Source organism: Sylvia atricapilla, chromosome 16 (assembly GCF_009819655.1).
Source record: "Sylvia atricapilla isolate bSylAtr1 chromosome 16, bSylAtr1.pri, whole genome shotgun sequence".
Classification (NCBI taxonomy): Eukaryota; Metazoa; Chordata; class Aves; order Passeriformes; family Sylviidae; genus Sylvia; species Sylvia atricapilla.
Genome location: NC_089155.1, coordinates 859387 through 1072529, shown reverse-complemented (window position 1 = coordinate 1072529; position 213143 = coordinate 859387). Strand labels below are relative to the sequence as shown.

Genomic DNA, 213143 nt, shown 5'->3' with positions numbered 1-213143 from the left:
AGATTGAGGAGCAGTTGCCAACTCCACCTTCTCAGTGCAAATTGTGGCAAACCTGGTCTGGTTCTCTCCTCTGACAGAACAGGAAACACAGTGCGTATGCTTGATGTTCAAAAGACTTTGACACAAGTCCATAAAAACATCTCAGCAGCAAGCTGCAGATCATATCCAGCCTAACTCTGGTGTGAAATGAGTGCTGGTCCCACCTCAGGCTCCAGGCTGTAGCTGTTAGCAGGTAAGATCATGAGATACACAGCTGCAGGCACAGTAGAAAATAGGAAGTGTAGAGATTATGTTGGAAGGCAGATTCCTAACCCCAAACTCTCCCTACACAACACCTCACTGAGAAATTAGATAAACAGGCTTGGGGAGCAGGACATCATGGAGCACAGCCCCATACTGGCAGCATAGTGGCATAGCCAGCATATCATATAAACAAAGAAATTACTCACTTGCAAAAAGCAATTCTGGGGGGAGGGACTGACACTATTAATTAATTATTGCAGAGCAGGGGGCTAACAGCAAAAAAAAAAAAAAAAAGGGCAAACACAATGCTGGGATGCGTAACTGTGAGAGGGCTGTGAAGTTGCTGGAGGCAGCTCTTCCCTTCTTCACAGCAGCTGAGAGTAGTGGCTGGAGAAGGCAGCTATGTGTGGACATTGCCCTTTGGGCCAGTTGGAGAGGATCCAGATAAGGATGTCAGAGACCTGAAATGCAAGAAAACACAGCAAATGTGGGACTGTTTAATTGGTAGTTGGGAGTGGAGGGTGATGCAGCAGCAGTCTGCTGGAATGTAAATGATTCCTACAACAAGGAATCTGCCCATGCCATAAAACACTAGTAGAATCAGGCTTAGATTATGACAGGGAAAGTCAAGATAGGCAGTGGGAATAATCTTCCCAGTCATAAGAAAGAGGAGCTGGAGTCTCCATTGCTGAGGTTTCTAAGAGAGCTGGGTCCACAAGAGCATGGTATAACCTGGTATTAACATTAGCTGGTCCCAAAGGCTCCTTTGTTTCCAGGATTTAACCATTTCTGGGCACAAGCATATGGAAAAACCTTATAGCAGGGGCCTGGTTGTCTTTATGGCCTGCAAAGAAGCAGCTGTACAAGAGACCTAAAGGGTTAAATGGGTCTGTATGGGCCACGGGAGCACCACTATCACCATCCCACATAGCCACATAGGTTGGCGCTGGGGATATCAAACCAGCTTCCCTGAGGAACTGACAGATGGAGAAGTCATAGGAAGGAAATGCTGGGGTAAAACAAAGCAGATGAAGCTCATGTGGGCAGCAGACTCCTTGCCATACTGGGTGCTCAAAGGGAGCCTGGGAAAAGACCAGCCTGGTGAGGAAACCTGTCTGGAAACAAAATCATTTGGGGACAGTGAGAGGAAAACCTGCCAGGTGAGAAACAGTGCTTATAGAGACAAGGGCTGTGTAATTTGTATTTGTGAAATAATTTCTGTTGTCTCAGTCCAGGGGCAGTAATGGCTGATGGCTCTGCCTTGGTTGCATGTACTGGATGAGCAGAGCTCAGGGATGGATGGATGCTCAGGGACCTGGCTAATGAAAAGCAGCATGTTAAGCACCCTTCAGTCTCACTAACTGGAGGAGTGCTCAGTAAGCACCTCTGAGCTGGCAGGTCCAAAGTAATAAGAGCCACAAAACTTGAACAAAAAGTTAAGTCCAGGGCATGCCACTGGAGAACTGCTGGTGGCTGATCTTTCTCCACCCAGGTAAAGGTGCCCCAGGGATTAGGTCTGACCAGATGAAGGTGATAGCTTTTGCCATCACAGCTGACCTTGTCAGCACCCCGTGGGGTCCACAAGGCTGGTACAGCACAGGGCAGGAGGATGTAGACCACTACAGCTGCCTGCTCAGCCCTCTTCATCAGTCCAGGACTGCAGTTGCAGAAGAGCAGCAATAAAAGAAGATTAGGTATAAATTCTTCATAGATTTAAAATTTAATGTATAATTTTCACTCCATAGTTGCCTGCAGGATAAAGTGGGCTGTGATACTGTGCTCTGGGGACAGCCCTGTGGCACAGCTTCCCATGCGGCACGTGGGGTCCTGCGGGGAAGGAGGCTCCCAAGTCCTCTCTGTATGAGCCATCACAATCTTACACCCGTGCTGTGAGCAGGATGCAGTGCTGGACAGACCCCAGGTTTACAGCACCGACAAAGCACAGAGCTCATGTAGGGACATGGTGAGTGACAGCCCTGTGCACACTACCCTACCTTCCTTGACATCAATTATCTGCAGCAGCAAAGCCCAAATAATAATAATTAATAATCCCAAATAATCCCACATGAAAATTTACAACAACAATCAGATAACTTAGCTGATAGAAGCTCTTGAGGACAAGGGAATTTCCTTAAATAACCACATCCACAGAAACCTCTGTCCTTGAACAAGGAGTTTCCAGCTGCAGCCTACCTTGTCAGCTCCCTAGACCAAGGCCAAGGGAACACCGGGGTCTCCTGCATAGGCTGGAGACTGACTCTTTCTGCTACAGGTGGGCAGAGGGAACACAGGCAGGATAACCCTACAGACAACAAGAAAAACCAGGGCCAAGAGGCACCCGGCCTGGAGCACTTCTAATCCTATCTAGAGTTTGGTCACCCCTTCAGCTGCCCATCAAGGAGCCTCCCAGTTCCTTGCTGTTGGCTCCACTGAAGGGCACTTGACATACTGAAGTTTTCACAAGGATCAGGCCACAATGACCCCTGGAGCTGGGGAGTCCTGTGATGCCCCAGATGTGTCCAAGCATCTCACCTGAGTTCAGAGTGCTCTTCAGATCTCACACTGGAACCCACTCTGCCCTAATTTATTCCGCCACACCAGTCCGGAAGATGTTGAAGTCTGCCTTGATGACATGGTTAATTACTCAAGGCTGCTCACAGGCTTTAGGGTGGCTTTAAAATCTGATCCCTCCCTTCTAGCTGCCTGCAGGCTCTGTTTTTCACAGGGGCATAGGTGTGCTCCAACAGCAAGGAAGAGAAGAAGTGCTGCAGCATCAGAGGAACTTCCTATCCTTCCTGCTGTGTTGGATCTGCCTGGAACCATGGCTGTAGCTGGTGGAAAATGGCTGCAAGGGCAGCTCCATCCTTTAGTTTGCATCACCACAGGCATTTGGCTGTTGAACTCTGCTTCCTACCCACTTTGCAATGCGGCAGAAGTGGGACCTGGTGGCTGGACCTACATGTCCCCCTTGACCAGGCAGCTTGGGGGTCACTCCCCACCATCAAGTGCTCCCAAGCAAATCTTCCCAAAAGCCCTTTGCAAATATAACTGATGCTTTCACTGCTGGGGTGACTACAGCCCCCGTCTCAATTTCATGGCTCCTGACTCCTCCACTGCTGAAGGGGACCCACGAATAGAGCCAAGGGACTTGTGCACAGGGAAAGCCACCAGCACAAGAAGCAGGGCTGCATTTGCTCTTGGGATGTGACAGCATGAGCGACAGGAGCTGGTAAATCTGTACAGCGTGTTTGCAGACCCATGGCCAAGCCTTACTGGGTGCTGGGCTACAAGTAGCTCTCCCTGCATCTGGCAGTGAGCCATGGGCCCATGGATGCTCAGCTCTAGAAAATATCTCCTTCAAGGGTGTGAGATGGTTCATGCAGGCAGGGATGGCTTTAGCCAAAGCATTTTCCAAAGGAATTGACCTTAACTTCAAGCAGAGCTTATCTTTCCCAAATCAAATTACTTTTTTGATATTCCTGAACCACCTTAAGGGGGTTTGTTCAAGCAGAGAGCCAGATACATTGCTCTAAAGGACATGATTGCATGTGACCTCTGGTAATTACTCCTCATCCCTCCTTTAAACCCCAGGCCAGAGACCATGCGCATCTCTGGACCCTGAAATGGTTCTGCACTATGTCTGGTTCCCAGACACAAGACTCCTGTACTGCGGTATGTGCACAAACCCTCTGGCCCACATGGAGGTAGCAGATGAACAGAGGCTGAGCAGCCCAACAGCCCTGTCGCACACAAACTCCAGTCTGACGTGACAGATTGGCACTTTCTGATTGTGCCTGTGCTGCGTATGAGGAGAATATGCTTGAGGATGCTTGAGCTGAACCTGACTGCCAGGTGCAGCATGCCTGGGCTGGCTGTGACCCTGCACTATGACCAGGACATGGTCTGTTTATGCTGATGACTCCTGCACAACAACTCACATGGTTTTGCCCAGGTTTTTATCAGCATAAGCAGTATCTATTGAAATCTGCATCTACAGAAGAAACATGCAGTAAAACCAGCACTCTCTGCTGGTGTATATCTTAACGTATCTCATTTATTGTCCATTCAGAATCTATCTTTGTGTGTCCACTGTGAAGTCTGCATGACAGCTTCTGGACAGTTTATGGACAACTGTACCCTTCTGCCTCACTTTACAAATGGATCATCAAAGCGGGATGGGACAAGCTCCTCATCCTTACTTCCTTCTAACCTTCATTTGGAAAGCCAGGATGGACATCAGACAGAGCACCTCGGTGGCAATGAGAGCCAAGCTTCCCCTCCAGCCTGGACCTGGTCTTGTGTGGCCATTCATTGGCATGGGAAGATTCCCAGTAGAAAGGACCTGAGAGATCCCTATGCTAGGACAAATTGCACAGCCTGGCAAGACTATTCTTCGTGCAAAAGCTCCAGAGCTCCAACAAAGCTACCAGCTTGTAAGGAGACTACAGGTAACCACTGGAGACACACCAGCCTCCCCAGAACAGGGCAAGCAAAGGATGCTCTGAAATGTGCAAACATACAGAAGGGCACAACAAGTGAGAGGTTGCTATGCCAGCAGCTTAGACTAATTTACTGAGTTGGAAAAAACCCCACACCCTTCTACCACAAGATGCCTATGGCTAACTAACAGCAATTAGCTGCCTCTTTAATGATCTCTTCAGGCAGCTTCCAAAAGCTGTCCTGATCCCAGGTGAGAGCTGCCACCACAGAAAAACTTTTATCTCTCTGGGTTTGTGTCACAGGGTGGGAGATAAGTCAGAGGGGATGCCACTCATTCTGCCTGCCCCTGCAGAAACCCAGCCTGCCCTGCAGGCATCTCTGGAGCATCCCTCTCTGTAAGGGAACAAGACAAACCTGGAAACACCTGGCATTTCTTCACTCGCGAGGGACTCTGTCCTTTCTGCTACCAAAGCTGCCTCTGCAGCTGCCAGGGCCTGTCCCTGTGGTGGCAGCATACCCAGCACTGTGCTTGTGGATGCCTGAGGGTTGCCCAGGCCTGTGTGTGCCAGCTGGGCATATGCACTCGCCTGGCCAAAATGCTGCAGCCCGGGCAATCCATACTGCTGCTGCATCTTAAGCAGGGATTGGAAGTCTCGTGGGCTCCTGGCCAGGACATGCAGTGCCTTTAGCACTGTCTGCAGGCATGGCACAGAGCTGCGGTGCCTCTCAACCCAGCGCTCCTGGGAGAAGGCTGCTGCAAACTCTGGGGTTGAAAAATTCAGTGATATTTGTGAGTGGCATGTGACATTGGAGGTCCCTTGCCCCTGGTGGCAGCTCAGCTCTTGCTCTTCCTCACAGAGCTGCACACAGGGGCTGCCAGAGCAGAGTCACAGAACCAGTGACACAAGGAACGTGATACAGGTCACAACCACCCACCTGGGAATCGCTGATGCTGTGAGTAACCACCTTTGTTTGTGTTTTGCTTTTCCTGATTCCAGGTAACATTGCTTTCAAGGGAAGTACATAACAGTAATGAGTTTCTCTTTCAGGATGGGGGCACCTGTAAATCAGGGCCACAGTGAATGCTTGTGCATGTGGTGGGCAGTAGTGTCTACGCAGCACATTGCGGGTAAGGATGCAGGTAAGGATGCGTGTTGGTACAGGGCTGGCTGAGCTCCCTGGAAGGAGGCAGGTTCCATCTGGGCAGTGAGATATGGAGGTACCCTGAGCCCAGAGGAGTTTACCCAGGGATGATTGCCAAAATCCCTATTCATAAATGCTAAAATGTTGGATTATTACTGTTGTTGTTGTTATTATTACTATTATTAGTACTATGACTACTAGTATTATTATTTCTTCAAATCAGAAGAGAGTTATCCCGAAGGCTGTCTACAATGTTGGGTAGTGGTAGCAATGCAGTTTTGGCAGTAATACTACAGGTGATGCCTGACCCCAGCTCTGCTCAGATGCATTTATGGGGGTTACAACCTGAGCCCAAGGGAATTTGGAAACAGCCAAATTCAGGATTTAATCCTGTTTTCCAGATATGCTGAGGGAGGGTCTAGTACTGACATCAGAGGATATTGAGGTCACTGAAAAAAAGCTCATGGTGGCCTTGTGAGGGGACCAGGTGGGAAAGGCCACCGTTTGGGCATGGTCCCCAGTCGTGTGTGGGGGTTGCAATCACAGTGAATTACTGACTCTAGCACAGTTCCCTAAATCACCTTGTCCAAAACACAGCAATCCCACTCTGTAAATTATAAAGACATGGCCTGAATTAAGACTGAACTGTCAGATGAGTTTCTGTTATAAAATCCTACTCTTTTTTGTTTTGTTTTTTCTGGTACTGGAACCCATAAAATTGAGAAGCCAAGAGAGACTCAGTGATGGACAACCAACAACCAAGTTGGGGACAGGGGGCCCTTGAATACAGGTGGAGGAGCTGGGCTGCTTTTTCCTAGTGAAGAGGCAGAAGGACCTGACCCAAAAGCAGTCTACAAGTACTGACAAAGCAACTTCAGGGATGATGGACTCAAAACCATCTTGGCAGTGCCTGGTGATACATTAAACAGCAGTCACCATGAAGTATTGAGAGTTTAAGGTGGAGTACTGGGATGGTGCAGCCTTGACAGAGGTCACCAGACAAGTGGGGAAATGTCTGGCCATGGAAGCTGCTACAGCTCAGCAGCTCAGGTAGGTAGAGCCATGGCTGATCTCATCTTGTGTTCATCATCAATGTGGTGCTGGAAAACGACCTCTGGGAACCCCTGATAAAAGTGATCCCTTTCCATCAAAACTTTTGCAAAACTGTAACAAAGGTGTTACAATGTCTTTCCAAATGATACTTGCCATTACTGGCAAGGGAATTTGTTTGTACCTTGCTTTCCCTGTACAGCAATGAGCCACTCCTTTTTGAGACCAATTGAGCAAAAACTAGATCTGCAAGCAAATAAAGTGTTTTGGTTTCCTGGTCATAAAGTACCAATTAATTCCATGTTAACGGGCATTCTTCACTCTGAGGCTGAAGTGCTGCTCTGGAGATAGAGCAAAGATACAGCACAGGATGATGTTGATTTGCCAAAGGTTACCTGGTGCAGGATGAACACATCAGGTATAGGCAAGGCTGGTGGGTAGAGAAGAAGCAGGTAGGACTAGGGCGCGGGGAAGGCACTGGAGAGGGATATTTCACATATGCTGGCCCTCTATAAGCAGAAACAATCTCAGCCTGGGGTGAGCAGAGACAAAATACGCATGTGAGATCTCAGCAGTGTCCACCAGTGCCATCCATAGGCACGGAGCCAGACTGAAGGAGATGTGGGTTGGAGCAAGGAAGAAACGACAAAGGGGAATGCTGTGGAGAAGGAAGACCTGCTTCACTGGGAAGAGCAGAGTGTTGTGTGGAGGACTTGGAAGACCCTAGGCATGGGGTGGGTGTAGCTTTGTGATAGAGCCATGTCCCTTGGCTGTGTTTAATCTACGCAGTGACAGGTGCATGCATAGGACACCAGCACTGCCCAGTGATGCTGCCAGCAGATCTCCATGACCAGTGGAAGAGCTGCATAGCTCTAAGTAGAGCATCTGGGGAAAGCCAGGAGGCATAAAGAGAACATGCCAGCCAGACAGCACAGGACATCAGTGCCAGGTGGTGCTGAACAGGCCAGGACTTCAATACAGGGCTGTGCCAGCTTCCCAAGGGGCCTGGCAAGCAGTATGGCTGCATGAGGACACTACCCTGTACTCAGTTCATCAGTCTGAGTCCCAACAGAGCTAATTATCTTCAGTGGTGTTTCTTTTGGCACCACATCATCTCTGCACCAGCAGGGAGGATGGAACTAGCCCTGCTCCTCCTCCCCAGCATGGTCACCTTCCCAGGCAGAACAGCAGCCATGGCACTGCAGGCCACCAAAGTGAGGGCCCTGCTGGTCCAGCTGCAGGGTGCTGAGGTGGAGCAGTGACTGTGGCTACTGTTCAAAGCCCTCGAGGGGCTGTGTGACGAGGAATAGGCATCTCAAGGAGGTCTGGTTGTGAGGAATTCCAATGGAAAACCCACCTTGGCACCTCAGCAGGCTTGGTTCACCATTAACTGGCGCTAGACCCGAACCTTGCCAGGCCCAAACCTTGCCGGTTGTTCCATGCCAACTTTCTCCCTGAGCCTGCTCCCAGCCCATCTCTTGGAGCACACCTCCGGGGAACGGCATTCCCTCCTTCCAGGCCTGCGGCCGCTCCCGAGCTATTCTTCGACGCGGAGCCGCCCGCGGGCTCCTTCGCACCTCGAGGACTTCGGCGGGCCTGGGCGGCAGCGCCTGCGAGAACCGGGCAGACGCAGCCCCACAGCAGGGCCGGGCAGAGTGCGGTACGGACGGCGCGGCCAGGTCCGGCCAGGTCGCGGTGTGGCACGGGCGGGTCCCGGGGCGGGGCTCGGGCCCAATTCACATCCGGGCAACGCTCGGCGGGCGCGTACGTGGAGCACGCGGGCGGGGCGGCGACGCGCGGGGGCGGCGGCGCGGCCAATCAGCGCCGCGCTCTCATCGGTGCAAACAGGAGCACAATGGAGCGAGCGGCGGGCGCGCTGCAGCCAAGCTTGGCGCGAGCGGCGCGCGGCTGACAGGCCGGCCCGCCAATGGGCGACGGCGCGCGGCTCTGGGTAGCCAATGGGCGCGCTGCGGGGGTGGGCCCGGGCGAGGTTAGGGTGTCCTTGCAGGGTGCTGGGCTAAACTTCACCAAATAAAAGCTGTTTGTGTTGGGGCGGCTGCGGAGCCATTTTGGGTAAGTTCTGCTCCGAACTTTGGGTTCGTCCGCCCGGCGGGGCCAGGGCGGCGGCAGGGCTGTGTCAGGGCGGTGCTATGAATGAACGCGGCGGCGGCGGCGCGGGCCGCGGGGCGGGCGGGGGCCAGGGAGGCCGCCGGCCCTGTCATGGCTCCGGCCGCGGGGAGGGGCGGCGGTGCCCTCGGGTCCCTCCGCGCCGCCCTCCCCCGCCCCTCGGACCGCGGCGGCGCGGGGGTGGCCGTGGCCCGTCTCGCTGGCCCTGGCGTTAGCCCCCGACCGGGCCTCACCGGCTCCGGGCCGGCAGCGCCGGGCCGGGCGCCCCCGGCAGGGGCGGCGGGTCCTGGGGCGTGCGGGGCCGGAGGCGGGGCGGGCTCCCCACGGCGCTGCGCGGAGGCTCCTCCCGGTCTGGGAGGGGGAAGCGGCCCCCCCCCAGGTGCAGGGTGCCGGAGTCCGCCCGCGGGGCGCAGTTCCCCCCTGGCATCTCGGCTCGGTGCTCGAGAATATCAATAATTAAGTCTTTAAACTTGGCAGTCGAGGGGAAGTGGGTCCCTTTGCGCGCTGGAGGCCCCGGGTCGCGGGCCGCCCGCTGCCTGGCCCCGCCGAGCCAGGACGCGGGGAGAATGCGGTGGAAGGGCCGCTCCCACCGCGCCGGGCCGCGGGCTCGTCCCTGTCACCGCGGTTCCGTCCCGCTGAGCGCGGAGGAGACGCGGATCAGTTGTGACATCGCAGCCATGTCACAAGAGAGGCATCGCAGTCACGGCGGAGCCACGTCTCGCCGCAGTCATCGCGCCGGCTGCGTGTTGGTGGCTGCGCTGTGGGGTTCCCCTGTGCTCGCCAGTGGTGTTCACTGGCGATGGAGGTGGATTTTAGCCTTGATCAGAGTGAGGTTTGTAGGATGGAGGCTGTGAGAGACACGCACGCAAATAATACGGGAGGAGGAAGCGAAATCGTCAGCTCTGGTTGGTGCTGCGGGGGTGCATCCGCCTGAGAGCGGGTGTCCCTCTGGTTATCAATTTGCCTGCTGACAACTACACTGAACTCGCAGTGAAGTCGGGCACCGCGGGCTTGGGCAGGCTGCCTCAGCACATGCAGAGCTGGTTCTGCCTGGCCTTTGATATGGTAGAGTATTTTGGTAATTTTGCTGTAAAAGGTGCCTGCCTTGTTTCGGATGGCGGGAGTCGGGATGCTTCTAGCCAAAAGCCCAGTCTTTTTTCTTGTTTACGTCCTGCTCAGGAAATGCAGCAAATGTTGGGGTTGGAGAATGAGGGGGGACAGATGGAGATGATTGGCTGGGCTTGTGCAGTGTCCGATGGCACTGGACAGAAGCCTCCAGCCCTCAACTGGCACAGACGTCGCTGGCATGGGGCTCCTGGGGGGCAGACAGATGTTGTTGTCTTGTTAGATGTTTGTCCCAGACCCCTTTATTTGCAGGGTGTCTTTTTCGGTGCTGTGGAGTTAGTTGGATTAGAGTGTTGGCAGAGGAGAGGAAACGCTGAGCTTTCAGAGAGTGTTTTCTCTGCTGTGAAGAGTTGTTGGTTTTTTTGGGCCCTATTCAGCTGATGGTATGGGAGGGGATGCTGTCTTGCATCCTTGTCCCTTGTTTACCTCCTTCCTGCAGGAACTCTGCTGTTCTCCCTTGCAGAGAAACTGTAGTTTTGGTCAAACTGTTGAAGTATGAAGCAATAGCAGCATATTTTGATCTAGGAGTAAATTCTTCCTGGAGTAAATAAGTTGTACCTCTCCCAAGGCTTTTGGCCTTGAGCTGGATTGATTTTGGTTTAGGGATGCCCCTGGATTCCTTTCCTGAAAATTGCTTCCTCTTTCACTCCAAAGTAGAAATTTCTCTTTGGGAATGCTAATTCAGCCCATGTCTCTGATTTGGTACAGCTGCCTGTTCTTGAAGGTCCTTCAGGGGTGCTGGACATACTGCTGCACTGCCTTCACGGAAGAGATGGGCAGCATGACAGCAGTGGGGTGAAGCTCATTGAATGTTGCCCCTCAAGTGCTTCAAGCTGAAAAATACAGTAACTAGAAGAGCTGTATCCTGTCAAAATGTATGTGTGTGCCTTGTGCAGCAGAACTGAAAGTGCATGTTTTTATTCTTCAGACGAAAGCTGAAATCAAGGAGAGGACTTTGAGAATGAGTGATCTTGGTTTGTTTGCACTTCGATGAAGTTTGAAGCCCACCCTGCAGCTATGGCTGTTTATTCCTGCCTGTTCCTTTATTCTCATTCTTCCCAGTAGAAACACAGGCTGCCCTGTCCCTGAGGAGGCAGTTGCAGCCCCTTGCTGCAGGCCAGTGAAGGTGTACTGTATGTGAATCTGACACCAAGGCAGCTCTTGCAGTGTTTGTGCAGCTGTGAGTAATGCACATCTCCTATGGAAGGTGCTGTCAGGGGCCTTGTTACTGTGTTCTAAGTGCTGCTGTCTAGTTTAGTAGTATATGCCTTTTTAATGGCTTGAGTTTACCTCTTCCTCCATTATTCTGCATGGTGGCCTTAGGGGACCATGCTGCTTGTCTTTGAGCAGCCGGCCATAGGTGTTCCAATGTTAGACTCAGGGGTCAGTGCTGTGGGTCTTTTTTTGGGGTCTGTTGATTCCTAGTGGCTTGGTGGATGAGACTCTCGGAGACGTGTCTAGTTTCCTGAGCTCTTTTTACTGCATTTCTTCAGGTGGAAGTAAATCTCTGCCCCCCTCTCCACCCTAAAAGTGTAATCACAATAATTTTAAAGATCTAGTCCTCTTTGAGTGATCTTTAATATTTTATCAAGAGTTTCTCCAAACACATGAACTTCTACAGGTGGATAATATAAAGAGTTTCACTGTAGTGGTTTGTATTATTTCAAGCACGTGATTTTGTATTTGTGAGCTGGGTAACTTTGTGAGACGTGTTTTTTGAGACGCTGCCAAAGTGGACCTTTGTGTTTTGCTCTGGTGTCCTGGCCTGTCTGGGCTTTGTGCAGGTAAGAGCCGGTATCATCCTCATCAGTGCACAGGAGGAACTTACCCTCACTAAGGGGGAAGAGCTGATCAGCCTTGTGCTGAGAGCGAGCCCTTGGTGCGGGAGTGCAGGCTCCAGTGTTGGATCTGGAAAGCAGGCACGCGTGGGGAGGCTGCTCTGGGCTTGTCCTAAAGAGACATTGTCAAGCTCAGTGTTTGGGTGTCTCGCTGGGCCTTGGGGCACTTGAGAGGGCTTGTTTCTTTGCTCTAGCAAGTAGCAGTGAATGCATTTCTCCTTTCTCATTCCCAGTTTCCTGCTTGAGATGATGGAGTCAGCCTCTGGTGTTGGTGGTCTGTGAAAGTAGAGGCAGAGTGGTTGTTGGAGGCCCATAAGCACTGTCAAGGGGAGAGAAGATGGTCAGGATGAAGGGTCTGTATGCAGTGGGCCAGCAATGTTTGCTGTGGCAGAATGTTAATGACATGCAGGGTTTGTGTGGTGGGTTCTCAGCACCCTAAAACCCCATGAAAACAGAATTACCCTTGGCTGTGGTAGAAATGTCAGTGTCTGTGTTGCCAAGCATGGTGATGGTGGGATCAAAATCGTCTAAGGAAGTGCTGAGTCCTGTGCAGCACCATACTGTGACTGCCATGCTGGGCAGTGCCTTTCCCAGCCTCCAGCCCCTGGTGGGATAACAGAGCTGGGGAAAGCTGACCAATCTGGCAGCAAAAAGAGAAAAATGTAGTTCTCTCAGTGTCAGCTTGTGACACGAGGAGACTCTGATTTTGTTCCTAATATCTCAGGCTGGTGCAATATGTTTTCTGTGTGATAGGACAATGCCTTCAACTTTCCCTTATATGGGAAAATCTGGGATGCAGCTTAGCAATCCGCCAATATGTGGCTAATAATTTTTAGCATTGTTACGTTGGCTGTGTCCAGTCAGCCTAAGAATTAGAGTATACCTGAGACACTGTGGCTGGGCTTTAATATTTAAGGGAAGTCCCTGGCAGATATCTGGGGAAAGGTTATGATTGTGCTCTAGGGAATGCCTGAGCACAGTTGGCTCTTTGAAAAGTCAGCTAAAAGCTGGGAGAGTTTGTGCCTGAGTGTAGAGCTCCTGCACTGTGCTGCCCTTGGGCCCAAAGCTTAGAGAGATGCTGGGTTGTGTTAGCACCAGGTGGGGGTCATAGGAGCTTTTGACCCGTCCTTTGTGTGAGGACCTTCTCTCTGTGTGGGAAATACTGCCTTGAGGTGAAGGGGTGCATGCTGTTTCCATACTGCAGCCTGTTGTCTTCAAGGCATTCTCAGCTTGTACTGAGTATAAATCCTGCTCTAACAGGAGCAAAACACTCTCTCTCAGTCCAGAAAAGAAGCATGGGAACCAAGTCCCAGTCCCTCTTAGCTTTTTGTGTGGGTGCTGGAATTGTGCTTGCGGAGATTGTGTTGGGAATGGTTCAAGGAGTGCAGGTGTTACTGTGAGGGTGAGATACTGGCTTGGCCATGGGGTGCCCATCATATTTTCCACCCCTGGTTCCCCCTTGAGGGATGCTGCTTCATGGTATTATAAACGTCTGCGCTCTGAGGTACAGCATGCCTTCTGCAGGCATGCCTTTTCCCAAACTTTATGCTGGTTGTTTTAGGGGGGGGGTTGTGGTGTTCAGGAATTTTTTGTGTTTTTGCTGGTAAGATTAAGCTTAGATCTCTTCTGGTGAAGCTTCCTGACATTTTTCTGGTTCTCTCTGCCATTTGACTGAGTTGTGATGGGAAGTCTGGGTTGAAATGCAGGTAATTCATTGTTTCCTTTTGGGGTGACTGTGCTGAAAGCAGGGAAAAGTTATGCTTGTCAGGGTCAATTTTCAGAGTATTTTCTAAATGTTTCTCTAAAAGTGTGCAATCTGTGGAGCCCTGCTTTGTATTAGAGTAGGATAGGAGAATGTATCAGGGGTCAGGCTGGGTTTACTCTAGGCCCCAGAACTGGCTGCATGTCCTGTTAATGTACCCATTGTTGCAAGGGAGGGACAGGTGTTGCAAGGGATGGGCGAGGTTGTTTCATTCACTGTCTGATGTGGTCCTAAATTACTTATTTGAATTACAGCCTGGGAGCTATTTTCCTGGCGCAGGAAAATAGGTAGGAAGGGCATGGGCATGTGTGGGGTCCCCAGCCAAAAGCCTATGGAAAGACCTGGTGGGGAGGTGGACCGCACCCGTGTGGAGAAAGAACTTATTGCCTTTAGTGTTAAAACCCCCTGAGATGTAGGACCCCCCACCTCTTCCCCCCAGGAGATGTCTCATTTGCATTTCTTTGAAGGTAGAAGCAGGACTACAGCTAATTGAGGGACTTTAGCTACCAGCCACCCCCCACCCCGTTAGCCACCACTGCTGGGAGTTGTGCTCCCTCCCTCTTGCACTGGGAATAGGTATTTGTTTTGTGGACATAGTTTCATTTTCCACTTCAGCTTAAACTGCATGGCTAACAATTAGCTACATGCAGGTACGAGGATGCTGCAAAGTTACAGGGGACTTCCACTTCTTTGACATATAGGTAGGTGAAATATTGGTTCTTTAAGAAACATTAATGCCTTGTTATGTATGTGTGTCGAGCCAGAATTAGTAAGTCCTAGCTACAAGAATAAACATTAGTGCTTTGCTATAGATGTGCTGTGAAAGCTGCTATTTTTGTGTGAGCCACTGCCTTTAGTTCTCTAGGTCTTAGGCACGGAGCACACTTTTAACCCTCACTCTTTCATCTGCTTTGGTTGAACTTAGAATATACTTTAGATAAAGCAAAGTTTAGATGTTCGATGTCTGTTAATTGAGGATCAGAAAAGAGCCATTTTTGATGACTTCTTTAAATGCCTGGTGCATCCTTGCTGTACCCTGTGCTTGCTTAGCCTCAGAAGGAGTGCAGTGAGGTGTGTGAACGCACAGCCCATTGCTGCTATTTGTATGCTTCTCTGCTTGTTACTTTAGGGCAAGCAAAGCCCTGTTTCTCAGCGATCTTTCTCAGTCCCTGCAGGGTGCCCCTCACCAGAGTATCTGAGCCTTTCCCGGCATGCACTTTGGTGCATACATAAAAGCAGATTTCTCTCCTCAGCCGCAGACAGCAGAGACTGTGCTCTGTTTGCTGCGCAGTGATGTTGTGGGAGGCTGGCTCAAGCAAGGCTTATGCTTTCTGTGAAGGTGCTGAGGTTTGCGGTTGCAGATCTGTGGGCCAGTCACAGTGACTTCTCCACCTCCTTGCTCTGGAGGGTGAGAGTTTGTGTCAGAGAATAAAGTTGCTGGCTTGGAGTTAGGCCAGTGTCACATTGTGCTTTGAGTGTGAGGACCAAGGTCCTGAATCCTGAAGGCAAAGGAGTGTGTCACTGTGGGCACAGGCTCCTTGAGGAGCAGCTGCAGTTTCAATTCAGAGCCCTCTTCAAGGGCTCTGAATTGAGGTATGACTCTGCAGGTAGTAGGTTTTATGTGTTTGAATATGTACAGCTGTGCCCACATCTGACAGGGCATGCTGTGTGGAAATGTGGTTATCTGCAGATACTGCACTTTCGTTTCTAGATAGGCTCTCCATTGGCTGCTCTGCTGAGTGGAGCATGGTATTAGGGCTGAGAACAGTGTTCTTAAACCCTTTCCTGGGGTTAAGAACTTCCTGCTCTTTCTGTCACCCTTGGCTGCAAGAGAGAGACAGACACAGAGCAGAAGTGGATTTCTGGACCTTGTTGCATGATTATTCCTTCAGCAATGGCTGCTGAAGGAAAGGTTCAGAATATGAGTAGCTTATCCAAGTACAGAGGGAGAGGAGATATTTCCACATCCATCATGTTGGTTTGGACTTCGGACTTGTATGTGCAATAAGAGTAGGCTAGGACATGGGTATGTGGGAACTGTGCTCTCCTGCTCTGTCCAGGGTTGGATTACCTGGCTTCCATGTTGCTACGTGTCAGAGGAGACTGATGTCTACAGACCTGACAGGCAAACAGGAGTTTCTTAGTATCTTGATGCAGCTGATGCCACATGCTTGCCTGCTGGCTGGCTGACCCCAGGATGATGCTGCTGGTTCGCCAGGAGTGTCCGGGGCATCTTCTGTATCTGTGCCATGAATGAATGAATGCAGCTTGAGTCCAGGAGAGATCCACAGTAACTCTGCCTGTGTGCTTTTGGAAGAAGCTTGGTGTGCTCTGGGGTTCCAGTTCTCTTTGGAAAAAGGGATTCTGCAAAGGTGAGACTCTTCAGCCAGCATGAGTCACAGTGGCTTGGCATCCTCTGCCAGGAAACCCTCCTGCCCATGCGTTCCCTACTTGTGCAGCTGTGACTCTCCAGCCTGGCAAGGTTGATGATCTCTTCACGGTTCCCTGAGCTGGTCTCTGACTAAAGGGCTTTATGAGCAGAGGCAAGAAGGGGTTACCTTTCCATATTTGCTTTCAGTAGCATTTTACTGGCAGTGTGTCTGGGCAGGCCTTTGTATGCTCACCATTTAAAAGAGCTAGCCAAGCATTGCCTATAGGTGAGGAGCTGGCATCACTAAACCCCAAGCATTTGCACAAGAGAAATTGAAGAATTTCTCTTTGGCACTGCTCTCAGCCTCCCATACTTTAGTCTTTCTTGGCATGCTGTAAAAAGCAAATGCAAGGAAACAGATGATTGAGAAGAATGTCTCATTATAGATGGCATCTGAACTCTGGAGACTGTTCTCTCAAAATACCTTCTTAGGCCTGGACAACAGCAGATTTTATCTGTTGCTATTTTGGAGCGAGGTTTGCTAGATTTTGTTAGGGTGTACAGGCAGTACAGATGCTATGAGGTGTGGGACCTCCCTACAGCATACAAAAACTCTCAGACCATGGTTATTTGGGCTGTTATCTTCCTGGGTGCTGCGGAGCAGCTTGGCTCCCCTGGTACCCGGCCCTGCTGCAGGCAGGGGTCTGCCAGCCAACCTTTCTGCCCTGCCCTGGAGTGGGTGGCCTGGATTTGCAGTGCTAACAGGACAGGTACAGCCTGTGTGGGTGCAGGAGCTCTTCCCTAACAGGGCAGCATCAATCAGGGGGCCTCTGTAAGCTGGTGTTGGAGCTGTCCTGTGTTTGGAGAGTGAGCAGTGTAGCAAAATGTCCTTCTGCTCCTGGAGATCTGTTCTATGCTCCCCAGCCTTCATTGTGTGTGAGAGCACAGAGCTTCCTTTATCACCTGTATTTTGAGATCCCTAGGACCAGGATGCAGTGCTGCCTGGCCCAAAGAAGAGCTGCTCACTTATCACACACTAAGATGAACCTTGGAATCAGCTTTCAATGCTCATGCTCACAAGCTGTGGTCTGAGATGGGGCCATGGAAGGCAAAGCAGTGCTGGCCCTGAGCTTCCCTTTAGGCACTATACATCCCTTGCCACTCTGCCACTTGTGCACAGGTGAGGCATTTGGCAAAGCAGTAGTGTCCATCCTGGTGTGAGGGCCTGGAAATACTTAAAATGCTAACTCTGTTCCTGTGGCCCAGCTGCTGGTGACTTGGCCACATTTTGTTCAGCTCCTTGGATGTGTTTTCTCGGACACATTCCGTGGGCTACTCGTTAGATGAAGCAGGAGGGCACTAACTTTTTCTTTCACCCTTTTTCTTTACTGTGGTTATAGCAGAAAAACAGTGGGGGATATCTTAATCAGCAGATAACAGGAGCAAATGGGGATGTGGGGACATCAGGTGAGTGAATAGCAGGAAATCCACTGTGGAGGTCTGTGGCAGGAAGCTTCAACTGGAGCAGACTGCCAGAAATTCCTGAAGAAATTATTTTCAGCATGACTGGATTCTGTAGGGGGAGGGGTCTCCATCACTATGTGGGGCTGTGGCCAGTGTTGCTGTGCCTTCTCAGCATGAAATATGCTCAGGTTGTCAGATACATCCTTCACATGTGTCTACAGCCAAGTCTTGAGATGTGTTGTGTTTTTTCACCTTCTCAGTAGCTGTGATGTCAATGTTGATTTTTTGTCTTTATTCTAGCATTAGAAAATAGAGGTACAAAGGGTTATGATTGCCTCTGAGGAACTGTTTGCAGTGTGGCAAAGCTGTTTTCTGACAGCTTGAGTTTGCTGTGCAGGATGTTAACAACAGCAAAAGAAGATCTGTACTTCAAGAATGCCATCTCATTTTTTGACCATCTGCCTTGGGATAGTGTGAGTTTGGTGTAGTTTGGTGTAAAGCTCTCAAACCTTATAAAACATTCTTTGAATTGGCTAGCTGTCAAGACCTGCTGGTTGGGCTGGCTTTTGTACACCTTTCGTATTAATAAAGGTTAGATTATGTGCCTGGTAGCTTCTTTGTAGGGACAGTGACCTTGGAGATGGACAGCTAAGTGAGGCTTTGAGCACTTGTGTGTGAGACACAAAAGGCAGCAGGAAAATGTATGGAGTGCACTGGGCGCTGATTTTTGCTGAAACCACTATATCCCTCCTGGTAGCTGGAGAGCAGCTGGATGTTTTGCCCTGATGCAAGAAGCCTCTGAAGCAGCTGACAGTAACCCCTGTGCTCCCTTGAGCCCAGTAATTAATCAGAGGCTTTTTTCTTACACTGCTGGGAAGTCTGGCTCCTCATGGCTGGTGGTCCAGGAAGCCAGCAGGAGCTAAGCCTACAATTGTCTCTCTACCCAGGGGTAACAGCCAGGTGCTTCAGGGAAGGGAGCCTGCTTCCAGCACTAAGAGTGTGTCCTCAGAGGTTCTTTGCCCATTTCTAAAATGTAGCTAGGGTTGTGTTGTCACTCTGACCAGAGGCTTTCCACAGCCTTCTTGGCAGCTGAAGCATACCTGCCTTGGCATGCGAGGCTCCGTGCCATGTGGAGGAGCAGATTGGGTGGACTCTCCCAGGCTAAAAGGAGTTGCCCACCAGGCATATTTTTGGTTGCCAGCAAGCTGGTCATGCTGGTGTGTTGAGCTGCTGTGAGCAGTGAGCTTCTGACTCCCACAGGCCAGGAGTGGGGTTGTGAGCTGGCTGCTTCCGACCTCTAGCAGGGTGCTGGAGGGGCGGGAGAGCTTTGCAGGGTGCTGTGGAAGTGACACTTGGCCATAGGCTTTATTGGCTTCTGGAGCTCAGGACTCTAATGTAGCATGTGTATACAGATATTACATTTTTCTTATTTTAAAGTAGGAAATTAGGTCCTGGGAGTGTGATGGAAGAAGTGGGAAATCTTTATGGCCACTGTCATTACCTGTTTTGTGGCCATTCCATTCATGTCCTTTCTTGTTGTTGCTGGTCAGCATGCTAGGGCTGGTGAATAAAGTAGAAGGAAAATTTGGCACTGGTGATGGAGGAATGGCTTCTTGAGATTTGGCAGACAGGGCAGTTAATTTGGGCTGTGTGGCAGCCGGGATTGGATGCCACGCTGGAGCATGTTTGTGTTTAATGGGTAGCAGAGGTCTGGAAAGTACTACATCAGTGACATGCAATAGGCTTTCTAGTGTGTTAGGAGCTTGAGCTGAGGATACTCTTGACAAGGCACGTGAATTGGGGATGCTGCTATGCAGGGAGCCACTGCAGACCACTGTGGTGTGCAGGAGTGTGTTCTTGCACGCGAGTGCACATGAAATCGTGCCTCTTGGCACTGAGGGTGGTCACTCCTGTGGGAACCCAGCCTACTGAGTGCCAGCTATGAGCCTGGGCAACCTTGGCCTGTCTCCTTTCTCCCTTGACTGCATAGGTACTACGTTGTAGAGATTTGTTTTCCTCTGGTTTTTTTGCCTTGCTGATGTTGAGGATTAAAATCCACTGCCTGAGGCTTATGAGCAACTGTTTGGGGTCAGACTCTTGGCCAGCAGATCAGAAGGCAACAGACACAGCAGGTGTGAGAAACCTATCTTGCTCCTGGTAGCTCCTGCATACCAGGGTAGCAGGATGATGACATGGGAAAGGACTCACAGCTGATGCTGGGTGCATCCCCATGATGGAGAAGGGGGTACAGCTGACACTGGGGGCATCCCTGCTGTGCAGACGGCCACCTTGCAACTCCTGTGCCACTTGGGAGTAGTGTGTCCCCTCATTTTGGGCTGTTCATGGAGGTGCTGAGGGAAATACATTTTATGGTGAGCTCAGATGGGGTTTCCTCTCTTTAGCAGCAAGCTGGAGTGCATATCTTTGTGTGCATGTTGAATGGCCAGGCATGGCTTTGTGTCCATTATGTGCCTTCACTGAAGAAACTGAAGGGGTTTTAACCATTCTGCTGCTTTCTCTTCCCTTGTGTCGTTGGTCCCTGCTCACTGCTGTGCATGCCGGACTCTGAGTGAGCCCTCAGTTCTCAGCCCTCTGGCACTGTGCAGCTGCTGAAGGTCGTTGTGGTTATGGTCTTGGGTTAGGAGCTGCATTTGAAAACCCTGCAAAAAGGAGCTATTGCTGGTTCTGCCATGTGAGCTTGTCATGAGAGTCATGAAATGCAGCTGACTGAAGCTGTGTTACCGGGGGCTGTATCCAGCCTGCATGTGCATTCTTGCTTTTTGGGTGCCAACAGAGCATCATCTGTCGACAGGCAATGGCACAAGCCCAGGTGTCTCCCCGGGGTCTCTGATGTGGCTGTTGCTGTAGGACTGAGAGCTTGGGAGCAGAGTGTTGATGCTGAACAGGCTTTTTGGAGGGGAATGCTGTGCAGCATCACCATATTCCTTTTTCCAAGGGAGTAAGTGGCAAGGAGGTTGTGGTGATTTATGGCCTGCCTGTCAAAGTCTTGTTGCTTGTTCACCTGTGGGGTGGCAAAGCTGGATGTCCTGGGAAGGTACTGCAGGTTTGCCGTGTGCTTTTGGTGTCCTTATCAGCAGACCTCTGGGCTCCCCTGGCCCCTCAGAACACAGTTCATTCCCTCCCTGCTTTCTTTTTTAAAGAATTTAGCTATTTTGAGAAATTAAAATATTTTGAGAACAGAAAATTGCTTGCAACATGGCTGTGTCCCTTGGGGCTGGCTGTTGGTGTGATGCTCTGATGTCCTGGACATGTGTACCTACCTGATGCATGTTTGCTCCTTTACTTTGGGTTATTTGTACCTCTGTGCACTTTCCATTTTCCCCTTGCTTCCTCCATCCTGCTGTGTGTCCTGCACAGGAGTGAGGGGCCTGTTCCCTCTTCCCCCATGGTGCCATGGAATGTTACGGCAGCTCTGAAATGAAGACGACTTGGCTGCTTGGCGGAGCCTCTCCTGAGGGAGTCTTGTTTTCTGTAACTCTGTGAGCAGAGCTGGGAAGCTGCTTCTCCACAGCCTCTGTCTGGGAAGGAGAATATATGCCATGCTGCCTCGCAGTGAGCTTGCAGACTCCACAGCCCCCTGCATTGCTGCTGCTGCTTCTCTCTTGCTAAACTACTGGTTATTTTTAACTTGGAAAAATTACAACCCGAGATTGGCATTCTCTACCCCCAGCGGAGGGCTGGAGGCAGGATGTGGGGGAGGCACTGCAGAGGCTGGGAATGCGGCTCACCACTCCAGCAGACCACATCCAGCACGGATGGAGCTTCATCCTGGATTCCCATGGCGAAGGCACAGAGCAGCTGCAGACACATAAACAAATCCTGCTGCAGCAGGCTGTGGGGAGAGAGCTGTGCTCTGCCTGCCAGGCTGCTTGCAGACAGGTCGCTGTTGATAGGGTCTGGCTACTTACTTCAGAGAGTATCCTGCAGAGATGCTCTCAGGTGATGGAGTGTGCTGTGGAGGAGCACCAGCCCGGTTGCTGTTTTGCCCGCTGAAGGAGGCTTTGCTGGACCATGCAGCCCTCCCTAATTCAACTTGCAAAGAGCTGCTGGGGAGGAGCCAGGGAGAGAAGTGTCAATTTTGCGCCGTTGTTCTCTTTCACCCCTCCTTTAGCTCTGCCTCTTGGGTTTTGCAGGCAGTTGTGTTGTCAGTGCGTGTCTCCCTTGCCTGGAACTCCCCGAGTGATGGGAGCACCTCTCTAAATCCGCTGCCAGGGAGATGTTTCTGCGGAGCCTCTTTTCCATGCAGCCCTCAGGAATGTAGTTCCCCGAGTCCCTCTAGATTGCAGCACACACTCAAGTTTCAAGCTCCGGCAGCTCTGCTGGCTGAGATGTGCCTGTGCAGCCCTGCTTAGGAACAAGAACTAATAAGGTAGCAAGGATCAAACAGCACCAGAGGACTGCAGATGTGTCTCTGCTGTTTGGTGTCAGAAAACACTGTTGGTCAGGCTAAGCAGAAGAACAGTGCAGGTTCCAGGTTCTGCTCTTGGTGTGTCCCAGCCAGACCTGTGAGAGTCCTTTACTGCTTTTCACCTGCAATGTGGACGCATCAGGTGGGGAGGGTGGCTGATGCTTGGACCCTGCTTGTTTGTCCTTGGGCTTGCTGTCTGCCTTACCAACTGCAAAGCTATTGAGGGGGTTCCTCTGATGTGGAGATGCTGCCAGGGCCTGGGGTGTTCTGTTCCAGCTTGCCTGGGAAAGTCTGTCAGATCCTCACAGTTCTGATTTGTTATGTGCTACTCCATAGCTCTTTTCATGATTAGCCAGGAGTAGCAGGGGAACGCAGCAAACCTCTTGGCAAGCAATGGCCAGTCCTTATGTCTCTCAGCTGACTTCAGGCAGATGCAAGGGCCTTTCCTGGCTCCTTTGGAAATGATTCTCATTTGCTTGTCGAGGCTGGTCCCTTACACCCAGCACTCTGATCCCATTTTGTATGATATGCTTTGGTCAGTGAGCTGGCGTGAGCCTCTCCAGGCTTTGGGATGGAGTACACTCAGGAGATGCTGAGGCTGTTCCTCTGCCTCTGACCTTAAGTCAGGAGTCTGTCCTGCCAGAACAGCATTACGATGTCTCAGCTCTACAAAAGGCCCCATGTGATGCCTGACCCTGACAGAGAAATGAGTCAGCTCACGTCAATCCCTGTATGGTAGGGAATGGCTGCTGGCTACTTCCTTTCCTCAAGGCTGTAGGATTTGTTACCAGGCATGAGACACTGCTCTGTGTTTGAGCCAAGGGCTGCTCCTTCAGTGACAGCAGGTGGTGGAGAGCAGAGCAGCTCCTGGGCAGCCAGGGCTGGAGTAGCACCTCTTCCCTGAGAGAGCTACTCTGCAGCTTATGTGAGGCAGTGGGGTGTCCCCACCACTCCAGAGTGGTGTGAACACACAAGGACAACTGCTGACACTGGGATTAGTGTGGAGCAAAAGACAGACCAGGACTCTACTTGGAACACAGGCTACTGAAAGCTCTCAGTTGCCCTGTTGCATGGTGCCCTTTGTTGGTGCCTTGTGTCTGGCAGAACTGAGCAGGACCCTTGTGTTGTGTCTGTGGGAGCTGCCTGCAGTTCTTATTTCCAAGACTTCTCATCAGTCTGTACGGTGGCCTCTGCCAGTATTTGTCAGGGCAGGTTAGTACATCCTCATGTACCAGAGCAGCAAGGCAGTGCTGAGCCACCCAATTTCTCCTAGGCTAGCTGCCATCCATGAGCAGCTTGCTGCTGGCCTGCAGGCCTGGGCAGCAGGTTTGGATGTGGCACCCCTGACAAATCTTTTCTCCTTCAAGCTGTGCCCACGCACTGGGGAGATGCAGCACTTCTTGAGGTGCATCAGCAGAGCATACCTGCTTGTCTGAAAATCAGTAGTTTCATAACATGGCTGCGGAATTCTTTATCTTCCAGCTGGTCCTTCAGGGCTGTATACTAAGTGCTGTGCCTGTTTGACATCTGTATTTTCAAGGGAGCCTTGTCATCAGAACTACAGGAGGGATGAGAGAGAAGGGCTCCATGATGTTGAGGAGGTGAGCGAGGCTTGCATCCCTCAACTTGAAGGAAGTGTCAACAGAAGTATGCTGATAGATGGAGATGCATCACTTCCTGATGCATCTATCTCAAAGGAGCTGCTTGCAGTGATACCTTGTCCTGGGCACCTCCCCTCGCTGAGCCTGCTTTGTCTGTGCCAGGTGCTGCTCTTGCACTTGGGAAGGGGAAACCCTCTGGCTGCAGGGAGCTGGAAGACAAGGTCATTCTGGAGAGTGTACATCTCCAGTGGGCTAGTGCTAGGTAGTTTGAGTGATCAGTGAGGATGTGTGAAGCTAGATGTACAGTATTAGAGCACTTCTCTGGTTTGTAATAAGCAGAGGGATCTCCAGCTTGAACTGTGGGGTTCTTGTTCCTCTTGAATGTCACTGATGAGCCACCAAGGGGTGCTTCCATTCTGCCACGTAGGAAAAGTAGCTGGAAAAGCTGCTGATGGCTAAATCAAAGAATCATAGAATAAGTTGAAAGGAATCTTAGGTTATCTAGTTGATACCCCTCTGCCATGGGCAGGGACACCTTCCAATAAATGCACTTTTAGCTCAGGATGGATAGCTGAGGCATGGATTCCAATCTGTGTTTGTGGAGTGTTGTGTATCTGTAGTGTCATTATGTGGTCCTGGCTGGCAGTGTGCCCTTACTTTCCAGGAAAAGTGTCTGCTGGAGGACCTTGTCACCTCAGCAGTGTCATCCCACTGGACCCAGCTTGCTGTGCTTCAGAGGATCAGGGGCTCTCACATTGAATGTCTACCACAGGTATGGGCTGAAAATAGGAATTGAAGTATATTGAGTGGAGTCTCCTCTGGAGATACTCAAAACCTCCCTGGACACAATTCTGTGAGACCTGCTCAAGGTAAAACCTGCTTTATCAGGGGACTTGGACAAGATGATCTCAAGAGATCCCTTTTGAATTCCAACCATTCTGGGATTCTGTGTAGTGGTGCATCCCTGCTTACAAGTTTGCAGTGTCCAAGGCTTTTTTTCTGGTTCTGCTCTTTGCTGCATCAGCTTTGGGGGGACTTGAGTGCAAAATTCTATTTAGCAAGGGCAAATAAAGTGCAGGTTTTCCAAATGAGTTATCACCATGGGTTGTTAGTGTTTTTGGCACATAGGTGGACATGCCCATACAGGCCTGTGGATGCCTCTTATCCTTCCAGAGGTGGTTTGTGAGCTTTGCTTCTTTTTGAATCCGAAGTCCTGTTGTGCTTAGAGAAAGCCACGTGCCCCTTTTTATTTGCCTTTCTGAAGGGGATCATTAAGGACCTGGGGTGTTGATTTTTGTTTTAACTGCACTTGTTTCCTAGCTGCAGCCTATTTCCACAGATAAAATGGGTGTTTTTTCCCCTTTGAAGAAGCCTGTCACCTGCCTCTTCCAGGCAACTGAACATGGCACTGTGCTGCAGGAATGTGCTCTAATAAAGTAAAAAATTTTGCTGCTGTGCTGAATAAAGTGTGTTCTCAGGTAAATGCTATTAGTTTCTGCAGATGCTGAGGCCTCTCTTTGTCTGGGTGTGGCCCTTTTGCCTGTTGGTGACAAACCTATGGACATGACCTGGGGCGACAGACAGGGCTGTGCTCATGTTGCCCCAGGGCAGCTCTGGGGCTGAGCTGGCCCGGGGGAGCTTCTGAGCTGTAGCCAAGGCATGTGGATATGTACAGCTGTGCTGTGGGTTGGGGGACCTGGGGGCACCTGAACTGTCAGAGAAGGGAGGACAGAGCTTGAAGATAATACAGACCCTGGAAGTAAAGGCAATACAAAATTAGAACTGCGTTCAGAGCTGCTGACTCCCACCTTCTTCACTGTGCTGCAGATGAGATTTCCCTTCAGGAAATGAAAGTTGCTCTTTGGATAAAAGCTATGAATAAAACTTCCTTTCTGAAGTGCCTTGATGTGTCCGTGACTGAGGGGTATTGGAACATTCTGAGATGAGGAATGCTTGAAGGGATATTGGTGGAAGCATCCAATGGGAGAATGCCAAAGATTGCACTTGGAGATTGAATTTTGTGTGTCTGAACTCATCTGTGGGCCCAGTCCTTGGCAGTGGTTCTGTGGGGATCTTGGGAGCACGTCCAGGTTTTGAAGAGTGGGAGGGGCTGAGACAAGTCTGGATGTGACCCAAGGGGAAAGATGGGCTAACCCCTGACTTTGCCGTGTGGCTTACTGGTTTTGAAGGCTGTTTGATGGTTTCCTGTGAATCGAAGTAGTTTGGAAAAGGCCCTCAAGATCATTGAGCCCAACTGTAAACATTTACACTGTCAAGGCCACCACTTAGCCATGTCCCCAGGTGCTAAAGCTACATATCTTTTAAGTCCCTCCAGGGATAATGACTCCAGCACTGCCCCGGGCAGCCTGTGCTAGTGCTTGACAACCCTTCTGGTGAAGAATTTTTCCTTAATCTCTAACCTAAACTTTCTCTGATGCAACTTGGGGCCATTTACTCATATCCTGCTATTTGGTGGAAGAGTCCACCTGGCTTCATACTCGTATCAGGGAGCATTACTCCAAGCTGATCTCCCCCACCTTCCTCAGCTTTTCCTCATCAGACTTGTGCTCCAGATCCTTCTCCTGCTCTGCTGCTCTTCTCTGGATGTGCTCCCTGAAGGCCTTTCTTGTCTCAAAGGGCCCAACCACTGACTCTGAGCTCCATCTCTCTGCATCATTTCCCCCACAGTGGTCATCCTATTGGGACCATGATGCCTGGTCCTGTCTGACTGACACTCACCTGGGTGTATATGTTATTTTACAAGGAGGAACACCTTTTTGTCAGGTATTTTGGTGATCAATGGAATTACATGGGGGATATAGTAATTTTTGGGGATGCACTGTAAAAACCACCTGGAGTTTGAGATGTGAGAGACCACCAGACCAAAGTCTCCTAAAAGGCAAGTAGAACGTAAACTGAGAGCAGCTTGAATGGTGCAGATGCATCCCCTTTCCTGTTGGAATAGGTAACCTGTGGGGACTGTCCTCTTTGCCTGTTAACACATGCTTGTTTTAGCTTGCTGGCTGTGGAGACTATTGGATTTGTGAGCCTGTCTAGTTACATCTCTTCCTCAAGATATGTTTTAATGTAATTCAATTTTAGGTGGTGCTGGTGCACTTTATGATGAAGCTCCTCTGTGCAGCTAGAATAATCCTTGTCTAGCTCTCACTGTTTTGCAGTGCAAATCTGTGCAGTGCCTCAGGCTGGCTCTTTTTAAGGTTTCAACAAGAATGTGGTGTTGTTTTTGAGAAAGAGGTTACAGATTTTTTATCTTTTACCTGTCCTTGTAAAAATTCAGCCAGCCTCAGTACACCATCAGCTTCTGAAAACAAACATTTGATTTTTAAAACTTCTGTTTGTAGCTGTGCTCTATTGCCTTTGTACCTGAATGAAGGAGGGCGGGAGCCTGACACCATGTTGGAGGTTAGGATTTTCTTTCTTTTTTTTCTCTTAGAGAATTTTCTCCTTTTTCTCCTTTGTTGCCTAAGAGATCATGAGGAGACTTAGGAGAGACAAAAGAAGTGGCCAAGATGGTGGAGAGAGGTGCAGCTGACTTTAGGCATTTGTCTTGCAAAGGGGAGAGATACCACAAGATTTTGGGTGAGGGGCTGGGCTCAGCTCCTCGCTCACTCGCCCTCGGCGTCAGAGGTGAGGATGGGCGGGCTGCTGCTGTGGGGAGAATTTGCTGCCACCGCAGAGTTCTGTCCTGCACTGCTCGCTGCTTGCTGTGGGTGAGCTTCTGCTCGCAGGAGCAGCTGTTGAACTGGGACCTTCCAACACCCGACCTCACTGGGAAGGGGACCCCGGCCCCCTCCCCCTTCCTGGAGGCAGCTGTTGGTGGAAGCCGCCTGCCTCTGCCCAGGCCCGCTGCTCCCTGCCCTTGCTGTGGGCTTTTTGGGACACTACCCAACATCCCGTGCCTGCTGGGAGCCCCTGCTGCTTCTGCCACCGCTTAGGGCTTAGTGCTACACTTTGATTTGATGCCTCCAGGGGCCTCTTGCCGTTCCAGCTGCTGCTCCTGAGGTTCCCGCTGCAGCTCCTTTCATTATCCAGAGGCGCACCGGGAGCGGCTGCTGCCCGTGAGTTCCCAAAGGAAGGCCCTTGTCCATCCCCTCCGCCAGCCCCCCGCCATTGCCACGTGTGGAGAGGGGCGGCCGAGCCCGCGCCACAGCGCCCCCTGCAGCCGCGGGGGAATCATGGCACCCGCCCTGCCCGGCCGGGAGCCAGCAGCGCCCCTGCCGGCTGTGCCCGGAACTGCACCAAAGGGGAAGGTGCCTGTGGCCGGGAGAAGGCTGGGACTGGGGCTCTGGGCTCTTGGGTGTTGCTGCCGGGGTTGTTGTTTGTTTGCCTTGTTATACACACACAGACACACACGTAAAGAACTGCTATTCCTTCTCCCATATCTTTGCCTGAAAGCCCCGTAATTACAAAGTTATAATAATTCAGATGGAAGGGGGTCATATTCTCCATTCCAAGGCAGGTTTCCATCTTCCTTGGCAGATACTTTCAAACCAAGATACACCACCACAGGCTTTGTGTTGCCTTAAATGGAGAAATGTCTTTTTCTGAAACCTTGTCCTCATTCTCCTTGTTCTCCTCCTGAGCCTAAGACATGGACCCTCAGGCATTACACAGACATTGCATGGATAAAAATTTCTCCCGTTCCAGGCGTTTGGCAACTGCCTTCTGGCCCTACTCCAACAGTCCTGTCTCTCATCATCCGGTTCCATCTCTAGCCTTCGTTTTCTTGGGAATGGGTGGACATGGCCCTGAAGCCAGGTGGGCAGACCTGAGACTTTTTCCTTCTTCTGGCCCCCTCCCAGCTCTGCCTGCAGCTCCAGGCTTTCTTTCAACCCTAGCTCTTCCTTTCTGGGGAAGTTCTAGAGAAGGCTGCTGAGCCATTTTCCAGACCAAAGGTTTCTCTAAGCCCCTGTCTTTTCAGGTCCTCACTTCACTTTGGCAGCCCATTGACATCCCTGTTTCAGCTGTATGTCAAAGCTTCTTCTCTCCATCAGTGTTACTCCGAACCTAATTTTATAGCTGAACCTTTTGACAAGAACTGCTGTACAAAAGGTGATTCCTAGACAAGGGCTCCGGACAAACTGAAATAATCTTTGGCATTCCATTTCCAGCCCTGTTTCAAATGCAACTTTAAGCTTTCACTTTCTGTCAGCCTTAGCTTTCTTGCTTTCCATCTTAGCCTTAGACGTGGAAAGCCAGATTGAGTTCTTCCAGCCCATGTGTCTTGGCAGCCCTTTTCCTGCCACAGTCCAAGTGCAGCTTTAGGCTTTGTCCCTCTCACAGCCCTAACCCTAATCCTGGCACTAGCACTCATTTCTACAGAGCGGTGAAAAAGGCTACACAACCATTGCCTGGATGAAAACTGACCCAGCCCAGCTGTCCTGCCAGCTCCTGCTTGCTCTTGAAGCCCTGGCTCAGCTGTAAGGTTTGGCTTTCACTCAAGCCTCTTTTTTTTTTTTGTGAAGAACTGCAGGGAAGACCCCTAACCCATAGCTCACACCAAAGCTTTCATTCATCCTGGGACTCTGGGCTGCTCTCACCTGTCTTTGGCAGCTGCTTTCCAGCTTTGCTCCAGCAGTAACACCAGGCATTTTGCTTCTGAACTTGACCCTGTGTGTGCCTGTGGACTGTGAGGAAGGGATGTAAGGAAACGCCTGCAGCCATTTATTTCCTGGCAAAAGGTATCTCACATGGGTCTCTTGGCAACCTCTCTTCCCACGTATGGTGTAACCTTTCCTTTTAGTCCAGACCCTGATCTGAGCTGTTTTTCAGCTGAACTGTAGGGAACCTTCCAAACCATTTCCCAGGCCAGCCTCTTTACCTTTTGCCATCCCTTTCCAGCCCCAGGAGTGCTAGACTCTGGGTGTCAATGCTGGTTTTCCAGCAGAGCCTTAGCTAAGCTCCCCAGCCTTTTTCCTGATAGAGGCTTTTTCCCAGGTGAGGCCTCATGCAGTTACTTCTTTACTCAGGTGAGCTCTGCTGCCTCAGCACCCCTGGGTTTTCTTTTTCTCAGCCATAGTGCTGATTTTCCTGAGAAACTGTAGAGAAATTCTCTACTAATTGCCAGAACCAGTGTTTTCTCCCAGCTCAACATTCTTGGTAGCTGCCATGTACTTTTGCAGCCCTACTCCAGCTGCAGCTCTGGACTTTGTCTCAGCATTATCCCAAGTCTAGTCTTATTGCCGAGGTCATTCTTCAGGAAGGTGTCTGCAAACACAGGTCTTTAGCAGCTCCTTCTTTCTTCTAATGGGCCCTTTCTGGCCCCTCTCAAGCTGTGAATTTTGGCTTTCCATCAGCCCTAACCTTAATTTCACATCCGAAGCCCAGCCAAGGCTGGGCAGAGGAGACTTCTCACAGGCCAGAGGAGCCCTGTTCTGTGCCCTGGTAGTGCTGTTACAGCCTCACTCCCACAGCTGTTCTATGCACATCGAGGACCTGCTCCCCAGGGTTGCCAGTGATGCAGAACAGGGTTGAGCTGGGGTTCCTTAAAGTTTTATGTGCATATTTCTGGATTTTTAATTTTTTTTTTTTTTAAGTCAGAAAACTACTGTTTCAAAGTTAGTCAGACAGGGATTGGGCAACATTTACTTAATTTTCTCCTTCCTTCTTGTTTGCTCCACAGGGATGCCAGGCAGCCTGTTGGTATGATTCGGGACGGCTGAGTAACGATACATGGAACTTTGATTTTTTTTCGGAGGGCATTATAGCAAAGTTTATTGAAAGACATATTCTTTTTATACAGTATTTTGGTACGATGAATATGATAGGTCATTTAGAGCAACACCACTTGACTGTCTTCTTACAAGTAAACAGCAAGTTAGAAAAACACCAGGTGTCAGGAGAACGGTATCTACAAGGGTTGTTTTAGGTTTGTCTTTATGATTTCCCAGGCCAGACTGAGAGAGTTCTGTACTTGGCTTTCCTACAGGCTTCAAGCCACTGCCTGGAGCCTGAGAACCCATGTTCTGACCACTGTGAGTTCCCACAGGCAGACGTGCCTTTCATCAGCAGGGCTGTTGAAGGATGCTAGCACAGATTGTCTGCTCTTCCCAGTTTTGCATCCAAGCTTCAGATTTGGATTATGATGCTGCCTCTAGTATGCAGCGTTAGTGGGCAGGTTTTTTCTTGTGGAACAGTCACCTACAGAAGTTTAGTTAATAGCAATTGTTAGACCTTCACTGTGGTATTTTCGTTTTGAGTGTTTCCAGGTGGTCCTTTAAATATCCTCCTGAGATGTGAGATGGTGTGGTTGAAACACAGCAAAGTCCATGGACACCCCAGACATCCGGCTTCTGGAGAGAGGGAGAGGTGCTGCTTTGAGAGGTGGGCAGCAGATGCTTCTGCTGCTGCCCTGGTGTGTAGGCAGTACTGTCTGGAACTGACATCTCATGCTGCCGTAAAGGAACTTCTTTATAGAGACAAATATTTTTTCAGCCTGTAAAACAGTTTTAGGGATATCATGTGGCTTCTAAATGTACCCTACAAAGATTTGATGGAAAAGGAGCCAAAAGCAGATTGCTGAGTGCCTGTGATGAGGAGTATGAGCTCCAATCCAGGCTGCCCCTCAGAGCTTTGGCCAGTAGTGCTGCGTTCCCCTTGCGCTGGGACTGCACCTGCTCCCTGCTGCTCTGTAAGGAGGGGTGGGAAATGTCAGGATTGAGAGTTGGGTGGAAAATTTGCATATTTCATATTTTCCTATAAAAACTACAGTCTGGAAAATTATTTTGATAAAGCAAGTCTGAGGTTTAAGTCCTCTTGCAAACCTTTTACTTTCCTTGGGATAAACAACAATAAGAGGGTATAACAAATTCAAGCCGTCCTCCCCCCGGACTGGATGGCCAGCACCCTGCATCCCCTGGCCCAACAGTGCTCCCAGAAAACTGAAAATAGTTGGTATTTCATATCCCCAGGGCAATTACCTGATTGTCTGCAGCTGATCTGAACTATTCTCAGAGTTTACAGCTGGCCTGGGTAGGGTCCTGGGTTGGGGGACCCAGGCTGGTCTCTGAGAAGGAGCTCCATTAGCAGCCTGCAGTGCAGGGCTGGCTGTGGTGGGTCTTCTCCTGCAGTCCACATCCCCACCTGTGCAGGCTCACTTGTGGTGTCATTCCCAAAATTATCTGGATCTGGGCAAGCTTCACACAGAGCTCGTTGTCATTATCACACAAGGTGATAAATATTTGTCTTGGTTTGGAAAGACAGGTGTCTGCCAGGGAAAGCTGGAGCTTCCCTTGGAAAGGAGAATGTAAACCCCCTCCCTCTAAATTATTATAATTTTGCAATTAAGGGGGCTTTCAGGCAAAGATATGGGAATAGGAATAACAGTTCTTTGCTAGGAATATTAAAAAATACAAATGTAGTAGTACAAACAACAACAACAACAAAAAACAAAAACCCAGGCAAACAAAAAAAATCCTAGAAACGCTGACAGAGTTAGAATACAGCTTGACACCGTGTTGGTCAGGGTGTTGGGAGCAGTCCAAAATAAGTCCTCCTGGAGTGACAGATGTGGTTCTGTTGGAGTAGAGATGATCGTTTAGAAGAATCCAGTCTTCCTCTGGGACTCTAGTGGAAAACAGGCTGTCCTGTTGTTCTGAGTCTCAGTGTTTATCAGGTAGGAATGCTTGGCTCCTCTTACGGGGTGGAGCATCTCACAATGGGATGATGTAATTTTATCAGTCATGTAGTGAGCCTTAATGGCCCATTAACAGCAGATATCCCCCGGAGGGAGGATGGGTGTTGGAAGACAAAAAGAATATTGCCCCCACCTGCTTTTAACAACTGGCCCATTAACAGAAGGCATCCGCCCCCTCTCCCCCCGGAGGTATAAGGAGAGAAACACCTCCCCAGCCGGTTTTAACAGATGGAAAATAGAATATGTCTTGCATTGAATTCAAGACAGTATTAGAAATTATTTATTCTTCTGCAGTAATTTAAACACTGACAGTTTTGGATGCAGGGTTGTTGGGCTGACACATTAGTGTTTGTCTGGGAGCTTTGTGCAGCTGGAGCTGATCCTTCAGGATTTCCTTCTGATTGCTCTCAGCCTGCGGGCGAGGAGGGGTGTGTTGCAGCATCTTCCCAGCCAGATTGAAGTAGCAAAACAATGCATGCTACTTGCTGTGGTTACAGACTGCTAGCTATGATGTATGTAAATTTAATTAATATTAGAGAGTATTGTTTGAGATTCTGTTGTCTTTTGAGTTTCAAAACCTCGCCAAGAATATGCATATCACATTAAATCAAGGGATTTTTTGATTTGTGGATTTGAGACTGCTGTGAGATGTGTCTGAGGTTCTCTGAGATTTGTTTGTGGGCCAAGCAGGACCCTGAAGAGCTGTTTTTTCCATGCTGTGACAAGCTGCAGGCATGCTAGCATTGTAACTATTTTTGCAAACCACGTACTAGGAATTCCTTGGTGTCCTGTGGCAGTTTGTTTTAGATTTCCTGCTTCCAGCACTGTGACTTCCCAATATTTCTTACAGGCTCATAGTCACAGTGGCATTGGGGGTTTCTCTGTGGACCTCACATGCAATGGCAGTGATCACGTAGGACATGCTGGAGTGGGTGCATATGGGGACACTGGGAACTGCTCAGAGGGTGCTGCCACAGATGCATCTCACCCAGCCTGCTGTGGCCCAAGAACTTCTCAGATCAGATGGTAACAGTGATATTTCAGACGTGTTCTACTCTTGGGGCAAATATGGATCTGAGAATAAAGTGTGCTGGGTCAACCTGACACTGTGGTAGCTCTGCTGCCTAGTCAGCCTCACAGAGGGGCTGTGAATGTTCTCCTGGGCTGGTCCTTGCTCTGGGCAGCCAGTGTAGCCAGAGATGTGCTTCCAGAGGCTTTTTAAAAAGCCAGGGATACTTTCTCATTGGGAGAGCACAGTTGAAGAAAAGAGTCTGGAAGCTGTTCTTGGTAGTGCTGGGTACCTCCTCTTAGGAATGTGCTCTGAAGTGAGGTGCAGTGTGTCCCGGCATCCCTCACGCTGGACAAACTGATCTCACAAGGAGCTCTTCCTTAGGGTACCAATTACTCTGAGCCTTCCCCAGCCTCCTGAATTTGCCCCATTTGTTCAGTCATGCCAGCCCTTGCAAGCACTGGATGTGCTGTGGAGTTGCTGATCACTCCAAGCAGAGTTTTGTTTTGAATTTTCCTGAGGATTGAATACAGAAAGGGTGAGTGCTGTTTTTCTTCCGCCTTCAGCCCTTTCTGACCTCAGGCTGGGCTTCCCGAAAGCACAGTCCCCGGTATGCAGAGCAGCAGGAGAGCTGGGGTCCATCACATGCAGCATTCCTCCTGCTTTTGCACCATGGGGCTGCCTGTCTGCTCTTTTTAGCCCTCTATACAGGACAGAAATAAAAATACAAAATAATATTAAGATAGAAGCAAGGTAGGTGAAGAAATCCAGGCTTCGTGTTCCAGCACTGTCCCTCATGGGAGCTCAGGATGGAGCTGGGAGAGAAGGCTCATGAAGCACTGAGGAGCAGGGTTGTCGCCCTGATTCTTTAGTTTTTTGATATTGTTTACATATTTCAAATGGAGTCTCTCACGCATTTAGCATAAACAAAGTAGTTTGTTTTCACATACCAGTCTGTGATAGACTGCTGAATTTAACACTGGAGTCAGAGAGGTGTTCCTCTCATCTCCCAATCCTTAATCAAATCCCAAATCCCATTTAAACCCCAAATCATAATAAACTTTCTCTTTCTCTGCTCACCTCTCAACCTGAGTGAGTGTGGTTCTTTTGTGTCCCTAACAGTGACACAGGGCCATGCTGTGTGACATATGGACAACCCCAGTAGGGGCTTTGGTGTTGAATGGTGCCAATGGCTGTTGGAAGATGTCTGGTAAAAGAATCATGAACTGAGGCTGGGGTGTCACCTGGGCAGTGAATTTCAAGAGAACATAGTGGTTTAGAACAATAGAGGACAGTGTGAGGAGAACTGAAGCCCATGTGAGCTGGCCTCTTTGAGGAGGTTTGATGCTGTCAAGGTATTGTCTGAACACCTCTTGTTTCATTTCCATGCTTCATAGCTTTGTGTTGCCTATGTTGCTGTAAAATCCTTGACTGGCATGTGTGAGGCTGTGTTTGCAGAAGTGTACACTGTTATGGGTTGCTGAAGGAACTTGTGGGACACCCAGGACAGTGACAGCAAGGTGCTGCAGGTATCAGGGCAGAGCAGGACCCTGTAGGAGCAATGAGTCCTACCAGTCATGAGTCCTGCTTGCCAGGATCCTGCACTTGGAGTGTATATTAGTACCTGTTTGTTGTGCTCTGGACTGAATCCAGCTACTCCTTGGGTGCCGTACATTTGATACCTGCTCCCACCATGCATGCAGAAGGGTGCTCAGAGCATCTCTTGGCTTGGCTTCATCTGAGTGCTCTCATTCTGCTGGGTGGCTGTTGGACAAGTTTCCTGTCTAAAAGTGGTGTAGCAGCTGCACATACAAATGATGTCCTTGGTGCTGTGCTTATGGTGCCCAGCACATGCATCAGTCGGGTTGCACTTGAGAGTAAGTGCGCATTTTGTTTGCTCAGAGCTAGATTCTCATCAGGTGGTGTTGAGCAAGCAGGAGATTGGATACTTTGATGTGGAGACATGTTGTTTGGTAGAAAGTCTGGAAAGGCACTCTGACTTTCATGCCAGCATCCACTTCTCCTTCTGGCATGCAACAGGATATAGGCAATGGCAGTCTGTCTTTCTGTCAGGTATGATCTTGAAAAGCATCCTCAGCAGTGGCTCATCTGTGATGGCTTTGTCCTGGTCAGTCCTTGGGGCTGCTCACAGCTGTCTGTGACAGTTCCAAAAGGCAGTGCTACCTCCCATGTGCTGTGGTTTCCAAGTGGCGTGTTCCTTTGTCTCTGCTTATGTGGATGAGTTTCTGTCATGCAAAGGTGCTGGGCGCAGCACACCCTGGCCAAGACTGCATTCCCAAGGCTCCACCTCAGATGCCCTGCAAGCACTGTGGCTAAGCCAGGCTGAGAGGAGTAGTTTGCACATGCATTTGGGTATATATCCCTGTTACCCTGTTATCACTCTAGAGCATATGTTGACCTCCTCTTCCAGACTTGGCAAGCGTGATTCTGCAGTGCCTGTTAAAAGTTCTTCTCAAGCCTTGGAGATCTTGTCCATTTATTGGCTGACTAGTCAGAGCCACTGTGGCTTCTTTGTGCCTATGCTGTCAGCTCATTTTCAGTGTCCCTTTTCCTCTGAAGATAGTATTGAGAAGATCTTCTCCCATTTCTGAGGGAAAACAGAGGTGAACCACTCTGCAGGACATGTGCTGGATGTACAAATGAGATATAGGAGATTGCCCCTCACAGGGAGCTGTGGTTGCTTTCACAGAATGCTCGTGGTGCTGGTGTTGGGGCTGCATGGCTGGAGTGTGCTGCATGTCCATAGGATTTTGAGAGCACATGTTATTGTGCCTCAGCCTTTGAACTGGGAAAATCTGTCCTCCAGCTGCAGAGGAGACTTTGGCTGCTCATATGGGAAGGCTGGTAGGAGAGAGAGAACACATGGTCAGTGCTTAGTCTTGGATTGGTGTTGGTTCAGTTGTGGAATTTCTGATAATATTCTTGGCTTCTGCGTGGATACTGCAGCTGCTAGAGGAGCCCAAGGAAGAGGAAAAGGAAATAATGGCATGGTGGCCTCAGTCTGGTGTAGGAATGGCTTGTGCTTTCAGAAGAATAAAGATAAATCCAAGGGAGGAGAATAGTGAGCTGATGTGCCTCAAATTGTGTTACTGAAAACGTCATTGCTAGCAGCAGATGCTGTGTAGAGGCTGTGCCACAGCGACTTGGGCTGCTTATGGAGAGGGACAAAGCACATCTTTCAGCACTCCTCTGCTCTTCTCTTGAAATGCAACAAGACAGTTCCTAGTGCATGGTAAGCCTGCCAGCGTGTGCCACTCTGGTGTGCTCACCGCGTGTGTGTGGTGCCTGGCGTTAGGGGCTTGCTGAGGAGGTTGTGCCATGACCTCATGGAGGGCTTGTCCTTGGCTGCTGAAAGTGCTTGATGTCTGCCTGGTGCAGGGGTATTTCAGCATGAGGGTGGGGCATGTATCAGTTAAAAGCTGTAAAAAGGCAAAATAACTTAGCATGGAGAATGAAAACTCTCCACTTGTGACTATGGTTATAAACCTGCAGCACTTGCATGATGTGCTAGTGACAGCATGTTGATCTCCATACGAAAACCATAAGTTTATTTAGAAAACTGGGCTGTCTCATTTGAGATTAGAGTTTCTCTTTAATCTGCAAATTCTTAATTAGTATGGAAATAGCTTGTTAAGTGAGGTTCTCTGTTCATATATATCTCCATACCAGTGTGGTGGTGCTCCTTAGCAGGTGGTATGCTTCCCTTTAGGATGATGGACAAGTTCCTGGTTCTGAGGCCAGGCAGGATGCTCTGGTTGCAGCAGGCAAAAGCAGACCACAGCCCCGAGCAGATGTGATTGTCCTGTCCATCTTGTCCCCTAGGAAATGATGGGAAGGGATGCTTGCTCCACAGGGTTATCACAGAATCACAAAATACTCTGAGATGGAAGGAACCCACACAGACCATTGAGTCCAGCCCTTAAATTAATTGTCCGTATGGGGATCAGACCCACAGCCTTGGCATTATTAACACCATGCTTCAACCAACTAAGCATTATGAATAGTACAGTGTGTTAAATGCTGGAGGGTCGCATCTGTCCACAGTAACTCTGGACCCTGCCAGCACATTTTAAAGGAGCCTTCCACACACTGAAATGGCATGTCAGCCTGGGAGCTGGAGCAGGGCCTTGTGAGGACCTGGGGTGCTGCTGTCCTCTCAGGGTGCCCTTTCTGTGGCCAGCTCTGTGCAGACAGGAGACCAGGGGCTCTCTCCTGACACCTGTAGAGGCTTTGTAGGGCCTTTTCTTGACTTTTCACATGGTTGGAGTGGGTATCCTGGTCATTGAATCATCAAAGTTGGAAGAGACCTTAAAGATCATCAAGTCCAATGGCTGACCCAGCGCTACCACTGTAACCCCTAAATGACATCACCCAGTGCCTGATCCAGCCCCTTCTTAAATATTGGGGATAGTGACTCCACCTCCCTGGCAACTTATTCTGGTTCCTGACCACCCTAACAATGAAAATTTTCTTCTAATATCTAATCTGAATCTCCCCTGTCTCAACTTAAGGCCATTTACTCTTGTTCTCACACTGCTGGCACAGCAAAAGAGACCAGCCTTCACCTCACTGCAACCTCCTGTCAAGGAGTTGGAGGGAATGAAGAATTCCCCCTATGAGCCTTCTCAAGACTAAACAAACCCAGCTTCCTCAGATGTTTCTCATAAAACATTTTTATAGACCATTCCCAAGCCGTGTTGCCCTTCGCTGGACATGCTCCAGAACCAAAACGTCCTTTTGTCCCCTTTTGAAGTGAGGGGCCCAAAACTGAACATAGTACTCAAAGTGCTTCACCAGTGCCAAGTACAGGGGATCAGTCACTTCCCTAGTCCTGCTGGCCACACTATTTTTGCTGCTGGCCTCCTTGGCTGCATGGGCACACTGCTAGCATCCCCAAGTCCCTTTCTGCAAATGTTATCAAGCCACTTCTCCACCAGCCTGGAGCTGCAGGGGGTTGCTGTGACCCAAGTATAGGACCTGACACTTCACCTTATTGAACCTGACATGGTTGTCCTCAGCCCATTGATTGAGTCTGTCCAGGTGTCTCTGATGAGCCTTCCTATCCTTGAGCAGATTAAGCGGATCTTGAGGTTAAACTGTCTCCTCTGGATCTAACTGATATTCCAGCCTTATTTTATCTAGACAGATGGCTCCAGTTCTATGGAAATACATGGGTGCATGGTGGCTGTGATACAGTTTTGTGCCTGTCACTAGCTGGAGCAAGAGGGCCGAGCATACAGAAGATGTTTCTGCTGGTTTGGGACTGCTGCTGAATATGGGACTACACTGTTCTAGGGCCGGTCTGGCTCTTGCTCTGCATGCTGTGCCAAGCAGGTGGGCTCTGAGAGCAATGGGGCATGAATGCCTGTAATGTCTGTGTAGAGTTTGGTATGCTCAAGCTGGGCACAGACAGAAGAAGAAAGACCTATAGATGTTTCCTCTTGACTCTTTGAGAGAGAGAGGCATCTGCCCATTCTGTTCCTGGCTGTCCAGTGCTGACTGTGGCCTAAGCTGAGTGCTTTCAGGGCACAGTCTGTCCTGGGCTATGGCCTGTCGTGAGGACTCCTTGGCATTTCCCTTCCAAGGGCAGGTGGCTGTTTGTGGCTCTGGGTGGTGCTTGCTTCTGAGAGGAGGAGGCACATGGCCTGGTGGCTGCATCCTGCTGGTACCACAGTGGGTGCTGTGCAGGGAGCTGCTCTGGGTTTGGCTGTGTCCTCCACAGCTGTCTATGGGTGTGAGTCTGAGTAGAAACAAAGGTCTGTGCCAAGAAGTGGCTGCTTTGCTTTGGTCAGGGAGAAACACCTCCTCCTGTCCTCTGTTGTCTCATGTCCTGTCTTTAACCCGTGCCCTTGTCTTCCCTGGTCCGGATGCCCATTCAGAGCATGCCAGTGAGCTGGCCAAGAGTTCCTCCTGCGTTGCTGTGTGCCAGTGCTGCCAGCCCTGCTTCACTTGCCTAGTGCCTGGGCTTCTGTGCTGCCTCTTGTAAACCCCAAAGTCAAGGGTGGTCTGCAGCCTGCCACAGTCAGGGAACTGCAAGACCTTCCTTGATGCCGACTTCAACGTGGGAATAGTTATTCATGAGTCATGTTGTACACCCTGGAGAAAACAAATATTAGGAATGGGCAGGTAATCCTGCCCCACAACGTGGTCCAAAGGTACCCTTGTGCCATGGTTTTGACATGATTTGGCTCAATGCCAGGCACCCACGAAAGCCACTCGATCACTCTCTCCCTGCCATCGCTGGGCAGAGGAGAGAAAAAATTAACAAAGAGTTCATGAGTTGAGATAAGGATTGGGAGAAATACTTCAAGGGTAAAACAGGCTCAACTTAAAGTTGCAAAGTGAATTTATTACTAACAGAGTCAGAGGAGAATAATGAGAAATCAAATAAGCCCTTAAAACACATTTTCTTCCTTCAACCCCCTCCCTTCTTTCCACTGACAGTGCAGGGAAAAGGGCATGAGGGTTTGGTCAGTTCATCACTTGAGGTTTCCTTCCACTGTTCGGGGAGAGGAGTCCTTGTTCTGTGAGACTGTGGGGTTCCTCCCATAGGAGACAGTTCTCCATGAACTTCTCCAGCGTGACTCCAATCTCACAAGCCACAGTCTGCCCAAATCTGCTGCAGCATGAGTCCCTCCCACGGGCACACAGGCCTCCCAAAACTGCTGCACTGTGGGTCACTTGTCCACGGGGTGCAGTCCTCCAAGGACAGGCTGCTCCAGCCTGGAAGCAGGGGCCGTCTCTCCACTGGGTCTCCCACTGGATCACAGCCTCCTCCAGGCATCTACCCACTCCGGTGTGAGCACCTCCCCCACGGGCTGCAGGTTGATCTCTGCATCCCCTGTGGACTGCCGTAGGCTGTGGGTGGATTTCTGCATCCCCTGTGGATCCTCATGGGCTGCAGGGGCACAGCTGCTTCACCATGGTCCTTGCCATGGCCTGCAGAGGAATCTCGGCTCTGGTGTCTAGAGCCCCTCCTCCCTCTCCTTCACTGACCTTGGTGTCACTGTGTTGTTTCCCTCACATGTTCTCACCTCCTCCTCTTTTTCTGACTAGAAGCAAAAACCTGTGACTTCGTTTTGATTTGTTCTTAAATCTGTTATCACAGAGGCATTACCAACCTCTCTGATTAGGCCAGCTTTGGCCAGCAGCATGTCCGTCTTCAGAGCCATCAGGGATTGGCTCTTCCGGATATGGTGGAAGCTTCTAGCAGCTTCTGTGGCCCCCCAGATACCAAAAACCAGGCTGTGCAAAACCAATACACTTGGGAAGAACAATGTCAGGCTACAGGCAGAGGGCTGCTTTGGCAGTGGGAGTTTGGCTCTCCTTTCTGCTGGCGAGCCCAGGAAAATCCCTGTCAGCCACTCTTGGGAGCGCTGGAGGTGTGGCATGGCCCAGCTCCCTGCTCCCTATCCTGGTGAAGAAGCTGTGCTTGGTCTCCTACTGCTGCGGCTGAGGCTTATGAAGCAAGGCTAAAGCTCTTTCCTCTGGGCAGCTGGCTCCTGGCACTGGCTGCCCTTCCCTGCCTGCAGCCTTTGTCCTGCCAGCCCAGTGCTGCCTGCTTGGGATCCTGCCCTGCTTGAGTGCTGGGTGCCTGGGAAGGAAGGAGGTGGGGTGGGGTGGTGCCAGAAGAGGAGCCCATGGGAGCAGGGGCCAGGGCTGTGTGACAGCACCAGGACTAGTGGCAGCAGGGTCCTGCAGCCCTTTGCTGGGCTCTGGAGGCAGCAGAGCAGAGCCACTCACTGCAGCACAAAATGTTTGGGAATCCTCCAGCCCTCGTTCAGCTGCTGCAGGTGCCTGAGCTAACACTGTACAAAAGGCAATGAGCATGCTGGGGCCTAGGCCACTCAATGTGTGTGATGCACAATATAGGGTTTTCATTTGATTCTTATTTAAAAAAAAAAAAAGCACCCTGAAAACCTTGAGTTGAGTGATAGGCCTCTTGTGGGCCATGAACGAGAGACTTCCAGCCTGGGCTAGCCCCATGATGAGGGCTTCTAGCAAGGTATTTATCTTGACTTTACCTTGCCAGAAGTTTTGCTGCTGTGCAGACAATGTCTGAACCTTTCTCCTTCCCTGGCATCTCTTGGGTCTCAGTGAAAACTCCTGTGTGCTCCATGTGGGACCTTAGCTCTGCTGGATAGGAGCAGAGGACTGCAGATGCCCCGCAGTCTCTCTGGGCTGGCAGTGGCCCTTCCCAGGCTTTGGAGGTGGACAGAGCTGGACTGGGGAGATGCAGTGGTTCCCAGAGGAGTGGTACAGATGGATGCTACCAGTGTCCTGCTTTCCTGCTGTGGGAGAGTCCTGTGCTGCTGGATTCTGTCCTGGTGCTGAACCCAGAGCTATATAAGCTGGAGACATGCACAGGCACCTTAGAGTTGTAATGCTAGGTGCCAGGGCTCAGCTTAGAGCCTGGAAGTTGTTTGGGTGGTGTAAGTTCTGCTCTGCTCTGGGAGCAGCAGATTGGCTGGCCTGCAAAGACCCTTGGAGTGTGCCATGTACTTAAAGTTCAGTGGCACCAAGTGATTCTTTGGGGCAAGGCAGTAGCAGGGATGCCTCCTTGAGCACAGAAGGCATCCCATGGTTTGCCAGGGTTCTGAGGGATTTCACAGGCTTTTGATGATGGGAAGAAAACAGAGAGCAAGAAGAGAGTGCTAGTTCCCACAAGCGCTGGAGTACCCCAGATCCATCTTCTGGGTTACTCCAGCAGAAAATTGAACATTGAAACAGGCTCCCCAGAGAAGTGGTGACAGCAGCAAGCCTGTCTGATTTCAAGAAGTAATTGAATAATCCTATCAGGCACATGGTGGGATTCTTGGGGCAATGTGTGCAGGGCCAGGAGTTGGACTTGATGATCCTGATGGGTCTGATCCAACTCAGCATATTCTATAATATGGTGTTTCTAAAACCTGTGAGGAGAGATCTGGGAAGCAGAGCTGGAGTAGGAGCAGCTCACCTGGGGGGGTGCTGGCAGGCCCTGCTGGGGGCCAGGCTGAGGCAGGTGGGAGAAGACCAGTGTGCTCCTGTGCTGCTGGCAAGGAGGGGTAAACTGAGCACCTTGGAGGCTCCTGCAGCACTGTGAAAGATACCACCGTGAAAAATAAACCAAACCCATGTCTCCTGCACATCTGGCTCCAAGCACACCCTTGGGATGGGACTGCTCACTGTTGAAGCCCAGCAGGATTGTTCTGAGCTGCTACACCCACCTGGTCTGAAATCTCTGTGTGATCCTTCCTGGAGAGCACCTATGCGGCAGCTGCACGTGTCTTCTAGCTTGACTTAGCCCTGTGTTTTCTGGGCTGTCCTGGGACACATTTGTAGCAGTACAGGAGGGGCTGTACAGGACAGGCCTAGTGTCTTGGTTTTGAGACAAATTTCAGGAGAAAATGCCCTGGAATGGGCATTTCCTCTAAAGAGAAAGGGCTTCAGTAACTCATTTTTCTTCTGCCAGTGAGAGAAATGGATACCAGGGAGTGAAACTGAAAAAAACACTGTTTATTCACAAAAAAAATAAGGGTGCCTGCAAGGCATAGAAAAAGAAAAAAAAAAGTTTAATAAATGGTAGATATTGAAATTTTGGAACCCTACTCCGTCCCCCAAAACCCAGTCCCAGCCTCCTCCCGGCCACAGGCACCTTCCCCTTTGGTGCAGTTCCGGGCACAGCCGGCAGGGGCGCTGCTGGCTCCCGGCCGGGCAGGGCGGGTGCCATGATTCCCCCGCGGCTGCAGGGGGCGCTGTGGCGTGGGCTTGGCCGCCCCTCTCCACACGTGGCAATGGCGGGGGGCTGGCGGAGGGGATGGACAAGGGCCTTCCTTTGGGAACTCACGGGCAGCAGCCGCTCCCTGTGCGCCTCTGGATAATGAAAGGAGCTGCAGCGGGAACCTCAGGAGCAGCAGGCTGGAATAGCAGGGCAGGCTCACCCAGAGGTAGCAGAAGCTCTGCAGCTGTGGCTGGACCATGGGACCTCCCATCAGGCTGAGGGTAAAAAGGGTAGCAAAAAAACCTGGTGCAGTAGCAGGGGCTTGGTGGGGGGTGCTGGGGAGCAGTAGCCCAGCTCCTGAACAGAGCGAGAGAGAGACTCTGTGGGATCTCTCACCAGTGCTGGCTGGTCCCTAAATCTGTACTGTGCAGGGTGGCAGTCCTCAGTGGAAAAATGAGGGTGTCCCTGTGTCCCGGTGCTGCATTTATTGGTTCCTGGCTTCCCACAGCAGAGCAGCAGAATAAACAAGCTAGCAAGTCTTGTCACAGTGCTGAAGAAAAAAAACCCAAAACCAAAAGAAATAGGATTTTTGGTCAGAGACACCAGCTGCATGATCAGTCCAACAGCTCATGCGGAAAAAGGAAGAACTGCCCCTCTCCTCAGCCCCAACTCCCTCTGCAAACCCCGGCCTAGCTCCCATTCATGGTGATAGTCCCAGAGCCCAGAAGGATGGGGGTGGGGCAGGGACAGCAGCCACCCCCGGGGACAAAACAAAACAGATCAAAAGCCCCCCAAAATTATGTAGGATAGTTAACCATCCTCTTAGTCTAAGTGTCTCAAGACACTTAGTCATGAGGAAGAAGTCCTGTTCACAGATGCCATGAAACTCCTCCCTGTTCATGTTGTGCCTTTCCTTGCTCCCACCTAACTTGACTTAGGTATGGGCTAGGATGGCCTGGCCTATGCCGCATAGCCAGGATCAGAGTTAGCAGCCTTTGTCTCTTTTCAGTATGGTGGCATAAGCCATGGACCAGCATCAGCATGTGGAATTGGTCACCTCCTGCTGGCCTGAGCACTGCCCACCTGTACGACCTGCTGGGTTTTGGTGTTCCTGCCAGGAAGAAGACTATGGGAGTATCGGCAGGTCACTGGGGCTGGCCTGTGGGCTGGCAGCAGTGCAAGCTGTACCCTTGTGCCAGCAAGTCTGGCTCATGCCTCATAGAGTGGGGTTTGCATGGTACCAAAGGGAAAGGAGAGGCAGGTGTTTGTGGGATTTCTGTCTTAAAACACTTGTCAAATACTTTTGAGCTCCTTGGCACCTGTTTGTACTGTAGAGCAGACAACTGCTGAGGGTTGGCTGCCCAAAAAGCATCTACTGCTGACAACTCTGTTGAGTGTGCTGTGGCTGGAGCTGCAGTGGGAAGAGCACAGACTGTGACCTTACCCTGTCCTCTTGATTGTCTTAGCATGTTCATCCTTGGGAGCTGCAGCAATGCCCCATCCACCCAGGATCAGTGCTGTTTCCGATGCTGACCCTGCATGTGGTGGGGCTGCTCCTGGCCTTCCTGCCACTGCAGCACTGGTGGGAGGGAGGCAGTGAGGCCAGCTTTCTCTTGCATCTGGCAGTGTCCAACCTATGCCCAGTCCCCAGACAAATCAGGCCTAGGCATGTGCATGTCAGCTCACCATCTGGCCTGGTCCTAACAGTGCATGAAGCCTGGGGGAGGGTGCTGGGTGCTGTTCCTCTGTGTTTGAGTTTAGCTGCTCTGGCAGTGCCTGGGAGCTGTGGCCATTGCAGACATGAGCTAAAAAGTTCTGCTGGCCAAGCTGGACCACAGCCACAGTTGCAGAGAGCCTGAGGGAACACTGTTTGCCCCAGAAAGCTGTTATGGTGCTGCATTGCCACAGACCCCTCACTGGTCCACTGGAGGGGGACGATGTGGGGACCTGGTTCCCCCTGGCACTAAGGTGCTGCTAAGAGCTGGACTTGCAACTGCGGCCCCTCTGATCGGGCCTGGTGTGGGGGAGTTGTTGGAAATAACCCCTCCCTCAGCTCATCCTGCCTGTGAGCTGCAAGGTGGGTGCCACTCATGATGAGCCCTCTCTGCTGCAGAGGCACAGGCCTGGGGACACAGCCAGCCCAGCACTGCACCTGGGGCTCTTGTGGGGAGACATGGCTCATCTCATCCTTGCTTGCCCCGTCTTTGTCCCCAAAGCAGCTCTTCCATGATCATGGGCTTGCAGCCTGTGTCAAGTTCCTGCAGCCTCTCCAGTCTGTTTCTGCTGTCATTGCTGCTTGGCAGAGGCTGGTTTGTTTACTTCCCTCTGCTGCTGCAGGGCTGGCAGCATCCAACAAAACTCTCAGCAGGGCCTGGGCTATACCTGGGGCTCTGAGGAGTTGGAGTGTGTTCTGTGCAAGCCCCACACATGCCTCTTCTTGCCGAGACCATGGCTGCCATGTTGGTCTTGGCCAGTGGGTTTCAGATGGCCCTGAGCTGTGGCGATATCTGTGGTTAGGCTCTTGCCGTAGCTCAGCAGAGCAGATGTCCCTAAGCTTGTCCCTGAGAGTTTCATTCTGGCAGCTTTGTTGCTCTGAGCAGCCCTGGGGTTGGCTCAGCCTCCTGGAGGGGTGAGTAGAAAGATATGGAGTGCCTCAGATTCAGCAGTCTTGTCATTGTGAATTTTTTCTGTGTTGTGTCTTGCAGAAATAACATTCATCCCAGATTTGATGATAATGAAAATACAGAAAAAAGAAAAGCAGGTTTGTGACCCTCTCTCCTTCTCCCAGTTCCTCTGTCAAGGCCTGAGGACCATGTCCCATGTGGAAATTGTTGCAACTGATGTGTGGTGGGAAGGAGGCTGGGGTAGTGTTGTCTTGAATTTCCAGACAGGGGTGCAGCTCAGCTCCTTGAAATTTTACTTGAGCTGCACTCCAGAGTGGGTGAGCCTGAAGGGGCCATTGGACAAGGTGGGGTTTATCTTCAGTAGTGGAAATGCTCTTGACTTGTGCTGGCCCCAGTGGAGGAACACCACTTCTTTTTGTTTTAACATCCATAGTATTGGTTCTTGTTGCAATCTCATTACAAAACCACGTTTGCTGTGATTGCTGCTACTAACATGATACACGAGGACTAATATCACCTGGGAGCTTCTGGAAGATCATGTCTGGGAGCTGTGAGAGCTTGGACCGGGGGAATTTTCTTCCCTTACTCAGAAAAAAATTCCATCTGACAAAGGTGTCATTTCTGGATTGCTGCATTGGATCATAACAACCTGCTGCTCCCAGAGGAGATTTATGAGTCAGTGGTCTCTGTATTGACTGTGTGCAGAGAAAGAACCTGACCATTGGCACTCTGCTGAGGGGAGAGGACCTGTTACATGCATGGGGTGTCACTGTGCCTGCGGGGCTGAAATATGGCTGGAGGTTTAAAACAAACTGATCTGCCTGAAGCTAATTTGTGTCCATGCTACTTTTAATGGGAAACCATTCAAGTGAGCACTGAGCTAAGGGATAGATATGTTTGAGAGCACAAGCCTGTGCCAGTTCTAACCAGCTCTGAAGCACTGTGTGCTGCTCAGGGCACTTCAGATCACACTGCCATGGCAGGTTGATGGGAGGAGGAAGGGAGGGAAGTATTTCAAAGAGGTCAGTGTGCTGGTTTGGGCTTGCAGCAAGGCAAATACGGCAGATATTGGAAGGTGTGTGTTCAGAGCACCAGTACTGTAGGAAGTAATGAGTTTAGCAGCATGTCCTATAGATGCTGTGAAGAAGCAGAGCCAGCCTCAAGGTATCATGGAAGTTCTTGTGTACCAGCATGGCTGGATTGCTCCCGATGGGGCAGGGCAAAGGCCTGGAGGAGAGCAGGGTGCTTTGGGGTGTGGGTCTGTGATCTCTCTCTGCTGACAGCAAAGCCCAGGTAAGAAATTCATGCCACTCATTGGGCTAATACAGCAGGTTTGGGTGCTCTGGAAATGGGATTACTGAAATGACATGGGGTTTAAGCACAGCAAAACCATCCTTCCCAACCATTTAGAGATTTTTAGAGGGTTCAGCTGACAAATTGTTTTCTACAGCTGTTGATGCAGATAAAATCTAGGAGGGAGATAACGGCATGTGGTGTGAGCAAGGAGGAGTAGAGTTCCAGCTGCTCATCTCCTGAGCTCTCTAAGCCAGCAGCAGTGTAGGGCAAACCTTGCAGCGTGTCACAGGGTGGGGTGCAGCATTCCCAAATGCAGTGTTTATAAGAAAGCCTGGCCAAGCAGGGCCCCTGAGGGCATTCTGGGTGCCTAGTGGAGGTCGTGAAGGAGTAGGTGGCTCCCTGTAATACTCAGATGAGCAGCACTGGGGGCAAAACTAGCAAGGAGTGGCATGCTACATCACTCTGGACACCTGAGCCCAGGAGCACCCACGCCTTGTAAACAGAGTTCTCATCGCACCAAGGGCGGCTGTTGCCTTCCATTGAACAGTCTCTCTGGAGATGATGAGATGCTTATGTGGTTCCAAGGCTCTCAAAAATCAATCATGTGTTTCCCTGCCAGCCTCTCACCTGCAGAAGCTCCATGTTGGTCATTATGTGGGTGTAGGATCAGGCCCAAGGATGAAAAGGCTGGCAAAATGCTGGTACCCTTCATGTTGGTGAGGGATGGCATGGGAGCTGCCAGCTGCCTTGGGGAAAAATTATTGGATGTGCTCTCTCCTTTCTCTAGCCCTTGGCTGACCTAGGCCAGTGCTTTGTCCTGCCTACGTCCACTGCTAGTGGATTAGGAAACCTAGGTTGGAGAGATGCGCTCCTGAAGTGGGCTGTCTGAGGAGGAGTTCCTCCCTGTGTTCCCTTGGTGCTCCCTGCAGCAGTGCCTCTCTTCGTGTGCAAATTATGATGTGTTTGGGTACAGGACACTTCCAACTGGTTCACTCGTCTGCAGAGCTGTTGTTAGCAAAGGCAGGGGCTGTGTTTCCACAACTCTTCTTTAGTAATGCACAAAAATGTGATACGTTTGTCACCAAGCTGTGACTAACTCATGAAACCTGTCACTTGTCTCATGACTTACAAGTTTTCATGCCAGGGTGCCTTGTCTGCTGGTGAAGATGGGACAGGAGTGGCTGGTTACCCCCAAGAGCAATGACAAGTGATGGATTCCCTTTGAAGGCTCAGCACCATTATTCCCTGGGCTGCCTTTCCTGTCTGTATCCTGCTTGTCTCTGGGCACTGAAGGGTCTTCTACTCCTTATTTCCTTATTATATAACCAGAGAAATCATGAACTTAAATAAATGCAGTTATCCCACAGTGCCTCTAAATCTTTATTCTACAGCCATGGAAATGCTCCCATCCTGCATGGACTGTGAGAGCAGAGCAGAATTACTTTGGAGACAGAGAGATGGAAAGCCCTGTGACCCTTTAGCCTTCTTCTGGAGAAGTCTTCTGACTTTTCCAGCCTGGGCTTGGAAGTGGCAGGAATGGCTGGATCCCTTGCACTGTGCGGACAGTGGTGGGAAGCAGTGGGGAATGGCCCAGGGCTGCAAGGCACCATGTGGCTGCTGGGCAGCCCTTGCTAGAGGGAGGCCCCTGGGAGCATCTGGGGGAGCTCTGCTTGCCTTTGCTTGAAGCACTCAATGCATAAAATAAAACATTTTCCTGAATTTTGTGGGTATGTTTATATGAAAGTGAGCTTTGCTGTCTCACATACTGCAAATGCAGTTGGGTTTTTTTTTACCAGAGTTCCCCAAGGCTAGAGCAGTTGTACCCAGCACAAGGGGGTGGGGCTGTCCAAGCCCGAGGGCACTTGTAGCTCTGTCCCAGGCTGTGTCTGTGGACTTCTTTTTTGTCATGGTGAGACTGTCAGGTCTGATGACCCTCAGTGCTGAGTGCGTGGAGGAGTTTTGGGCACTTGCTTAGTAAGGGTGAAGGGTGGGGAGAGCAGTGAGCTGCCAGGGTGCCCTTCTGCACTCACAGCCAGGAGTGCTGGGTCTTCCCCAAGCTCCAAGGGCTTCACAGGTTTTCCTCCCTGTTAGGGAGAACTTAGCGGGAAGGACAGCCTGGACACCCCAGGGCAGCAGCACTGCCCTCTGCCCTACCCATTCCCTCTGCTAGAGTGGTGGGAACACACATGCCCACTGCCAGGGCTGGCCCAGTCACCAGACAGAGCTTCCTAGCTGTAGTTATTGAGAGCTGCATTGTGGTGGAGCATCTTGGGAACAGAGCCAGGCCCCACCTCCATCAAGCACATCCCATGGTGACTGCAGAGAGACCTGCTTGGAGACATGATGGAAGGTGGCACTTGTATATTTTTAGCTTCTTGCTGCATTGCATTAAGAGCTGGAAACAAGGGGTGCAGACACTGAGCACCCAGAGCACAACAGTCCATACTGTGCACACTGCTGGTGGGAATGGGGCTGCTGGAGTGTTGGGTTCATCAGCCTTCCAAAACCCTTTGTGTGAAAGAAACTGTCAGTTCTGGTCCTGTTGTGCTCTGCAACCAGCTCTGTGGATGGACTGGGCTGGTGACAGCCAGCATGACCATCTCAGGGAGGCAGAGCTGTGTCATGGTGCCCATCCTGGGCTGCTGTTGGAGTGGCAGGCTGGCTACTGGCTTCAGCTAGTGCTGAGGGGGGGGAATGGGCAGTGGGGCTCCTGGGCAGCTCCCAGGCATCAGTGTCTGCCTAAAGAGCGAGGAAACCTTTGATGACCCTCTCAGTCAGGGTCCCTGTGGACACATACAGAACAGATCTCTGTGGGGTTTGATGCATGCCCTAGACCCAAATGCAGGCCTCTCCTGGTGTGCTGCAGGAAAGCTTGGCCAAGCCTGCAGCAGACGGGGCTTGCTTGACAGGGCTTGCACTTGGGTGCAAGGTGGCACTTGGCAGTGCTGCTGGCTGCTGTGAGGCTGCCTGGCGAGGCTGTGCTGTATGGATGTCGTCTGAGCCTGGTTGCCAGGGTGGTGGGTGGATCTGCTCTTGGTGTTTGTGACCCTTGGAAGAGCTCCTCTGTGGCCTCCTTACTGGACAGAGCTGCCATTCAGATCCTGAGGCTGTGGCAGAGGTTTGCCCTGCTGGGAACACTGCTCTTGGAGAGGAAAGCCTGCAGAATGGATTATGGGGTGGGCATGAAGCTTTTGGTCTTTTCTCCTTCCCACACCTGAACTCATGGGATAGTGCAGGATTTGGGTATGGATCAGGCTCCAACATCCAGCAGTGTGAATGCAACATCTTCTTCATCTCCATCACATTTCCTGGCAGTCCTGGCATGTGATGTCTACCATGTGGGTCCAGAGGAGGTTCTCTGCTCCTGCCTCTCACAGTTATTATTATTGATTATTATTATTATTATTGTTATTATTGTTATTATTATTATTACTGCTGCTGCTGCTGCTGAAAGTGCATAAGTTGTGTGAATCAGTCCTACCTTTATGGGACCGCAGATGTTGCTTCTTCCCCTCCCCACCTTCTCTTTGCAGTTTCCTCTTCTCTGCTGTTCCCTTTGCAGTACCTGGCACAGGCACAGGCAGGTGAGGCTGTGGGTTTTGTCCCTGCCTCACTATGGGCAGTCCCACTGGCCTTGTCCTGAGTAGGTGTGGGGAAAACACTGCTGAATTTCACTGCTCCTCAGCTCCCATGCATGTGGCAAGGGGAGTTTGTAAACTGCCCCTTCACATCCCTGCAAACCCAGCTTTGTTGGAGGGCTTGCAGAGGGTTGGGCGTTCTGTGTGAGCCTTGTGGGCTGGAGCAGCCAATGCGTCCCACAGGCTCAGTGGTTTGGGAGAGGGGAGGGAGCCCTTCAAGTAACAGGGGTGTGAGCTGCTTTGCCACCCACCTCCTGGTGGTGTTTTCCCCTAAATCCTGAATAAAAACTAGCATTCAAATTGAGACTATAAATGAAACAAAACAATTTTAAGTTAAGGAAGCACACCACACCATTAAGGCCCACCCTGACCTTGGCTTTGCCCTAGGATTTGCCCTAGGGGTCGTGCAATTATAAGTGCCCTCTGTTAGCCTCCACAGCTCTCTGAGGACGTTTTAAACTTTTTTTTTTTCTCCTGACCTTCTATTTTACAGTAGTTACACGCATGGAACAAGACTTCATGCTCCAGCTGATGCTGAAGGACTGTATGAAATGTAATTTATGGAAGATTCCTCTGTGAATAAATCTCCTCATTTTATAGTGTATCCTGGAAATGTGAAATCATTACAATCATCACCAAAAAAAAGCCAGTTCAGAGACAGTACAAAGGTGTAGTTCTATGTATAAAAAATGTTCTGGGGAAGCAGAGGCTGCTTGGATTGGGTTACCAGTGGTTCAGTGATGGGCATCATTTACCAAAATCTGGAAGTCATCATCTTTACTTCTTCCCCCCTCCAAAATACCCAGAAGCAAACAAATCTGCTTACTTAGGTGGACATGTAAAAAGATGTGTAGAATGGGCAGTTGAATGGAAAATTACATTTCTATTTAGTTTTAAAAAGTGATAGTAAGAAAAAGGACATATACTCTGTGAATTTAGAAGTAACTCTGTAGCAAGGTAGGGCATCACATTAGGAATCACTAAAGACATGGAGTCAAATAACAAATCTTTTTCCAACTCTCTCAGGATTTAAAAAGCCTTTAAGAGGAGTCAGTCACAGAGTAAATATGGTGAAGTCAAAAGAGGACTTGTGGAAACCGAGCATTGGCAGAACCGCTCAGTCAAATGGGCACTCTACCCAGAGCCATCTCTTGGTGCCAGAGGCATCAGAAGATTGCCTTGAAGGATATGGTAAAGACATTTTTGAGCAAAGTAACATAAGCCACCCGTTTTGAGTGTCTTCACGCTGGAATTCTAAAGAAACACTGTGAGATTTGGGAATTGCTAATAGTGTTGGGGCCATCACCCATTAGCACCATGGGAGGGGAGAGGGAAGTAAATTTGAAACTAAAGGTCAATAGATTCAGTTACGTATTGAGTAAATAGTTAGGAATTATAATAAACACTTTGTTTCTGAAAATACTACACTGGTGAATAGTCCACGTGACTTTTGCAAAGCAGAGTTAGTTCTTGCAATCTCTTGGGGATTTTAAAGATAACTGAGTCACAGGGCTGAAGTTGGGCTGGGCTGGTACAAGGCTCATGGGCTTCCAACCAGCAGCTGAGGAAGTTTCTCACCAAATGCTTGTAAACACATGAAGCATTGTCCTGATGAAAGGTCTTTCTGTGAATTAGTGAATGGTTAAAGGCAAGGAAGCCAAATACAGGGAAGATGTTGCTGCTTTCACAGCACAAATTGGGGAAGAAAGCTGCTGACTGATTCCTGCAGTCATCTGAGATGCTAAAATGGAGATGGAGGCAAAAAAGTTGAGGAAAGTCTCAAGATGCACCCAGTGAAGTATGGGAGAACCAGCCACACATGTGTCGTTACTGAGGGCTGTCCCTGCTTCTGGAGGAGACTGTAAAGCGCTGCAGAGTTTGGCATCTACCTACAGGGTGCATTCCATGGTTTGTAAAGAGAAAAGGAACAGAGCAGAAACCCTGCTACTACTCTTTGGTACCTCTGATACTACGTGCTTACTCTTGCCACCCCATTTTCAGTGAGTGGGGTTGGAAGAAATGCTGAGCAGGATAAGGCAGGTGGCCTGAGAGCTGGCCCACCTGCAAGGAGAGGGTGACTTGTCACCTATGCCTTAGCTGGGCCAAAAGGGCTCTGCAGGGGGAGGATGGCGGAAATTAATTGTACAGAGCGTGTGATGAAGAGAGCCCTCACACCCTGAGAAGTAGAAGCCACTTAGGAGGGCAGCAGGATTTAACCAAAATTAGTGGTTTTCCCCAATACCTTACAAGTTTGTAGTACTGAATGCCCCCAGGTGCTTTGGCACCCAGGGTTACAGGTGGGTTCATCATGGTGTAGGTGCAGTCTGTCACTGCACCAGCTTGGGCTGATGGGGTAGAGATACTGCCTGCCCTGCCCCACTCCTGCCCCCTCAGGGTCAGCATTGCCTAGAGCTGCTCCTGGCTGGTCCAGAGCAGCCCAGAGCCAGCTGCCTTGCACTGCTGCAGCGTGTCCCAGGGTATGATTTGCCAGGTGTAGGGTCCTGCAGCTACATGTGTTCCTCCCCTGTGCAGGGGGGTCTGAGTGTGGTGGTATATCAGTGCTGGCCGTGGCTGCAGACACAGTGGCCAGGAGTCCTGTCACAGCAGTGAGCAGCCTGTTCGCTCATGGGTATCTCAGGCCACTCAGGCTGAGGTTGCTGCTGCAGCAGAGTTCCTTGCAGTGAATGCTGTGTCCCCATAAGTGTGACACCAGACCTTCAGGCTCTCACTGTTTGGAAGCAGAGGCAGTTTCCCTTGCGGCACGGGGCAGCAGCCAATGTTCCGGCAGCAGCTGCCCAGGGACAGTGAGCTGCTGCCTGCCACGAGGAGCCAGCCGGGCTGCCGCAGGCCAAACAGCGACCGTGCTTTGGAGCCATGCTGCAGCACAAGCTGGCATTGCTTTCTTAGGCTTTTCCTGTTGATCAGAAGCCAGGATAAACTGAACCTCATCAAGGGGTAGTAGAAAAAACCCATTCCCTGGCTCATGGCAGTGCATCAGGCTCTCACTGCAGATTGTACTTGGCAGCACAGACCTACATGCGTGGCCAGAGCTTTCTGTGGGCTTTAGGAGCATAACATGAAACATTTTCCCCTCAAGACAGACCAAGCAGCTTTGGGAGTATGGTTTCTGGGCTGGCAGCACTTGGTGGGAAGCAGCCTGGTCTCCCTGCCTTCTCTGTCCGTGTGCTGGCCTGTTCATGGCAGGGCCTGCATCAGAGGCATCTGGTTGTTCCAGATGGAGGCAATCACTGCTGACTGGGACCCGTACTGCTCTTGGGACATGGCAGGCTGTGACACGGGATGCTCACAGTGATCCCAGGCCAAGGTGCTGACACTGGGTGTTAGGGAAACAGACTTCCAGCTCTTCATGGAGATAGTCAGTGGGATTCCCTGGGAGACTGCCCTCTGGGACAAGGGAGTGGAACAGAGCTGGCAGATCTTTAAGGAAATGTGAGTCAGGTATAAATCCCTGTATCAATCCAGACTGGGGCAGGAACAGATCAATAGCAGCTCTGATGGGAAGGATTTGAGGGTGCTGGTGGATGAGAGGCTGCACATGTCCCGCCGTGTGTGCTGGCATCCAGAAACCAACCACGTCCTGGGCGGCATCAAAAGAAGAGTGGGCAGCAGGTCAAAGGAGAGGGTTCTGCTCTGCTCCCCTCAGGTGAGGCCCCACCTGCAGTGCTCCATCCAGCTCTGGAGTCCTCAGCACCAGACAGACACAGACCTGGTGGAGCCAGTCCAGAGGAGGCCACCAACTTGATCAGAGGGATGGAGCATCTCTCTTTGGAGGAAAGGCTGAGAGAATTTGGTTTGTTCAGCCTGGAAAAGAGGAGGCTTAGGAGTGACATAATTGCAGCCTTCCAGTTCCTAAAGGGGGCTTTACCTAAAAGAGTGATAGCGAAATTGTCTAGATAGAAACTTTATAACACAGTTTTGAGTATTAGAAGCAGGCATTCTTTATTGCTGTGTGCTGGTAACTCAGGGGGATCCTTCCTCTCTTCCAGTGGGTAAGTGTTGGATGAACAGGGATTTTAACAGACACACTGATTACATACTCATTAGCTATCCCCACTTCCTCGGCTTTATTTTACATAGTTGCATGTCTTATCAGAAGTCTTTACGTGGTTCTTTGGGGTCCATCTTCAACTTCTGATGTCCATTTTAGGCAGCTGTTCCTTGACCCCCACTTTTGAGTAAACACAGTATTGGTTTTTTGTGTAGCTTCTGCTTTGTCAGCCTTGCAGAGCTGAGCTGGCATCCTTCTAGTGTTTTGCATGAAATCTGTTTGCCTGAGTTACATCCTTTATCTGTTTATATAAGGCTGTGCTGTTGTGTTCTACTGTCCTTGACAAGAGTAAATGTTGTTTTGTTTTACTATCCTTATCAAGTGAGTAAAATGCTGTTCTGTTCTACTGCTCTTATCAGGGGTACTACCTAAAGGGGACTTACAAGAAAGATGGAGAGGGACTTTTTACAAAAGCATGTGGTGACAGGACAAGGAGAAGTCGATTCAAACTGACAGAGAGTAGATGTAGATTAAATATTAGGAGGAAGTACAGGCATATAGATATATACCTAACATTAGATATTAGGAGGAAATTCTTTGCTCTGAGGGTGATGAGGCACTGGAAGGGGTTGCCCAGAAAAGCTGTGACTACCCCATCCCTGAGGGTTTCCAAGTCAAGGTTAGATGGGATTCTGAGCAACTTGGCCTGGTGAAAGTTGTCACTGTACACAGCAGGGTGCTGGAAGTAGATAATCTGTAAGGTCCCTTCCAACCCAGGCCATTGTATGATTCTAAATTGTTACAGCTGATCCCCATCTTGCGAGAGCTGAGGAATGCACAGGCTGGGACTGATCCTGTTGCACAGCCAGTGGCCTCAGAAGCAGCATCAACACTGCTGATTTCTCCTGGTCCTGAATAGGTTCCCTTTAATTCCTGAGATGCCATGTGATGGCTGGTCCGTGTGGCAGGATGGCTGCTGCCCTATCCCAGGCTGCTGGTGCAGGGGCCAGGGCTGGAGGCGGCTGCACATGGGCAGGGATGCTGCTGCAGCCTGCTTGACCGATGCCAGCCGAGCCTGCGGCCCCACTCATGGGTGGCTGCAGGGGCATCAGGAGCCTTTCCACTTGTAGTCTGTTTCATTAAATGCTTCCATCTAATCCAAATCAGAAGTCTGAGTGTTAAAGAGCACCCTGTGGCTAGACAACCCTGGATGGGCTCCAGCCCTCAGCCTGTAAGATATAAAGATTTGCATTCCCTCCCACAGCTCTGAGATGTCTTGAGGAAGTAGATGATGCTGAGGTTCTGCAGAGCCAGGGCATTGCTGCCAGAGGCACTGGCACCTCCATCTCAGCCCCAGAGAAGGGCTTATGAAAGAAGCAGCACTCCTGGCCTGGGGCAGCCATGGGTGTGAGGGAGTGGGGCAAACACTGCCCCTGTCCCCACAGGCACAGGAGATGCTGCCCAGCACTTCTTGGGCTGCACACCAGCTGCCCCACAGCTTCCCTGCGAGCAGCTGACACCTCTAGGCTGTTAGGAGCGGCCCATGTCTTGTATTATGGTACAGCCCCCAGCTGGAGGACCGGCTTTTCAGCCCGTTGTGCCGCAGGATAAGGCAGGTGGCCTGAGAGCCGGCCCACCTGCAAGGAGAGGGTGACTTGTCACCTATGCCTTAGCTGGGCCAAAAGGGCTCTGCAGGGGGAGGATGGCGAAAATGAATTGTACAGGCAAGTCTAATGCTGCCCTGTCAGCTCCCTAGCAATGAGCAAGTCCAGCAGTGGCTGCTGCTTCCCTCTGGTCATGGCTGAGCTATGCATTAGGAGGAGCTGGGATGCTGGGGATGAGAACTGATAGAGCAGCTGAAATGGAACCTGACATGTTCCTCTCCCCATCCTTGCAGCACACAACTGCACTTCTGCCTGCTCTTTTGTACATCCCTCACTCACTCTTGCTCTGGTAGCTGCTGCAAGAAATGTTGCTGGTTCCCGTGTAGAACTGTCACCCACAGCTCCCTCTCTTGGGCTGTGCCCTGCCAGCCTGGGCTCCTCTGCTGGAGTGAAGGTTGCTGCACATTGAGCCTGGGCCCTCACCACAGACACTCTTGCTGCTTGAGGAGAGCAGGGCCCTTGAGTGCTGCTGTTTGGTCATGCCTGCTGAGATCAAGCACACCTAGGAGGCAGCTCAATTCCTTTCAGTGTTCACTGCTGGAAAGTTCACGGGAAACAAGGAAAGTGCTGAAGCAGGAAGAGCAGCTCTTCTGTTCTGGCCTGGAGGGAGCCCTGGCACCCCAGCAGCTCCTATGAGCAGTGAACCCTTTTCTTCTGCCTCAAGCTCTGCCCCAGATGGACCTGGGAGCTCACTTTTTGTTTCTGTAGGCTGCAAGGCATCTTTAATTCCATCTCCTTGCCCTACTGGGACAATCTCTGGTTTTGGGCAACAGGCAGAAAGTGGTCTGGATGCACAGGTTGCTCTTGTCTTAGCCAAGTGGAGTCTGAGTGTTTGATCAAAGGCAAAACAATGTTTGGGGCACACACTGGGGCCAGCCACCTCTGCTTGGGACCTGCATGGACTAGGGGAGAGTGAAAAGGCCTCTGTCTGTCAGCCTCTGTTGGACAGAGAAGGGAGGTTCCTCATGTTGAGCTGCATCTGCTCATAGTGGCTGTTAGCCATATGTTAGCCAAATGTTGAGGGGTGCTGCACTGGTGATTGGAGCCTTGTGGGGCTATTATTCCCCCGGAGCACCTGCTATTTACAGCTGTGGCATTTGCTTCACCTGTCACCTTGTGTTCTCTCCACAGCCGCCAAGCTTAAGAGCACTGAGCCTCTCCCCCAATGTCGTTCTGCCTGGGAGTGCAAAGACACAGGACACCTTTGCCAGCAGTGAAGAGCAGACAAGGTGTCTCATCAGGTGACAGTGACAGCCACAAACACAGGTGGCCAGTGCCAGTGCCCAAAGGAGGAGCCCAACGGGGCTCCCCAGAAGCGGGCCAGCGCCCAGAACGGGATGCAGGACAGTGGGGGCACAGGGGTGAAGAAGAAACGGAAGAAAAAGGATCTCGGAGAGCAGGAAGGGGGAGATAAAGCAGCTGTGGAGGTGAAACCAAAGAGGAGGAGAGAGCCTAAAGAACCAAAAGAGTCTAAAAAGGTGAAGGAGTCTAAGAAGCCGAAGGAGCCCAAGCAGAGGGAGGTGGCTAAGAAGCCCCGGAAACCTCGGGAACCCAAAGCCCAAAGGAACCCTAAGACAAGAAGAGTGGTCTCTGAGCCAGCCCCCAGATCAAGGCCCAAGAAGATCAGGTGGGTGATGTGTGGCCTTGACCTTGTGCCTGCTGTGGACAGGACTGTGGCTTGCAGTAGCTGCATCTGGGAGAGAGCAGCACTGGGTGTGCAGGACACTTGTTATGAAGGCTGGATGTGCTGGTTGGGATGCCTGAATGAGCTCTCTGGCCATGTAGAGATGGGACAGGCAGGTGCTGTTTAGAGGATGAAGCCCTGCGAGATTCCAGATCCGTAAGAGGACTGGAGAGTCTTGGCCTCTCCTTGGTCTGGCCTTTGTGCTGAGTGTCTTGGTGCAAAAGGGGCTTTGGAGGGGTGTCCCACCAGGACAATGCGATGCTGTGTGGCAGAGGGCCTGACATACATGATTTGGGGCCTGGGCAAGAGGGGATGTGAGTGAGAAAAACCTGGCCCTGGACTGTGTGCAAATGAGGGTCTGTGCACACCCAGGGCAGCAGCCTGCCTCCCTTTGGCTCGGGTTTGGGAGGATGATGAAGCACATCCCATCCCCTCTCCCTCTCCTGGAAGACTTGTCTCTCCTGGCAGCTGTGGAGCTGTGCTGGCACTCAAAGCCAGCAGTGGGGGGGAGGCCTGAGGGTTGCCTTGTACTGCGCAAGCCAACATCACCGCCTCTGGTAATTCCTCAGCCTTTTAATTAACAGGCTGGTTGGCCAGAAGCTCTGATTTCGTTTTAGTGGAGAATGTGTGCAGGGAGCAGAGCAGGTCTCAAAAGCACCAATGTCATTTGTTCTTCCACAGCCCTACTCCTTCAGAGCTCACTGAGAGCTAGATCCTGGAGAGGCCATGGCTGTGGAGCTGCCACTGGGGTGGCCATTGGTATGGGCACATTGTGGACAACGAGCAGTGTGGGTTGTGGACAAGGAGAGGTGTGGGTTGTTCAGCAGGATGAGAGCTGGGTGCTATGTCCCCAGTGGATCCCTGAGCCATGCAGTGCTGTCACTTGTGTTCTTCCTTGAGCATGGGGCTCTGCAGATGTTTGTCATGATTGGTGAGTCAGAGCAGATGGGAACAGGTGGATCAAGCAGACAGTGCTGGGATGGTGAGGGAAGGGCTCCTCCAGGCCCCAAGGAGGGCTGCAGCAGGGGGATAGAAGTGGAGAGGGAAGGAGAGGGCTGCACATAAGGAAAAGAAGGAAGAAGCCCATGTGAATGCAGCATTTGGCCCCAAGAAGGATCCTGGGATAAGGGATGCAGCTGTCAGATTTTCCTAATGACACTTCCGCTCCACCAATAAGGACCTGCCATACAGGCAGTTCACAGAGATCTGCTCCTGCAGCGGGACCTGTTGGGACCAGACCAAAGCAGGTGAACCCAGGGGAAGAGCAGGCCATGGAGGCTTGTGGTTCTGTAGGCATTCATGGCTCTTGTTGGTCCTGCAGCTGCCAGCAGTACCTTTGCAGGGTGCTGACTATTGCATACAAGGCAGCCCATGCCTGTGCAACCTGTTGTGAGTAGCCCACAGACAGGTCAACCTGCCAAAGATGGGGCTCATGGCAGGGTAACCCCAAGCTGCAGATTGGAAACCCTGGCTCTCCTACCTGGGCAGAGCAGGTTCTGGGCATACCATGAGGGGCTGAAAGGCAATCAACTTGCTGTGCTGGATACCAGCAGAGCCCTGGTAAAGAGGCCACTTCATGCAAACTAAACAATGTAATATAACCCTGTAACACATCATGCAACCAGAAGAAACTGTGTGGGGGAATCTGGGAGCTCCACAAAGCTCTGTGCATGCCTGATGCTCTATCCTAGTATAGCCTGAGCCTGTGGTGCTTCCTCCCACTCATCTGCACCTTTCAAGAGGACCTAGTTCCAGCTCTGCTGCTTGGAAAGTCCAGCCCATGGGTCCTCCTTACAACTTCTCTGCCTCTGTTGCCCCTCTTGGAGCCTTTTCTCAGACTTGCTTTGTGCTCTCTCAGTCACCAGCAAATCCCCCTGTGTGAGGGATGCCCATGAGTGTGAGGGTGGAAGCTCTGCAGGGAGCATGGCTGTGTGTTCCCCTGTGCCCCATGGCCACACGGAGCTGGGGAGGTGCCTGAGGAGCCCTGGCAGCACAGAGAGGGGAGAGGCGAGCAGCAGGCTTTAGTTAGTTTGTACTCTGTACGGATGGAATGACTGCTGGGAGTCCTCTAAGTGGCAGATAATGGTGGCATAATTTCTTCTAAATTATTTCTAATCATAGTCAATGACTGACTCGTGAATGAAGCAGTTGTTAATTGTGACTTACAAATCAGTATCTTGGGAGTTATGGCTCCCAGAGCATTTTCAGGGCCTTCAATTTAGGCATGTATGCATGGCCAGGGCATTTTTGGCCTGAACAACAGATTTTTACTTTTATTTTTTGCTAGTCACAGGCAAGCAGAGGTTTTTCTCATTAAACGTAGCTGGAACCTTAGCATTGCTTTGAAACTAATGGTTCCTCTGCCACTGTGCAGTTCTGGGATGTGGAAGGAACAAATGGTGGGGCTGAAAGTGAGGAAGGAGGCATTGCTCAGCCTTGGGACAAGCACCAGCTCTTTGGAGCCATTCCCTTACCAGTGTTTCTTGCAGAGGGTAAGGCTGGACTGGCATGCTGGGAGCAGTTGTTTTTTACCCATGGTGCTTCTTGGTCCCTTTTTCTTCTGCAGGCAGGGGTGCAGGTGGCCCTTACATTGAGAACATGCCGTGGGACTGGGCTTGTCTTGCCATGTTTTTCAGGGAGGTGGTGGAATTCTTGGGAGCAGAGCCCAAATCTCCTCCGTGACCTAAGCATGGAGGACAGTTGACGGATGGGACAGCTTCCCAGTGGGCCCTTGGAGCTGGCAGTGACTGCTGTGACGGGCCATTGCACCTGTGGGAGTTGGATCTACATCCCTCTGTGTCTGTGGCAATCACAGGGCTTAGCTTCCTCCAGCTGGAGGCTCATGCCAGTCTGCTCAGCTGCCCTGGGAGGGGGCTCAGTGCTGTGACTCAGGAACACAAACCATGAACTGTGCTTGGTGTAAAGGTTTACTGGAGCCTGGCAGGGCTTTGTGGCACATGCAGGAGGTGGCCAGCAGTGGGGCCAGTGCTCCTCAGACTGGGCCTCAAGGTTTGTTTCCGGGATGCCAGGACATGGATTGCCTCTGGAGCTGCTAAACTTTATTTCTGACTTTGGTCATCACGGGATGTGTTTGGGAGTGCTGTGATCAAAGCAGGCACCTTGCTGCCCTGGCATACGGGGTTTGGCAATGGAGAGAGCCTCTTTGTGCCTGTACTAGACCCCATGAGGCCCAGCTCCTACAGCCCCTGTGGGGTTGTTTCCCTGGCTGGTGAGAGCATCCAACCTCCACACCACGCAGGGCAGCTGGACCCTTTCATCCCAGTGTTCTGGAACTGGATGGAGAAACACTTGGTGTGCTTAGTGTGCATCAGCGACTGGGGATCCTCAGTGCTGGAGGAGGTCCCAGGAGCCTTGAGCTGCCTCTGGGTGGAGGCAGTGCTCTGTGTGGGTGCCTGCTGTCTCTCTCCTGAGATCCCCAGGACATGATCTAACTGTTGGTCTTCCTTGGCAGCAAAGACACCCCTGTGGAGAAGAAGAAAAAAGGGAAGAGGAAAAATGAGATACCAGTAAACAGTTTGGATTTGGATCAGGATCTCCTGAGCCCATCTGTACAGAGCCCAGAGGAATCTGCGGAGTCAGCTGACAGCCAGGTATGTCCAAAGCTCTCATCTGGCTACCAGTGGGTGAAATCCTGGCTGCCTCTCAGTGAGGCCACAACAAGGGCCTCTGGGCACAGGAATCAGAGAGCATGTTCAGCAGTGTAGTGTAGTCAGCTTCTATCAGCCTGAAGTCAGCTGTTGGCCCAGGGTTGGGTGCACACTGCTGACTTGGGTCCTGCATGTTTCAGCCTTGAGTGTCCCTCTCCACCACAGCTGGGCAGCTCCCTTTCCTGGCACAGCACAGGGGGACACATTGGCCCTGTAGCCCGGGGGCTGTATGCCTGCTTCTCTACAGGCTCCTCTGCCTCATGTCTTGAGGACTGATGTGGCTTTGTGGTCATCCTGGAGATCTCAGCAACTCAAGGAGTGCCTGTTCTTCCTAACCACTCCCATCCTGCTGGGGCAGGGGAGGGCCTGGAAGGAATTCTAGCAGCTCTGGGGTTTTCTCTCTGCCATTTGAGTAAGGAGGGGGTACTTGGTCTGCCCGTGCCTCCAGGCACTGCCTTTTTTTTCACCCTGTAAACAGAAAAGACGCTCAGGACGGCAGGTAAAGAGGAGGAAGTACAACGAGGACCTGGATTTCAAGGTTGTGGATGATGATGGAGAGACAATTGCTGTGCTGGGAGCTGGACGAACCTCTGCGCTCTCCGCCTCTACTCTGGCATGGCAGGCAGAGGTAGTGCTGGGCCTGGGGGGTGTGGGGGATCTGCCTCATGCAGGGTATCCCAAAATGTCAGTGCTGAGGCTTGAGGAAGTGGTGGGTCCCACCTAAAGGATGGGTTGAGAGAGTGCCTGTCTGGGAGGCTTCAGGCTGGCTTTTCAGGAACTGTGAGATGGATGAGAGGTGTGCTGGCCAACTGTCCCCCCCCCTGCTTGGAGACTAAGGCCTCTGGAATGTGCCACACAGCTGGATATGTCCTCCCCACTGCCCATGCCCATCTTTGTCTTTGGTTTCTGTAGCTCCTGTCCATGATGACTCTATTATTTTGTCCCTGCCAGCTGAGGGCTTTGTAGGAGCCAGGTCATAATTTTCTGCTCACATTGCTGCTCTCCATCAGTGCCTTAGAGCATAGCGATGCCAGCCTGACCCTTGCCAGCTGAGCTGATCTGCTGGGAAACATGGCAGTGATCTGGGCAGCATAGCAGGGACTACCTGGAGCTACTGCGGTTTGGGTCTTGTTGTCTTTCTGCCTCTGCCCACTGGTTCAGAGCTGGCTCCTCGTGGGTGCTGGCTGCTCCTTCCTGCCTATCTGTGACTGTGTGTTGGATCCTGCAACTCATTCCATCTCTCTGGTCACTAACAAAGCTGCCACTATAAATTAATTAAGGTCACTAGTTGTTTTCATGGTGTTTCTGTTACCCTCTCTAGTCCCCTCTTCTCAAGGTTTTGGTGGGTTATTAGCTCTGTTGATAAGCCCTGACCTGATGATCCATGCCTGGTCTGGGGCTGCCACACACCCACAGGACATACTGCTCATGCTGCTTCAGCTCTGTTTGAGGCTGTGTCCTAGCTAGGCTCCTGACAGTCATCTCTCTAAGTAGATTTTCGAAGCAGCAGGTATGAGCTGCTTTTGACATGTGTCCATGCTCCCACCCTGTTTCCTCTCAGTCCTAAACTTCCACCTTAGTTTGTCCTGCTCCAGATGGGTCTTTAAGGCTGATGTCCAAAGCAGCCAGGCTAGGTGGTGGTTCTGAGGCCTGGCCAGCTTGCCCAGCTGGGCCTGCCAGTGGCTGCTCCCAAGATTGGAACTGACAGGCAGGGCAGGATGTGAGTGCTGTGACCTCAGGACTGCTCTCTCCATGGCCTGGACTTGCAGCTTTCCTCCTGCATCCTGGACGTGGTCCTAAACAGCTCTCTGGGCAGTGCAGGGCTCCTCCAGCAGCCTTCAGGCAGCCAGCAATGAGCCACAGACCAGTGGAGGCCTGTGTAAGGGCTGTGGATCAGCATGGGAGCTCCCAGCACTGGGGCACTGGACTGGTGTGATGGCCATGTTCACACAAACCCTCCGTGGGAGAGTCAAGCAGAGTCCAGCAGTGCCCAGATGGATGCCTGGGCATGGGGGAAGCAGGCACTGCCCAGTCACTGTGGCAGGAGCGCTTCTGCATGCTGCCTTCAACTCTCTTAACCCAGTGTAGGGCAGAGTTCCCCAGATAGGGCAGAAATCCTGCTCTGGGCCTCAGACAGCAGCCAAGGGGCCCAGGCAGACCTGCTCTTCCCTGCTCATTGTGTTGTAGTGCTGGGTCCAACATCCTCCCCTGCAGTCAAGGACAGTGCCAAGGCAGCAATCACCTCTGGGCTGGGAATGGAAGGGTTGCTGTGGCCCTGGGCATGGTCTTGGCTTTCTCAGACACTTTCACATGGGTGTTGTGGGATGGCTTGTCTGTCTGTCCTTCGCCAGGCTGCATCATACCTTTCTTTGAGACTTTCTTTGTCACTTTCTGCAAAGTGACACCTCAGGGCTCCTTTGCCTTGGTCCATACTCTGCATCTGCTGGAAGGGAATGAACAGAGTCATTCTGCTTTCTGCTCTGCACTTTGCTCCTCTTTCTGGTGTACTATCTTTGAGCCAAAGTAGAGCTGATATTTCTAATGCTCGAGCAGGCGCCATGTTTTTGGTGGCTGTCATCTCCCCTCAATCTCCCTGTGAGTGTCTCCTCTGTTGCACAGACAGGCACAAGCCTGACTCTCTTGTCCCTTGGCATTTGGTGGGGCTGGTCCTGGCACAGCCACAGCCAGGAGAGCTTCCATATCCCCAGAACTGGCAGCAGGACAGCATTAGGGACACCTGCAGCAAAGCCTGTGCTCAGCAAGAGCGGCTGGGCTGGGAGCCCCTGGGTACCAGCAGAGGGGTCTATGGGTGAGTCTCTGGGGACAGAGTAGAAGCCTGCAGAGGGAAGGAGGCAGCACTTCGAGCCTGCCAGGAAGAGCTGCAGGGAGATTGATGGGGTGGGGTGCTGTTGCCCATGTCCTATGGCCATGGGCAGATGATAACGAGTGGGTGACATGTGACAGAGCCTGACAGATAATGCTGCCTGCTCTCCTGAGGTCCTTGGGGCCATACAGCACTATGGGGCTGTATAATTGCCAAGGCATGACCAGAATGTGTGGCATGAAGAGTGCCTTGGAACAGGAATGTGCACATTTTGGCGTATTTCCTTTGTTGAGTCCATGGGCAAAGGTGCCCCAAGCTCCCTTGTCTTTTCTGGGAGACTATCCACCTCTCTGGCTGCCCTGGTGTAGCTGGAAGGACCCACCCAGCAAACCCAACAGTTCTGTGGCCTGGCTGACTTGAAGAGGACGGAAGAGGGTGAGTGTAGGTGGCAGCACCTACACCTTCACACCCAGCAAGGGCTCCCCAAGCACAGCTCTCTCCCAGCTCCCAGTGCCAACTCTGCCTGTCTGGGGAACTGAGAGAGGAGCAAGCAGCCATTCTGTGCTGGGAGAGTGCCAGGGGCATGTGATGAACCAGAAAACCAGAGTTCTCTTCTCCTGTCCCCAGGAGCCTCCCGAGGATGATGCCAATATCATTGAGAAGATCCTTGCCTCCAGGATGGTGCAGAAGGAGGTGAGTGGCAAAGATGTCATTGGGGCTGGAAGTCCCTGAGCAGAGGAGGGATGGGACCTGGCTGCCTTGTGCAGCAGGGGCATGAGATGTAGCAGCAGTTGGTGCTCTTGCTCCTGTGGTGGGGTGCTGGGATATGTCCAGACTGGCACCTTTCTGAGCTGTAGATCAGTGTGATGACTCCTGTCCTGGGCACAGGAAAGCCTCTGGAGAGGAGTCAGGCCTGGGCTAGTGCCCAGGTGGTGTTGGAGTCCCCCATGCTCAAGGGTGGTCTCACATCATGTTCCCCAGGGCTACTGTGTCTCTGGAGCAGCAGCACAAGTGCCTGACTTTCCTCACCGTCCCTGGGGCTCAGTCCCAGGAGCCTGTGGCCAGGCAGGGGATGGCAGAGCATGCGCCCCTAGCTTCTGCACAGCCTCTGACTGTCACTTACTCTCCTTCCCTTGGTTTCAGGCTCATCCTGGAGGCCTGACATTTGAGACAGAGGAGTTCTACGTCAAGTACAGGAACTTGTATGTGCAGTGTTGTGGTGCTTTTTTCTGTGGGCGCTTTGCATGCAGGAGCAAGGGCTGTGTGCTCCCACCTCCACCCCATCCCTAGCTGCAGCCTCAGCATCCTTGTTTTCCTGCCCCTGTCCTCCTGAGCCAGCCATGGTGGTGGGAAGCAGGGAAGCTGCTGCAGCTTCAGTGCTTGGTCTTGGCGTGTTCCTGGGGTATGGCTTTCCCCGTTTGGGATGGCATAGGCATGGGCTGGGCATTCTCTGGATTGCTGGGAGATCCACGCTGTTGTGTCTGGTGGATGGGTTTGGGACCAAAGGCCTCTTGGTCATGTATTGTTGATTTTCCCCCGCTGCAGCTCTTACCTCCACTGTAAATGGGCAACACTGGAGGAGCTGGAGAAAGATCCCAGGATCTCGCAGAAGATAAAGCGCTTCCGGAACAAGCAGGCTCAGATGAAACATATTTTTACAGAGGTGAGAGTGGAGCACAGTGAGCAGTGGTGCCTGACCCTGGTGTCGTGGCTGAGCAGGCCAGGAGCTGCCCCTGACACCTTGCAGCTGAGACCAGTCCATCTCCAGGGCCAAAGGCACCAGGGCTGGAGCTGAGGGTTCATGACTGTGCCCTGGACACCTGTAGTGTTACTGGTGGAATTATGAGCAGGGTGACAAGTGTTACTTGCCAGGCACTGCCAGCCCTGGAAGAGTTGCTTGGTGGGAGGGAGGGCAGCATATAGGGCTGGAGGTGCTTCTGTGGTGGAGCAGAGATGCTGTGGGAGAGAGGGAACTATAAATATCTGGGCTTAGGGAAGCTCCTGCCTGCTCTGTTCTATAAGCAGATTAATCTTGCCTAGTATAAAAGGTGTTTTGTAATTTAACTTGCTGCTCCAGAGATAGTTGTTGGATCTCCTCAAACTGCCCCTTACAAGGTAAATCGGGCCAGTAGGCCATGAAAATTTCTCCATTGTAGCTGGAAAGCTGGGGGTGTGTGTCAAATTTCTAACTCATGAGTCTGTTTGAGGTCTTTCTCAGGACGCAAAAAAAAAGCATGTGTTGGAACACTCTGTACCACTGACAGTTCAGCAAGGAGCACATGCTCTTTTCCTGTAACTAACTGGGGTTTGGAGAGTTATGTGCGTAGAAGCCTGATTTTTCTCCTTCCCAAGCCCTAGGCCATGTCTCTCCAAGGACTATGCTAGGTGGGGCAAGAGGGAGGCAGAGACAGAGATCAAGGTGTCACTCCTTGCAGCCCTGGGGTTCACTGGGTGCTACGAACTGTGACTGTCACAGCTCTGGATGCTGCACATCAGCTGGAGGAGACACCATAGGACTTGTGCCTTCAGGCCAGATAGACTGGAGGGGACATTCCTGCCTCCCAGCAAGGGCAGCACAGAGCATGTGACTGCTCCAAAGAAAGAGCTTTGCCTTCTGCCAGGCTCCTGCATCCTCCGGGCCGAGACAGATGTCTGTACCTGTGTCCAGGGCACTTGGTGTGTTGCACACAGCCAGCAGCATCCTGAGGACAGATGCCCCGCAGCTGTTTACTTGTACCCATCTGTTTAACCCTGGGATCACCTTGAACTTACCTCCTGCTTTACTGTTTGCCATCACAGCCTGATGAGGATTTGTTCAACCCGGACTATGTGGAGGTAGATCGAATTCTGGAGGTGGCTCACACAAAGGACCCTGACACTGGGGAGGTGAGAAGCTGCATCTCTTACTTTCCCCGTGGAGAGAAGGAGAGAGGCTTGGCAGGAGGCCTGGCCTCATGGTGTACGTTGTGGGTCATCTCTGAGCACCCTGTGCCTTCCTAGCCTTCCCTTGCACGGCTTTCCCTGTCCCCAAGGACCCTTGGCACAGGGTGGGTGGAGGGCTGCTGACTCTCCCTGTCTCTGAGGCTGTCTCTCTCTATGCTGCAGGAGGTGACTCACTACTTGGTGAAGTGGTGCTCACTGCCCTATGAGGAGAGCACCTGGGAACTGGAGGAGGATGTTGACCCAGGGAAGATTAAAGAATTTGAAGCCCTCCAAATCCCTCCAGAAATCAAGCACATGGTAACGTACCCTGAGGTAACGTACCCGGCTGGCAGCTCTCTGCCCTGGGCGCAGGGACTGGCTGTGTCTGGCCACAGTCCAGCAGTGTTGACCTTGTCCCTGGTGCTGCAGTGCAAGCCCTGTATCCTCCCCTCTGGAAGTCTGAGGGTGGGTTCCAGAGGCCAGGCCCTTGCTGTGACTCAGCTATCAGTGACTGCTTTGAAGTGTTGTCCCTGATGTGCAGCCCCAGCAGCAGGATCTGGCCTCACTGGGCATTAGCATCTCCCACAGACCTTGCTCCTGCTGTCTCCTCCTAGGAGCGCCCAGCGTCAGAGTCCTGGCAGAAACTGGAGAAGTCCCGGGAGTACAAGAACAGCAACCAGCTGCGGGAGTATCAGCTGGAGGGAATGAACTGGCTGCTCTTTAACTGGTATAACAGGTGAGGAGGGGCTGGAGCCTAGTGCTGCCATGAGCAGTCCTGCTGGCAGCAGGCCCTGTGTGTGCTTTCATGGGAACAGCGAAGCTGGGGAGCAGGGCCAACAAAGAGAGGCTTGACAGAGCAGCCACTGAGTCCTTCAAGTGCTGGAGATGGCAGACAGCTGCCAGAAACAGTGGATTTGCTTTAGCTTTACAACTGAGTCTTCAGGAATGTTTCTCCCTCTTAAATGCTGATGAGTGTTGGAGATAATAGGGCTTAGCTATTGTTCTAACATACACCTAGGTTTTTGGTATTGACCAGGCTATTGGTGACCCGTTGTGTGGCAGGCAGGATGGAATATACATGTTCTCAGCTGCAGCAGGCCATCACATGCATCTTTCCCTGGCTTGTGCGTACCTGAAAATAGCATCTTTCATGCTGATTTTGAATCCAGGATTTTATAAAAAGTTGGCTGGCTTATCCAGACAGATTTGGGCCACTATATCAGAGTCCCTCCGTGCTCTATGCTGCAGGGTCAGAGAAATGTGGGCAGAGGTGGTGTGCCTGACATCCCATCAAAGAGTCGGTGACCGAGTGTTTTCTGCCCCCAAGCGCCACACTGACCTGACCCTATCCATCTCTGCAGGAAGAACTGCATCCTGGCTGACGAGATGGGGTTGGGGAAGACAATCCAGTCAATCACTTTCCTCTCAGAGATATTCCTGATGGGCATCCATGGCCCCTTCCTCATCATCGCACCTCTCTCCACCATCACGAACTGGGAGAGGGAGTTCCGCACCTGGACGGAGATGAACGCCATTGTGTACCATGGCAGCCAGATCAGCCGGCAGATGATCCAACAGTACGAGATGGTGTACAGGGACACACAGGTGACTGATGCACACAGCCCTCCCAGGATGCGTCCCCCAGCCCTGGCTTCCTCTGCTTGGGAAGCACTGAGCTGCCTGTGGAGCTTGTTCGTTTGGAGAGGGAAATGTGATCTTTACAGCTCCATTTGCTGGCATGGATTCAAGTTGCGCTGGGTATGAGTGAACAGGCACGACTCGTGCAGAACAGGGAGGGAGCAGCCTAGCCCTGGTTCTTGTCCAGGCCTATGTGCCTGCCCTGGGGCCGTGTCTGTTTGGAGATACACAGCCTGTGGCCACCAAGGAGGCTTGCAGAAACCTGCCCAATGCTTGAGAGAGATCTGAGGAAATTCCAGCTCAGAGTCAGATGCTTACACTGATGCTGTCAGACAGGAAGTCTGACAGTGTGCTGCCACCCTGCAGGACTCAAAGTCTGGTTTCTGTTTCCCTAGGGTAACCCTCTCCCTGGGATCTTCAAGTTCCAGGTGGTTATCACCACCTTTGAGATGATCCTTGCTGACTGCCCAGAGCTGAAGAAGATCCAGTGGCGCTGTGTGGTTATTGATGAGGCACATCGCCTGAAGAACAGGAACTGCAAACTCCTGGAGGGGCTGAAGCTCATGGCCCTGGTGAGCATGTCCTGCTCGGGTTCACTGGGAGCAGGGTGGGCTGGAGATGGCCATGTTGAGCACTCAGATGGCACTGTCAGCAGCTCAGGCCATGTGCCAGGCAGGAGAAAAACCATCCAGGAGCCCCATTGATGGATGGGGCACTGGTGCCCTGCAGCCTTCACAAACTTACTTTTGCCAAAGTGGAATATTAACTCCCCCTGTGCCTTCCCATCTAGGGGTGCTCCCTGCCAGAGCCCTCCCCAGCCTTGCAGCACAGTGTAAGCTGTGCAGCACATGGGGAGAGTTGCTGGCGAGTCCTGAACAGCACCCTGGCCATGGTGTGCCTTGTGCCCTACACTGGGTAAGGCTGTAGTGTTCGAGCTGGTTTCTTACTGCTGTGCAAACACGGAACCAGTCCATGCCAAGGGTGGGTTAACAAAGGGCTCAGTGAGCTCTGAGAAATTATTTCAATGTCCAGCTCTTTTCCAGCCCTGGGAAAAGCATCACTGCTGTTATTTGGACCAAGAACCAACAGGCCCTTTGGATCTTCCAGCTGTACCTAGCTTCCATCACACTCATCTGTAGCTGGGCCAGGTCTCTGAAAATAATTAGTCTTATGACTCCCATAAGTTCCAAAAGACCCTGCTGTTTCCCCTGACTTTGTGTCTTATGCAGCGCTCTGCTGGGTTGTGAGCTTGGGTCAAAGCAGGGCTGCTACTGGTCCCCCTTCTAAACCATCATCTTCCTTTGTACAAGTCCTGTGGGAGTCTCGCACCTTACAATTGCCCTTCTTTCCTAGCTGGCCACCCCTGAGAACATTTCCTGCACTAGACTGGGCAGAAGGATTAGCCTGACTAGTGAGCCCAAGGCTCTGGCAGTGCTGGGATGGAGGAGCTGGTGCACTAGGACCAGCACCTGGTGGTGCCTGAAGCCCAAGCCCATGCTGTCAGGCATGGGAGGGAGAGCATTCTCTTTGAAGGATCATCTGGTCCTCACACCCCCACGTCTTGGGGATTGTTTGGACCCCATCTCCTTTTACTGCACATCTGCCTACATGGTGAACCTATAAGGAGAGCTCTCCTTTGTTCCCAGTGCACAGCAGTACTGGCCCTTGCTGATTTTGGAGCACCCTGCTAAGACTGGCCCTAGCAGCAAGCCACTGCTGCCCCTTGGTGTTCTGTGGCTCTGGGTCATGTTTCCTCTTGCTCTGTCTGAGCTCCAAAGACAGACATCCTGCTCCCAGCTGCACAGAAATTTGGGCTCTGTCAGCATCCCTGTCCAGTGCCAGCACAGTCCTACCTGAGGGTCTGTGCCTGGGAGCAGTGTGAGATCTTGGATTTGGCCATTTTTGCACAGAACTGGCCTGGAACATGTGCACAGGAGCATCCTGAGAGCCACAAGACAGTGTCATGTGGCAGTGGCTTGGTCAGGGCTGTCACCATGGCCAGGGAAGCCTCTCAGGGTGTGTTTGTGTGCTCCCAGAGTGCTTCTTAGGCTGGAAGACAAGAAACATTGTGCTCTTGGGACACCTTCAACCCCAGCTAATGGGGTTGAGCCCTCAACCTCTTCTTTCCTGTGTGTTCCCAGGAGCACAAGGTGCTGCTGACAGGGACCCCCCTGCAGAACTCGGTAGAGGAGCTCTTCAGCCTCCTAAATTTTCTGGAGCCACAGCAGTTCCCCTCAGAGACAGCCTTCCTGGAAGAGTTTGGAGACCTGAAGACAGAGGAGCAGGTACCTGGAAGAATGATACCGGTGACTTAGCACAGGCCACTGGGACAACTGGTGACTAAACCAGGCATGCTTTCAGACATGTGCTTTATGGAAGTGGATAGGACTCCTCATACCAGGAGAAGTTAAGTTGTTACAGAGCCCCTGACACTGCTCTGGGGAGGGGAGACCCATCCCTGCAGTGGTCTGCTCCCAGCTGACTCTCTGCTGCCCTTGCATGCCTGGGTAGAACAGCTCACCTGTCTCTCCCACCTGGTCTGTCCCTGAGAGCAACAAGAGTGCAGGGGGAAGGAGGGGTCAGTAAATCCATGTGTCAGTCAGCCTTGTCAGGTTCCCCTGGAGGGCCTTCCTCCAAAACTCTCCTTGAGTGTGGGTCATGGGAAGCTGCTTAGTTGCCTGGGCTGTCCCACTGCCTTTTGAATGTGGAAATTGCGCAGCAGTTGTCATTCTCTGGGAGCAGGCACAGATGCATGAAGCAACTGCCATCTCGGCTACCTTCCAAACTCTCAGCTCTCCTCCTGCATCAGACATCTAAGGCTGCTGGCAGCAGAGGCATGTGGAGTTCATAGCCTGGGACTGGTCATGCCTGCCCCAAGGACTCCAGCCCCTGAAGTTGTCCTGGCTCTCTGAGTCCAAACAATCCCCTGAGCAGCTGCTCCAGAATCACGTGTAGTGGGTTTGCAGTGTGGGGAGGCTCCAGTCTTGCAGACACCTCTGCTGAGCCCCTGTGCTTGCCATGCAGAGAGGGCAGTGAGTGTCTGCGCTTGCTCTGCAGGTGAAGAAGCTGCAGTCCATCCTGAAGCCCATGATGCTGCGACGGCTGAAGGATGATGTAGAGAAGAATCTGGCACCCAAGCAGGAGACCATCATTGAGGTGGAGCTGACCAATATCCAGAAGAAATACTACCGGGCCATCCTGGAGAAGAATTTCTCCTTTCTCTCCAAGGGTGCCAACCAGCACAATATGCCCAACCTCATCAATACCATGATGGAGCTGCGCAAGTGCTGCAATCACCCATACCTCATCAATGGTGAGGGCTGTGCACGGGCGTTGTGTGGGGCGACACACAGGTATCACTGCACCATTTACTGTTCTTTCCCAACACAGCTTGCCCAGCTGGCGAGCCAACTCAGGTCTTGAGCCATCTGCTGGTGGTGTGGTAGTGCTCTGCCCTGTTGCCTTCCCAGGAAGCTCAGCTCCCTCAAAGGGCTGCTTGCTGATGGGCACCTCAGGATCTCCTGAGGCTCACTGTATTTGGGGATGTTCTGACACAGGACCAACATCCCAACCTGACTTTTTCTGCCAAGAGCTGATGTGAACCCTGAAGAAGTTCAGTCCCTGGAGTGGAGGGTCTGTAGGAGGTCTCTAGCCAGCCTCCCTAGCTCTGACTGCATGGGTTCTGTTGCTCATGTGGTCCCTTGCTGCTGCCCTGAGCAGCTGCCCTTCCAGCTTTGCCAAGAGCTCACATCCCTTTTCACCTGGCAGGGGCAGAGGAGAAGATCCTGGAAGACTTCCGTAAAACACACTCTCCAGAGGCACCAGACTTCCAGCTACAGGCAATGATCCAGGCAGCTGGGAAGCTGGTTCTCATTGATAAGCTGCTTCCTAAGCTGATCGCTGGTGGGCACAAGGTGCTCATCTTCTCACAGATGGTGCGCTGCCTTGACATCCTGGAAGACTATCTCATCCAGAGACGGTTAGTACAGGCTCCAGCATTCACCATGGCTCCTCCACAGTACTTCCATGCACTGCACATGGAACACACAGGCTGGGGATTTGGCCATTCATGCCCACATACCAATGGATCCAAGTTACCGTCTGTTAATGGTGGGTGTGGAGACCCCAGAGCTAAGCAGCTCAGACCTTTCATTTTGCACAGTCTAGGGCTAGTCCTCAGAGTGACCAGATGGAAGTAGGTCCTTTCCGTGGTCCTGGTTCCCGTGAGCTTCATATCCATGCACCATGCATGCGGTTGTGATGATTTTGTCACCATAAGAGGCATAACTCTTGGGAGCAACCTCAATGCACGCAGGCTAATGGGGCCTGGGCCTCCACCTGGGCATAGGCCCTGCCAGTAACTCCTGGCTGGTGTGCCCACATAGCCTGGGAGAAGAAGCAGAAAGGGATTTGAAAGCCACAGCCTCTTCAGGCCCCACTGTGATTTTGTTCTACCCTCTCCCTCCTCTTGAGCAGGTACACCTACGAGCGCATTGATGGGCGGGTGCGTGGCAACCTGCGCCAGGCTGCCATCGACCGCTTCTGCAAGCCCGACTCGGATCGCTTTGTCTTCCTCCTGTGCACACGGGCAGGTGGGCTGGGCATCAACCTGACTGCTGCCGACACCTGCATCATCTTTGATTCTGACTGGAACCCACAGAATGACCTGCAGGTAATGGGCTGGGCAGGCCCAGGCTGTCAGGAGGTCCTGAGGCACAGTTCCTATCACTTGTGATAGGAGGCAGGGAGAACAGGGCAGCAGCACCAGCTGTACTGGGCATAAGGTGCCATGCCAGGACAGCTAGCAGGAATGTGGGCAGAGGGAAATGGGGGAGATCATACTGTGGTTTTGAAAGCACAGACAGAAGAGCAGGCAACTATGCCTGGTTTTGGAGTGGGTACAATGTTGTGTGCCAAATCTGCAGAGAGCCAGGGCTCCAGCCTGAGGCCTCTGTTCTTGCTGAGGGTTCTGGGATCTCCCATTCCTGCTCCACAGCTGTGCAGGCTGTGCCAGAGCCCTGCCAAGTCAGCCACAGGCAGGGAATGAGGGTGCTGTGGTGGATGGGAGGTGGCTGCGGGTCAGGTGGGTAAGTGTAGATGGTGATGTAGGGTGCCACAAGCCACAACGGTCCTCATCCAGGTGGGCTCCCTGCACTGACACCATGCCCCCTGTACTGATAGGCTCAAGCTCGCTGCCACCGGATCGGGCAAAGCAAGGCCGTGAAGGTCTATCGCCTCATCACCAGGAACTCCTATGAGCGGGAGATGTTCGACAAGGCCAGCCTGAAGCTGGGCCTGGATAAAGCTGTGCTGCAGGACATCAATCGCAAGGGCAGCACCAATGGGGTAGGTTGGTTGCTGGAGCAGGGCCAGCTGGGAGCTTCTGCAGGAGATCTCTCCTCCTCTTGCAAGTCACTGCCAGGTCAGAGCAGGGACTGGGCAGGCTTTGGGGAAAGAGAGCCCAGTCCCACATACTCGCACTGCTGCTCTTTAGCCTGCCAGGCTGTTCTGCACTGCCATGAGGATAGGGGATATGTGATGCTGTGTCCGGGATGGCATGGACCAAAATTCCTGACAATCTCTCAGGAAGAGTTTTGAAGTGACCTCTTTGCTTTAACAGCATCAAGTCTGGATTGGCTTGGGGCCCTTTCTCTGGGAGTAGAGGGAGGAGCCTTCTCCTGTTGTGCAGTGGTCATGGTTGCTGGCTGGGTTGGTGATGCCCCTGTGCTTTGGGCAGGTTCAACAGCTCTCCAAGGTGGAGGTGGAGGACCTGCTGCGGAAGGGTGCCTACGGCGCACTCATGGATGAGGAGGATGAGGGGTCGAAGTTCTGTGAGGAAGACATTGATCAGATCCTCCAGCGCAGGACACAGACCATCACAATCCAGTCTGAAGGGAAGGGCTCCACATTTGCAAAGGTATGCTGTGCTCCACTGGGAGGGAAGGGAGATTTCCTTTGGGGGTGGAGGAAGGGGAACATACATGGCAGTAGTGGTCAGCTCACCTGCTACCTGTGTGGAGACATATCCACATGGATGCCAAGCTCAGCTGTCCCACTGTGCCCAGGAGTCAGACCTTGCTGGGGCACTGCAGCTGGTGTGGTCTCCTGTCTCTCTGGTGGTCAGCAGAGCATTGAGGAGGGGCCACCAGCCTGGCAGGCTGCCTAGGAGGGTTCAGCCATGAGGTCTGGCTCTACACAGGGACCCCAGGATGGTGGCAGGACACAACTGCTGGGTTGCACGGTGTCCAAAGCCAGGTGCTGCTGTGCCATGGAAGCTGAGTGCTGTGGGGCCTGACAAAACCCCCAGAGCCTGAGGAGCCAGCTCTGTGCTATGCTCTGGCTGGTGCCTGCTGGGGCCACTAAGGTGGACATGTCTATCCCTCCTCCTCTTGCACAACCCAGGCTCCATTTACAGTGGGTCAGGCATGGCTGCAGAACAGAGGAGTTCAGCTCCCTTAGGCAAACAAAGAACTCTCTGGCAAATATCAGCTTAGGCTGTATCATCCCACAGCAGCAAGACTGTGCACTCAGACAGGCGTGTGGGGGTCTCTGTATAGGAGAAAGCACACCTGGATGGTGGGTTGCACCCTGTTCACTCCTCTTCTTTCTCTCCTAGGCCAGCTTTGTAGCATCAGGAAACAGAACTGACATTTCCTTAGATGACCCCAACTTCTGGCAGAAGTGGGCCAAGATAGCAGAACTCGATACAGATGCCAAGAATGAAAAGGTAGGATGCAGTTTGTGGCCCATGTGTCCTACAACTGATCTGACACCATGTGGCCTGGTGTCCAAGTGTGAGCTGAATGCTTCCTCTGGGCTCCTGAAGAGGTTTGTGTTGGGCATCAAGAATTACTGCAAGGGAAGACTGACGCAGGAATTCTAACTAAAGCCCTGATTTCTTCACATGGTGATCTGTGTCTCCCTGATCTTTCAGGGTACTCAGTCTGTACTCCATCTAGTCCCAACAATCCCGCCCTCTGCTTGAGAGCATTGTTCAAATGCTCCTTGGCAAAAAGCTCTGGCAGCCTTGGGGCTGTCCCCATTCCCTGGGAAGCCTGGTCAATACCTGACTAACCTCTGGGGGAAGAAACTTTCCCTGATGCAGCTCCAGTCATTCCTGTGGGTTCTGTCCCTGGTCACAGAGAGCAGAGATTGGAGCTGCCCCTCTGCTGCCTCTCATGAGGGCAGACTGGTGCCTCTGCCTGTCAAGAGGCAGGAGGGGACAGATGGGGTCTCAATGCTCTGCTGGCCCTGCTGAGGGGATGGGCTTGGCTGCAGCTTAAATGTCTCTTTCCAGCTTCTCCATCAGGCACCAGGTGCTGCCACTGGCTCCAGTGTGCTGGCGCTGCCATAATTTCAGCTAAGGCAGCAGTGCTGTAAGAGATGGTTTTAGACAGCAGCAGGAGGGAGGCCTTGCAGCTCTGCAGAGGTCACTGCTCAAGCTGGAGCAATAGGAGAGTGTGTGTGTGTGTGTGTGTGTGTGTGTGTGTGTATGTTGTATGTGCCTGAAATCCAGGCAGATTTACATGGCATTAATTCGTCCAACAGGGTGGAGTAAGCAGAGAGGGCAGGTATGTGCTATTTAATTTCATATTGCTCCCTCCTGCATCTTCTTGGAAGCTGCTTTTCCTGTTCCAGCCCACTTGTCCCTCTGACACAGAAATTACACTGCCTTCAGCACAACACTTGTCACAGGCAGTGCAGAGAGGGCCAGGAGTGAGAGCTGAGTCAGCTGCTAGCAATCAGCAGTTTGGACACAGAGAGACTGATTTTCAGTCATCAGTCAGGCTGAATTTTGTGCTGGCCAGGAGTTGTCACTTGTGCAGGCAGAACTGTACACAGGTAACTTGAAGCAGGTATCCAAGTGGGAAGGTGATGGTAAGGCAGAGGACTGGCAAGCTAGGAGCCAGAGGCTGAGCAGAGCGCAGGTGACAGGGGCCAGAAGAGCACATACAAGTGTTTCTGACTGTACCTGAGAACGCTCTCTGCTCTGTCCATCACAGGAGAGCCTGGTCATCGACAGACCGCGGGTGCGGAAGCAAACCAAACACTACAACTCCTTCGAAGAGGATGAGCTGATGGAGTTCTCTGAGCTGGACAGTGACTCGGATGAGCGACCCACACGCTCACGGCGCTTTAACGAGAAGACACGGCGGTACCTGCGGGCTGAGTGCTTCCGTGTGGAGAAGAACCTGCTCATATTTGGGTGAGTCTCACCCTTGTGAAAGTGCAGCCACAGCCTCTAACTACCCCAGTGCTCATGTGGGCCATTGGCTGCACCAGCTGCTTCCTATCTGTCCTGCTTGCTGTGTTACCTCCTTGACCAGTGACCTCCCTGGTGGGACCCGGGCTCTAAGCAAATGTTTGGGATAGAAGAAGAGTTAGGAGGAGAAAGCATGAGCTGGCTGTTGGCACTTCCAGAGTCTGCTCCTGCCTCTGCCCTGTTCAGTCTTGCAAACCTCTCTCCCTCTCTGCTCCTGTAATATGTGGGCAAAGCATCCCTATCAAGGGGATCTGGTAGAGCTGTGCCCCCACAGGAGTTCCTGGAGAGAGGTGCCAGCAAGGTCTCAAGTTGCACAGGAGTGTTTACTCTGTGTTCCTGCTGTTTCAGCTGGGGACGCTGGAAAGATATCCTGACCCATGGGCGGTTCAAGTGGCACCTGAATGAGAAGGACATGGAGATGATTTGTCGGGCCTTGCTGGTGTATTGTGTCAAACATTACAAGGGGGATGAGAAGATTAAGAGTTTTATCTGGGATCTCATCACACCGACGAAGGATGGCCAGAATCAGGCTCTGCAGAATCACTCAGGTATTGCGTGTTCTCTCTGCCATTGCATCTGTACCTGTTGCCCTGGGCCAGCCTGTGGGACTGAGGCTGCAGAATTCAAAGCACACCTGATGGAAACAGTCTGCAAGTGTTTGTGCTTCAGCACTACAATTCTCTCTGCACAGAGAAGGGGGCTTCCATGGAGCTGACCTCCTCCGCACTCACCCTCAGAGCCAGCAGCAGAGGCTGGCCGAGTGAGAGAAGCTGTTTTCTGGCTTTCAGTGCAGAGCAAGCCTTGTGGTGGAGCAGAGGTGCTGGTAATTCTCTGGCCTGTGAATACCATCGCGGTTCCCCTGTGCAGGGAGATGCTGGGCAGTGAGCTCATGGGCCCCATGACCGTATGAACATGTTGGGCATGATAGGGATGAGGGTGCTGATTCCACTCAGGGCATGAGCATGCTTCAGGCTGCCCCTCAGCACCTCACAGGGCATGGCATGGACATAGTGCAGGACTCTGCCTGTGCCTCTGGGCTGTATGGACAGCTGCACCAGGGAAAGCTGGGGATGCAGCTGCACATCCATCTCACACCAAGGTTGTGGGTTTGATTCCCATATGGGCTGTTCACTTAAGAATTGGACTCAGTGATCCTTGTGGGTCCCTTCCAACTCAGAATATTCTGTGATTTTGTGATTTTGTTTCCCTTTGTCATAGTGCTTGTCCTAGACCTACTGGTCTGCAGTGCCTGCCCTGATAGGTTTGTCCTGAGACTAAAACAATGCATAGTGCTCCCTAGGTGATGCTGCCTTCTCTCACTCTGTGTTGTCCTGGGCCTTGCTGTTCTCTCTCTACTCAGAGGCAGTGTGTCTGAGGTTCATGTGTCGTGTCCCATGTCAGATTTGTAATTGCATCTGTTGGCTAGAGGTGTCTGTATTCTGTTGTATAGAAGTTTCCAGTGTTTCCTCAGCTTCAGACAGGTCACCCAGAGGCTTTCCAGCCCTGCTCTCTGCTCTGGCTCTAGCTCTGGCTCAGTGATGGACACTGCAGATTGGTCTATCCACCTGCAGCACAGTGGCTGCTTTCTGTGGGCTCCCCTGAGGCTGGGGCAGCCACAGAGCCCATCTTGTGAATGAGGCAGCCATGCAGCCTTTGTCTTCATCTGTGAGCACAGGGTGGCTGTTGGCTCCCTGGATCTGGGCTTGTGGCCTGGGACACATGGTCACTGCCTGCTGTTCCAGAGGGCTCCGGCTGACCTTACAACACAGTGCCTGGGTCCTGTGGCTCTCAAGACAGGTGCGTAGGGCTGGGGGAGGCCACAGTGTCCCTCAGGGAGTCAGAGCCCAGCAGCCATGTGCTGCTTGTTCTGTACTTGTGACTTGTGGTACAAGGTGAGTAGTGAGGAGCCTGGAACTGTCCAGACTGCTTTTAACATCAGGGAGCTGGGCTGAAACCTGGGACTTCTGTTCTCAGATGGTGGAGCACAGGGAAGGTTGTTCTGGAGTGGTGATGCTGCTGAGTGCCAAGTGCATCATAGTTGGTGCTTAAAACCAAACATCATAATTTTCTTCTGCTTGGAAGTGTCCAACAGATTTTGCAGCATGAGGTCCAAGGATGTGGCTTTTGGTGGCTGCCATAAGTTATTCCAGTCACCTCCTGCAGTGGGAGTCACTTTGACAGTGCTGCTTCCTGCTGTTGCCACACAGCCCAGCCCTGAGAGCAGGGAATGGGCTTGAGAGTTTTGCTGTGGGGAGCAGAACAAGAGTCAGAAGCAGATCTGCTGATATGAGTAGGCTTGATTTAGATAATGCCAAGTAATGGACAAGCCATGGTTTCAGCAAAGGGTCAGGATTGCTTTAGTGCAAGAGCATTGAATATTGACCAGCAAAGCGACCAGGGGCTTCTCCATCAACTCTTTAAAATGGCTTTTCCCACCTGGGAAACCTCTATGTTGTCTGGGCCAGAGGAGCAATGACATCTCAGCCTGATGTCAGGAGTTGGAGAAGAGCAGAAGCAGAGCACTGCAGTGCAGAGCAATGCTCCTTCCTCAATCAAAAAGTCCTTCAGCAGCAACTGCTGTGGTTCCCCAGGCAGCCTCAGGTACCACTCATGTCTGCAGAGAGCTGACTGGGCAAGTTGTGCTCCATTCCTGATGTGCAGAAAGAACAGCAACCTTCAGCCCTTGCTATGGCATCATGGAGCTCTTCTCAATCCCACATCCGTGTGATCAAAAGGGGTGAGCACAGCACCCAGACAGTCCAACTCAGAGCTCTGCTCTGATCTAGCATTATCCTGCCTTTCATCCTGGAATAGGCCAGGCTGCTGAGGAAGCAGCATTTGCCCAGAGTTTGTCAGGCCAGTTAAGTGCTGGGGACCTGGTGCTTACTGCAGGCCTCCAGCAGCCAGCTGGGCCACAGCCCTTGTTCTGTCATGCAGCTGCAGACTTTATGCAGGAGTTGATGACATGATGACATTTTCTCTTCTTCACTGGTGTCACAAGACCAGACAGATGCGATGGGACTGCTCAGGCATCCTTTCCCCTTCTCGCCTTCATGTTTGCAGTTCCTACCTCAAGAGCAGCTGTCCAGGGAGGCAGCTTATCCCTCTCTGGAGATTCCAAACAACAGTGGCCCTACTAGGAGTTATTTCCACTTTCTGCTGTGAACTCACACCTTATTTTAAGGTTAAAATGCATTTAATTTTCATCTCTAGCCGCTGGATCTCATTTTATCTTTGTCAGGCAGATGGGATTGCATTCCCTTTCCCGTTGGTACCTTAGCCCCTTTGCAGCGATCCAGTTCCCCCCAGCCCTGCTCCAGATACATGGTATAAGAAACAGCTCTTACAGATCAGATCAGCAGGTCTGCTGCTCTTTGATCATTTGTGAACTTCTTGTTTAAACTCTTGTCCTGAATAACTGTCCCCATACAGTGACCTTCAGAGGTGGCTGGAGTGTAAGTAAGTCTCCGAGGGCTGTGACCAGGACCAAGGTGCCTTCCATGCTTTGTGCCTTCTGATTTTTACACATCGAGGGGCTGTGTAATCATTTGGGCTCAGCATTGCACTGAGAACACACAGTTCAGTTTCTGTGGTGATCCCCAAGTTTGTCACAGAGATGGACTCGCCCATGCTCTGTGTTTGCCCCATGCACTTCCTCTCCTTGGCTCTCCAGGCTGCAGCCAGGAGCTCTCCATAGGTTCCCCCAGCTCTGATGCCCCACCCTGCCTCCAATACTGGAGGTGCCTGGTGGCAGTGCCAGGCTGTGCCAGTGGTGCTTATGTTGCTCATTGGCTGACACTCGCTGTTACAGGCTTGTCAGCACCAGTGCCCAGAGGCAGGAAGGGGAAGAAGACAAAGAACCAGATGCTGCTTCCTGAGATAAAGAATGCAGACTGGCTCGCCACCTGCAACCCCGAGGTGGTGCTCCATGATGACAGCTACAAGAAGCACCTCAAACAACACTGCAACAAGTGAGTCATAGAATCATGGAGTGGTTTGGGTTGGAAGGAGCCTTAAAGAACATCTTATTACATTACCCTGGCTGAGGGCAGAGATTTCTTCCATTATCCCAAGCTCCAAACTCTGTCCAACCTGTCCTTGAACACTTCCAGGGATGGGGCAGCCACAGCTTCTCTGGCAACCTGTGCTGAGGCCTCACCACCCTCACAGTGAAGTATTCCTTCCTAACATCTAATCCAAATCTTTTCTCTTTTAGTTTAAAACCATTCCCCCTTTCGGGAGCCTACATTGGCTCATGGAGACTGTGGGCTGAGGGCCTTAAGTGTTTGGAGGGTGGGAGGGAGCTGTGAAGGTCTCACAGCCCACAGAGTATCACCATTCTCCCACTGCTGGAGCACCCTCATTCCCCTCCAGCTCATGGAAGCCATGTCCTGAGCAGCGACCCTCTGGCCAGGTCACAGGGCTGGGCAGTGTGGCACGACACTGCATAGTCACTGCCCATCCTGCATTATGGAAGTAGGTCCTTCAGCGTGGGAAAACATGGTGTCCAGCAGGTTTTGCTGGCCTTGCTGACCTCTCTGCCGCCCGGGACAGGGTTCTGCTGCGGGTGCGAATGCTCTACTACCTGAAGGCTGAAGTGCTGGGGGAGGCTGCGGATAAAGCCTTTGAGGGGACCCCTGCCAGGTAGGGAGCTTACAGTGAACCCCTGCAAGGCTTCTCGGGCTTGAGTGCTGCCACAGGTGTCCAACCTGGCCACATCTGGGCTCTCTGCAGCTCCACATGAATCAGACCCCAGGTCTTCCTCAGGCAAAAGTTCACCCTCAGGCAGGCACCCTGCCTGTGCAGAGACTGCAGCCACGGCAACCCTGCTGAGGCAGTTCTGAGACTGTAGCACCAGCCTGGGGGCGGTGGGGACTTACAGGGACACGCTGCAGGGAAATGGGTCTGTGTGCTGCTAGACAAATGGGCCCTTATCCAAGTGGGAGTCCACAGAGACTGCTGCCAGTCTCAGGGCCAGGCCTCAGAGCAGAGCATGCCCCATCACTGTGGCCTGCAGTCCCTCCTAGCGCTGGGAACAGTGAGACTCGTAGGCTCTGTAATGAGCAGTGAGCTGCAGCCTGGCAGCTCTTGACCTTTGTGCAAAGACTCAGCTCTCAGTGCTTGTCAGAGAAGCGTGATATGCTGAGCTTAAAAGCGTAATTTTCCCAAGTAGAGGCTGCTGCCTTCCCTAGCACAGCTCCATCAGCACCAATGTATGTGGGGAGACACGGTTCTTTTGGGCTTGGTAGGTGTGAAGTGTTTTATCTCTAGAGATGCTGTTCAGGTCAGATGGGATCTTCAGTCCTCTGATGTTGCTTGGGTGGGAGGGGAGAGAGGCTGGGGGTACCCTCTGCCCTAGAGAAAGAGGAGCAGGAGGGCAGCGGGTTGTGGCGGAGCCAAGGCTCCAGCTCTTTGACTCCAGGGAGGCGTGTACCTATATCATGGTGGTGTCCCAGGCCAGTGTTCATTAGCTGTCCCCAAGCCAGCAAGGTGGCTCCTGCCTCTCCCTGTCCCTTCTGAGCAGTGCCCAGTGCCCCTTATTGTCTGGTGAGACCGGGAGCGGGGTGTTGATACCATGTCTGCCACAGGGAGCTGGATGTGCTGCTACCAGACATTGACTATGTGGAGATCCCAGTGGACTGGTGGAATGCCGAAGCCGATAAATCCCTGCTCATCGGCGTCTTCAAGCACGGTGTGTACCCAGCTGTCTGGTGGGTGCTGGTGTGTAAGGGAATGAGTATCTCTGGTACTGGAGGAGATAGTGTGTCAGTACAAGGGCCAGAGCTGTGGTCATGCTCCACACAGGGCCAGGAGAGCTCTTCCCACGTGCCAGCAGCATGTTTGGGTGGGGAACAGGCACCCCATGGTGCCCAGGGTGGCCCTGCCAGATCTCACGGTAGACTCTGGTTTGCCAGGAGCAGTGTGCAGTTGCTGTGTGAGGGTGGGGAGAAAGGCACAGATCTTTTCTTTGCCTCGGTCGTGGAGTCCTGGTGTGGCTTCCAGGAGATACGGGGTTGTTTGCCCCAGCTGCACCCTTCATGGTGGCTGTGCTGCTGCTGGGTAGGATAGAAAGGCTGACCTTTCAGGGCTGCAGAGTCATTAGCAGCTTTTGAGAAAGTGTTGTGAACTTCTGGGCTCATGGCAGCCCAGAGGGAGTGAGAGCCAGGTGGGGAGCTGTGTCACAGAAGCAGGAGGTTTTTCTGAACCAGGCTCAGGCCTTGCTCTGTGCTGTCTGTCTGTCTGTCTTGATGGCGTGGCAGGTTATGAACGGTACAATGCCATGCGGGCGGACCCCGCGCTGTGTTTCCTGGAGAAGGTGGGCATGCCAGACGAGAAGCTGCTCTCTGCGGAGCAGGGCGTCAGCGATGGGGCACAGGATGCTGCCGAAAGGTGGGCAGGGGATGGAGCCAAGTTCTCACAGCAGCGTGGCTCACTCCTGGGGCAGTGCGGTGGAGGGAGGGAGCAGGCTGTGTTTCTGTGCATGTAGGGGGGGGCAGAAGGGAGCTGGTCCCCAGTATGAGGTGGAGGGACGACATGAGCTCAAATTCTTTGCTTCTTGGTGCTGGAGAACTGGCACAGCCACAGGGCCTGTGCTGCCACTACCAGGAACTGTTCGCTCTCTCACCTAGGGGCAGCGTGGAAAAAGAAGAGGGCAGTGGAGAAAAGCTGGAGGGGCTGTCAAAACAGGAGGTGAGTGGGATTCACAGCGTTAGATACACATCTGATGCTGCCCAGCCTGCCATGTGGTGCAGGCTTGGCTCCATCAGCTCTGCTGCAGGGCAGTAGGGAGCTAGTATGGCTGGTCTGCCTTGTCTGTGCCCCATCTTGTGTGCATTGCCTCTGCTCCCTGCAGCACAGCTTCTGCTGGCTTCTCTGTGTTACCTGTGGACCTGGGCAGCATCTTCCTCGTGGGGAGCTGAGGGGTATTGAGGACTGGGATGCCCAGGAATGCTGGTTCTCAGTCTTGTTTGGCTTCAGGAGCTATTTGGGACCCTGGCAGAGGAGTCAGGGATGTTCCAAAAGAAATGGTTTGGGGAGGAGGAAAATTAGAGAATGGGACGGCACAGGAGAGTGCAGGAGTTGTTTGAACAGTGGAGGCAGTCACACTGCTACTGTCCTGAGCAGTGGCACTACAGCCTGTCACTGTGGTGATCCTTCCCTCCAGGCCAAAATGGCCTCTCTGAGCTGTTAGCTCTGATCCTGTCTGCTGAGCACAGCCACAGCATGCAGAGCCCAAGGGCACTGGACGCACAGCTCTGCCCATCCCACCACCCTGCACCCTGCCAAGGATGGGGGGGGCTGTGGATACGGGGGGTTCTGTGTGGGGTTGAGCCCTGTCTGATCGTTTCCTTTTGCAGGACATCGTGGCTGTTGGGGTGGGTGAAGCCAGTGAGAAGCGGGATGAACCAGCGGCAGGTGAGGCCGTGTCTCCTGCAGTGTGATCCATGGCTTCCCAGGCTTTGGTGTGGCACAGCCAAGCCTGAGTGCCACCCCAGGCACTGCTTGGTGGGAGGGACACATTGCTGGGCTGGAGGGACATGCTGCTCTGTGTTAGTAGGTGAGGCAGCTCAACCTGGGCAGGGGGTCTCATGCGCAGACTCACAGATGACCCATGGATGGGCCCTGTGGCAGGACAAACAGGGTTCTGAGTGATTCCAGCCAAAGCCCCAGGGTGACTGGAAGCTATTAGCCTCCTCTTATCCATGTCAGTTGCCTGCATGAGATGAGCGTGTGAGGTCTCTGCAGTGGGCAGTGTTGGCATATGCCATGGGCTGGCTGGCCCCACTGCTAAGGAGGGAGCTGCAGTCTTCTCCCATGCATGGCTTGGCCTGGAGCCATCATTCTTACCGTGATCTCAGCCTCTGGACTCTCTCTGAAGGAAGCTAAGATATGGTGAGGCTGTGAGCCAGCAGGCCCAGGGGTGGTCACGTGGCCCCCTACTCATGACCGTGATCGCTGATGCTCCCCATGGGAGGCAGAAGGTGGGAGGAAGCTCTTGAAGCTTGCCAGAGGATGTAGGAACCTGTGGCTTTTCGTGTGTGCTAAATACTAATGTCCTTGCTGATGTTTGAAGCCCAGGATGGCTCTGACTCAGACAGATCCTGCTGGCCTGTCTCCTCTGCACTCACGGCCAGACTGCGGCGACTTGTCACCGTCTACCAGCGCTGCAACCGCAAGGAGCTGCCTCCCCGCACCGAGATGCTGGTGCCTGGTAACCATGGCTACTGGCTGCAGGATGAGATGTTCCGGAGAGCCTCTGAGATGGACTCAGTGAACAAAGAAATGCAGAAAAGGTAAAGCAGCAGAACCTTTACAAAGCTGATTTAGCCCACTTGAATTCCTCGGCCCCTAGAATTGACCCAGGTAAATTGTCACCAGAGCTGTCTGTGCTGTCAGCTGCCCAGGGCGTGGAGTCACATGGGTCCTTGCTGGGCAGGGAGTGTGCTCTGAGCCATGGAAGCCTTGCTGCTCCAGCACCCAGCCCAGCCAGGGAGCAGCCTCTACTGCAAACTGAAGTTCATGGGTAGCCAGTGGTGACACTGAAAGGAAGTGAGAGGGCAGCTCTTCAGGGTAAAATCCAGTGTCTGCCAGACCAGGGGACAGCCTCAGCAGAGGAGAGTTGTGTCCTTGGGACACACTGTGGATAAGCGTGGTGACAGATGAGTACTGTCACAGCCTGTGAGCAGTCCCCTTCCAACCCTTGTGGCTCTCACATCACTGGCTTTGCCTCCTGATCATGGCCTCTGGAGCCAAGTGGTGACATATCCTGGTTGCACTGTGCTCCCATTTAATTTGTGTGGGAAGGGTTTGCGACTGTCCCAGCACCTTGGAGTTTCCCAAGGAGCTGAAGTACTCAGGAGTTGCCCACGCCATCCTGAATGGCTGCAGTCATTGGGAGGGTGTGCACAGGGTGATGCTGCTGCCATTGGCTGGCAGTCTCCTGTGCCATTCTGAGACTGGGACTCTCTGTGGTCACCAGCCCTCAGTTGTTTTGCCTCCTGTGAACCTGTCCCTGCAGCAGGACACCACATGTTATGTGTGCTGCCTTGTGCTCTGTTCTTGGCCTCCTCGTGTAGAAGCTGCTCCAGCCCACCTTGCCTTTCCTCTTCTTCTGGACTTCTTCTGGTCATACCATCTGCTCTTTGAGGTGGGGGCATCAATGGCTGTGCTGTGGACATCACAGCAGCATGGTATCTCCTGCTCCTTAATTCTCTGGGCTTTTTGTAGGGGAAATTGCCTTACAGGAATTTTCCACTAGCCTTTAATTTGAGGCCTGTTGACAAATTCACCATTGAGCTCCTTGATTTGGATCATTATTATATTTATTAACTTCCTTCTTGTTCTCATTTTTGAAATGAAACATGACTGCAACCCCTGGGAACAGGGTTGGCAATGCTGGCCCAGGTGTATTTTGGGCATTTGGAGAGGGCTGTGGGTGTTATCACTCTGTCTGCTTTCCTCTGACATGACTCAGCTGCTTGCTGGTGCTGGCTCACAGCTGCAATTCAGAAGCTGAGATTTGACCAGAAGCTTTCTTCAGGCCTCAGTGCTCCCCTTTTTCCTGCCCTTGCCCTGCTATGTGCACCTAGGTATGTTCTCTGTGGCTGTATCTCTGGGCTCTGCTTGGGGCTGTATTGCCCAGGACACTTCACCATCTCTGCCCTTTGAGTGGTCCCCACAAGATGAAAGCTCAGAGGGTCCAAGCCAGCATGAAAGTTGCGTTCTAAGAGCACTGTAACTAAACTCCTCTGTCACCAATGCTGCTCTCCTCCGGTGGGGAGGGGTTGACACTCAGGAGTCCACAGGAGTCAGTAAGGTGGGTGGTGTTTGTTACTGGGACCCTTACAGCAGCAAGCCCCAGTCCCAGTTCCCTCTGGAAGAGGCGGGATGAGACATATCTTTCCTTTGTAATTTCTGGTACAGAGAACTGACTTTTCCTTGGAAGTGAAACAGCTTGATGTGGCAGGAAGGGAGTAGATGGGATAGGTTTGTGTCGCCACAGAAGCTGCTGGAGTCTGTGCTCTGGGCTGCACTCAGGGGTTTATTGAAACAGCCAAGAGGAGTTTTTCAGCAGTGAGTTGAGAGCCAGAGGGCCCATGGCCTCTGCTTCTCCTCCCCGTGCACCAGAAGGCAGAGTGTCATGGGCTGTGGTGGTCTCCCCAGTGTGCCCCTCCTGATACCTTCCTCAAAACTGTTGTTCAGTAACTAGACAGTGCTCTCTGTAGCCTGGTGCTTTGCCTGTTCTGGGCCCAGAACGTGTCTCAGTAGTGTTCCCATCTCCTCCCTGCTCCTCAGGTGGACCAGGAGAGAGCAGGCAGATTTCTACCGCACTGTCTCCTCTTTTGGGGTTATCTATGACCAAGAGAAAAAAATCTTTGACTGGGCCCAGTTCCGAGCCATCTCTCGACTGGAGAAGAAGACGGATGAGAGCCTGGAGAAGTACTTCTACAGCTTCGTGGCCATGTGCAAGAATGTCTGTGGTCTCCCTTTGTGGAAAGAGGATGGTGAGTGAAAATTGCATGGCCTATGGAGGGGTAATAGTAGGTCCATGTAGAAGGGATTCCACTGCTTTTATGGAGCAGGAAAGCAAGGGAGGAGCTTCAGAGACCGTGGGACACAATGAGATGCCAGGCAGGGCGTGGGCTTGCAGCAGTCTGCCTTGTCCCCACCACGTAGTGCCTCCCTAGCACAGTGGAAGGGTAGAGCAGCCCTGTGGACTCCTGCCCCTGCTCTTAGAAATCACTTGGAGTCCTCACAGGAAACCACAACCAGTTTTATCCAAGACAGCAACCTCTATATGTGAGAGACAAATACAGAAGCAGCACACACAAAGCACAGCTCCATGCTGGAGCTGGGGGTTGTTTGGGTGAGCTGTATTGCTGCACTCCAAGCATCCCTCTGCTGCCATTGGACAGAGTCCACTCCATCTATGCCGGTGCTGGCTGTGGAGCTCTGTTGCATGGTAAACGGAGCATCCATTTTCTTTGCGTGCTCTGCAGAGGCCCTGCATTGGCACCAGATGAAGCATGACAGATGAAAAGCTCCTTGGAGGCTGTTTAAGCACAAAGCTATTTGTTTCCAACGACAGCAGAAAACATTTTGCCTCAGATCTGTCATGGAGTCTGGTCTTAGGCACAGTTCCTTGTGTGGGTGTGTGTGTGTTGTGCCTTAGGTAGGTGTTCCTCATCAAAAGAGCTGCTGCACAAGCTGCCCTTTCTTGGCAATGGGCTGAAGGGCTACCAGAGGCTCAGAGTGCTGGGAGCTGTTCCACCTGCCGTCCAGGCAGCTCCAGCACTGCTGGTGAGGATGGAGCAGAGCTCAGACAAGACTCTGAAATCCTTGCAGCTGATGCCACTCTCGATCCAGCTGCTCAAGTTGGGGGGTTTTGCTTCCTGACTGGAAGGTACTGAGACTGGAAAAAGAGGCCTCAACAGTGGCTACAAGCACTGGCCCCATCTCACCTGCAGTATGAGCAAGGGTTAAAACTCAGCTTGCTCATCACTGCTTCTGAGGAACTCCTGCCAACCCAAATAATGTGTGCTTGGATTTACTGTCCCTGCTGTAGGTCCTCCAGACCCTGACATCTACGTAGAGCCCATCACAGAAGAGCGTGCTGCCAGGACCCTGTACCGCATTGAGCTGCTGCGGAAGGTGCGTGAGCAGGTGCTCAAGTGCCCCCAGCTCCATGAGCGCCTGAAGCTGTGCCGGCCCAGCCTCTACCTGCCCGTGTGGTGGGAGTGTGGCAAACACGACCGGGACCTGCTGATCGGCACCGCCAAGCACGGCCTGAACCGCACTGACTACTACATCATGAATGACCCCCAGCTGTCTTTTTTAGACACATACAGAAACTATGCCCGGCATAAAAGAACAGGGGTCCCAGGCCCAGAAACCCTGTGCTGCCTTTACCAGTCTAACTCCAAACTCTACAGTTCCCCCATGTACAGCCAGATGGACCAGACCTGTGAATCCCTGGAGAATGAAGCCGAGAGTCACATCAAACTAGAAACCATGGACAGCACCATGTCCCAGGCTGGGGGCAGCCCACTTGGTGCAAACTGTGAAACATTCATGTCCGAAGTCCAGGACATCATTTCCAGTAACTATGATGAGAGCTCACTGCCAGACTCACTGGTGTGCATGATGTATGATGAGAAGGCCTGTCCCAGCGAGCAGAGCTCCCTTGCCAGGGACAGCCCAAGCCGCACAGATGTCGGGAGCAGCATTGCCAAACTCTCCGAGAGCAAGCTGGAGGGGGATGAGGATCCGTCCAGCTGTGATGCAGATGCCATGAGAGAGGCTCCCTTCCTAGAGGGTTTGCAGGTGGGCTCTGACCGAATGGATGATGAAGAAACTGAGCCTTCACCTTCTACCCCCATGAGCAATCCTTCACAGAGTGCCCCAGCCAAGCTCGGCAAAGGCTTGGAACAGAAAGGAGCACTTGCCAGCCCAGTGGCAGGGCTGCCCGAGCACGGCACCATGGAAAGAGTCCTAAGTGTGGGGCTCTACAGTCCCAGTCTCCATAACTGTGAACTAAAGATTCCTCCTGAGCGGAGGTTCATCAGTCTGCTGCAGGAGAAAGGATTGGAGGCAAAGTCGGGACCAAGTCAGAGCCACAGCGAGGAAGATGAGGAGGAAGAGGAGGACGATGATAACTCAGAGGCAGCAGCAGATGCTGTGGAAGGCTTGAATGGTCCCAGGACCAGGGCTGATTGTGACCCCGAGACTCATGAACTGAGGGGTGAGGAGCAGAGCTCTGGTCTCCCCACACCTAATGACACTTGCCCAGAAGACATAAATGGCAAGAGGGAGTCCCTGAGGCTGGGGGAGCCCGGGGCAGAGGGCAGGGAGAAGTGTGGCTTGAATGAGAATACCCAGCAGCACTCACCAGGCCAGGCTCAAAGCCAGCCCTTCTGCTTGCCCACACCTCTGCCTCAGGGGGGGCCTCAGGGAGCAGAGCTGCCCTGTGTCAGGGGGAAGCCCTTGGGCCGAGACACTGAGGGGCAGGCAGGCTGCACAGAGGCTGCACACCCTGAGCCTCTGGGCATGAAGCAAGAAGAGTGTGAGAACAGAGAAGACGGGGAGAAATCCACCAGCAACCAGAGCCAAGGTATGGTCTTGAGAGCTCTCTCAGGTTGATAAGTCGTATCTGGCTATGGTGGGAGGGACCTGCTGTCCTCTCTGCAGAGCCAAACCTTGGGGCTGGCCAGCCTGTGGAGTGGCCTCCCATCTATAGGAACTGAGGATCCTTCAGCTGCTGCAATTGGGGGTAAAACATGTTGGGGGCTGCATTTGCCAGCAGGGCTCTTCATGCTGAGCCCCAGCAGCCCTTCTGCTAAGAGCATGCCATGGAATACAGGATGCCTTGCCTTTTCTGGCACAGAGCACTGCCTGTTGACCAGCTCCCTTTGGAAAAGCATATGCCTTCCTTCTTGCCCACCTGGGAATGGTCAAGGATGAGGGGCTACTGCAATTCAAGCCCCCCAGACTCAGCTCAGGGGTGTGATGCTCCTTCCTGAGGAGCTTGGGCTGCCTGCCCTGATCCGAGTCTGCTGCTTCTCTTGGGGACTGTTTGGGACTTTGTGGAGCCAGCTGGGCACTGAGGTGGGAATGTGTGAGGAGATGCTCCCCACCTCTAGACGGGGAGAAAGGCAAAGTGGTGGTGGGCTCTATTTTCCCTTGGTTTTTTTAGATGGTCCAGGGAAGTACTTGGAGGAAGAGAGCAAGAATTCTGCTTCTGTCCTGCCCGGGGAGATTGATGATCTTCAGGATGTCCGGGCACCAACCATAGCCCAGCTGCTGCAGGAGAAGACGCTTTACTCCTTCTCGGAGTGGCCTAAGGTGAGGTTAAAAGGAGCACAGTTTGTATCAAAGTGTTCCTGGGTAGCCCTGGCTCACACAGCTCCAGATCTGCCTCCTGCTCCTCTGCACACCCCATTGGTTCTGACCGAGGTGCTCTTCTCAAGCACCTGTGCTGTGGAGATGCTTGCCCCCCAAAGCAGCAGTTCCCTGCTGAGCTGAGATCACCTGGGCTGGGCTTGACTTTAATCCTGAGCTGTCATACACAGGTCACTCATTCCAGTTTTAGCTTGCCACCATTCAATTCTGTTTGCAGGACCGTGTGATCATCAATCGCATTGACAACATCTGCCACGCCATCCTGAAGGGCAAGTGGCCTTCCTCCAGCCAGCAGTTTGAGGCACAGAGCTTGCTGACAGCCCCAGCATTGGCCAGCAACACCGGCAACAGGAGCAGTTTTACTGAGTCAGAAGCCCCAGATCCCAGCTTCAGTAATGGGGTCTTAATGTCACGGGTACAAAAGGTGAGGGGGGCCCTCCGGCAGGGACAGGCTCAGGACTCTGGGGTGAGACATTGCTCAGAAGTACTCAGGAGTTTCCCAGGTGGGGCCCCTTGGTGCCAGCTGGGGTGCATAATACATGGTTTACGCCACTTGGTCCCCTGGTCATAGCTCCTGGTGTGTGCCCCTGCTGCCCTCCTTGGAAGGCAGCTGTTGTTGGCAGCTCCTCAGTGGAGCTTCTGCGGCTCTAGAGGTGCTTCCAGAGTCAGCACTGGAGCGCCTGACGTGGTCCAAGGGGACATCCCACTGGTATCCCAAAGGAAAGAGCGCAAGGAGCACTGCCCTGTCAAGTCCTCAGCTCCTAAATCCCAGTGGCCCAATCCCCAACAGTCACATTGGACAGACAGAAGCTGGTGGCCTGGGTCCCCAGCAGCTGGCAGAGCAGCTGTGGTTATAACAGCTTGGGATATCCGAATGTGTGCGCGTGTGCTCCTGCACCATCCCCACACAGGGAAAGAGATGGATATGCCCAGGGAAAGGACATCTCTCAGGCCTTCTTGGAGAGGCAGGGATGATTAGCTCAGTGCTGGTGTGAGGAGCTGTGGTCCCTGGGCAGGGCAATAACAGCTGTAACCTCTGTGGCTTTGGTACACACAGGAAGGTTTCCTGAGCCCTGCCTTTGCAAAAGACGAGCGGAAGCACAGGAGACCCTATGAATTTGAAATGGAGAGAGATGCCAAACAGAGGAGCCTGGAGCAGCTGGCAGCAGCCCATGTCCATCCACCCATTGTGCTGAACGGCTGGCGTGAGGCAGCAGTGGACTTGTCCAGAGCTTCTGATGGGTCCCCGGGGAACTCCTCTCCTTTCCCACTGAACACAAACATGCCCAAACTGGGGACTGTGAATACGCTCCAGAGCTCCCTGGGCATGGACTTGTCTGGCATCTTACAGGCAGGGTTAATCCATCCTGTCACTGGACAGATTGTAAACGGCAGCCTCAGAAGAGATGATGCTGCCATGAGGAGGAGACGGGGCAGGAGGAAAAATGTCGAAGGGATGGACCTCATCTTCTTGAAGGAGAGGCCTCTTCCAAACAGGCTGCAGGTGGGTTAATGCTCCCCCCTTTCACATGGACCCAGTGGAGTCAGCACAGTTTGTTTCATGGCCCAGCTCTCCCTTCCAAGCTCTGCTGCCCATGACACTGCCCAGCGTCCTCCAGAACAGCTTGGTTTGTGCAGGACCAGGCAGAAGCAAATTATTACAGGGAGGAAGGGAAGTTATCCCCATGGTGTACAGCACTCTGGAGTGTTTGAATCCTTTTAAGCATTATCAAAAGCTGCTGTCACACCTCAAGAATTGTCTAAAGCACAGGAGGAAAACGAGATCCTACTGTACCCTTTCTCCTTCTGTCCTGGGATTCACTCAATAAAGCAAGACCAGTGTCCGTAGACCACTTTAGGGAGTGATCTGAGGGGAAGTTGGTCTTCCTGATGTTCAGAGTGTTTTCTTGGGAGTTCAGGAGCATCTCCCAGCTCTCTCTGCCCTCCCTACCACCAGTGCTGGGGATGGAGTGGAAATGTAATGTGGCGGGTGGTGTTCTAAGGAAGAAGCACTGGGAGTGGATTAGTCTGTGTGATGGGAGCAGATCACCTGCTTTGGGAGCTGTGCTTCTTGGGGTGCACATGCATTGCTGCATGCTGCTGATGCGCTCTCCCTGCTCCTCCTTCCATGGCAGGATGTTCAGGAAGACCAGGCACAGCCCCCTCAGAACAGTCCCCTCCTTGATGGGCCGGTTGCTGCTACCTCAGCTCCACAGCCAGTCCCAGCTGCAGACAGCCAAGAGAAGGCTGTCCCAAATAAGAGTCTCCTTGACTGGCTCCGGCAGCAGTCTGACTACACACTCGATGTTCCAAGCTTTGGCACAGTAAGGGTGGCCTTCAGTGGCACGTGTGTGTGTCTGTGTGCCTGCCTCGTGTGTTGCCCTTTTTATTGTTTTTTTTCTTGTAACATGGCTTGTGGTGTTCTTTGGGTCTGGTCAGGGATTCATGACATGTTTAAGAGGTGAGCACTGTTCCCCTGTACAGCAACAAAAAGCACTTGCTGCTGGAGAACTCTTCTCCTTTCCCTCAGAACACAAACATTCCCAAACGGGTTAGTACCCTCAGGGCTCCCTGGGCATGCACCTCTCTGGCATCCCCCAGGAGCTGAGCCCTGTTGCCCACAGTTGGTTCTCCAGCTGCAGTGCATCCATCTGCCCAATGCACAGTGTCTTCCAGAAGTGCCAGGGGTGGATGGGGGCAGAGATGAGAAAATGGATTTGAGGTACACAAGGTCTGTCTATGTTGTTCTTTTTCACCTGGGGTCATTTTAGGCAGTGCTGTTGTACTAAAGGTTCCCAGGCAAAAGGAAACCTGCTCTCTTTAGGGGGCAGACCAGAGAGGCTGTGTTGGAGGCTGACAGGCTGTGGCCATGTGGCCATGGATGCTCTCAGAAAACAGTGGCTCAGAGTGAGGTGCACAGTCTAATTCTTCGTGCAGTCTCATAAACCTCCACCTCTTGGTTTCACAGGTTGGTTTGCTACAGGTTTCGGCTTATTCAGCCTGTTAGACCATGTGGTAGGCAGAGCACAAGCCATGAAACAGAGCAGGAAGAAATGTGGTGGTAAAACAGAAAGGACTGTATCTTGGTCCTGGAGGATCATGTCCCTGAGGTGGGGATTTCCTGGAGCTTGGAGTACAGGCAAGACATTAGCATTTTGAAGCTTGCTAGAGATGAGAGGTGAGGAGCCAAACATTTTCTCAGCAGGATGGGCTTTGCTTTTCAAAGTCCAGAGACACATGCAGCTGTGTGCCCAGGGCTAGACTTGCAGGAGCAGGTGTAGAGGTGCCTTCCTGCTCCTTCCCAACACCCTTGCCTTCCAGGGAGGTACTAGAGCTTGCCAAGTCTGACCATGCCTTCTGGTGAAGCAAGCCCCCAGTGCCTCAGGCCAGCCCTGCAGTATTTCTTCTCTCTGGGTAGGACGAACTGAGAGAGGCTTTGAGTACTGCAGTAGCTCAGTTCAAAGGATGAACTGCACTCAGGGTCTTTTTCTGATTCTCAGGAATGCGTGCTCTCTGAGTTGTTCATTATAATGCTCCATCCCTGCAGGCACATCAACAGTGGGGCTTGGTGCATGCAGTGGGTATGCAATGACTTGGCTGTACCTCGGTAGGTTGTGGTTCTAGAGGGCTCTCATCCCAAAGAAACATGATGCAGCATCTCTGTGGTGAAAACAGCTAAAAGAGGAAGGAAGCACAGCTGAGCTGGTGAGAAGGAGTTGGCTGTATGAGAGTGACACAAGTGGCATGCACAGACCTGTTCTCTCTTTACTGGCTGTATGCAGTGTCCTGTTTACAGATGCATGTATAAGAACCTGCAGTGTCAGGAGTGGAGGGTATTAGAAAAGGCTAGAGCACTCTAAGTGGGATACACTGGAGACCCCTTTCTATCTACAAAAATCTGTTTTGCTCATTTGAGAGCTGGTCCTGTGGCTGGGACCAGTTTGTGCTGCTCCTGCCCCCGACCTGGAGGGATTCCCTGTGCCTTGGGAGCCCATCCATGCTGCTCTCCTGCAGGGCTTGTAGCCAGCCAGGCTCATTAAGCCACCTAGTCTCATTAATGTTGTCTTGTTTGCACTCCAGAATTTTTCAGACAAGCCCAAGCAGAGGAGGCAGCGCTGCAAGGACCCCAACAAACTGGACATTAGCTCTCTGACGGGAGAGGAGCGGGTGCCGGTGGTACATAAGGGTACTGGACGGCGGGTAAGCAAAGGCCTGTTCTGTGCTCTGCCATCAGTGTCCCAAAATGCTTAGCAGACCTTGAGCTCACCTGTGGGGAGATTTAATCCAGAGAAGCCTATGGATGAGACAAAAGTCTGGGAAAGGTCTCTAATCTACATTATCCTGTGACATGTGTGCCTGGGGACATGCAGACCAGTGAAATAAGTGACTGTGTGAAGTAAGGGATGTGGGAGTGTCGATCCTTGCCGGGGGCACAGACCCCTCAGTGGCAATGGGATACAGCTTTGACCTTAAAGCCACACTCAGCACAGCCCTGTCATGTGCTTCCGATCCTGGATTTGATTGTTCCCCTTGAGTTCATTGTAATATGCCACAAATTTTAACATTGCCATACAAATACCTTTGGTTTGTTCCTCCTTATAAGGCACAGGCCAGAACACACCAATACCCCTCCCACTGCTGGGCTTGTAGAAAGTTGAGGGTTGGAAGGGCTTTTTCTTACTTTTTGAGCAAGGATCTTGGATTTACTTGTCTGCAGTTAATCTCCAGGGCACTGATGTTCACCTCTCTGAACAGGAAGGGGTGTTCAGGAGTACTTTGCACCAAAATTTAGTTCTTAAACACACCCAGGACTGTACAAGGTCAGAAGGTGATGTCACATTAATCACATCTAAAAGCAAAACTAAAGAGTGGGGCAGAAAGGTTGTTTCAGCCACATCTCTGTTTCCCTTTGTTGCCCCCATGCTGGACTTTCCTGGGTGAGTTGAGGACTGCCAGTTCTAAATATGGCTTTTACAGAAGCTCTGTCCCCATCACTGGTACCTGGGAGGGTGATGGGCTGGGCCACAGAGGCTGAACCTGCCTTTTCTCCCTGAGCTGTTTGTCTGGAGGCAGCAGGCACACACCAAATCCTACAGAAAGGCAAGTGTAGCCAGGCAAGCCTCCACCCCAGCCAAATTGCAGCCCAAAGCAAGAAGCTAGGGGAAGTGTAATCATATTTTTTGTATTATTTTACATAACTCTCTCTGCAATAGAGGTCATCCTTCTGCTGTGTTTTATAGTTAGGGGGAGCCACGGCACCAGCATTGAAGGAATTGCCAAGGTGGCTTGATGCAAACTTGGAGTATGCTGTTGCAGCTGACTGGGCTGACATTGTTAAGCTTTCAGTAAGTTAGAGCTTTTGGAGAAATCTGTATCATGTCATCTTTTCTTTTCCCCTCCCCATCCCCACAACCTTTCTCCAGTGAGGATCTGGGAGCTGCGAGGCAGGCCCTGGGCTGGGCGTGTGGGAGGGCATGGCTGCAGCACCGGGGCAGAGCGGGAGGTTGGGCTGTGCCACCGCCAGCCCCGTGGCCAGGCCACAAAGAGAGGGGGCAGCACCCCGGGGCCGGGGCTCAGCATGCCTGCCTGGAGAGCCTTGGGATGATTAGGGTAGCAGGAGCAAGAAGGAATGCCCTAGGAACTGGATGGCAGGGTGCGGACAAAACATTCTCATGGGTCAAATTTTCAAAAACACCTCTAGTTGACGCTTCTCATCAGCTCCTGTGAACTCTGCCTGTGCAGCTGCGGGCCCACCAAAGGCCCCACAGGTCACCAGACCTGAAGGGTCAGGCATAGGTAGGGAGAGGGGCAGGACAGAGCCTCCTGTGCCACATTCATCCACCCTGTCCATCCAGCAGTCCCTGTCCTGGTGTGGCAGAGCCTGTGGAGAAGGAGCACTCTTCCCTCCGGCACACAGAGCACTGCCAGATCGCCCTGCCCTGCCCCACAGGCTGGCCTGATCCAGACTTCTCCCTACAGTCGCTCTCCCCTACTGCCTGGTTTTGGGCTGCAGTGGTTTGTGTGACACCCTTGCAGAGGCCTGGAGGGCGAATCTGTTGGCTTAGAGGTTTGTACTGCTCTCAAATTGATTTTTCCTTTAGCGCTGGAGATTTGGCATGGTCTCTCCCACTGCCCAGCACAACTCCATGTCCAAGCTTGGCATCAGGGCCCCATCCAGGCAGCCAGCCCTGGCCGAGCTGACAGCTCTTCCTTCCCCTGATTTGAGGGGGCAGTCTCTTTGCCACGGAGACCGCTGTGTGCCTGGCACTGCCTGGGCACCTCTCCTATGCCCTGCTCCAGTGGCTGCATCCCATGATCATTCCCAACCCCATCAACATTGAGCTTTTGGCGAATGCATATCCATCCTGGTAGGGGAGGGATGCAGAAGGATGACCACCTGTTCTGGGTGCTCAGTCCAGCAGGAGCTGGGGCTGGCTGCCCCACAGAGCCCAGGGGCAGTCATGGCCCCATGTAGCTTCTCCCACATTCCAGTGGGAGGTGTTTCCAGAAGGTTCTCCCTCCTTGGGCATGTGGTGTGCTAAGCAGACTGCCAGGCACATCTAATTCATGTTCCTGCACTACAGGTGTCAACAGGAAATACTTTTCCTACCTAAATTTATTATTCAAAATTGTTCAAAGAGTGGTGATATTGAAACCCAAGGGAACCACGAAGGGAAATGTTTAAATGTCTATGTTAAGGATGCTGAAAAAGGGAATGTTAAGCTGTGCTGTGGATCCCCTCACACTGCTCTGTGTAACCAAATGGTCTCACCCTCTTCTGGCTGCTGGGTTTTGTCTCTTCTGTTAGATGAGCTTTCTGAATGCTCCCTGGCATCTCCATGAAGCTCGGACCAGGAACTCCTCAGACAGCATACCCACTGTCTGTGTCATCCCATGAGCTTTGCTGTCCTGTAGAACATTGAAAATTTGGCCCTTCCCATCTCAAAGAGGATTTTTTCACCTGTTACTGAAGGCACAATTACAGCTGGGTAGGGAGCTGAGTGGGCATCTGATACCACACTGCCCTGGTGCTTCTTGCATTGTGAGCAGCTGGTGCTGAGGGCTGGGGTGAAAAACAGGATAAAAACATGCTTCCTCCTCCCCTCCCTAGCATTTGAAAATGCAGGATCCTGCCAGGGAAGAGCAAGGATGTTTTGCATTTGGCAGCATCCCTTGGGGAAAAGTTGTGTGTACCTCTCAAATTCCATATCATGTAGGCAAATATTTCTGTGCCAGCACCATCTGGGACGCAGATGTGGGCACAGACAAGCCAGATTCTCTTCGCTGTAGTAGTAACGGTTGGGTCTGTCTCTGTTATGTCTCATTTTCAGGGCTACTTACCCGAAAACAAATTTAATCGCATCCTCACCGAGCCTGTGCTCCGGGACACTGGGCCACGCCGGAGAGGGAGGAGGCCCCGGAGTGAACTCCTTAAAGGCCCTGGTGTTGTTGCAGATTCTTCTTCTGGAATGGGACCATTGTTCATGAATGGACTAATTGCCGGGATGGATCTAGTGGGACTTCAGAACATGAGAAATATGCAAGGGATCCCTCTGACTGGGCTGGTCGGGTTTCCTGCTGGCTTTGCAGCAGTGCCTGCTGGTGAGGATGTGAAGAGCACCCTGAGCATGTTACCCATGATGCTGCCGGGCATGGCCACCGTACCCCAGATGTTCGGTGTGGGAGGACTCCTCAACTCCCCGATGACGACAACTTGCACGGCGACTGCTCCAACTTCGTTAACAAGCACAACGAAAGGTGGCACAGCCAGCACTGAGAAAGGCAGCGAGGAGAAACAGGGCAGCCAGGATGGGAAAAAAGAACCTCTCGCTGAAGATAAGCCTGGTCCTAGTTCATTTTCTAATCAGACAGAATCCGCAATAACTACCAGTAGTCCTGTAGCTTTTAACCCATTTCTTATTCCAGGGATGTCTCCTGGACTGATCTATCCCTCCATGTTCCTTTCCCCTGGCATCGGCATGGCGCTGCCTGGCATCCAGCAAAGCAGGCACTCAGAGGCAGCAAACTTGGAGAGCCAGAAGCGGAAGAGGAAGAAAGTGAAAGGGGAATTGGCAAGTCCAGAGCCAGAAACTGTCTCACTGCCAGAAAAAGAAGCTGCAAATAATCAAAACTGTGTGGAGCAGAGCCCACCAGCAGTGGCAGAGAAGGAGCAGGATGGACCAGCAGAGGAGGAGCGCCAAGCAGCTCATGATACCGATTAGAACTTTTGTTTCATTGAAAGAAAAACACAAAAAATTGTGGCTTGTGAGTTTCTTATCCCATAAACTCTTTGTTACTTCCCCTCTCACCCCGCTCCACCTTCATAAACCTGTGTTTCCATGAGTAATATTATCTACCTAATTCCCCTGTCAGAAAAAAACTGGTGATGATACTACATGTTAATAGTTGCAGGGTCTTGCCACTTTATTAGATAAAAAGTGTTGTCTAGCTAGTATGGGAGGCACTGAATTGTCATTCTGTTTTTCCAGTCCATCATCCCAGCCGGCAATAGCAAATCAAGTACTTGGTCACCCCCCGCAAATTGCTCACTTCTTTGAGAAGAAAAAACAGCAAAAAACAATAGCAAAAGAAAAGTGTTTATCTCTTGGTCTAACACACAGATAAGGGTATTTCTGTCTACAGCAACACTGAATGAAAAAGCCTATATTTGGGCTAAAAGCACAGCTATAGTAAGTGCTAATGTGTATTTTTGATTTAAAATATTTCCCTATTTTATCATGGTTACTAGAATAGTAGTATAGACAGAAGTATATAACTAATGATTGAAAATGCATATATTCATTTCTTTGAAAGGAAAAGCATAACTGGTAGTGATATAATTTCTTGATCACCCCCATCTCAAAGGTTTGGAAACAAACTGCGGAGTGAAAAAACGATGTAGACATTCTTTTGTATTTTTTAAAACCAATGTTTGGTTTTATGTTACGTGGAGTTTAGTTGCCCTTTCCTTGGTAGTTACAAGAAGTTTCCAGCTTGAGCTGGAAAGGTTTTGCACACTTGCATGACTTTTCTGGGGTTACTGTATCTGTAGCAACCAGATGTAGTTCCTTCATCATTCTGCTTGTCTTCAGTTCTCTTCTCTGGCGTTAGTTCTCAGCTATGGCATTACAGGTGCTCTAAAGGTATTTTTTTTCCAGCCGTGAACAGACCACACTGATTTTAATGCTCTTATATGAACACTGAGGCTTTCTGAGTTTTTATATTTCCCACTCCTTACTGCAGAAGCAAAGTTCTTTCAGCAAACATGGAGAAGGCTGTAGGCCAGCTTCCCTTCTTGGGGAGTCCTCTGAGAAGGACCCTTGAGACTTTCAGAGCTCGAGTTTCAGACTTTCTAGTGGTGGACTGTGAAGAGATGACTTTGGCTTCTTCCCATTCCGTTTGCTGTTGAACAGTACTTCCAGTCCTCCAAATGATTTCAGCATCTGCATTTCAAATGGATGGGTTTTAATACTGCCAGCCCCCTGCTCCAGCTCTGGGTACTGAGACACCTCCACAGGCAACTCTTCGGATTTCTCCTTCCCTTCACTCTTAATTCTTCTTTCACTTGGGGTTGTTCTTACTTGCAGCTCGTGGTCTGAGAATTGACTAAAGCCACAGTGGTGCAGTGGTGAGTGAAGGGCAGGCTGGGAGGGAGTTGGAGTGTGCTACTCATCAGTTTCACACTTGGTTGTCACAATTTACTGTACTTTTTACTTTTTTTTTTCTGTTGCAGTTTTGCTAATTTATCAGATGGTCCAAATGTTTTGACATAACTATTTCAGTTTGCATTATTTATTTATGATGCTTTTTGTCATTGTCTTTTATACATTTGGGATTATAAATTATGTACATGTTAAAATTAGCATCTCAAAGAAGTCTGTTACCCGTGGTCAAAAAACCAGTAGGTTTATATTTTCACAGAATTTGTTCCCAGCTTACTGGATTGGATGATTTTTTTTAAGTATGTAGCCAATCATAATGCAATCCTCCTCCCCTCCAATAATTGTGTTCTATTTAATAACATTCTTGTAGCATAGATACTGTATCACTATTGACAGATTTCTTAGAAGTGCTGCTATCTCTATTTAACTAACATTTTGTTCAGTTTTTGCCTCCAGTGGAAGCAGAAAGGGTTTTTTCAGCTGTTAAATCCAAAATCAATATAATTTATTTATGTAAAAAAAAAAAAAAGTCACGATTGATATATTTTTGAACCTTTTAAGTACTAACTTTGTTTTTATTCAGTGGAAGAACATGTACTTGCCCTAAATCCTTAAAATACAAATGCTATAAAACTTCATATATCTTCAAAGCCTTACTGTGAATGGATACAGAAATCTCTTCCAAGTCCATTTCTTGTTATGGGATGGTTTTTTCCAGGGTTACATGCATAAGGAACAGGGTTTAAAGTGAAATTTATTTAATTAGCCAGCATGCTCTATACCTTGTTCTTCCTTAACAGACATGTATGCTACGTCTCTGGGTGTTTAGGCTTCTCTTTGCTACTTTGTGACCCTTTTGCAACCCGATATACTCTGTGGATTATTTAGACTGTAAGGCATTAACTGGCTGCTTCTTCTTTTCCATCATATCCCAAACAAATGCCAAATTTTCACCAGTTTTCATGGCTATTCACACACATACATCCTTCACCAAATGTGCTAAGAAAATAAACTGTCTGTGCTCTTGAACATGGATAAAAAGAAAAAGATTTAAAAGTCAGATTTTTATTTTTTTAATTTAGTGAGTAAATGATGCTTATCTTTCAGACTTGGGAGAGCCTTGCTACAGATGTATATAATTTTTTTCAGCAAATATATGTGAATGTTTAATTCACCTGACTCAGTGATAAACGTGACTTGCCTTTTTCTCAGCATAAATTCATTGAGAAGCTGTTGAAAACAGTGGCCTGGTTGCTGCTCTAGGCTTGCTCCTGGTGCCCTGTGTGTTACTCTGAGTCGGGCTGCTTGCTGTGAGGGGCTGAACCCGCAGCTCTCAGCACCCTGGGGTGAACTTGCCTGCGTGGGGGAACTCATGTCCCACATGGGTTGCAAGATGCCAGGAGCAGCCCAAGCTCCAGGGCCAGTTTAAGCACAGAGGATGCACAAAGGGCTCTCTGCTGACCTGCTTTTTCCACGAGGGTGTGTGGAAGCCCAGAGACCTTCACAGTCAACACACATGCCCCCACTCCCCGAGCAGTTACATGCCTTGGCACTTGCACAGGCCCTCCCAGCAGATGGTACTGGGATTGCAGGACTCCTCTCTCTGTACTTTCTGCACCTCCAAGTTTTGTGAAATGCTTGTCCTAAATTTCCTGTGTAAGGATATCAGGCTTTAGCAAAGCAGCAATTTGTCAGTGTTCATTGGAATCATGTGCAGGAGCAGCTCCATTCTTCAAAGATCCAGGAAAAAAGACAGTGCTTTTACTGCTCCACCTGCCGTATGTAAGCACCTTGTCCTGGTATTTTGTTGCTTCTTTGGGGAAGAAAAAGAGAAAAGTACCCAGCAAAAAAGACTGGCAAAACGGTAGCATGAAGTATGAATTTCCAGTTCCAGATTCTCCCTTCAAATTCTGTCTTCACAAACTGTAGCCTTGCACTTCGGCATCCATAATGCAGGATATTTGCTGGCAGAATCTGCAGAAGGAGGGCCATGGAGGAGCATGTGCTGGCTTTGGGCTGTCACATCAGTAGTGCCTGTAGTGTCTGTCTCTTCAGACAAGAGACTGCTGGTGGCAGTGAGTGGATGTGGTGGAGGATTGGCACCCTAGGCACAGCTTGCTTCCTGTAGTTTTACGGGATAGAGGTGCCCCTTCCCAGACTGTGAGAGACTAAAACAGGCACAGTTGCACATGTCCACTGCTGTCACTGCCTGATTTTTATCTGATAGGACACAGAGAAGTCTCGTTACACGTTTAGACAGGATCTCTAATTCCTGTTATGGTCACAAAAAGGGAGGAAGAATTTTCCTCAGCACTGAGCCATGGCTGGGGGAGCTTTACCTATCCCAAGTGCAGATGTCTCCACTCTGGGCTCTTGACGGTTACAAGAAAACATTTGGGGTTGGAAATCTTGGTCAGCAGTGAGCTGAATGCAATTTCTCTAATGACATCTGGTTTGCATTGAATAAAACTTGTGCTTTTCAATGCAATTTTGCTCCTCACCTCTTCAAGAGCCACTTGGGCCCCAGGGCTCTGGAGCATGGGCTGAGTCATGAGATCAGGAATCTCCTCACATTTTACAACCTCAAAGCAGTTTCCAGGCACTACACTACAGGTAAAGTGCCCAAATGCCTCACACCCCGTGTGCAAGTGCATAGCTGCCCATGGCACCCAAGCTTGGACATGGGCATCAGACAGATGGGCAGTGCTGCCAGGAAAGGAATCAGCCCAGCCACCAACAGAGCAGCAGCTCTGGCAAAGTGGAGAGAAGGGAAAGCCAGCTTTCTCAATCAATCCCATCAATCTGCACAGTGTGCTTTGTACGTTTGGACAAAAGGCCTAGGAACTTAATTCTCACCCTCCCATGTGGCTTTTTGGGATGCTGGTTGTTTCATGGTGCTCCCGGGGTGGCTGGGAGACCATCAGTGCAGTGCCATAGGTGGCACTAATTCCTGAAGAATCAAGATTCCACCTCAAAAGGTATAAAACAATGCAAGAGCTTCAGCCCAGCAGATCAGTCCCACTCCCCATGTGGCCTTTTTCTCCCTCCAATGGGATTTTAATTCATGAACAACTCCATACAGCACAACTATCTGGCCAGTGGTCTGCCAGAGGTCACATCCCAATGTGACACTACTGGTTTAACTTGGAACTTGGTCCCAGCCTGTCTAAATGCAGTTCAGGCAAGCCCAGCATGAGCTTTCAGAGGGTTTCAAGAAATAGCAGTGTCCTGGACCTGTTGCAGGAGCAGCTGAAGGGAGTGAGAGCCATGGCAGATGCTCCAGCCTCTCCTCTCTCTGGGCTCCTGCCAACATTGGTTGTCAAGTTTTTCAGCTGGCTGTGCTATAGCACAGGGGGACATTGTACAGGAATTGGCTGCACTCTTTGGAAGAACAAAATTTTAAAGGAAAACCTCACAGTGACTTTTTTTCCCTCTAGAAAAGGACAGAGATTTTTGATAGAGGAAGACATGCACAAAAAACAAAGCTTGGCTGACCCAGAGGAAGACACATGTCCGGTCCAGGAGGAATAAATAAGCCTGTGGGGCCCATAGCCTCATTACTCCAAATGAAACACATTTCCTTGTCTGGTCATGACAAGCAGTTTTCCATGCTCTTCTGGCAAATCTTTTTCCAAATAGATTTAGATGTTCGATTAAGGCTGGGTTTTATTGAAAGTAACATTTTGGAAAGCGTGGAGCTGACCTGATCCTCGGCGAGGGACCGGCCCCTCCAGCCTGCAGATCCCACGAACTGATCTCTGCGCTTTGCAAAAAGGCATTTTCAAGAAAACCAACCCCGGAATCTGTGAGTGGGGCCAGAATTCGGGCCCGGGGCTGCCGAATGAGGCGGTGCGGCGGTGCCGGGTCCCGAACGCTCCTCTGAGCGTAGTCCCATCACCGCAGGTACCGGCGAGGGGGATCCGCCGCGCCCGCCCCGGCCGCGCTCTGTGTGTTCTCCGTCCCACGCCCTCCAAGCAGAGGGGAGGTGCTTCAGGTGTCCTCCAGTGACGCGGGTTCAGAGCCCTGTTCCCTGTCCCCGAAGCAGCGCTGGGGTGCCGCACGACTAGAGCCCCTTCCAGAGGCGCGGGAGCCGCTCCCCGGCCCGCGGAGGCGGGCGGTGTCCGCACGGCCACCCGACGGACACGGAGTGCTCCCAAGGGGGCTCCGTCCGCCGGCGCACGTTCCAGGGGAACCGGCGCATGGAGACGCTCTGAGCCACCCGCCTCGACCGGGATCGAGTCGGGGCCGTGCCACGAGTGTCGGGGAGCGCGGCCTCGGCCCGGGAGTGGGGGCGGCGGCCGGGCCCTGCGGGCGGCGTGTGCGGAGGCCGCCGAGAAGATGCCGCACCCACGCGTGACCCGGGAAGCTGCGGGACGGCGGCCGAGGAAAAGCCGTTCCTGCCGTGGCCTCCCGCAGCCGTGCGCGGAAATGTGCCGCCAGCGCCGAGCGTCCGTCTGCAGACGGCTGACCCCGGGTGACCCCGGGTGACCGCGACCGCCGCCCCCCGCGCGCGTTCCCGGCCCCGCCCCCTCCGCGCGGCGGAAGCGGCCCCGCCCTTCCGGCGGTTTTGGCGCGCGCTTCGCCGCCATGTCCCGCCCGGGCCCTGCCGATCCCGGCGCCGCCGTGGAGCGCCTCTGCCGGGAGCTCAACCTGGACGCGGCCAGCGCGGCCGAGGCGCTGCGCGACTTCACGGCGCTGCGGGGCACCTACAGCCTGGAGGTGAGCGGGGCCGGCCGGGCGGGGGCGGGCGGGCGGGCGCGGTGTCGCCCCGGCCGAGCCCGCGGGGCGCGGCGCTGCCCCGGTGACCGCGGCGCCCCTGCCCGCAGGGCGAAGCGCTGCACTGGCTGGTCTGCGCGCTGTACGTCGCCTGCCGCCGGAGCCGCGTGCCCACCGTGGGGAGCAGCCCGATGGAGGGGAACGGCGTCTCCCTGACCCGCATCCTGCGCTCCGCACGCCTCAGGTGAGCCTCAGGTGAGGCCCGCGGGGCCGGCCCCTGCCCGGTGCCCCGCTCTGCCAAAGCCGCCAATCCAGTGCCGCTCCTTCGCTCCCAGCGCTGCCAGCCGCGGTGGGGGAAAAGCAGTAAATTCGCTTTTATTACAGATGGAAATTAAATGCAAATACGTAATTTCCAACTTCAGGCTTTTGGGAAACCGCCTATGTCGGACCAGCAGCTGTTCTACACCTGCCAGTTGTTTCTCTCTGTAGTTAATTTGACCACAAACACCTCGGCGCGTGCCATCCTGGTACAGCGTGTGTCTGACTCAGGATTCAGGCCAAATCCCGACGGAGTGCTGGCAGCTGCGGGTTTTTCTGGGAACACAGCACAGGTGATCACAGAATTCGCCTTCTGCTCCCCGTCACTGTGGCTCTGACCTGGAAACACGGAGCCGGAATGTTGTTTGTTCTATTTAAAGACCTGCTCCCCGCTGAGCTGCTGGAGGGGTGTCGGTTATTTACATCCCCAGCTGACAGGTTTTTGTGCAGGTAACTTTGACAGGCATCCGTTCTTGGCTTGTTTTGTTGCCTGTCCTGCCTCCACCTCAACACACACAGAGCAGCATGTGCACTTTGCTGTCCACCACTGCCCTGCTCTACACAGCCATGCTGGCAGCCTGCATGTCAAATTCATGTTCCCATGCCTTAAGGAGGGTCAAGGAGAAACCCCAGAGTGATAAAAAGCAAAAAGTTGATAACATATACAGTTTGGGAATCATATCAAAATAAATTGTAAACCTACATAGTAATCACGTCAGTCATTAAAGGAGTAAATATGTTGCATTTTAGTGTTTTAAAATTTTAGAATGGAAGTTAGTTAAAGCTCAAAGCAGACTTTTCTTTTTTCTTTTAAGTTTAATTCAGTTTTTTAGCAAAATGAAGAAATGGATGGACATGTCAAACCTGCCCCAGGAATTCCGAGAACGAGTTGAGAGACTGGAAAGAAATTTTGAAGTGTCAACCGTGATTTTCAAGAAGTTCGAACCAATATTTTTTGACATATTTCAAAACCCTTATGAAGAAACTTCCAAACCACATCGAAGCAGGAAACAGAGGTAATTGTTAGATTTGATCCAACTTTTCCCTGGAAAGAGTTATACCCAATATGAGTTTATGAAAATTAATTTCCAAAGTGATAGGGTCTCTTTGACTCTGAAATGCAATGAATGCAGAGCCACTCCTGATCCCGGTGGGTGCAGCTCAGGTCGTCTGGGCTTCACATCTAGCTGCTGTAACAGAGGAGGTGTCCCACAGTGGGAATGTCAAGGGTGTGGTGGGCAGTGGCACCATGAGGTGGGTTACCTCCAGTGTACAGTGGGATCAATTCCAGCGTTCCGCAGAAACAGCTGAAGTAGCACAGGAGTGTTTTGTCTTGGCACAGTGCTGGCAGTGGGTTGGGATCACACCATGATCCTTCTGCTCGGGGGCTGTCCCCTCCCTGTGACCTCCACACTGTCATGTGTTTGCCGTGGTCGCCAGATGAGTGGGAACACCAAATGGGAGGAAGTTACATCTCATGTGCTAATTTTTATGACAAATTTGGGAATGTGTGGTGTCATCTTGCACACACGTGTGGAACGTCTGCCTTACTGAAAGGAGCTTGTCCATGCTTCCCGCAGGAATATGTAGCTGTGACAGCTTTGTTTTGAGAATGTAACCTTGGGTCTGAGGGAACCAAGCTGTGGATCTGCAAGGTGGTTTTGTCAGTTCATGTGGGTTCTCTGGTTGTGAGGGTGGATAATTGTTCTGGTACAATGCTCCAGTGTAGCTCCACATCCAAAGGCAGAATGCAGGGGGAGGCGCCATGTTCGGGTTCCTTTCATGGAGCAATATTGGTTGGTGGCACTGTGGCTTTGTCTGCTGTTTGGGCTGAGTCATGTCTTCCTTGGTCTTCCAGCTCCATGGGCTTGGATAGTTCTGCTCCAAACAGGAGTCAGCAGCTGAGCTTTAGTACAAGCCTGTGATGAAGAGATGGCCGATGCTTTAGTAAAATATTTTGGAAAAACCATCACTGGAATATATATATTCTTTGTCACCTCCCCACCTATGGCTGCAGGAGGGTTCTGTGGGAGGCATGACACCAGCAGAATAGTGTGGCAGGATCAGAGGCCAGAGGCAGCCTTTGGCTTGGGAACAGGGTCGAGAACTTGTGGAGGTGTTCAGGACACTGCAGAGCCAGGTCGGGCACTGACTCTCAGGCAGTGAGAGCTGAACTCAGGACATATAGCTTAGACTGTGCCCTAGTGTGGGATTAAGACAGCAGCTCCAGCTGTTGTTTTGAGGAGGGGAATGGAATGAAATTTGTACTGTAGAACAAGGTTTGGCTTCCTGGAACTGAAGAGTAACTTCTTCCCTCATTTTTCTCGTTGACAGGCGAGTGCCATGCAGCATCAGAGATCTCTTCAACTTCTGCTGGACTCTCTTTGTGTACACTAAGGGTAGGCTGCTTGCCATGCCTGCATGGTTTGTATACATTCCCAGCTGTGAACTTCTGTTGTGTTGCTTGACATGATGTGCTGTCTCTTAAAGGTAATTTCCGTATGATTGGAGATGATTTAGTAAATTCCTATCATTTACTTCTGTGCTGCTTGGACCTGATTTTTGCCAATGCCCTTTTGTGTCCAAACAGAAGAGATTTGCTAAATCCATCATTTAAAGGTATGGTGGGGACAGATTATTTACAATCAACTGTGCTTTGTTCTCTTGCCTCATTTGAAATGAAGTTGAAGGTTGGTTGTCTTCCCCCTCCTCCTGGTTCCCAGGCTTACCAGTGGAGTTCTGCACTCTGGAGATCAAAGCCTCTGAAGATCCTCCCTGCATCATTGCCATGCTCTGCGAGCTGCATGATGGGCTCCTTGTGGAAGCAAAAGGCATAAAGGAGCACTACTTCAAACCTTACATTGCAAAGCTGTTTGATAGGAAGGTACATCTCGCGAGTTTTATGAGCATATGGTAGTCTCAAGACTGTTTAAGTTCTGCAGGTTCCAGAGGAGAGAGCAAAGGAACTTGTTAATGAGCAAAGGAACTCAGGCTGGCTCAAGTTTTCTTTGCATTTTAGCAGGAGCAGAATTCCCTCACACTTTTAATGCTGTGTGCTGTAAGGTTTCCTCTGTTTCAGCTTTTTATGTCAGTGAAGAATCTTTGCTTTCCTTTCTTGGCAGTGTGAAACTGAGTCGTAAAGGATGGTGTTTTCCTCAGGCAAAAAAAAAGTCATCTCTTTGTGAAATAATTGTATGGGATGTCTGTCATGGGAGTGTGGGTCCTGCTGCTTGTCTTGAAGTTGAGCAAAATGCTTTGGAAGGAGAGGTTAAGGTTGCAGATGTACAAATTGTCCTGGCTAGTTCTGATCCTGGAAATGCTTTCCAAGCTCTGTGGAAGCTTCTTTGTAGTTGCTCATCAAGTCAGTCCCTAACCCAGCAGTGGACAGATGTCACATTGCAGGGCTGGCTCTGAGCAGTGAATTTGTCTGGAGCTTGGATCTAGTTGGGCTTTGTACTCTGTCTTGGTAATGGTGCTGTAGCCCTTTGGTCTGGGCAAAGAGTCCAGTTATGCACCTACATCTCCTTTCCTTTTTTACTAAAACCACCATGCCCTCACACTTGAAACAGTTTTGATTTTATTATCTAAGATATTTCTGCTTTTTATTCTTAGATCTTAAAAGGAGATTGTCTGTTGGATCTTTGCAACTTTACAGAAAATAGGTAAGTTACAGATTTTGTTCTTAATCATAGGGCTTGGCTCATGCCTAAAGCAGAGGCCCTTTGTGTACTAAATCTCAGTTTTCATGTTCCTTTGTCTTGCCATATCTAATGGGTTTTGATTTATTTAAACATCAAAGCTGCTCTCTGGCCGAAAGGCTTTCTGGATCCAAGGTGTGGCTGATGTCAGGAGCTCAAGCTGCAGAGATTCTTTCTTGATGTCGGGTTTTTTGGTGCTTGCTCTGATTTTCTGGCAACTGTAACCTTTGAATTATGTAAAGCAAATCATAACCTTGTCTCTGAAGGTCACACGTGTTTCTAGACATGTATTATGCCGAAGTAGAGAAATCTCTAAATTTATTTCTCTATCTCTAATTGAGTGTATAAATCTGTGGATATGGCAGATGGACTCAAAAGAAGAGGAAACAAAATTTGCAAAACCACAAAAAAGAGGTGAACAGTTTCTGTGGGAGGCAAGTGTAGTTGTTTCAGAAACTTTGAATTCACCTCTGAAAGCTGCTTTAAATGCAAACTATAAAAAATACTTGTCAGTTGTTTTTTTAAATATTTTTTTAATTACCTATTAATTTGTTTTTGACTTTTGTTTGTGAGCTTTTAACTTGTAGCTTTGCTTTGGGAATTTTGTGCAAAGACTCAGTTGATTAAACAATGCAGATAACACCTTAATTTAGATATAAACTAATTTCTTTGATCATTGAACATTGACTTTCTCTTAGTATTTTTACTTTAAAATTAACAGTGTCCCTTCAGTAACACTATCAGATGGAATTGTACAGCACTCCCTGTAGTGTCTTTTTGCAGTAGTCTGACACTTGTAAGCATCTCAAGGGGTTTTTTGTCCAACTTTACACAAACCTTTACTTTTTCCTAAAAGACATGTGCCAGCTGAACATGTGATTCACTCAGGTTTCCTGTGGGATCACAGAGTTGCTTGTGTCATGAATACATTGTTTAATTTCATTATTATATGTGCTGGAACTGCATTCCTGGCCCAGCTACAGGCAGGATTATTGATGCAAGCCATTTCTGATTTTCATCCGGAAGTTCCATTCTACTTCCAAAGGATATGTTTAAAACTTTGCAACCTTAGTGGGATTAAACATTCCTTTTTTCCAGTTGAGTTTGCTAGAATAAAGAAAATTAAGGATTTATTTGGTCTCACATGTCAGTGGTGGTTTTAGAAATAAAACCCAGGCAGGTAACTCCTCACTTCCCCGTCCTCTGCACCATTAGGAAAATTGTGGGCTACAGAGTGGCAAACCCAGAAATCCAGCAGAGTGAGTAGGGTGCAGTTCTCCTTGGTTGCTCTGTGCGTGCACAGATTTAACCTCTGACCAGCTGAGCACTTCCAGACTGGTTTATTCACAACTGGTGTAAAAGCAAAACTGGTTTTTCTCTCTTCCTACTGAGATCCAAATGCTGGTGGAAGAGTGATTCTTGCAGTGATCTTGGAGAGGTTTTGAGTCCAAGGGCAGGCAGGGATGACCAGGGGTAGGTTGCTCAGGGAGGTGGGAGTAGCACTGCTCTCTAGAACATGAAACTCTGACCCTGTGTTGGTTTGGGGTTGCACTTGTGATCCCTGGCGCACCTTCTTTGTTTCTTCAGCAGTTAAACCTTTTGTATCAAACCTGGGCTTCTCTTTCAGCAAAGCACTGAATAAAGAGTATGAGGAGTATGTTCTGACTGTGGGTGACTTTGATGAGAGAGTTTTCCTGGGAGCTGAAGCTGAAGAAGAAATTGGCACTCGAAAATTCCCTCTAGATGTGCCAGGAGAGAAAACGGCAGCAAGAGCTCACATGGAGTGTCATCTGCAGCAGCATTTTGAAAAGGTGATTCATTTAACATGGCAAGCTCACCTGAAGTTCTTCAAGTTTTCTCATCTTTATACACTCTTTGGATCATTGAGGTGACTTGAAATTTCTTCTTCCTGAGAAGAAGATGGTGAATACAGACTTCAGTGTTGTCTTGCTAAGGAGAAAAGGTGGTATTTTCTTTCCTGTGGATTTTTTCAAATAACTGTTCCTTAAACAGAATGAGGACACTTTCATGTGTGTAGTCTGGTTTTGTCCAAGAAAAATCAGTAAGTAGTTTAAAACACAAATATGTAGTTCTTTGTTTTGATCAAGCTTCATTTATACCCCATAATCATACCATGACACTGAATTAATTTGTTTTCCCACTGTTTCCTTAATTAGGAAAGGAAAAGTCAGCTTTCCTACTCTTCTATGGAAAATAAGATTAATGTATAAACTTCAATAAAGTCTCTCTTCCTTACAAAAAGTAACCTATAAGCAGAGTTAATGTTTCAGTATGTCTAAAAATGGAAAAATATATTTGATGAAGTTGACATGCAGGAAAACAGTTGCTTGATTACTTTTTAATCTTAGACAAGGGGAAAATAGTACTCGCTATGTGAAAGAACCATATGCTGTTTGGTATACGTGTCAATTCAAAAATAAAAATTCTTAATCTGAGTTGCTGGTGCTAGAGTAAATTAATCATATGTCTTAGCTTTTTCTCCCAAATATAAGCATATTTCATATTCATGCAAATTAAGGACGGGAGTTTGGAATGGGTGTTATTGAAGCAGGGCTTCAGTTTCAGTAGTATAATAATATTACTGTTTATGCATAATAACTGCAGGCTTAACCTTTTCTCATTATTGGCCTTGTATCTTCATAATGTTGTCATTTCAGAGAATTAAATGCAAAGCCTTTATTTTCTCACTTCCAGAGAGCAGGATACGCATAGGTAAAGTGCAGTCCACACAGCTCCATCTGCTCAGTGCCACTTCGTCCTTTCGATGAAGGGAGGCCCATTTCCCAGGGAATGTTCTCCTGTGAACCTCTCCTGGGCAGCTCTGTCCCCTACTCCTTGTGTCACCCAGCTAATGCAATCAGGGACTGAGAATGGAAGCATGTGCTTCTCTTCCTCATGCTGTGTTTTCAGTGTTAAAATGAGCCTAAAAATTACAGGTTTTAAGATTTTAGGTCTTGTTTTACTGTGTTTTAGTTGTAAAATCCCTTTGAGTTTGTGGCTGCTCAAAGATTTGTTACATATGGAGTCCTGGGAAAAACTGCCTTGTTTTTTCGTCACTTCTGAGCTCACAGGTTTGATAAAGCCTTCACGTGGTTGTACTAGTGGTGTCATTTAGATATTTGAAAGAATTTTGCAGGATATGCTCATTTGGAAGGTGATAGTTGGCTGATTTCTATTTATTATTTTTCTCTGTCTGACAGAAAAGGTCATTTGCACCTTCAACTCCCCTGACTGGCAGAAGGTACCTGCAAGAAAAGGAAGCTACCATCACTCCTGTGGCTTCGGCCACACAGAGTGTCAGCCGTTTGCAGAGCATGGTGGCTGGGTTGAAAAACTCACCAAGTGAACAACTTACAGCTATTTTTGAGTGAGTATGTCCACTTCAGCTGCTCATTGACACAGAAACTCGCCTTTTGGCTTTTTTTTTCCTTCAGGGCAGAATATTTTGGTCTGTGCTTCTGTATTGTTTCTTGTTGTTGTGGTTTAAAAACAAACCAAGTAAGAAGCTCTAAGTCAGAAATAAAATTTAATGAGAAGAAAAGGAAAATAAAATAGAATAAAATAAAATAAATATAAAAAGAAAAACCAGTGACAGAGTCAGAATACAACCTGATCAGGGTGATGGAAACAGTCCAGACGAGGTGGTCTTCTTGAAACAGAAATCTTGTAGAAAGGTCTGGTAGCTCCGGTCCTCTGGGAATCCAGTGGGTGAGGGCTGCTTCTACTGTCCCAAATCCCAGCTTATATCCAGGTGAGAATGCTTGGCTCCTCCCCATGGGCGGAGCATCTCACAATGGGATGATGAGTCATGGAAGAGGGCCTTGATGGCCCATTAACGAGAGAGATAACTCCCTCTGGGAGTTATCTCTGAGTCATGCAAAAGGCATTGGTGGGCCATTAACTGAAGATGGTGATAGAATACATCCTAAACTACAACCCAGGACACTTGTTGAAGGATCTTCTGTTTTCTAGATGATCTCGTCTGGGGAAGGGTTGCTGAACACACACCCTGCCATCTGACTTGTCACCACCATTGTGTTAATGAAGCTTCAGCTTTTGCTGATGTTGATGTGTCTGTCTGCTTGAAAGCCAAATGCCTCTTTTATTTACATTTTAAACAAGTACTTCTCAACTGAAAGATGTGGTAATAACCATGTTGGCAGAGGTTTTGGAGGAGGGTAGAAGTGTTCAGGTGAACGCGCTGCAGTCTTTGCCCTCAGCTGGGAAGATAAAACTAAAAGCAGCCTACAGGCTGCCCATTTTTTCTTCACACTACTAGGTGTGTTGGTTTAACCCCATGGCACAAGGATGAGCCTTGTAGTGACCCTGGTGACTCACTGCTGACCTGGAATAGCAGCAGTCGTGTTTCACACTCAGGATGTTGAGGTGGCTGTTCCCTGAGCACAACTTCAGATTACTGCCTTCTTCCCTGAGCATAGCTCATAAAAAGTAGTAATTGAATAGTAAATACCTGTAAAGATGCTGGGTGTTTGCCTAATATCTTTCCAAGTTAAGATCCTGATGTATTATGGTATAAGGTCTCCCAGGTGTATTTTTACAAATCAGAATGGACATTTAGTATTAATATTAATGGACATTTAGCTTAATATTTGAAGTGCACAAGCAATGTTTTTTTTTAAAGTAATCATCATAAACAATTGAAAAATATTATTTACCATTCTCATCTTTGGAATTATACATATTTGAACGCTTTGCTAGCACTTGTTCTTGAAGAAGTTTAAACTTGTTTTTAGCACAGCTGTGCTCTGTGGGATGCATTTTTTTGAATGTTTCTTTGGTTGTTTTTATAAGAACTGATACTATTTATACTATTTATACTATACAATTAATGTGTCTTTAATATCCAATAAAACATGTGTTTGTTCCAAATAATAAACCAGACTGTCAAGAGAGAGGTAAATATTGAAATATATTTAACAAGAATTGGGTAAACCTTTGGCAAGAGCTGTGATGAGTACTTTGCTCATTTTGGATACAAGTTCAGCAAGCACTGGGGTATGTATACTGTGTCCCTGGAAGAAATGGAGGAACTGTAGTTCAGACTGTGTTAATATTCTGTGCTTTTCAGTATTTTCTTTTTCAAATTAAAATTCTATCGTAAAAACTTTGAAGTTAATTAGAAGACTTTGTTCAAAGAGAAACCTTAGCTGATTTTAGTTTGAGCTTTTCAGAGTAGTTTATTGTCTTAATTTGACACCAGCCACAGGCCACTGTCCTCTAAAACAGAGTTGCTGGAAAATTCAGAGGCATTCAGAAATAGCATCTCCAGCCAGAGATACTATGGCCCTTTTTTATGGCAATGAGAATGTGGAATTCATCAGTTCTCCCAGTCTTGGTAGGAAATAGAAAGATGCTGCTGCCTCTTCCCTCTGTGCTTTTCTGTGCTCCCTTAAACTGAGCCTGGCCTGTGTGGTGTCATGGATGATATTGATTGATTGGTTGCCTGTTGCAGCATCCTTACTCCTGGCAGGTTCATCTTTCTCCTCACTGTGCAGCTGTAGTTCTTGCTTTCTCCTGTGTTTGTTCCAGGATCTGCATATCTTCCCTGGCCCTGTTTGGAAGGGAGGACACAATACGTGTTTATGTTTTATGTTTTCCTCTGTGTGTGTTTTCCTCAGGTTCTTGCTGATGAGGAATGCTCAGTATAATTGGCTTGTCTTTTTATTTTGATTTTATGGTGGTTGTTATTTTTTGATTATTTTTTTTTAAACTGGATATTAATTTATGCAAACAAGGCTTTCTTTGCCTTTGGCTTCAGGTCTTGTTCCCGCAGCCCCTTGGAAAGCATCATGAGCAGAGTGAAGGAGATTGGTGAGACCTTCTGTTGCAGCTATACTCAGTCAACAGATGAGCAGCCAGGATCCCACATAGGTATGGAGTGAAAGGCATGGGGTGTTTCAAAATACTAAACCAGGGCAAACAGAATGCATATCTATACTGTTCTCTGTATTTAATGTAGTGGAGCTGATTTTATCCCAGGATATACCCAAGCAGAAAACTGCTGCTGTCAAACAGTACACTGTAAAGAATAAAAATCTATGGCTGAGTAAACCCAAGGCTGCAGTTCAAACTGGGATAACCAAGAAGTCATGGAAAAGCAACTCTTAACAAGTGTAAACTTGCATTCTTTTTAGCTTTAAAATTTAAAGGAAACTGAAAGCAAATAGGAAAATTATTATTCCAAAACTACAGCGCAAGAAGTTATTACAATAAATAATCCTTTAAAATATTTATGGAATTTTGTGCTGTACTTGGGACTAGTGGATTTCTGGAATCACTCGTGGAACCTTTTATTTTGTTTGCAAAGTCTGTACATATGTGAACTACTATTTTGGATGAGGACAGGTGCTGGTCAGTTTAGTCTTAACCCTGTTAATGCCAGTGGCGCTGGACTTCATCTCTGTTGATTTTAAATTTCAGATTTTGCTGTAAACAGATTAAAACTGGCAGAGATTTTGTACTATAAAATCTTGGAGACTATAATGGTACAAGAAACACGGAGACTGCATGGGAAGGATCTGACAGTAAGTAAAGAACCAGTGAAATATTTGAACACTTTCTGTAACTGTTTCTTAGAGTTTATCTTCAGGCAGGTCCAGAACAATGCACTGTAAAGCACCCTGTGTATATTGTTAATACTAAAGAGAGGAAATACACTGGAGCTGCCAAAATGTATTTTTCTTCTACTATTTAAACCAGTATAACTATCACAACTAAACATCTGAATTTGCGTTGGCTTCTAGAATCACAACTTTATAGACAGATAACTTTTATTCTCTTCTTCATCCTGTGAGCAGTATCAGTACTTCATGTTAGACAGCACTGCATTTGCTCTGCTTTATGATGCACAGCAAGGAGACCAGTTCATTTGTCCGTAGCATGTGAAATGTAATAGTTTTGGTGTTGTTACTCTACTTCTGGTCTCCTCAACTTCCCTGTAAAAAGAAGGTGGTGGATGGGAAGAGAAGCCAGCTTCTTTCCAACAATAAGCCTATGTAGTGTTAATGCCACAAAATTCCAACTTCTGTTTCCCAAATCTGAGGCCAATGGCATTTTCTGTGGTCTCTCCAGGCTCTCCTGGAACAGGATCTCTTCCACCGCTCCCTCCTGGCATGCTGCTTGGAGATTGTGCTCTTTGCTTACAGCTCCCCTCGCACCTTCCCCTGGATCATTGAAGTTCTTGACCTCAGGCCATTCTATTTCTATAAGGTAAATAAACACTGACTTACAACAGGATCTGTATTAAAAACGGCAAGTTACTGGATTGAGAGTCAATAGAGGTTGATGCTCTTCCTCCCTAGGGAATCAGGTAAGACAAGGACTGACTATGCTTTAGGCCTATTCTAAATGCTGGCTGCCCTGAAATGTATTATTTGGAAGGTGTAATGCCACAGCTGAAGCTGAAATATAAAGAAAAAAAACATTTTGTAAATGATACTGATCTGTAACATACTGCTGATCAACTTCTACTAGACTAAAGCCTTCAAGCATATATTTTGTTGATATTTATATTTATTGACTTCAGTGTAGTTCTGAAATAGCAGATACAGATCTGAAATGTTGCCTTTGGCCACTACTACTTATCACAGGCTTGTTTTGCTAAGTTGGGGGGGGTTTCCTTTATGTAACAGAACACAGAATATTTTTCTAATACCAGGGTGTTCTCTGGTTATGCTTTATGTTTATTTAACCACATTTCCCCCACTTCCAGTGTAACTTGATTTTTGACTACTTCAATCCTTTTATCACCTATCCATATGCTTCCAGTTTTTGCTGGATGCCTTGCAGCTTACTGGAGTTAGTTTAGAATAAATCAAATAGTTCTGTTTAGATGACAGCAACCAAACAATGGAAACCTTTGGGAAAGCTGGTTCATATTCTATCCTTTGTTTTTCCTTTTCTCCTCATCTGTAGGGCAGTACTGGAGCTGTAGCAAATTTGTCAATATTGCTGTGGCTGTTGGTAGCCTCCATCAAAACTGGTGAACATCCAACTTTTTGGAACAGATTTCTATTTGATTTGAAATTTCTCAGCTATTCAGTGTATATTTTTGCAGCACTCTTATTTGGACAAAAATTGCCATTGCAAAGGTCTCACACAAGAGAGACTTGTGATATTTGTAACTTTGTTCTCTGGTATACCTTTCGTAGCAAGAATAACTGAACATATCAGTTGGTCTTCCAGGGAACTTCTATGGCATTTCCATCTGTAGAGGTTTAGAAAAACAGGCTGAATGCTCCTCTGACAGGAATAACACAGGGTGGATCTTTTGTTACAGTATGATACTGCAGAGGATCAGTCAGCTATGTTCAACCCCCATTTGTCCATGTTAAGGGTTCTGAATGCTTCCTAAATTAAACTTTAAAACAGTGGTTTTCAGCTCCTCATGTTATGGGCTGCTTGTTTGCAAGGAGGGAGAGCTGAAATGCTGGGGCTGTCACATCCCCTGCTGAGCAGCTGTAACTCATCACATCTCCCAGGGAAGTGCTGTGTGTGCCCAGTTAGCAGTGGTGAGAGAGGGCCCTAAAAACCCCTGGGGTGGATCGTTCTGCACTGATGGCAAATCTACTGTGCTCTTCCAGCTCTGAGGTTGCTTTGGGAAAGGGATTTAAAAACAGGGATCAGAAGAGGGCTGGGGAAGATGAAGATGCGAGGAGGAGGCTGAAGCTCAAACTGTGTTGACGTTTTGAACAGGAGCTTGAAATAAATAACAGTTTGATGGTGTTAAAAATGAGCAGGGTGGCATTGCTCTGTGTGTGTGTCATTGCCATCAGGTTATTGAAGTGCTGATACGGTCTGAGGAAGGACTTTCCAGAGACATGGTGAAGCACCTCAATAGCATTGAGGAACAGATTCTGGAGAGCCTGGCCTGGACTCGGAACTCAGCACTCTGGAACGCACTCGAGGCCTCAGAAAATAAAGTCCCAACCTGTGAAGAAGTATGTGATCTCATTTCTGTTACTGGGAAATTCATGTTCTTTCTCTCACTCGTTTTATACAGAAAACTGTTCAAATGAGACCATGACTGCAGAAAATCTATTAATAGATTGTCACAAAGAAGGGGAATTAATTTGTTATCTTACACTGACATTTCTTATTTTTCAGGTAATATTTCCCAGTAATTTTGAGGCCAGCAATGGAGGAAGTGGGTTTGGGCACTTGCCCATGATGCCATTATCTCCCATAATTCATCCTCGAGTGAAAGAGGTTCGGACAGATCTTGGTGGGACTTTAAGACGAGGTATGTTCAAGGCTTCTGGTATTATTTGAATGTGTGAATTTGGGGAGAGGGGTTTTCAACATCTTTGTAATTGCAAAAAGCAACCTTGAATCTGAATTGAGTGTTCGGAATCGTGAAGTTTATTTGATCAAGCAAAGGTCTAGATGCACCCAGTCAAATCAGTGCTGTGACTCGTTGGCAGCAGACAGTGGTGACTGCTTCCTTTCTGGACTGGAGTAGGTTTTGCTGCTGGTGTGATGCCAGGGTGACCTTACTCTCAGGTGGGTTGTCATCTAATTACTTATTGTCCATTGATGTTTAAATTTTTTGAACAGGTTTTGTTTCGTTGTTTGGGGGTTGTTGTTGTTGTTGTTGTTTTGTTTTTGTTTTGTTTTTTTTTTTTTCTTTCTGTTAGTTTATGCTCAGTGAGATTGACTGGATTTTAGTTAACCTTTTTCTTTTAATGTAATGACAGAGCTACATTTATTCTTGCTTCCTGCAGAACTATTTGTACCTACAGTGTTCTGTCCTCTGAACAACTGCTCTTTGCAGATTCCTGGATCTCACACAGAACTGTCTCCTGACAGTGAGGGTGCAGAAGCAGTGCCAGCACTGCTGTTTCCTTTGCATGCTTCTCTAGTTAGGAATTGCTGCTTTCATTGTATCCCAGACACTGGTCTATATGTTCTTGCAGGTGCACCATGGACTGGTGGTCCATGTTGTCTCGACTTGTGTCATGTTGTCTCCTTCGGTGTTTGCCTGGCAACAAACAAGACTGTTTGGTGGTTTTTCAAATACTCCTTAGGAAGGGGATGTACAGCCAGTTGCACTAAGTGTTAGGGTTCACTGACGTAAAAGGAACCAGATTGATGATGGTGTCTTATATATGGGGAAGACTGTGTGAGACACAGCTTTGTATATGAGGATATGGCACTAGAGGCTTCTCCTAAATTCAGTGGGAGGATGGTGGGGGTAGGAAATGTTTATTTATCTTTGGTACCAAGAGAACCATCTTGGCAGTTAGAAGTAAGGTCTCAAATCAATCTTCCTGGACAGTTATCCAGATAATTTCTGATTCATGGGAAATAGGAAACTGTTGTCACTCTTATTGTCACAGACTACAGGAGAAATGCAAAAAAAACTCGTGAACAGAAGCCTGTATGTTAGTGCTATGTACTTCAGGCTTACTACTGGAGTAAATGTTTGAAAGCAGCAGAAAAGCATGAGAGGAACTGGGGGCTGTATGAGGGTGGAGTCACCTGACTGGGGGCAGTTTAGAGAGAGTTTAAAAGCCAGAACATAGGGGAAACAACATGTCCAAGGAATGTGGTCAGGGTTCCTGTAGAGGAATGTGTTCACACTTGCAAATACTACTAATTGCTAGGCTAACTGGAGTAAGTAGCTGTGATCCTGTGTGTTCCTCAGTTTCTGTGGATGAGAGTGGCTGCTCAACTTCCATGTGATACCTGATGGCAGAACTGCACCGTCTGGGGTGACTGCAGGAGGAGTCAGTCAGACTATAGATCTTGTTCTTATCACCTCAGAACAGTGAACTCTGAGAGCAGGCCTGAGCTACAAGTGATCCCTGCTGGTGTAGTTGGAAGGTATCCTTTCCCTTTTTCTGCAGAAGTATTTCCACTAAGCTGCTGTTAAGGTTTTGTTGGGTTTATTTTTTCTTCCTTGACATGCCAGACATGCAGCCATTGTCTCCAATCTCCGTTCATGAGCGCTACAGTTCTCCTACAGCTGGAAGTGCTAAGAGAAGGCTCTTTGGAGATGACAGCCCCAAAGAAATGCAGATGGAAAAAATCTTAACGAAAGGAACTAAGCTAACGATTGCTCCAGCATCAAGCATTGATGCTGAAAACGTGTCCGTGTCTCCTGGCCAGACGGTGCTGACCATGACAACCCCTACAGGACCAGGAAAAGCAAGACAGAAGGTCACTATCCCACTGCATGGTAGGAATTACTGCTGGTTTTCATCTCTACTAGGATGTTTTATTTGCTCTTAAAATATGCTTAGACCAACCATCCATCTTGAAAGTGTATTGCTTTTTCTTTCTAAAAAAACAGTTACTTTGTCAACAACAATTGTGTTGGTTTGAAAGACAGGTGTCTGCCAAGGAAGGTGGGCACCTCCCTTGGAATAAAGAATATCCTTTCCCTCTGAATTATTATAACTTTGTAATTACGGGGCTTTCAGGCAAAGATATGGGAGAAGGAATAGCAGTTCTTTACGTGTGTGTCTGTGTGTGTATAACAAGGCAAACAAACAACAACCCCGGCAGCAACACCCAAGAGCCCAGAGCCCCAGTCCCAGCCTTCTCCCGGCCACAGGCACCTTCCCCTTTGGTGCAGTTCCGGGCACAGCCGGCAGGGGCGCTGCTGGCTCCCGGCCGGGCAGGGCGGGTGCCATGATTCCCCCGCGGCTGCAGGGGGCGCTGTGGCGCGGGCTCGGCCGCCCCTCTCCACACGTGGCAATGGCGGGGGGCTGGCGGAGGGGATGGACAAGGGCCTTCCTTTGGGAACTCACGGGCAGCAGCCGCTCCCGGTGCGCCTCTGGATAATGAAAGGAGCTGCAGCGGGAACCTCAGGAGCAGCAGCTGGAACGGCAGAGGCCAGTAGATCCCAAATTAATGAAGGAAATGTAGCAGAAACTCCACAACTGCAGCAGGGGCTGTGGGGCATCTGGAAGGGCAGGGATGGGGGCAACAGTGTAGCAGGGCAGAGACCCGGTGGGGCTGGGCAGGGCGGCAGCCAGCTGGCACAGACAGGGAAATGCACCCTCTGGGAGAGGGTTGGGGGTCAGGGTCCCAGTCTTTTCCCCTGAGGCATACAAACAGACGGCAAGGGTCCTTTCCAATGAGGCAGGGTGCCAATAAGGCCCCAGTTCAGTGGCTGCACTCATGAGCAAAGGCTCACCCATGGCAGGAGAAGCAGTGCCAGGCTGCGCTCCGGCAGTAGCAGCAAACTTACCCCAGTAAACAGCGAGAGAGGGCAAGGAGCCGAGCCCTGCCCTTCACCACCCAGCCAATATCTTGAAGTATCTTCTCCCTTCCAAAGAGAAAAGCCCCCAGGTAGAGAGTAGCCAGCTGAACCCTTCCCCACCCTTCCCCTGAGCTGTGGCAACTTCTTTTGTCTCTCCTAAGTACAATATTTTTGTCTCTTGGCAACACGTGTGAGAAAATTCCCTGAGAGAAACAAAACAAATGGAGCAATCCTAAGCTCCAACAGCAAGAAAAAAGCTTAAATTTATATTGACATAATCTCCATGGAGACATCTGATTCCTGGCAAACACACTGAGGATTTCTCCTCCTAAAGAAAAGATCACGGAGTTTGTGCTCCTTCTAGTTATACCTCACTTATTAAACAGTACTTTGATTCTCAGCTCCATTAATGGTTTACTGCAATTTGTCTTAATTTGGTCTGTTATAATCTCAAAAGGCTTTGGAACATCTGGATAAGGGTTACATGTTAAGAGTAGTAAAGTACTATGAGACTTCTGTTTTGTGGAAGTTGGGTGATTATCAGGCTTGCTAGGGTCTTGAAAGAAAACTAGAGTGGCTGGGTTGTTGTAAAAGTCATTTGTTGCATGGCTAAAAGATCTGTCTCAAAGGTGAAGAGTTCAAAGGATAACAGTCCATGCTATTATGCAAAGCTGTTTGGCATAAATTCCCCATGTCCCACGTAGAGGCAAAGCAGTGGCCCCATCAGCCACAGCATCCTCAGCATTCTCTAAGCAGTGCATTTTTATTCTTTTTTTACCCAATCAGCTACAAACCCTGTTTGTACTGATTCTACTACTCTCTTCTTGGACCTATCCAGGCCTAGCACTGATGTACTAAAGTGGTTGTAATTTCTTACACAAATCTACATACATAATTCTGTCTGCCAGCAATGCTACATTATGTGTTGTAATGTCTAGGGCTTAGTTAACTCTACTACTGAACTTTAAACTAGGCTTTATGGCATTTCTTACTCATTTTTTCCTATCTAATACAGGCTCTTGATTTGCTTAAGGCACTTAAAATATTCTCTACTTATTTAAAACTAAAACTTATATTTATACCTCGTGTCTGCATGGATTTATGTATTTTAGCTTCTCTAAAGGTTTTAATTCAGCCCTCACATTTCTGACTACTTCTGAGCCTGTGTGAATGGGGCCCAGAGAGATTTGCATCCCAACAGGTGATACTTGACTATTTCTGAAAATGATACATGAGCAATGAGTTTGTAGCCATTTCTTGATTTAAGAATTTGATCTATAGTTAAAGATGAAAGGAAAAATTCTGCACTACTCACGGTTAAGGAGATTTTCAGCAAGAGATTTTGATTACTGAGGAAACTAATGAGGACTGTATAGAATATGCTGCCAGTTATGCAGAATAAGAATAATAAAAATTAAAAAAAAGAATGCTCACCTTGTCCCAAAAGAGTGGAAACCCAAATACAGAAGTAGTGATGCTTGTAAACTTTGTACTTTCAGATGAGCTTTAGTAAAGGTCATTCGCATTCCTATTCTCCTTTTAAACCTTGCCAGAAATGTAATTTTTACCATTTCTGAGGACTCTGATGGACAGTCTTAGACTGTAGTGCAGAGGATGAGATAGCTTTAGTATCAAATGTTCAGAAATCACTTTGATTTGCTGTTTGACTTTACAGCATGAGGAGAGCAACTAGTTTATTTCTGAGTATGTGTATCCTCTCCAGGTATTGCAAATGACATGGGTGGAATCACCTTGATCCCCATTTCAATTAATTTAGGCCAGCCATGTAAAGTGGATGAGCAGGCTCCCTGCCACCCTCCTGGGAACCAAGCACAAGAAGTGCAGCTGCCAGCAGCCAGCAAACCGAAGAGAACGGGCTCCTTGGCACTGTTCTACAGGAAGGTGAGTGTCCTTACTCAGTACTGGTTTGAAGTAATGCTGCACTTGTGCTCATGGCCATGCTGGATCCTGCCTCCCATGACCTTCAGTCTTCATGTGCTTTTCCCTTGGCTCATGCACTTCTTACATACCTTGAAGAAGAAGGGAAAAGATATTGAGTGTTGCAGAGAGTCCAGTTTTTGCCTTTCCACCCATGAGACTTTTTTTTTTTTTCTCTTTAGTTAGGAGCTTCTATAAATAAATATCAAAAGCATACTCTGCTTCAGATTTTACTTCTCTTGGCTGTTTTGATTGCTCCACATTTGCAAGGGTTAGACAGATCTGACATGATTATCCTGTGCCTTGCTCATTCAAAGCTGCACTGCTGTGGATCCAGCATCTGGAGATGTTCCTTTGCCACTTTTAAGTCCACCCAGCAGTGCTGATCTTGCTGGGCCAGGAGCTCAGAAAGCAGTGATGAATAACACAGTAGCTAAAGGTTTCTAGAAAGAATGAGTTTGAAATAATGTAGGACTTTAAGTTAAGAACTTAATGTGTGTGCTTCAGAGAAACTTCAGATGACCTACTTCAGGTTGTTTTCATTTTCAGTGTGCGTTGTGTGAGGGGTATTTGGAGGAAATGGGATATTTCTGTCTAGATGACTACAAAGAATATATCCCTAAATTTGTCTCTCTCAAAAATATTAGATTTTTCTTATGCTGTTATTTTCTTACTAGGCAAGTTATTTTCAGAGGTTTTCCCCTTTGAGGGTATCTATATAGATACAACAGAACTTTAGAAGTTCTACCATGAACAATCTTTAAGGTACATCTTAATACAAAAAAATAATTTCTGGAAACACTTGTAAGTCACGTCCTTTGTCTGAACTATTGGTTCTTTAATTTTGCCAGTGACAGGCCATTTCTCTGAGAAAGGATTAAGAATTGATCAGCCACCTGCCAGTCAGGAATGTTGCATTTTGGAAGTTTTACTCTCCCCTGGGGAGTACTTCAAGTGTAGCCAGGTCTTCGACTAACCATGTCATAGCCAACATAATTCCTTAGTTATGAAGAAGAACTAAAACCTTGACTTATATTTGTCTTTAAATTATGACCTTCCATTTACAGTGGTCGTCATAATCACAATGATACTTTTTCCTTACTTTTCCTTTCTTGCTCCCATTCAGTAGAGCAAGTGAAAATGACACTACCAATTCCTGCTTTCCAGCATGAAGGAAGTACCTAGTTAGTTAGTGAGGGATATAGTATAGAAGCTATAGGCATAATGTTTTTAGGTGGATTTTCTGCAAGTATTAGAGATTCAATAGCTAAAGAGTGGACAGCTTAGTTTTTGAATCCCAGAATTCAAGAATGGTTTTGGTTGGAAAGGACCTAAAAGATCAAATCATTCCACCCCCTGCCATGAGCAGGGATACTTTCCACTAGACCAAGCCCTATCTAGTCTGGCCTTGAACACTCCAGGGACAGGGCAGTGACACCTTCTCTGGGCAGCCTATGCCAGGGCCTCAGCTCCCTCACAGGGAAGAGTTCCCTCCCAAAACCCCATCTAACCCTGCCCTCTGGCAGTGGGAAGCCATTGGTACCCTTGTTCCAAGTCCCTCTCCAGCTCTCCTAGAGCCCCCTTAGGCAGCAGAAGAGGCTTTAGGGCCTCTCTGGAGCCTTCTCCAGGCTGAGGAACCCCCACCCTCCCAGACCACTCTCACGGGAGCGATGTTCCTTCTCTCTAGTCATCTTTGTGGCCCTTATAGAATAGCTCTGCTTTGGCATCTTCTACTTCTGCAGGCCAGGATAAGCATGTTTGGCTTCACTCTTTACTGTGTGTCTTTTCCTTCCAGGTGTATCATCTGGCAAGTGTGCGCTTGCGTGATCTGTGTTTAAAACTGGATGTTTCCAATGACTTGCGCAGGAAGATATGGACATGTTTTGAATTCACATTGGTTCATTGTGCTGATCTTATGAAAGACAGGCATTTGGACCAGCTCCTCCTCTGTGCTTTTTATATCATGGCAAAGGTAATGTGTAGTTTTAAGAAATTTATGGAACCTTATGTTCAATTGAAAACATCAGGTGTGCTCAGCCTTTACGGTTTGACTGATTCATTCATGTCATATTACTGGGGGATGGGGAAGGTCCTTCCAAGAAGTGGATGAAGTCCCAGTATGGTTTTTCCCCCTGTTTTGCCTATCTTTGCTCACTTCACTGGCTTGTCGATGGAAATTCTCAAGAGTTTTTCTTCTCTCCTTGAGCGCGTTCACAGTGAGCACTGGGTGACACAGACAAAGCATTGTGTGGTCTTGTTGCCCTGCATTTGTTTTCTGTCCCATTTGTCATTTTGGCAATCTCTGTAATCTGAACTAAAAAGTCCATTACAGTTACAGAATTAGGCAGGTGCAGAAGTTTGCAGGAGCAAATTTATGTAAGATGGTTTGTGTTCCAAACAATCCTTTTAGCTTTTGATGATTCAGGCTGAAGAATTAAGGTAGTGGCCTGTTGTACTTAATTTCTTATTTGTCATTTTTGCCAGCTTGAATTTAAGGTGGTGTTAAACTGGATTATGAAACTGGACTATTGGTTTGACTCAGGCTTGAGCTGGTGGTTACAGTGTCCATCAAGCCTAACTCAGAGACAGAATTCAGGAGGCTGCATTACCTTTTCTTGAGAGCAAATGAAGAGAAGCACTATGTGTGGAGGGAAACTGATGTTTAAATTGTGACAACCTCTGCTCTTAACTGCAGCATGGGTTAGGCTCACCTGATGTCAATACCAATACCAACGCCATTTAATAGTCAGTGTTCTGTATTTTATTGTGTAATTTGTCAGTTGCTTGGGGCATATTTTATAATACATGCTTTTGAATGCTGTCTCCAGTGCAGTGTGAGGCCTGACAGCTTAGCCAGAGACATTGATACATTGTCTCCTGACTCCTAGTACAAAAACTGTTCCTGTCGGCTCTTAAAATTACAAAGGTATGACTGAAAACCAAAGCACTTTAACAAATGAGCTATTTTGAAATAAAAAAGCAAGGTGAAATTGCATGTGTGTACATACCTGCTTAATGTCTTGTTCAGGATTTCCCCACTTTCTGTTTAGAAAAGCTAAGGGATCCAGTTTCCAAATTCACAAAACACATTTTTGACTTATTATAATATTTCCTTTCTTTAATTTTAAGTGTCACTGGAAGAAAAGTCTGGAAAAGAGTAATGCATAAGTGTCATAAGCAACAAAAAGCTTTAGTAGCTAAGAAACAAGGAATTCCTGGACAAGAAAAATCGTTGTTGTTTTCATGGTCTCATCACCAGAGATAAATTTTAAAATTATGTATTTATAGTAATACTCCACAAAAAGCTACATACTGGACCTGAGCAGTCCAGCCTTCATGCTTGCACTTGGTCTTCAACAGCCTTTTCCCTTCCAGGTAACCAAAGAGGAAAGAACTTTTCAGGACATAATGAAAAGCTACAGAAATCAGCCACAAGCAAACAGCCATGTAAGTCAGTAGCATTGCCTTGACTTTCTGTAAAGCTCAGAGGTAGTTTTTGAAGTCCTTGTGCTCATAAGTCAAATCCTCTGCAGTGTAATACTTGTTCCTGTTCAGTTGGATTTCATCTACTTTCCTGGCTTCCTTGCTTTCCTTGATAAGAGTGTTTTTCCCTGGTGTCTTGTAGGTTTATAGGAGTGTCTTGTTGAGAAATACTTCTGATGATGGCCTGTTGGACAAAAATGGAAACCCAGATACAGAGATGAGAGAAGGTGAGTACAGCAAAGGAATCTGCTCTTTTTAATAGCATACTTGGGGCTTTCAAAGAACTGGACTGTCAAGTAATAAGAAGTGGAGTGAGTTTTATGGTTTTAAGTGTATTGAAGAAAAATAAATGTAATGTTGAAAAAGAAACCATCTTGTAAGTAGCTCTCCTGTGTATTAGATATAGAAAATACACTTCCTAGTTGAAAAGAATGTTTAATATAATTTACTTAAATTTCGTTGCTCAGAAGTATTTTCTTAGTATGTCAGTAATACTGTAGTTCTTCTTGGACAGCAACGCTGATAATAAAGAAGAATGAAGAGAAACAGTGCCTGGAATATTATGGTGGTCTATTCTGAAGACTGAAGTAGGGAGAACTTGTTTCAGAAAATAAAAATCTTAACTCTACAGGACCATCATTTTCTTATATTCAGGTTTCTTTTAAATAGATAATGCTTTCTCTGCTCTGGGTTAGAGAAGAAAAGGGATAAGAGCAGTATTTGAGAAAAGCATGAGAACTGTGCCATGCCTGTTTTGAGTGACATGTCAGGAAAGTGAGAGATCACAAGCCCATGTATGAACCTATGAGCAGAGCAGATCATACATGTACCCATGAGCAGATCTGTAGCCAGCACACACATGGAATTTAATTTGTTCTTTGGTGCAAATTTCCTCTGGGTGGGATTCATCTGCCTTAGTGAGTATTAGAGCCATTTTTAAAGGCCTGTTGAGGGTTCTGCCGGAGTCATGGAAAGTGCTGATCTCATCTAAATTCTGACACCTCCACAGTTACTGGATGACTTGGAGTGTCTGAAGTGACACTGGGCTCCAGTATTTTGTCAGACAAATATACTTGGTTATAAAGTTCTTTACTGGCTTTTCCTACCAGACTTACTTCAGTTTATGGACTGATATCTCCTTTACACAGTATTAACTCCTGGTCTTTTGACACCAGTTCACAGGAGCTGTGCTTGTGTTGTGAGAGAAGGAAGGCAGACAGACAAAGGAGTCACTTACGAGTCTCAGCTGGAGCTTTTGATGTTTGTCTCAGTGCACTGATTGCCAGAAACTTTATTGTGTGTTGCTCTGTTTTACCTGGTAGACAGCAGAATGGAGGAGACATAGAAGGTTGTATTCAACGCTTCAGCTTAATTAAGGGAGAGCAAACATTAACACTAACACAACACTTGCTGTGTGGCTGCAGCTTTTCCCACAGAACATGCCTGAAAAAATGATGTCATGACTGCCTTGGTGCAGATCTGAGTTGAGCACCAAGTTTTTCTTCAATAGCTGATCACAAGAAACTTTCAGAGAAGCCAAAAACTGGGAGCTATCAGACTGCTTAAAACTTAGTTTTAAGAGCAAGTAATGGCTTTGTACCACTCCCCAAAATAAGCGTGGAACAAAGGGTCAGTTGTGCTACAGTTTCTTGGTACAACTATTTCCAAGTTTGGAATAAAGGTTGATACTGGCCTTTTTAGCCATAACTCACAAGCCTGTTCACAGCAATTGGTAGCTCCTCCTGATGTTCATAACCACCTACAGCATACCCTGCTCCTGGCTCAAGCACATTTCTTGAATTATTCTCATTGACTGGTGAATTTATGGACAAGTTCTTGCCAGCTGGACATCATAAGTTCAACTCTGAAGTGCCTGTTTTGCCAATGCTGTAGTTTTGAAATCTGAAGCTCTCTTATTGATAGACTCATCTGTGAAAGCTGGCAGCTCCTTGGGACGGTCTGCAGCAGAGGACTCGAGTGAGTCAGGAACAGAGGAGAGAGGAGATCTTATTAAATTTTACAATGCAGTCTACGTAGGAAGAGTAAAGTCGTTTGCACTGAAGTATGATATCACAAACCAGGATCATGCGGTAAGTAAAGTATTTTGGAATTAATACTCAGTAATTTTTCCTGGCAGTTAAATGTATGTCAATAACTGTCTTGTCACCTGGCATGGATCAAGTCAGGTAGTTGGAGGTAATTGTATGAGCACTTGCTTTAACAGCCTTTTGAAAGAACAAATGCTGCTCAGTGCAATACCTATTTGCCTAAATGCCTGTGAACTGTCTGTGTAAGGCATCTGGAAGAATAATTCTGTTACTTGATCATTACTTGATCTGTTGTTTCACTGTCACAAGACAAATATTCTAAAGACCTGGAAGTGTATTAGTCTCTTCTGTGAAGTTCTCCCAGTTCTGCTCTCAGGATGTTCTGATGGAGCTGCTGTGCAGACATGTCTTCTCTCGCAGGTGGAGGCACCACCGCTGTCGCCGTTCCCCAGCATCCGCCAGCAGCCGGTGTCTCCGCGGCGCATCTCCCAGCAGCACTCCGTGTACGTGTCGCCTCACAAGAACGGCGCCTGCCTCACGCCTCGAACTGCTCTGCTCTACAAATTCAATGGCAGCCCCTCCAAGGTAGAGAGAACAACAAAGCTGAAAGCGATTGGTTTGAGAAAGGGTTAATTAGTCTTCTAATTGGGATGTGGTCCAATGCAGTTCTGATGTGTTATAATGAATCTCACTTTGCACTGAAAGGTAGAATTCTGTATGTAGACTTCATCACTCGGAGGTGCAGGATCACCTCTGTTGTTCTCTGATATTTCAGACACAGAGCATGTTTGACGGGGAGTCAGATGATGCAGTTTAACACATGGCCAGAGTGTTATGAGCCATGTGTAAATGTATCAATCTCTGAGGGTCCAGCCCTTGCAGATTGGCTTAAAATAATTTTAGTGAGGCTGCTCTTCAGAGATGTTTTGTGAAGTAAAAGGTTTAATAAATGAAAAATAACAAACGTTGCAGAAAACAAAAGAAAGGCCACGCACAGGTGTCTGAGAAAACCTCTGATACCCTGCTGGAAACACTCCAAAAAGCTCCTTCCTAAATACTTAATGTTTCAGGAAGGATAGTTTTGCTTGCTGCTAATAGGGAGTGGTACAGGATTTGAAGAACGGTGGCACGATCCAGCAGGCTCTTCTCTCTTGGCACTGAGCCAACCACTGTCAGAAGGGTATGGCAAGTTCTAGGTAAATTTTCTAAAATGTCTAAAGGTAAACTGAAACTTTATACAGAGATCCTCCTCAGGGGTGAGGGATGCTTTACTACAGTCAGAATAACTCATTATTTTTGTCTTGATTGCAGAGTTTGAAGGACATCAACAATATGATAAAGCAAGGTGAACACAGGAGTAAGAAGCGAGCAATAACAATTGACAGTGACACTGAATCCCCCTCGAAGCGACTCTGCCAGGAAAACGATGATGTTCTACTGAAACGTCTGCAGGATGTTGTCAGTGAAAGAGCAAATCACTAGAAAACTTCTGTTTTCTGTGGGATCTCTAAGTTACAGAGCTGGACACAGCTGTTGGTGCTGTTTATTTCTTGGTTTTGTATATAGACAATTGCCAAGTTCCTTCAAAACTGAACTTTAACGTGACTTCCACAGGGTGTGAAAAGTAAGAGCTATGTAGGGAATGCCAGTGATCTTCATTCCCAAAGATCACACTGTGCTATAACTTACTCTGAGCTGTTTTAGCAAAAGAGTGTTCTGTGAAAGCCATACTGCATGTTCTCAAGTCTCATATGGAGCATCGTGAGTACTGAGTGTAACTCAGCTTGTAATACCAGTTTTATTGTTGGAATAAGAGTGATAAAGTAATGAGTGGAATCAGTGAAGTTTCCTCAAGCTTTTGGTATTTGGAGAAGAAACTTGCGAAGTGCCTTATTTGAAAAGAATATAGAAGTTTACACATTATTTTACTGTGGAGTAACTGGAGGGAGAAGTTAATTATTTAGCCTCAGGAAGAGCTGAGCAGTTTTGAACTGTCAGAACTTCTTTTGAAGTGTAGGTTGTGAGATATATCTGTAGCTTTTGCAGTAATAAAGGCATAATCTAAAAATACAAGTAGTGGTGGCTTAGGTTGGGCTCTGGTAAAGCACTGAGATACAATTCTGTGAGCCTGAATTCCCTTTCTCTTGAGCCGCTAGTGCTCCACATTGGAAGCCACAGAGCAGCTTGCCCTAGAATGCTGTTCATCAGATGGCTGCTCACCCATGAGGAAATACAGTTACAGCTGAAATCAGCAGCTGGGGCTTGGCCATCTCAAAGCTGTTCAAATGCACAAATTCATTTAACGAATTCTATCTCTTATTTTTTCCTGATGACCTTTAGCCTGTTGTGTAGTATCTACACTGAGTGTAAGCCCACCACGTAAGGAGATGTATATGTGAGAGGGTTTATAGCTGTTGGAAGGTTTAGATTCATTGGAAAAGTATAAATTCCTGGATCCAATTCTTGTGACTGAGTTTTTAACGCTAAGGATTTGGTAAGATCTAGTTTACCAAAATGGAGAAAAGTCAGGGTTTACTCATTACTGTAAATCAGTAGTTTGATCTTATTTTATAATTGTATTTAATATTGGAGCCATAGAGAAACTTCTCAGCACTGTAATTTTCAGTTTCTGTGTAACTGAACTCAGAAAAAAAAAATTATTACATAGAACTTATTTGAGGGGCTCTGTTCCCTTCATTGGCTGGGTAGGTTAATATGTGCTCCATAGATCCATAGCTCTAGGGGAGAACAGTGCCATGATTTTAAGCAACCTCAGCCAATTAATCTAGTCAGCAGTGATAAAGGAGAAATTGATTGCTAAGTGTAGGTGTGCAGGGACACTACTCAGCAAGGAGTAGAACGTTTACAAACTTGGTTTTACATTGTTAACTACTTGAATATTTGATTTTTAAAAACTTTTTTACTTTCAAAAAATGGTGCTTGCCTATGGAGAGCTGCAGTATGAGGAAGTGGAGTAGGTTTCATGTAGATATTTAATTTCCTTTAATTTTATTCAAGTTTTAATGTTTGTCTTCAGATTTTGAGATAGAAAGTGAGGATTACAGCCTTTCTGGATATGAAATGTGTGGTTTGGCATGACAGCATCAGTCTTTCCATGGCATTGTGTGATGAGGGTTTAGGGTTAGATCTCCTGGAGATGTGTGCAGATCTCCTGGAGTCTCTGCTCCCCACACTGTTACTGCCTGTCAGAGGACAGTACACAGCTGATGGACCCAAGATCCTTATTAACTGTTGTTGGGTGTAGTGTTTCTTCATTAGGAAAATGAATGTACTACAACTAGATGCAGTTCAGAATTCTTTATTTTTTTTAGCTGATCTAAAAACTATTTTGGGCTTGTTGAGCAGCTAAAACAATAGCTTACATGGAAATTTTGTAACGGTTTCAAAGTGCCTTCCTATGTAAATCTGTATTTTATAATAAACAACTAAAAAGTATTTTAACCTGTGTTGCTGTATTTCCTGTTGTTTTGTTGTGCTAGTTCATTAGACAATGCCTTCTATCTGCCTTTTCTGTAATATCAAAGACCTTTATCATTTTTATGCTCCCTCAGATTTCTTTGAGATTTTTTTCTGTTTGAATTCATGATATTTCATGTGTTTTGTCTGAAGTTCCCTCCAGAGGTTTCTTTACTGTTTTGCTTTTCAGTCAGGTGTGGATTCTGGGAGAAGGGGAGTCATTGCATGAAGTCACCAAAAAGCACTGAAAGGGAGAGAAGCCTGCAGTGACATCTCTGAGCACTGCAGGCATGAGCTCCAGGTCCTGGTCCTGGCTGCCTTCCTCCCCAATGTGTTTCAGAACCAGCCTTGGGCGGTTCAGACCTGTACCACTTGGTGTCCTGCTGGTTTTGTCGCTCCAGGTAAGCATAAAGCTGGCATGAACTCAGCTTTTCAAATAACTTGTTCATCTACTCGACGAGGCAAAAGAGGCCAATTTGTGCAGATTCTGCTGTACTGACTTCTTTGTTGCCACAGCTTCTGTTTAAAAAGACTAACTGTAGTTTGTAGAATCACAGAATTAGGTAATGTTCCAAGTTGGAAGGGACCCACAAGGATCATCAAAGTCCAACTCCTTGCCCTGCACAAGACACCCCAACAATAATAGAATGGCTTGGTTTGGAGAGGGTCTTCAGGATTGTCTTGTTCCCCACCCTGTGCCCTGGGAATGTTGTCCAAGTGCTCCTGGAGCTCTGGCTGCTTTGGGGCTGTGCCCATTCCCTGGGGAGCCTGTTCAGTGCCCAACCCCCCTCTGGGGGTAGAACCTTTCCCAGATATCTGGTCACAGGGAGCAGAGATAGCAGAGCAAGAGGCAAGCTGCCTCTTGGAAGGAAGCTGCAGATGGGATAAGGGCTGACCTCAGTCTCCTCCAGGCTGAACAAACCTAGGGACCTCATATGGCCCCTCTATGCCATTCACCATCTTTGTAGCCCTCTGTATGTGTTCTTTAATAGCTTTATATCCACATTTGGAGTCACTCCAGACAACCCTCAGGACTCAAGGTGAGGCCAACCCAGAGCAGAGCAGGACGGTCACCCCCTGCTCGGCCAGCAGTGATGGGCCTGATGTCCCCCAGGACAGGACTGGCCCTTGGGGCTATCAGGGCACTGCTGGCTCCTGTTCACTTGCCCTCAGCCCAAACTTCCAGGTGCCTTTCTGTGGTGCTGCTCTCCAACCTCTTGTTCCTCCATCTGCCTGAACACCTAGGGTTATCTAGTCCCAGGTGCAGAAGCTGGCACTATTCTTTGTTAAATTTCATGTGGTTGGTAATTGCCTATCTCTCTGTGTTCCTCCCTGATGTGCTTAGGTCTGAGCAGCACACCTCAGCCAGAGCTGACTTACAAGGCAAATTCTGGGCTATGTCACTTATACTATCAGTGTTATTTACCTAAAAATAGATGACTGAGATGCTTATGCCAGCTGTTTTAACACCAAACTGGTTGCTTTAGAAACTTTTAAATAATCTTGTTTAGTTATCTGCAAGCAATCATTTTAAGTATCATTTTAAGACACTTTCCCAACTGACATGAATAGAGGCTTCTTTGTAGGATATTTTAGGGGAAAACCCACCCAGCTGAGGGCTGGGCCCTGGCCAAGCCCTGGCCCTGGCTGATTGGGAAAAGTGCTATCAGATCCAGGTGTTTCTCTACTAAAAAGATAATCGAGTTATTTTAACTTGCTGATTTGGGCCTATAAAAGCTGAGCCCATTTTCCAGATGAATTTGGAGACCTCACCTATGGGTGGATGCACCACGTGGGATTTTCCCAGTTGTTGGGAAGGGTTTTCTAGGTCCTTGCTGTGAAATGGGGCTCCCCAGTGACTGTGGACTCTGGATGATGGTGGAGTATTAAGGCAATCAGTGGTGCATCTTTCTCAATCACTATCCTTTCTCTTCTACAGCAATTACTACATGCGTTACCTTGCTTATGTTTGTGTCTTGCTAAAGCCGAATCTGTAGTTTTATTGATTGTATTACTTTCCTTTTGTGTTACTTAATTTTCATAGTAAAATAAGACCATTCTTTCCATTGGTGTCTGTGTCCTTGAAATTGCCCCTGCCAATTGGCAGAACACTCCCATACTTTTGCCAAGATTGCTCACACTGACCACACTTTTTTTTTTTTGCCTTAGCTCCAGAGGAAGGTCCCTGCTTGGCCCAGCTGGCCTTCTGCCTCACCTCTTGACCTGTGGTATGTGGGAATTGCCGGTTCCTGTGCCCTTAGGGCACGGTGTTTAAAAAACTACCAGCACTGAGGGACCGCAGCACCTTTGGAAGCATTTCCCCTGGGAACCGTACTTAATGCCTTGAGCAGCCTGAACTCTGCTCTCTTCATGGCCAGGGTGGAAGTTTTCCTGACACTTTTCCTCCTGTCATCCGAGATTTTAAACTTGATTGCTTTGTGGTCTCTGTGGCCAAGATGTTCACCAATTGCCACTTTCCTTACCTACCAGATACCCTCTCTGGTAGCAACAAATCATGGAGGGCACCTTTCCTGGTTGGCTCCCTTAGTACCTGTACCACAAAGTTGTTATCCAAGTATTTTAGTAATTTTCTGGACTAGTTAGTACTGGCTGTGTGGTGCTCCCCGTTAACATCTGGCAAGTTGAAGCCAGACAAAGACAAGGGTGATTGATTAACAGATGTTACTTAGTGTCATGGTCCTGGCTGGGTGGCCCATTGGTAGTCACCAGCTTTGTTTGTTTGTCCCTTTATCTTACCCAAGGATTAGTTACCAGGCAGGCGGATGATGAGGGTTGTAGCTGTGAAAACCTCATTGGCTTTTGGTTTTTATCTTTGTAAACTTCCTTCTGCTGGTAAGCCTGCCAGCGAGGAGACAGCATTGTGGGCAGCCCAAACTCAGAAATTAGGCTCTTGTATTCCAGATTCGCAAACCATCCTGTCTGCTGGGGGGTGAGGGATTTCACAAATTCTTCAAATGAGAATATCACTTCCTTAATGCTCCTTGAAGTGGATTCAGAGCTTCCATGTTTACTACAGCTCAGCTTTCTAGAGAGTCAAATTTAAAAGGTTGTTAACACCCCTGCAGAAAATACCAAAAAGCTGCTATCTCTTTACATATAAGTATTATGTTAATAATAGGTTGCCACATCCCAAATGTTGTACTAAGATGTGGCCTCAAGAAAAAATTGTGGTTAGACTGCAATTAAACAACTCAGGGAACTGAAACTGATTTTCTCTTTAATTTCCCATTAGGAATTACTCTTGTTGTGTTACTGTTTTGTGACTCATGCGGGTTTTTTGTTGCTGTCTGAGGAGTGGTAGAAATTGAAACTGGGGACACAATATGAAGCCATGAAGAAACTGTAAATGTGTAAGCAGTGCTGGGATGTCAGATGAAAGAAGCTGAATGTGTCTTAAGGCAAAAAAATGCTGAGTAAACAGAGATTACTCAGTTTGATTGCTTTCATTACAGTAACCAAGGTTTGCAATAAGCATATAACCCATCTTCCAAGTAGCAATTCTTGAAAAACTGGTTTCAGATGAACATGATGCCAAACTCCTAAAGCTTTTAAAACTTCCTTGAGTGACCAAAAGGGCACTGGAGGACAGGTGCATCAGAGGCAGGTTACACTTGTGGTTCCCAGCCTGCCTGCAGCCTGGGCTCATGCTGCTCTTGCTCCATCTGAGCCACAAGGCTGGGCAGAACTGATGGGGCACAGGGCTCATGTGGTATTTCATCCTGAAAGTTGTACACCTGGGCAATGGCAACATTTGGTTTAAGGAAGCCCACCTTCCCCCTGCACATGAATACCACAGCAGTGCTCCTGTGATCCAATGCTGCCTCTCAGCTGAGGCACAAGGAGCTTGGGCTGCAGCAGCTTTATTCCAAGGACCTCCTCTGTCTTCACTTACATGTCATCCCTCGTGGTTCCCAGCCACACAAAAACAGCTCTGCAAGGGTTTAGTCACACAAATTTCAGCTAGTTGATGTGTAAATATGGGGCTCAAGCAGCTAAGGTTGTGGAACAAACTGGCGCCAAGTCACAAGTGGCTTTGCTGTGAACTTTTCTGTTCCTCAGTAGCAGGTTTGTAGCACTGCTTCAGGGAGTCTACCAACGGTAATCCAGTGGTGGATGCTCCAACCCTGGAAGTGTTTGAGACCAGGTTGGAATGGGTCTTTGAGCAACCTGGTCTAGAGAACGGCTCTCCTGCTGATGGCAGGAGCAGTTGGAACAAGGTTTTAAGTGCCTTCCAATCCCAGCCATCAACACCAGGAAAGTACTACAAGAAACTTCTAAAGTGAAAAAATAAACGGCCCTTCCACAGGAATAATTCCTCTTCAGCCTGAATTTGACCATGTACCATGAGTTTTGTTTACCATTGCAGGGGGACTCATTGGCATAATTCTGGGTTTATCTGCAATGTTGCTTGAGCAGAGATAACTGGGTTTGTTTTGTGTACAGCAGCAGGCAGGGATGGGGAGCCACTCAGGTCACCTCTATTGCACACTAACAAGTCCAAAAATAACTTCGTCCTCCTTTCCCCTATTTCATGTGTTTTGTTTATGAAGGAATTTGTGCTATTCAGAACACCCAAGTGCAGTATTTTTCCTTTCCTGCTACCCAAGAGTGAAACTATTAATCCCTGTCCTTTTGCTGTGCCATGTGTTCATATCATCTTACAAAATCAGCAGTTCTTTGACTGCATCCAAGACAGATGCCCTGTTCTTTGAGGATAATCCTCCCTTGCTGTTTTTCAGGCCACAAATGCAATGGATTCCCTTTAAAAAAAAATTATAAGCTCTCCAGATGTATTGGGCCTGTGGACAGTATGTGTGTCCTTCAACTCCTTCCTCTTCCCAGAAAGCTTCTTTAGGTAGAGCTATATATAGGGCAGTTTTTGACTCTGCTTAGAAGTCAAGAATGGACTGGTGATCAATTATTCCTTAAAAGGCCAAGCACCAATGACATTTGTGTGTCACTTGTGTAGGACAGAGGAAATGGAGAAGGTAGGACATTATTTTGTATCATTGCATTCCTTAATGGATCTTGCCTGGTTTTTGAAATGAATAAAATGTAAGAGATTCCCATTTTCTTACACAGTCTGCCATTTGTTAAAAAGTTGTACTGTTTCAAATATTATGCCAGTTGTAAACCGGTCTGTTAAGCTGTTTGTACCAAAGTTTGTACCCTCAAAAATCTCATTCCAAGTTGTATACCCCCTCTAAAACCCCGGGGTCCCCCCCCCCCCTTCCGTCGGGCTAGGCTGTCGCCGTTCCCTGCCGGCTCCTCGAGCTGCCGGCCCCGCCTAATAGGAAAATCCAAGGACTTCCATGGTGCACCGCTCCAAAACCGAAGTACAGTTGCCGGCAAGCGGACCCAAAAGCCGCGACCCAGCACCAAATCCAGGTAAAAAGGGAGGCACTACAACACCGAGAAGACCCTCAGCTACCTAAAGACTGAATTCTGCTTCTGCCGCCTCGCCACGACCACAAAGGGACTGGGAAGAAGTGACACCCCTAGACCACACGAGCCCAGTTGGGTTGCCGGGAATTCCCGCGAGATCGGAGCCTCCCGACTCTGCTGCGGCGAGAGCAGAAGGTCCGACTGACACCTGATCCTCAGCGGCGACAGGAGCGAGGGCGGCGACAGGAGCAGCGGCGGCGCAGGCGACCCCTCGAGTTCCCCCTTTAAAGAGCTGACTAATAAAGGCTTTTCAAAGGAGCAGGTCTCCTGGCCCGTTTTTTAACAATTTGGGGGCTCGTCCGGGATCTAAGCCACGCCCAGAAGAGGACCAGGACGGGAAGGCGCAGCCCGACCTCGGACCTCCTGGACAGCTGGACATCCCGGACCAGAGGACGTCGCTCGCCAGCCTCGCGGGACGCCACTGAGGGAGCATCGGTAAGAATAACCGGTGGCGGGAGTGGAGACGAGCGAATGTGGAGTGAATGAGTGGGGGGCCGGCAGCTCGGACCCCCCAAGCGAGTTGGGACTGCTGAGTACCCCCGCGAGGGGGCCGGCCGGGAAAAGCAGGAAGCGAGTGAACTGAGAGTGACTGAGGCGTCTCCAGGGGCATAGGCGCCCCCCTCTGGACGTGCGGAGGAATTTAGAGAGTAAGTGGCACGTCAAAGAAGTAAGTGAGGCACGCACCACACTGGCTGAGGCTATAGCCCGGGGTGTCACAGGAGTCTAGCGCTGGCTGGGGTAGCGGCTGGAACCCTAAGGGCGGGTTGCCCAGGCTACTTTCGGGGCTTGTGAGTTGGCACTGGCTGGGGTAGCTGTCGGGGTGCTGGGATAAAGAGTACTGGCTGAGGCTACGGCCCAGAGCGTCTGAGCACCGGCTGGGGTAGCAAAGATAGGCTGCTTTCGGGGTGCTTTGGAGACTGGCTGGGGTAGCTGTCGGGGTGCTGGGATAAAGAGCACTGGCTGAGGCTACGGCCCAGAGCGTCTGAGTACCGGCTGGGGTAGCAAAGATAGGCTGCTTTCGGGGTGCTTTGGAGACTGGCTGGGGTAGCTGTCGGGGTGCTGAGATAAAAGTCTGCATTGGTCGGGGGTATCTTGGGTACGCTTTCCGGGTTCGAGAGGTAGAACTGGTCGGGGGTGCCCAGGGAAGAGGTACGCTGTCCGGGTGCAGGGGAGTAAAGGAGTGCTTGCTAAGGGGTAGTGGCTGAGGCCCTAAGGGCGGGTCACCAGGCTACCTGTGGGGCATTCCGAGCACTGGCAGGGGTAGTGCCCAAACCCTGAGGGGGTCCCTGGGGCTACTTACGAATGCTCAAAGAGTGAGTGAGAGTTAAAATTTGGGCTGCACACCTTTAAACTTGTGTAGGTATAGGGGCACCTTAAAGAAGTTTAATTAAAACAAAGACAAGTAATTTTGCTTTGGGTTGCCCTGAAGTAAAGTTTCTGTCAGAATAAGAACAGCGTAGTTTTTATTTGAGACCCACTGAAAATGGGGGCATACATAAGTAGAGTGGAGCCAGTTGAAGAGAGAGAGAAAAAGATAAAACAAATTCCACCAGACAGTCCACTAGGACAAATGTTAGAGCTATGGGAGTTTGATGAAGCCACTAAAAGCTTGGACAGGATCAAGATGATCCATTATTGCATAGAGGCTTGGCCTAAGCTAGATTTACCTGAAAGATGGCCATGGTGTGGAACTAGAGACCCCTGGATGTGTTCACAATTAACTCAATACTTGAAATCTCGAGGAGATTCAAGTACTGAACAAATACTCTATGCTATCTGTTGGCAGAAACAAGTAGTCAAAAATGAAACAGCAAAAATATGTAAGTTACAGCAAGGGAAACAAAAGAATGAAAAGCAGGAGAACCAAGAAGAAGCTAGCCATAATTGGGACCCCTTAGAACATTTGCCTCCTCCTCCAGTTTATCCCGAAGGGCTACAAACTATCCCTACTAATCCTCCAACCTCATTTGAAAATCATATCCCACCTTCTCAAACTGTAATCCCTGTTCTTTCCCCAACTTGCCCCCCTCCAGCTTATAACCCCTCTTACCCTCTGCCGTTTCCTAACACTGGTCTAACCTCCTCTCCTTCACCATCCACAATCCCTGCACCCCCTCACAGCTGGGAGCTAGGTCTGGCAACTAACAATGCGTCCTGCCAGGCAATAAAAACCCCAGAAGGACCTTACAGTAACACCAGGTCAAAAACCAAACTCTTTCCCCTAAGGGAGGTCCCATTGGGTGGGGCAGTTGGAGGAATAGGGTTTGTCAATGCACCTTTAACAGCGTCAGAAGTCAGAAATTTTAAGAAAGAACTGGGGAATCTGGTTGAAAACCCAGTGGGAATTGCCAACCAGATTGACCAGTTTTTAGGCCCAAATATTTATACATGGGGAGAACTAAACTCCATCTTAAATATACTCTTCAATCCGGACGAGTTTCGGTTGGTTAGGGCAGCAGGAATGCGCATCTGGGAGAGAGAAAACCGAATGGGCCCCCCCGGTGACCAGAAGTTGCCAATAGCTGACCCAGGGTGGGACCCAAACAGAGAAGAAGGGAGGAGAAATATGGAGGATTATAGAAACCTAATGATAAAAGGTATTAAAGAATCAGTTCCTCGGAGTAGCAACACCAAATTAGCTTTTGACAGGGCCCAAGAGAAAGATGAAACCCCAGCAGCCTGGCTGAGCAGGCTCAGACGGAATTTCCAGCAATATTCTAATTTGGATCCAGATAGCCCAGAGGGACAGATATTATTAAAGTTACAGTTTGTCACAAAATCCTGGCCAGATATCAGAAGAAAACTTGAAAAGATGGAGGACTGGCAAGACCGAGAAATAAATGAATTATTAAGGGAAGCACTAAGAGTATATCTTAGGAGAGATGAAGAAAGAACAAAAGCAAAAACCAGGATTATGGTAGCCGTGGCCAGGGAGAGTGTAAGGGATCTCAAAGAGGATGCTAGGGGTGAAAGGAACACAAAATCTTTACCAGAAAAAGGAAGAGGAAGGAACCCACCATCTTGGGGTACTCCTCAGAGACCGAGAGAGACCCGAGCCTGTTTTTATTGTGGAGAAATAGGACACTTAAAAAAACATTGCAAAAAATTGTCATTTGATGAGACTGTCGTAGGGGAGCAAGAGGCATTGGAAAAATTATTGAAAGGAGAAGTCAAAGAGGATTAGGGGTGTCATGGGCTCTATGCGTTAGGGGACCCCACGAAACATCAAGAAGGGCCCATAGTAAACTTTGAAGTAGGTCCCCAACATGAAGAGTTTGAATTTTTAGTAGATACTGGTGCCGATAAATCGTGTATTAACCGACTTCCAGTTGGAATTACAATTGGAAGAAAAACCTGTGAAGTCCTAGGAGCAGAAGGGGAGCCTTTCAAAGCCTCAGTTATAGAAAATATAGAAATTAAAGGAAATTCCAAGAGATATGTCACTAATTTAATATATCTACCCAAAATAGACAGTAACTTGCTGGGAAGGGACCTGCAAGTTCAGTTGGGAGTAGGGATTCTTCCTAGAGAAGGAAAAATGGTAGTACAAATGATGAGGCTGACTATTGGAGACTTGAAAGAAATCAAGCCAGAAGTCTGGGCCGAGGAGGGAAAATATGGATATTTAGATATCCCACCTATAGAAATAAAAATGCAAGAAAATACGCCTCCTATAAGGGTCAGGCAATATCCTATTTCTCTGGAAGGGAAAAAAGGACTAACGCCAATTATAACCCATCTACTCACAGAAGGAATATTAGAACCTTGTATGTCACCCCACAACACCCCTATTCTGGCTGTAAAAAAGGCAGAAAATAAGTTTAGATTAGTGCAAGACCTAAGAGAAGTAAACAAAAAAACAATTACCAGGCACCCGGTGGTACAAAACCCCTACACACTCCTGAGCAGGATCCCTAGAGAACATTCCTGGTTTACTGTAGTAGATCTAAAAGATGCTTTTTGGGCCTGTCCTTTGGCAGAAGGAAGCCGAGATTGGTTTGCTTTCGAATGGGAGTGCCCTGAAAGTAAGAGAAAGCAGCAACTAAGATGGACTCGTCTTCCTCAAGGGTTCACTGAAAGCCCAAACCTTTTCGGGCAAGCCCTAGAAGAGTTACTAAGGCAGTTTATCCCTAAAAATAATGTACAAATCCTGCAGTATGTAGATGACCTCCTAATATCGGGGAGAGAGAAAGATGAAGTGAAAAAAACCAGTATTAATCTCTTAAATTTTCTAGGAGAAAAAGGCCTCAAAGTGTCAAAGAACAAATTACAGTTTGTAGAATCACAAGTCACATACCTCGGACACCTCATTGGGGAAGGGTGTAAAAAATTAAGCCCTGAGAGAATCTCAGGTATACTCTCAATCCCAGCTCCAACCACAAAAAGAGATATAAGGAAATTATTAGGACTATTTGGTTATTGCAAGCTATGGATAGAAAAATATTCCCAAAGTGTTAAATTTCTCTATGAGAAGTTAGTCCAACCTGAACCTGTAAAATGGACTGATAAGGATGAAGAACAATTGAAAGACCTAAAGACAAAATTGTCTTCAGCCCCTGTCCTGAGTCTCCCAGACCTTAAGAAAAAGTTTGACCTATTCATTAACTCTGAAGGGGGAATAGCTTATGGAGTATTAACCCAAGAATGGGGAGGACACAAAAAGCCTGTCGCATATCTTTCCAAACTTTTGGATCCAGTTGCAAGAGGGTGGCCGGCTTGCCTCCAGGCTGTAGCAGCCACAGCTGTTCTTGTAGAGGAAGCACAAAAACTGACACTGCAGGGAAAAATCATTGCACACACACCCCATGATCTCAGGACAGTGTTGAGCCAAAGGGCTCAACAATGGCTGACTGACTCTAGAATTTTAAAATATGAAGTGATTTTAACCGGCACCAGTGATTTGGAGCTAATCACATCAAAAAGTCTAAATCCTGCCCAGTTCCTCTCAGGGGAACCTACACCAAACTTAGAGCACAATTGCCTGGAAATCATAGATTTACAAACAAAAGTAAAGGAAGATCTTGAAGATACACCTCTACCATGTGGGAGGGTGCTATTTATTGATGGATCATCTAGGGTGATAGAGGGAAAGAGAATATCAGGCTATGCAATAGTCGAAGGTACAGAAAGGGACAATTTAAAAGTTATAGAAAAAGAAAAACTGCCCCCCCATTGGTCTGCCCAGTGTTGTGAAGTCTATGCCCTCAAGAGGGGATTAGATTTATTAGAACAAGACCAAGGTACAATCTACACAGACTCGAAATATGCATTTGGAATAGTACACACATTTGGAAAAATCTGGGAAGAAAGAGGCTACCTAAATTCAAAGGGGAAAAATCTGATACATAAAGAATTAATTAAATTGGTATTAGAATCTCTTATGAAGCCCCAAGAAATAGCAATTGTACATGTCAAGGGACATCAAAAAAAGGACACATTTGAAGGAAAGGGCAACCAAGTAGCTGATCAAGCAGCCAAACTAGCAGCTCAAAGGCTGGGAGAACCAATAAAAATTCTTACTTTAAATGATGTACCAGCTAACAAAGTTAGTGAACCAATATATGATGAAAATGAATTAAAAGAAATAAAAAAGTTAGGTTTACACCAAGGGAAGCAGGGGGAATGGCTGACCCCAGATGGAAGAACATTCCTAAATAAAGCAATAGCTCGAAAAATACTGGCAGAAATCCATAGCTTAACCCACTGGGGCACCCAAGGGTTGTGTGATCATTTCCTGAGGGAACACCTATGTGTTGGAATCTATAACCTAGCCAAAGCAGTGACTGAAGGATGCCTAATTTGTCAAAAAGTAAATCAAAAAGTAATGAAAAAGCCCACACCAGGAGGAAGACAAATAGCATTAAGACCCTTTCAAAGTATACAAATAGACTTCACAGAAATGCCTCCAGTACAGGGATATAAGCACCTTTTGGTTATAGTAGATCACTTAACACATTGGATAGAAGCCTTCCCTACAAAAAGGGAAACAGCACAAGTAGTAATAAAAATACTATTAGAACACATCATCCCCCGATATGGACTGGTAAATAACATCGATTCAGACAGAGGCCCCCACTTTGTAGCACAAGTCCTGCATGATGTTGTTAAAGCCTTGGGAATTAAATGGCAGTTGCATACACCCTGGCATCCCCAAAGCTCGGGGAGAGTTGAGAGGATGAATAAAACCCTCAAAAATGTATTGACTAAATTGATAACAGAAACTGGAATGAATTGGCTAAAATGTCTGCCCCTAGCACTCTTGAGAATCCGAGTTCGGCCAAGGTCAGACATAGGGGCTTCACCATATGAGATGATGTTTGGACTCCCTTTCTTACTAACTCCTTACAGCACTGCAAATTATTTAGAAGGGGAGGCAACCACTCAAGAATATATTCAAACAATTGGAAAGACATTGGCCGATCTTAAGAGAAGAGGGTATCTTCCTCAAACCTCCCCCTTAGATGCGGATGTACACCAAATAAAGCCAGGGGACTGGGTCCTAATTAAATCTTGGAATACCATTCCACTAACTCCCAAATTCGAAGGTCCATTCCAGGTCCTGCTCACAACCCACACTGCAGTGAGAACCCAAGAAAAGGGTTGGACACACATATCCCGAGTAAAAGGACCATTGCCACTTCCCAGTGACTCTGTTACCCCAGCAGAGACTCCCTCTGAATGGACTACCATTAGAGATCCAAACACACTTAAAATAACCCTCAAGAAACGACCAAAGCCCAATTAGATCATAAAATGTTCTCTGTAAGTTGTTGTTCTAAGTTATTATAAAGTGTTAAAAAGGTTGTGATAATAATATCATTACAGATCTCTTATAGGGCACACCACAGAAAGCCTAATCAAAAACTGAACAAGTGGGAGCACACTGAAAGAAACTCCATAAGGCCAGCTAAATAACTTCCCCAACCCAAGAGGCAAGACCAGGTGAGATCGAGATAATAGTTCATACTGGACTCTTGGGAGGACTAATTATAGTCCTATTGATGAGCAAACCCACCGAAGGAGCATGCCCTAAGAATGACTATCCCACTTCCCTAACCCAAGAGGCAAGACCAGGTGAGATCGAGATAATGGTTCATACTGGACTCTTGGGAGGACTAATTATAGTCCCATTAATAAGCAAACATGCCAAAGGAACATGCTCTAGGGGCTACCATCTCATCTATGATGAAGAGAATCTGCAGTCCCTTATAAGAGTTCACACTCATGTGAGTCCCACGTGTTTTAATATAACCCAAGTATCTACTTGCCAAAAAAATGAAAAACAATATTGGATGGTAAAAATTGCTGCAACGTTTATGCAGCACCTAACTAGAGAGTGCCCTATAAGAGAATTGTTTTACCAAAAAAATTTAGACAATCCAAAGGGAGTTGCAAATTTAATAAAAGAAAAGCCACTGAATGAAATTGATGAGCCCCTTAATAAAAACTTACCAATTGACTTATTTATTGTAATAAGCATCCTTGCCAGCTTCCTACTCCTTCCCTGCATATTCCCCTGTTTAAGTCGAACTGCAACCATTCAAGCAAGCCCCAAACCTACTGAAATAAGACTAGAACCCCAAACTGAAGAACTGAATAAAGCCAAAAGAATATATAACCAATACCAGAAATTAAAAAAGATATACTCCCATGAATCAAAAAAACTGTCAATTGATGCGGGCAAAGGCCCGATCAAAGAAATAGAGGGGGGACTGAAATGAATAAAATGTAAGAGATTCCCATTTTCTTACACAGTCTGCCATTTGTTAAAAAGTTGTACTGTTTCAAATATTATGCCAGTTGTAAACCGGTCTGTTAAGCTGTTTGTACCAAAGTTTGTACCCTCAAAAATCTCATTCCAAGTTGTATACCCCCTCTAAAACCCCGGGGTCCCCCCCCCCCCTTCCGTCGGGCTAGGCTGTCGCCGTTCCCTGCCGGCTCCTCGAGCTGCCGGCCCCGCCTAATAGGAAAATCCAAGGACTTCCATGGTGCACCGCTCCAAAACCGAAGTACAGTTGCCGGCAAGCGGACCCAAAAGCCGCGACCCAGCACCAAATCCAGGTAAAAAGGGAGGCACTACAACACCGAGAAGACCCTCAGCTACCTAAAGACTGAATTCTGCTTCTGCCGCCTCGCCACGACCACAAAGGGACTGGGAAGAAGTGACACCCCTAGACCACACGAGCCCAGTTGGGTTGCCGGGAATTCCCGCGAGATCGGAGCCTCCCGACTCTGCTGCGGCGAGAGCAGAAGGTCCGACTGACACCTGATCCTCAGCGGCGACAGGAGCGAGGGCGGCGACAGGAGCAGCGGCGGCGCAGGCGACCCCTCGAGTTCCCCCTTTAAAGAGCTGACTAATAAAGGCTTTTCAAAGGAGCAGGTCTCCTGGCCCGTTTTTTAACAGTTTTGCCTCCTCATGTTGCTTCCAAGAAAAAAGTTTCTTCTAAAAGGGTGGGACTCAGCCAGTTTCGTTTCAGTGCTGATGGATCAACACTGAGATACCCAGAGGGGATGGAGAGAGACTCTCAGCCAAATGAAAATTAGACAGCAAACATTACATGTTCTTTGCTAACAAAAGCCAAGAAGTGAGAAAACAGGATGTTTGCTTGTAAGAGGAAATTACTGTAGCATGACAATAGAGCATGTGAGCTTTGCCCTTCAAAATAGAGACCTCAAGAAAAGAAATAAAGGGCTATTTACTATTACGATGATGGGAGGTTCTGCAGTATTTTTTTTCTCTCCTCTACACATCTGAAAGGGAGAAGGAAGTGGGGAGGAGGATGCAGCAACTCCAGACATGCATTGTGTTGGCTTGTGGCTGGCTGCCAGGTCACTCAGATGTGCTCTCACCTCCTTTCCTCAGCAGAGTGGGAAGAAAATACCACAAAACAGCTTTGAAATAGAGACAGGGACCTCATTCACCAGCCACCATCATGGGAAAAAGACAGGAACTGAGGAAGATTAATTGATTTCCAATTAAAAATAGGCTAGGATAACGAGACACAAAACCAAAACCACCTACTCCCCACTCAGGCCTTTTTGCTTAGGCTCAACTTCATGCTTGACTATCCTACCTCCTCTGTCTGCAAGTGTTGCATGGGGATGGGGAAGGAGGATGGGGTCAGCCTGTAATGCTCTGTCCCTGCTGCCCCTTCCACCCCACGCCCTGCCCTTGCTTCAGCATAGGATTTCCCCACAGCTAAGTTCCTGCTGGGAGCCTGCTCCTGTGTGGGCTCTCCATGGGCCACAGCTTCCTCAAGCGCATATCCAATTGTTGCAGTGTGGAGTCCTCCATGGGCTGCAGGGTGGATCTGTCTCATCGTGGCTTGCACCACGGGCTGCAGGGGATTCTCTGCTCTGGTGCCTGGAGCACCTCCTGCCTCTCCTTCTTCCCTGGCCTTGGTGCCTGTAAGGCTGTGGCTCTCAAATCTCCTGGCTTCTCCCTCCCAGCGACAGTTGTGCCACAGTGGATTTGCCTCCAATGCCTCTTGAGCCAGCTCTGCCCAACATAGGAACAGTTTCTGGTGCCGAGGTACAGAGGCCACCACTGCCCTTGTTTCCCAAATCTGGCCATGTAAACCGGACACATGTATGCATACTGCTGAGGGATAAAGTGCAACCTTCCCCGTGGGAGCCCATGCAGCATTGCAGTGAGCACAGCCTGTGCTGAGCATCATAGAACTGCTGGGTCACACAGGGAGCTTGAAGGTGTCCAGGGGTCTGGACGTCTGGGATGTCCCTGTTGGGGCTGGTGATGGCAGTGGAGTGACAGGCTTTTCCCAAGAAGGAGTGCCTGGCACACCCCCAGTCCATGGGGTTGCTGGGAGCAGTCAGTGGGTTCCCCTAGAAGCTGTGCTGGTTAGAGTATGTCATCCACTGGCCATCGTGTGCAGCCACACATGTGGCAGACAAAGCTCTGAGAAGGCTCTCGGGGTGGATCAAGGCAGCAGGGATTTTGCCAGCCTTGCTCTGTGGGGTCTATAATGAGGAGCCAAAGTTTTAGGCCCCTTCGGGGGCCTCTAAGGCACTCAGAGGCCTTGGTCAGCTGTGCTGTTTTCATGGATATTGGGACATTACATGAGAACAAGATACGTAAAAATCATGTGTCTCTGCCTGGGATGGCTGTGGTGTCCATTACCATGGCTGGGAGAGACGGGGCACCTGGCACCTGTGGTGAGGCTGTTTCCATGGCTCTTGATGTCTTTGGAATGAGATCTTGAACGAGTTCAGCAGCATTGTTTGAAGGCAGCAATGCATCACGTCTTTCGGGAGCCGCATGCGGCATCTGATGTTTGCGATGATGGCTAGGACTTGGGATGACCAGGCAGTGCCGACGCACGGTTCCGGGTAGTCCACGATATCCCCTAGAGCGGGGCCGCCGCCAACACAGCGGGTCACGGCAGCGAACACGCAGCGGTGGGCCCCAGAGAGGACCCTGCGGAGTGAGGCGGCTCCGCGGGCGGGCGGCGGCTCCCCTCGGGGCCGCGGCCCCCCGAGCCCTCAGAGCGGCCGCCCGCCATGGCCAGCCGCGCCCGAGGGGCCGCGAGGGGCGGTGACGTCACTGCGCGCCGGACCCTCGGGCCGGCGGCGCCTGCGCGGTGGCGGTGCGGCATGGGGAGCCCGGCGGGCGCTCCCGCCAAGCGCGCGCGGTGCGACGGGCCCCGCGGCCCCGGCAGCGACCCGCGGCTGTGGGACACCGAGCGGCTCTGCCAGCACCTCTCCCGCTGCGGCGTAGGCGATCCCAGCCTGCTGCGCCGCTTCCGAGGTACGGCGGGCCTCGGGACCGGGGACGTGCGGTCCCGCCGCTGGCACTGACGCTTCTCTTGCTCCCACAGAGAACGGGGTCACCGGGAGGATGCTGCTGGACCTGCCGGCCTGCGCCCCGGAGCTCGTCCGCGTCTGGTGAGGGCCGCCCGCGGGGAAACGGGGCCCGGTGGCCGCGGGGAGCGGCCGCACAGGCGCGTGGCCGGGCCCGGCGCGCTCTGGGCCGCGCCTGCCCCACACGCGTCGGGCGGAGCCGTGCGGGGGGAGCGGGCACCGCGGGCTCTTCGCCACCCTCGGGGCGCTTCCCGTTCCCCGAGATCCTAGCACCACCGCGGCGCGGACGCTCGCTGCCCGAATAACCATGAGAAGCAAAAAAAGTCGATCTTTTAGAAAAGATTTAATGAAAATTAAACCTACTGCCCCTGGGTAGCACAGTGAGCTTTGGGGTGTTGCTGGCAACACGCGAGTGAGCTCCGGGGGTCCTGACGGGAACTTACTTTTCTGCCTGAAGTTGCTGCTGCTCCAACGCCCCGATGTTTGACAGAGCGGGAGGTGCTGCTCAGGAGAGGCCGAATGCCACCCGTCTGCCTGGGAGAAATCCAGGGCATCGACAGGTCAGCCTTGCAGCAGCTGCTGCGACTTGGCTCTGTTGTGCCTGCAGGAGCGTGGGCTGCTGTGGAAAAAGAAGTGGTGTTGTGTGTTCTGGCAGAATAGGGGCCTCTGGCTGAGTCCCCACCACCCTGAGCAGTCCAGAGCAGGCGGTCTGGCTCCTAGTGGTCACCTGCTGTGGACACAGGGACACTGGATGCTGTTCTAAAGTGTGTAAAGGATGTTCCGAACAGTGAAGGAATGACTGACCCCAAAACCCTTGTAATCTTTCAAGTGGTGAATATGTTTTATTGCTTTTCTGAAACAGCAGAGAGTATGAATCTGTCCTGCTATTCTGTGTGTTGGAAACGCCCTTTTGCCCCTTCTCTGCCCCACTGGGGATCCTCTCTTGCTCCTCTCTACTGGGATGTGAGCCTGCTTGCTCACCACATACTTCCTGGTGGTTTTTAATCTTGTAATGTCTTTTCTTTACTCCTTTGTTGACTTTGTTTATACTGTTTCCTTCAAATTTGTCTCAAAACCCACCTGCTGGCTCCAGCTGTTTGCTGATGTTGTGGTTGGTGGCCCTGAGGTAGGTTGGGGTGTGTAATCTGGCAGGTCCACACAAGTGCAGAGCTGTGCTTTTCTGCTGGGGCTTACAGCACTTTGATGTTGGGTCCTTGGCTGAAAACTAATCAGAGCTCATGCTGTGCTGGGAGTGAAGGTCTCTTTCTCTGTTTGATTGAAACATCAGCATGCCAAGGGAAAGTGGAAAGGGCAGGTGTCAGGGCGTGAGTATTGGTAGAGAATAAAGAGGTGGTGTCACACAGTGGAACAAGGAAGAAGTGCTGTGCTTTGGACAAGGTAAGACGTGCTGAAGTCATTAAGGTATTTTTGATTTCTCTTTTTGTGGAAGAGGGGTTTAACTGCAGCTGTTTGAAGTATGCAGATAGAAATGCTGTGATGTCCTGGAAAGCAGCTGAGGACTTTGTTGATGAAGTACCAGCTAATTGCCTGACTGAAATGATAGGCTGGTGTCTAGTTTTATTTAGGACTTGCCAGGAGGCTGGTTGCTTCTAGCAGGGAAGGAGCATCAGGTGTCCCAATCCAGGACACACTGGACATGTGCAGCCAGTCTGGGGAGTCAGAGACTGTCTGTTAGTGCTGAACATGGGCAGCAGGATGGGATAGCCAGGAGTCCCTCAGCATGGGATACAGCTGATGGAGGCATAGGGCTGTGGAGAGCTCTTAGTTGATGTAGAGAACAGACGGTGATGGATTTACAGGCTTGTGGGTTTTCTTTGTATAAGATATTGTTAACTTTGTATAAGTTCCTTCTGTGAGATCTGACATCTTGTTTCTATTAAGCTGAAACTGTTGGAAGTTGGATGAGAAATTGCTCAAGCTTTCTGCTTTTTGTAAACATCTATACTTGGCACTAAGAACAATTCTTTTGCTGTCCACAGCACACTGTCCTGCAGTAACTTTGGTCATTTCTCTGTGACAGGCCAGTAAATAATGCATGTCTTTAGTTACTCGCGTTCCTGGATGTTCAGAGGTGTGAACTCGGGCCACTGGTGCCTGGAGGCACCACAGTGGGTTTCCCAGGTGTTCTCATGTTGCTGGTAGTAGATGTTTCATGTGTGCAGTGTGCTGCATGCTGAACACAGATGGTGAGTGGGGCTGTCTGGCTGACCTCTTCAGGCACAGGAAAGGGATTTTCTTATACTTGTGACTTGTGGCTTGAAGGAGGGTGTGGAGGGAGCAGGGAGGGGAGTGGATGAAGAAGTGCCAGTTGTCACCATTTCCAAGCAGCCAGCAGTAATACTGCTTTAGCTGTTGGAGGAATTCTGCCTGCAGAGCCCTGGAAAACTGCAATTTCCTTGTTTTGTTTAGGAGGGGTCTGACCTTTTAGACTTCAGGTGAAAAATGTGCTGCAGCTGTTTTCTATCTGAAGGAGGACCAAAAGCAGGAAGGGTGGGGCATTCAGGCAGTTGGTCACACCAGGATCCAGCATGCAGGTTCTAACCTTTTTCCAATTCTCCTCCCCAGCCCAGAGCAGGGAGGTGGCTGTGTGGGACTGGGTTCCCAATCCTTCTTGGTGCCCAGTGTGGGGCACAAAGGGTTGTGATTATAACAGATCTGAACAGAGATCTTGGGTTTGAGGAGAGTGTGTATTAAAATACAAATGGTGTGGCCACCAGAACTAGGGAAGTGATTCTTCCCCTATGCTGGTTAGGCCACTGGTTGTGCCACACCTTGAGTGTTGTGTCCAGTTCTGGGCCCCCCGATTTAGGAAGGATGTTGAGATGCTGGAGCATGTCCAGAGAAGGACAACAAGGCTGGTGAAGGGGGGTATTTATCTGGAACTCAAGCCTTATGAGGAGTGGCTGAGGGAGCTGGGGTTGTTTAGCCTGGAGAAGAGGAGGCTCAGGGGAGACCTTACCACTCTATTTGACTCCCTGAAAGGACGGTGCAGCCAGGTGGGATCGGTCTCTTCTCTCAGACAACAAGTGACAGACAAGAGGACACAAACTTAAGCTGTGCCAGGGTGAGTTTAGGCTAGACATCAGGAAAAAATCATTAACAGAAGGAGTGATTGGGCATTGGGATGGGCTGCCCAGGAAGGATGTGATGGAGTCATCATCCATGAAAGTGTTTAAAAAAACACTGAATGTGTCAGTGCCATGGTTTAGTTAATTATGTGATGTTAGGTCATAGGCTGGACTTGATGACCTCAAAGATCTTTTCCAACCTGGCTAATTCTGTGTGAAAATAAGTTGTTAGAAGCATTCATTGTATTAGTTTAATAGTTGCTGGTCACAATGTTGATTTCTTTGCTCTCAGAGTTGTATCATGGAACACATGCTGGTCTGGGCATCACCAAGGACACTTTTCATCTTAGAATTGTGGAATGGTTTGGGTTGGAACAGACCTTAAATATCATCTCATTCAGACCCCAGCCATGCAAGGCAGGGACACCTTCCACTACCCCAGGTTGCTCCAAGCCATGTCCAACCTGGCCTTGAGCACTTCCAGGGATGGGGTGGCCACAGCTGCTCTGGGCAACCTGTGCCAGGACCTCAGCACCCTCACAGGGAACAGTTTTTTCCTAATACCCAGTCTGACCATGCCCTCTGTCAGTTTAAAATCATTGCCCCTTTTCCTGACAGTATCTGCTTTTATAAGAAGTCTCTCTCCCTCCTTTTTATAGGTCCACTTAAGGTATTGGAAGCCTTCAATGAGGTGTCCCCACAGACTTCCCTTCTCCAGGCTGAACAGCCCGAGCTCTCTCAGCCTGTCTGCATAGGAGAGGTGCTCCCCAGCTCTGCCTTGTCACGGTCTGAGCAGCAGCTGCAGCCCAGGAGCTCCCTGTTAGGGAAAGCAATACCAAGTGGTTGAGAGAAACACTGCTGATCAACAGCTCCAATATCATGCCTTTAATATTTTAGTGATTGTGATGATTTGGATGAGAATAGGTAGTGCATCAAGCAGTACTTTTTCCTAATAGTTGACACTTTATAGTCTTGTTTTCTGTTAAATTTTATGTTGAAAGGCTGATATCAAACTGATCTTGTTGGTTAACTGCTGGAGAAAAAGTATTTTCTCATTATAGTGTTTGCTGTCACAGTGAGGCTGAAAACATTTAGCTCAAGGGCAAGGCTTGCAGACAGAGTTAGTAAAAGTAGGTGTGATAGAGCATATTATCTCTCTCTGTCCAGAGTTGTCCTGCCTGTGGTCTTAGACTGCTGTGGCTACAGCAGAGTGTCTGCAGTGGAAGTTTAGCTCTGTGTTGGGAAAGGGACCTTTACTCATTTATTAAAAATGACAGCAAAAGGTCTTTGCAAAATAGAAGAATCAGTCTCAGGAAAATCAGACCGTTTTGTTCAACTCCATCGGCAAAACTGCAGTGGTTTTGCTGATGAAATTGAACTTATTTTATGTAAAATTCAAGTTATTTTGACAAAATTAAACTAATACACCGTTGACTAATTGCAAGAAATTTGTATAAAATTCATTTGTCATGACTGACATTTTAGTTTAAGGAAGCTTTGCATCCTTAACAACTGTCACTTATTCAGATGCTGTATGTTGTCTTTCCCGTAAGTTTAAAGGACTCCAGGTGTGGCTTACATAATTTTTTTCATCAGTTTAATGGTGGTTTTATTTCTCAGTTCTGTGTAAGTGGGAGAAGTGCTGCAGCCTAGTGGGTCTGTTGGGCCGTGGCAGTCCCTGGCAGCAGCATATTTAACAATTCACGCTATGTGCCAGGCACACAGGCACATGTGTGCCCCTTGGGTTTGGGGAGAGTGAGTCAGCTCTTTGTGAAAGGCTGTCAAGGCAGTCTTGGTCCAGGGGAAGGTCAGGTGACACCAGGAAGCACCACACAAGACGGGTTCTTCTTTTCCTAGGGTCTTCTTTATTCAGAACCTCCTGGGGTCTGAAGAACTCAGATGCTCAGGGGAGCAGGCTCTGATACACTTATCTGAGGGCAAGGACAAGAATTTGGACCAGTCAGGACATGGATTAGGAAAACAACCGATCAATGAATGGGTCCAAAATACACCAATAGGAGAACAGAGAAACTAGGAACTGTCTGCATGACAAATCAGGGAGGAACAATCTGCATACTGCAGCAAAGACTCATGGGGGTGTTTCAGTTACCTCAGCACCAGTCACGGAGGAGTCACTTAGAAAGACCTCCCAGAAGGCAAAGCCTGTCACCTCGAAAACAGCTCATGCACTGCACACACGCCAAGGGAGAGTGAACCCCTTTGTGACAATCTGAGGGGCTGCCACAGAGAAGCTGCTCTGCAGACATGTTGTGCAGCTATTTGTTTCCTTCCTTCTGTGCTTCGTTTTAGAAGGATAAATGCTCTCAGTATTTTTCTGAAAAGGTTGCTGTTGCAGTCGTCTTCTGTCAAGGAATATTAACGTAATGTGAACTCGCTTAAGTAATTCCATATGTACTGCAAATTGTAAAGGGAAGTGCATTGCAGACTTTGCTCTCAGTGTCTGTTTTTCCTTCCTAGCTGTCCAGCTGAGCGAGTGGAAGTGCTGGCGTGCCTGACACAACTGCAACCACAGCGCATGGAGCTGATGAAGGTAACCCATGCTATGGGCACACCATGGTCAGGTCCTGCCCCAAGCCTTGCATAGGGTTCTGCTCCTCCTCTCTGCCTCTCCCCTCTTGGCTAGGTGCTGCCAGCTGGTGCCTTTCCTTCGCACAGCAGCAAACTCTGGGACCTTGGTAGTGGTGGTCTGTGAAAAACCACTTTAGTAGAAGAAATACTAGAGTCATCAGGTGGAAGCTTTCAGTGGTCACCTGCAGGTTGTGAGGGATTAAATGAGCTGTTTGACATGTGTTGGAGGAACTCCTTGTTCTGGGTTGAGCTGCCTCCTATCCCATATATCCATCCCATATCTTGGATATGTTGTTATGTCTCGCAGCTGAATCCCACCCTCTAGGGCGGGAGCCTGCAGTTCCTGCCTCCTTTTTCCTTCTTAGCTGCTTTCGGCTCTTGCTTCAGCTGGCTCAGCTGCTTTTGCCTTCTTTGCTTCGCTTTGCTTCGCTCTGCTCTCCAGCTGCCTCTGCCGCTGTTTTTTCTTTCCCCCCCTGCTGCTTCTGTTTAGTTTTTTTTTCCCCTCCTTCCTTTCTCTCCCCCTCCCCCCCCCAAAGTTTGAACCGGCTCCGGACCTGACCTGACCTGAGAAGTTGGAGAAGACCCAGACCAGACAGAGACGTGTCAGCACCCTCCCCATTGTCACAGTAACCCGTCTTTTCCCACTATTCAGTGTTGGGGAGTGTATTTTTGTCAATAAACCAGTTTTTCCATTTTCCTCCGAAGTATTTTCCTTCCCGACCCCAGGGCTGGGGTGGGAAGGCGTGGTAGAGGTTTGGTTTAGGGGAGTCCTTTTGGAGGTTCTTCCCTAATTTACTCCAAACCAGTACATTTCTTGGTGCATTGGCCGGGAAAGGGCCAGAAAAAGTGGAAAAACCTTAATAATAATATTGGTGGTTCTAGTTGTTTTGTGGGTGTATTGAGATGTTTTTTTCTGGATTCATAATGTCATTCGGGGTGAAAGCCTGCCAATATTTCTGGTCCCCAGGGATTTTTGAGGTTTTAATACCTCTGTAGTACCTAGAGTTATTCCCTTATATAGAAAAAGCTCTGGTATTGCTACTAATACGTAGCTTTTGGGGCCGTGGGGCATTTTGACCTTCCCTTGCTATGTGAAATAGGCAGGTTTATCTTTTTTGATGTAAAGGTTTAGTGGTTCTCCAAGATAAATTTGATTGCACAGAGAGGTTGAGCATGTGCCGTGCCTGGAAATGTTCAAGCTCAGATTGGACAGGGTTTGGAGCAATCTGGTCTAGTGGAATGTGTCCCTGCCCATGGTAGTATGTTGGAACAGTATGATCTTTAAGGTCCCTTCCAACCCAAACCATCCTATGAATCTGTGATAGATCTTGATATAGGGTTGGCAGGATATGTCTGTTTTACAGAAGATGAACAGTCTCTCCCACCAAATACCTGACCATTGTAGATACCCTTTACCTTGGTGCCTGTTTCTTTTCAAAGTCAAATTTTAAATTTTTTGTTGTTGTTACTTGTTTTTTTTTCTCCTGTAGGTTTTTAATGATCCTATTCATGGGCACATTGAATTGCATCCCCTGCTTGTTCAGATCATCGACACCCCTCAATTCCAGCGCCTCCGGTACATCAAGCAGCTGGGTGGCACATACTTTGTTTTTCCAGGTGCCTCTCACAACCGCTTTGAGCACTCCCTAGGGTAAGGTGGTGGTTCTGGCACACGCATCTCTAGCATCTGGATATCCCTGAAATTGGTTTTGCTGCTGTGGAATGTCAGCCAGGGGGCATTACTGTCTGAGCATTGGTGAAAACTGCTGGGGAACCGTTCTAGTCTCAAATGTTCCTGGATATGCTGTGTGATTGTGGCTGTTCCCTTGAACTTCTTTTAATAAAGATAGATAAACAAACCTGCAAGATAAATCAGTATTAGAGTTCCTTCCCCACTCTTTATTATTCTAAGAATAATGTTAGCTAAAAACTGTAAGTGCTTTATGTTCTTCCAGTCAAAGTACAAGTTTTAAACCATAAACTTAGTAAGTGTACCGTAGCTACTCTTATGGTCTGTCAGACAGCTGTAATCCCCACTCATCATCTAGCACAGGAAAATCCATTTGATCTGTAATGTTTGCCTTTGTAGGTAGATGTGCTTCATGCAATCAATGACAGGTTGATTTCTGCTTAATTCTGTTAAGCAGAAATATGATGGAGACAAGGATTCTTAGAGTGTTGCTTGGTTGTTTGTACTCCTCAGGAAAGCTGATGAATGACAAATTTCAGCTTGTTTAAAGGGTATATCTCAAGGGGCAGTGAAATTACGCTAGTAAGTGGTTTTTATTCAGGTGATCTGGCCAGCCTAAAGTTGCTTTTTTTGGTGCTGAAATTTTGTGGATTAGATCTGGCTTACTTATAACGAGATTCAAATGGCTGTTTGCAAAAGCATCAGATTAATGCAGCAGCCTGGATTGATTGTATCTGGTAAGCCAAAAAGACAGAAATGTGCTTTAATATAAACAAAGTTTTCACAACAGACATCTGAAAACTCCAGTTGCATCACCATCTTTTCTTTTGAACAGTTCCATTGATCTATCAAGTTAAATTTAGGACAGTTGTTCTCCACTTGTGTGTCATTTCAAATATTTCTACAGTGTTACAAATAGAAGCAGTGAATTTTGTGTGCTTATTGGTTTAGTAAAAAGCCATCAGTGAAATTTGGACTAATGAAACAAATACCTTGTCATAGAAAGCCTTGTCGTGCTTTAAGCTGTTCTGAAAGGGAAACTGAGGGAAGTGGTGCAGAGGTTATAAACAGTTTACAGGAGTATGTGACATATATTTGCTCCTGCTGGTTTTGTGTCATGTTAACAGAGGGTCCTGTTCAAAAAATGGGACTAAATCAAATCTCAAATCTAAAATGAATGAGAAGAAGGGAAATAATTGTCATGAGCTATTATTAAAGCAGCAGTTTGAAAAATGTGCCAAATGCTTTGGTGACTGTTGTAGACCTTGGTACCTTGCCCTGACTGGAATTCAAAGATTCAGTGTAATCTGAGATGCTTCAAGATTCTCTCTGTCAGTGGTGCAGTGCTGTTCTCATTCACAGCTACTGTGGAGTTGTTTGTTATGAAGTACTGCAGGATGCTCTAGAGTCTCGGTGTTTTGGGCATGGTATCCCATTTGAGCATAGTATCCCGTGCTTTTTTGCTTTCAGAGGACTAAAACTCTACTACAGGAAGAAGTTTGTGATTCTCTCGCAGGTCACGATTTGGGTATTCCTTGTATGCTGACTTTCAGACAAGAGCTGTGACTTAATGGAGCAGAATAGAATAGAAGAACTTCTCTTTTTCTGCTCATTCTAAACCACTGCTATATTTCTTTCTTTTCCCTCTGCAACAGGGTTGGCTACCTTGCAGGATGTCTGGTTCGTACGCTGAAGGAGAGGCAGCCAGAACTGGATATAACCCAGCGAGACATTCTCTGTGTAGAAATTGCTGGGCTTTGTCATGATTTGGGTAAGGAGCACCTAAGATGAGTTGTTGCTCTTGGAAAGCTAACCAGGATGAAAAGCTGGCTGTGAGGTCAGAACATGTGAGCTGTTTTGGACTGCTCAGTGCATGGCCATGTTCCAAGACAGGTTTTATCTGTTTGGTTTGGTCTGGAGTACATCTGTGGAGACAGTTCCACTTGAATCTGTAGCCACTCTTACCTAGTGTTGTGTCCTGTTCCCAAATGGTGCTTAGAGTTCTGCCCTCAGTGGCTGAAGTGTCCACTTTCTTCTGTGGTTTCTCCAGGTCTCTTGAAACACTTCAGAATGAAGATTAGTGTTCCTTCAAAAATTGTACAATTATTTTGTAATTTTTTGTTTTCTTCAGAGCTCACACAGGATAATTAATATTCTCAGTGTTGCTGCAGTACTTGCCTGTGGTGTAGGTGCTGGAACTGGCTGTTAACTGCAGTAGTAATTTTCCTAAGTAGTACACTTTGGAAAGTGTATGTGTTATACCTGAGTCTTCCTGATAAATGATGAATAAGGAATTACCTGATGGTTGCACTCAGAGAGTTGTGGTTACAGGCTCAATGTCCAGGTGGAGGCCAGTGATGAGTGACCCATGTGGGGGCTGGTGCTGTTGGATTTCTCTGTCAGTTGTGGGGACAGTGGGATTGATACACTCTTGGGCAGGTTGTCAACAACACCAAGCTGTGTGATCACATGCTGGAGGGAAGAGATGGGGCATCCAGAGAGACCTGGACAGGCTGGAGGGGCAGAGAGTGGATTGAGAGCAGCCCTCAGAAGAACTTGGGGGTGTTGGTGGGTAAGAGGCTGGGCAGGACCAGAGGCAGCCCAGCTCCCCCCATGTGCTGGGCTGATCCCCAGCATGGGCAGAGGTGAGGGGGGCATTCTGCCCCTCTGCCTTGCTCAGGTGAGACTTCACCTGCAGAGCTGCCACCAGCCCTGGGCCCCAACGTAAGGATGGGGTGCTGCTGGAGGGAGGCCTTGGAGATGTGCCAAGAGCTGAAGCCCCTCTGCTCTGGAGCCAGGCTGGGAGGGCTGGGCTGGAGGAGAGGAGGCTCCAGAGAGGCCTTAGACTACATAGAAGGAGTTCCAGGAGAGCTCAGAGGGCCTTTGGACAAGGCCTGGAGTGACAGGACAAGGAGGAATGGCTTCACACTGGCAGAGGGCAGGGTTAGGTGAGATACTGGGAAGAAATTCTTCCCTGTGAGGATGGGGAGGCCCTGGCACAGGTTGCTCAGAGAAGCTGTGACTGACCTACCCAGAAGTGTCCAAGGCCAAGTTGGATAGGGCTTGGAGCAGCCTGGGATAGTGGAAGGTGTGCCTGTGCATGGCAGGAATCTGAATGAGATGATGTTTTGTGTCTGTTCCCACTCAAACCGGTCTAAGACTCTGTGATATGTCAGGAGAAGCCAAATACAGGAGAATTCAGATCATAAGCTTGCTCAGGAAATTTTTGCTGACAACTATGTCTCAGACTAAACCTGTGTAATCTTTATATTTAAGGTCATGGGCCATTTTCACACATGTTTGATGGAAGATTTATTCCACTCACTCGTCCAGATTTGAAGTGGAAGGTAGGCTTTTCACTATTAAAATAAAAATACAAGCCTGAAATTTTTAGAGGCTCAGTAATTAATTTTTCAAGAGTTCCAGTGCATGTGAGGCTATAGTGGTTATCTGGCCTTACCTTATTGCATCATTTTGATGGCTTAATTGAAAACCAGAAAGTTGCTTCCTCATCTTATGATGATATCCTTGTTATTGCTGCACTGATCATTTCTGGCCAGCATTGTGCCTTAAAATGCATATTGAGAGCTTTCTGCAGAGCATTTGCAAAATACCAACTGGCAGCTTCCTTTCCAGTGTAGTGTTTTAGTCCAAGGCCAGGATATTCAATAGTGTTTGGAATTCAAACCTTCTGTTTTTGGAAAATTTTGAACAGAGTTTCAGCAGTTGTTTTCTGTGCAATATAGTCTTTTTTGGCCTCTCTCTGTTTGTAATTTCTTAGCAAAATCAGATGAATAAACTGGTTAATCTTTTGCACAGCAAAATGGATTATTTGGTCTTTTAGCACTGTAACTGCTGTGCTGCTGTTTGTCAACACACCGAATTAACCGCTCTCTGCTGAAGAGTGTGTTTCTGGACTCTGTAGACAGGGTGATTTCCTGTTCTGTTTAATGCAAAATGACTAGGAAAGCAACCAGGCCTGCCTATGTGCCCTAGTGGGCAGTGCTGATGACTTGGAGTAAAGCTGTGACACTGCAGGAAAGATGCTTACAATACAATACTTGGATGGGGATTGTAATACAATATTTGGATGGGGTTTTTTTCGCAGCATGAAACTGCTTCTGTTCAAATGTTTGAGCATTTGATCACTTCCAATAACCTTGAAGAAGTCATGAAGTTTTATGGTCTTGATCTGGAGGAAGATATGTTTTTCATCAAGGAACAAATAGGAGGGCCTATAGATGAAACTGCCTGTGTGAATTCGGTGAGTCAGTGTGCTGCTCCTGCAGTCATCCCAAGAAATGTCTATTTCACTGAAAGAACAGATAACTTTGATTTCTGCTATATGTTACTTCTAGCTCCATGAAATTCTTGGAATCTTGTCAACATGCTGGAGGAGTGTTGTGTTTATTTCTTGCAGTGCTGGCAGATGTGTTAATGTGCTTACAGCTCCCTGAGAATTCTTACCCAAAAGCCTCCAGGTCAGAGGAAAGCTGTAGAATGTTACTTGTATTTAGAGAACCTAGCTGGTGACTGAGATCCACTCAAGGGTACTGAAAGAATTGGAAGAAGTGTTCACCAAGGTATTTCCCATCGTCTACCTGCAGTCCTGGGTGGTCCCAGTTGTCTGGAAATCAGCAAATGTGACTCCATGTACAAGGGTCAGAAAGAGGATCCAGGGAACTACAGGGCTATCAGCCTGACCTTGGTGGTCAGGGAACGTCATGGAGCAAATCATCCAGAGTGCCATCATGCAGCATGTACAGGACAACCAGGGAATCAGGCCCAGCTAGCCTGGGTTTAGGAAATGCAGGTCATGCTCAACTGAAGGGCAGGAAGGCTTTGCAGAGGAATCTGGACAGGTTGGATCAATGTGCCCAGGCCAATTGTGTGAGGTTCCACAATGCCAGATGTTGGGTCCTGCTACAGGCTGGGGGCAGGGCAGCTGGAAAGTGGCTAGTCAAAAAAGAGATGCTGTTTGGTTGACAGTGGCTGAAAATGAGCCAGATGTGCCCAGGTAGGCAAGAGGCCAATGACACATGACCTGTACCAGCCGTAGCATGGCCAGCCAGACCAGGACAGTGACAGTTCCCATGTGCTGGGCACTACTGAGGCCACAACTCGAATTCTGGGATCAGTTTTGGGCCCCTCACTTGAAGATAGACACTGAGGTGCAACGGAGAAGGGCAGTAGAGCTGGGGAAGGGTCTGGAGCACAAGTATGTTGCCGTTAGGGATACGAAAGAATGAGCAGGCAGCAGAAAGGTCAGCAGGGATATCTCTCTTCTTTGTTTTTCTGACTCCATCTTATATACACTTTGACAAGCAAGCCAGAGATTGGCTAAACAGGTAGCCACCTCTTTGACCTCGTTGGTGAACATCAGCATCAATCATCTTTCTCCTCCTCCCAGAGGAGACGTATGTAAACAAAATAGATAAATTCTAAAAATGCACATAGTTTTCTTGAAGCTGTGTGAAAAAACAGTATGTAAACAAAATAGATAAATTCTAAAAATACACATAGTTTTCTTGAAGCTGTGTGAAAAAACAGTGAAAAAGCAGGCAAACCTGGGGCGACACAAGTATCGTGAGCAGCAGCTGAGGGAGCTAGGGGCACCTGGCCTGCAGTAAAGGAAGCCACCCCCAGTCTGGATAAAGAGAAACTGGGCACTGGCAGCAATGAGGCAGTGAGCAATCCGAGCCTGGCCCAAGTGCCAGAACCACAACAGCTTTGATGACAGCAGCAAAATGTTTGGATTTATTGCAGTAGCAAACATAGAGGCAGGGATAAGACTTGAAGAAACTGAGTTGCGTCAAGAGGCAAGCAAGAAGAGATGGTGATAGTTAATCATTGCAACTCTATGAAAGACTTAAGTCCTCTCCCTGTGTTTTACACTTTAGAGCTTTTGTCTTCTCTTCAAGGACACTCATTCAGTTGCCACCAGAGTAAAGAACTGGTAGCAGCTGAAGTCAGTCAGAGATCTGCCAGTACAATCTGGTCCTCACCAGAATTTATATGTAGTCCCAAACAAGTAACCCACAAGTGTTCACTCTTGCCCATTATTTTCTGCAGTGGGAGTGGGTAGCAATCTCATGGCAAATACAAGGAAGTTCACATAGTGAAATTGAGTCTGAGATCCTAAAGGAAGAGGACGTTCATTTACAAAATCTGCAAGCTGATTTTTATCCAAATGGGCTTATTTGCACACAAGTCTTGGTGCCTGCCACTAGCATTGATCTTGTGCCACGTTCTTTCGCCATGTCTGGTTTACTTTGTTTGGATTCTGTGTCTGTTTTCCAGCAGGATACCAGGAAGAGGAGCGCCACACACGATATATGGCAGCACCCTTCTGGTGTTAGGCAGCAGATTGCACGGGCAGGCTCTGCACTGTGGTGCAGGCCTCTGTCATGACATGGACAGTGGGTGTTCAGGCACCAGACATAAAGTGTCCTGAACATGTTGCAGTACCAGAGCTCTTTGTGATCATGGTATTTTTATCCATTATGTACTTTTTTCCTGCTGCTTGCACATGTTTCCGTTGCTATTCACGTCAGTTCTAGTATTTCTGTAGTGCAAGTAGCATGGAAGCCATGTTTTCATACAATGTTTTCCACTTTCAGAATTTCAAGGCCAGTTTTTGGCATTTTTTTAGGTGAAAGATCTTAAAATTTTCAAGAAAAAGTGCACCTTTTATTATTTTGGTGTTCATTTCTTGTTTGCTGTATGGCTGAATTGTCCTTTGTGAGGTAGGAATTTAAGTAGCTAACCATCAAACAATTTTTGCTTAAAACATCTAAGTAAGTGTGTGTAAACTCTGTTCTATTAAGTTGTAGATTGCAGGATGTGTTTGTGCATTTAATTCCCTGAGAAATAAATCATTCCAAAATTTCCCTTCTTTATTGCTATGCTTTTTTTTTTTTTTTTTCATTTTAAAGCTGCAGGCTTTCTTTTAGTAGAACGATGGACAATGAATACTTGTGTTCATGAGTTCCATTCTTCCTGAGATTTGGAGAAGACAGCTGCTTAGACCCTATTCTGGGTTTCTAATGCCAGATAGCTTCTGGAAGTTCTTTCCTGGTCTTTGTGTTCTTCACTACCTCAGTGCTGGATGTTTATTACAAGCAAAGTCAAAGTGTATTCTCACTGTCTTTAAAAAGCTGTTTGCCATTGTTGGTGCACTTTAATTTCTTGTTGTTTCTAATGTTTTTCTTCCTGGCTCCCCTGTCAGTGGCCCTACCGTGGTCGACCAAAGGAGAAAAGTTTCCTCTATGAGATTGTAGCTAATAAAAAAAATGGCATTGACGTTGACAAGTGGGATTATTTTGCAAGGTATACAAATCTTACATTTTATTATGAATTCCTATTGACAAAATACTACTGTATGTACAAAAATTATCATACTGTTTAACACTCTCTGGAATATTTCTAGGGATTGCCATCATCTTGGAATCCCAAATAATTTTGACTATAAGCGATTGCTTATCTTCACTCGGGTCTGTGAAGTGAAAAACCAGAAGCACATCTGTACCCGTGACAAGGTGAGCAGTGTGTGGAGCCTGGGGGGGTTAGGGCACCTGGGGGCACACAGGGGAGCTGCACCCCATGGCTGGGTGTCCTAGGGGTCCTGCCCCATGGTCCCTTCTCTCCCAGAAGGGAGAGAAATAGTTGCTGCTCTGAAAGCTTTTTCTCAGAAGCTGCTGTTTGGGGGAGGGGCAGAGCAAACTACTGTTTGAAAAGATTAGTGGCAGATCCTGTCAGAGGTGACTCTACAGACCCGTCAGATCTGCATGATCCTGTTCCAGGTCTGCTGTCAGCAAGTCTGCTGGGCAGGAAGTGAATGTGGCTGTGGTGAGGGGCTGCTAAAGGGATGAGGAGTCCCCTTCACTGCCAGGCTGCCTGGGGTCACTGTCAGCAATTTGCTCTCCTATGGTGGCCTGAGCCAGTTTTAAAATTTGGAAATTGTGAATAGTAATCATTCTGCTTTATGCTGTGAATGGGAGGAGGCAACTAATTTGATAATTTGATGGATTGTTTTAATCTTCCCAGTAAAACAGTGGCAAAAGTAAATGCTGATAGGGTTTTTTTTATTCAGGAAGTTGGAAATTTGTACGAGATGTTCCACACCCGGAATTGTCTGCACCGGAGAGCATACCAGCATAAAACTGGCAACATCATTGAAATAATGCAAGTATATTCCTTCCTTTTCAATTTATTTTTGAATTTTTGAAACAATCCATGTCCATTTGGAATACTCAGAAAATCAATAAGGTGTGACACAGAATAAAAGCCACTTCTGATTCTTGTGAAAAGACTTAATGCTTAGAGTGTCATAAAGACTGTGGTTAACAAATTAAACAAAAACAGAAAGAGACAAAGACAAAAACATCCTTCTACGTACAATTAGAGGAAAATTACTAAAGGGCTGAAGAAGCACAGAACCAGGGTGTGCTTAAACCATTTAAACTGATGACTGCTGAAGTCAGATCTTTATCTGCAAGTAAGAGACCATTTAGCTCGAACTGCCTGGTTGCTAGAGCAGGGTTACTAACAGAGTGGAGTCATGAATGGGCTCATGTGGCTCAGCTGAGGCCTGGCTTTGTGTTTGTAATGTAAGCTTTACTCAAGACCAACTCAGCTGGCTACTTGCTGTTTTACTTCTCTTGTTGATGTCTATAGAATTTTCCCTATAACATTATTCATTTTACTTTTCTTGAGAATCAGAAATACTTGTATCCCCAAATATTTTTTCTTAGTGTTATGTCTGCTGGGTGACTGTTTGTTGAGTTTGGTAAAAAGGGATGTTAAGGATTACACAGTACAAGAGTGATTTGGATTGCTTTCATTTCATAAACTTTAGCTCCTGATTTAGGGATCCTCTAAAACTCCGACTAAAAATGCTCAGGTTTGATAGTACCCACATATGACAAATAAAACACATTTTTTTAGTTTAGAAAAACTCAGTTCTTGGTTTCCTATAATTATAGCAACCTTTCTGAAAGAGTGTCCAAGCTGGAAATGACAGCAAGGTACATGGAAATCTGGAAGAACTTAATCTTTAGAACATCGTATTTTCCCATCTGAAAATGCTACATATTTGTGCTGTTTTCCCTTTACAATGCTTTGTACCCTCTCAGTTAACTCAGGAAGCAGGGAGTCTGTAAAAGGGTGTGCTCATCTCTGAGGAAGCCTTACTGCAGCTGAGGGACCATGTCACTGTTTTGCAAGGTTCTGCAATTGTCTCAGCAGTGCTGAACACAGTCTGAAGCAGAACAAAGTGAATTTGCTCAGTCATCTAAAGGTTACATTCTGTTCTGAACCTGTCTTCAGTAAATCTCTGTTGGAATGTGCAGTGACAGCATGGAGACGAGATGTTGCAGTGATCAGTGTCTGCTGTGTGCTGGGGATACAGTTTCATCTGTTGTCTTCTTTTTATAACATACTAGTTCGTTTCATTTTGCCTGTTGACCATTGAGGTGTTTCAAAACTATATTATCCTAAAGTCATAATTTTGTCTCAAATTAGGATAACAGAAGCTTTTCAAAAAGCAGACAAATTTTTTGAAATAAGAGGCTCTGGAGGAAAAGTGTATCGGATTTCTACAGCAATGGAGGACATGGAAGCCTACACTAAACTAACTGGTATGACGTCTCAGAATTATTTAAGTAAAAGAGCATGAGTACCTGTTAAAATGCTGGTTTTACTGCTTTTATGTGCAGAAGCTGGGGCAGGCCTGGCCTGTCTATTGCTTGTGATCTCAAATCTTGCTGGGAGAGCAAGACCTTCTAGTTTAAAACACTTCTATGTTGAAAGAGAAAGAAGCACCAACTTTATGTTCCACCTATGTACAGATTCAGCAGTGTTAGAAGGTCCCACCTGTGCCCTGAGTTTGTTGCACTTCTCATGAGTGGGATGTAAGTGAGCTCTAAGTGATACTACAGGTGGCTCTGTCAGGTGAAGTACTGAATATGTGTTGTGCTGTGAAGCTATTCCCAAAGCAAATTCCAGACAGCTCTCATGGGGTCTCAGGGTTGCTGCCCTGTTTGCCTGCCTCTCGTGGTCTGTGCTGTGGGGCCCCAGTGTTCCCCTGGTTGTGTTCAGAGCTACAGTGTGGGCCAGGCAACCCTACTGCTCGAGGGCTCTGTGGTTGGCTCTGTGCATGCAGGGCAGGGGTGCTGCAGCCCTGCTCAGGTCTGCTCTTGATTACTGGCAGCTCTTGCAGCAACTGTCAGCTGCAGCTCACCAGGACTTCCAAGCCAACTCTCCTGAGTTTCCATCACCAAGCCTTAGCTGGCCAACAGAGAGACTAATGAACTTCTGTTTTTGGTCTATGTATGAAGCTACAGGGCCTGAGGGCACTGTTGCAGAGAATCCTGTGTGCCTTAGCCTTTATTATGCTAAAGGCTGCCTGCTGGCAGTCCTTCTTATGCCACAGTCATCTGCAGTCTTACCATACACCTGCTGTTGTGATGAGGAGCTGTGTGTCCTCTCTGTCAATGTGTGCCTCTGCTGAGGGCACGACAAGGGAGGCTGGCTTTGAGGAGCAGTAGTTGGGGAACGTGAATCGCATTGCTGAGCAATGGAAGGGCTGGGTAGAAAGGAAAGAACTGAGGTGTTGTTCCTGGGGTGGGTCTGTTCCTGGGGGCCGTCTGGCCTGACAGGTCTTGCTGTAACTACCGACTTACCTTTGGTGCCTGGTGAGGAGCACAGCTCAGGGCAAGGGCAGCAGGGCTGTGCCCAGCCTCTCAAGGTCTGCCACAGCAAGGAGCAGCTTGCTGGGACCATCTGTTCAGCAAGGAGGGCTGAACAGCAGGAAGAGTGATGTGAGGAATGTACCAGCATCAGATGTACAGTGGAGCATGAAGGATGAGTATATTCTCTCAAACCTCCTTCCTGCCTCTAAGTGCTATGGAAGGTAGGATTTTTCCTGTTTTTTTTTTTTCCTTTTTGCTCAGGAAATTTTCTCCCATTTCTTGCTTAAGAGTTGGAAACATAGTTAAGAGAGACAAAAGATGTAGCCAAGGAGGAGGGAGAAGAGTGCAGTTTGCTAACCATGTATGAGCTGGGGGGCTTTCTCCTGGGAAGTGCAGAGATACTGGGAGATTTTGGCTGGGGGGTGAGGGGCTGGGCTCAGCTCCTCGCTCACTCGCCCTCGGCGTCAGAGGTGAGGATGGGTGGGCTGCTGCTGTGGGGAGAACTTGCTGCCACCGCAGAGTTCTGTCCTGCACTGCTCGCTGCTTGCTGTGGGTGAGCTTCTGCTCGCAGGAGCAGCTGTTGAACTGGGACCTTCCAACACCCGACCTCACTGGGAAGGGGACCCCGGCCCCCTCCCCCTTCCTGGAGGCAGCTGTTGGTGGAAGCCGCCTGCCTCTGCCCAGGCCCGCTGCTCCCTGCCCTTGCTGTGGGCTTTTTGGGACACTACCCAACATCCCGTGCCTGCTGGGAGCCCCTGCTGCTTCTGCCACCGCTTAGGGCTTAGTGCTACACTTTGATTTGATGCCTCCAGGGGCCTCTTGCCGTTCCAGCTGCTGCTCCTGAGGTTCCCGCTGCAGCTCCTTTCATTATCCAGAGGCGCACAGGGAGAGGCTGCTGCCCGTGAGTTCCCAAAGGAAGCTCCTTCTCCATCTCTTCCACCAGCCCCCCGCCATTGCCACGTGTGGAGAGGGGCGGCCGAGCCCGCGCCACAGCGCCCCCTGCAGCCGCGGGGGAATCATGGCACCCGCCCTGCCCGGCCGGGAGCCAGCAGCGCCCCTGCCGGCTGTGCCCGGAACTGCACCAAAGGGGAAGGTGCCTGTGGCCGGGAGAAGGCTGGGACTGGGTCTCTGGGCTCTTGGGTGTTGCTGCCGGGGTTGTTGTTTGTTTGCCTTGTTATACACACACAGACACACACGTAAAGAACTGCTATTCCTTCTCCCATATCTTTGCCTGAAAGCCCCGTAATTTCAAAGTTATAATAATTCAGAGGGAAGGAGGTCATATTTTCCTTTCCAAGGGAGGTTCATGGATTCTTTGGCAGACATCTGTCCTTTAAACTAGGACAAGTGCTTGCAACCTGGACACTCCTGAGGCTTTTTTCCGCAGTCCCTGGTGAGGGATGCTTCTGTGAAATTGTTCGGTTATGGACAAATGATGAATCTCTGGGAGGTTCTGCAGCAGAAGGTTCCCTGGCTTTCTTCCATGGTGGGTGAAAAACCACGGTTGTTTTTTGATGTGTTGCCTCCTGATTTGGCAGCAAATCCTAGTTCTAGCAAAGGCTGAGACAGCAAAGCATTCCTTGTCACTGCTGCTTTTGCACAGGGAAGATATTTATGGGCTTCTTCTTTCCCCTGCATTATCTGTTCTTTGTCTGAAGAGACTCAGTCTGTGATTCCTCGTGGAGAAGTTCCTGGTTTTGGTTGACCTTGTCCATTAAACAGTTGAAGGTGTTTTGGTACATGGCTCTGAAGTTGTTCTGGAACGTGTTGGGAATTCCTCAGGTCGCTTGCAGCTCTGGGTGCGCTCTTGCACGGCTGTGTTTGCAGCATGTGTCAAAGCTGCCCACATGTTCCTGGCCAGGGAGTGCAGTTGTGGGGTGTAGATCAGGCCAGCAGCATCCTGGCAATAGCAGTCTGTAGCACAGCCAAAATAACCTTTCTGCTCTGAAGCCACATTAAAAGAAACCTCTGTCTTGCTCTGACTGATGGTGGGAATCTCACTGCATGTGTCACTGTCATGTGGAGACGGGAAGGAGGATTTTGATGTTGGCATCCAAAGTCTGAGAAAACCTGAAGGCTTAATGGCCATTCTTTATCATTTTTACAAGACAGAGTCCTGAGCTAGTTAGTGGTGGAGTTCAAGATAGTCTGCTAAACTAGACTGGCTAAATAAGAGGAGAAAGTAACTTCTAGTGAAATAATGAAGTATGTTGCCAGGGTAAGAATTCAGATAGTTTTTCTGTCAACAACCATTGTGAATCTAATGATAATTAAGATAATATTGTGACTTCTCATTGTCAGACTTAGTTCTGTCGTTCCCTGAAAGTGTCTTTCCTGAACCAGCAGTTTTTCTGGTTGCTTTAACCTTTGGCCCTGTTTGTGCATTTTACTGTGACACTGGATTGTGACATACCTAACAAAAATCAATGCAACTTTGGCAGATTGTATCTACCTGGAAATTCTGCACTCAAGTGGTCCAGAACTGGAGGAGGCACGAGAAATTTTGCGTAAAATAGAACGACGTGAATTATACAAGTTTTTAGGGGAGACTCGACCTGAATCAAAGAAGGAAATTGTAAAGGTAATGTCCTCTAGTGGAAGGTTCTAATTTCTGTCCCCATAAAAATGTTCTCGAAGTTGCTGACCATCCATTTCTCTATCTCCATGTGGGCTTTGTTTAGTTTGATGGGCGGTTTGTTTGCTATTGGAAAAATAGAGTGAAAAGTTCTCCTCCAATCTTTAAGTAGCTGAGCCACGAAACATATAAGAAATTGGGGAAAGTTTTATCCACAGTCAGAAGAATGTCAACAGGTAGCAATTCAGAAGCTGATTATTGCAGAAGTATTTTCAGGAAAAGCTTTTCTGAAAAATACAAAATTTTATGAAACACTCTTACAGTGTTTTCAGTGATTGAAATACAGTGAAATCAGTGATTGAGAAGGTTGTTACATCATTTGATGTTCATGAAAATTTCAAAATAATAAGAAACACATTTGCTTTCAATTGTAATTCGTGTGCTTTGCTTTGAGAATAAATATCGAACTGAATAATAGCTGCTGAATTTCTTGGTGTTAATCTATACTATACTATACATGAGCATGCATGTACTTTTTCCAGTCTTCTTCATGAGTGCTTTTCAAAGCAGATAGCAGTTTAATTCCTGTTGTCTTATTTCAAAATAATGGTATATGAGAGCTCACTTCAGCTGGCTCAGCTCTTTTAATGTGCTATACTGTGTTTTCACGTCATCAGTTACTTATCCCCAAACTTCAGCCATAATGGTGAAAATTTTCTGTTCCTGATTTCCAGAAGTGGATGTCTGTATCTAGAAAGCCTTCATAAAAATAATTCAGGTCTTCTAAAAAATAAGGATAGGAAAGGACTACTGATGTAGCTGTTCATCTTTTTGTTTGAAGAGAAGTTTTACTTGTGTTCTTTGTCTGAGAAAAAGTAGTGCTAAAAGATTTGGTACTACAAAAGCTGGGAAGAAATAGATGACAGCAAACATGAAATGGTTGTACATGGATTATCAAGTTTCTGCCCTTTTGAGGAGAATGTTGGGATAGATGGCCCAACAAATAAGGAGACAGCTGTGAGAGCAAATGTTATGAGTTGCACCTTTAAACAGTTCCTTTTAGAAGCTTGAGTAATGAAAGGAAAAACACTCATTTTGAAAGTCCAGCCAGAGGCATTGAATCTTGTGGTACCCAGGGTGTTGTTTTGAAGGGAGACTGGGTCACTGTTGGTACCATAATTATATCCAGCCAGTGCTTTACAGCTGGGGGTGCACAGCTGAGGGGTTGAGGGAGGATGTTTGCTCCTCTGGTGCCTGTGGCAGCAATGTCAGAGGCTCAGCCTCCTCCCAGTGCTGGAGGGTAGCAGTGGCTGCACAAGACAGAGCTGTGTCTGCTCTGCTCCTTCACACACCACAAGGTTATGTTTAGAATCACAGAATGGTTTGGATTGGAAAGAGCCTTTAAAGGCCATCCAGTCCAACTGTTGCAACAGGACATGAAGTAAAGATGCTTGACTCCAGTCAGGAGGCAGTAGAAATCAGAAGGCTTTATTTACAATTCATTCAGCCCTTTTATAACAAGCTGCACTAAAAAGGCACGTTATTGGTCCATAGGGCTGACACCTCTCCCATTGGCTAAGTAACAGAAATTGCAAACCACTCCTGCTGTTATGGGAAAGGAATATTGTTTACACAAGGTTGTTTTGGGGAAAAGAAAACTATTAAAAAGTTCCCCTTAGGAAGAGCTAGCAATTCTCAGGCTCAGAAAATATCAGGTCCACATCCAACCTCCTGCCATGGACAGGGACAGCTTCAACTAAACCAGGTTGCTCCAGCCCCTTCAGTTCTTTGGTCCTCAAACTGGCCAGAGCCAGGGAAAAATCCCAAACAGCTTCAGAGTTCTGAAATTCAGTCTGAGTTTCCAGTTAATGAACCAGAGAGGTAGTTTCAAAAGGATGCAAGCAAAGATAGGAACTAAGTTAACAAATGTACATTCTGTTACAGAGTAGAAATAGTTACAAACAGGCTGCCTCAAGTCAGTTCCCTCCTGAAAAGGTTTTCCTCCAAGTGTGCTCTCAGTTTGAGTAAACGTTTCCTTGGTTTCTTGAGTCACTACATACTACACACATGCCTCAGCTTGGCAATGTGTGTGATTTTCTGCTTGTCAGTCTCTCCATCTCTGCAATGAAGATACCAGCAGCAAAAAAAAACCCAAAACAACCCAACTGCTCCTAGCTGAATTCCTTCCCTCCTGGACAGTCTCCTGACTGCTCTGGGCTGCACTCCCATGACTCTCAGTTGCTCCCAGGAAATCTTGCTACTTCAAACCTTGCATCTTCTCCAGAGCACAGCAGTCCTGAAAAAAGGCCACAGAAGAGAATGAGAACTAACACATTTCAGTGGACAACTGTTCTCCATCTAACCATGCCCTTCTGCTTCACGTTAGCCTAAGTGTCAGCAGGGATATTCCCATGGGGCCAAAACCAAACAAAACCTCTTTGTGCGTTTCAGCTTTTGCGGAGTACTTTAGTGAAGTACTTTTTGTGGGTTTGTTTTGGTTTTTTGTTTGTTGGTTGTTTTTTTTTTTTTGGTTTTGTTTTGCTTTTGTTTGTTTGGTGTTTTGTGTTGTTTTGTTTGTTGGTTTGTTTTTTGTGGTTGTCTGTCTCTTGTGATTTTTTAATGTTTTATTGCATATATATAAAAGCTTTATTAGCAGGTAAGATCCTGCAGCCCTTCATTTAAAAAGTTCAATGAAAATGTCTAGTTTCAACTTTGGGGAACTGTCTTGGTTTAGGAAGACAAGTATCTGCCAGGAAAAGCTGGAGCTTCCCTTGGAATGGTGAATGTAAACTACTACCACCACCCTTTTTTCAATTATAATTTTTTAATTTTTTCAGTTAAAAGCTTTTAGGCAAAAGATTTTGAAAATAGAAATAGTAGTTCTTTACTGATATGTATAAAAAACCAACCAACCAACCAAACAACAACAAAAAAACCAACTACAGCGTTGATAACAAAAACAGTACCAAGAACTTTGAGGACTTTGCTTCACAAAAACCCAGGGCAGTTTGGTCTCGGTGCCTTTGCAGGATCCTCAGAGCACCAAGCTGGGAACAGTGGAGAAGTCCCAGGCTGGTAGCTGGGATGGCAGGGTGTCCCAGCAGGGCTGGGGGATGCAGGGTCACGCTGTAGCAAGAGCAGCAGTGCTGATGGAACCACGATGGCAGGGCAGGGCTGGCCCAGCTCTCGAAGGGTGGCAGAGGAGCTCAGAATTCCAGGGTAAGCAGATGATGGCAGATTTCCCAGGACTGGACTGCAGTGAAATCCTCCAGCAGGAGCACCAACCCAGCCGTGCTTTCTCCCTGAATGCCAAAAACCAGACCTACAGGCTACCTGAAGCTCTGCCTGTTACCTGCCTCAAACCCCCACCCCTATCCGAGCTTTTGACCACCCCTTTGTTTTGTTAAATAGTCTTAAGTACGACATTTAGTCTCCTTGGTAACTTATGGGGAAAAAATTCTTTAGAGTAAAAAGGAACAAAACCTAACCCCCAACAGGAACTTAATTGCAACACATTTATATTGGCAAAACAGTTAGTTGACAGTACTTATTTTCTGCCTTTCATGCTTCAGCATTCTGGATGGCACACTCCTGCTCTCCCCCGTGCCCCATCCTCAGGTATAAAACTCCTCCTCCACAGACTGGCAGATTTTGGGTGTTCTCAATTGCATAAGCTGGTTTGTTTCTAAAAACTGGGTTTTGTACTAGTGGCTATGATGTACAGTAATTCAAAAAACCAGATTGCTGCAAGAGTCTTGTTAAGGTATGAAGAATTGAAAGCTTTAGTTTAAAAACATACTGCATCACATGTTGAGTTGCCTTGACCTAGACCTGAGAGTGCATGAAAGTAATTTGAGTTACTGAGTTAATCTTTTGGTTTGGTTTCTTTCAGAGTAATAATCTGGCAGAAAGCATCGCTAATTCCAAGCCAGAGAAGGACCCTCCAGATGTGGAGCTAAAGGCTGAGAATTTCATAGTTGATGTAAACACCTCTCAGAGCGGGTTCAAGTAAAAACTTCTCAATTGCAGAGGGCCTTGTGTACCCTGGTGAAAGAACAAACCCACAGGGTGTCTGTAGCTACAGGCCTGGTTCAGTTTGAGGATCTGAGGGCAACGAGCTTCCCATGGGAGGTTTGCTGTGGTGGGAGGGTCTGGGGCAGGCAGTGGGCTGCCTCACTGGGCTGTCATCTGTACACTGCTCCTGGTGACAAATGGGCTCTCCTGTCACTGTCCTCACTCCAACAGGGAGCAGTGGGGAAACCCGTGGGGTTTGATACATGGGTGCCAATGGCAGCAGCCTGGGGACCACGGGATGGGTGAGGAAGGCAGGAAACCTGTGGGGCCAGTGGAAGGAAAAGAGGCACCGTGACCTCTGGGCTCCTGGTGTTGCACACCTGATGCCTAGCAGGCACTTCTGGGGTTTGTCTCCTGTACAAAGCAGCTGCTGCTTCGGCTCCATCTGCAGCCAGCCGTGGTGGGAAGGAGGGAGCCTGAGACAGAGGAGGAGCTGGGGCAGTCTGCAGTATCTCACACTAATCCCTGTTCTCAGTTCATTCTGGGAAGAGCAAGTGGCTTTCCATAGAGTGCATCACAAGCCACTTGTAAAGCACCCTTGCATTGAAGGTTCACTTCACTGGGCAAGACTGTAGCAGTTCACTGAGCTTTAAAGAATTTGCCTGGACTTTTCCTATCCCACAAACTGAAATTGTAGGGAAGTGGGTCCCTGCTGAAATAGAAATAGAAATGTTGGTGTACTGCCCTCAGTACAGGTCAATGTGAATAACGTTGTCTGAACTTCATGTTTATAATTTTAAGGTCTGCTGCAGCCTCTGGGGGGTGTGTGTTTTGGGGAGGTCCAGGCTGGCAAGGGACCCGTCCACTTCCAGTCCTGGAAACTGTAATATTTCAGAGCACAACTGGGAGCTGGTCACTGTAAATGTGAATATCCACCTGGCAGCATCAGAGCAAGAGGGGGTGGGAGAAAAGATGCAAAATACAAATACCAGGGTTTTTTTAAGTAATAATTTGTTAATGACAGTTTCATTTGATTGCTGTAATTTTCAGGAGTGGAGTGTTTGTATTTATTGTGAGAAAACTAAAGACAAAGATAAACAAATGCCATTTTCTTTGTTTTATATGCAAGGTTATCAGCATGGATTATGGAATGAAGGAGCAGAATCCAATTGATAAGGTTCACTTCTATTGCAAGGCTGATCCTTCCAAGGCAGTCAAAATCAGTAAAGAACAGGTAGGTTTTTACTTTCCTTATGAAAAGCATTTTCACAACCTGTGATGGAAGTGATCACAGTCCTGTGTGGTTGTTCATGCAGGATTTGTGGAGACATGGTGGGATCCATGGCCTTGCAGGTCTTCAGTGTGTGTTGTATTATGACAATCTGGAACCCTGACAGCCTTTGCATATGAACAGTATTTAATTGGAATACACTGGGAGATTGAATATCACCACTGGTTTGGATGAAACTCATGGATTATAATGGGGCTTACTGCTTTCTGTTTGTATTCCAAGAAATGCTCAAGTTTTTTTTTCTGTTCTATTTCAAAGGTTTCAAAGCTTTTACCCATAATATTTATGGAGCAGGTTATCCGGGTTTATTACAAAAGTCAGAATCCACGTATCATTTCAGCTGCAAAACAGTATTTTGTTCAGTGGTGTATGCAGAACGATTTCACCAAACCACAGGTAACAAAATCACTTGCTATGTTTCTTGTTTAGAGCTCATCATCTTCATCCATAAGCTTGCTTTTTCATTAAAAAGTTTGGCATTCAGGCCTTGCCCTCGTGGCTGAGGCACTCACTCACCTAACCTCTGGTTTTATCACGGCTCTCAACTAAGGGTGCTTTAATTTCACTGAAGTAGTGCTGGAGACACCTGAAAATACCATAGGATTACAGAGTCGTGGAATGGTTTGGGTTGGAAAGGGATGTTGAAGATCACCTTGTTCCAAACCCCTGCCATGGGCAGAGACACCTTCCACTAGATCCCTCTGGGGAAAGAGCTGCATCCTCAAACACAAGAGGCCACCCAGGAGATAAGTGTTCCTAGGTGAGGATGCAGGAATGGAAAATTGTATAAAGTCCATTCTTAGGTCATTCTTCTGGCATCTGTCTTTTAGAGCAGTTAATTTTAGAAGGGTTTTTTACAAATGGATCAAGCTACAGCTCTCCATGGCTGTGTCCTGTAAGCACATGGTTCAGCTTCAGGCAGATCCACTCTGCAGGCCCTGGTGTGCTGCAGAGCACAGAAATGTGCATCTCACCAGCTGATTTCTGAGCTTAGGCAGCTGATCGTCTGTGTTGGCTATGCCTGAGCACAGATTAACATCTGTATCTGACTGGGATGAGTCCCACTGCCTCAGCTGCTGTGCCAACCTTGCTTGTTTCAAACAGTGCAAGGCACATCCCAGCACCAAGGGTAGGTTGATTGCAGCAGTGTTCATGAGGTACTGTGGTGAAGTCAGAGGAAACACTCTAATGATTCTGTTTGTAGACCAGGATACAGCCAGTTGACCTTCCAGATATTCTGATAATAAATTAGGGAGAACAGGACTGCCAGTGGTGATGCCTTCTCAGGCAGGGCACTTTTGTCTCCCCACCACTCACTGCAGCAGTTTCCACACCTGGGATGCACAGTCACTAGTCTTTATTTATTTACAAAGATTCTGGGACCTTGAATTAATTTTTTCCTATTAAACCTGAGAGTGAGCTGTTTTTTCTCTGCTTTAGAATGGAAAGCAAAAGTGAATTAATGTTTCCTGAATTTTAATACTAGGATGGTGATGTTGTTGCTCCTCATCTAACTCCAATGAAGAAAACCTGGAATAATATGACAGATGATGAACACAGGAGAGCCTCAGAACCCAGCTGCAAACAACGGCTTCCTTTTGATGAGTAACAGGTTTCTTTTTGGCACTATTTTGTCTGCTTCCTCAGAAGATGAGTAAATTTGAGCATCAACTCTTCTAAAAGATCTTTGGACGGACTGGAAGAATCCACAGAACAATGCAGGATGCATTTTACAATAAAGAATGTTTTAATGTAGATACCTAAAGTGCATATTCCAGATGGACTTCTAAAAAACAACTTATTACAACAGAGTAAACTCAGTTCTCATTTAGTTTTGAATGTATTGGCACTGTGTAGCAAGAGTAACTTTAACATTTGCAATTCATTGTTACTACAAGATTTTACTACTCTGTCTAGTCCTGATTCCTTCCTTAGCTATGCTATTGTATGACTTAGAAAAAACCCCAGCCCATGTTTGATGGGATTTTTTGGGGGTTGAGGTTTTTTTTTAGTGTCTGAGGAAGAGAGGGATGAGTATGCTTCTGAAAATACAGTGGGGTAAAGAGGAAATTACCAAGGGTGGTGTCTTTAAAATCAGCAAAATTATTTCATGGGGGGGGGAAAAAAGGGAATGTTTTGATAATTAAAGATTATTTTTCTGGTATTCAAAGAGCTGGTGCAGACCTCTTGCTACAAGTGACCATAATTTTTATTGAAGTAACAATGCATTGCAGTGCCATGCAGCATTTTATTGTTTTATTGTGTACTTTTGATACATAGAATGTTACATTTTTTACATTTTTGTCTGTCTGCAAAGACTGCACAAAAGGCCAGTGGTGTGAGTGGTTGCAGGAAGGCCAAGCTGCCCAGGTGCTTGCCATGGTTCAGGTGTGTAGAGAGGGCAGTGGCAGCAGGGTTCTGCCCTGCTCTGCCCATCCTGCACCAAGTGCACCCTGGCTCTGCTTTACACTGTACTGGGCAGACAGGCTCATCAGGAATCCCTCCATTCTTGTATCCCTGCCCTGTTCTCCTGGATCTCATGGCCATCCCTGTGTCATTTTTCTGTGTCTTGTAGATCTGTGAGGGTTCTTGCAGTTTCCCTGTACTGGCAGTACTGGTGTGAGTGTTCTGAATGTTTGTGCTGTTGAACAAGTGATCGAGGAAGATAATTTTCCTCTCATCTTTTACTCAGGTCTAAGAGGAAGGCTGCTTTCATTAAATAAAACCTCAAAGATTAAAAAAGTCTGACCACAAAACTAAAAACACAAAGTAAAATGTTCAGTAATGCTCAGACATTGGAGCGATCCGTGGTCTTTATATCCAGAATGGGGACAGAGGTGTTGAGCATCTGGCTCAGGCAGTCGGGTGGGTAGCAAGAGTAGGTCCTGAAAAATAACCCAGTGGCAAGGTGCTGTGCGAGAACTCCAGAACTCCTGTTATGTCTCCTTTGCCCTTTTTATCTTGGGAACTGATGCTGTTAGAGGGAGGGAAGAGGAGTATCCATATACTTCTGCTGGTTTTGTACCTGTGCTCATGTGTCTGAAGGTGCAAACTCTGGTGTTCCTGCCTAACAGTATTTCAGACCTGCAGGTGAACCAGGTAACTGGTGAGAAGGGTTTATGACCTCTTTAAAAGCTTTTTAAAACTTATTATTCCTTGAGAAACGGTATCTTAGAGTGAAGGCATTTATCTCCCTTGTCTGCATAAGATCAAGTATCATTTTGATATAATTTTGTTCTTGTTGATTCAGTTTGTTTTTAATTTGTTACTAATTGTGCACTTTATACTTGGGAAAGATCTTTTGCTTATGTTAAACCAAAAGTTTATACTTAACGTTAAGTTCTGAGAGCATTTCTTTTTTCAACATTCTTCTGAGCCCCTCTGAAGAATAAATTTATAAATTATGATTTTACTATTCTTATAAAGATTTGCAGCGTGTGGACTTTATTAGAAACAGTCTTACTGCGCCATTCCAAATAGCCAAGATATTCCTACCTGCTGTCTCTGGAAGAGCTTCGCTCTGGAAGAGCTTCTTGGTTCACATCTCCTCACAGGCAATGGGGCTGGGGCTGAGGGAGGATCCCACTGCTCCTCGTGCACAGTGCAGCCACCTGGCCCTGCCACACCCTGGACAGTGGCTACCTCCAAGGGCCAGGGAAGATTTACATGCTGCTCCAGCTGTTGGGGAAGGGAAGGTGAAGTCATGCCTGACCAACTTGGTCACCTTTCTGTGCTGAGATGACTCTGCCAGGGGCTGAGGAGAGAGCAGTGGTGGTGTCAGCCTCAGTGAGCTGTCAAATGGCATTTGGGTGAGCAGGCAGGGCTGGATCAAAGTCTGGCTGGAGAACTGGGTTCAGTGTGGGCTATCAGTGGCACAAGTTTTGTGCCAGGGGTGGTGCTGGGTCCAGTTCCAGAGACCCATTTACTGGTGGACAGGGTCCATGCTCAGCACATTTGCAAATGGTGAGATGTGACTGGTACTCCAGAGGTGGATATGCTGTAACCAGGGGGATCTTACCAGGCTGCAGAAAGGGCCTGACAGGAACCTCCTGAAGATCACCAAGAGGAAATGCAATGTCCTGCGTCTGGGAAGGGTCATTTCCTTCACCAGGATGTGCTGAGGCCACCCACCCATGTAGCAGTGTAGAGGAGTTTACCATGAGCCAACAAATGTGCAACAACCCTTTCAGCCAAGTGTTACACTGGTGTCCTGGGCTGCCTTTGGCTGAGTGTTGTCAGCAGGTACAGAACCCTTCCCCTCTGCTCCTCACCAGTGAGGCAAGCCCTGGAGTGCTGGGCCCAGAGCTGGGCTGCCCAGTACAGGAGACAGGGACAGACTGGACAGAGCCAAGCACAGAGCCATGAAGGTGATGGAGGGACTGGAGCATCTCTGCCATGAGAGAGGCTGAGAGAGCTGGGCCTGCCCAGCCTGGAGCAGAGCAGGCTCAGGGCATCTCATCCCTGGGGATAAATACCCAGGGGGAGGCTGCAGAGGAGACAGGGCCAGCCCCAGGGGCCACGGGCACAAAGTGACACACAGGAGGGGTCCTCTGAGCTCAGGAGACACTTCTGCACTGGGAGGGTGCCTGAGCACTGGTGCAGGTGCCTAAGAGGTGGTGGAGTCTCCATCCCTGGAGGGAATCAAAACCACCTGGACACATCCTGGGCAGCTGGCTCTGGGTGGCTCTGATGGAGCAGGGGCTGGGCAAGGTGACCTCCAGAGGTGCCTCCAGCCTCACCCAGCTGGAGAATTTACCCCAGTGCTACTGGCAGAAGCATGAAATGGGCCTGAAGTCAGGGGCTCTGTGTGTGTGAGGGGTGAGGCAGTGCTGGGAATAGGAAAGGGCCCTGATGGACATGAGGGTTGAGGTCCCCAGGGGGATGGTGCTGTGCAGCCACTATCAGCAGGGAGCATTGGGTGGCACCAGGGCACAGGGGCCAAGTGCCCTGAACTGGATGCCCTGAAGGGCTGCAGGCAGCTCTAGGCAGTGGAGGGGGACAGTGGAGGGTGTCAGTGGCACTCTGCAGATGGAGAAGGGAGAACGAAAGGGTGGAGAGAAAAGGGGTATGAGAGGGTTGTGTTGAAAACAGGGCTAGTCAGTGTAGTGTCTGCCTGAGCCCTGCACCATCCTGTCTGTCCTCTTAAATCCATTCCCACCTATTTCTCTGTAAATCTCCCAGCCTGTGTGAATGTGTGCTGCAAGGAGTAAATGCCAGCTGCAGGAGAGATGGCACAGGTTGTCCATGGGAGATGGAATCATCAGGGAAATGACTGGTGAGGTTCAGCACAGGTACTCAAGGGCTGGGAGGGTGGGTGGGCATAAAGCACTGTGGGCTGGGGCTCCATGGGATCCAGGCCTAAAAGAAATTGCTCATCTAGGGACAGGAGCTGACATAAGGTGCGGTCATGGGGTGATACTTCAGCTGGATGTCCAGCTGTGCTCCCGCAAAAAATACATCAGATGTAGTCAAACCAGATAGGCCCTTGCCCTCCCATGGAACCCCATGAACCACTCCTGCCTGGAATCCCTCTGTGGGGCTGGTTCTGCTGCTTGGACAGGGGTGGTGGATGTGGAGGAGGAGAGCTGGCTCAGCCCCCAGGAGTGAGAGGCTAAACCCTGTGAGCCAGGCAAGAGGCAACAGGTTGTAGTGCTCTGCATGGGAAGGACTCATCACGCTCTCCTGATGAGGAAGTCCTGGTCCTCACAGGATGACAGAGGGTGTGGACATACCAGAGCAGGGATGGGTCCCTGAAGCAGTGCCCTGGGCTGACCCCCACTCTTGCTGTGGCCACACAGCCCAGGCTAGGACAGGACATGGCTATCACAGCTCTCAACCTGCTCCTCACCACGGGTCCTGCCCACCTTCACAGAGCCATTCAGTGTTTCCAGGGCAAGGATGAGGCCAGGAGGAGTTTATTGAGGGACGGTGACTGCTGCCTGGGCTTGCTCAGTCCTACAGGCATCACTGCTCTTGAAGCTTCCTTCTCCGTATGGGGCCCTGCCATGTCCAGCTCTGCTGTGTGCCCTCTTCCTGGGGCAGTTCTGCCTCATCCCAGCCAGGTGGATTGGGTTTGGGATTGGGATTGAGGCTAGGGTTAGAGTTAGGTTTAGATTTAGTTGTGCTGTGCCACTGTGGGCCCATGCACACACTCTGGGCTCTCCAGCCACATGGCAGCAACACTCCAGGCCTGAGACCCCATTGCTGTTTTTTCCAATCACGCTGCCCCCACCAGCTGTTATTTCCCCATAAAATCGGGATATTATAGGAAGCGGGTGAAAGGAGGACGGGTGAGGCTGGTAGCATCCCGCAGGCTTTGTGGGTACTGTCAAGGAACAGCTGTGCTCAAGACATGAGTCCAAATCATCCCCTCTAGCACCAATTTTTCCTTGGGTGTCTTTGGTGGGGTCAGGCCAGACCCCACATTTCCAGATCCTGGACGCAGAACTCCTCCCGGTGTGAGAGGGTCTCGTTGTCGAAAGTCTCGCAGGGCTGGCTGCCCCCGTGGTGCAGATCCCCGTCCAGCCACAGCCCAAACCTACCACTACGAACGTGCCGAGAACACCATCAGCTGCGACCTGCCTCCTTCATGCGTGGAGACCTTCCACCCCACCTCCTGGCCACCAGCCAGCCCCCGTCCTCACTCTCTGGTCCCCAAAATGGGCATGAGACAGGACAAGCAGCTGGCCCAAGTCTGCCACCAGGTGCCTACAGGCGGAGAGCGGGCATGGAGCGGGCTGGGAGCGGGCAGGGAGCGGGCATGGAGCGGGCAGGGAGCGGGCAGGGAGCGGGCATGGAGCGGGCAGGGAGCGGGCAGGGAGCGGGCTGGGAGCGGGCATGGAGCGGGCTGGGAGCGGGCATGGAGCGGGCAGGGAGCGGGCATGGAGCGGGCAGGGAGCGGGCATGGAGCGGGCTGGGAGCGGGCTGGGAGCGGGCAGGGAGCGGGCAGGGAGCGGGCTGGGAGCGGGCATGGAGCGGGCAGGGAGCGGGCATGGAGCGGGCTGGGAGCGGGCAGGGAGCGGGCAGGGAGCGGGCATGGAGCGGGCTGGGAGCGGGCTGGGAGCGGGCAGGGAGCGGGCAGGGAGCGGGCAGGGAGCGGGCTGGGAGCGGGCAGGGAGCGGGCTGGGAGCGGGCTGGGAGCGGGCTGGGAGCGGGCATGGAGCGGGCATGGAGCGGGCAGGGAGCGGGCATGGAGCGGGCATGGAGCGGGCTGGGAGCGGGCATGGAGCGGGCTGGGAGCGGGCATGGAGCGGGCTGGGAGCGGGCTGGGAGCGGGCAGGGAGCGGGCTGGGAGCGGGCAGGGAGCGGGCTGGGAGCGGGCATGGAGCCGGCAGGGAGCGGGCATGGAGCCGGCAGGGAGCGGGCTGGGAGCGGGCAGGGAGCGGGCAGGGAGCGGGCAGGGAGCGGGCTGGGAGCGGGCAGGGAGAGGGCTGGGAGCGGGCTGGGAGCGGGCATGGAGCGGGCTGGGAGCGGGCATGGAGCGGGCTGGGAGCGGGCATGGAGCGGGCATGGAGCGGGCTGGGAGCGGGCATGGAGCGGGCTGGGAGCGGGCTGGGAGCGGGCTGGGAGCGGGCATGGAGCGGGCTGGGAGCGGGCAGGGAGCGGGCAGGGAGCGGGCAGGGAGCGGGCTGGGAGCGGGCATGGAGCGGGCTGGGAGCGGGCATGGAGCCGGCAGGGAGCGGGCTGGGAGCGGGCAGGGAGCGGGCAGGGAGCGGGCATGGAGCCGGCAGGGAGCGGGCAGGGAGCGGGCAGGGAGCGGGCAGGGAGCGGGCAGGGAGCGGGCAGGGAGCGGGCTGGGAGCGGGCAGGGAGCGGGCTGGGAGCGGGCAGGGAGCGGGCAGGGAGCGGGCATGGAGCCGGCAGGGAGCGGGCAGGGAGCGGGCAGGGAGCGGGCAGGGAGCGGGCTGGGAGCGGGCAGGGAGCGGGCTGGGAGCGGGCTGGGAGCGGGCAGGGAGCGGGCTGGGAGCGGGCAGGGAGCGGGCTGGGAACGGGCAGCCCTTCCAGCCCGCAGTTGGGTTAGGGAATGAAAGGCCCAGCGCTGCTGGACAACCGGTGCCAGTGTTTTGGGGTTCAAATCATCACCAGGTGCCTGGAGCCAGCTCCACAGAGCAGCCTGGGCTCCCGTGATGGCAATGATGGCCATCGGGCCGGTGGCCCTCTGAGCGGCTGAAGCTGCCGGCGCAGTTCCTACCTGCCCCCACCGACCATCAGCAGATTCACATCCCCTTTCACGAAGAAGTCGTTCCTGCCCGTCCACCTGAACACCTGCATGGGGACAGGACGCAGTGGGACCATGGGCTGGAGCAGTGTCCCCATTCCCATTCTTGTCCTGTGCTGCGAGGACCAGCTGGGGGCTGCTGAGCTAAACTGGCTCTGCTCGGGCACCTCCTTGTTCCATATCTCCAGAAGACCTGGCCGAGCCCGTGGTTCTGATCCATCCCTGCCAACAGCCCTGCGGGCCCTGCCAGGGGACAGCTGCCACCGCTAACGAACACACACACAGCCTCCCAGCGGGGCCAGGCCTCCTCGTTCTGCCAGCCCGGAGCCGGGCTGCGCCCGCCCTGCTTTGTGGAGAAACCTGGAGACACCCAGCTGGGTAGGGTCTTCTTCCCTGAGCCTCCTTCCCTGCACACTGCCTGGGGTCCGCCTTCTCCCCCCAGCCCTGGACAAACGTGGGCTTTGCCCCGGCTGCTGTCCCCACGTCCGGCCAGGGGCAGCCCCGCCAGCCCACATCCCCCCCAGCACCGCGGGGACCCCCAGGCGTGGCCCGGTGCTCGGGACACGGCCAGCACCTGAAGCGCACCTTCAGCTCGGGGCAGAAGGAGAAGAGGAAGGTCTCCCCCGTGCCGTAGAAGCCGCCGCTGCTGCGAATGGCGCTGGCGGAGAACGCACCGAAGGCCTGGGGGGGGGGGCAGAAGGGGGAGACTCAGGGCGCGGTGTTTCAGAGGGGCTCCCGGCGCCGGGACGTGTCCCCGTCTGGCCAAGGGAGGGAGGAGGTGGCCAGGCCCCGTGTGACACCGGGCACGGCCGTACCTGTGCCCCCGTGTCCCTGATGAGCAGCAGCGCCGGGGAGTCCGGCCGGGCCGCGCTCCGGTACAGCGTCCTCAGGCTGAAGCCGTCCCGCGCGGTGGAGTAGAGCAGGTGCCAGGGCTGCTGCGTCAGGCGCGGGGGCAGCTGGGGGCCCAGCTGGGGCACAGGGGCCTCAGACGGTGCTGACCGGCTGAGCATCCTCCCCTGCCCCAGCACAAACCTGAGAGATCTGGAGAGTCGTCTCGAGAGGTGGCCCCGCACATCATTCCTCCAAGCAGCCTCCAAAGTCACCCATCTGAGCATTCTCAGAGGTGGTCCCAACACCCTCCCCTTCAACACGTTCCCAAAGGGGTCTCCTCAAATCCCCGCCCTTCCCAGCATCGTCCTGGGATACTTCCCTCAAGATTCCTCCCCCCGCAAACCCTTCTGAGATGCCTCCCCAAGCATCCTTCCCCCCAGGAGACGACTGAGGTGACTGTCCCTAGGCACAGGGGAATGTCACCCATCTGGCCTCACACTGCGGTCACGGCTGTGGGTACGGGGCAGATGAGCCGGAGAGCGGGCTCCCTGGGCAGGCTGGAGGGTGCCTCACCTCCTCGATCTCCCTGTCCCTCAGGATGCTGCTGGGCGTGCTCAGCACCAGCCTGCAGGGCTCCTCTTCAGCTCCTGCTGGGGCTCCCTCCCAGCCCCGCTGTCCCTCTCCAGCTGGGTCCGCGCATCCCATGGGCAGGTCCTCGTCCTGGTCGGCCTGGAGGCAGCGGGAGGTGAGCATCCCTGCGGGCCTGAGGAGCAGCAGCTCCCGAACCCGCCCGGGTCGGGGTGTCTCTCATCCTCTGTCCAGGGCCTGGGAGAAGGGGCCCAAAGCCCACGGGAATAGGCACCAGGCTGACCCTAGAGCCCAGCTCTCGGCTGCCCGCTGCTCCTGACAGCCCTGGCATCCTGCCAGGCCGTGCCACCGCTGCACACGGAATTTCAAAGGCGTATGACCACCCGAGAAGGAAGGGTTGGAGAAGGAGGAGGAGGAAAAGAAGGCAGGGAAGACTTCTACAGCTGCAGCCCCCGTAGAAGGGGTGAAGCCTTTTGTTTCCCCTCTTTGCCCCTGGCCAGACCGACTCCGCACCGTGGAAGGGGTCAGGGATGTGCCGCGGTCCCGGTGGCCGCTAGTAAAAAGTGTCTCAGACAGCCACGTGCTCAGGATGGCTGTGGGCGCATGCCAAGGGCGGGTGGGCAGCAATTCCCTGCCCGCTACCCTGAGGGGCCAAGAGGGGGGAGTGAGGGCAGCCCCGGGACGCAGGGGATCTGCCCCCGGGGTGCCTCCATCCTCGGGAGGCAGCGGGCTGCAGGGACAGGTCCCACGTGTGCCCAGCACCCCCCACACCTCTCCAGCCCCTAACTCTCCACAGGGGAGCCCCCTCTCCGTCTGTCCAGCCCCGTGTCCAGCCTGGCTGGTGGGTCCCCGCCCGGTCCCAGAGCTCATTCCTCGCTGCCGTGTGGAACCCTGTCACGACGGACCTACCAGGAGCTGGTAGCGGGCTCGGAGCCCCCTCATCGCAGGTGTTTCCGGGGTGTGGCACTGCGCCTCCAGGGAGCCCTGGACACCGCCCCGGGGTTAATGTTCAGCCCTGCCGGCCCCTCCCTGGCCATCGGTGCGTGGCAGGGTGGGTGTGGATGCCAGCAGCCTGTCCCGGCTCGTGGGGGTCCAGAGTGTGTCCCCCGTGCCTGGTGGTGAGATGCGTGGGCAGGCACCCCCTCCAACCAGGTGCTTGGTGGCCGGGGGCTGTCACCTCTTCCGCAACCTGGCTGTTGCCTGGAACCAAGCAGAGAGCCCCGGGGCCAGAGGCTGCCCTTGTTTTGGCATCACCTGGGGTGTTGTGCCAAGTTGCTCTTTGCAACACAACTATTGCAATGGTTGTAGCAACAGCCAACACCTGTGTGGTGGGGTGACCCTGGCTGGACACCAGGCACCTGCCAAAGCTTCTCTCACTGCCTCTCTCACTGCCCTCCTGCTGGGCAGGACAGAGAAAATACAGCAAAAGGTTCATGAGTTAAGGACTGGGTGAGATGCCTCATCAGATATTTTCAGGGCAAAACAGACTCGAATTAGAGATATATTAACTGAATTGATTACTAACAAAATCCCAGCAGGATACTGACACGTAAAGTAAGACCTTAAAAACACCTTCCCCACACCTCCCTCCTTCCCAGCTCTGCATCCTCCCCTCCAGCAGTGCAGGGAGATGTGGAATAAGGGTTATGATCAGGTTGTTTCTGCTGCTGCTCTGGGAGAGGAATCGGAGTCCTTCCCCTGCTCCGGTGTGGGCTCCTTTGGGGGCTGCAGGTGGATCTCTGCACCTCCAGGCCCTCCATGGACTGCAAGGGTACAGCTGCCTTCCCATGGGCTTCTCCACAGAATCCCAGGGGAATCTCAGCTCCAGCTCCTGAAGCAGCTTCAGCCCCTTCTGCCCTGCCCTGGGTGTGTGCAGGACTGTTCCTCTCAGATATTGTCACTCAGCTCTTCTCTGGATGCAATTACATCTGTGCAGTAACTTCTCTTTTCTTCTACCTAAATCCCTGATCCCTGTGGCATCACCACCACCTGTGCTGGGCTGGGCCTTGGCCAGCAGTGGGTCCATCCTGGAGCCATCTGGAGTTGGCTCTGCCAGAGACAGGGGAAGTTTCTGGCTGCTTCTCACAGAAGTCACTCCTCTAGCCACTCCACTACCAAAACCTGGACACAGAGACACAGTACAGGAGGTCCTGGTGGCACATGACCCTCACTCTGAGGGAGCCAGCTTGGGACTGGCAGCTGAGGGAGTGAATCGTGGCTGAAGGACCTGCCAGCCTCAGGTGCCTCTGGAGAAGCCCCTGCAGACCAGGGAAGAGTGCAGTGCCCTGGTGTGGCCCCTTCTCACTGTCACCCCCAAAGCCTGTGGGTCCAAGTGCAACAGCACTCCATTTATGCCAATCCAGGGCTTCCTGTGTGCCTTCCATGGTGGCACAGTGGCCTTAGTGCCTAGCCCAAACCCTGGGCCCACTGCAGGCATTTTTGGGTTGTTGCTCACCGCCATGGCAGGCCCTCTGCAGCCCTGCTGGGTGTTTGCTCTGTTGTGCCCACCAGCCTTTGATAGCAGTGGGAGTTTGGGGTTCCTGGTGCCTGTCATTTGGTGACTGGCAACACTTGGTGGGGACCAGGCAGTTCTGGTGGACCCAAAAACTTCCTCTGGGATGATGGACAGGAGCCAGGACAGGGCTCCCAGTCCCTGCCTAAGCTGCCTTAGCATGACAATCCCCATCCCTGCTGCTGGCCTCACCCTTCCATACCCCTGACCCTGATTCTGTCCCTGTCCTTGATGCCATGCCTGCCCTTGCCCCTCCCCACACCTCTGCCTTTTCCCTACCCTCGACCATGCTCCTGTCTCTCCCCTGGCCATGCTCATGTCTCTGCCCTTGCTCCTCACGTGCCCCAGAGCTGACCCCATGACCTTCCTCACAACTGCTTGAGTCCACATTTGGACTTGCTCCTTCAGGATACCCAAACCGACCCAGCCCAGGGGGCTGGGAGTGGGCACAGACCCAGGAACAAATCCGGGACAGGGACAGTGCCTGCAGCCCTCAGCTCAGACCTGCTGCCTCTCAGTCCTGTCACCATCTCCTTCCTCATGGTTAATTATTGTTGGCTTTGTGAAAAGAGGGGCTCTAAGATGAACACCCTCCCACAGCTTCCTCCAGTTAGTCACCCTCTCCATTTCTCTTACACCGCTGTCCAGTTACCTGTACAGACCTGACCTTCCCTAAAGCCAGGGATGTTTCAGTGTCCTGGGTTGTAGTTTAGGATGTATTCTATCACCATCTTCAGTTAATGGCCCATCAATGCCTTTTGCATGACTCAGAGATAACTCCCTCCGGGCGTTATCTCTCTCTTTAATGGGCCATTAAGGCTCTCTTCCATGACTCATCATCCCATTGTGAGATGCTCCGCCCATGGGGAAGAGCCAAGCATTCTCACCTGGATATAAGCTGGGATTTGGGACAGTAGAAGCAGCCCTCACCCACTGGATTCCCAGAGGACTGGAGCTTCCAGACCTTTCTACAAGATTTCTGTTTCAAGAAGACCACCTCGTCTGGACTGTTTCCATCACCCTGAACAGGTTGTATTCTGACTCTGTCACTGGTTTTTCTTTTTGTATTTATTTTATTTTATTCTATTTTATTTTCCTTTTCTTCTCATTAAATTTTATTTCTGACTTAGAGCCTCTTACTTGGTTTGTTTTTAAACCACAACATTCAGCCACCCCCGAAGACCTGTTTCCTTTCTTGTCACTTGCTTGCCCCCTCAACCCGCGTTTGATTTCAAATCCCCTACCCAGCACCTTCATGTGACTCTCCCACACCTCCCTCCCCGTCCAGCCCCCAGAGGCACAGAGCACAGGAGGCGTTCAAAACTCGCACAGTTTATTTTGCTCCTTGCTCTGCCCCGCGCAGGGCGGCCGGAGGCTCCCGCGGGCCTGCCCCAGGCCGGGGCTGGCTGGCCACGGCTCCACCCCCCAAAGCGCTGACGGCGGTGCAGTAAGGCAAAAGTTTGAGTTGTCCAGAAAGAAAGAAGATCTGTTTACACACCTGCCTGGGCACATCCATCTCTCAGCTGTTCGGTACCAGGTGCGGTTTGGTTTGCATGTCACATTCCCAACCTTCTGGCTGTCCCGTGGAAGCAGTGGTGATTCTGGAGGTGGCTGTCATACCCTGGTCACCGCATCTCAGTGCCACCACACAGCCAGCAGAGCTGGTGGCTTCACCCTGGTGTGTCACATTCACGGGGTAGCTGCAGCAACTCCGAGGTGAAGTGATGTGAGCAAAGAGAGAAGCATGGGGGACCAGGGGAGCTGATTTAAAGGAGCCCGTGTGCACAGCCATGAGCCCAGCAGTGACTGGTAGAGGGGTGACACAGACAAGTGCACATCCAGTACTGATAAGCAGCTGTGGAACAACTCTGTAACAGCAGTGGGTGACTCCTCCTGAATTTTCTTTGGGGCCTTACAGGGAGATTGTGACACCTCCTGGTCCTGGCTACTGCCCCAGGTGATCACAGCAGCATAGTGTGTGAGCCCAGCACTGCCAGGCTTTGCCACCTAATAGAAACTGGGAGCAGTGAGAGTTCATCTCCTCAGTAGTATTCCTTCTGAGACTTCCAATGCCTCTGTGCAGCTCCTGGCATGGCTGTGTTGCTCCAATAGGATAGAGCAGTTACCTGGCACCCACCCTGCTCCTGGATCCCATCCCAGTTCTGGTTCTTACTTGTGTTTGAGCACTGAGGTTACCAGGTGTGGCAGCATCTCCAGCGTTCCTCCAAGGTCACCCAACCCCTGGTCACCCAACGCATTCACAGCACCCACTGTGACTGGTCACAGAAGATTCTTCCAGATCCCTCAACAGCAGAACCACCAAGAAATGGAATCTGCAGCCTGGGTTGGGGCACCAGGTACCCAGAGTGCCTTGTGCCAAGCAGGAGGGTTACTGGTCAAAGCAGTGAAGGGGAAGATGCCTGGAGAAGCAAACATCTCCAAGAAGCAGTGGTGGAAAACAGTTCATGGTCTGAGCTCCAGCCCTGGGTTTAGCTCAGACACTCTCATTCCTGCTGGACTGCCCAGAGCTGATGGCTGAGGTTGAAGTGAAAAGCACAGCTGAGGGGGGAGACACTGCAGCTCTGAGTCTGTGCTGAGCCTGCAGCTCAGGGGGGTATTCTCAGAACTCAGCTCTTTCTTTCAGTACATATCATTCCCTAAGTCAGACCTCATTCAGGGAACCTTCCCCACCCACCCCATGTACCCCAAGCTTTGCACGTTCTTCAGAGTGGTCCATGTCCAAGGAAATGGTGGTATAGTCCTTATTTCAAAACCAGCATGGCCTCTGTCCCGTCCTGCCTTGTCAAGTGGAGTCCATGAGTGAGGTAGTATTCTCGCCGGAGGAAGGCATAGAAATAATCCGAGATGAGCAAGATCTGTGGAGTAAGATGTTCAGACATATCAGTGGTGCTTCAGAGCAAGGAATACAGAGGGACATGTGTCAGTGACACTTTGTCAGGGGTTAAGCAGCTCCTGGGCTGTTCAGCACATGCTGCTGGAGGAGTCACTGTGATCTTGAGAATAGCTTGTCCATCCCCTTGCCGTGTTAAGCCAAGGGAGACTCACATACAGTAGCTCCGTAAACTGGCCAAAATGTATGACAATGGCAGGTTCAGCTGTGCCACAGCTGCACAGACATCTCAGCTGCAGCCACAGGACTCCTTCTATCCACAGGCTGCCCCAGAATCACAGGGTCATTTTAGCTGGAAAAGACTTCTAAGATCACCAAGTCCAACCTTTGATCCCCCACCATGTCACCCAGAGCACCGAATGCCACATCCAGGCATTCTTTGAGCACCTCCAGGGCTCTGGAACTCCAGAGTCTGACTGAGTCCCAGGGACTCACTCAGCTCCCTGGGCAGCCCCTTCCAATGCCTAACCATGTCTTCTGTGAAGAAATCCCTCCTACTGTCCAACCCGAACCTTCCCTGGCACAGCTTGAGGCTGTTTCCTCTCATCCTGTCCCTGTTCCCTGGGAGCAGAGTCTGATCCCCCAGAGCTGCACCCTCTCGTCAGGCAGTTGCAGACTGAGAAGGTCCCTACTGAGCCTCCTTTTCTCGAGGCTGAGCCCCCTCAGCTGCTCCTGCGGCTCAGTTCCCTTCTCTGGACACGTTCCAGCCCTGGTATGTCCCTCCTGAATGGAGGCACCCAGAAATAGACACACCACTCGAGGTACCTCACCAGTGCCCAGCACAGGGGACAGTCACTGCCCTGGTTGTGCTGCCACACCGTGGCTGATACAGGCCAGGTGTCATTAATGTCTTGCCCATCTGGACACACCAGGCTCTTGTTTAGCTGCTGTTGATCAGAACCCCCAGGGCATTTCCTACTGGGCACTTTCCAGCCACTCTGCCCTAAGACAGGACACACCTTTGGCTGTATTGAGGCACATTGTGGGACTGTTCCCACGTCTGAGGGCCTTGAGATTGCAGGAATGGGTGCCACCTTGGGAAGCTGCCACTGCTGGGGCAGACCGGGCTGTGGCAGTTACCTGCTGGCTCAGTAGTGCCATTTGTTCACTTAGCCCCTTGCAGAGTGACCTTCCTGCAGAACTGCTGCCCTCCATTTGGAAACAGAAGCAGGTAACTAGAGTGGAAAACCTTTCCAGTGCCAGCCTGAGCTGGTCATGTCCTAGGGTGCAGATGCCACTTAAACATCCCTTTGGCACTATGTCACCTGAAGTACGCGGCAGTGCTAAGGGCACAGAGTGAGGGACAGTCAGAGGCTGCCTGGGTTACTGTGCAATACAGCACAGAAAAACAGAGCAGCTGCTGCAGAGGCTCAGTGGCAGGACAGGAGGGGATGGAGAACCAGGTGGAGAGCAAGGGAAAGAGAAACAGGGCTGCAGACTGCTGAGGTCAGGAGAGAAAGTGTGAAGAAGAACAGACACAGGGACAGGGAAACAGCCATGATCTGCTTGCTTTGCTGAACTGCTGACAGGCTCTGTCAGTGCAGGTGATTTTACCTTTAACTAAGGTTCTCTCCAGATATCTAAATGGGAAAAGAATTGAGGTGGGTGGGTATGTGGGCTAGGTCTTTCTCACAAGGAAATCAGACAAGAAAATTTTGCTGTCTGCACTTACACAGAGCACAAGACCTTGCAGGATCTGCTGCTATGACTTTCTCAGGTAGGAAATAAAATCCTCTTAGAATATCAACACCTCGTATTTCTAATTAAAGTCTTATTATTCCTTTCATTCTATAGCAGGACATGTAATGAACCACTCCCAGTTCCCTATCAGCCCCTCTTAGATGAATCTCTATCCTCCCTCTCACCCTGTGCAGTCTCTTTCGGTTTTACCAAATGAGTGTTTTCCCCTGATAAAGGGTAATAAAGAGTAAGAGTAGGTGATTTTCTGCCCCTGGTCCAAGTGGTCCCCTGGCTTTAGGAGAAGCAGACAAGCAGAAAGGGCTGAGGCACATTCAAAATGAAGGCAACTTTAACATGAAAGGAACATTCTGCTCACCCACACTTCAAAATGCCCCCGGGCTCAGGCACATGACAAGCAGCACAGAGAAGAGGAAGGACTTACAAAAGGGTTGTAGCACGTGTGTACACCGAGTTCCACCCTTCAAGAGTGCTAAGCTCTGCTTTCCCTAAGGCCAGTGGAAGTCACATATCCAGAATAGCCTCAGGAAAGGCAGAGAGGGCAAGTCCTGGCATCACTGGGACCCTGCATGTGCTGCCATGTCTCAGAAAAACTGGTGCCATGTCCTTGTGCATGTTTTCTGGCCCCACTGCTACTGCCCTGAGGTTTTTCCATTTCTCTTCTTAGCTCCCCTTATCCATTCACTTGTGCTTGCTCCTGCCATACTGAGGTGCTTTTCCTTGGGTATCAGCAACAGAGCACAGAAGCTGCAGTCAGCCAGGTTGGATTGTTAAGCCACAGCTGAAATACCACAAGAACTCTTTCCCATTAGTGTGCCAGGGCTTAAGGAACAGGCAGAATCCAGGAGGAGAGCCAGGAAGCTGCTATGCAGGACCACAAAGGATACAGAGAGCCAGCCCCATCTTGCAGAATTCACTGCTGCTGACAGGCCACCCCCTCCAGCAGCCTGCCCACAGTGCAGATTCATTTGCCTCACTCTACTGACCTGCCCTATGTTGAAAGTCAACGTGATGGCATAATAAAAATTGGAGTTGGCACTTCCTGCATAAATCCATAGATGCCACAGAACAGGGAACAGGAAGGAGCAGAAAATGAGCACACATGACAGGATGAAGATGTTCCGGAGGACTGCAAAAGAAAACCAGCTGTTAAAATGACATATTACTGAGCAGTCATGGTCACACAACCAGCAATGGTATTTAGGGTGTGTACAGGGGGTGAGAGGCACTTGCCAAGACATACTTCCCTCCAATAACCTTCCATAGGCTGCTTTAGTAACTTCCTAGACAGTGGTTATAAGAAATCCACTATATTTCCCTTCAAAATAAATACTTCTGCCTTTGTTGCAGTGTGAAATCCCCTGTAGCTCTTTCCTTCTAGGTCCTGCTTCCAAACACTCTTTCTTGGATGACTTTGGCTTTTTGGTATCTACAGTACAGTAACCAGCAGCCTGCAAAGGGGCCTTGCCAGCAGCATCCTAATTTGGAGAGCAGAGCACTTTAATCCCTTGCCTCATCAAGCTAATAACAAAGGAAAAACTGAATCTGTGGGTTATAGAAAAAGATACTTTCTCGGGAGGTGGCAAGGAAACGAAAGCACCATAAAAGGAAGAAACTCATACAGGCCAAATGCACTGACAGACACATGACATTGGGAGGTGCAAGAATCCAGCAGTCTGCCTGAGTATGTGTCAGGTGGACAAAAACCAAGGACAACTTGGTCTGAAAGAGCTGGGAACTACCAGGCCTGGAGAGGTTTTGTTTTCTGTGAAGTGCTTATGCCTGTCCTTTGCAGCAGTGTTGTAATCCATCCTGACACTTATGCTGCTGTGCTTGGCTGCAGCTCAGTCCATGCCCATCACTCTGCAGTTGAGGACAGAGGATGTTTTGAGAGAACTGTCACATCCAAGCCTCTTCCCACCCATTTTAAACTTTTTGTTCAGTAGGTCTGTTCCCACACTGCGGGCTGGAAGCATGTGACAGATGACTGTCCCCCTCACTGCATGCTTGGAATGTGGAGCTGAACTACACTGAGCAAGGACTTTCAGAAGTTCATCTGCTACAGCTGTGACATGCTCAGGGCCAGCCTGGGAATTCCTGTCTTGTTTGATCACAGCTGCTTTGGCCTCAGCTCTCCTGAAACTGAAACCCATAGAGCAGATGGATTCCAGGTCTCCTGACTCCTGATTATGTCTCCTACAACAGGCAGGTGAACTGTCCATGACCACACTTGGCCTGGCTTGGACAAAGCTGCAGTGAAAGGCCTGGACAATCTGGCAGTGTTAGTCAAAGCACTTGGTTTAAGTAAGAAATGCCAGGAAAAATACAACACTTCCAAATCTCCCCATGGAAGCATGTTCTATAGACTGAGCCTGAGAATCCACAGAAAGCTCTCTGGTGATTTTAAGAGCTAAAGGGGGTCTTTCTGAAGCATTTAGGTAAGACTGGACAGTTGCTTGGAGTCATTCAGTTACTTTCGCTCTAAGCAAACAAGCAGATGCAATACAAAGCATGACTGCAAGATCCAGCACTTTAAGGTTGGGGAACTCACCAGTTGCAGGAGTACTGCTCAAATTACACAGCCTTAAACGTGAGTGAAGCATCTGGAGGATGCAGGACTTCAAAAACTTCTTATAAAAAAGATAATCTTCAGAATAGGTTGGAGAGAGGGGGAAGATAAGGTACAAGTGAAAATTCCCTCCTTGACCAAGTCCTGAAGGGAACCAGAAGGGAAAACCTCCAAAATCCAGCCTCATTTTAAACACCCTACGGAGGCCATGAGAGCCTATGAACTTGGGTCTGGTTTGGTTTAGTGGTGACCCTTTAATTTAATTATTTGGGTCCTTTTCCATTCAGATAAATAATAATCAAGCACAAAGAACTTACATCTGTAAAGGTGGCTCCAGACTGGAAGGAAGGCCATGTACAGTGCAACATCTCCCAGGGTGGGATAGGACTTGAAGATAGAAATGATGGCGAGCTGGACAAACATGAAGAACACAGGGTGTTCCCTGGAAGGGAAAACAAAGATTAAGAGGATGCAGTAGGGCCTCTGGAAACCACAAATGAATATCAGCAAGGGCACAGAAGCTCCTGCAGCCCTGTTCTCTCCAGACTAGGCTCTGAATTCTGGCTGGGGTGGATGGAGCTGCCCTGCAGAGCAGCAGGGTCAGGGGAGGCACATCTGCCACAGCCCTCCCCCAGCAACCTCGAGCCTCCCTCAGCACACATTTACACCAGCACACTGGTCATGTGCACTGTGCTTCCCCAGCTCTGCCCTATTCACCAAGAGCAATTAGCACCTGCCCTCTGATGGTAATCTGGAGAAGTCCAAAGCCCATAGTTATCCCTCAGGTACATCAGATCTATCCAGTGCAAGCCAAAGGACAAGCTCACTGAGAATCTAGGTGTGTCAACGGGTGCTTTTATCAGGAAGAAGTCAATGAAGTTAGGTAGGAAAGTCCTCAAGTTTCCACATTTTTCTGGCAATGAAGAGCTGGAAGTTCCAGCCAGTTCTTGCTTTCTGACTACAGTGCCTTATGTATGCTTCTACAGCCTCCATTTCTGCATCTGTTGATGCTTGCAACATAGAGTTCCACCGCACAGCCCAAGTAACTCTATTGAAGAGGAACAGAGCTGAAACTATGGTAAATGAGGAGGACAGGCACTGCTAAATATCTTTTTCAGGCTTGTAGATCAAGACATCCAACTTCAGCCTTAGAAGCTTCTACTGGACAACTTAAGAGTAAAAAAGTAGCAGAGAAATACACTCATACTTACTTTAACTTTATTGCCAAGGGAATGGTGTAGAAGAATACGTTGATTTGAAACACACATACGAAGAAAAGACTGAAGTGTTCAAACATCTCTGCAAAGAAGTACCAGAAAAGGCCAATATTGGGTGTCAGATCTGGAACAGAAAGGCTGAAATTTGAAAAGAAAGTCATGGTAAATTTTTAATGGTTGTTCTTCGCTGCCCTGCTTATACTGCATTAATTAATCATTGCGTGCTACTGGATGTAGGACCTAAATTGTAAATCCATGAAAGAGAAACCAAATGGATGAAAACATGGAGAGCAGGTTGAAATCCTGCTGAAGAATCCTTCCTGATGTCACAGCAGGATTTAAACCATTCTCAAGCAGACATTTCTCCAGAGAGCAATATTTCAAAGCCATGGTAGCTCAACAATCAAATCCATTTCCAATCACTCAGCGGAAAACAGCTCCTGCCTTTAATTTTTGCTATTATTTATTTAACAGAGGTTGGAGTTGGCTAATTGCAGCTTTCCTCCACATATTCTTTATTTTATTGCATTGCCAGTAAATCACAGACCCCACACTTCCTGGGTAAAGCACACACCTGTGTGTGATGGGCAAGAAACAACCTGGGTAGGGAGGATGGGGCCAGACAGAAGACTATCAGTAAGAATGCTTATTACTTACATAAACCCATAAACAGATGGGATAAAATCCCAAGAGTTGAGCAGGAAGAAGGAGAGGCAGATGATCACCACTAGGCTGCACAGGTACAGGGATGCATACTGCATGGTGTAGAGCCAGAAACTTTTACTTTTCAGTTTGATAGGTATGAACTGACGCTGAAAGAAAACCAGAAGCACCTCATCAGCCACAAGAAGAAGCCACAAGAGAGCCTGAGTGTTCAGAACATCATTTTAAATTGATGAAAGAAAGCATCCAACATTGGCACTATGACCAATGAAGGAGCAGCTTTCAAGCACAATTTGCTTGTTGTTCTTCACTCTGGCCAATTAAGTCACACACACTGCATATATCCCCAGAATACAGTAATACTGTAAATACAGTAGGAAAGCTGGTCATTTCTGCTTGCAGTGAGTCCCTCATGTGAGCCCATACAGAGGTGTAAAATTTTCACAGCCCTCCTCACAGCTGCACTGATACCTCAGACGTTTGCAATACTGCACTGGTGCCTGTCTTCTCCTGCATGACCCCACTGCATGGGGTGACTGAAGGCCCTGTTCCAGAACCCCCACCCGGTGGTACCACCACTTGGCCTGGCACCCCTGCTCTGCTGAAATCAGAGCAAGAGGACAACCACAGAGTTCCTAAGCACAAAGGAGCCCCTCTGAAAGCTGGATTCCTCAGACAGTGTCCTGCCACTGCCACAAGTCCTTTTCACAAGTCAACATATCATGACAGGGATATCTCACTGCATCAGGTCCCCTGATTGCCTGTGTACAGACAAACGTACACAGAGGCCAACACCTTTGGGAATCACTCAGCATTCTGCAGCTCAGGTCAGTGATGTGGTTTTTCCATCTGGCCCTGGAGCTTGCAGTGGCAGGAGATGTGCAGAGAACCTGCCCTGACTGCTCTGGGCTCTGTGTAAAGCTCATCAGATTTTCTCAGTTGGAGGGGTTTAATGCAACTTGCTGGGACAATGTAAGCAATATTCCCCAAAATTTTGGAAGGACAGATTGAAAAGAGCAAGAGAAAAGTGATTTAATTCTGTGCAAAGAATGCAGGGAAGTTAATTTACAAATTTAGATAAAAGGACACATACTGGCAGGGCTGCCTTTAAAAGCTGCAAATTGGGCAGTCAGATATCAAAGCAGATATTGTTTGTGAATTCAAAGTACAATGCTTGCACTTCACTCCCAATTTACTTTGACTAAAGTTAAAAGAGAACAAATGAAACCAAAATATTAAAGATAAAAATTCTCCTAAAAATCGTCAAACTGAAAAAGCAACACTGACTCTGCAGTTCTTCTCTTGCAAAGACTAATAATAATAAAATTCCTGAAGAAAAAAGATATTAGTGTCACACAGAGAAAGAAAATTAATTAGAACTGACTCCCATTCTGTCTGGAAGCTCAGAGATTTGAGACAGGCTAGTTCAGTAAAGCTAAACTATAAAAATCACCATCAGAAGCAATGAAAAAAGACTGGTGAAATGCACAGCAGCAGCATTTCAGAATTAAAATAATTTCAAATACTAAACATTATCACAAAATGATCTGTGACACGAACTGGGCTCCTGCTGGCATCACAGCCTCACCTTGCTGCCATAGCAAGATAAAATTAGCAAGTGCAGTCCTGGTGGGATTCAGGGTCTTGTTAACTGAGAGGGAGAAAGGACAATCAGCCTCTTTCCAGAACATGCCTTCTGCCATTAAACTCCAAACCAGCATTTATTTTGGGAAAGCAAAACATCACCCAGTTCTGTATGAGACTTCCTGTTCCCCCCTCTCCAAACACGGGCATTCCCATTCAAACTTGACAAGGCTTGACGAGTCACTTTTTCTGAAACTCTGCACTTGTCTGACTCCCCTCCCCAGGACTGTGCCTGCACAGCTACAAGAAGACAACAGGTACCAAGAGCTAGAAATCACCTACCTGTAGAAGGTAAAGCAGCGCTGGAGCAAACAGTGTGACAGGGTAGAGTGACTGGTATGTTGCTAAGGCCAGGAACACAGCACTGAGGAAGGCACTACCTGCAAATTAAAAAAAAAAAAAAAAAGTTTATAAGGAACTTTTAGCATAAACAGCCATATAGACAGGAAGTCTGAACGGGAAGAAACTCCTAACTCTCTGCAGGGGATTCACAAATATCAGGACACCACTTAAAGGAGTTTTAGCAGAATGTATCCTGCAGGGTGTCCTCCTGTTAACAACATTCTAAATGGAGAATGACTCATCCCATAAGGAAGAACCACTGACTGGTTTACTATCTCCTGTCATCCACACACAGAAAGAGATTCACATAATTCAGTCTATATAAAGCCAATGCTGGCTGCTGTTAATGCAAGGGAATGAATTCACTTAAGTAATATCTGTATATAAGAACTGGCATACTGGGCTTGCTGGATAACCTCATGACCATAATGTGCTACAGCCTCAGCAAAGCTGTGTACAAGAGTGCAAGCGAAGTCTGCAGCTGAAGCATTAGCTCTGCTTTACTGATACCAAAACTGAGCCATAGAAAGGATTGGCACAGCTTTTCCAAGTGATCTTATAAATATGAATGTCTTTACTGAGGCAGCTTTATTTGAGGTGTCTCAGTATTGAGCACTTACATTTCTCAACTGAAATAACAGAAAATGAATAACAGAAATAATGTCCAAAAGATCTCGGGTTAAGCAATAAAAACATAAGCACTTGGTACAAGTAGCCTGGTAATAGCTACAGACTTGATGGAAATCATCTGTAAAAATAGATCTCAGACAGCAAGAGCCCTGACTCAGTGCATTGAGCCAGCTGTCATCCTGCTGACAGCAAACACTCAGAGAGCTCCTCTCTGCTTCCTCCTTCAAAAGGGAAAATGCAAGTTATTTGGTGATGAACCTCTCCTCTCTCCAGCTACACTTTCCTGACAGAAATCTCCCTATCCTGTAGTGTTCAGTTCTGCACAGATCTAAAGAAGCAATTCGCAAAAATCACAGTAGTAACTTGATATCCTCTTTGCCCACTTAAACCCCTGACTGCCACACTCCCAGTCAGGGACAAACCACAAGACAGCCACTACAGTTTTGTCTATGACCAAACTTTTGGTCTCAGGACATCAGTGAACAGTTAAAAATCAGTTTAACTAAACAGAATAATTGTTTGCTATTGCAAATGCTTTTAAATTAAAGCATCATCTGACTCAATAAGCCAATATTTATAGGAAAACTTCTTTTGAAAACACTGATAGTTTTTTATCTATATCAGCTTTCCTTTTTGCAGTGCCTGGGTCTGGGCCCTGCTGGAGACAAAAGATCAGATTGACCTTTCCTCTGATCCAGTAGAGAACTCCTTAAAATTTAGGTGACTATTATAAATCATATAGGCTAAAAGATTTTAGCACTAGGGAGTCATAAAAGAAACAGAAAGCTGGCATTATGCACAAAATGAATAGTGATTCTGACAATCTACACCACTGGGCAGGTTTGGGTCTTTGGCTACTGCTTTTGCTTCCCCAAAGCTCAATCAGTTCATTTCAAACCATGTTTACAACCGTGAATGAAAGCCAAATAATAGATGCAGGCAAATGCTTGCTTTTGAATAAAAGTTTAAAGATAAGCTTTGAAAATAAATTGTGTATGACACTTAAGTGCTTACTCGCATACAAAAGAAGAGCTCTTATGTTCTGCAACACACAGACATATTTCTTCCTGAACAGGAAACTATTTGAAGCCGATCAGGAAAAGGAGTCAGTTTCTAAAGTAAACTCTCAGGTACACTGAGGTGAAAGTAAGTTTTCACTTGACTATAAAGTCTCCTGATCTCACAAATTCATGTAGAACTTTGATCTTGTTCCAGTCCTGTTTGTGCAATGTTTCAGTGAGATCTTTGTAGAATCTGTAAAGTTCTCCCTGGATTTATTTTTTGCAACATTTCTAATCTTTCTAAGAAGTCATAAGGAACCCTTTTTTCTTCACTGCATTACCTTTTATTGTAGCTAAAATGAAGAATGCAATGACAGAGTTGTTGATGGCACAGGTGGACTTTGCCACACAAGACATCACAGTGTAGGGGTTTAACAGGTAGCTGAAAAAGAGCAAAGCTCAGGTTATATTCAAAGGAGCATCTAATTTAAGAGATGTTCAAAGAAAAAAAGACGCACTTTGCCTTTTCTTTTTATTTATATTTGATAGGATCTTCCCATCAGCAAATTAATTCAGCTGAACAGGTTCCTCAATCTGGAGCAAAAACCAGACCTCTGAATTACAGACTTGGACATAGGGGCCACAGGGAGCCCGCTACAGAAATGAGACATTGGGAAGATGTCCAAAATTGAAGTTCTGTACTAGAAAATGACTACCAAAAATATTTATTGCTTTGCAGAAGCATTTGTACATTTATTCAGTCAGATCTGGATTTATTGGGTTCAAAGGAAACTTATTCTGCTAGTAACACCTACTACTACTGAAGAATAAGAAGAAAACATGACGGAAATAAATCTGAGACATAAAGGAGAGTTTCCCACAACCTAACCAGTCTCCTGCTGTGGTAGAGTAAGCCTTTACGTTCACCATGGCACAATCTGAGCACAAAACCAGCCAGCTATGCAAGACTGGCACATTTAAATTGTAATTACAGAAAAACTCTTAATCTCTTAACATTCCAGAATTCAGCCACACTTTAGTTAACAAGGATGGCAGCTCCTTTTGGAAGTAAGAATCACAATAATCTCATTTAAATAGGTTCAGAGCAAAGAAAAAGGTTTGGAGGAGTTACCAATACAGTAAGTATGATAATGTACTGATTAGCCTTGCCAGTAACTAAATTACTCATCAGAATCAGTAGATGGGACTGATGATTTCCTAATTCTTTCTTTATATTCTTCTATATCTCTGAGTCCCAGTCTGTCTTTGTCAGTGTTTCCAGAAGGCAGCCTACAGCAGGACAGGTACAATTTAATGCAAACTTTGCTGTGGCAATGTGCGAAACAGTCTGCAATTTATCCACTTTACCCTTCTGACCACGGGGAACGTGCCATTTAAAAAAATATGAAAATAAGAAAAAATGGCAATCTATCTAAAGGAGAACTCTCTCTGATACAGAACAATTTGGATAATTTCTTTATGTCAAAATATCAATTAAAAAAATCTGTAACAAGTATGCACCTTGCTTGTGTATTAGTTTCGTTGAAACCTTCTGAAATAAAAAAAAATGTTTAGCATGCAGAAGAACACCAAGACAGGAAATTAATAAAATGACATCATCTTTTAACTGTGATAAGCAATTTGGGATATTCAAGTTGTGACTCTCAGCACACATTCAGATATTTCGTCCAGCTGCTCAATAATTCTCCCACCTTTTCAGAAGATGCCATTTGGAAGGCATAGGATCAATTTTGGTAACATTATCATGCAGGCAAAATAAATGGGAACGTGATCTGCGCTGACACAACATTCTTGTTACCCAGATGATGACCTTCTGCTGCTGAGCCCACCTCAAAGGGCCTGAGTGAATTTATTTTTTGGCAACAAGTACATGTAAATGCACCTGCTTTTCACTTTCCAACTGAGTATTTAGGGTCAATAGGAAATTCAGAATTTCTGCAGGAAAGAAACCGAACTTTTGACAGTTTTTGAAGGCCCAAATGAGACAAATAAACCCCAATGGGAGCTGAGGAACCAAAGCAGCCCACTGCAGTCTACACGAGCAATACTTACAATAGTGCTACCTTGAGGGGGATGTAGTGCATCTCCATGGGTGTCTGGATGAGTTCAGCCACATCTGGTGCATATTTATCCAGTTCTATTAGGAGCTTCTGCTTCTTGAACTGAACAAGGGAGAATGATCAAAGATTGGCAGAAGAGGAGTGACACTGTTTTACACCACATTGACACAGACTCCAAACTTTAGAAGGCTGAAAATTACTCCTTTATTTTTGGGATGTGTCTCCCTTATATACTATTTTACACAGACCAATCTGATTGGTGACAAAAAGACAAACCTCCTCAATCACACTGGTCAGACCAGAGGGACATCAAGAAGAAGTCCCTCCTAGGAAAAGGAATGAAAACCAAGTACAGTTTACAAAAACACTTCTCTTGTTTACATAAAATTCCCTGGGAAATGATACAGAGGAGAGACATTATTCTGCACTACTCATGTAATTCTATTTCATATTACTCAGCCAGTTACCTGGGGTTTCTGTCACTGTGAAGCATATTCAAGCCCCTGGTGTGAGCTAAAACTTACGTTATGTGAGGAGTTTGAGAGAACAAAAAACCCCTATCTTTTCCCAACTACTTAACTTCTAAAGTGAGAGTCAGGAGGAAGCAGAAAATTTCTACGTCTTCAAACCTCCTTAATCACCTGTGTCTATGTCTTGACACAGCTACCAGTGAATTCACCACACTAGAGTCCAATACTCAAGCTTCCTAACACCTCTCCAGATCTCTAATGAAAAGCTAACTTTATTCATTCACTGTTCAAGACACAAGCTCCTGAAAACCCAAACCCCATACATATGCAGTCTTTGTTGTTTTAAAGATGGATGCTTCTATGACAAATCTCTCTTCAGTCTCTTTTGTTTTACTAGGCTCTCTATGGAGACAAAAGAGAAATCTGAAATATGAACTGACTGAATTATGTTATGGCAAGACAGAAGGACAGAGATGCTAGCAGTAAATTCTCAACAATCAAAGTAACTCATATATAAAATTCTTACATGCCTGCAGTTCTATCCTGGGTTATTTCCTTAACCTCCAAGTCAGAGGACAAGGAACAAGTACATAGCTGGGAGGGAGACCACAGAGATGCTGTACAAAATGTAGTCTCCCTGCTGATGTTGATAGGTCCCTCTGGAATTGCAAAGATTACAGCCCTGCTTACACAAAATGTTCTTTGAGACCTGGGAGAAATTACTCACCTCCAAACAGACATCCTTATAATTTGAAGGGAACAAGTAGTATTTGATGTCAGACTTTGACCACGCTCACAAGAATGATTTATCTCACCTCAGAACTGCTGGAAGGTTTCACTCCTTCCTTTACATACTTCTAGTCTGGGTATTCACACACATTTCATGCTCTGTGCAAAGAAACCCTCTCCAAGGTTTCTCCCAGGCTGTAGAAGATTTTACACTGTTGTGATCATCACTCAGCGTGCAGCTACAGACATTGTAATAGTGCCACAAAAAAATTAAAATGCCTCAGTTGTCTAGCAAATTCAGTCCTGTTTGTTTATCATTAAAATATGACCAGATTTACTGCAGCAAGGACTTGACACCACATCCTCTGGCACATCTTTTCTCTGGCCCAAGATAATTATATTTGCTGAGAGAAGAGATCCAGCAACACTGGGAAGTCAGCTTACCACAACTTTGTTGAAGTCCTGGATTGCCAAGTAAAGGGCAACAGCAGTTAGCACATCAGTTATCTAAAAAAGGGACAGACCGATTGTAAACAAAATAAACAAATGGAGAAAAATATATTGGTCATAATTTAACAGGAGCTCTGATCTGACTTAACTCAGGGGAACAAAACACAAGCCTTAAAAATTCTGAAAGGCTGTACAGTGTTCTCACACAGCACCACTTCACTTTGAAGGCACCAGCTGTACCAAAAATATTTATATTCACAAAACAAGAGAATAGTGAATTAAAGAGGAAAGAAGTTGTTCGTGGAGAGCAGCACATGAGGGCAATAGAGAGCATCACTGGTGTAGTGAGAGCACAGCAACACCGGGGCAGTGCTCAGCTGGTTAAACTCAGCTGCCCACCAGGGCACCATGACAGTGCCAGACTGCTCAGGCAGCCGTACAGGGCACATGGCTGCTGGCTCTGCACAAGCCCTGCCTGGCAAGGACCTGGGCACAGAGACTCCACTGGGTGCTATGTGCAGCCAGCTACAGGACTTCTGTCCTTCTGAATTGTGAAGAACTCGGAGAACAATTTACAAGAGGCATGTGGGGGATGAACCCATTTGTGCTCCTTGCGGATCTGGGGTTTGGCAGACAGAAACAGCAGTGTAGGGATTAGGCTAGGGGGACAAAGTATTTTGTTACCTATAAGAGATAATGTTTGAAATTTGAAATAATTTTGACGTTTGAAATGTGAAACCTTTATATCCCTGCGTGGGGTAGTTATCTAAGTAAGAACTCACAAAAAAGATGTACAAGAAGGGAATATGTACATATCTTGTACATATGAATATGTACAAGAAGGGAAAAGCCTAAATGTGGGTTTGTGCAGGCAAAGCTGCCTTTCTAATTAACTGTGAGCTCAGCAGAAATTTGAGCTACAGGGAGGCTGAAGGACTCAAAAGAAAGACACACTCAGCATTTCCCTGAATGGGATTTTTCAGGAGAAGCTTTCCATGAGCACATACCATGAACACCAGTTCAGCATATTCAATCAAGAAGTGAAAGAGATAGACTATCAGCGGGGTCTGAAAGAGAGCAAAAGGGGAATTCATATCAAATACTGTCCAGATAAAATACTGGCGATTTGATGAGACAAACTACAAGAGTTGAGTAGTTCTACAGGTCACTGCCAAAGGTAATTTTCTTTGGCCTATTCTCCAACATTGGTATTTCTGAGCAGTGATTAATCAAACAACACAAAGGTCTTTTTCCTTACAAAGTCCTCAATGCACTTTATAAAAGACACTATCAACTCCAAAAATTGTATTCTACCCCAAGTTTTCAATTCTACTACAATAGTGGTAGACTTATAATAGAAAGCATAAAAAGACCAGCTTTAGAAGGCAATTTTTTCTAGAAAATCTATTTCTCAGGTTATCTGCAGGTACTTTTGAAATATTTCCTACACAGCTAGTTCCCCTGCAGTTTAGATGTGTCTTTTATACTGAAAAAGAAGAAAGCAGGTCAAAACCATAAAGCAGTAGGGTTACAATCCTATCATCCTGTTAGTCCTAGAGTTTTTCCCTTCTATGGTAAGAAGGAAAGCAAGTTTCTGAATTATTCCCATCACACAAAAAGCTTAGTCTGGAAGGACTATATTTACATGCTACAAATTAAGTCTTCACTGTGAGAAAATAATTTTCTTTTAAAAAACTTTAAAAATAATATGATGGTCTAAATAAGCATGGGGAAATATTTCACAGTCTGGGAGAAATTCTGTCTAGAGAAGTAGAATTTATTGAAAAGAATCCAGTTTTCAGAGGATACCAAGTACCTGCTTCACCCTAGGTGACACTATGTATGAGTGTACCTTCATATCAGTAACACCACTCAAGGCCACAAAGCCCCACAGGTGCTTAAGTGCTTTTGTAGGAACAAGGTGTTTTCAAGATGAATAAATAAACTGCATGCTTGTGCTAGTATTAGAATTTCTCCAAATGCAGAGACTCCAGGTGCTGATACCCAGTAAATCCTATCAGGATCACAGTGACACCATCCCTGCTCCAGCTTGTGCTGACAGAAACAGCTGGATTGGAACAGAATATGTGACTTATTACAGTGTTCCCCTGTCTCAGAGTTTCTTTTTGCAGTAACAAATATGACACTGCCTTCCCCTGCACAAGGAATTCACTGGGATTACCTGGATTTCCTTGTGCTGGTCACTGCATAACTGCTGATCAGAAAAACCACACAACTTCAGGCTCTCTGCAGTCTTTGGGACAAAACAGGCTCCCAACCTTCTCCAGGCTCTAAGCAGCCAAACTAAGACCCCTGCCACTGGAATATCACATTTAAAACCAAGCATACAAACCAACCTCATGAAAAATAGCTCCAGAATATGGCGAGACTCCTAAATCCAGCAGTGCTAATCCTTCGACCACTGAAATAGACAAAACACCTGCATTAGAACCTGTAATGTGGGAAGTGAGAGATGTCACGATGATAAAACTGCAGTTTTTAAAATAGTGACACTCTAAGAATCTCACATAGAATGAGTGACACCATGCCTCCCAGAGCCAACAGTCAGCCAGAAATGATTCATCCCCAGCCCTGCCATGCACGTTCTTGCATGGGCACTCATCACCTATTTATTTGTTTCAGCTAAGAATATTCTAGATTAAATCTTTTGCACTTAACTATGTATAAATCACATGCATGGTATCTCCTCCTTTTGAGTCATCTATTAAGTGATACATGGAGTCTGTGCTGGAGAAATACTTAATTCCAAGAGGAAAACCACAACATAATGCAGAATTTGAACTGTTTTGCCTCATTAGATGTAGAGAGGCCTCAAATGTCCAAAATCACAAGGGAAGAACAGAAATGAGCACATACAGCCAGGCAAAGCTAAAAGCTTTATCTCTTGTTGAAACTTCTCGACATCTTATATCCTTAATTCAGCTGCTTTGTGCTCATGGAGTTACAGCTTGGCCCTCAATGCATGTGTGTGCCTTTCCATAGAATCTTCACCCTCCTGAGCACAGAGGTTCCCTGGGACTGAGCAGGATGCAGTGAAAGGAGCTAAGGGAAATGGGCACATTTGTTCAGCGGGAAACAGGCAGGACACTGCAGAGAAGACACAAGAGGTGCTCAGCTCACTGATATGCTGGAGCAATAGATTCAGGCTGCCCCTAACTTCCTGCATGGTGTCAACCCCGACTTTTCAAGATGATTCCACTTTCCCCCTTTACTATCTAGACACTTACCTTGATGATCTAATGTATTTAGAAAGACTGAATAGCACAGGAAGCATGAAGTGTGCTATTCTAAGTGTGCAGTTCTACATACTGTGGAACAGGGGCCTCCGGTCATCAAATGCACTCGTACATTTGACATTCATTACTTCAGGCCACTCTTTTCCACCCCAAAACTACAAATAATGTTACCAGCATAGTAACCAGATACCAAAGGGATGTCTTTAAAATAAATTACAGTTCCAAACGGGCTCAGATGATATACAGATGAACGTCACTGAAACCCTGTAGCTCACTCAGTTTTCAGAAGAGAATTTGAATCGCTGGTAACGTGTGGGGACACCAGCCGACCAAGGGAAGTGAACTGGGGGCCGTGCAGTGGCATTCTCACCACGACACTGTGCCCGTGCAGGGCCAGCAGAACGGGCTCGGTCGAGGCCGATGGAGCCACCCGCTCTGTGCTGGGTGGGTCACACGGCCGTTCGTGGGACATTAGCAGTGTCCCCGGCCAGCTGAGAACCGCGACGCCCTGGCCCCAGCCCTGTCCTCTGCCTCCAGCCCCGCGGCCCTCCCGCCCCCCGGAGCCGCCGAGCACGGGCTCTCACGGGTTCCTCTCGGGCACAGCAGCCCAGAGCCCTTTCGTGCAGCTCTGGTTTCGGGCCCGGACGAGCACGGCCCGGTCCTGCCCGGGGCCGCTTCCAGCCCGGCGCTCGGCTGGGATCAGGCCCTGCCAGCCCGGCTCGAGAGCTCCTGCCGCCTTGGCTCCTCTGCGCCGGCCCCGCGGGCCTCACCTCGCTTCCAGGCGTTTAGCGGGGACGCCACCTCGACCCGTTCGGCGATGAAGACGGCGAGGCTGGAGCGGTAGAGCGCGGCGCGCACCGTCACGGCCGCCAGCACCACCAGCACCAAGGGGGCCGCCATCCCGGCGCGCGCTCCGCCGCTGCCGCCGGCTGTAGTTCCCGGGCGGCGGCGGGCTACGCGCCGCCAATGCACCGGCCCGCCCGGGCAGACTACACATCCCAGCGGGCCTCGCGCCGCCGCCTCCCAGCGCACCTCGGAACTACGGCGGCCGCGGCGGGTCAGGGGGCCGAGTGAGCAGGAGGGCGCTCGGAGCGGCCAGGCGGGGGCCTCCCTCCCGTCCCCCGAGCTGGCCCGGTTGGGTCGCCAGGGTGGCCACACGGGGCAGCCTTTCCTCAGCCGGAGGACAGGGATGGGTCTGTCCTCGAGTGGCATCGCGCTCCTCGCGGGCCTGTGGATGCGAGGTGCCTGTGGATGGCGGCTCTGCCCAAGCGGGGCAAGGCCTGGCAGGCCGGTCCCTGCTCGCACGAGAAGTGTCGGTGGCTTCTGAACTGTTTGGAAATCCCCTCAGAGAGTTATTTTTCAGGTATTTCACGGACCCCTTGGTATCTGCCTGCGTGTTTGCTGTGGCTGTGGTGAGAGCCACGGCTGTTGTGAGGGCACTGAGTGCTCGTGGCTGTGTTTGGTTTCAGAAGGCTCTTGGCAGACTCAGGTTCTCAGTCGGTGTGGTTTCAACTGCTCCAGAGCTTAAGAGTTCTGGGGAGACTTTCACCTACCTTCCCAGCATGGACTTTACTGCTGTTCACCAACAACTGTTTCTCTGTTCCCGTCACTGGGTATGTGCACAGCCCGTTCACACAATCTCACACAAAAATAGCCTCTACAACATTTCATCTGAATGGAGGAAGACATGATAATCTAGAAAATTGAGCTACAGTGAAAACGTGTCATGTGGTACGTGAAGACAGCAATTTTTCATGTAATTAAAACTAAGATTTGCTGAGTGTACTCAGGTTGCCGTTGAAAAGAGCTCGATAATGTGCAAGTTAACATTTACGTTGGATTGATGCAGCCTCAGAGCTGTAGAGTTGCACTCACCTGCAGAAGTGGAGAAAGGCTGGATTCATCTGGGATATGGTCCCTAGAGGCCCAGGTGACCCAACATGTACTGTCCCCAGGACTGGAGAGACTGGTGGGGTTAGGTGGTCCATCACATAAACTTTCTGGACCATGGCTGCTTGGAACATGAATCCGTTCATGCTACAAAACCACCTTCAGGTGGTCCCTGGACTGTTTCCTCGTGTGCTCACTCCTTCACTGGGGTTCAGCTGCAGCCTTTGCAGGGCTTCCTTCAAATGTGGTCTCATCCACTGCCACAGGACAATAGATCTGGTCCTGAGGTTATAAGGAGAGCTTCAGTGTTCAGCTTGTCATGTGGCAGCTCTTCTGCCCTTACTTAGGTTCTCTGGCATGAAGGTGTGAGTTATGCTGGTAAAGCTGCTCTGTGAGTGTGGCACTGCCTGGCCCTGGGGCTTGATGGCCCCAGCACTGACTGAGCCTGGCACATCTTCTGATAAATCAGGGAGAGTTCATTCAAGTTAATTTATTTGTGCAAGCAGCTGTAAATAGGAAGCTAGAAATGCTGATTCTTCTTTGCAGCTGTTCACAAGAGCTGTTCAGTCTCTTGAGTTTTCTGATCAGAAATGCTTTTTTGTGTGCACTGGTTCTCTCCAAATGACAGTTCTGATCCAAAGTACTTGACAGCCTTCCTGTGACTGCTGCTTTGAGGAGTGACTGGCACACTGCTGCAGGATGCTGATTTTGCCAGTGTGAACTGTGCCATGTGCTGCCCAGCACTGTCTGATGCAGCCCTGGGAATATTCAGATAATCTCCAAGGGCAGCAGAAATCAGATGTGGAATCATGCCACTACAGTTGTTTTGTGTTTAATTGGTGTGCAAAGCCAACTAAAAAGAAAGGTCAAAAAATAATTCATGACAAATGCAGCAATTCTCTCTGGAACACGAGTTTGCTCCAGCATTTCTTCAGCAGGAGATCCCAGGGCTAGCAGTGGAGGGAAATTCCTAAACTGATTGACATATTCATCCCTCTCAAAGCATCAGATACGTCAGGCAAATATCAGAAGGTTGAGTATCAGTTGCTGTCTGATGGCCATTAATTTGGGGGCGTTCGAGCTGCCATTAAGGAGTTGCAGTAAACACACACACACTGTGGTGCTGCCATTTGTCTGGCAGGAACTTCTGATGCCACTCTCAGCCAAATGAGACAGAGGAGCAGACCTTTAAAACCCTTGGGGTTCCTACAGGCTTTATGAAAATCAACGGAAGTTTCAGGAGACCCAGGCTGGGATGGGTTTTGCATAGGCAATAGTTTGGGACCTGGAAGTGTTGCTGTGCTGCTCCAAGTCAGCTAGCACAGCCAGCTGCTTCCCCAGCAGCAGTGAAGGGGCAGAGAGGGATGACAGCAGAACAGAGGAGAGATCTTGGAGCTGTCAGAGACTCATACTGAGCTGAATGGAGACAGGAAGAAACCAGAAAACTCAGAAAACTCTGGTTTGCTTGGTTAGCGCAGAAATTTTGGGGGCTTTTTTCAGAGACATAAACCTGATCTTTTGCGTCCTGGTGTTTACCCCAAACCGATGGTAGCTTTTGAAGCACTGAGGCATTTACTGGCTACTCTTTATCTTAAAATTCCTTGGCTATGCAAGTGGCTTGGCAAGAACAAGCACAGAAGGTTGGGTGTGCTAAGGCCTGGGAGCAGTTGGAGGAGCTGAAGTTTGAGGATCTCCAGCCAAGGTGCCACCAGCAGTGTGGCAGTGGGGCTGTGGGGTGGTTGTTGGTTCACACAGGGAGAGCAAATACAGCTCGCAGGGGGACCTTCCCACTGACTGCCCTACAGCATCGAGGTTTTGTTGCCTTACAGAAAGAAGCAGAACTAATGGAACTAAACATGCAGTTGAGAGCTGCTGCTGCTGGAAGATCTGCACTCCCTTGATGGCACTGCCTATGTGAGGCACCCACGCGGGAGCGCTCAGGGTGAATTCAACCTGGGGATGTTGCGTCACAAAACTTTGATAAAAAACTCTGTTTAAGACTGAGCCAATTCAGGGATGATTCATCTTTGTTCCTGCAAACAGATGCTGGTTTGGGCACTTCTTGTGTGCCCTGCTGGAATTATGCAATGGTGACATTTTTTGGGGTAAACAAGCCACTCCTTTTCCCGAGTCACTGTGCAGATTAGGTGTTCTGATTCCTGAGGCACCCTCCAGTCCTCCCTGGCAACTCTTCCAGCCTAATGCAGTTTTTTTGCATTTGGGAGACCACAGCTTTGTTGTTATTCTGAGATTTCATCAGGGTCCTGTACAATGATTTACACATCTCAGGGATGCTTCCTGTTCCTGTGGCATCTATCTCACCCAATCCCATATCCCAGAGGGGTGATTTTCACCCACCATTTATTTTGGCCAAGCTGTCATGTTTTATTTTCATAGTCCACCACTTCAGTGTTGTATTTCCTTCTGCCTTTCCCACCACAGACTTTGCACTGGAGTAGTTGCATTGGGGTCATTACTGGTCCTCAGTGGCTTTGGTGTTCCTGAGAAATTCACATTTACATACTCTATCTCACTATACTGAGGTCCTTTGCTGGTAAACATTTGAGTTGCTTTTGCCTCTTTTCAAGTTGTCTTCTGTTGGAGTTTATTGGCTAAACACCTACCAGCTTTTGGGTTTGTCAATGAAAAAATACCCATAAATTCATATGCCTTTAATTTTTGTGGCCTACATGACTTCTCATTACTTCTTTTTTTTTTTTTTTCAGGGTTCAGGGATAAAAACTGCTGTTAGATTAAAGGGTATTGCTGTTTTTACAAATTGCAAGGAGAAAGGTGCTTGCCTTTTATTTATGAACTTGTAAGACAACAGATTTTCCTAGCAGTCTGAAATGGCACTGCTGTAGGCATCTTCCGGTCTTTCTGCTACTGACTGACAGAAGACAGCATGAGATTTGTGATCTTTTGTGGAGGTTAGTAGTAGTCTGGATCAGAAATGGAACCTGAGTGATTGGGTTTTCTTCTTTGGGTTCAGAGACAGGAGGAAATAAACTGTACTTCAGATTTCTCTGACTGGCTTCATGTGCCAGAACTTCCTGTACATGAAAGACAGATATCTTTGTAAGAAAGCAAATAACTTTTCTCAGCCTCTAGGAAGATTTTATTTCTGGTTTGAATGCTTTTCAGAGTGAGTTTTGAATGGCAATGTTAAAAAAAAAATCCTCAAAGATGAAATTCCTGGCAGCTAAGTTAAGGCAATTAATCATCTAGTGGAAGTTTGTCATATACACGAGGGAGAGATGGGCTTGTCCAGAGAGCTACAAACTCACCTCAGACATCTCTCCTGGGTGGGGAAAGGGATGAGCTGATGATGTGGGCTGAACGCTGAAACTCTGGACACCTGAAGTTAGGCAAGAGGAATCAAAGGGGTCTGATAAACAGTACTGTTCAGCTTTGGGGCCCTGGCTAAGCTACTCACCTTGACATCAGCATCTCTAAAAAATGGGCTGTCTAGATCCAGTATCTTGAGGACACAGCTGAGAATTCACAGCCAGCAGCCCCATTTCCTTCCTTCATTTCAAGTGAAAGAAAACCAGGTGGTTGTGTAACAGCTGGAGCAAAGAGAGACTGGAAGGCAGTGTGGGTTATGAACAGCAGCTCTGTGTATCACACTCTGTTTCTTTGCCATGTTTTCCTCTATGGGAAGCCAGTAGGAAACAGATCTGTGAATCCCACTTGGATCTGCCCCACATTCCCAGGCTCTGCACTGTCTCAGCTGAGGAGGAGCTGCTGGTGACAGCGACAGGGAAACTGGGGAAGGACAAAGCATGTGCTTCCTCAGGCAGGTTTCTTCCAGCTGCTCAGGCACTGCTGGTCACTCAGTGCCTCTGGAAGCAGGAGCTGCTGCTGGGTTCACCCTCCTGGGGACCTCCCACACCCCAGTTCCTGGCACCCCTCTCTCTGTTGTTCTGATGCATGTGGCTAGTTCCTTCTGCCTCAGCCTTTGCAGACAACGTTTAAAGGCCATATGATCATAGGATGGATGCTCCCTCTCCCTGTGTGGTTACACAGGAGTGTTTTAAGAGCAAAAAGTCAGCGTGTTTTAAGAGCAAAGAGCTGGGTTTTGGCTGGCAGCTGCTGAATTGCACTCTGCCTTTGTGTGCAGTTTGAGTGCAAAGTGTTTTCTCAAACATTTCATTAGATTTCTTTGTCTTCAAGACAGGTGTGTGTTTTCAGGCAAGAGCCAGGTGCAGAGAAGCCCTATGGGCATTTTTGAGCAATGAATCCCCTCCCTGTGCCCCTTCCCTGCTTCCCTTCCCTACTCATTGCTTTGCCAGTCAACAGGGGTAACAGAATGGACACAGACACCAATAGGAAGAATGGTCTTGTTTTACTATTAATATTGAGGCAAAACAGAAGTAAAAGGATACATTTAGTAAAACAATAAGATCATTACTCGTTTGGCTTTAGCAGCAAGTAAAAACAAGGTAATGCATCTAATCATTACTATATGAGCAGGAGACAGAGAATAGTGATTGAGGAAGATCCATCACCAATTGCCAGA

General features: G+C 49.1%; 5 protein-coding genes across 11 annotated transcripts; 3 read left to right on the top strand and 2 right to left on the bottom strand.

Moving 5' to 3' along the window:
* Nucleotides 1-8846: 8846 nt before the first annotated feature.
* On the top strand, nucleotides 8847-101944 carry CHD6 (chromodomain helicase DNA binding protein 6). Its single transcript, XM_066330502.1, is given in 39 exon segments — nucleotides 8847-8949; nucleotides 45685-45740; nucleotides 57342-57432; nucleotides 57435-57837; nucleotides 61367-61505; nucleotides 62041-62190; nucleotides 65014-65079; nucleotides 65530-65588; nucleotides 65932-66049; nucleotides 67186-67272; nucleotides 67492-67641; nucleotides 67923-68044; nucleotides 68670-68913; nucleotides 69342-69518; nucleotides 71088-71231; nucleotides 72004-72259; nucleotides 72715-72925; nucleotides 73423-73618; nucleotides 74128-74292; nucleotides 74684-74863; nucleotides 75563-75673; nucleotides 76950-77152; nucleotides 77558-77757; nucleotides 81021-81180; nucleotides 81764-81853; nucleotides 82798-82901; nucleotides 83470-83599; nucleotides 83839-83899; nucleotides 84568-84625; nucleotides 85284-85503; nucleotides 87506-87714; nucleotides 88776-90320; nucleotides 90903-91051; nucleotides 91326-91532; nucleotides 92166-92612; nucleotides 93244-93432; nucleotides 95189-95308; nucleotides 96349-96453; nucleotides 98440-101944. Coding segments are annotated over 38 exon segments (8190 nt in total). The 5' UTR covers nucleotides 8847-8949; nucleotides 45685-45707; the 3' UTR covers nucleotides 99331-101944.
* Nucleotides 101945-105357: 3413 nt separating this feature from the next.
* Nucleotides 105358-132677, top strand: RBL1 (RB transcriptional corepressor like 1). Of its 2 annotated transcripts, XM_066330496.1 has the most exons (22): nucleotides 105358-105489; nucleotides 105597-105730; nucleotides 106620-106820; nucleotides 108139-108203; nucleotides 108295-108423; nucleotides 108528-108688; nucleotides 109417-109466; nucleotides 111130-111313; nucleotides 112724-112890; nucleotides 115303-115415; nucleotides 115965-116068; nucleotides 116616-116753; nucleotides 118319-118483; nucleotides 118650-118785; nucleotides 120457-120723; nucleotides 123476-123654; nucleotides 125486-125662; nucleotides 127066-127137; nucleotides 127316-127400; nucleotides 129097-129263; nucleotides 129642-129806; nucleotides 130533-132677. In XM_066330496.1, the coding sequence occupies exons 1-22, from the start codon at nucleotides 105358-105360 to the stop codon at nucleotides 130701-130703; spliced, it is 3162 nt and encodes a 1053-aa protein (XP_066186593.1). In that variant the 3' UTR covers nucleotides 130704-132677. The 2 variants fall into 2 exon arrangements, with proteins under 2 accessions (XP_066186593.1, XP_066186591.1); XM_066330494.1 differs by lacking the exon at nucleotides 105358-105489 and having other exon boundaries at nucleotides 105604-105730; nucleotides 123530-123654.
* Nucleotides 132678-148682: 16005 nt separating this feature from the next.
* On the top strand, nucleotides 148683-177037 carry SAMHD1 (SAM and HD domain containing deoxynucleoside triphosphate triphosphohydrolase 1). 3 transcript variants are annotated; one of them, XM_066330497.1, is made up of 16 exons: nucleotides 148683-148929; nucleotides 149000-149066; nucleotides 154550-154622; nucleotides 156151-156311; nucleotides 158006-158121; nucleotides 159627-159697; nucleotides 160459-160614; nucleotides 163579-163679; nucleotides 163780-163888; nucleotides 164443-164534; nucleotides 165873-165988; nucleotides 169483-169622; nucleotides 173509-173598; nucleotides 174760-174864; nucleotides 175180-175317; nucleotides 176408-177037. In XM_066330497.1, the coding sequence occupies exons 1-16, from the start codon at nucleotides 148683-148685 to the stop codon at nucleotides 176528-176530; spliced, it is 1905 nt and encodes a 634-aa protein (XP_066186594.1). In that variant the 3' UTR covers nucleotides 176531-177037. The 3 variants fall into 3 exon arrangements, with proteins under 3 accessions (XP_066186594.1, XP_066186596.1, XP_066186595.1); XM_066330499.1 differs by lacking the exons at nucleotides 148683-148929; nucleotides 149000-149066 and adding an exon at nucleotides 149479-149542; XM_066330498.1 differs by lacking the exons at nucleotides 148683-148929; nucleotides 149000-149066 and adding an exon at nucleotides 150410-151074.
* A 3832-nt stretch (nucleotides 177038-180869) lies between these two features.
* TLDC2 (TBC/LysM-associated domain containing 2) lies at nucleotides 180870-185499 on the bottom strand. The gene is made up of 6 exons (XM_066330415.1): nucleotides 185467-185499; nucleotides 184543-184698; nucleotides 183954-184154; nucleotides 183724-183819; nucleotides 183112-183185; nucleotides 180870-181465 (listed from the first exon to the last, which is right to left on the bottom strand). Exons 1-6 carry the CDS (start codon nucleotides 185497-185499, stop codon nucleotides 181330-181332), a joined length of 696 nt encoding a protein of 231 aa, XP_066186512.1. The 3' UTR covers nucleotides 180870-181329.
* A 2886-nt stretch (nucleotides 185500-188385) lies between these two features.
* PIGU (phosphatidylinositol glycan anchor biosynthesis class U) lies at nucleotides 188386-207704 on the bottom strand. 4 transcript variants are annotated; one of them, XM_066330484.1, is made up of 13 exons: nucleotides 207502-207702; nucleotides 205832-205896; nucleotides 204482-204541; nucleotides 203469-203531; nucleotides 201818-201927; nucleotides 200086-200186; nucleotides 198054-198151; nucleotides 196122-196276; nucleotides 195459-195602; nucleotides 194565-194689; nucleotides 194230-194325; nucleotides 192665-192807; nucleotides 188386-189945 (listed from the first exon to the last, which is right to left on the bottom strand). In XM_066330484.1, the coding sequence occupies exons 1-13, from the start codon at nucleotides 207629-207631 to the stop codon at nucleotides 189832-189834; spliced, it is 1404 nt and encodes a 467-aa protein (XP_066186581.1). In that variant the 5' UTR covers nucleotides 207632-207702; the 3' UTR covers nucleotides 188386-189831. The 4 variants fall into 4 exon arrangements, 3 of the variants coding, with proteins under 3 accessions (XP_066186581.1, XP_066186582.1, XP_066186583.1); XM_066330485.1 differs by lacking the exon at nucleotides 194230-194325 and having other exon boundaries at nucleotides 207502-207700; XM_066330486.1 differs by lacking the exon at nucleotides 188386-189945 and having other exon boundaries at nucleotides 192742-192807; nucleotides 194230-194305; nucleotides 207502-207704.
* Between the last annotated feature and the right edge of the window lie 5439 nt (nucleotides 207705-213143).

Coding starts and splice junctions, on each gene's coding strand:
- RBL1 (XM_066330496.1), top strand. CDS start 105,358: ATGTCCCGCCCGGGCCCTGCCGATCCCGGCGCCGCCGTGGAGCGCCTC. Junction 118,786..120,456: donor TGGTGGGACTTTAAGACGAG/GTATGTTCAAGG, acceptor TTGACATGCCAG/ACATGCAGCCATTGTCTCCA. Junction 120,724..123,475: donor GGTCACTATCCCACTGCATG/GTAGGAATTACT, acceptor TATCCTCTCCAG/GTATTGCAAATGACATGGGT.
- SAMHD1 (XM_066330497.1), top strand. CDS start 148,683: ATGGCCAGCCGCGCCCGAGGGGCCGCGAGGGGCGGTGACGTCACTGCG. Junction 163,889..164,442: donor ACATCTGTACCCGTGACAAG/GTGAGCAGTGTG, acceptor TTTTTTATTCAG/GAAGTTGGAAATTTGTACGA. Junction 169,623..173,508: donor CAAAGAAGGAAATTGTAAAG/GTAATGTCCTCT, acceptor GGTTTCTTTCAG/AGTAATAATCTGGCAGAAAG.
- TLDC2 (XM_066330415.1), bottom strand. CDS start 185,499: ATGAGGGGGCTCCGAGCCCGCTACCAGCTCCTG. Junction 183,820..183,953: donor TCAGGGACACGGGGGCACAG/GTACGGCCGTGC, acceptor CCCCCCCCCCAG/GCCTTCGGTGCGTTCTCCGC. Junction 181,466..183,111: donor CTGATGGTCGGTGGGGGCAG/GTAGGAACTGCG, acceptor GCACGTTCGTAG/TGGTAGGTTTGGGCTGTGGC.
- PIGU (XM_066330484.1), bottom strand. CDS start 207,631: ATGGCGGCCCCCTTGGTGCTGGTGGTGCTGGCGGCCGTGACGGTGCGC. Junction 204,542..205,831: donor CTGGAGCTATTTTTCATGAG/GTTGGTTTGTAT, acceptor GCTCTCTTTCAG/ACCCCGCTGATAGTCTATCT. Junction 195,603..196,121: donor CCATCTGTTTATGGGTTTAT/GTAAGTAATAAG, acceptor TTCAAATTTCAG/CCTTTCTGTTCCAGATCTGA.